The sequence below is a fragment of the Ptychodera flava genome, chromosome 3 (genome assembly GCF_041260155.1).
Source record: "Ptychodera flava strain L36383 chromosome 3, AS_Pfla_20210202, whole genome shotgun sequence".
NCBI lineage: Eukaryota > Metazoa > Hemichordata > Enteropneusta > Ptychoderidae > Ptychodera > Ptychodera flava.
Genome location: NC_091930.1, coordinates 7030734 through 7319091, shown reverse-complemented (window position 1 = coordinate 7319091; position 288358 = coordinate 7030734). Strand labels below are relative to the sequence as shown.

Below are 288358 nucleotides of genomic sequence, written 5' to 3'. Positions count from 1 at the left end.
CGTAACATTAGAAGCGAAGGGTTAATAAAATGAACTTTTGAAGACAGGTTCCTACATGATTGGATAAGTCTCGAGTAAGGGTATATAGCACTAGGCCCTATCAAGACGCTTTTAACATAGGTGGAGGGCAGTTTGAAGACACAGTCGATAGCTCCAACAGACAATCGGCCGATTAAGCGCACTACTAAGCTCATGTCAGCCTGTTACTTATGCTGGTGGAAAAATACTCGCCTTTAGACATCCCGAATTAGAATCTTTCTTTAAAACAAAGACAAGCTACTGGTAGGCAGTGTGGATGCCGTGTTTGTGCCTTAATGCATCATACTACCAGTTATGAAATTTTAGATGACAATGTTATTCACTCCGAATATTGATTGTTAAAATTCAAAACCAGCCGAACAAACACTATCCTGAATAGTGTATATCGCAAACCAGATACTCCAGGACCTGTTGATTCCTTCTCTCACATTATTAAAAATGAACTACCCAAGGTAAATGTATTATGTGTAAGTGTCTTCTGTTGCATTATACTTTACCTCAAAATAATAACACAGGAAAGGCGGCTTTTTTGAATTTTAAATATCAGTTAATAATGCATAATTCATTCTCTGTAATCACAATTTGCTCAGTGACCCCGATTTTGTATGTTGGTCTTGAAAGAGAATGGTTGGGAAATCACTTTAGGAAATATTTTTTTTTGCCATAAAAAGAGCAATATTTTTCTGGTTGTCCAAACTCGAGGTGAATTAAATGTTAAGGCGGCAGTCCCAAATCCTCGGTTCTCGCATAGGTGTTTTTTTCACATTGACTGGTTGTGCAAGTCCTCTGTCCTCCTTTGAAAGTTCTGCATAGTTAGTCAGATTGCTCATACAAAGAGTTGATGAAAGAAACACTGTTTTGGCTAGGAAGAGACCATCACTGAAATTATCCGCACCTTACGTATTGCTGGGACTTATGTTCGTTTTTCCACTTCCAACTACTGTTCCTGCTATTTTGGTGTCGTTTAATTTATTCTGCTATTTATCCAAACGTTTAGAATGAATTGAAAAATGCGAACCGTCATTTATAATTATGTGATAACAAACCAGTATAACGGTTAGTCACTACAACTTCACCAAATATAAGTCAAACAGTTTTGTGTAAGTCATATCACACACTTACCGTAATCTTGCACTGTTTCGTAAACAAGAATAGTTTAAAGCGAAACAAGGCCAATGTCGAATTCTATGTGCTTTGAAATATAATTTTGTGTCACACAGTGCACAAAATCTTGACTCATTACATGCTCCTTATTTTTCTGGACTTGAGATGCCTTTACCTAATATGCAATTCACCTGAGTGGTGTAAGGAACAAAGGCAGCAAGCTGTCTGCAACTGTTATGTTAACAGCGAGCACCGCGAGACAAGCTTTAACTGAACACTTTGGATAAATTTGCACGTTTTTTTCAATCCTCATTTATTTATTTATTTATTTATTTATTATTTATTTATTTATTTATTTATTTATTTATTTATTTATTTATTTATTTATTTATTTATTCATTTATTTCACATTAAAAGGTACCCATTTACATGCTCAAGTCAAGTTAAAATTACCCGTTACGGCTGTAATCTCCAATTAAATCCTAATTTAACACAGAATTTAAATCCTACGCTTTTTACTCAGAGAGCGTTCAGTTATTACTGCCGGTGGTGGGCCGGCAAAAAATCCAGGGGATCACCTTAAGATTGAAAACTGCAAACGGGGGGGGGGGGTCATGTATTTTTCAAACAGCTCAGAGGGTGGTCACTTAATTGTTATAAGTATCCGTCCCGTCAAAAAGCACAATTTCATGGTTAAGAAATATTCTGGGAGATAAAAATCATTCGCTCCATGATTTCATTCTCTGAAGTCTTTCACTGTAAATCTGAACAAAAGTATAATTATCTGTCACATGAACATCATGCCTTGGCAATTCTGAGGCTTGTCGTACTCTATATTGTGCTCACTGAGGGAGATGAACGATTCAAAGGTACAAAATGTATTCTTTCCGAAGATTCGCAAAACATACAATTCACAAATAACAACTCAAGAGACTGATCGGAACTGTATCTAAGCAAAGGGCCTTACGTCTGCACGGCGACTATCTGACAAAATATCTGACAAAACTCTTTTTAATAATAGCTAGCGAGTCACTTAGCCAGCCCACTTCTCCGTCGTCATTAAAACGGGAACGCACAGCATCGTACGCAAGGCAACAGAACATGTACACAGAATGTGCCAATTAAACGTTATACGAAGTATTCTGTACCAAGGATTGTGTTTCTGTAAACTACTCTCAAATTGCTTAATCATTTGTATTTTTTCTGCCGCCAGGCTGGCTCACTGTAGTTGAGACATTACATTACATTCTTATCATACACGTGCATGTTTATTGAGTATAATTAATGTAATGAAATGGCAAAATTAGCGATTGCGAATGTTGATGCAGCAACAGTGAAGTTAAGGCTGCCTTGATGAAGGTGATGCAAAACAAAACAAAATAAGTACTCTGTTCGCCATTGTGGTAAGTTTGATACTCCGTCACAGCAGACTAATTCAGTCATGTGACCTTGGGGCGCTGTCCTCTAACCCTCAAAACGGCCATTATGTGTTAATTGTGGAATACATTGACATCAAATCAGGTCCAATAATCGTTATCATTCAAGGTAACTAAGAAAGTTACCAGGTCCAAGGAACATATTGAAAATGACAAAGGCAACGGGGGTCACCTTGAACCACAAAATAGTGGTGGTACCAGGTGTCCGGAATGGGTAAGCGTACCCTGCCAGCTAGCCGCACCCGTCAAGATTGACCCAAAGCGACAAATCCATTGTTATTTGGTGAATTCACCAAATTACTTTTGTGAGTCAAAATTGGGTATGCTGTCACTCATCATTTGAGTAACAGACAGGTCATATTTTGATACAACATCTCCGTATCTACCGTAGAACTTCTTAAATGATTTCACTAATCTACTTTCTGAGAACCCTTGCCTCACTAAATTTTGAGCTAATAGGCTGTGTCTAACTCGAAAGTCTTCATATGAATTGCACGCTCTACTGTATCTAAGGAGTTGTGAAATATACACACCATAAGCTGGAGATGATGGTATATTGCTCGACAAAAAGGAAAGTTTATGATTTCAAAATTGAAATCGTCTCTTTTGTCATACAGCTTAGTATATAGTGTATTTTGTCTAATTTCAAACAATACGTCTAGGTATGAAGCCGAGTCCACACTTTCAGTTGTTTCTTTTATTTCTAAATCATCTGGGTAGATGTGGTGTAGATAATTGGATATACCCGGATTGTTTAAATTGATGAGATCATCGATATATCTGTGGGGTGTTGTTAAATCGCTTGGCAATCCTTTTATACCCAGATTTCTGAAGTGATTGTATGAACTCTGCTTCATACGAATACAAAATAAGTCTGCAAGAAGTGGACGCAGTTTGTGCCCATGGGAATGCCTATGGTTTGCCTAGTTTACATAGTTTACATAGTGAGTAGTTGAGGGGCTCGGTGATTTTACGCAATCAATGCAATTTACTGTGATGTTTCTGATTTTTGGACTGCTTTACGATTTTTGTCGTGTCTTGACCGATGAAGTAGTGTGTGGGGAATGACATTCCCCAAATGGGTTGGGCTACAAGCAGTAATTAGTTATTTTTGTTAGATAAGCACGGTTTGTCAGATAGACGCCGTACATACGTCACGCTTTCTCGCGAAGTGGTGGTGCTATTCAATATGCTCCCCTGATGTTAAGCATGTGTTAGGTTCGAGATCTTGTTGCGGTCAAAAAAGCGTAATGGTTTTGATAGCGTGTCGATCATGTGAGTGTGAGTGCAAGTGACGCATGGCGATCGGTAAAACGTGAAGTATATGCAGGTATTTGATTATTGAATACATAGGAAATAAAGGCAACTTTACATGTCGGATATACCGCTGTTATTAATGTACGATATATCGATTGGATCATTGCATGCGCAGTTGCGTTATTTTGTGTGAAATACAGGGCGAGACGCAACTGCACCGTACAGTAGAGAGGTTAAGGTATACTGTCACCTGTTCCAATTTTGCCACAGTTACCATGGAAAGAGAAAATATACCAATCACAGATTTTTAACGGGTGGCCGCTCTTTTAAAAATAGCGCCCTCACATGGGCATTTTGAATATTATGGAACGCCCCTCTGACCATGTATGGGCACATGTAGATTACAGGTGACTGTATACCTTTAAGTTTGCACCCGTAGCGAGAATGCAAAGTATAGCGGCTATGCGTTCCGTACGCGTAACGTTTTGCAAGATTCGGATTAAGGTAGAATGCCCCTCGGAGAAAGATATTCGGACTCTCAAATTTTTACAATTCTTTACTAATCTATCACCTCTTGGGATTCATTTAAAAGCTCTGGATGTAAGAAAACTTTCCACCGTCTTAGTTTTTTGGAAAATCGATTTTTTTCTGTAGACTTAACACGGTAATGGTGGCCATTTTGAATTGCAAATCTTGGGTAATTTGTTTTTCTTGGACCAAAATTTGCACGGCGGCCCCCGATTTTTAGTCGTTATTTTGAAAGAGGATAATTGAAAGATTCCTCGGAAAAGTCATTTTCGAGGCTGGCTGGACCAGCAAGGTTTTTTGAAGTCTATGGTCCACAGTGTTCATCCCAAAATCTACGTAACAGCCTACAATTAGTTAAATTTAGTCCTTAAAATTATTCTGTTTTGATATTTACTCGTCCACAGACTTGGAGCAAGTCTACATTACGACGTACCGATTTACTTAACGACTCATATAGTGGCATAATGGAGGTCGCATTGACTAGAGAATTTTGCTCTGATATTAGGTTAATAGAACACAGAGATCAAAAACTTAAAATACTGTTGCGAAGAATTAAAATGAATTACAGAAAATTAAAAACATTTCTTTTTAAAAGCATTATCAACTGCATTGATTAGTTTTTAATATTATTACATGTGTACCACAGTTTACTTCCATCGAAGCGCACGCGTACTACAGGTATTTGCACTGCAGTGCAATACTAAAACATTATGCCATTCCTTTATGTTTCATGAGTATTTACCAACTTTGACCCGGAACTTTTTTGTTTGTAAACACATTAAAAATGCCGTCTACAAAATTTCATTTCACTTTTGTTCGATGCTCGTTATAGTAAAATGCATGACATTACAGATTAAAAACTACGACAAAGAAAATTGCATGTACTTATTATAGTGTGAGGATGATTTTTAGTATCCGGAAGAGCAGTTTATTTGTCAGCGAAGCAAAAACATTGACAACGGGCGACGCGCGACGTCCGTTTCTAGCTCCATGAATGCACGGTGGCCGACGTACCACGGCGGCCATCATACATCGAAACACACGTAACTGCGGGCGCAGCAGAGCCAATGTTAAACAGTTAACATTTTCAGAGTCGTTTCTGCCAGTAGTTTTCTCACCGGATATTCCCTGTTTACAATGTCACTTTTGCATGCAGTTTATTCTGTGCTTGTGTGTCCTACATGCTACCGATAACAGTGAGCGCTTGAGTGCCACGGTAAACACTGAAATTTGATCGTTCGACAAGTTACATTTACTTGTGCTGCGGTATATTTGGCTGTCCTTTCACTCGCGGACTGCCGCCGAATACACCGCAGCACTCGTGCAAATACCGCTAGTACGGCGCGCTTGCTTTCACCGGCCATGGGGTTCTGTCATATAATTGACATTTTATGAGATTTTTGTTTATAACTTGTTTTAAATGGTTTTGCATTTTCATTCACTGTATACTTTTTATTGTTTTACTTGATGTACAGCGCTTTTGAATATTTTATTGTAGGAAAAAAACGCTATACAAATATATTAAACACTAAATATTCAACGTTGTATGATATTGTATGTTTGTTTGTTTGTTTATCTTTTTGTTTGTTTGTCTGTGTTTATATTTATTTGTGTATTTGTATGCTTATTTTTGTTTGCTATATTTTGTTTATTTATTGGCTTATTTGTTTGTTTGTTTGCTTGTTTTCATCCCTGGCATCCCTGTGATTAAACATGGAAATGCTGGAAAATCGCCACTCGTACGACACATTTTCATTTGAAATTGTAAAGTAACTGCGATCGGCACCAACTCAATTTAATATGAGGAAAAATTCATTCGCTCAATAGACACTTTGTTTACATGCCACTCTTTGAAGTATGGTCACTGGCGCACGTGGGATGGGTAGTCCGCTTGATCAATCGATTGTCTGCTCGGGTACTTGATCTGCCCCCCCCCCCCCCCCGCCCTCCGCAGCTAGCATACGCTGAAGGGCAGATCGAAAACGCGATCGATAAAACGAGCAGACAATCGCTCGATCGTGCAGATTACCAAGCCCACGTGTGCCTGTGAGTTTTGCTGGTGGATAAATGCACCCTTTTAGACATTCCGAATTAGAACCGCCGGTAGGAATTGTGGATGTTTTGTTTGTGCTTTGATACATCATACGACTAGTTATGGAATTTTAGATGAGAATACACGGCTTGTTTTCGAACCCACAACATACGGCATCAGTCGCCTAGCGGAGAGGCCACAGAGAAAACCACTCGGCTAAATCTCCACTCCCAAAGAAAGAGTGGTTCAATAGCCGGCTAAGTTGTTACATTTTTTTGACTGAGACCGCTCCATACGTTGGAGAGTTCGTGAAACACTCACGCACGCACACTCACTATCACACATCGCACATACAAACTTTATCGAGCGAAGCAACGTCATACATTCTGAAAATTCAATACCAGCCGAACAAAGATTATCCTGAGTATAGTATATCGCAAATAAGGTACTCCTGTTCCCACGATACCAAAATGAACTATACCAGGAGAATCCATAAAATGTGAGTCTTATAATGAGTGTTTTCAACATCGACTCTTTTATCTTAAAAAGCCAACAGGCATATAGTTCCAAAAGTATGACATCTAAACTGGTCCATCAATCAAGTTTATAACATTCAACGTAAATCATTTTCAGAATCGATAGACATCATAAACTATTTTTTCGACCATCCAGAACCACTGACAGCAAGTTGGGGTTGGTACCAACACTCTTACTTGTCTCAATTTTTAACAGCGTATTTGTGTTACTTTTTATACGACTAGGATACGACCACCATTATCCGTTTATACTTTTAAAAAGGCATATCATTTTGTTAACTTTGTTGTCATTACAGCTGATCTTGCCGACAATTTTCCAATACTTTCTTTTGAAATGTATACTTAATTAATTCTTTAACAGTCTATACCTAGTACCGGTAAAAAGTGCATTTTGTGATAGGACTCATTTTCAGGACACTTTGATATCACTTACGATTCTAGTCATTGTTACAAAGTGGGGTCTTTGCCCATTAATGAAAGAATACGCCTGGCGACGGAATATATTCGGACTCTCAAACTTTTTTTTATTTTCACAAATGGCGTCTTTGTCCATTAACGATAGAATATGGACTCTCAAACTTTTTTCAATATTCATTGACTTACCACTTGTTGGGTCTCATTTTGAAGCTCATGGGATAAATAAACTTGTCATTTGCATAGTTTTATAAAAATCAGGAATTTTATTTTACCTATTAACGATAATACAGGAAAGGCGGCATTTTGAATTTCAAATATCAGTACTAATGGATAAGTCGTTTCTCTGTGGAAAACTTTCCTCGGTTACCCCTAATTTTATTGTTGTTCTTGAAAGAGTATGGTTGAGAGATTACTTTAGGAAAGGTTAAACGAAAATATTTGAATGTCAAGATGCAAACTGCCTTTTTGTCACACTTCCTGTTTTTGTTTGAGTTACCACAATTTGCTAACTTCCCTGGAATCCAATCACAAGAACATTTTCTTAATAAAGGTTTTTACACCTTTACCAATACATTACGTCGATCATGTCAAAGGCGTATATGTAATGATCACATCGAATATTATGAAGTATTTGATTTTCGTAACATCAGAAGCGAAGGGTTAATAAAATGAAGTTTTGAAGACGGGTTCTAATATGGTTGGATAAGTCTCGAGTAAGGGGTTATAGCTATAGGCCTTGTCAAGACGCTTTTAACATACGGTGGAGGGCAGTTTGAGGACACAATCGATAGCTCCAACAGACAATCGACCGATCAAGCAGAGTACTAAGCCCACGTCAGCCTATGAGTTTTGCTGGTGGAAAACAATCCTCTTGACACATCCCGAATTAGAATCTTTCTTTAAAACAAAGACAAGCTACTGGTAGGCAGCATGGATTTTGTGTTTGTGCCTTGGTACACCATACTACTAGTTATTAAATTTAGATGACAATGTTACTCACTCAGAAATTTGATGGTTAAAATTCAAAACCAGGCGAACAAACATCCTGAATATAGTATATCGCAACCCAGGTACTCCAGGACCTGTTGATTCCTTCTCTCACGATGTTAAGTATGAACTACACCAGGTAAATCTATAATGTGTAAGTGTCTTCTGTTGAATTATGATTTACCTAATAATGATAACACAGGAAAGGCGGTCTTTTTGAATTTTAAATATCAGTAAATTATAGATCATTCGTTTCTCTGTAATCACAATTTGCTCGGTGACTCCAATTTTTATTGTTGGATTTGAAAAAGTATGGTTGAGAGATCACTTTAGGAAAGATTTTTTGTTTCGCGATAAAAGAGAGCAATGTGTTTCTGGTTATCCAAACAAAGAGGTCAATTAAATGTTAAAGCGGCAGTCCTCAATCCTCAATTCTCGCATTACTGTTTGCTGATATTGACTGTTTTTGTAAGCCCTTTGTTCTCCTTTGAAAGTTCTACACGGTTTATCAGATTGCTCATACACAGAATTGATGAAAGAAACACTCTTAGAACTAGGAAGAGAACATCACTGAAATTCTCCATACCTACGTATGTGTCATGATTTTCCAAAATTGGCGCTAAGAAAATCAATATTTCATGGTCTCGATACTTTAGCGTCCATGGACGCGATAAGTCCCGCGCTATTCCTCTCAATTTGGACTCTAACAATGCTGGCGCCATGACATTCCAGCCCAGTATCAACGACATGGTTTTGCTCGTTTACAAATTTAAAAATTCACACAGTAACTTATTTTTTCATGTATGTATGTATGTATGTATGTATGTATGTATGTATGTATGTATGTATGTATGTATGTATGTATGTATGTATGTATGTATGTATGTATGTATGTATGTATGTATGTATGTATGTATGTATGTATGTATGTTTTTATGTATGTACGTACGTACGTATGTAATCGCAACCGAAATAAACATTGCATGTTCTTCCATTTTAACCTGACAAATTGTCTCGTGACAATCAAAACTTATTTCTTAAAAAACATTACTCGACTTTCTGATCAATGCACTTTAACACTGAATGGACGACTTTAAGAAGTAATAGGACCCTGAAATTAGGCGTACTGCATTTTTCAAATGATGGAACTCTCAACCTGCCTCTGGACTGGCCTTACGAACCGCCCTTCGAAGTCTCACCACCGACGTTTTTCTAAGCGGTCTTCAGTATTTGTGTTGGCATCCCTAAGTTACCTCATTTTAGTTAGCCACGATTCAGACTCTCCCACAGCCCCTCGCCGACTTCACCTCCATGCTTCACCCCAGATCATAATACCGCCCTCAGAAGGCGAGCCGAGCGAAGCTACGCTATAACCCGGCTGGCTCGGGGATCCTCGCTTGCTAGAAAGACCGTTGAGGGCGCATCAGCATATGGTTGTGGATATAGCTGCGTAGCGGACGAGGGGTTTTCCCTTCATGGCCATTCTACGTCAGAACGTGTCACAAGACGTTATCGGATTGCTCGGGTTATTCCTGTGTGATGCTCTAGAGGGTCCAGGAACTGCGCAGGAAAATATTATCCTGCGCAGTTCAGTTTTTATTCTCTGCTGACCTTATCCCCGCCCATGCTTCGCCGGGATTAGATTGGCAGCTGCCCATCGGGTTCTGTTGAAGATTTTATCCTCGTCACAAAATCAAAGCGATTGTTACTAATGCATGTGCAGTTGTATATAATGTTGAATTTCTACTTTGTATTAAAAACACTTGCAAGAGCTGGACGACTCGCTCATCACTCCTCCCGATAGCCTTAATTGTGACAAACATCCAGGAATACTCTCACACATATACGACACGTCTCATTTAGCAGCCTGAACAAACTGCCACTAACGTGGTCACTAACTAGACGTCATTAATGTTAAAAATAACTTCAGGGTCACCACGTATTTGGGTCCCCCTAACCAAGTGTTGAATAACGTAATGTAAAATGACGCCTTCGAATTATTAAAGTCGATCGCGGCTAACTATTCGTATGTTCGTTTTGGCTTGTGTTCTCTTGCCAGTGTTCTAGGGGACCTTTATCTTTTAGTCAAAATCGGGACGTAGTCACAAATTGGAGTTCTAAAGTTTAAATGCGATGTACGAATCAATGGGAGTAACTCAAAAATGGGAGTAAGTCAATAACGAGAATTCTAAAGGTTAAATGCGATATACGACTCCGAAAGGGAGGTCGAATTTTTGCCTTGATTACGCGACATACATGTTAGAAATAAATTTTTCGTCCCCTTTTACTTGTCAAACGACACCTCAAACCACTCTCAGAGCATCTCATGGAGCTTTTAGATATGATATTTCATATGGTTTGGCAGCCAACTTTGTACCCATCTTGGATTTTCATGCAACTGTAGGATTAGATATGTCGGTTAATGAAACGAGTTTCCCGCCTTGTTTAACTGTCAAAGGAAACAAAACCCCTCTCACAACATCTTACGAAGCTGAGATATGACTTTTGATGTGTCTTGCCAGTCATTTAAAAATTTTAGAATGCCAAAGTTTGGAAGGCAGGTATTTTGCAAATCCTATTTTAGTATGCTTCGAAGATACAAAAAATCACAAAGAACGATTGCGATTTCAATTTTTGTGTTATGCTCTTGGGCACCAGATTTTCATGAAAAGGTGTTCAATTCGCTAGGTTTGTGGGGTAATCAGAGGTGCCCTGTGCCATCTCTAACGTTCATGTTATTTTTACGAATGTGAGAAACATTGCAGGGTGAAAATTTAGATCGATCACATTTTGGTATTCGACACTAGACTATGAACTTGGCATGAGTAATTTCTCCCCGAATTCTACTTCCTCGTTACAATAGCCAACCATGCATGAGGTGAACCATAAAAATATGTTACCCTGCTTTAGAAAAAAAAGCTAAAAACGTACACAGTGACATTTGTTTCACAGGAGCAAACGAATTAGACACTAGAAGTGTTTGCTCATGCTGCAATTAGCATTTTTAATTTGTATAAAAGTCAATTGACGGCCTTAGCGCAAATTTGATTTGATATTTACTTGATCCCTCGTAAACAATAGAAACCCATACAGCTACTATAGAAATTATCCCGCGGTGGTAACCGTTACGGCTATCGCATTTATTTGTCGAACGAAAATTTTAATGGCGCCGACAGAGTGATGTCTCGTTTCGATATGAATGAGTCTTCTATAACTGTCATGGGAGGTACTCTAAAATGGGAGTAAGTCAAAACAATAATTCTAAACGTGAAATGCGATATACGAATACAAAACGGGAGTTCGAAAGTTGAAAATGCGATATACAAATCAACAAGTCATTGTTAATGACATAGTCCCCACTCGTATTTCATGTTTTATGCAAAGGGAGATTTTATGATGGATTGTGGCATGGTGGTGGGGTTGTTGGATGTGGGTTATATGATTTTTTGGGGAGCTTGTTTGAGCTTGGACATTTGTTTCACATTTGTTTGTAATGAATTGAAAATCAGATTCTCTATTGATGTCAGCATGTATAAATGATGTGGAAGTTTTTGATTCTCTACGCAAATTATGATAGTCAGGCTATGAAGAGAAACAGATGTAATTTCGAAAGGTACGGTTTCAAGTGGTTCGTCTGTTATTGTGCAAACCAAATGTTGTAAATGATTACCAAGCCCAGTCAAAGAGTCAACAATAACTAGCATCGCATGTCCATTGTAGTGTAGATAGCCTTCATCATTTCTGCTATGAGAATCAAATACATAGAAAAAACCATTCTGCTTAGATAATGACATGCCATATTCTTTGATGATAAGGATTGCCTGTGTGGATGTCTGAAAAGCAGTGTGGAGAGCAGAGTATAATGTATAAATGATATTATCGATTGTACAGAAGTTATCCCCAAAATAACCCAACATGGATGAGGTAGGATAACAAGCAAAATACCACTGTCCAAATGAAAAGCTTGTTTTCAAATCTGTTGCCTGTAATATGCACATGAATCTCTACAATGCCTGTGTGGATACAATTTGTCAACAAACACTTTCCTACATAAAGAATTGAATCAATACCAGTTTTGTTCCAAAAACAAATGTCAAAATTTTTTAATATGCTGAGGCTATTAGGCTATTTGGCATGCATATGCTAATATCAGCAGCACAGAGTGGAAATGACCCCGATGCAAGTTGCCTTAAGTTTAATAACCTTTAACATCACTGCCTTAGTACATACTGGTGCAGTGTCAGGGCTTGGATTTGTTTCAATATCACCTTCCAAAACAAGTAGTGCTTTCACATATTGATTACACAAAAAATTTGGATGATCTATGTTATAGAAAAATACTGTTGTTGTGCCATTTTTAAGATCACTTTACGGTGAACACAATGAAAACAGCCAACTGATATTCTGTAATGCTGCAACACGAGACTTACGATTGTGATATGTTTAAAGGTATTTGTAAAGGAAAATATCAGATTATTTCTTTTCATAGCGCACACTGTTGTATATTTTACTTTTGAAGAGTATTTACACAGGAATTATTATACTGGTATGTATTTGTTTCTTTGACTTTGTTGGTGTTATCAGTGAGTAATTTGTGCTTGGCAAGGACAAGTTATATCAGTGACATGTGTTTCGCAACTCCTTGTTTCAACTCCCTATATACCTAGCTATTGACTCCACCTCATATGCCTTAGTTTTTAAATCCTGTTATGCCTTGTTTTTGACTTCTTGTTTTTGGCCTTATCTGGCAAAAATCTGCAACGATTTCCAAGTTGAATTGACACAGTATTTATATTGCTGTTTCAAATCAAACTGCTGAAACAATTCCCTTTGGTATTTGACGCAAATTATTCTAAAATATGCAAAAATTGACGTCTTTGTAATTTAATACTTGTCACAATGACTACTCGGCTAACACAGCACTGCATGGCCGGCCTGAACATGGAAATAGAACACGTGCATGTGCTTGCAAGTGAAAAGGTTCATTCACGGTAACACCACAAAACAAAAGTGAAATAATCGCAATCATACCAATCCATAATCCAATGACAGTAGGTCAGAATTCGTAAGACAATAGTTGTAAACATAGACACAAAACAGCACAGAACAGAGAGTAAATAGACGGTACACAAACAAAGTCATATTCATGAAAGAAAGATATATGGACCTCTGGCCAGAAGACCAAGAAGTGATGTCAGGTGTTTCGAAAATAGTAAGTGCATCCTGCCCCACATGTGGCACCCGCCATATATCAATCTATAAGTCAGATAGGTAGTGGTCACTAACTAAGGCCCAATGTCGCCGATGCCATCAGTGATCATTTGTCGAAGAGAGATATTGTATTTATCTACCAGCTTGCGATACCTGCCAAAAAAGCGTTTGAATGTAGAGACAAGTCCTGCTCTGGTGCAACTTGATTTAACAGTTTATAAGAGAGATGGCCATGTCTCTCTACAAAATCACCATATGAACTGCATGCTCTAGCATATCGAATAAGCTGGGAAATGTATACCCCATAAGCTAGTGAGAGTGGAATATTACTTATGAGGTGTGGAAAATTGATGATACTAAAGTTGAAATCATCTCTCTTCCCATATAGCCTAGTAGAAAGGTGACCATTGGAGTCAAATTCAAGTGAAATGTCCAGATATGAAGCAGAAAAGACCGTTTTTGTAGTTTCTTTAATCTCCAATTCTGGAGGATAAATCATAGCGAGATATTTACTGAATTCAGAGTTATTCATTGAAATAACATCGTCTATGTATCTATATGTTAGATTGAAAGTTCGAGCTACAGAGACCTTTTTCTGTTTGATTAAGTTCTGGATAAATTCTGCTTCGTGTGAGAACAGAAATAAGTCTGCAAGCAGGGAGCACAGTTAGTGCCCATAGGAATTCCTATACACTGTTGGAAAATGTGTCCTCCAAATTCTAAAAATATGTTGTCGATGAGGAAATCAATCATACTGATAATGTCTTTCTCGGTATAAAACAATTTAGCGTTAGTAACATTTTTAACAAAATATGTAGAATTATACCCTAATACCACATATTTGTAACGGCGTGAACCGTTTTTTGCAGAAAAATGTTTAGTTGATGATGTTTTTCAAGTGTTCTTTCAATTTATCATGTGGCATTGTGGTATACAATGTGGAAAAATCGAAAGTTTTAATAGATGTTATTTTCGAAACAGATTTTGAGTTTGATGACTTTGATTCATCACTGTCCCTCTCTATGATCAGACCATAACTTTCCAAGCAACACTGTATCTACACATCACAAAGCGTTGTGCCAATCCTTAATTGCAAACTCTGCAAGGACAAGGTCCGGTTCTAGACTGGCAGGAAATTCTCACGTAAACACAATACAGTTACGTGTATTTTTTATGGTTGATGTCACTGGTGTATACTGTTTACCATTACGGCCCCAGTGACCATCTGGAGTCTGCCGCAGTCTGTCGCAGGTCGTATGTTTCAAACTCGCAGGACGCAGGTCGCAGTTTTGAAGTCGCAGGTCGCATGTCGCATGTCGTGGCCGGTCTTCCATACAAATTTGATTTTTTTCGTGAAAATGTGGCGTGCATTGAGTGGTCATAAGATACTATACTAAGGGCAAGTTATTCTACGGGAGCGTTCAGTTTTTACGGCGGGGGGGGGCAAAATCCAGGGGGTCATTATAATTTTGGAATCTGCAAAGGGGGAGGTCATCGCTTTTTCAATGGTAGGAAAGGGGGTTCACCACATTTTAAAAAACATAATTCCTACAATAAAGTTCACTTTATGCCATGGCCATGATCGACCCTCCTTACCGGATACACGGATAAAGTGCGCTGCGTACCGGAGTTCAAATCCAAACCGTGCGAGTAAATTTGATATATGGGTTTTGGTTATTTTTCAGCCGGGGGGGGGGTCATCAATTTTTTTCGTCTGACAAAGGGGGGTCATCTTTTATCACGAAAAATGCAGGGGTCTATATTTTTTTGAACACCGGCGACAAGATTTTGCCCCCCCCCCCCTTAGGCCGTAAAAACTGAACGGTCCTTAAAATCGCTTTAAAAATGACCGAGATATCATTGGAGACGGATGCACGGACGGACGGACGGGACCTGATCTACTAGTCCTCTGCGCTGAGCGAACAGGAACTAAAAACGGAAGGTCAAATTTTGGCGTTGATTACGCGCTAGTCACCCAGGAAAAAAGCTAAAAAAGTACATAGTGACATTTGTTTAACAGCAGTAACGAATTAGACACAAGATTTGATATTTACTTGTTTACAATGGCCAACCATGCATCAGCTGAACCATTAAAATATGTTACCCTGCTTTAGAAAAAAAGCTAAAAAAGTACACAGTGCCATTTGGTTATCAGCAGTAAACGAATTAGACACTAGAAGTGTTTGCTCATGCTGCCAATTAGTATTTTAAATTTATTTAAAGTCAATTGACGCACTTCGCGCAAAATTGATTTGATATTTACTTGATCCCTCGTCAGCGATAGAAACCGATATGGCTACAATAGAAATTATCCCGCGGTAGTAACCGTTACGGCTATCACATTTACTTGTCGAACAAAAAAAATTTTCATGATGCCGACAAAGTGTTGTCTCGTTTTGATGTAAACGAGTCTTCTATAATTGTCTTCTTTTATATTTGATAAGGTTTGTTATATTGTTATTCTTTAGGAGGTTAACTTCCTTTGTACTGTTTGTTTAATAACATAAGGAGTAATTTGAGATCATTAATTAAGTTAAGTTTATTCCAATTTCCATGTGATTTCCGTATATGTCGGTGTCGGTTACATCTATTAAATTTACGGGTATATATGGATATCAACCTCATACCAAACCATCATTTTTAGGAACGGCGAAGGCCCACAGATTTTGCCTGTCTGCAACGTGCCAGGTAGGACATTTGTTTACTAAAGACACTTCCGAAGAAAGTGATGAATAACTTCACGTAAATTGACACCTTCAAATTCGCTAGCTTTGTGGGATAATCAGACTTGTCCTGTGCCATCTCTAAAGGTCATGTTATTTTACGAATGTTAGAATCATTCCAGGATCATAATTTTTGATGCGACCAAATGTTGGTCAGATTAACCGTAAAAATCTTTTACCCTGCATTAGAATATAGTGGTTTCAATCGGGTTCTATCTCACAATATACGGCACACAGTCACCTTGCAGAGAATCCACAGACACAATCGGTCGGCCGAATCCCCAAATCGAAAAGAGTGGTTCAATAACCGAACTAAGCTGTTACATTTTTCAGACTGTGACCACTCCACACGCTGTAGAGTTCGTGAAGCACTCACGCTCGCACGCTCACTATCACACACCACACAAAACCTTATGAATATATCGCCTAAACTGAGCCAAAGACAGCCTCTGGCACAAATCTGTCCACCGCAGATCTAACAACCAAAGAAAGCAAATACGGCGGTTCCAATCGGGTTCGAACTTACAACGTAAGCTACAAAACTACATAGTGACATTTGTTTAACAGCAGTAAACGAATTAGACACTAGGAGTGTTTGCTCATGCTGCCAATTGGCATTTTTAAATGCATTTAAAGTCAATTGACGTCCTTCGCGCAAAATTGAATCAATGTTTACTTATCCCTCGTAAACTATACAAACCAATATAGCTACAATAGATATAATCCTGCGGTGGTTACCGTTACGGCTATCGCATTTATTTGTCGAACAAAAAAGTTTTCATGGTGCCGACAGAGTGTTGTCTCATTTTGATATGAACGTGTCTTCTATAATTGTCTTCTTTTGTAGTTGATAAGGTGTGTTATATAATTGTATTCTTAAGGAGGTTGAGTTCCTTTGTACTGTTTGTTCACTAACATAAGGAAAAGTTTGAGATCATTAATAAAGTTAAGTTTATTCCAATTTCCATGTGATTTCCGTATATATCGATGTCGGTGCGTTTATTAAATTTACGGGTATGTACAGGATATCACCCTCATAGTGGACTACCGAACCATCGTTTTTAGGAACGGCGAGGTAGCCCACAGATTTTGCCAGCTGTTTATTGAACACACTTCCGAAGAAAGTGATGAATAACTTCACGTAAAATGACACCTTCAAATTTTGCAAGTGGCATTTCACTATTCGTATATGTTCATTTTTGGCGTGTGTTCTCTTGCTAGTGTTCTAGGGGACCTCTATGAGTTAGTCAAAAATGGGAGTTAGTCACAAATCGAAAGTTGAAAATGCGATGTGCGAATCGATGGGAGTTACTCAAAAATGGGAGTAAGTCAAAACAAAGAATTCTAAACGTGAAATGCGATATACGAATACAAAATGGGAGTTCGAAAGTTGAAAATGCGATGTACGAATCCAAATGAAACGAGTTACCCGCCTCGTTTCACGGTCAAAGGAAACAACCCCTCTCACAACATCTTATAAATTACGAAGCTGAGATATGACTTTTTACCTGTATTACAAATCATTTAAATATTTTAGAATGCCGAAGGTTGGAAGGCTGGTATTTTGCAAATCCTATTTTTTGTATGCTTCGAAGATACAAAGAATCACAAAGAGTGATTGCGTTGCCAAATGTTTTGGTTTTGTTGTTGTGCATCAGATTTTCATGAGTATAAAGGCTTTCCATTCGCCAGCTTTGTGGGGTAATCAGATGTGTCCTGTGCCATCTCTAACTCAAAGAGAGTGGTTCGATAACCGAACTAAGCTGTTACATTTTTCTGACTGTGACCACTCCACACACGGTAGAGTTCGTGAAGCACACACGCTCGCACGCTCACTATCACACATCACACACAAACTTTATCGAAGCAAAGCAATGAATATATCGCCTAAACTGGGCCAAAAACAGCCTCGGGGACAATTCTGTCCACCAGCAGAGCTATCAACCCAGGAAAGCAAATACGGTTGTTTCAATCCGGTTCGAACTCACAACGTTCGGCACCCAGTCACCTAGGAAAAAAGCTAAAAAAGTACATAGTGACATTTGTTTAACAGCAGTAGCGTATAGGACACTACATATGATATTTACTTGTTTACAATGGCCAACCATGCATCAGCTGAACCATTAAAATATGTTACCCTGCTTTAGAAAAAAAGCTAAAAAAGTACACACTGACATTTGTTTATCAGCAGTAAACGAATTAGACAATAGAAGTGTTTTCTCATGCAGACAACTAGCATTTTTGATTTATTTAAAGTCAAATGACGTCCTTCGCGCAAAATTGATTTGATATTTACTTGATCCCTCGTACACGATAGAAACCAATATAGCTGCAATAGAGATTATCTCGATGTGGTAACCGTTACGGCTATCGCATTTATTTGTCGAACAAAAAAATTTTCATGATGCCGACAGAGTGTTGTCTCGTTTTGATATGAACGATTCTTCTATAATTGTCTTCTTTTATAGTTGATAAGGTTTGTTATATTCGTATTCTTTAAGGAGGTTGAGTTCCTTTGTACTGTTTGTTCAATAACATAAGGAAAAGTTTGAGATCATTAATAAAGTTAAGTTTATTCCAATTTCCATGTGATTTCCGTATATGTCGGTGTCGGTTGCGTTTATTAAATTTACGGGTATATACAGGATATCACCCTCATAGTGGACTACCGAACCATCATTTTTAGGAACGGCGAGGTGGCCCACCGATCTTTTACCCTGCATTAGAATATAGTGGTTTCAATCGGGTTCTATCTCACAACGTACGGCACACAGTCACCTAGCGGAGATTCCACAGACAAAATCGGTCGGCCGAATCCCCAATCTCAAAAAGCGTGGTTCAATAACCGAACTAAGCTGTTATATTTTTCTGATTGTGACCACTCGACACGCTGTTGAGTTCGTGAAGCACTCACGCACGCACGCTCACTATCACGCACCACACACAAACTTTATCGAAGCGAAGCAATGAATTTATCGCCTAAACTGGGCCAAAAACTGCCTCGGGGACAATTCTCTCCACCAGCAGAGCTATCAACCCAGGAAAGCAAATACGGTTGTTTTATTCCGGTTCAAACTCACAACGTTCGGCACCCAGTCACCTAGGAAAAAAGCTAAAAAAGTACATGGTGACATTTGTTTAACAGCAGTAAACGAATTAGACACTAGAAGTGTTTGCTCATGCTGCCAATTAGTATTTTAAATTTATTTAAAGTCAATTGACGCACTTCGCGCAAAATTGATTTGATATTTACTTGATCCCTCGTCAGCGATAGAAACCGATATGGCTACAATAGAAATTATCCCGCGGTAGTAACCGTTACGGCTATCGCATTTATTTGTCGAACAAAAAAATTTTCATGATGCCGACAGAGTGTTGTCTCGTTTTGATATGAACGATTCTTCTATAATTGTCTTCTTTTATAGTTGATAAGGTTTGTTATATTCGTATTCTTTAAGGAGGTTGAGTTCCTTTGTACTGTTTGTTCAATAACATAAGGAAAAGTTTGAGATCATTAATAAAGTTAAGTTTATTCCAATTTCCATGTGATTTCCGTTTATGTCGGTGTCGGTTGTGTTTATTAAATTTACGGGTATATACAGGATATCACCCTCACAGTGGACTACCGAACCATCATTTTTAGGAACGGCGAGGTGGCCCACAGATTTTGCCTGTCTGTAACGTGCCAGGTACAACAGCTGTTTATTGAACACACTACCGAAGAAAGTGATGAATAACTTCACGTAAAATGACACCTTCGAATTTTGCAAGTGGCATTTCACTATTCGTATATGTTCATTTTTGGCGTGTGTTCTCTTGCTAGTGTTCTAGGGGACCTCTATGAGTTAGTCAAAATGGGAGTTAGTCACAAATCGAAAGTTGAAAATGCGATGTACGAATCGATGGGAGTTACTCAAAAATGGGAGTAAGTCAAAACAAAGAATTCTAAACGTGAAATGCGATATACGAATACAAAATGGGAGTTCGAAAGTTGAAATGCGATATACGAATCAAAAACGAAAGGTCGAATTTTGGCCTTGATTACGCGCCATATATGTGGTCAATGAAAGAAATGAATTGTTCGTCCCCTTTTACTTGTCAAACGACACCTCAAACCACTCTCAGAGCATCTCATGGAGCTTTTAGATATGATATTTCATATGGTTTGGCAGCCAACTCGTATTTTCATGCAACTGTAGGATTAGATATGTCGGTTAATGAAACGAGTTTCCCGCCTTGTTTAACTATCAAAGGAAACAAAACCCCTCTCACAATATCATACGAAGCTGAGATATGACTTTTGATGTGTCTTGCCAGTCATTTAAAAATTTTAAAATGCCAAATGTTGGAAGGCTGGTATTTTGCAAATCCTAACTTTGCAAATCCTAGCTTCGAAGATACAAAAAATCACAAAGAATGATTGCGATTTCAAATTTTTGTGTTATGCTCTTGGGCACCAGATTTTCATGAATAAAAAGGCGTTCCATTCGCCAGGTTTGTGAGGTAATCAGAGGTGTCCCATGCCATCTCTAACGGTCATGTTATTTTTACGAATGTGAGAACCATTACAGGGTTAAAATTTAGATCGACCACGTTTTGGTATTCGTCACTAGACTATGAATTCGGCATTAGTAGTTCCTCCCCTAAACCTTGGCATTACTTTAAGTCGGGATGGTAGCATGTCTGTCCATATCGATATGTTGTGCAGAAATGGTTTCTTCTCTTTGCATAGAATAAGTAAGCTTCGTAAACTTCTTGATAGATCTACAACTTAAAAACTAGTCCATGTATTGGTGACGTCCCACTTAGACTATTGTAACTGTCTTTTGTTTGGTATCCCTAGAGAAAAACTTGCTCGACTACAGTCTTTAAAGAATGCTGCGGCGAGGTTAGTTTCTCGTACGCGCAAATTCAATAATGTCACACCCGTACTCAAAGATTTACATTGGTTACCGATAGAGGCCCGCATCAGATTTACAATTCTGTTGCTTACATTCAAAATTATCCGTGGAAGTGCACCTATTTATCTGAGAGATTTATTAGATTTATATGTACCAGCCAGAGACCTGCGATCGAGTGAGAAATTTTGTCCAACCCAGCCCCGTGGCAACTTTATCAAGACATATGGACAGAGAGCGTTTTCAGTATGGGCACCCTTACTATGGAATGTTTTGCCATTTGAAATTAAGACCGTCAGAAGTGTAGATAGTTTTAAGCGCAATTTGAAAACCTACCTTTTCACTCATTTTATGTGCACTTTTCTGTTTTAATTTTCTAGTGTGGTTGTATTTTTACATTAGACGTATGTGTAGTGCACTGTAAACAATTTTTAATAATAATAATAATAATAATAACAATAATAATTCTACTTCCTCGTTTCAATGGCCAACCATGCATCAGCTCAACAATAAAAATATGTTACCCTCCTTTAGAAAAAAAGCTAAAAGAGTACACAGTGACATTTGTTTAACAGCAGTAACGAATTAGACACAAGATTTGATATTTACTTGTTTACAATGGCCAACCATGCATCAGCTGAACCATTAAAATATGTTACCCTGCTTTAGAAAAAAAGCTAAAAAAGTACACAGTGCCATTTGGTTATCAGCAGTAAACGAATTAGACACTAGAAGTGTTTGCTCATGCTGCCAATTAGTATTTTAAATTTATTTGTCTGACGAGAAGCCGACAGATATATTGTCAGAGTGTTGTGTCCTTTCGATCTGAATGAGTCACTGACTTCTTTTATAGTTGATAAGTTTTTTTATAACCGTTTTCGTAAGAGGGGTTAAGTTCCTTTTATACTGTTTGTTCAATAACATAAGGAAAAGTCTAAGGTCATTATTTTAAGTTTATTCCGATTTCTCATTGATTTCCGTATGTGTCAGTGTGTTTGTGTTTGTTGAATTTACGTGTATAGGAAGGATATCACTCTCATAGTGGACGAACGAACCATCGTATTTAGGAACGTCGAGGTGGCAGACAGACTTTGCCCCTCTGTACCGTGTTTATTGAACCCTTGTTTATTTAATACATGTATGGTCATCCAAATGCAGCACGAAGTTGAGCAATCGGATACAGCGGAGAATCTTCGTACATCCTGTGGAAAAAAACTCTAGCCCTCAAAAAAATGTAGTTCTGATCAAAACGGAATCACGGTATTTAAAGAAGTTGTTTAAACAATCACCAGGCAGTTTTTTAAAAAGTCCTGCAAAGCGGAAACAATGCTATGTTCATGAAAGTATGTTTTAACAGTAACTAGCAGTATTATGTTACCAATTTAAATTTTCTTTATAAATACCACATGTATTGTAATTGCTATCACCACATTGTTTTACTTTTCGATCGTCTCCAAAAAATACATGACCTTTTATTTGTGTTTCTAATTTCTTGTGATATTATTGTCTTTATAAATTAAATTTGAACTTTTTTATCTCATGAATAATATTGTTATTCTATGAGATGAATTTTTATGTAAAACAATACTGTTATTTATATCTTTAACTGACCAATTGGATTTAAGAAACTGCTCACACGTGCCGGCAGACAGTTCGATAACGCCAACGCTTGAGAACACATATATACGCAGTTTCCTTCATTTAACTTCAAAACCCGCTTCGGAACTGGAAAAGAAGCAACAGGCTACATTCAATTGCGACGTCTACAAAAGGCAAGATATCAGGTAAGCACATTGCGGCCGTTTAAATATTTGTTGAACCCTTCCACTTGTACAAAATATATTTCGATATTGGAATTTTTTGTCGCAATTACAGTTAATTTCATCTTTAAAACGTTACATGCTTTCAGGAAAATAAACACAATAAGAACGTGTAGATGCCGTGTGCAATCATAGGGGGTTGCAGAAATGTCCGTTTGTACACGAAGTTTTGTCACCGTGTTGCGTCTGTTATCTGACGCGTTTGATTGCCTTATGTGAAAAAGCGCTCAAGGGTAAATTACTAATCTGTGGACGCTGTCACTGGTAAAGTCAAGAACAAGAACGGAAAAGGCTTCAATAACTCAACGTTCGCCTTGAACTTGTTCAGTTTATCAACTACGTTTTGGAGTATGTATTAGGCACTTTTGTATTAGTCTTTTTTTCAAATTACGAAACAAGACATGGTTTACATACGATGCAGTCGTGCACCGTTCGGCTGTGTGCACGACAATACAAGCGGGGTTGTCGGTTGGTGACAGCAACCATGTTCGCAGACTTAACACCCTTGTATTTGGCTTAAGTTTGTATTTTCAATTGACCCCACATGCTAAGTCAAAAAACAAAAACAAGAAGAGTCGAATATTTTCTCTGTAAATCAAGAGGCATTTCGAACACGAAATATTCGCATTGACTGGAACATTAGTCGAAGCGGGATGTTGCACGGTAGCAGGTGAGGAAACCGGCTTTACTGTCTCAGAAAGCATGCGATACACAGCATACTGCTTCATATATACTCCCCTGGGCCTGAATCTTTCGCCCTCTCGGTCATATACGTCAGTGAGGTACCACGAACATGATAGTTAAGTCATGTGAATTTGTGTATATTTTGATACATTAATCTATCAATCCTATACTGATCAAACAAGAGTAGCAGTCAGGTCTCTATAACGAGGAGACATAATCGACGACTGTCGCGCAATGATTTTATTAGTTTTGAGAATTACTAAAATAACTGGTCATAAGTGTGTCTTTGCACATCAAATCGACAAGTGTATTTATCTTTGAAGTTTACATCCTTCTCTGTAAAGTTGTTTTTATAAAAAACTGATTTTCAGGAACACGGACGTGCAACGGAATGACACTCCGACTGATTCTGACAGCTGCGCGGAAAACTATATTCAAAGTCTGTGCATCCTCATCAGTGTGCAATGCACACATCTCTTTAGATGATTCCACCTTCTCAATCGAAACCTACGATGGTGATTGATTGCATATAAACTTCGGAGTTTCACATCCTTAACTTTAACTTTAAAGTAGTTTTTATAAAAAAACCCATATTTTTCGGACAGCGAACGTGCGAGGGGAGACACCACGATTGAGTCCGAAAGAGGCACAAAAAAGTGTTTTCCCCGACAGTAGTCAGATATACAGTAGTTGTTAGGGCCCCAAAGATATGGGCTGGGCCCCTATTGCTTTTGACGGCGATCAATATTCTTCTTCTTCCTTTTCATTAGGGGCCAAACCCTATGGGCTGGGGCCCTATTGTTTTTGTGGGCGATCAATATTCCTTATCTTCCTTTTCATATTCTTCTAGAAATGTTTTGCTCACCTAGAACTCAAGAACCGCTTTAGGTAAATTTCTCAAACTTGCAGAGCTAATAGGTACATATGAGTACTCTTGCACCTATGTATACAAATTTTGATTAGGCAAGTGACCTGCCGACAATATTCGATTTCCCCAAAATCTTAAAATGGCTTCTCCTGATGACCAAGAGGTCTAGCCGATTTGACATTTGGTGTATAGCAAGCAAAGCTTTAAGTCTTTGAAATTTGATAATAAAATCACGCACAGTCACATGGCCTTGGTTAGCATATTTAATCTTTGAAAACGCCCATTTAATTGTTAAAAATCTTCTTCTCCAGAACCGACTCACCAATTAAACTGAAATTTTACTTGTATTGTCAGCACGTTCAAGTGTGCAAAATTTATAAGAATCGGTCCCGTGGTTTGGCCGCCATATAGGATTTTGCGAAAATCCCAATTTAATATCTAAAAATCTTCTTTTCCGGAACCAAGCGACCATTTACTTTAAAATTTCACTCGTGCCATCCTTAGTATAAGTGTTTTCAAGTTTGTGAAAATCGTATTTATCCGTCGCGTGGTTAAGCGGCAATATTGGTTTTGCAAACAACCTACAATTACCAGTGAATAATATCCAAAAATATTCTTCTCAAGAACCATCGCACGATTTGAACTGAAAATTTGCTCATATTATCATTAGTGTAATTACTTTCAAGTTTTCGAAACGCATATGGATCGGTCATATGGTTTGACCGCCATATTGGATTTTCAAAAAATACCAATTTAATCTTTAAAAATCTTCTTCTCCAGAACAACTGCATCGTTTGAACTGAAATTTGACTCATATCATCTTTAGTGTGAGCATTTTGAAGTTTGAAAAACATTTCAAATGGTCACTTGGTTTGGCGGTCATATTGGTTTTCGAGAAAACGTTTGAATAATATCAAAAAATCTTTCTCCTGAACCACCCAAACATTCGAACTGAAATTTTGTTCATATCATCGGTAGTGTAAGTACTATCAAGTTTGCGAAAGGCATAAAGATCTGTCAAGTGGTTTGGAGGCCATATTGGATTTTGCAAAAAAAAACTTTAATAACCACGAGACGATATTAAAATTTTTTCTCTAAAAGGACCAAAAGACAATTCAAGCTCAAAATTTGCACTATCACCAATGCAAGTACTTTCAACCATGGCAACCACTTGTTGTGTAGCAAGCATGATTTTAGTTCTTTGATATTTGGAAATAAAATCACATGCGGTAGTGTAACCTTGGCCGCCATATTTGATATTTGAGAAATAACAATTTAATCTTTCAAAATATTCTTCTCAAGAACCAACGCACAGATTGAACTGAAATTTTACTTGTATCATTCTTGGCGTAAGCACTTTCAAGTTTGCGAAAGGCATATGGATCGCTCACATGGTTTGGACGATATATTGGATTGTTTGAGAAATACCAATTTAATCGTTGACAATGCTTTTGTATGCCAGGGCAGAACTACCAGGGTCGACGCACAGCTGTTATGTCTGTGAAAGTCAAGGATCATAACTGAGGCTTTTTAAAAGGCAGTTTAAAGCCCAGGTTTTTGATGCATCAGTTTTTTGTGTAGGTTTTTTGAATACAGTCGTTTTTTTCTTTCAAACTGAATAGATGGGCAGCGGTAGACTGCACTGCAATGGCCGCTGTCAACTTGAGTTGGCAGTCATGCGAACCCTACTGCCTGCCCCTTCTATACAGAACCGTGACCCTTTAAAAGTGTTTGCAAGATAAAGAGTGACATCCCTGTTTTTCATACACAAAACACATTGACCCTTCACCTCTGTGTCACAATTCGTATCAATAATATCTTAGCATATAATTTCTGATTTAACCTTTCAAGTTTCATAGAATAGTTTTTAACCTCTACAAATAATCACTTGGGTAAAATTCCAATATCATATTTTGCTCTTTCAAACACCCTATTCTCATCTATATCAATTGTCAAGCATTTATAAATGCACAGATTTAGCAAGTTTTGCAAAATAAAAAATCGTATTTACCCCATAGATTAAAATGTATAGTGAATCAAGATTTTCAGTGCAATTCTTAAATCAAATTTCTTGCACACAAATGCAGTTGTAACCCGTTTCTAACAAGTACGTCTAGCATCTATAAATACACATGTTCAACTAGTTTTGTATGAGAAAAAATATGTATAGTTTCCTAATAGACTACAATGTATAGTGAATCAACATATCGGTGAAAGTTGGACACGTGTGCACTTGTAATAATCCTAGTCTAATCAAGAACATTTATAGCAATTATCAAAAGCGTGTCCATAATTTTCTTATGGACTACAATGTATACTGAATCAACATTTTTGATGGCATATAAAAATCAGATTTCTTGTTTACACGTGCACTTTTTATCTGCACTTTAAGTCCATTTACTATTATCAAACATATATGTATATAGCTTGCTTTGCAGGGGAAATTATTAAAATTTTGCCCAATAGATTCCCATTTACTATGATTTTACATATTTTGGTGAAGCACTGTATCGGCAACATCTTGCCTTCTTATAGTCGCGCTAGTTGCGCAAGAAATGATAACCCTCTCCAAAAGCAGGCGTGAAATTTCTTGACCCTTCAAAAAACGCTTTCGTGCGAAAAATAGCGACCTATCCCGCAAAGCACCAGTCCTAACCCCTGTAATTCCTGTCCAGTCCCTTAATTTACTCACCAGAGTAGCTGTATCACACCGATTATACTTACTCAATATACTGTTATTGCACCATATTTGTGAACAGGAATTTGCGGAGTGTCAATCTATGGGACATACATTGGAATTTGAACCATTTTCATATCCTTGGAAACACAATGTCAGTATGTTCGGTTTCCGCACTGAGAAAGCGGGATTTGCGCTGGGGCACTAATTTTTTTACAACATATTAAAGATTCTCCCACCCTTTTCCAAAAGTGATTGTGACGCAGACAGACTGTAATTATTTTGCTAGGATTTCCCTTTATTGTTTATAGTTTGCACGTTTTACCTAACAAAAGACGCTCGTAGGGCTAGATTTGAATTTGTTACAGTGACTGAGAAAATTCTCCCCTTGTTTTAGACGCAAAGGCAATAGCAGGTCTGAATACAGAGATGTGTTGAAAGCCACGTATCGTTGCTAGTTTATTTTATAAACTGATGCTTTGTGAGAGGCAAATCCGTCTCCGAAATTGGCGATATATACTCATAGAGCCTGTTTCCCGACTTCCTAATATGTCTGATGCAAACCACAGCAGCCATCGCCCAGTATCCAACCACAAACTACTGTGATCGTAATGCAGTAATGTTTTGATAGGATTCGAACTCACAGCGTACGGCACCTAGTAACCTATCGAAGAAATCACAGTCGAGAAAGCTCTGTCGATCAGACTTTTTTGATTTGGGAACTGCTGAGACACGGCCAATCCACAGGCTCGAATCATTCAGATTCACACTTTCGTACCACGGTTCAGGCAAAGTTGATAATCGATAGCTCTACAGATAGTTTACATTTCTCTGATAAGTCAGCATCTAGGCAAGTATTTAACAATGGCATCCAGTGTTTGCCAACAACAAACATCACTATGACGGTGCGTATTGTGTGTCCCTTCAAGTACTACAGTGATACGTGTAGCTGGCGAACTTAATTTTCGCTATTTTGTCTCGTTGCATTCAGTAATAATTAATTGTATTTATGTATCCCTTACAACATACTCTCTTACCTCGCTTATATTCCAGCTTAAGACAGTCGAACTATGAAGATCCGAAGTGCCGGTACCGTTACCCTGCTTGTTCTGAGCGCTCATCTAGTCTTGGTAGGTAAATAAGTTTGCAATACTGAAGAATAATGAGCAAACACTGCTCAAATTTGAAAGCTGCAAAAACGTTCTACCTTTTGGAAGCTGACGCTTTTACATGAATTCGCCTTAAAAGAAAGTCAGATACTTTCCCTGAACATTATAATCTACGAGCATTCAGCTCAATGCTGAATTGTTACGGATCACAAGGCGCAATGAATGCGTATCCTCTTATCTAGCACTGAAGTATGTAGTCGCTGCTCAGTTTTCATCAGCCCGAGTATAGACAATTCCACAATATCTCCGAATTCAATTCAATCACTGTGTGTTTCTTTTTATATTTATGCAGAGCACAAAATGCTATGGTGGTTGGAAATATCACAATGGACACTGCTATTATGTTGAAAGCAACAGGATGAACTTTGATCAAGCTCAATGTGCATGCATTGCTAAAGATGCGTATCTGGTAATATTGGACGATCAGGCAGAATCAAATTTTGTGAAAGGTAAACCACACAAAGAAACTCTGACCTACGTAACCACCTATTATCAAACCACCTATACATTGTATGTATGTATGTGTGTATGTGTGTGTGTGTGTATGTGTGTATGTGTGTATGTATGTATGTACGTATGTACGTATGTATGTATGTATGTATGTATGTATGTATGTATGTATGTATGTATGTATGTATGTATGTATGTATGTATGTATGTATGTATGTATGTATGTATGTATGTATGTATGTATGTATGTATGTATGTATGTATGTATGTATCATTGTGCCAAACGTGAAGAATCCATTGAGGATTCTTCTGTATTTTGTTCTGGATACTTCAAGAATCCACCAGAATACTGCAATATACATTATTATGTATTCCACCGGAATCCAATAGCAATCAAGTAATGGATTCTCTCGGATACGGTATGTATGTATGTATGTATGTATGTATGTATGTGTGTATGTATGTATGTATGTATGTATGTATGTATGTATGTATGTGTGTGTGTGTGTGTGTGTGTGTGTGCGTGCGTGCGTGCGTGCGTGCGTGCGTGCGTGCGTGCGTGCGTGCGTGCGTGTCTGTCTGTCTGTCTGTCTGTCTGGGTGGTGTGTGTTGTCTGTCTGTCTGTCTGTCTGTGTGTCTGTGTGTGTGTATGTATGTATGTATGTATGTATGTATGTATGTATGTATGTATGTATGTATGTATGTATGTATGTATGTATGTATGTATGTATGTATGTATGTATGTATGTATGTAAGTGTGTATGTCTGTATGTCTGTATGCATGCAGGCATGCATGTATGCATGCATGCATTGAAAAGTGTGCGATTGGACTCCCGTCGCCACTGACAACCTCTGACCAGTGAAATTTCGTTGTATCCCCTTTATTTAGTTTTATGTTGTTCGTACGACAGATTCTTGTTCATTGCACTTTGTTTTATCTTATAGGCTTATTGACTGATAATTATTGGATTGGCACAAGAAAGGCCTTTGTTGGAGGTGACAGATGGATAAATACACATGATATGGCTGAGGTAAGAACAGATGTTGCGACTGGTATTTGTTTTAGTTATGTTGATAATGCATACGGTATGTGTTGCATTCAGGCATAATGTGTTGTGCAAACACAATCGCTTGCTATGCGCTTTATGTTGCATCGCTACACCCCATGTTTTAAAGGTATACTGTCACCTGTTCCAATTTTGCCACAGTTAGCATGGAAAGAGAAAATCTAACCAATCACAGATTTTAAGCGGGTGGCCGCTTTTTAAAAACAGCGCCCTCACATGGGCATTTTGAATACCATGGAACGCCCCTTTGACCATATATGGGCATATTTAGATTACAGGTGACTGTATACCTTTAAGCAATATCGTTATTTGCGGAGTAATTGTCTCATGGGAAATAGCAAACAAGTGATTATTGTGGAGAAGACGGTACTCTTGCCCACACTGTATGCCGATAAAGTTTGTGCGCTTCTTTTACGTGTAACAAATTGTCGTGTTCAAATAGGTACAAGTTCGTAGGGTCGCCGCTCAAAATGGCAAGCAAAAGGACAGCTCTGAATATGTCAACCTTTCGATAAAAGTGGACAGCAAATACGTGAATAGTTAAAACACCGAGTGATTTACCTAGAATTGATTTTGGATATAATAGATGGTTGTCAGTGGCAATTTAGATAATAATGATGGGTAACATTGTTCTAGTATGCAGAACTTTTCAGCCGGACGTTACGTGATATTAATAACAAATGATGGCGAGGATAAAAGCACATTGGTACCTGTCTTAAGGCTGGTGCTCATGGTAGTATTATCAATGATACCTTCGGCTAGGTGGTCATCAACATAAGAGTCTGTATTTGTACTTAATTACACTACATTATTTGGGTTACGACTTTATGAGTTGTGAATACTAAACATAACAAACACTTCAAAAGATGTATCATTAGTCCCTCTGGACGTTACCATTTGAGAATGGGTTTATTTTTTTCTGCTTTGCATCATCGTACATAAATGATGAACACAAGGTAATACAGAGTATTTTATACCATGCTAATTAATCTCTATTCTGTGTTTACTAGGCTACATTCACCAGCTGGAGTCCAGGCGAACCAAATGACGCTTGGGATGGCGAAGATTGCGTCGAAATTCGGACAAAGGATTATCTTTGGAATGACCAGGCATGCACTGATAAGCTGAAATCAGTGTGTGAAAAAGAGTACTAGTGAGTACATCAAATGCATATCGTAAATTCTAAGTTTATCAGTTGTCGAATCCAAATTGTGTTTTGTTCTGTTTGCAGAGCACAGACCGCATACGTACCAGATAAAAATGACAAACATTTTATCAAACGTTACAGCTATTTACAATTTAGGGGCAAAATCTGTTCAGTTCATTTCAAAGTCGGTTATTTTGCATGAACGAGTACTATTCTATGCTATTCGACAAGGAAATTCGTCGACACAATGGCGGTACACGATGTCGTTCGATGCCGTTGATATCAATAATGAACCTTTGTCCCAAAACGTTGCTCATCAGAGCAAATGTATCTAACTTTGAATAAATAAAGGATGAGTTAATAATATATTCATGAAGTCTTAAAATCTCAGATATGACAAGCAATGCATGATTGTAGTTTTAGCTATTTCAATTATAAAACGTTAGTGAGTCTACAGAAAAATGTGCAAATCGGGGGAGAGAGAGAGAGAGAGAGAGAGAGAGAGAGAGACAGAGACAGAGAGACAGAGAGAGAGACAGAGAGAGATTAAAGTCATTGACAGTTTGCTGCTCAACAAGAAGACAATGATCAACATTTCTTCTTTATTAAATATTTCAACAATTACTTTTTTCTTTACGCAGGTGCCGAAAGCATAAAATATACCGTTCGTCCTTGTCAGTCCAATTTTTCAGCAAAATTTTTCAACCTGTGATCAAATTTATGGTGTCGGCGTAGTTCTGTACCGTTCTGTACTTTTCACTTCATAACCACATATATCAACCTGTCACCAAACTTGCAAGACGTCACACCGTGCCCACGAAAACGTCATTGACAAAGTGAATGTGATCAGGATGTCCGAAGCCAAGAAGACATTGGTTACTATTGATTTTCACTTTCAGCATGATCTGTAATTGCTATATAGTAATATTAAAATACACTTCGTAGCAAAAACTGCATTGTCAGATGGATCTTCTCTTGCACGAATACACAGGCCAATATTTAAGCAATAATGCACCCCCTCCCGGCCCATAATGGACGAAAGCAAACTTTGCACGACATAATGTACGAGGCGAAGCCGAGTACATTATGGAGTGCAAAGTTTGCTTGAGTCCATTATGGGCCGGGAGGGGTGCATTATTGCTATTATTTTATAGTTTTGGCAATGCCAGTGAATTTGTAGTTGTAGAAAACGAATAAAAAAGGAAATTTAAACTGAGTTTGAAGCCAGTTAGCGTCCTGACTCTGCACACATCACATGCACTGCACAGTGCACTGCACTGGTTACACGCACGTTCAGCACAAAAAATGACCAACACTTTCACGGTTCAATTTTGAATTGAAAAACGATGTATTTTCGAAGGAAATGAAAAGGAACTGCATCCCTACCGTCTATATCAAACTTGAAACATCACCTTCAAATATCATGCCATTCAAAAAGCCGACACGGTGAAATGCCAGAGATGAAGAAAACGGAATGTTCATGCATCGACATCAGCATGATCAGCGAGCTGCATGCCATGGTATCAGCTGATCAATACGATCATTATTATGTCGCTAGTAGTACAGCATTCATTGCAAACGATATCAACAGAGTTCAACATTGTTATTCTAATGTTTATATTTCAATAATAATGGTGTCTATAAATTTAATTTTCGATGGCTTCTTGAGAAGAGCTATTTTATTTCGGCGAACGAGAAAACTTGACGTAAATGGGTGCTTGAAAGGTACAGTTGACAAACATGAGGGTTTCCGTGTCGCGATGTCGAGAACAAGGCAAGGTGAAACCACAGACAAGGAGAAAACACGATGGATGAAAGTTGTCTCCGATTACAGTCAGTGAATCAGAATTAGGTGGCCGAGATGTTAGATCAACGGAGAGTCCAAGGTCGTCATGATTGTTGGTAGTAGCTGACCTTGGACCGAGACTTTGAATGGCTCCGTAGTAATTTCCGTAGACACTTCCGGTCAAGGTTGATGACAGCAAGCTGCCGTTGTTGGCCCGTTTACGGCTGGTTCGAGTAGCCTTTCACGCTTGCATAGTTTACATGGCCACTGACATACATAATATGCCATGTGTCAAACCCAGTATCGTCTAGGAGTTTGCAAACGTACTGAGTTCTGTTTCACCTATACGGCAACGAAGCGAACCATGTTGTAAACAAACGTAGTACTACAACCAGTGTATCGGACGGGGACATGCTGAGCGCCAGACAGCCAGACGACAAGTGCATGCGTGAGGACTAAAAAAATGTGATAAATCGTACAGTAAGACATTATTATCAATATTGTGCACCATTATCAAGATTTATGGTTTTGTGTATTACATGGTTCATCCGATACTTTCCCTCCTTTGAAATGCGCAGTCCTTTTTTCGTTTTCAAAAGAAAAACTTGCTCGCTGTGGGGCCACAATGCTGAATAATGGAATGCATTATCAGTAATAATGTATGGATATGACGTCACAAAATTCACTGGTATTGACAAAGCTATAATATAATTGGTTTTTAAGGAGTGAGTCTGGATAGTGCTCTGACGACCTTCCTATAAACGTGTCTTAAAGGGCAAGTAATGCTAACTTTTAATGATCGTTTCTATATTCATGTTTTCAATATAAACCATTATATATATATATATATATATATATATATATATATATATATATATATATATATATATATATATATATATATTCAATTATAAAACGATAGTGAGTCGCAAATATGGCCTAGCCCTCAAGATCTGCAGAGTATGCTTTAAAACGGAACGAAGAGACCAACGGCTTTCAGAACTCAACACCTGGGCTCTCCCATTACGCTAGTTTCCGATCAAATCCGTCGTGCTAAGTCCATCCTCAAACCAAACTACTCCAATATAATCAAAAAGACACACCCAAGCCTTAAAACAATCGTCAAATCAGACGGCCGTATTCTCAGTATCGACAACAAATATGTTACACTTCGTGCTTATAGAAAGATCAACCTAACAACATTCAGAAATGATATGATATTGTCTGCTCTTTACGACCCAGTTGTTTTGCAGAGTAGTAACCTGGATCCCTTGGTTTCCAAATACAACAGTGTATTAAGCAAACTCTTAGATAAACATGCTCCAATGGTTTCGAAACATGTAACAACTAAACGGAGCTTACCGTGGCTAAAGGAACACATTACACTTGTCAGAAGACTGAGGAGTCGTGCAGAAAGAAAGGGGAGGCCGCATCAAACTGTAATCAGCAGACAAACTTTTAAACAGTTTAGAAATCAATTTTGCCTGGAGTTTGGTTTTGCTTGTTCCGAATATTACAGAAACAAAGTCAATGACTGTCATGGTAATCAGAAAAGCTTTACAGTGTCATTAACTCATAAAACCAGCTTGTATTACACCTTTACCAGCTCACTCCATAAGTTTGAGTTAGCTAATAGATTCAACAGTCATTTCATAGAAAAAGTTGACAAAATGAGAGATGATCTGGATTGTCAAATGGGAAGATAAGTATCGACAGAAAGGTGTACTTCTAGAGTACAATTTTCCAATCAGTCATTGCTGATGAAGTAAGGAAGAACATCCTCAGTACTATGACATTGCCTGTATGCCGATTTTGTTTTGAATACAAATTAAGATCACTGTCAAATCATTGTAAGAGTGATCCCGTTCCAACCTGGTTGCTCAAAGAGTGTGTCGAAGAATTACTTCCTATTATCAGCTGTATGTTAAATTGTTATCTTAAAAATGGCATTTTTTCTGATAACAGGAAAGAAGCTATTGTGATACCAATGTTGGAAAAGCCAGGTGATGGTACAATTCTTTCAAATTACAGAGCCGTCAGTAACTTAAGCTTTGTATCAAAGCTTGTTCAGCGGGTCGTCGTTGACCAATTAACAGCTCACATGTAAGCTGTTGCCCCATTACCTGTGTGTCAATCGGCATACAGGCAATGTCATAGTACTGAGAATGTACTAGGCAGGGTAACTCCTTACATATTTCAATGTATGGGGAAACAACAGCTAGCTAATGACGTTGCTTGATCTAAGCGCTGCCTTTGACACAGTAGATCATCAAATCTGGCTACGCACTATGAAAGTTGAATTTGGATGAGATAACACAGTTTTGAATTGGCTTGCATCTTATCTGAGTAATAGCACACAAATATGGTGTTTAAATACAGCCGTGTGATGTTTTGTATTACTGTTCCTCATGACGCACGTCCCGTGTGAAACGTCGGCGGCAGCCAAAAAATTCAGAAAAACTGGTCAAGAAGTAACAGCTCATTAAACCACATTTCAGAAGGAAAGCACAGACGAAGTGTGAGTCGATTGTCAGCATTTCGTCGCTACAATTTTTCCCATTCTTTGTCATTTTATTTTCCTTGAAAGCTCACGATGTACATTTCAGGAGAGGCAAAGTCGCTGCGAAAGTTGGGCGAACATAATTTTTGAAGGGGCATAAAGGGAGCACTCCTGAAAATCGACTGGCGGATGGATCCAAACGCCGTACTTAATCGACCGCGATTGTGCAAATCCTGCGTCAGGTTTTGGTTTCTTTCGGAACAGGACAGTTTGATGTGTCAGTGACATTCTGTAACCTGATTCAATGCCAAATGTCAGTCTATATATAGGTCAGTCAATATAATAGACCAATGACTAAACTGCATTTTTTAAAACATACTAACAACTTCAGAACGACACAATTAATCAAACTTTGAACACTCTACTCCATTCACCGTGGCATTTTTAAAGGATTTTATTTCATACACAAACGAAACAAAAATATTAGAAAACGACGTTTGATATTTCTTGGTACACGTGAATGTTGAGTCACAGCTATAGCTATCAGAACCAGAATACCCTCCTGAGCTGGCTGCACATCAGCAGCTTTTTCAACCAAGTGAAAACTGCTTGACAAGCTAAAAGGAGAACCCAACCAATTTTTTTTTCTCTTGGGGTAACGAATTACTTCAAATTGCAAGAATCTTTGCAAAAAAGTGATTGTGAGTAAATTGTGCTTTATTACGCTCAGATCAACCTTAAACAATCGGGCTCATCCCTCATGAATCTTTCTACTTCCATAGTGAATGCTCGCTCACCGATATGTCGACGGAAATCACTGATCATTTGTGATTCTCCATACTCGAAACGTAATCGGGAACATCGTGCGTCGTGCGATGTACTGCCGATGCAGTGCCGTTTTTTGTTCTTTGCCGATCTTATCCCTGCGCATGGGCGGACGATCCGATTTAGTATCTAATGATAAAACAGCCCAGATAGATACAAACATGAACCAGAAGACAGCTACTATACTAACCGCTATACGGTATTTATTTTGAATTCCTGAAGTGTCAAATAGTACAAAACTCCGCACGGTGACCCACCGATTCTCATTACATACATTTATATCTATTGTGACACATTAGTAAAAGCAGAAAAAATTCATAGTTTTCTCATACACATCAAGTATAGTTGATCAACATTTTCGTGAAATTCCACAATAAAATTGCTTGTACACCTATGCTCTTGTAACCGTCCTATTCTGATCAAGTACATTTCAATTAACAAACATCCATAAATGTACAGATATTGCTAGCTTTATTTAAGAAAAAAACATTGTTCATGGATTTCTCATAGACTACCGTGTATAGCAGATCACCATTTTTAGTGAAATTCCCAATTCAAATTTTTTGCATTTGTAACCATCCTATTGTAATCAAGTACATCTATAAATACGCAGATATTGCTAGTTTTATATTGGAAAAAACCGTTCATAGCTTGTGTATAGTGGATGAACATTTTTGGTGAAATTACAAAATCAATAATTTCTTGTACACATAGACTGTTTTACCTCTCACTTAAAGCAAATTACATTTACATTAAATTATTAAACATATATATAGCTTGCTTTATAGGGAAAAATTGTTACTAGTTTGTCCAATAGAATCCCATGTACTGTGATTTGATATTTTTGACGATGCACAATACCGGATCAAAATCTGTGACGTGAGAGCGTTGATAAATTACCTCAAAGAAACTATAGTCATGTCATTCCAGATACGAAATGAACTTCACGTTTCTTCGAAGAGAAACAGGTGCAAATAAATATTTGTAAAATTTCCGAATAATAATTTTGAAGCGATTGTCCCCCTTGATTATTGCAATTTTTGTACAACTTTTCCTTACTGTAATGTGAAAAAAGAACTAGTACTATACGTGAAGAAACCAAACAGAGAGGCCGAATAGAGAACACGCAATTATATGTCTGCATTAGCGTAACGTAATACATTACTTTAGTGGAAGGCTAATTTCTACAATCTAAGACAAGCATTTCAAAATTGACTATTGAATTCCCAACTTTGCTACAAAATCATTATTTGCATTACTATTACTGCAAAGTACAGTCTTTTTCACGCTTTACTCACATTTAATCATTTCTTTAAAATGATAACATGTTCCTGACAGTCAATCAAAGCGCGCTTGCCATTGGCCTTTCGGCAGCTATTCTTATCCATGACCTTTAAAATGCTGTCGACAACTTCCTTCGAAGCGTGCTTTCTGAAGTCGAGTATCTGAGTAAAGAAATCGAGAATCATATTTCCGTCCCTTGAATCTTCTTGGAAGCATTCTTCACACTCAATATTATAATTTAAGGTTTCCACCTGGAGGTCAACGCCTGGCAATCTCTCCCCAAGTATCTCACGGAGAGTGGATGAGCCATACAGGCTTAACGTTACTGGGGAGTGTCTTGCTAGTTCTTTCGTGATTTGCTCCGCAGCGCCTGTCGGAAGAGATGGGTAAGATTGGTTAAGAAGAAGCCGTTTTATAGTCTGCCATTTCGCCACCGAATGTGTCAATGATAAAAATGACCACGCAAGAGGACTTCGGGATACAGAAACAGCGCAGGAACTGAAAGTTTTCGGGGAAAACACCTTTTATTGTTTAGGGAGCATTCGTGGTTTTTTTTACGGGGAGTGGAATTGGTGGAACTTACAACCGCTCCCCAATTAAATTTCTAAAATTTGACCCTCTTAATTCATCAATTGTAAAATGTGACACCCCCGAAACAAAATGTTTCATCGGATTTGATTAATGAACCTTTTGCACCCTTAAAAGTTTTTTTGCGAGAAAAAGAGTGACCTTTCCAATTTTCATGCACAAAAATCCGTGACCCTTCCCAAGATGTCCAAGTCTGTATCAATAATATCTTAATTGACATATAATTTCTCATTTGACCTTTGAACTTTCAAAGAATCTCTTTTGAAATTTACAAATGATCACTTGGATGAAATTCGGATATCATATTTGTTGTTCACATCTGCGCTTTCAAATGACCGATTCTCATTACGTACATTTATATAATTTTAATTTGTCAAACATTAGTAAAGGCAGAGATTTGGCTAATTTTCTATTTAAAAAAGTATTCACAGTTAGTTTCCTCATAATGTATAGTGAATCAACATTTCGGTGAAATTCTAAAATCATTTTTCTTGCGCACACATACATTTATCCAAGTCTAATTAAGTACATTAATATGAATAATCAAGAGTCTATAAATACACAGATTACCTAGTTGTGTATTGGGAAAAAATAATTCATAGATTCCTCATAGACTAGAATGTATAGTGAATCAACATTTCGGTAAAATTTTTAAATCATATTTCTTGCACACATGTGCACCTGCACATACTCTAGTCTGATCAAGTACATTGATATCAATAATCAAACATCTATAAATACAAAGATTTAGCTACTTTTGTATTCGAAAAATATTGTTCATAGTTTCCTCATACACTACATTATGTATAGTGAATCAATATTTCAGTGAAAGTCCAAAATCGAATTTCTAAAATCAAATGTCTGTAATTACAAAGTCTCAAATCTTTGCAAACACTACATATACCATATTTTTAAAAATTTTAGCTTTTTCCCAGTATTCAAAGTGTTGTAAAAGTTTCATTGCGAACATGGCATAACATTTATTTCTTTTGGTCAATTTTATTTTTGTGCACAAATGTGCTGTTTTCTGCTTGTTATCACCTGTTCAGACAGAATAAAGTCATATTCGTATTCCGTTTATATAGTTTCTGTCAATTCTGTTGTTTTTGCCATAACACTATACAAATGTTTGTAAAAATTTGACCTCTTTCAAAACGGCTTCGTAAAAGTCAAGCCCCCTGATTTCCACCGGCACCCCTCCCAGTAAATAACGAATGCTCCCCTACTCTGAGAATGAAACGTATTCCCAGATGGTCCCTTCTCTTAATATGTCGTCCCTTCTTTTCCACTTGTGTGCGTAAAGACACCTATATACTATCTGTACAATGTGCATTTACGCATTCAGAGACACAAAAGACCTTATAAACATTTTTTCAATAACAAATTATCATTGTGAACTGAGAAAATTCACACATAATCAATAAATTAGGCTAAAAGCTGGTACATCGAAAACATATCATCACGTCAGTTTATCATGTGTACACACGAAATGATATACATGTATACATCAAATGACCACGGAATAAAAAAAAACCAATCGAATGGCTTCATTGTGTATTGCCGGGAAAAAATGTGGCGTGCTGCAAGGTTGCAGAAGCGTGATGGAGATGTACCAGATACAAATAAGCTTGACATTTTAGCATTGAATCTACATGTAACACGATTGGAACTAATTTGGGATAATTGAATGGTGAAGCATATGTTGTCACGTAACAAAATTGTAGCCTGTACACTTTTACAGTTTGTCTTCTATTCCTGACTTTGCAATTAGTTTATTTTCGTAATAAATTTCGTTTTATACGGAAACTGCTGAGTTCACCTTTTGTTCGTTTTCTTTCACGTAACAATGTAAGCTCGTCTGCATTTCTTTTCAAGTTACACACTTGTTTTTATTAGTAATTTGTAATTTTTGCAACATTCAGCTATATGGCACCTAGCACTGAAATTTTAAAAATATGAAGATCCAATTATCCAAAATTAGTTCCAATCGTGTTATGTCGATACAGCTGCTCAAAATACATATATTGTTTGGCTGCGACCGCGGGAAAATGTATTTGGAGTAGGTGAAAATTAATTATTTTATAATCATGATTCAACTTGAAGTGTCGGAACTCTTCGTCGATGCATTGTAAACGTTGGCCATATTACATTCCGATGGCGACAGACATACGTCAAAACTAACACATTGTCACTGAAATTCGCTACTTCCACTTGTGCAAGTCTTTCTTTGCATCCCAGCCGCCATGTCATCTGAGTGTCTTGATTGATTGATATGATGCCGTTCCATTGACGGTACTACTTTCACTAGCAAAGAAATTTCAAATGTTCAAAGCACGCTCAGAGTTTGGAGTGGGGAGTAGAGGGTGCCCAAAAAATCGCATCCGCGGTATTACTTGGACAAAAAGGTAAGTAGCCCTAGTGTTATGACTAATCAAATTTAATCCCGCGAGAGAGCTAATTTACACCACGACTTTCACACTCGTCGCCGCATATCCTTTTCCACACTAAGGTTTATATAGTCGACACTTGAATCAACAAGGCTCTGTAGTTACATAACATTGTATAATCCTCAACACTTTGATATTTTTCGACTTTTTTTTACATCTTCCCACAACGTAACCAAATTACCTAGCGACGAATTTAGCCCTGAACACCCCTCGGCAAAATCTCCGTCGAACGGAGTGTGATATTCTGCCAATAGATCAATCCATTAGGCCATTTAAATAAAATTCTTTGTTTTTGTCGTCCTTGGATTTTTGAAAAAAAAGCTACCAGCCAGCCAGGTAACAGAACAAACACAGAGAAAAACCCATAGTGTATTAACATAAGTTCATTTTTTATTTGGTTTCTTTCGGGAAAATGATATCTTTATTTGTAAGAGTGGTAACATTGTCTTTGTTACCTTAATTTTCTCTATCTACCAGCACGCGGACGGTAAACAAAGAATTTTATTTACAGCGCCTTAGCCTAAAATCCAAAGTACTGAATGCACATTATCACTTAAGTTAAATCACATGTCTAGACCAAACCATGATGATATACGTATTCACCAATTTTAAACGGAATGAACGAAATAATCGAATAGCCGTATTGTGTACGGCGAAAAAAGAATAACAGGTTGGCAAGTTTGTAAAAGCGTGTCGTTTTTACGTACTTGATACAAAGGAAGATGACATTTTGCCAATAAGTCAATATGTCTATTCGAAATACATATATTGTTTGGCCGCGAAACGTCACGGATTTCGAAGCGCATGGAAGGGATTTCACAACAGCGTACATTCTCGCCAAATAATTTGAACTTTGTGCAACATGCAGCAGTAATGTAAATTGTTGTGTAAAGATAGCTGAATAAGTTTAGCCATGGTGGGCTGGGTCGTATGGCTTGGTCTCTGTCGTGCGGCTTGCACGATGCCCAACCAAGGCTACAATTCCACCTTGTTCCGTTAAAAGAGCACGGCATATCTGCAGTGCACGCACAAGGCACACACGGGGCCGCATTATTATCGAATGTCGTGTGCAAATTTCACCATAATTCTGCTCTCGGATAATGTCAGAATCGTTAACCCTAATCGCTGGTCAACTGTACTCCTTGCAGCTGAAAAATGACAGTTTAATACCTCGGGCACAAAGTCCATTCAAACTCGACCGCCATCTTTACCGTCGAGTAAGGGATGGCGGTCGAGTTTGAATTGACTGCAGATTTGCAGTGCTGTTTCACGTGGACAAGGCTAGGACAATTATTGCAGCTAGTGTAAAGACATCTAATATTGCAAATTTAGAAAGGTTTATATCTCTAACGACCAGGAAATATATTTTCAAGGCACTTACCACCACTCATAGTATTCCACAGCATTCCTCCCTTGTTTACCATCTTGTAAAGCTCTACAAAGATGTCTCCCGCGTCGGCGAAAAAATAAGCACATTCAGGACAGCGAATGACGTCAAAGTATTGTTGTTCTCCGTTGTGCCGTGCATCACGCAGATACTGCTGCACTGTGATATGGTGGAAATCAAATGTTACATCTCTCCAGTGTCCCTCCGTCTTTTTCGTCTCAGCCAACGTTTTGAATTTGTTGATTTCCGCTTCAGATTGCTCTACAGCTGTATGGTGGAGGGTGTAGCCCATACTCATTGCAGCATCACAGAACAACCCTTCCGCTTGCCCTGTTGATTAAAAAAAAACATAATTTCTTTAAGTTAAACAACGGACAACTTTGCCGAAACCGGCAGAAGAGCAGAAGCTATCTTTCTCATCGTTTCTTAAAATCCTGTGATAAGTGTGTTTACTTCTGTTTTATAGCAATATGAGGTATGACTTTCTTACGTTTCCCTGTGTATTAAAGGTATACAGTCACACGAAATCTAAATATGCCCACATATGGTCAAAGGGGCGTTCCTTGGTATTCAAAATGCCCATGTGAGGGCGCTGTTTTTAAAAAGCGGCCACCCGCTTAAAATCTGTGATTGGTTAGATTTTCTCTTTCCATGGTAGCAGTTGCAAAATTGGAACAGGTGACAGTATACCTTTAACTGTCGCACACTGTAAAATAAGAACTATAGTGAGGACACACGACACATTTCACACTTTGTTGATCTCCGCGTCGGCAACAAAATTTATGGAAAGCACTCTTTACGAAGGCCATAGGACATAACTTCAACCCTCATTTTCGCTCATTTTCTTTCCCGAGGGACTAGCATACTTATCTTCCTGTCCCTCAGCCACAGTCGCAAGCATTCTTTATACTATGTATCTCAAAAGAATTAATTAAACGCTGTTGTTGAGAAAGGTGTAGCTTTGAGAATAAAAATAAACCATCGGTATCAACAAGTTTAGCACGACATTTCACGGGGATTAATGCGGCATTGGGCCTAATGGTTTATTTTAGAGGCCGAACATCGCCCCAGTCGTAGAACGGAGTCATGTTCGGCACACCATGGGTATTCCTATCCCTTCCATTCGTCTTACACCTCGCTACACTTCGCTACGTTCGCAACACCCCCTTCTCCAATCTTCACAAAATTTAGCTCGGCGATGGTTACACTTCGCCACACGCTGTTAACTACGCTACGAAATTGCTGTCTCTCTGGTGAGTAAAAAGTGACCATCTTACTGCTTGCAGTATCTCGTTACACTTTACTACGTTCGTAAAAGCCCCTTCTCCAATTTTCACAAAATTTAGCTCGGGCACTCTTCGCTACACGTTTTAAACTACGCTACAAGATTGCCGTCTCTCTGGCGAGTAAAAAGTACCAACTTAAAGCTCGTAACACCTGGCAACACTTCGCTACGTTCGTAACACCTCCCTTCTCCAATTTTGACAAAAGTTAACCTCGCTACATACTAAAGGAAGAGGGTCGTTGGAACTGCGAGTTTGCATCTTTCATGTTTACAAATAGTGTATTTTATGCATGATATCTAGATTCACCACGTCAACGTTAGCTGCAAAATGTAAATTTTTTTGACTTTCATCAATCGCAAACGTACCCCAGATACAGTGTTTACATCGGTCGTAGCGGTCTCTTGCAACTTCGAGCAAAGATGACGACACCTTCACTCTAACTACGCTACCATTTTCTTTTCCGTATGGAAAGAATACTTAATTAATTGAACGATACATCGGCCGTCAATTGACAAGTGATAACAATAATGCTAATGAAATATCTCAACACTAACAATCTTAACGAGACTAGGATAATACATTCTCCGTTGTGAAGATAACAAACATTATGAAATGTATCATAGGCGACCCAGACACTATTAATAAGCTTATTATTGAGTTTTTCTCACTGTTTTCTCTATCAGTTCTTCTCCTTTTCTTCTCATTTTCTTTATGCTCTGACTGATCGGAGTAAATAAAATAAACGGCTGTATAACCTAACCTAGCCTCTTGACTCTTTATTCATTTTACACCCCATTACAAGGACGTTTATGAAAAACTAAATAATAAGCCTATTAATAGTGTCTGGGCCGCCAATGAATGTATTCGCATGCGTGTGCAAACGTATTATTACAGAAGCTATGTTACATACGAGACACTATACGTAGAAATAGTTCCATGTTCAAACATGCTGCGCATTGATATGTTTCGCTGTAATTACACTTCGTTGCCCAGCCTTCGCTACACTCACTACAGTTCAATACGTAGCGAGAAGAAAGTTATAAAAAGTTCGCACTTCGGATCGTGTATACAATAATGCTTTGTGGCGTGTTAATTGTGCATTTTATTTATGCTCAATCAACATTTCGATGGTAATAATCGCTCATTAATCTTACCGTCTCCCGTTCCAATCGCAAGGACCTTTAATACAGAGTCTTTGTTGAAGTTCCCCTTCTTCAAGATATTTTTGTAATTTTCAAACTCTTGCTTCTGTACGGTGTCAAATCCATTAGCGATTACAAGGTTTAATCTTTCAAAATATTCTTTGTCATGGTCCAACAGGAATTTGATTTCTCCTTCCATCGTGATCTGAAAAAGAAAACAATGACTTGAAATAAATACCTCGTTGCGCTGTAAATATCCAGTATGTCTGTATGTTATCTCAGCAATGTCCGGCATTCGGCGCATGTAGATTCACTGTACAGGTGCACGTTTCAGTGCACGTTATATTGCGTTTCTAGGCCTCCGGCCCATATGCAAAGGAGTTACAGAAAATATAATAGTCTGTAAGTAAATGACAGGTATAAAAGGGTACAGTAGATTCACAGCTCAAATGTATGTGCGGCAGAGCTGCTTTAAGTAAACTTTAAGTGAACTGAGTTTTTTTTCTCCTAATTTTTTGACAACTTTGGATTTCTGAAATTAGTGGTATAAGAAGAACGCGTATGAAAATGACATTTAATCACATCAGTAGTTAATTCTGATCGGTTGATGACGTAAACAACGCAGCAAAAACTTGAAAAGCATAAAACAGCATTACTGAGACGGACAAAACGCAATCAAGTTCTCTGTACTCAACTTTATTTTGACAACATATCAAAGAAACACCGCCAGCAATCACCACCCGGCCAACGCTATGTTACCTGAATTTTTAGAGTCCCTATCAGCGCTATTGCAAACGTTCACTACTTACATGCACAATCTTCAAAAACACTAAGACCTGTCTTAATGTCATTTTTATAAAGTGTTATATGTCAAGAAAATGCAATTGATATGTATGATCGAAAGGGGTCGTTTTTTGGTCGTGGCGTGATCGTTTCATTCTAGAAAATAGCTCTCGTTGGTGTGGTTTTGCAATGGAAACCTTGCAATTTCGGTCAGGAACTTGCAAACTTCAGGATGCTGGAGACCGAATGATGTTTTCGTACCTTAAACTAAAATCATGAGGTTTCTTTCTTAACACCACAACAACGAGTTTCTGGCGTACATCATGAATATTATCTTTTCAATGTCTTACTGACTAACCCAGTAAATGACAACACATAAAAATTATCACTACTTATTTTGTGTATGAATTAGTGATGGCTCCTGCGAAAAATATATAAATCAGTAAGGAGGCCTTTTTCGGATGGGTCCGTTGAGAAGCACACCTGGTTGACTTAACTACTTGTACACGTGGATAGTTCTCCATTTCATTTGAGTCAAAGCTTTGAATGGACATGACGTACTTCTCTGACATTTCGGAAAGTGATCACAACATTGCTATTGACGTTGACCGATATGTTTCCCAATTTAACGTTTTCCAGTTTGATTCTCTTTCCATAGTGCCATACTTGCTGGCAGATTTTTAAACCTAAAAAGTCATCTAATTCAAGAGGTGCGAAACTTGTGTTTACATGAGAACACGGGTAGCGAAGTGTCTGCTATGACTCCACATTGAACGTGTACAAAGAAATACCTAGACTTGGTTCAAGTCGGTGAATTTCTACAAACAAAATCATTTGCTGTAGTTTCTCATGTGTCTCTCCTTTTCATACAAACCTATTTAGAATTAGGCAGCCTTGGCCAGGTTTTCCTAGTGACTGAACGCGTTATCTTCGAGTCTGCGCAGGCGTGAGTTAGTTTCCGCCGGATTCTGTGATTCCGGGAGAAACTCCCCTGTATAGCGTTCACCCCACTCATCGCGTTCACCCCACTCACGCGTTTCACATTAAACCAGAACACAAATCATCGCGTTTACCTCACTCAAACATTCACAAATCACAGAGTGTCTGACTTGAACCAAGTCTAAGAAATACCAGGCGTGGTTTTCAAATATTGTTTTTTCGTTCGTATATAAAACAGAATTCTTCAAAAAATGCCTCGGTGAATGGAGTACAGTGTTCAAAATTTTTGTAGATTTGTTTATGTTTTTGTAGATTTGTACAAAGTTTTTGTAGATTTGTGTCGTTTTGATATTGTAATTAATTTTTTGGATCCAACAGCCACTCAATTTTCAGAAGCCCTCCCTTAATGCCCCTTAAAAAGCTATGTTATCCCCACTTTTGCGATAACTTTCTTTCTTCTGACATGGATATCGTGAGCCTGCAAGGAAAAATAAAATAGCAAAGAACGGGAAAATTCTAGCTATCATGAATTGTTGATAATCGGCTCACCTTCCGTCTGTGCTTGCCTTCTGAAATGTGGTTTAACGACGCTGACCTGTTGATCTCTTTAGTGTAGATAGAAAACTACTTTGCGTTTTGCTGCTTATATATTACGTTGAATGGCGAGGTCAGTACACAAAAGATGTCGTTATGGGCACACCATTCATCACATTCAATTGTTGGAATGAACAAATAAGAGAATGAAAGATTATCATGCTGATATTATCATGAAAATCGCAAGCCGGTCATAAATTTCCATTTCAATAACAATACAGATTCGAAATTCAAATGTGTTTTTTTTTTCTCTTTTACATCTCACAGGAAGCGAGAATCATTGTTCAGTAGAATGATAAAACCGTTTTCTATAGTCAGCTTGACAAAAGTGACAAAATTGCCAACCGTTCCATTTTGTAAAATTTAACTGCCAAACTTCGAAAATTCGTGTTATTGCCCTTTGTATTGCTGATAAATGAAATGAAAGTTCCCGCCATGATTACTGCCGGCATCGTGGCATTGTATGAAAATGCGGCAGAGCTATAGGCGTGATTTACAGCACAGTAAAAGCGACACCAAGTAATCAACAATATTGAACGAACCCTTATTTAATGGAACGGTTTCTCAAGGCTTACTGCAAAGAGACTTTCGAAGGATCTAAACTCACGTTCAACGTGACGAGCAAGGCTATTCTGCGCGTTTGTCTGGCTAGGTCATTTTCAACACTTTCGAAGGACATTGGAGTACCTGCATTTTAATAACAACTCTACTCCAGAAATGTTTTCAATTTAATAATTAACCTATTATCTGGTTGTATTTGTGTTATATCGATTTTATTCTTTGTCACGTCATCAGAACGTTGTAGCACGCCGTTCTGTAAAGGCCGAACTTTGTATTATTTGCAACAGCGCTGTGTACGTGGTACGTAGATACGTATAGTACATATTGCCCATTTGTCCGATTCTTTTGTTTTTCCTTTGTATTACTGTTGGTCCTTTTTTCCGGTTCTGTCCGTTTTTGCACATTTCTTGTCTACCGCCGATGCCTTAGAAGCGACGTAGATTTTGTAGAATAGTAGCTCAAAAAACAAACTTTTGGATTTAAAATACCATTAAATGTGACAAGAGTTTAGAAAATTTCATTGAATGCAAATGCCTACTCTGATGTTATTCAGTTGTTATATAAGAAGACACTTTTCTGTCTTGTGTTTTTTTGGGGGGGTTTATTGTCTTCAATGAATTGAGAGTAGCAAGTCGGAACTTAACAGGTTAAGGACTGAATGGGGTGTACCTTTGTCACGAATCAAAATGCAATCATTAAAAAATGAAAACAGTCACACAATGGTATTCTTTTCAAACCAACTTTAGCCTATACGGTGTGTGATACACGGCAATGGCGGACGATACGCTCTGATCTGACCAGTCAGTTTGTAATATAATAAAATTTAATAATGATCTTTTAACGACCTCATTGAAATTCATAGGTACATGTACATAAAAATGTTAAAAATACTTTAAAACAGGCCGTCAGGGTTTACTTGAAGCTAAATGGAATGGACTATTATCCGAGGACAGTTGAACGTATTATCAGTAATATCCTTTTTGGGAGATATTGAAATCGAATACTGGAGGTTTAACTACCCCATTTAGTTCGGGGCGGAAGTCACACTTCTGTAGGGGTGAATGAACACTTGAAAAGTAGGTTGAAAAAGTTGCATGATGAATGCTACAGCACACTCATCTGCAAAAAAAATGAGAAACAAAATGAACTTGAGAAATTTAGGCCAAGTAAGTTGCATGAAGCTTTTAAAATAAATGCGTGGCTATTTACAGAGCAAACTGACATTCTTAAAGAAGTTCACTCACTTTTAGACCAGATTGAACGACAAAAAGTGCAACACGCCGTGATACGAGAAATTTCCCAAAGATGGCATTCTTCCAAAATACCAACGCTATCAGAAAAGACTAGAATGAGCTCGAGGGCTGCTTTCCTTGCAGTCTTCAGGTCCGATATTGGTGCAGTCTTCAGGTTCGATATTGGTATATTTATTGTGCGTGTTTTCCAGGTATTTGACCCAGACTCAAACACAAGCAAAACGGAAAAAGATTTACCTTAACAAATGGGCGTCAAATTATTATATTAAATTTCATCAGATAGGCCGGCCTAGAAAAATCGGCTGAAAAAGTAATTCCAATCATTCTAAAGCTATGTTTTTGCTTATTGAACACAAACTAGACCACTTAAAGGCCAGGGACTTGATACCCGGGATCAAGTTAATCCCGTTCACCTTTGACATTCACGGGCGGAATCGAATGTTTATGTCTTTGTAAATTACGGTCACCATTAGTGTGCACAGGAGGTTGTGAACAGGCCAATGTGTTGACATACAAACAACAGATTATACGTAACTGAATATAACGGCGAGACCAGTACACTGAGCAGACTGAGAAACATTTCATGAAGCGGCCCGCGATGCTTGTAGCAATAACAGGTGTACTTCAACAGTAATGACAAAGGTACGGCACGACGCCGCTGCAACTGACGGCTTTATTACGTCCTGAATTAGGCCTACCCGGGGCCCGGGCGCGGGCTGCAACTGTACAATCGCTGCAGCTAAACGATAGCGTAGACGTCGTGCCATTGCCAAGATACTCTGCAATTACCGATCGTTTCGTCTACAGAACTACTAAAAGCCCTCTCACTAAAAAAATAATTACGGTTTGAAATCGTTGAATTAATCTAAAATTAACACCGTGGTGCATTAATCTATAAAAGATTATTAACAGAAATAATAAAATGTAACATCACCGATCATAAGAAACGTGGTGTTGAAGAACATATTCAGGCATAGCGACTATTCTCTGTAAGTATAATATGACTTTAGCAAACTTGCGAATCAAGCATCTGAAGACTATCTTCAACACTTGTTCTACTCTTGTTATAAAATAAGTCACATTTCGGGAAAGTATCTGTACATTTTCGAGATCTGTGCAGCGCAAATGTTTAAACCAACACAGCATCCATCCATCCTGTAGACCATGGTCAGTTCGCGAGTGCATAAACGACTTCTCTCTCTCTCTCTCTCTCTCTCTCTCTCTCTCTCTCTCTCTCTCTCTCTCTCTCTCTCTCTCTCTCTCTCTCTCTCTCTCTCTCTCGTCTAGCCGACATTTATTTAACGCTTCACGATCACCGCTCAATGTTAATGTCGATTTCGATTTGCGAAGTTTACCGGATAAACTTCGGAACTGGAGACATGTCACGACATGGAGCTAGTTAAGCATCATCATAACCATCGAAAGTCTGTACACGTTTCTGCTCCCGAATGGACATATTTAAATGCACAGGTGACTTCGTGCGTAAAATATTGAATTGCAATATGAATTTCACAGTTGAGAAAATCTATGACTTTCAAACTAGACGTACATGGCGGATCAATGATATCGACGCATATTTTCCTCGCGACCGCTGGTGAGAGCGACTCGCAGAAATTTTCCAACCTGGTAAGTATTTAGCTTTGCCCCGTGTGCTGGGTATGTACATGTAAACTAATAACAAAAGTTTAGCATTTTCAGTAAATCGATAAGCCTTTCGAACACGAAAGATTCGGATATCTGAACCTCAACAGTAGCTACGCAGCTCGAAAGTTATCCTACGACAGGACAGGAACATTGGTCAAAGCCGGATGTCGCATGGTAGCTATAGAAACACTGTTCATTCTTAGAAAGCATGCAATGTACTGTGTACTGCTGATACTCCCATGGTCCGTGAACTGTTGCCGTCCCAATACACCGTCAGTTGCCTGTCATTCACAGGATTCAATCACGTATGTCTTCAATTTTTGATACATGAATTCTACCAATCATCAACCATGGAACACATAAAAAACAATGGTCGCGGGTACGGGTTCAAGGACGTTCACGAAGAGGCACCATCATTGTCGCAGAATTGTTTTGACTAGTTTTAGGAGAATATGGGCGATCTGCGTACGGTCGCACATCAAACCGACAAGTGTACGCTTTTAATAGATAAAAATATGATGTCCGAAAATTTTCTTTATTCAACTATATACAGAGTCATCGCCTTTGTTGTCGCCTAAACATCCCCGGTTTTTTTTCGGAGAGACTGCAACATGAATATCCCCTAATCATAGAGTACGGCTGTTCATCCAATATATTTTTCACTGTTTCGCAAAACATCTCGTCAGATATGTGCTTTGGCGAACGGACCAAGTTTTGTACGTTGGTCAAAAATAAATGACAATATAGGTTTGGATATTACATCTGTCATATTAGGACAGAGCATTGAAGATGAAATTACTTTCATCGATCGACAAAAAAGAGAAGGAACGAATCAGTGAATATCGAATCATAGACGGGAGAATCGAGACAGTCCACTGTCTATAGTTTACTCAATTGTGAACAAAAGTATTTCGATGAATTGACTAATGCAAACAGAAAGGAAATTATATTCAACTTGAAAAAGATCACCGCTTTTCCTTGACATCGGATTCCATGGCAATGGAGCAACACACGATGTCGTTTAGGTCCTCAAAAATCTTTTAATACGGCAAGACGATAATAATAATACTTTTCGTCGTACGACAGCAAAATCTAAAAAAACTTGAATCTGAACTTTACATGACAGTTCTGTGGAAGAAACGATTGAAAATAGCGGCGTGTCGTGGTACGGCGTCTACGCAAGAACGCGCTATGGCTTGAGTGACATACTAGCAGGCACAGGCGCTCGAGCTGGGTAGTCTGCTAAACAGATCGCTTTTCGGCTCGGTCTATCGATCCCGTAGTCGACATGCCTGCACTGCAACCTAAATGAGTGTTTAGGTTGCAATGGTGGGCATATCGACTACAGTGGTTCAGGGCGGTCAAACACTGGGCACAACATTTCCAGAAAAATGTATCATACATATAAAAGGAAAAACAAACATAAAAAACATCTTTGTTCAAGCGAAAATCAAATGTCAAGTAACGAGTGCGTGATTTTATGCATTTTTCCTTCTTTTTTTTACTTCCGTGTTTACGTAGCTCTAAAAAGTTTAGGGTCGGCTGTTAAAAATAGGGTAGGTCGGGCTATCGGAACAGCACAATTTTTTTGTTCGGCCTCACCCACTGACAAATGTGGTTAGTGCCAGGGCCTGTACGGAGGCTGCGGCCTTGTCAAACACCTACTTGTGTCGACAGATTAGTCAATTAGCGAGCGTTATCTAACAGGTAGCTGTTGAATTAAAACAATGCATTGATTATAATAGGAAGAATGGTAAGTTAGGTGGCAAGGTGGTTTTCCCACAGGGCACGGATCCGTGATGGAGGGACTCAACACATAGTGCAGACTGCATTTCCCGAGGCACATCAAAATATAGTCTGAGGTTGACACAGTTTAAACACATAACAACAATAGAATACAAATCTGTATTGGGAAATGTGTTTTTTCTCTCCAATACAGCCATTGTCTGGTCAGCGTGTTCACTTTTTTACCTCCATACACACGGGACCGTGACATACACTCAGTGTATCGTGCATGCAGAACAATTTCCCAAAGCTCCCAGTGAATCCCTGTCCTGCCAAACAGATATATTCTCTTCGGTTTTTTTAATGACAAAATTATTTCAGTAGATGTGGAAACATGGTGAAATAATTTGACAGAGTGAATAGATTGTGGCATAGTCCTTGTGGCGTTAGATTTCTCATTCATAATACCGACAATGGCTCTGTAAAAATGTAAAAACTATGAGAGTATAAACCGGTGAAGCTATTACAGCCAATGATGATCACAGAAGCAAGGCTTGGTCACCGTCCGTGGGTGGAGGGACTGTGGCTTGGTATATTGGTTTGGGACAAGGTGACCAAGTCACAGTCATCTCGACCACAAACATCTTTTTTTTTACATCCATTCTCAAGTCAACCCTCATTTTTACGTCCATGATCACATCTCCAATCTCTGAACAGATTTTTTGCTACTCTTTCCATGTTTAAATATACCTCATTCTGCCGATCTATGCCCAAATTCCAAGACGGACTGGCTCAAAAATATAATGTGATGAACAATGCAAGCTATGAGTCTCCATTGTGAAAAATGACGACTGGCATGTGAAACAGTGATAACGAGTGAAGCCAATTTACGGCTTCTGTATTGCAGTTTAGCTACACCATGGAGGTCTGCCAATACCTTGATGGCTTCACCAAGCCTAAGAAAAGTGAATAAAAATTGTACATTTTACCAAGACGACAAAGTTTCAAATAACATATAAACACAATCACTGCTTTACATAACACAGATCGATCTACATACCAGCAGCACACTAGCATGATTGTCGCTGCTGTTTAAAATGTGATAATAAACAGGCAAAGATCACTGATAACAAAATTTTGATAGTTTACTGACGACTGTAACTAAGGAACGATTAGTATGATCTAACAAAATAAATCACAGTCATTACTCCCGTGACAGAACACAATAATCGATGGTTACCATGGCAGAAAACACAAACCGTCAACTTCCGATCTATTGTGAACCTTCTGAATTTGAGGTTGAATTAAAAATCAAACTAAATAAAATTCTATATATCTAAAACAAACTTAATTGTTCTTGACAAATTTCATAGATCAAATCACTCACTTAAGCTTTTTCTAATTTCTTTCGGCAACCCTCCGTTCACGAGAACAGGTCATTCTTCCTCAAGTAATTTTCATATTACAACCTGGCACTTATCTGAAATTAGCTCCATTTATCTGAAACCAGCTCCATTCCTAAAATGACAGATTGTGTTTCGCTTTCAGTGGTTTGACAATCGTTGCTATTAGTTCTTTCATTGGGGAATGTTTCCTTCTCATTTACTCACCTTGGCCTGCCGAGAGGTACCAGGGGATCTTCAGTGTATTGACTACACGAGACGTTCAGAGTTCGTTGGTACATAGACTTTATTTCTCTGTAGACAAGCGTGACAGTTGCCATCGCCAAAGGTACGCTTTTCCCATAGTCTAGATGTCTTAGGTCCGCTGTGTTCCTCTCTCTCAAGCAATTATCCTGGAGCAACTATATCCAAACATTTACATGTGTTGTATTGTTATTGGGATTTTAAATGTTATCTTTAAGGCGTGGCTTGGATCATACGATAGACATGAATTAAAGATAAAATGATACATCCAATCATAAACATCAGTGTCACAATTAATATTCAAACTTCACTGCAAAACGTTGCAAAACCTATCACGTGATATTATCATATTCCTTCGTGATTCTTAATATAATTCAAATATATTCCAGTTTTCATCAAGACTTCCGTAAACATCTTCGTCAAACGTAATAAGCATTATTGTGCGTTTGTCTCAAATATGCATATTGACATATATTGAGATTTTGTTGTTTAATTAACCATGTTACTGGTGTCGATGACCGCTAGGTTCATTAACCTTTGTCTGAGATGAAATATCTCCGTAACACTCTCCGTATTTCAAGCAATTCGTCACGCATTGTTATCCATAAACTAGTTACATCTTAAAGTGTAGAGAAAGTTAGAAGTCATACATTTACAATAAGTTGTAAAGTCTTTAAAAAATGCGAAAAATTACGTATTAACTCCTTCTTTACATCGAGTTTAAACGACATAAAGATGGCCATCCTCGCAAATCTGAAGAAAATAAGAGCCCTTTTGTTTCATTCCCTTACTTCGTCATCATCACATGGTCTTCTCATTATGACAATACCATCTATTCTTGTATTCAATTTAACTATTTTCTTACAACTTAATTGCGCATATTCGTCATTATATGAGGCAGAATGGGATAATCGCCGATTTCTCATATCAGTTTCAGAGATTGACGTCTTAAGGCGATACCGAAGGATTCAAATTACTAAGCAACGGTTGCTAAGGGTAATTTCCAAAATCAATCAAATTACAAAGTTTTCATGGTTTTGTTTGCATAATAAAGATTTACAGAACCATACGATTCCAAAAGACGCATGTTTGTCGCGCGATTGGTCAGTGACGTCACATATATACAAATTTTCACAGCTCTACTTTAAAACGTTTCAGCTACAAATTTGCACCAAATTTTCCAAAATTTCCAAATGTAACACATTAGATACCCGTTTAGAGCCCCTAGCATGGATTAGGTTATCTGTTTAAGTAAAAACAATTTTTGAACAGGAAGATATCTACTGTGTCATTTTGTGAAATTTTGAAGGGTTTTACGGCGATATCTCATAAACGGTCCGGAATTTTTAGAAACGCATGCTTATCTATATTCTTATGTATGACTTCAATAATCCTACCAAACGTCGGCTACGTTGGTTTACAATTGAGAGAGTTGAAAGCTTTTGAGCATTTCCAAAATATAAGGAATCAAAAATCCATAGAAAACAACGGAACGGTAAGATTTTGCACGTGCAAAAGTGCGCGTTTGGAACGTTGCCAGCGATAGCAACCAACGCGCGCTTTGAATCCTTCGGTATTGCCTTAAATATTTCCGTCCTTTTCACCTTGTGTGGATCCCTTTAGGGGCATAATAATCATAAATTGTCGCTTATCTGTTCTGTCCCTTTTTTGTTTAACTTCTAAAGAAGCACAGAATAGAAAAGCATCACAAAAGAATTCCGTGAGCTTAGTTATGCAAAACGAATGGGCAACTTGAATCGCAACATAGTAATACACATTCACTTTGTATATAAATAATGCGCAAATCCAAAAATATCTCAGTTTCGTAACACCGATGCTCCAACAAATACATCGTCACGATAACTTAAATAAAATCATCTCTACGATATGAAGTTTTCCCATAACTTCGTACGTAAAAGTCACTTTTACTCATCGTGACTATATAAAATTCTCGTAAAACTCTTAAATCTCTTGAAAACTCGTCTTCTCAGACATATGTTGACATATGTCGTTTTAATTAACCATTTTACTGGTGTCGATGACCGCTAGGCTCATTGTCTGAGATAAAATATCTCCGTAACACAATCAGTTATCACTTTTATGTTATACATGTCCATTTCTGTCTCAAGGCTTCGGCAGGATAAGTCTGCACATGCCTTGTGAATATTCAATTCTACAATGCGTCAAGCCATTTAGCCAAACGGTTCACTCAGGTTTCTTTGGGACTAAGAAATTCATGGCAAATCTAGGCACAATACGTGGTAAATTCAACCCATGGAAATACATCCCAAATACAGGAATGAATAAAGATGAATTTAAAACATACAAATTCATGGCAAATACATGATTGATACAGATTGTATTTATAATCTGTATTAACCTTTATTTACCTGTATTAACAATGTATTTGTAAGAGTGCATATACAGGTAAATACAGGCAAAAATACAGGCCTGTATTTGTGTTTCCTGTATTACTCTGTAATATAGGGTTATTCACAAAATACGGCCCTGTATGGACGAGGGCTCAGTGAGTGACGTATTGGACGAGCCGAAAGCGAGACCAATACGAGCCCGAGTCCATACAGGCCGTATTTTGTGTATAACCCTATTATTATACACCTCCCTCCATTAATCGTCCTTATAAACTAAGGTACCGTTCAGTTTTTACGGCCGGGGGGGGGCGGCAAAATCCAAGGGGGGGGGTCATCGTTATTTTGGAATCCGCAAAGGGGGGGTCATTGCTTTTTCACTGGTAGGAAAGGGGGTCACCACATTTCAAAAACATAATACCAACAATAAAGTTCATGCCATGGCCATAATCAACCCTTCGGCGGCCCACTACAATAAATATACATTATGTATTACCCATGACCCTCTTAACGGGCAGACGCCTTTGGCGGCCCACTCCAATTAGGTTTACTTCATGCAATGGCCATGATCGACCCTCTTTACCGGCGGGCCGCCTGCGGCGGCCCACTACAATAAATTTACTTTATGTAATACCACACGGCAATCTTACCATAAAATTCCAAATTGAAGCCGCGGCTTGTATTAGAAACATTTTGGAGGTACCCCTGGGATCACGCACTGAACAATGGTAATGGCCGCGCGCCTTCAGCGGCCCTGTTCAGTAAAGTCTACTTTATGCAATAGCCATGATCGACCCTCTTTACCGGTGTGCCACCTTTGGTGGCCAACTAGAATAAAGTTGACTTTACGTAATGGTCCATGACCCTCTTAACCGGAAGGCTGCCTTTGGCGAACCACTCCAATAAAGTTTACTTTATACAATGTCCATGGACATGAGTTGTCTATGGAAATGAAGTTAAAAATTGCCTTGCAGTCGTCCCAATTAACAGACGTTTCAATGGATGTGGCTGAGAAGTTTGTGCACTGGCATCTCTGCTACACGAATAAAGTGCGCCGCGTACGGAGTTCAAATCCAAACCATGCGGGTAAATTTGACATATGGGTTTTGGTTATTTTTCGGGGGGGGGGGTCATAAATTTTTTTCGTCTGACAAAGGGGGGGTCATCATTTTTTCACAAAAAATGAGGGGGGTCTATATTTTTTGAACACCGGCGACAAGATTTTGCCGCCCCCCCCCCCCAGGCCGTAAAAACTAAACGCTCCCTAATTCTATGGTAAATTTTGAGGGATGCGGCTTGCGCGATATGAGTGGACCTCGCGCGATCTACTGCTCTGTAGTACAAGTCCCTCAAGTTGCGTTGGCACGAAGCCAATTAATTTTCAGTGCAGTACAAGCAAACTTCGCTGAATATTTAAGCAATAACCCCGCCGCAGGAGGGTATACACGAGATTTTGGTACAATGCGCGACATATAGCACGAGCCGATAGGCGAGTGCTATATGGAGCGAATTGTACCAAATCGAGTGTATAACCGACTGCGAAGGGGGTTATTGCTATTATCAACTTGCGTGCATTTGTTGTCTAATTTGGGTATTTTCATCATTCTAAGCGCCAAATGCCGAAAACGGACTCCTCGACAGATTAGTCAATTAGCGAGCGTTATCTAACAGGTAGCTGTTGAATTAAAACAATGCATTGATTATAATAGGAAGAATGGTAAGTTAGGTGGCAAGGTGGTTTTCCCACAGGGCACGGATCCGTGATGGAGGGACTCAACACACAGTGCAGAGGCATATCAAATATAGTCTGAGGTTGACAAAGTATACACACATTACAGCAACAGAATACAAATCTGTGTTGGGAAATGTGTATTTTCTCTCCAATAAAGCCTTAAAACATTTCTGGTCAGCGTGTTCGCTTTTTACCTCCATACACACGGGACCGTGACGTACGGATACACTCAGTCTATCGTGCATGGTTGAACAATTTCCCAAAGCTGCCAGTGAATCCCTGGCCTGCCAAACATATATATTCTCTTCGGTTCTTTTAATGACAAAATTATTTCAGTACATGTGGAAACATGGCGAAATAATTTGACAGGGTGAATAGATTGTGGCATGGTCCTTGTACGTGGCGTTACATTTCTCTTTCATAATACCGACAACGGCTCTGTAAAAATGTAAAAACTATGAGAGTATAAACCGGTGAAACTATGACAGCCAATGATGATCACAGAAGCAAGGCTTGGTCACCGTCCGTGGGTGGAGGGACTGTGGCTTGGTACATTGGTTTGGGACAAGGTGACCAAGTCACAGTCATCTCGACCACAAACATCTCTTTTTTTACATCCATTCTCAAGTCAACCCTCATTTTTACGTCCATGATCAGATCTCCAATCACTGAACAGATTTTCTGCTACTCTTTCCATGTTCAAATATACCTCATTCTGCCGATCTATGCCCCAAATTCCAAGACGGACTGGCTCAAAAATATAATGTGATGAACAATGCAAGCTATGAGTCTCCATTGTGAAAAATGACGGCTGGCATGCATCCGGACGTACCCCCAGACAGTGGTAACGAGTGAAGCCAATTTACGGCTGTTTAGCTATACCATGGAGGTCTGCCCATACCTTGATGGCTACATTAAGCCTAAGAAAAGTGAATAAAAATTGTACATTTTACCAAGACGACAAAGTTTCAAATAACATATAAACATATTGTACAATTACTGTACATGAAACAATCACTGCCTTGCATAACACAGATCGATCTGCATACCAGCAGCACACTAGCGTGATTGCCGCTGCTGTTTAAAATGTGATAATAACCAGGCAAAGATCACTGAAAACACAATTTTGAACGTTTACTGACAACTGTAACTAAGGAACGATTAGTATGATCTAACAAAAAAATCACAGTCATTACTCCCGTGACAGAACACAATAATCGATGCGATGGTTACCATGGCAGAAAACAAAAACCGTCAACTTCCGATCTATTGTGAACCTTTTGAATTTCAAGTTGAATTAAAAATCAAACTAAATAAAATGCTAATATCTAAAACAAACTTTATTGTTCTCGACAAATTTCATAGATCAAATCACTCACTTAAGCTTTTCTAATTTCTTTCGGCAACCCTCAGTATAGGTGCACTTCTGTTTCATTTCCCTTCCTTCGTCATCATCACATTGTCTTCTCATCATGACAATACCATCTATTCTTATATTCAACTTAACTATTTTCTTACAACTTCATTGCGCATATTCGTCATTATATGAGGCAGAGTGGAATAATCGCCGATTTCTCATATCAGTTTCAGAGATTGACGGCTTAAATATTCCCGTGCTTTTCAAATCGTGTGCATCCCTTTGGGGGCATAGTAATCATAAATTCTCATTTATCTGTTTCTGTTTCTTTTTTTGTTGAACTTCTAAAGAAGCAAAGAATAGAAAAGCATCACAAAAGAATTCCGTGAGCTTAGTTATGGAAAAACGAATGGGCAACTTGAATCGCAACATCGTAATATGCATTCACTTTGTGTATAAATAGTGCTCAAATCCAAAAATATCTCAGTTTCGTAACACCGATGCTCCAACAAATACATCGTCGCTATAACTTAAATAAAATCATCTCTACGATTTGAAGTTTTCCCATAACTTCGTACGTAAAAGTCACTTTTACTGATCGCGTAACTATATAAAATTCTCCTAAAACTCTTAAATCTCTTGAAAACTCGTCTTCTCAGACATATGTTGACATATGTTGTTTTAATTAACCATTTTACTGGTGTCGATGACCGCGATGTTCACTGTCTGAGATAAAATATCTCCGTAACACAATCAGTTATCATTTTTTGTTATACATGTCCATTTCTGTCTCAAGGCTTCGGCAGGATAAGTCTCCACATGCCTTGTGAATATTCAATTCTACAATGCGTCAAGCCATTTAGCCAAACAGTTCACTCAGGTTTCTTTGGGACTAAGAAATTCGTGGCAAATCTAGGCACAATACGTGGTAAATTCAACCCATGGAAATACATCCCAAATACAGGAATGAATAAAGATGAATTTAAAACATACAAATTCATGGCAAATACATGATTGATACAGATTGTATTTATAATCTGTATTAACCTTTATTTACCTGTATTAACAATGTATTTGTAAGAGTGCATATACAGGTAAATACAGGCAAAAATACAGGGCCTGTATTTGTGTTTCCTGTATTACTCTGTAATATATGGGTTATTCACAAAATACGGCCCTGTATGGACGAGGGCTCAGTGAGTGACGTATTGGACGAGCCGAAAGCGAGACCAATACGAGCCCGAGTCCATACAGGGCCGTATTTTGTGTATAACCCTATTATTATACACCTCCCTCCATTAATCGTCCGTATAAACTAATTCTATGGTAAATTTTGAGGGATGCGGCACGCGCGATATGAGTGGACCTCGCGCGATCTACTGCTCTGTAGTACAAGTCCCTCAACTTGCGTTGGCACGAAGCCAATTAATTTTCAGTGCAGTACAAGCAAACTTCGCTGAATATTTTCAATTTAATTAGTTTCATTAAAATAAAAATCAATTGCATTTAGACTCAGTTTTGTGTTTAGCGTGTTTTAAACCTTATACTACGAATACATTTTGGTGGAAGTTGTTGTTATGTCTATAACTCACCGTAAAAGAGTTTGTTTACATCCGATAATCTCTGGGTCAAAGGTCAAACAGGCGCATCGCGCGTCTCCCGTATTCGGGACTCCGCGTACTATATAAAATACGGAAAAGTTATTGGACGGTCAAACTCCCATAGGTTACCATCGTTCGCCCGCACGGCACGTTAGCAAGACAGGAGTCTTCCACTAATTACGGGAAGCATCCAGCTGCCTGAACAGCAGGCCTTGGTAAGCGAAGATGATAGGTTACGGCAGTAAGTGTATAATAATGCCCTTTATTTACATATATTTACCCTAAATACAGGCTAAAATACGTGCCTGTATTGTCCTGTATTATAGGGTTTTCACCCAGTGTTATGAATTGCATACGGCATTTATTTTTTTTGTGAAGCATCCGACTTTTTGAAGAAATAAAATTGACTGGATTTGCTGCAAAACGTTTCAATATCGAAAAATACCTGTGATACAGACGGATGGACTCGACAAAACATGCAATAAAACGGTCACAATACGTTTACCTGATACCTTGCTGTTATCGATGTAACAATTGAGTTTATCTGTCGCTCCTTTTCCAGTTCGAACGGGGTTTAAAATTGCACAACGGAGACCACGTATTTATATGTTTTTTAATGGTTGGCGTCATAGTCTATTTACATGCAGTTTCGATTGGTCAGGAAAAAGATATAACGATGGTCATCCTCGCAACTTTGAAGAAAATAAGAGCCCTTTTGTTTCATTCCCCTTACTTCGTCATCATCACATGGTCTTCTCATTATGACAATACCATCTATTCTTGTATTCAATTTAACTATTTTCTTACAACTTAATTGCGCATATTCGTCATTATATGAGGCAGAGTGGGATAATATCCGATTTCTCATATCAGTTTCAGAGATTGACGTCTTAAGGCGATACCGAAGGATTCAAATTACTAAGCAACGGTTGCTAAGGGTAATTTCCAAAATCAATCAAATTACAAAGTTTTTATGGTTTTCTTTGCATAATAAAGATTTACAGAACCATACGATTCCAAAAGACGCATGTTTGTCGCGCGATTGGTCAGTGACGTCACATATATACAAATTTTCACAGCTCTACTTTAAAAACGTTTCAGCTACAAATTTGCACCAAATTTTCCAAAATTTCCAAATATAACACATTAGATACCCGTTTAGAGCCCCTAGCATGGATTAGGTTATCTGTTTAAGTACAAACGATTTTTGAACAGGAAGATATCTACTGTGTCATTTTGTGAAATTTGAAGGGTTTTACGGCCATATCTCATAAACGGTCCGGAATTTTTAGCAACGCATGCTTATTTATATTCTTATGTATGACTTCAATAATCCTACCAAACGTCGGCTACGTTGGTTTACAATTGAGAGAGTTGAAAGCTTTTGAGCATTTCCAAAATATAAGGAATCAAAAATCCATAGAAAACAACGGAACGGTAAGATTTTGCACGTGCAAAAGTGCGCGTTTGGAACGTTGCCAGCGATAGCAACCAACGCGCGCTTTGAATCCTTCGGTATTGCCTTAAATATTTCCGTCCTTTTCACCTTGTGTGGATCCCTTTAGGGGGCATAATAATCATAAATTGTCATTTATCTGTTCTGTCCCTTTTTTGTTTAACTTCAAAAGAAGCAAAGAATAGAAAAGCATCACAAAAGAATTCCGTGAGCTTAGTTATGCAAAACGAATGGGCAACTTGAATCGCAACTTCGTAATACACATTCACTTTGTGTATAAATAATGCGCAAATCCAAAAATGTCTCAGTTTCGTAACACCGATGCTCCAACAAATACATCGTCACGATAACTTAAATAAAATCATCTCTACGATATGAAGTTTTCCCATAACTTCGTACGTAAAAGTCACTTTTACTCACCGTGACTATATAAAATTCTCGTAAAACTCTTAAATCTCTTGAAAACTCGTCTTCTCAGATACATGTTGACATATGTCGTTTTAATTAACCATTTTGCTGGTGTCGATGACCGCTAGGCTCATTGTCTGAGATAAAATATCTCCGTAACACAATCAGTTATCACTTTTATGTTATACATGTCCATTTCTGTCTCAACGCTTCGGCAGGATAAGTCTCCACATGCCTTGTGAATATTCAATTCTACAATGCGTCAAGCCATTTAGCCAAACAGTTCACTCAGGTTTCTTTGGGACTAAGAAATTCATGGCAAATCTAGGCACAATACGTGGTAAATTCAATCCATGGAAATACATCCCAAATACAGGATGAATAAAGATGAATTTAAAACATACAAATTCATGGCAAATACATGATTGATACAGATTGTATTTATAATCTGTATTAACCTTTATTTACCTGTATTAACAATGTATTTGTAAGAGTGCATATACAGGTAAATACAGGCAAAAATACAGGGCCTGTATTTGTGTTTCCTGTATTACTCCGTAATATAGGGTTATTCACAAAATACGGCCCTGTATGGACGAGGGCTCAGTGAGTGACGTATTGGACGAGCCGAAAGCGAGACCAATACGAGCTCGAGTCCATACAGGGCCGTATTTTGTGTATAACCCTATTATTATACACCTCCCTCCATTAATCGTCCGTATAAACTAATTCTATGGTAAATTTTGAGGGATGCGGCACGCGCGATATGAGTGGACCTCGCGCGATCTACTGCTCTGTAGTACAAGTCCCTCAACTTGCGTTGGCACGAAGCCAATTAATTTTCAGTGCAGTACAAGCAAACTTCGCTGAATATTTTCAATTTAATTAGTTTCATTAAAATAAAAATCAATTGCATTTAGACTCAGTTTTGTGTTTAGCGTGTTTTAAACCTTATACTACGAATACATTTTGGTGGAAGTTGTTGTTATGTCTATAACTCACCGTAAAAGAGTTTGTTTACATCCGATAATCTCTAGGTCAAAGGTCAAACAGGCGCATCGCGCGTCTCCCGTATTCGGGACTCCGCGTACTATATAAAATAAGGAAAGTTATTGGACGGTCAAACTCCCATAGGTTACCATCGTTCGCCCGCATGGCACGTTAGCCAGACAGGAGTCTTCCACTAATTACGGGAAGCATCCAGCTGCCTGAACAGCAGGCCTTGGTAAGCGAAGATGATAGGTTACGGCAGTAAGTGTATAATAATGCCCTTTATTTACATATATTTACCCTAAATACAGGCTAAAATACGTGCCTGTATTGTCCTGTATTATAGGGTTTTCACCCAGTGTTATGAATTGCATACGGCATTTATTTTTTTTGTGAAGCATCCGACTTTTTGAAGAAATAAAATTGACTGGATTTGCTGCAAAACGTTTCAATATCGAAAAATACCTGTGATACAGACGGATGGACTCGACAAAACATGCAATAAAACGGTCACAATACGTTTACCTGATACCTTGCTGTTATCGATGTAACAATTGAGTTTATCTGTCGCTCCTTTTCCAGTTCGAACGGGGTTTAAAATTGCACAACGGAGACCACGTATTTATATGTTTTTTAATGGTTGGCGTCATAGTCTATTTACATGCAGTTTCGATTGGTCAGGAAAAAGATATAAATAACTGTTCTATGTATGTCAACACAATCATCTCTGAGTAAAGTATCTCATTTGATGAAAAGTAGTACAATATATCCGTGAGATAAAAAGTTCAAAATAGATTAATGAACACAGAAAGAAAATTAGAAATATAAATAAACGGTGAGTTACGTATTTTAGGAAGATTAGAACGAATTTTGAGTACAATCGGGCGGTAGTAGGATAATGCTAATTTAAGATGTGGTAAAAAAGTTATAAGCAACCGTGACTACTGCAAATACCCTCCAATTCAACAAACACAACCACAACCAGACTGACACATATAGAAAACACGGAAATTACATGTAAATCATCATAATAGTCTGACTTATGAAGCCAGACTATTCCTTGTGTCAGCAAGCAACCGTTAAAAATCCCTCTGAATCCCCCTGACGGATTCAGTTATAGCAAAATTAAAGGAAAGCTGAATCCTTCATATCAAAATCAGACAACACTCTGACAATATGTCTGACTGCTTCATAAAAAATTCTCGTGAGACAAATAAATGTGATAGACATACCAGTTACCAACGTGAGATAAATGCATATTCTTGGCATATTGGTTTCTATCTTTTCCGAGAGATAAAGTAAATTTAGAATCAATTTAGCGAGAAGGATGTTAATTATATCAAAACAAATTAAAAATGCCAAATTTCCAGCATCAGCAAATTCATTCGGCAGCGAGAAAACACTTTTAGTGTCTCATTAATTTGCTGCCTTAAATAAAATGTCACGATGTCCTATTTTTAGCATTTTTAAAAAGCTGAGTTAAAATATTTTCATTATTCAGCTGTTGCATTTTAGGCCACTGAAAAAACTAAGTTGAATGAGGCAGCAATTTAAATGTGTCTCGTACATAGTCTAGTGCCGAAACCAAACTTTTTGCTCGCACCTACAATTTTTTGAGCCGCCAAAAGTTCTCATATTTCGTAACCAGATGTGAACTGAATGTGCTCACGTGTTTTACAACAGGTTCATTAGAAGTACGCTTCACAGAAAAATTAGATATCGGTTATATCATTATATGTAGCAGGTTTCATCAACTTTCGCACAGTACTCTCAGAGTTTAATCACTAACTACAAAACTGTATGTTTGAAAACTGTGTCAATGAGCTATTTGTTAACTTGACATTGCCCAAGGCTTCATGGGACAATTAGATATCTATCATATCAATATTTGTAGCACGTTTCATTAAATTTAATTTTGTAATTTTAGAGTAATATCACTAATTACAATGTTCATTAACTATGCAAATGAACCCTTGATTAACTTGACACTGTTCGATGTTCCATAGCACAATGAGATATTTATGAACTCATTTTCTGTAGCAGGTTTCACCAAATTTGGTGTCTTAATTTCAGAGTTATTACTACATACATACTTACAAAGTTCATTAAATATGTAAATGAACCCTTAAATAACTTCACAATACTTAATGCATTACAACACAATAAGATATCTGTCGGATCAGTATCTGCATCAAATTTCATTAATTTGATGCATTTATTACGGAGTTATATGACTAATCATAAAACTCCATAAAATATGCGAATGAGCTATTTATTAATCTGACATTGCTCAATGCTTCTCAGTAAAATTAGATATCTATCAGATCAACATCTATAGAACGTTTCATCAAATTTAATGCTGCAATTTCGGAGTTATATACCTAATTATAAAGTTCATTAAATATGCAAGTGAACCCTTAATTAACTTTATACTACTAAATGCTTTATACCACTGTTAGCTATCTGTCGGATTAGTATCTGCAGCAGATTTCATCACATTTGGTGCAGTTATTTCGGAGTTATGTGACTAATTACAAAACTTCATAAAATATGAAAATTAGCAATTTATTAACTTGACACTGCCAAATGCTTCTACGTACAATTAGATATACGTCAGATCAAAATGTTTTGCATGTATCATCAAATTTTGTGCAGAAATTTCACAGTTATGTTACTAATTACAAATGCTCATTAAATATACAAATGAGCAGATTATTGACATGACACTTACAGTCTCATCATAATGTTCTGAGATTGTCATCTGTAAAAAGTTTCATGAAATCCTGTGCAGTATTTCTTGATGTATGTCGACACTGCCATTACTGCCTACATAGAGAAACCATTACATGAAATAAATGATATGTCATAACATCGTTAATATGCATGCCACACAAACCAAAATCGAACCACTTCTTGCAATTAGCATAATTATGGTACCTGTCTACCAAATCTGACTTGAATCTGTTCAGGCGTTTTTGAGTTATCATGTAAACAGACACACAGACACATAGACACACTCACGGAGAGACAGACAGACAGACATCGCTATGACATTAGCTCACGTGTGTGAACACGTGAGCTTATAAACCATGAGTATTCAAAATGAATGCCAACAATCCAAGATGTCCGCCAAAATGCTTGCCTCGACAAATATCGAGGTACATCTTACCTTCAAATGTCTTTTGTCAATTTTTAGGCCTGATACATAATTTTCGTTTCATGATACTGTTTATTGGATCTGCTTACACATTTTATTCAAACTTTGATCAAACATTGTCGTCATGGACAACAAAACGACCCGTAGCTGTTATATGAACCTCAAAAATTGTAAATTTAAGATATATCTTACTTAGGGAAAGTCTAAACAATATTCATTTATAATCAATCTAGATAAAAAAGTAAAATACCATCATTACTTTAACATTATATCAAAATTTCACACCCATTTATTGTACTTTGTATTTATACTCACAGCTTACGACATTGTTTTATTTTATAGGATGCCACATGCTAATTTCTTGTTGAGATTGGTCGGAATTCGTCAAATGGCGAAAAAAGAGATACACTGAAACGACTAACGTGACGTCACCGGGTAATCTCGAAAGACTTTTCCTCGGAGAAATAGTCGTTGGAAAAGTACCCGGTCAGGTGATGATGCACGTAGTATCGTCTGCAGCAATGGCGGCTGCTTATTAGTCTTTTTGTCACATTCTCATATTGTTTCAGGTATATTTGGGCCAGTAACGACAGCCTTCGCCCCACAGAAACAAAACCAGCAGTGAGTAAGTCCAGGAGAAGTTTGTTAGTCTGTTCCCCATAATAAATAGTCTGGTCCTGAAAAGAATCAATATTGGGCTTTGTGTGCTTAAAAAAGACTTCCGTGTCTCTCAGTGCAGTATCTGTGGACTCGATATGTATTTTATTTGAACTTGACCAGTGAGATGAACAAAGAGAGCAAGCTGTTTGTAAATGTTACGTTTATAGAGAGCACCGCGAGACCAGCTGAAAGTGAACACTGTAGATAACTTTGCTCGGTTTTTATTCAGTCCATCATCGTACTGGCGAATACTTAATTAAGGGATGAGGTACCTACTTTCTAGTGAGTCCAGAGCTCACCAAGCTTGGTGCCAAACATTGAGTCCGTTACGCTGGACTCCCCTGGTCTCGAAATCACCATCCGCTTACAAAACTCTTACATTGGCAATGCTTCGCCTTAGTATGTGTAGATCATTTCATTCAATTGTTTAATGGGAGATATAAACTGCGACATGGCGAAGACGATCGATTGTATCTTGAATGATGATATGATCATGGAGTTACCAAAAGATCAACGTTTGATGGGTGAGTGTAACTACACGGCCTGAATACCATGTGATTCTGATGTCGACCTTTACTTTTCAGATGTGGTTCAACCATTAACCTTGGTAAAATCATGTTTACGTTTAGGTTTCCTGACACCGTGGTTCAAAATGTGTACACGGTAACAAACTAGCTTTTGGTAAAATCATTTATATTTTTAGTTTTTTTGCCATTTTCTGGCATCTTTGTTCAAAATGCGTAAACACGGTAACAAACTAGCCCTACGAGTAAGGTGAGAGTGTCCGCCTTTGGCTATACCGCCTCCCAACTCCACCATACAAACGCCTGGGCCAAAAAGCGGAGATGTGCGGTCGAAATCATTGGCACTGAACGATAACGTGTCCATATCGGTTCATGAAACCTGGGTCGGATTATCCGTATGGGCACGAGATATGTTCGAAAAGGGGTTAAGATCACAACAACATCTTCATTTAATTAAAAACCACGAGAAACCGCCTCTAAGCCGCAGATGGATTGATGCATGCCACCATTTTGATTCTCGCTATACGAGATCATAATAAATGAACATCGACTGCTTAAACCTTGCTTTCCCGCGGTAGTTTATCACGGTAACACTGTGGGGTAGAGTAACGGTGACTTTTTTAACACACGTCATCCTAAGGAAATGCTGAATCGCTTACAACGTTTACAAAAAGATAACTTACAAGGTGTAAGAAAAGATTCTTCGTAGTGAAAATTTGTAAAGGTGTTAATTAGCCTGTACTATCAGGTCAAATTTCAAAGGTTCAATATAAATATGCATGGCTTCATCGTGTACCTTGGTAACATCGCATTTTTATTAGTAAAAATTAACTTTATTCAAGCGGTTTCTGTGTTTCTGAAAGGTGGTTTACGATGATGATGAGGTAAATAAACTAAGTGGAGTTCATTAACTGAGCAGATTTCGATTAGATCATTTGTAATGTGTAAGGTTCAACAGGTTTTATGAAAGGCTTATTAATTTGTGCACTCTCATTGTACCAGTTTACTGATCGGTCTGAGTAAGGAAATGCAGACAATGCCGGACTGTCCGTATAGGGTTTGTCAATTAATTTTAAATTCCGGCGCGGCAAAAGTTTCCTCTTTTTAGGCCTACGTCGCTGACGGATATATATGCATTCATTGACATAAGATGTCGTATCGAATGCACACAGCAATATTTATATTTCTTATCAACAACAAATGTTAGTAACATAGTGCCTCTCTATATCGTATAAGTTTGTTTTTTCTCACGGTAGAAATTTTGAATGATTTCCTGAACAATTTTTGGCTGACATCACTGACATTGTTAATCAGATGTCCTATTTGATTCACACAGCAAAATTGCATAGCTTATCAACAATAGAAGTTTATGACATACTGCCAGTCCATCCATATCATATAAGTTTGGATTTTTTCATAGTATAAATTGTCAATCATTTCCGGAACAATTTGTTGTTTTTTATACAGATTGTTTTAAAATTCAGATAATAAATAAACCTTTCTGATTTGTAGTTATGTTCAGGTATTACAAGCGTGGTTCAAATAATTTAAGGCCAACATACAGGAATGAGCTAAGGACAAAATGATTTTTCAAATAGTTTCAATTTTCTAATGTTCTACTTTATATTTTTGCAGGTGTATAGTCCAGTGATTGGTAACTCGTCTGGCTTGACATCCACACAAACATCATACAACACATACATTCTACAGCACAGACACCAATACGAAATACTACAGTAACTCAAAGCATGAGTTTTTCCCTTCATTGGAGATAAAAGTGAGACTTGGCAAGCACGTCAAGTTAGTCACTGGCCAGATAAGGCCAAAACAAGAAGTCAAAAACAAGGCATACAAGGAGGAGTCATTAGCAAGGTATATAAGGAGTTGAAACAAGGAATTGCGAAACCCATGTTACTGATCACTTGTCACTTGCCAAGCACAAATTACTGACTGATAACACCAATACAGTTAAAGAAACAAAGATATACAAGTATAATTACTATGTAAATACTTTACAAATATACAACACTTTTAGCTATTAAAAGAAAGAAATCTGATAATTTCCTTCACAAATAGCTTTGATAGGACTTTAAACATATCGCAATCATGAGTCTCTCCTTGCAGCAGTACAGAATATCAATTAGCTGTTTTCATTGTGTTCACTGTAAAGTTATCTCAAAAATGGCACAACAACAGTATTTTTCTATAACATAGAACGTCCAAATTTTTATGTAATCAATATATGAAAGCACTTCTTGTTTTGGGAGTTGATATTGAAACAAATCCAGGCCCTGACACTGCACCAGTACGTACTAGGGCAGTGATGAAAAAGATTTAAACTTAAGGCAACCTGCCTGGGGGTCACCTACCTTTTCACTCTGTGCTGCTGATACCAGCACATGCATAACAAACAGCCATATAGCCTTAACATATTAAAAAAAATTGACATATGTTTTTGGAACAGAACTGGTATTGATTCAATTTTTATTTAGAAAGATTATTTTATGACAAATTGCATCCAAACAGGCATTGTAGAGATTCATGTGCATATTTACAGGCAACAGATTTGAAAACAAGCTTTTCATTTGAACAGTGGCATTTTCTTTTGATCCAATCTCATCCATGTTTGGTTATTTTGGGGATAACGTCTGTACAATTGATTATACCATTTATACATTATACTTTGCTCTCCACACTGCTTTTCAGACGTCCAAACAAGCATTCCTTATCATCAAAGAATATGGCATGGCATTATCTAAGCAGGATGTTTTTTTCTATGTATCTGATTCTCGTAGCAGAAATGATGAAGGCTATCTACACTACAATGGACATACAAGGTTAGTTATTGTTGACTCTTTGACTGGGATTTGTAATCATTTACAACGTTTGGTTTGCACATTAACAGACGAACCACTTGAAATTGTACTTTTTGAAATTACATCAGTTCCTCTTCATAGCCTGACTATCATAATTTGATTGTACACTTCTCGTCGGTGCAAATTCCTCATTTTTGAACGAATGATCATGAAAATTGGCATGGTGATCTTTTGATTAAAATACAAAATTCCTATTGTTTTAGATTTTTGAATTTCTTCTTGAAAATAATTATATTTGCATTTTATTTTAACAATCACTGAAATATACTGTTGCCGTCAATAATTTGGCAATCTGATTGCGTGTACATATGCAGAACAAGGGTCTTAAATTGACGTATTTTAATCAGTATGCTTCTCGTAAATTGCACAGACCAAATGCGTGTCATTTTGTTGTAATTTATATCCAATTTGGGAGAATATCAAAAATTCCAGAAAATTTGAACAAGCGACCTAGAGGCCGATATAGCTCCGCTGTGTTTATGTAGAGAATAACTATTTTTGACACATGTTGATGAAGAAGGTGGAAATCTTTGATAGCTCAATGCAGTGTCCAGAAAAAAGTGGCTAAAATAGCTACAAAAATACACAATTGAAGATTTGATCATACTTTGAATGTATGACATCAGATCATTCCTAAGAACATGTCAACCAAAGCTATCGGATGAGCAGTTTTTTGAGAATAATATTTTCTGACCATAATGGCAAAAATTGCCCAAAAACAAAAATTGCGGATTTCATCATAATTTCAAGAGATCAAATTAAGTTCATCTATATAAAACCTGTATACCAAATTTCAAAGATGTTAGACCAGTACCTTTTGAGAAACACGTTTTTTGACCAAAAATGGAAAAAACTGCCCAAAAAATTCAAAATCGCAGATTTCATCCGAAATTCAATATATATTACTTAGCTTATCTGTAGAAATCTGTATACCAAATTTCAAAGCTATCAGACCAGTACCTTTTGAGAAACACGTTTTTTGACCAAAAATGGAAAAAACTGCCCAAAAAATTCAAAATCGCAGATTTCATCCGAAATTCAATATATATTACTTAGCTTATCTGTAGAAATCTCTATACCAAATTTCAAAGCTATCAGACCAGTGCTTTTTTAGTAACACATTTTTGGACCAAAAAATGGCAAAAATTGCCCCAACAATACAAAATTGCAGATTTCATCATAATTTCATTAAATATCATTAAGGTGATCTGTAGGAACCAAATTGCAAAGCTGTCTGACGTGTAGTTTTGGAAATACACATTTTTGACCAAAAATGGCAAAAATCGCCCTTAAAATGAAAAATTGCAGATTTCATCATAATTTCAATAAATATCATTCAGTTCATCTGTAGAAACCAGTATACCAAATTTCAAAGCTATCAGATAAGTAGTTTTGAAAATACACATTTTGTACCAAAAATGGCAAAAATTGCCTCAAAATTACAAAATTACAGATTTCATCACAAATTCAATATTTACTGAGTTCATGTATAGAAACCTGTATACCAAATTTCAAAACTATAAGACCAGTATTTTTGATAAATACATTTTTTGACCAAAAATGGCAAAATTGCCTTAAAAATGAAAATGGGCATATTTCTGCACACTTTGAACAAATCTGATATAGATCAACCCTAGCGATATATGTACCGAATATCAATGCTATCTGACTTGTAGTTTTAAAGAAGAAGATTTTTAAAGTTTTTTTTACCAAAAATGACAAAACTTGCCTTGAAAATACAAATATGCAAATTTCACCACGATTTGTACAAATCTGACTGAAGTCACCCGATGTAAACTGCATATCAAATTTCAAATCAATCGGACAAGCGGTTTCAGAGAAGAAGATTTTTTACCAAAAAAACAAAAATTGCCCCAAAAATACAAATATGCAAATTTCACCACGATTTGAACAAACTTAAGTGAGGTCACACCAAGTAAACTGCATATAAAATGTTAAAGCAATTGAACTTGCGGTTTCAGAGAATAAGGCAATTGTTGACGGACGACCGACGACGACGACGACGACGACGACGACGACGGACGACGGACGGCGATGGAAAATCAACCTATTTGATAAGCTCCGCGTCGCTGACAGCGGAGCTAAAAATGACACAGAACGGAGGCGAACGGGCGTAAACTCTCCACTGTATTATTCTTTTATTGATACATCGAAATTGATACATTGTTGTCGTGCTCACTCGCAGGTCGTTCCAAGCTCTCAATGGCGCCAAATTTGGCAAAAGTGCGCCAAAATGTGCTGAAACATAAACGCATCGCCAACACTGTAAAAAAGAGTCGACGATTCAAGTTAAGTACAAGAAACCAACGGATACGTTGATGTTATATATAGATGGTTATATATGGTATATATTAAGTCGTAAATTTTAGTATTTTCTGAGCTGTGATCAGAACTAATGTAAACACTGAACTTGATATTATAACTTACTTGTAGTCTGACTGAGTCTAAGTGGCGGTTATATATGGTATGTAAGTCAATATATACGCGTAATGGGGACATATTGCAAGATATGACCTGAACACATGAGCCGGTACGCCAGCAGATTTCGATCGACATTCTATTGAAAATGAATTGTTACAATGTTCACCTTATCACTAGCAAGCGGCCGAAAGCGCTCTCAGGTAGAATATATGCTTCGCGGAATACGAAATACTCAGGCATAGTTTCGTCCCGCAGTGTTATGGCATAACTATTTTTAGTCTCTGTGCGTAAAGCAGGGAACTAGTAGATTAGGTCCCGTCCGTCCGTGCATACGTCACCAATGATATCTCGGTCATTTATAAAGCAATTTTAGAACAACTTTGCGTTAGTAGAGTACCCAATGACCACTCAATGCACGTCACTTCTTTCACAAAATAATCCAATTTCAACACCAAAGATTCACTTTTTTGGCTATTTAGAGCTACATCCTTTGAATCTGAATCCAAAATTATCCTTCGCATCTGGTATTCAGACTTGTATTTTCTGAATCCGAATCCGGAGTCATGTCCATCCATCATCTGTAACCAGCCATTCCTCAATCATTTCTGAAGCGATTTGTTTTCTCAGAAGCCGATTCAAAAATGAATGTTGAATCGTCTCTTCAACGTCTCCCAGTTTGTATCCGTACAAGGGACGCGCCACATTCTACCCAAAATTCGAGGGATAAAAAAGGGTAGGTGTTTTTTTTTACATCGGCAATGCTTCGCCTTAGTATATATAGATCATTTCATTCAATTGTTTAATGGGGGATATAAACTGGGACATGGCGTAGACGATCGATTGTATCTTGAATGATCACATGCGTTCTCGCATACTGCGGGTCATCTTGGATGCACTCATGAGTTGACTGTGTGTGTGTGTGTAGTTTGTAAGTATAACCTTATACTGATTGTAGCCTTTGGTTTACATATTATGTCGTATATTTTAGTACTTTCTGAGCTGTGATCAGAACTAATGAAAACACTGAACTTGATATTATAACTTGCTTGTAGTCTGACTGAGTCTAAGTGACGGCAAAAATGCCATATTGCTACAATTAGCTGCCTGAAATGCAAGCTTAGCGACTAATTTCTGACGAAATAATACACATTTCGATTGAAACTTGGTCAGATGCAGATTTCCCTCAAATGAGCAAAATGGCCCCAAAATAAACGTTCATGTAACACACTGTCCTCTGGTTTAAGAGATCCTAGATGCAACACTGCAATTGTTATACAAGCTCTGAAACATTTAGACCCAATTGTATGCAAACTGCACTTCACTTTCTCTTCTTCTGAATTCTGATCATACTAACGCATACTTACTCGTCATCATGAAAAATACGACATGTACAGCACACTTTCCAGTAGCAGTTATTCTCATGCAATTGACATCGACTATCTTCCTTCACCCCAGAACAATACAATAAAACCCCTTGATGATAATGAAAAAAGGTATCCGCTAAATGACACACATATCAAGAGAGGGCGACATTTTCTTTTGAGTCAGGTGATGTGTATCCTGATGTAGCGTCGTCGAGTGTTAAGGTAATCTTACACTCATAAATTAACATTGCCTTTCAGTTTATCTTGTCCTCTTCTAATCTGATATCATTACGTCAAAGTAGTTTGATTGACACGTTATATTTTTAGGAATCCGTGGTACGTTACGGCCTGTAAATATTCCAATTTATACATTCAAATTCAAATGAGAAGATACGCTAATAATCAATTTTAAATGTTTCTGCTGAGTGGATGAAGTTTTTGTTGCTTTTTTCCAAATGACGGGGTTTCAAAAGCAATAAAAATTATGACATATTGGCAGAAAAACCCTTTTAACAATCCGTGACATTGTTCGCCAAACTATTTTTAACCATGAAATGGAAAGAAGACAGTCGAAATATTATCAAATTTAATAATTTCGTCGGTTCATGGCTATTTACATCAAAAGTGCTCCAAATTTCATTCTTGAATGCACTTTTAATGTGATGCATTTCTCTGTTAAGAATTACACATTCAGCGAGAATCCATGACATTATTCGGCCAAATGCTTTTCAGCCATGAAATCATATATAATTGTATAACGCCATGGCAGCGCCGAGTCCCAAATACAAAGTTTCACACTTAAATTTAATTCAGGCACGTTGGTAGTAAGGTTCTTAGATCATTATCCCAGACTTTCTCCTATAAAATCACATTTGTAGTGTGACAGGACGAAAATGTCCTTTAGTAGGAAAATGTTGTGTATTCTTTCAAGTTAAGATACATCCGACAATGTATTTGTTGCTATGAGCTATTGTTTAATAGTACTATATAGCAATTACAGATGGATTGATTTCACGGCTAAAGTGACAATCAGTAGAAACAAATGTCTTCTTTGCTTCGGGCATCCTGATCGCATTCACTTTGTCAGTAACATTTTATTAGCTACGGTGTCACTACTTGCAAGTTAGGTTACAGGTTAATATATGCGGTTATGAACAGAAGAGTACAGAATGGTACAGAACTACATCGAAACCATACATTAAATGTAACGGTTGAAAATTATTTGTGAGCATGTCGACTGACGTGAACAAATGGCATATATTTTGCTTCTGGCATCTGCGTAGAGAAAAAAAGTAATTGTTACGATATAAAATGATTTTTTTTTATTATTGTCTTCTTGTTGAGCAGCAAACTGTCAATGATCTCTCTCTCTCTCTCTCTCTCTCTCTCTCTCTCTCTCTCTAACTGTACCTTTTGTAAATTGTCTTTGGACGCGAAACATTCTGTTATTTAAAAGTCCAGAAATGCAATTCACGCATTGCTTGAGATATCTTAGGTTTATAGATTACTTGAACAGATAATTAAATCAGCCTTTATTCATTAAAAGTCAGATACATTTCTTCTGATGGGCAGAGTTTGAGGATAAGCGTTCACCTTGTTGGCAACGCTCATTATCAATGTCTACGGCATCTAATTCGTGTACTTCCGATCTGTCGGCAAATTTTCCTGCACGATCGCATAGAAAAGTTATGACCCGTGCAAAGTAATCGATCTACTTTGAAATAAATGTAGCGTTTGATATGATGTTTGTCACTTTTATCTGGTAGCTACGCGCTTTGTATTCTGCAAAGAGAACAAAACACTAATCCGCGTTCGAAAGGTGTAAAGTTCTAATTTACGAGTTGCATCCAATGTACTCACTCTATTTTGCGGCTTCACACACCGCTTGATTCAAAATACTGCATTCCAAGTCATTCATAAGATTATCGGCCTGCCGAATATGGACGCAATTTTCGTTACCTCCAGCGTTATTTGGTTCGTCTGGACTCCAACTTGTGAATGTAGCCTAGCAAACACAAAATAGTTTCATTATGACAATAACCACGCTATATTACCTTGTGTTAATAATTTATTTAACAATACAAAGCAGTAAATATTAAAGCAATTCTGAAATGGAAACGTCTTGAGTTACTTTGTGTGACATTAAGTATTAATCTAAACTCACATAGTCTGAATCCAAGAATGGAATACTTAAGTACAAATAAAAACTATTATATTGATGAGAACCAAGTCGAAGGGATCATCAACTTCATGACAGGCAACAATGTGATTTTGTCCTCGCCATCATATGTTATTAAAAGTATTACACAAAATTTAACACGTCTGGTTAAAAAATTCTACATAGAACAAGGTGAGCCATCATAATCCGGGTCATCACTGACAACAATGTTTTTCCAAATTACAAATAAATTCTAAGTCAACTGACTCTGTGTTTTAGCCACTCGTGTTGCTGTCCACTTTTACTGGAAGATTGTTCGATCAAGAGGGGTACGCTTCGCTCGCCTTTTTGATATACGACCGTACGAAATCGTATCCAAATTTGTACAAGACAATAAGGTACAAAAAAGCTGCGAATCAACTCAGATGCACTTATAGTGAATATTATCGGCGTACTGAGCGGGTAAGAGTCCCGTGAACCACGTTACAACATTTGTTTGTTATCCGCATGTGGCCATGCCTCCATAAAATCACTCTACTTACCTCACGACGTGTAGTCATGTTACACGAAAAGCAGGCAGTTGTGTTCGCATGACACATCATGCCTGAATGCAACACATACCGCATAAGCTGACATTGCCAGAATTACGAGAAATATAACTATGTTATTAATTGTTCTTACCGCAGTCATTTCATCTATATTTATCCATTGGATAGAACCACAATTTGCTGGCGCTCGCCGTGTGCCAATCCAAAATGCAAAAGTCGTTAAGCCTACAAAATAATACAAGTGGCGATTAACTTGATATCTGTCGTGCGAACTTTTTTCAAATAATTAAAGAGCATACCGGGGAATATAATACGTGATTTGTTGTTAATGCCGGGTGGATCCCAAATGCGAATTCTGCAATGTGAAAAGTGTTGAGTACATACATACCCACATACCTACATATACCATCCTACATGTCTACAAACATACCTACCTAACTACCTACCTACCTACAGACAGACAGACAGACAGACAGAAAGATATGGCTGCAGCATGCATGTGTCATACCAAATTTAATTATACAATCACAGTTTTTTCAATAATTTGAAAACAGACCTGCATTAGAAAAAATACAATATTTTATATATTCTGATTAGCGTTGGATAGTTTCATCACTCAAGTTTCTTCCTGGTTGATTTATGTCAATTTATTGTAAGTATACCTACATCCATCCATCCATCCATCTTTGCTTGCATGCATACGTGTATGGATGGATGCATGCATGCATGCGTGAATGCATGCATGCGTGCATCCATCAATCCGTCCATGCATGCATACATACATACATAGATACATACATACATACATAGATACATACATACATACATACATACATAGATAGATACATACATACATACATAGATACATACATAGATACATACATACATACATACATATTACATACATACATACATACATACATACATACATACATACATACATACATACATACATACATACATACATACATACATACATACATACATACATACATACATACATACATACATACATACATACATACATACATACATACATACATACATACATACATACTAGGAATAACTCTTAATTCAGTTTGATTTGTACACACGACGTTGGAATATTGATAACTTTTGTCTCTACAACCTGAAAGCAATGAAAATAAACTTTAGACGATTGATTTCTTATAATGTTTAAAAAAAAGTTCAGATATTTTAGTATACATTTCTTGTCTTTATTTTTGGAAAAAAAATCAATATCTTTTTATTTCATTAAACACGTTCAACTAGTCTCCTCTTTTCCATCGCATTATTCTGTATTACTGAAGATATAATCGGTTGTAAATTTTGCAAAAATGCTATGTTCTCTGTCAATCAAGCATACTTTTCTAAATCATATAAAATGGTAACTGAAATAAAAAATGTCCATAAAACTGCGTCTTCAGGATTACAAAACTAGTCTGTGAGTTTGTGTACACGCGAGATACGCGGTAGACTTCACTAAATATTCTTTGAGCCTCAGTGTACAAATCATGATGAATTATGGGAAATCTCCCGTACTGTGCAGAGTTTTGTTTGTCTCATTTTACCTTTCACAAAATCAAATTCCGCCTGATCGTTCAGTGTCACCAGAGACGCATTAAGCGCGTTGCATGCACACTGTGAGTCATCAAAGCTTTTCTTTTCTCCTTGAACAATATAGCAGCGTCCACTGCGCTCTGTCCAACCAGTCGGGCAACATAAACACTACAAACAATACAGAGACAAAGTTAACATAAATTGAAGCGAATGACAGTGTTGAATTGACTTTGGATATATTGTGGATTTGTCAGTACTTGGGTCGATGAAACCATGCCAGTGGGCGGGACTAAGTGCATTCTTGGAGGTTTGCGATTTGTAATAATCCCGTATCGAGCTGAACGATCGTAGATTTTCATGTTTACGGAAAGCAACTGACTTTCAATTAGGCGAATCCATGTATTAAAAAGCGTTAGCTTCCGAAGGTAAAACGTTTTGGGAAACTGGCTTTCGAAGTAAGACTGTTGGGCAAAGGCGCACTCGCATTCGTAAATCAGCCATCATTCTTACAAGCTTATTTACCTACCATATGTAGATGAGCGCTCAGAACAAGCAGGGTGACGATACCGGCAGTAGGGATCTTCATAGTTCGGGGCGTCAGTGGCTAGAATACAACGGGAGACAGTATGTTACAAGGCATGTAAAAATACATTTATTACTAAATACAACAAGACACAATGGCGATAATTAAGTTTACCTAAAAAGTTCAAAATGGCTTGAACGTTCAAAAATTAACTTGAAACTGTTGACTTTTGAGATTGCAATATTAATACTAAATAATGTTGGTTTATTCCAAAATGCATAGGCCTCAGCCCATCGCATATTAAGGCTACATAACACAAATCAGGAAAAACAAAACATGTTAACGCTGTTTACAAAAGACAGCTACGAAAAACTACACAGAAAAGTATTAAACCGTTTCTCGTTGCTCAATAAAGCCATCTCTAATCTTAAAGGCTTTGTGAATAAATGTTGACAATTTATAAAGAACCCTATTACTGTTACTTGCTAAGAGATTAAAACACTTTTCTTGTGTCGGATATATTCTGTAACCTAAAGGTATCAAATCAACTCTCAGTTCTGCGTATAATGGACAACGTATCTATCGACGCTCTATCAGCGTATTTCCTATACTACTACAATATGGACAAAATCTCTGATTCGCAGGTATGGGAGGATTGCAGTGGCGTCCGATTTCAACTTGTAATATATGGCTTGAACATGGGAGTTTGGCAAGATCAACCTTGAATTTTGGACCATTGATACACGAAAAGTAAAGTTCGGGATTGAGCATGGAATTAAAATGAACATAGCTGCCAAGACGTGGCGACTAATTAATTGACGCCGACTACTCTTGCCTATAACAATGCCGTAATCGGTCTTTAAATAGATTGAGAAATAACTTTGGATCTCCTACTCCTTGTTCAAGTCAAACAATACCGACACCATATCGAATAATATCTCCCATACTTTAGTTATTACCCAATTCACTCTAGCCTGCCAAATCTAAATCTTTCAACATTTCGTAGCAAGCTTTTGGGTATCGGTTTCTATTCATGTCTACAAGTTTTAGCCAATAGGCGATACAACGTTTCATATAAATACACCACACTGGACATATACTACATTCCCCTAGCAGTACTTCGTGGTTTACAGTAGGAGTTACACTGAGTAGAAATCTACAAAACTTAAAATGTACATTCTCAATAACAGGTGAGTATTCAAAGCCCCATATTTCAGCCCCGTAACAAATTACCGGAGCAACACATGAGTCAAATAGTTTAAATGCTTGTGAGAGGGGGAGCCCTCCTAATTTCTTGATAACAATTTCTATCAGATAAAGAGCTTTGTTTACTTTCATGAACAGATTAATTTTAGCTGGACACCAAGTTAGGATTAACAAGGACTACTCATTTGTATATTAAAGATGTATCGGTCTTGTGCTAGTCTTTTTATTTTCTTTATTTACCCGAGTGTCAAAATAATTTATGAATGGTGCATGGCATATAAGTGTAAATCTAATTCTTGCTCTTTTCCTGACACCTTCAATGTTTTTCTTCAAAATAAAATTTCCTGGATTTGCCGCAAAAAGTTTCACAATGTAAAATAGCGGTAATGTAAAAGGATGGGCCCGAAAAAAAACAAAATAAATCGGCAATAATACGCTTACCTGATACCTTACCGTTGTAGATGTCAGAATTGATTCGATCGGTCGCTTCTTTTCCAGTTCTGGAACGGAGCTTGAAATTGCATAACGGAGACCATGTATATATGTGTTTTTGAAGGTTTGCGTAATAGGTCTATTTGCATGCAGTTTCCATTGGTCAGGAAAAAGATATAAATATGTTCTATTTATGTTAACACAATCATCTCTGAGTAAAGTATCTCATTTGATGAAAAGTAGTACAATATATCCGTGAGATAAAAAGTTCAAAATAGATAAATGAACACAGAAATAGAATTAGAAATATAAATAAACGGTGAGTTACGTATTTTAGGAAGATTAGAATGAATTTTGAGTACAATCTGGCGGTAGGATCATGCTAATTTAAGATGTGGTAATTGTCAAGAAAAAGTTATTAGGCAGGAACTGCTGATGACAGGTGAAACAAACTTTAATGCATTGAACGACTAATTTGAGTCGTGTGACTAAGTTTACTTGAAGCCTTGAGTGTTTTTACAGGATGCATGAAGATGTTCCGTTGTATTCTATTGACAACATCTTACGGAGTTTGAGAGAGTGTATTCAATAAACGGCTGCTTTACTTAGCACGGTAGAGATAGGCAAATGTTGTAGGCCACTTTTTCATTTCTAAAATGACGGCTCTGTAACCCACTGTGCTGGTGATATCCTGCCAATACCCTCCAATTCAACAAACACAACCACAACCAGACTGACACACATAGAACACACGGAAATCACATGCAAATTAGAATGAAAATTGACTAATGAAGCCAGACTATTCCTTGTGTCACCAAGCTAAACGGTAAAAATCCCTCTGAATCCCACTGACCGATGCGGTTACAGCAAATTTAAAGGAAAGCTGAATCCTTCATATCAAAATCAGACAACACTCTGACAAATTCTCGTTACACAAATAAATGTGATAGACGTATCAGTGACCACCGTGAGATAAATAAATCTTGGCATATTGATTTCTTTTTCGAGATCAAGTAAATTTAGAATCAATTTAACGAGAAGGATATAATTATATCAAAACAAATTAAAAATGTCAAATTTCCAGCATCAGCAAATTCATTTGGCAGCGAGAAACACTTCTAGTGTCTAATTTGTTTGCTGCCGTGAATAAATGTCACGACGTCTTATTTTTAGCATTATTTTAAAAAGCTGAGGTGAAGTATTTTCAATTTTCAGCTGTTGCATTTTGGGCTATTGAAAAAAAGTAAGTTGAATTAAGGCAGCATAGTCTGGTGCAGAAACCAAACTTTTTGCTCGCACCTACAATTTTTGAACCGCCAAAAGTTCTCATATTTCGTAACCAGATGTTAACTGAATGTGCTCACGTGTTTTACAACAGGTTCATTAGAAGTACGCTTCGCAGAACAATCAGATATCTGTTATATCATTATAAGTAGCAGGTTTCATCAACTTTCGCACAGTAATCCCAGTGTTTAATCACTAATTACAAAACTGTATATTTGAAAACTATATAAATGAGCTATTTGTTTACTTGACATTGCTCAAGGCTTCATGGGACAATTAGATATCTATCAGATCAATATTTGTAGCACGTTTCATTACATTTAATGTTGTAATTTTAGACTAATATCACTAATGACAAAGTTCATTAACTATGCAAATGAACCCTTGATTAACTTGACACTCTTCACTGTTCTGTGACATTACAATGAGGTATTTATGAATTCAAGATCTGTAGCAGGTTTCATCAAATTTGGTGTCGTAATTTTAGAGTTAATGTTATATACATATTTACATAGTTCATTAAATATGCAAATTAACCTTTAATTAACTCCATACTACTAAATGCTTTACAACACAATAAGATATCTGTTGGATCAGTATCTGCAGCAGATTTCATCACATTTGTATATTTATTACGGAGTTGTATGACCGATTATAAAACATCATAAAATATGCTGATGTCATTCGAAGAGGCTACTGAACAATGAAAAAGCTGGAATCAGAGGATCATGGAGAATACAAGGCTCTCATGTGGCTAGGCGGCGAAGAAGGTCTGCATAAGCTACTTATTAACTTAAAATTGCTCAATGCTTCTCAGTACAAGTGGTTATCTACCAGATCAACTTCTGTAGCACGTTTCATCAAATTTAATGCTGTAATATTGGAGTAATATCACTAATTGCAAAGTTCAATGAACCCTAATTAACTTCATACTACTAAATGCTTTACACCACTGTTAGATATGTCGGATTAGTATCTGCAGCAGATTTCATTACATTTGGTGCAGTTATTTCGGAGTTATATGACTAATTACAAAACTTCATAAAATATGCAAATGACTATTTATTAACTTGACACTGCCAATGCTTCCTACGTACAATTTGATATACATCAGATCAATATTTTGTTGCATGTATCATTAAATTTGGTGCAGAATTTCAGAGTTATGTTACTAATTACAAATGTTCATTAAATATACAAATGAGCAGATAATTGACATGGCATTCACAGTATCATCATAATGTTCGGAGATTTTCATCTGTAAAAAGTTTCATGAAATTCTGTGCAGTATTTCTTGATGTACTAGTATGTCGACACTGTCATTACTGTATCCATAGAGAAAACATTACATGAAAAAAATGATGTGTCATAACTTCATTAATATGCAAGCCACACAAACCAAAATCTAACCAGTTCTTGCAATTAGCATATGGTACCTGTATACCAAATCTGATTTGAATCTGTTAAGGCGTTTTTGAGTTATCTTGTAAACAGATACACAGACTCATAGACACACTCACGGACAGACAGACATATGACATTAGCTCACGTGTGTGAACACGTGATCTTATAAACCATGAATATTCAAAATGAATTCCAATTGTCCAAGATATCCGCCAAAATGTTTGCTTCGACAAATATCGAGGTACATCTTACCTTAAAATATCTTTTGTCTATTTTTAGGCCTCATACATAATTTTCGTTTCATGATACTGTTTATTGGATCTGCTTACACATTTTATTCAAACTTTGATCAAACATTGTCGTCATGTCCAACAAAACGACCCGTAGCTGTTATATGAACCTCAAAAATTGTAAATTTAAGACATATCTTACTTAGGGAAAGTCTAAACAATATTCATTTATAATCAATGTAGATAAAAAATGAAACATCCTTACTTGAAAATTATATCAAATTTCACAGCCCTTTATTGTGCTTTGAATTCATACTCACAGCCTACGACACAGTTACATTTTATAGCATGCCACATGCTCATTTCGTGTTGAGATTGGTCGGAATTCGTCAAATGACGAGAAAAAAAATACGCTAAATCGACTAACGTGACGTCACAGAGTATTTTTTTTTTTGAAAAACTTCCCTCCCCCGGGGAAATAGTCGTTGGAAAAGTACCCGGTAAGGTGATGATGCACGCAGTATCGTCTGCAGCAATGGCCGCGGCTTATTAGTCTTTTTGTCACATATTCATGTTGTTTCAGCTATATTTTGTATTGTATAATTTATTGTGTCATTTAACCAAGTGATAACGTTTGGAATAAATTAAAAAGCGAACGATTATTTACAGTTATTTAATTACATTGTGAATCGAACAGTCCGGCCAGTAACGACAGCCTTCGCCAAAGAGAAACAAAGCCAGCAGTGAGTCAGTCTAGGAGGAGGGATGTAAAACTCTTAAGTTAATCTATTCCATATAAAATTAGTGTGGTCCTGAAAAGAGTCAATATGGAGCTCCGTGTGCTTAAAAAAAGACTTCTGTGTCGCTCAGTGCAGATTATTTTGGGATATATATATATATATATATATATATATATATATATATATATATTATATATTTACACCTAGTATCGGTGGACTCGACATGTATTTTATTTGAACTTAACGATTGAGATGAACAAAGAGAGCAAGCTGTTTGTAAATGTTACGTTTATAGAGAGCACCGCGAGGCCGGCTGAAAGTAAACAGTGAAGATAACTTTGCTCGGTTTTTATTCAGTCCATCATCCAACCGGCAAATGCTAACTGACAGGATGGGGTACGTTCTTCCCAGCGAGTCCAGAGCTCACCAAGCTTGGTGCCCAACAGTGAGTCCGTTACGCTCGATTCTCCTGGTCTCGAACTCACCATCCGCTTACAGCGAGTCCGTTACCCTAACCACCGTCTGCGATGTGGTCAAAACGTGATATATTCTTTGTATACCTGAGAGTTTGAAAGGAGGGAACTTCCACTTTGTTATATGAAGACACCATTTTGACTAGTTTTTCACGGTGACCAGCAAGCGACAGAAACTAGATGGCAAACCAGGCAATACTCTCGGGTCGTTTGAAGAGCGCCATCACTCCCTCACGGGGTGATGGCGCTCTAAAAATGACTCACAACAACGCCAATGACAACCGAGCCGTCAAAGCGCCACAAAGAGTGCCGTATAATATAACAATAATATGCTGTCATGATAGAAAATTCGGGTTGCATTTTTTTGCCAAAACAATTTGCTTTGCTTTATTCTTTAATTCTGGGTACTCGCGCAATTAATTTGCACGAATAATATATCGTACACTCCCCCTCGTCTTTCACATTTATTATATGTGCCTGAGTTATGGCAGAGCTGTGTGCCTTGTATACCGCAACCCCTGTTCTAGCAAAATTTAGGCTTTGCACGGTTTCGAAATACGGACGATCGTAATAAAACAAAAGAAACTGCAGTAGAGTGAGGGCGCCTCCTTTTTTTTCTCCATGAAAGAAGCATGTGCCATAGTTATCCTCTTGCCATAATGTAAAAGGTAAATTTTCTGAAATAATTTTCACACTACTCCACGTAACTGTTAGTTTTCATCATAAAATCTCTATATTCAGTTATAACTGTCAAGGTAACATATAATCATAGAGATTTGACCTTGATTAAAGATGCACTACATATTATTTTTTCTTCATTAGCGGCCAGAGCACTTAGGTAAATGTGTCCATAATTTAAATAGGTTTTCCAATAAGCACCATTTCCATTGACTTTTTATCACTCTCTGCCACCTATTCAAAATAACAGTCAATATGTCGTCGGCTGAGGCCATGCCACATTTTCAAAGGTAGAATCCATGCATAGTTTGTGAATCGAAATATTGATCAGCTAAAGGGCGTGTAAATATTTCATTCTTTGATCGATCTGGTAGTCACGTGACGGCTAGTACCCATGGGGGCATTTGCCAAGCTACATGTACACTCTCTGGTTGCGTATTTCTACATAAAATATATGTGTGATACTTTCAGAAGCCAGTGAAGGGAGCTCAATGTAGTAAATTCAATTGTATATCTTAGTGAATGCAAGTGCGCATGAACAAAGAGCTGTATTTCCCCATATGTTAAGACAAAGACTGTTTTGACAGGGAAAGCATAGATTTTCAGCACGGGACATCAATTAACATTTTAACACATGCGTTAAGGGGTAAATTTTAAATCAAAACGTTTGTCGATAGCAGTGATGTCATCGAGTCTGCCCTTCGGGTAGCTTGAAATTTCGGAAATTAGAAACCGCAAGAGTCATATAAATTCAAATGCGAATATTTCTTTAAACCACTCCATTCTGATTTTATGCTGAAATTGAAGCGGTGTGCTGAAATGCCAATACCGTGAAAACGGGAAAATGCCTCCGGGCATAACGAGTTTGTACGGCGCATGCTCAGGTAAGAGGCCCCAATACCATGATACAGTGTTGCAGTAGTAGCATCCGCACTGTAAGTTCTCCCGCCATCGCACAAGGACCCAGCGACGGGCATTTTATCTGCAATGACACAGCAGCTTGTTGCCACTCTGAGAAGAGTCTACACCAAGTGTTAGCGAGATTTTAGTGATTTCAGAAAACTCAAGGTTCCCATATACTGTCCTCATATGTCGCTTGACAAAAAGGGCTCATATTTTGTTTTTCGCCAGACTACATCAGCTGCGAAGAGAGACACACTGCGAGGTAAGTGTGTTAAATATCTCATCCATACCATCTAACATGTCATCGGGGAAAGTGACGTGAAGCGAAGCGTAGCCTTGGAACGTTGTCCAACTGACGGCGCACCACCGCGGCCTAAGGAGCGCGACGACAAGACGAGTGTTTTCTAGTCTCCTTCTTCACTCATTGTCCGTCAAAATGGAGGTCCTAGAAAACGAAACGGCTTCGCAATTTCGATGTCGTCTGTTATGGCGGTCAAATAGCTCGCCGCTGCCAAACACAAAGCTGAGCCACTGATGCATCATACGAGGAATTTGGGTAGCTGCAAATCTCGGACGCGCATTACTAAATCCAAGGACATTTAATTACACAGGGCACAAAGGGGCAAACTAGCGAGCGATTATCCTTGTGCTTAGGTTTTACATGTATTTGGGTATTCAATTGTGTTGCCAGGTATCATAATTAGTGAACTGACGACAGCATAATGTCAGGTTTGCTAAATGGCTTCAACAAACTGGTAATAGGTTAACGACATTATACATGATAATGAGCGATTGTGATCCCTTGGACATGATTCCAGCCTTCACATTATCTCATTTCTGCCATTAACAATTTAAACAATGATTTAATTCGCCTTGAAATGTGTATTACTGTAATCCAATTAATATACCGATGGCCGCAGCATGCATGTCTCATACCAAATTGAATCATAACATCACAGTTTTTTTTCAATTATTAAAGTTCAATAGACCAGCACTGGATAATCTATAATATAGTTTCTACTTGGTTAATTTATGTCGATTTATTGTAAGTATGCCTACATCCATCCATCCATCCATCCCTCCATGCATGCATCCATACATATATACATACATACATACATACATACATACATACATACATACATACATACATACATACATACATACATACATACATACATACATACATACATACATACATACATACATACATACATACATACATACATACATACATACATACATACATACATACATACATACACACACATACATGCATACATACATACATACATACATACATACATACATACATACATACATACATACATACATACATACATACATACATACATACAACCCACGAAAAGCACACGTACTATATTTTCTACCTGCATTTATGCCTAATCTCAGTCCCAGTAGAGTCAATGCACAAATAATATATAGCTACAACCATGCTGCACCAAAATTCATTATAAGAGATCCCAGGCGACACAGTTTCTTTCAATGTTTCTTTGTGATTCAATTTGTGCATGCAATAAGTTAGCGTTGAAAAAAGAGCTTAACTTACAAAAGCTGTTCAATGTTCACTCTTCGGACGTGTTTTCTTGACAACAGCATGCACCCGATAAATCAGCACAACTATCGGTTGAGACTCTTGTGTCGGAGTGTTTGGGATCGCAAGGAACAGAATTTCGTGACATTTCAGACTCAAGTTCGTGTCAACTTGTGAATGCTTACAGCGTGTACTGATAGAAGCGATTCCCCATGCAAAAGAATCGATTACATATCTGTAAATGATAAAAATGACCGCAATCGAGCATCAGTGATGCTTAAAATAATAATGCTTATGTACTAAAATATATTAGAATAATGCGACTATCTGAATGCAAACTAAAAAAAGACACGATAGCAATGTGTAAAATGGTGTGTAAAAGTTGGTCCAGTTCCTTCTCGTAATAATGGGCTCTCTTAGCAATAGCCTCTAGATAGGGGCCATCAAAGTGTTCTTAATGAGGGGTTCCCTTTTCGGATATCACATTGTACTGATACATACATTAATTTAAACGGAGACGCCACACCAGGGTCAAGCTTCAAGCTAAATCTAAAAATTGAATTTCTGTAACTTGGGGTATATTTTTTTCAGAAAAAAGTATTGCATTAGAATTTTCGATTCCGATAGTGAGTCATAACGGATCACTCCAACCCATGCTGCATGAACATACTCGTGACTTCAATGCGAATGCAATGAACTCACGCCATACTGGTTAAATGGCACGTGCCCGCTCCGAGGGATTGCTAATTCCGACAAAGAAATACCTCAATTATGTATGATAATCTTCTTGTGCGTAAATTTCGTAATTCATTAATTTCAAGAACGATGAGCCGCTGTGAGTTAATGCCGCTGATTGTCCAGGGTCCAATGACGTAACAAGAGTGAATAATCCGTGTACGCTAAAATGCCAACAATGAAGAATCAGCTTTGTCACTTTTTGTCGTCTGCGTCGTTTCCATTGCATTGCCATGGCCACGTACGCGCGCTGTGTGTCCCGTTTGTAAACAATTCTCGGTTCCAGGCGCCCAATCTCAATATTTGAATCTGCTTCACCCCTTTTTGGTGCGTAAACTACGAAGAAACCCATTTTAAATGGCATAAATACTAACGTTGATATAATTTAAAAGCATATATCGATTTCGGGTACTATTCGCTCAGTAGTATTCGCCTGACGGCTCCCTTGCAATGTGTCACGCATTGTACCAAAATCGGGTGTATACACGCCTGCGGCAGAGGTATTGTTTTATTTTAAGAATCAGCGATGATCATTTCTTTAGGTGTCTTTAAGTCGAGAAAACTAAGACTTCTGACATTTAAGGTATGTGTACAAATTGTTGATTTGACGTGAACATTCACAATCTGAATTCATATTTTCCCCGGAAAGGATCTTTGGAACCAAAACAGAAATTTTACTTCAAAACTGATTCTTGTTGTTATTGTTCATCAGCAAAATTGATCGATATATCATGACACAAATACTATTTATATATCTAGATATAATATGACATGGAAAATGGTTGTCAAGGGTTATATTGAAATATTGAATTGGCAATAGCGATGCTCGTATTGAAACGTTAAAGGAAAACTTAAGTACACAATGCCCAAAACAGCAAGAAGCTTTCAACCTAATGAACACAGAAGACGGGGCCCAGGGCGAGTGAATTGCATTAGTAAAGCCCATTAAGACCGGCAGACAAACGACGCCTTTGTAGGACTTCAACGACAGTTTTATCACATTGCCGTTTGATCCTGGCTAGGGAGACACGAGACGTATCGATCTGATGAGAGAGAATTCAAAAACAGTTTCTGAAAGGAGCTTTCGGATTAACAATGGCAGAGTATTAAAATGGTTATCTGGGCAGTAGCGAAGACTCTAACAGTGCTCATACTCTGCCCAATACTCAATTATCAACAGCAACCTGGACACGTGCGTGGAATGACCTTAATGAGGAAGGCGCCTCGGGAACACACATTCGTACCTTCAAATTTTCGCAATCCTTTTGATCTACTATTTGTTTGGACCCATTTTAAAGCTCTTGGTGTAAGAAAAGTTTTCACCGCCCTAGATCTACTATCTGATCTACTATCGAAAATCCGAAATTTCATTTTTCTCCACGGAGTTAAGGCAAGGATGGCGCCAATTTTGAATTACAAATATCGGTAAATCTCGGGTAATTTGTTTCTCGAGTACCAATATTTGCACGATGACCCACAATTTTTATTCTTGATTTTCAAAGCGTGTTTTTTTCAGGAAAATTTGACAAAAAGTTTAAGTCTTTCACTTTCACATACTACCTTAAAAGACGTTGCAACACGTTTTATGCCCTAAAGGTATAGCAGGCATCTGGTGGGAAGGAAGAAAAATTACCAGCCTATTGAGCAAGGTTTTTCACCAAAATGCCTGACGACCCCTTTCATCTAATACAAGCCACTCATCGACACACTTCATTGGCGTAGATAAAGTTTTACCAGACAGAAATATAGGAGTTTCACCTACCAGCTATCTTGTAAATAGACAAGCGGGTTAACACAGATGCTGGTCGTTGGTAATGATTAAAATAATCAAGCAATTATTGTCTTCGATATGGATTCTGCATATGAAAACAAGTTTAATTTTTGCAATTCGTAGAATCGCCTGTGAACTTTGTGTTACGCATAAAACAGTTATGGGTCATTTATTTTCTGGCTGAAGAAGACTGTTATAATTAATTTCACAAGTCCTCATTTATCAACATCCCCCATAACAAGAATTGTATATTGAAAAAATACATCATTACGCAGAGTGACATTGGGGTTTTATACATGTAAAGAAAGCTTTTGTATAATTTTGTTAGTTTGGTAATTCACACAGACGCCCCGCATGCTCAGTGGCATCAATTTTTCATCTAATTATCGTTACGTATGCAGGCATCTGTTATTCTTACAAGGTAAAACCAATTTAACGCGCAGAACTTTCAATACATCACGTTGTTTCTTACTGTCGCAGCGTAGACACACTATAAAACACGTTTTTAATTTGAAATTGAATATTATTTGTGTGGAATCTGGAGTCTAGGCATTACAGGTGAACATAATTTGTTCGCGGTATTAAACTACAAGCATCAAAGCAAATGAAATTCTTGGTGAGTGACAGGCCGAACTCTTTAAAGTGACAGAATCGCTGAGACCTCAGTTGTCGCATTATTTTCGAATTAAGCTTGTTCGTCATTCGCGTACGACGCGCGTAGGATCTATCCCCTTTTCCTGACTTACGACAAATTTTATGACATTGGGAAAGTCTGATAATTCATACTACGATACTCTGGAGAAATATAAAAATCAAGCCCTTAATCATACGCTGATATCAACAGTTCCTATAATGTACATTAACACAAGGGAATAAATTGTGTATCCGATACCATGTACTTGAAAAAAAACCTGTGTGCCACAGCGATTCTGACCGTGACCTTCTCATTATCAAAGTCGGCAAAGAATGAATTACAAGATTAAACCTTCAAGGATTTTTCCTTTGATTCCTACCGGTATATCTGACCGGGTAACCCTATTTCTTTGACATAGCTTGAAAATATTAATGCGCCAGGACTTATTTGCCTACAATTCCGACACAGAGTAACAATCCATATGTCTGCAATGATAGTGCTAAACTTGAATTAAGGCACTGTCCTTCACACGTTGATTGTCTTTATTTACAATGAAAAAGGAAATAAAATTCACAAGAGATACTTCCAGAGGTGTGATTACTGCTGAGAAGATGATGATGTCGGAGATGATACCCCTTGTCTGAGCAAAAAAAATTGTGAAAAAATCCGTGTCTCTTTTCTATCACGCAATTGATGACAGCATAGAAATAATGCTCTCAGCTTACAAAGTATGCGTATTAGCAATCTGAAATGATACGGAGTTGACTATTGATATCATAGTTGTTACACTTTGCGAGATATATATATATATATATATATATATATATATATATATATATCGCGCAAAATGTAACAATTTTAATATAAATAGTCAGTCCCGAATCATATATATATATATATATATATATATATATATATATATATATATATATATATATATATATATATATATATAATACAGTACTCTCTGTGCCCAAGTTCAGAGGTCGCCATAAAGCCATTATGGTGATAACCGGGAGGGCACATTGTATACATTTTGTGTTTATATATATATAATATACATATATATATACATATATATATATATATATGTATGTAATATATATATATATATATATATATATATATATATATATATATATATATATATATATATATATATACATATATATAGATATATTTTCTTTTCACAAATTACTTCAAGGACAAAGTAAAGATATCTGTTACTTAAGTTTCATGCATCCTGCAATCAGAATGCAGGATGCATGAAACTTAGGAACCAAATATTATTACTTTGTACTTGAAGTAATGTTGTGTTTTTATTTATAACGCTCTGCTTTAGCATCAAGCACTGTAATTTCCCACGAGGACATCTGTATACTGATATATATATATATATATATATATATATATATATATATATATATATATATATATATAAATATATATATCAAAAATATGATTTCATTAAACCACTTACCGTTGTACATATTATGAAATACTAATTACGTAATGTAGATAAGAGCTTACGTTTTGAGTTAGCAAAATAATCAGATAAACTAATGCAAATCTTTCTAATTACTATGAACTGACATAATTTAATTGTAAGTATGTCACGCGTCCTACTTTCCTTTGGAATTATGCTTCCTTCTCTTGGAAGTCATGTCTGGGATGGGTGAATAGAGGAGGGCTTCCAATTGTATCATTGTTACCTGATGAAATGTGACGCGGGCAAAGAATTGAATTTCAACGATTGCACAGTTCGCAAACTGATAAGATACAACTGTCTGTCAGTCTGTTATGCCTGGGCTTTAACTCCTTCAAGATGATAAAAATCAGACGACGAGTGGAATACGTACGTAAGTATTGCGGCTGTCATTTGTGTAAACGATATATCGCGAAACGTCATTTTATTGGTGCAGCAAACATTACTTGGCGCCAGTCAGCCTGCACGGGTTTCGGACAACACGTCTGGGTAATTAGTCGCAAACATGTGCAAAATGATTGGCTTAGATTGAAGATGAACATATGGATGTTCCGTTTTGATCGTCTCTAACCTTTTGGCCCCAACGAAAGTGTAATGCCTGTTTATGGTTCATAAAATACGGGATTTCACAATATTTCATTTAATGTAGGAAAACCGTATCGTGTTTGGCTTCCCCGTTATCTAATGTTGCATATGAAAAATGACAATTTTGATGTATGCTGCAAGTTATAATCGTTTTGGTCATTGCAAACAAGATGCAGTATTCCGCCTGTCTACGGCAACATGTCGCTCTAGGCCGTTATCACAATTCAGTTTCTCAATGAACTTGAAGTGTGAGGTCGTTGAGACACATCAACAGAGTATTGGCTTTGGTCTTTGAAGTTAAAGCATTCTTTAAAATCTTTTGTATAGAACTAACATACTCGGGGCATAGGAGATGGAGCGGTAGCAGCGGTAGTAATACAGTCGAAGTATAAGTTTTTAAACGATACGTTGAAAGCGTGGCTTTGACATTACTTATGAATTGAAGATAAAAGAATTCATCCAAGCATAAATATTATTGTTGGTCTCAAAACAATTATACGAGCTACAATTTTACATGTCACAAAAATTTATACATGACTGGCACGTTACAAAATCACCACATGAAACATCTCGTTCATTCAAAATATTCATAAATCAGGATCAAGACAAAGTCGTAAAGCACGCTGTAGCTAACAACTGAGTCACTTACAGGAACGTGCTCGTAAAACGCAATCAATACCTTCGTGACTCCAGTGTCAATGGTGTATTATGCAAATTAAGCTGCTCTCCACATTCGTTAAAAATATTTAAACATTTGTTGTCTTCGTCGACGCACAAAATAACTCCTAATTATCCTACTAATTATATAGCATTTGCTGTTGTGTCAATAGCAACTTGGTATATGACCCTTGATGTAAAACATCGGGGGAGGGGGGAACACAAAGGAATTAGTTAATTCTGTAACACTTTCCGTCTTTCTAGCAATGCGTCCCGCATTGTCCCATCAACATACGGAAGTTTAAAAGAAAGAGAATTTTTTTTTATATATAGATGTTGTTGCTCTGTAGATATAAATTCAAAGAATACCCCCCTAAGCGATATTTAATGTCCACAAATTGAAAAGAGGTGCTGCTTGCGGACCTTTAACACATTAACCATTTCAGCACCAAAGCCAATTTTGTCGTTTCGATAAAATATACTCAGTCAATTTTTTTTCAGATTTTTGTTAAAATTTTGACAAAACATGTAGCCAATAAAATGTGATATCTATCGGTCCAAAATTATCAAAAAAAGTACAGAAAAAATATAAAAATTGGTAAAATGTTGCACTAAATTTTGGTGGGAAAAATTGCAGCACTCAAAAGGGTTAATCACCTTGGTTTGATCATAGACCCTCGAGGGTCTATGGTTTGACCAAAATCCATTGTTATCAATGCTGAGTGTGGACCAATTTACTGGTAATTAGGGATGGGCAGGTTAGATATCTAGCTATCAACCAAATCCATCAAGATTCAAAGACACCGGCTTTCTTTAAGTAGTGAGAAGATCGTGACATTGAAAGTAGAATAGTGACTTTAACTTTCAAGGTATTTGTGTGTGCGATTCGGGTATTTGTTTTCTTGTTATTTTTTTATTTCGGCCATTTTTTGTTTTTCATTAATTTCGAACAGTCTGTTACCGAGTGATAGAGCTTTAGTTCATTTTATCACATATCGTGACCTCTGAACTCTTGAGTTGATCTTGCAATCCAGGGCCGTATTGTGCTCGCTTCGATCGGCGATTGTAACCTACCAGAGCGTGGGACGGTAATCCCTAAATGATGTATAGGTGATTTTTACGAGGTCATTTGAGCTTATGTAGCTGTCCCGTGAAGCACATTGGCATTAAATATTCGTGATAAAATGCTATTCTTTTGCAAAGAAGATACGTTATATAAGCCTAAATTTATTCATATATTCTGTCTGTGGATGTTTGTATCTTGAAGATTTACAAATTCGGCTTGACGTATGATTAGCTATCTTTTGATGCCTCTTTATTGCACAACGCGAAGTCACACCTGTCGGCGTCTAAATCAAAAGCCAACCTTTCGGATACACTTGAGAGATAGTAACACAACGCAGAGAGGTATGGGTAAGCCAAAGAGGTCAAAAGCCAACCTTTCGGATACACTTGAGAGATAGTAACACAACGCAGAGAGGTATGGGTAAGCCAAAGAGGTGTGTGCCTTGGGCATGGTGCTGCAGGCTTCACCTCAGACCCAGACTATGCTTGTTGAAAAACAGCGAACCTGGATTTCGATATCAAGTGTAGCATGCAGGCGACAACTTGAAGAACTTATAACATGCAACTAATTAAGGGAAAAAGCGCGTCGGGGGATGATATTTGGTCTCTCTAACTTTTATCATTCTTTTCTGATCTACCACTTGTGGGGGCTCATTTTAAAGCTCTTCGTATAAGAAAGATCTTTATCGTATTTGTTTTCCGAAAATCCCAACTTTCATATTTCTTCAGAGAGTTAACACAGGGATTGCGACCTGCGGCCATTTTGAATTTGAAAGATTGGTATATCTTGGGTAATTTGTCTGTCTGGTGCCAATACTTGCACGGTTACGCCCGATTTTTATGTTTCATTTTGATAGAGAATGGTTGAAAGATTTTTTTGAGGCAAGTTTGAACAAAAGTTTGAGTCTTTCATTTTCGTGGCGTGAACCAACTTTAAACAGTAGAATAACAGTTTCATGATCATCAATATCATTTTGTTGACGTAAACCCATATACTCATGAACAATACACAACAAATATTTCTGTAGGTGAACATCAAGCCAATATTTCTTTTTATTACTCCCTTTTTGGCCTCATTTAACCCTCATAACCATTTATTGGGCTTATAGTGTAATTGCAGCAACAGATAAACCCACATAATTAGTCTTGAACTCTGCATGACATAGCCCGGCGTTTATTTTTCCAATGTCAGAGAGATGCAACGGTCAACGATGTGGTTCACGTCGAATTCCACTGAATTGAAATGATTTACACAATTAAGTCGTCCTTGGAGTAAAATGATTTATTTGTAACCGTTTTTTTTTAAACTAACTAAAGTGAATAATATCGATCACCGTCGTACATATCGACATGATACTGTTTGCAGGGGCCGTGACGGTGGCTACTTGCGCGCGTGACGTAGAGGGTTCACGTTTCACGCGCCGATTGAATCGTTTGTTTATGCAGCAGCACACACGACGAACAACAGTTCACAGAAATCGTATAGCAAACGCAGACAAAGACAGCAAGTCACATTCTATACAGATATGATACTTCAATCTGAAAGTGACGTCACTATATTAACTGAAAAGCTTAATAGATCATACCTACATCTAAAGGACAATGTAAAAATTTCAGTTATAAGTAGTAAAGTAAACGTGGGCAACTGGGATGAAGTAAGAATTTTACACCCCATTTTATTCATTTATCTACATGAAGCGAAGGAAAATTTAACCATCCATGTAACTAAAGTGTGACCCTGACCTATATACGAACTCACGCACGCGCAGCAGTGCATTGTCCTGAACTAAGCGGGGAAATTCCCTGCTGAGTCATTCACATTCCAAATGGAACTTGCGCAATACAGTAGCTATGACTCACCCCCACTGAGCAAAACAGAACGACATTCTATTCTCTCTCATTTGTTAGATAGATTCTGACTGAGCCGTACCGGAGCCGTACCGGAGCTCTTACAAGACCCGTATCGGAGCTGCGGGTCTCGTTTCTGGATGTGAATTTTATCTGCTGGCTGGTCCCTTTTCACTATGTTTGGAGTCGTCGGAACGAGATTTTCCCCTACCGGAACCATAGGGATGTTGCGCAATACCCCTATCGGAACGTTTTCAGGCAGGAACTTTCCAGTAGGGAATTTCGCAATACCGCTTTCGCAATACCGGGCTTCAAATGTTGCTTAGTAACTTGTGATGTCATGTTCAATGTCTGTCATTCTACAGTTTTCAGAAACATTTTCTGTGGAATTTTTTCTGAATCTAAATTTCATATCCATTCAATCCATAATATCGTAGATATCGCTCCAGCGGCGGACTAAATCCTTCTTGTTTTTGAATTTCTAGCGCCTGATGAAATATGTCTGAATAAGTTCTGACTCCGGAGCCTCCTCGTCGAAGGGTTGCACCTTTTTCTTGTATTTGTGTAAGCAGCTGTTTATATTGAACGTAATAATGTTTATACTTCTCTCTCTTTTTTGATACTCCCGTTTTCCCTTGTATTACATCAATAACAACACCAGGTATAGGTGTTAAGGCTAACAGTACCGGAACTGTTGGAATTGCTGCTATTACAGCAGAGCTTACAAGAATTCCCTTAGTAATATTAAGAGCCATATCAATTCTACCCATTAATTTATAACTTCGTCGATATGCAGCGCTAGTTCTTTCTATGTAATCAGCCAATTGTTCAACGCTTTCAACAACTGAGATGTGCATTTTTACTGTATATGTAAGGGGGGATAAAAAATAATTGTAGTAATATAGAAATACAATATGGCAGAAGGAGGAGAAGAAAATATACCACTCCAGGATATCGATGATGCAAATGTAAATGATGATGATGACGCTACTGCTGAAACATTCTTTATAGACGATGATAATGCTCTTGCAGAAGTCGATCCTTACCGGATAGCCCAAAGGTTGATCGTTTGACTGAACTTAAAGCAAATGAAAAATTAAGAATGGTTAATAAATTCTTAGATGAGAATAAAATTACTGATCCGGATGCACTAAATGTATTGGTTATGGAATCTGAGGTTAGGGATGGAAAGCTGTATTATAAAAACCTCAAGCTGTCTAAAGATAGAGGAGGTGGATTTTATAAGCTGTCCACATTAATGAGTTTAAAAGGAGGACATGAATTTCTTAGAGAAGTATTAGCAGAGCCCGAATATGTGAAACGTGAATTGCATTCTGAAGATGTGAAAAAGGATAAAATACCGCTGAGAAGATGACGCCAAAAGACATGGGTATATACAGAGATGAACTGACAGAGGTACGGAAAGATGCTTCTGGTAATGCACACAAAATACGAGCTTTTGAAAATAAAATCGACCAATGGAACAATCTAAACCCCGAATATAGAGCTTTTGTTGATGAATTAAAGATGGCAAATATGCGTCTTGATGAGCTTTACAGTGAAAGAGAAAATCTGTTAGAGCAGACAGAACTTACACCCGAACTCAGAACAAGACTAGCTAAAATTGATGATCGAATTGAAGTACAACTTGATATGATCAGTGGGGCACGTGAAAGACTGGCGTCGACTAGGTCTCTTCGTGATGTAATTTCTGATCCAGAATTATCACTCAGGCTGAAGCTGACAGAATTATTTAAACGAAATGGTATAACAATCGTTGCAATACTGACTGCCCTTGGAATGACAATATCAACAATTGCCCTGGCTGTGACTAGAGGAGGAGGAGGAGGAGCGGGAGCAGGAGCAAACGCAGGAGGTTCAGGTCCGCCCAAAGTATATACAAAAGCGAAAGAAATTATAAAACAATTTGGCGAATGGTTAAAAACCTTGGCCGCAAAAAGTGCTGCTGCAATACCCGGTCTAATCGGTTCCCTTGTCAGTTTTTCTTTAAAAACAGCAGGATCGGTGGTTGGATTTGTCGGAGAACAGCTATGGATATTTTTAACTGGTTTAACATTAGTAATTATAAATAAAATTATGTATTAATATATGACACTCCCCTACGGCATCAACATGTTTGGTGAAAAGAATATTGCAAAGTTTCTTTCTAAAAATAAAGACCTGTTTGGTTTCTCTGTCGAATTGGAATGGTGCAAACTCCGGCGGGTAAATCGACATATCCTTCGAGCAAATCCAGGTGTCCGACTCAAAGATGATAATCTATATCATAACATTTTAGCTTTCGTGAAGGAATGTCAAAAGACTAACTTCTTTAAGCGACTAGAATTCATAGCTGTATTCCAGGATACTGAGGATGACCAAGAGGCTCATCATCTCCAAGAATATTGGGTTCTTCGATTGATTCGCGACACAGGCAATCGATTTATCTTTCAGGCAGACGGAAATATTTACGTAAAGATGTGATTTATTTTCTTTTTTTCTTCTACTATATACATTACACGAAAAATGGGGTACGATAGAACATTATCACCGACTTTCACCAACCCGAATACCGAATGGAACGAAGTCAGAAAGAACTCATCACGTGATTGCTCATAATCCAAGTGAGGCAGATCCAGGCCAGACACTTATCATACGATGTCCGAAGTTAGAAAGCGGAGTACTCTTAGTTCCAGATACTTTCGACCTGGTTTTTGATCTCGAAGTAACGGGAGATAATATAACCGAGTGAATAACCGAGTAGTACAAAATGTTGCAAAAAATTTGGTGGAGCGTATGAAACTCACATTTGAGGGTCAGACACTTTTCGATTTGAATAAATATAACCTTATTGAATGTTATCGCGATCTCTTCAAACATAAAAAGGAGAGAACGAACATGACACTGTACGGAATTCAGAACGAAAATCTAAGAAAATTAAGAAGCGGTTCGACCGATGCAGATCAAAACGTCGTGGGCGATAAGTTACTTTTCGACACATATAAAACAAAATATGCTATTCGTCTCACTCACCCCCTCATAACAGGTCATGGAGTTGCATATCCAAAAGCGTTAGGGAGTCATATTGAATGGGAAATTACGTTGGCACCCGCCCCCCAATTACTTGTCAGTAATCAGGTTGTTACAACCAATTATAAATTAAAAAACATTCAAATGGAATACGAGACAATTTCTGACCTCGATCTCGCGAGGTCAACTGCTGGTTATTACAACGGTGGAAAAAGTTACCTTTACGAGCATATACATTATTTTAGAACAATCCCATTCAAAGAATCGGACACGGTTATCAATGAAAATATAAATGTACCACGACGTAGCATTAGAGGTATCGCTATACTCTTCACTAAAAATCAGAATCAGACAGAACTGAACAGTGAACTTTTCTTTAACCCCTCCATTGAATCTGTGTCTGTATCAATCGAAGGCATTGCAAATAAAGTGTACGCTCAGAAGATGATACCAAGACAATTTTGGCGAGAGGTGCGACGGTATTTTGCTGAAGATAAAGATTGGTGTGAAATTGATATAGATGAGGCCGATTATTTGAAGAATAAATTCTGTCTGTTTATCGATCTGCGTAGCTTTAAAGATATTGAGTTTCATGGAAATGGTTTAAAAGTAATGAACACAAAGGACGGAATTCAACTTGAGATCCTGAAGAAAGATACCGAGTGGGGTGGCGATGACGCTCACAATGATAATATATTTGCCCACATTTATGTTATCAGTGATGCCCTAGTCTCTATTGAAAATAGTAGATTAATGTCTTTACAATATTAACCATGACCCGTCGTCCGTCCTATCGGCCATGTTTCTGCCACCATTCGCCCGTGTCTGGATTGTATAGCTGCACACGTTTTGATATCATTTGGCGCCATCATGATTTTACTACGCTTTTCACTACGGATTTCTCCAGCCTTTTTCCGTACAAACTGTACAAACTGTGCCGGCTCCGGCTTCTTCCCAGTTTCAAACAGATCTTTATAATCTTCAAAGTTCAAATGTTTTCTAACACAAACATCTTTCACCCCTTTATTTTTTTTCGTCTCGGAAACGGGAGTTCGAAAAGCATACACTTTCGAGCGTATGCCGACAAAATCAAGAATAGGTTCACCATTCAACTCATCTTTAAATTTACCTATCACTTTTTATAATCTCGGAAAGTTGGGGGGGCCTTTCGATTAGCCTATGCCGGGAGCGCATCCCACAGTCATCCCACTAGTATCATATATAGACTTCTCACCATTCTTTTCCACATCTTCTCGGACTATATCATTGAAAGTTACGTCCGGTCCGGGATCGGTACACTGTAAACAAAACTGTCAGTATCCATGTAGGCTAATCGTATTCCAGGAACTGCTTTCGAAAGTAATTGTAATGCGTCTCATACATAAGCAGCTTAGAAAGTTCCAGTACTGCGGCGCCGATGAAAACTGGTTTTACATATTTATGCTCATCCGTTTTCAGTTCAAGTAGGGCACTGTCGCAGGAATCACCATCCTCTTCGGAAGTTATGAAAGTTATATGTTTCATCTTTGGATTATACTTCTGAATCTTTTTACGTCCACTATCCGTGCCGTTCCAGTCCGAAACAAATTTAAAGTCTCTGTACTTTCGAACATCTTCTATTGTCTTACCGAACATTGCATTATTCATCAGCTTATAGAAATTCTTTTCGAAATCTGTCCTCCCCTTTGTCCTCATTTTAGTGTTAAAGTCAATATATTTCGCGAGACATGGAGCTTCATCGAAAGCAAGCACCCGATAAAATCTTTTTCAATCTCATTCCCATCCGAAGATAGAATTCCAGCAACTTGTAGTGTAAGACGTATCTCTCTCTATCCATCACACTTGTAATCAGTCGACCGCCCTGCCTCGGAAATTCATAGTGATGCGGTGCTAATGGCAAATCGCTGTGTTCTTCATGTAATTCGGCTGGGTATTCTAAGTCTACTTCTAGAAAACTTGGTGGAAAGGTGGCGCCAGGTCCCCACGCTCCGCCAGCTCCGCCCCCCGCTCCGCCGGCGGCCCATTCCTCCCACTCTTCCATCGTCATCCAATGAAGTCCGCCCGTAGGCATTGCCTGACTCATTGCCCAGCCGTAGAGATTGTTTGCATCGAGATATTTTATTTCGGTCACCGGCTTCTCTGGATCGTAATTCCCGCCGGCGGGGCCAGCGTAAGCAGGATGATTTGTCTGTAAATAATGAATATTACACTGGCTGATACCGCCTCGAATTCCCCTCTGAATGAAAGTCATCTGCTCTTTATCCTGAATAAGTTTAAATTTATTACCTGTGTAAAGTAACATAGCATCCCATGTCAAGCCGGGCGCTGACATGTAATGGGCTGGATCTAACTTATATGCTTCTAAACATGTGTCACGGAAATTTTCGAATATATTTGCAAGAAGTAGAACGTCAGTCTCACAATAGAATTCCATATAATCACGAATCGTCTTACATCCAACTTCGTCCCATACTCGCAAAGCATGTTCGTAATCAGACTCTGAAATCCCCTCTTCCGTCAATTCGCTATAAAATTCCCCCCTCTCCGGGAGTTCACCCTCTTCTAATCTGTCAACCGAGTCTAAATATTCGTAGGGGAAGAAACCTTTCGCCCTTTGAATGTCCGGGTACGAAAGTGGGGCCGCCGTCCACCCATCCTCCGGCACAGTTTTTGCCAACTTCGCCGAGCGCCCCCATCATCAACTGAGCACTGTCCATAAACTTTATAGAAAAGAAACGTTTCTTTATCTCCCTCTTCCCTCCGGCAACAACAATTGAGGCACTAAAAATAAATGTTTTCGAGAGACCCATAATTCCACCATTGCTCGTCTTAGCTATGATTTTAGGCTCTGGTCCGGTACCCCCATCATCTATTTCATGTAACTTTTTCAAAATAAAAGAACCATCGTATCCCTTGAGGTTGTGAAAGTAGATAGGAATGGTTCTCGACGGCCGACATCCTTCGCAATAGAAGGTCGCCTCCTCCTTCACTACTCGGTATCCTGCTGGCTCTCCACATGCAATACAGACTGGATCACATCCGTCACGCTGGTAATTAGATCTATCTTTCATCGGTATTATTTTCCAATAATACGATTTCGAATAATACTCGGCCCGTTCTTTCATATCCTTCAGAAAGTCTGTAACACAGGAGAGCCCCGTGAATGTTCTTTTACCATAAACAGTGGGTGGTCGCCCCGTTCCGAAGGCGCCCCACCGTTCCACCATAACATACGAAAGACAAATTGGAATGTGTCGGCCGGTCCCCTTCTCAATAATTGCCTCAGTATCTGCATAGACGACGTAGGGGGCGGGGACCTTCTTCCGATGTCCTTCGAATTGACACACTTCCTTAGGAAAAACTGGCTGGGCAGTGTCTGTTCCACAGTATACCTGATGTTTTTCTAATTCTTCTGTTGACTTAAAACCTCTTTTACAAACCGGGCAAATACACTTCCGTCTGCGCTCATTCTTTCGATTAGTACGAGAATTACGAAGGCGATTTTCCGCAGTAATTGGTACGAAGTGAGAACGGCCGCCGTCTTCGCCAACTATCAGTAAGATATATGCTATTTGATCCGTTCCGCCTTTGGCTCCGCCACTATATAACTGAGTTATGTTGGACGGGGGAGCGGGATCATTTTCGTAGATCTGAAATACTTGGAGTTTGATGCCTGGATTTTGCTGCTCGAAGCGCCTGAATACAGTCAGATCGGCGGGCGTGGGCAAGGGTATACCTTCCCAACAGTAGTCAGCCATAAATGGGGCGTACGTATTCCATTTTCTCCTTACCTGACCACATTTCTTTTCACGAAACTCGGGGTCGGTCAACTTTAAACTTGCTACGATGGCGTATTGAAAACAATTCTCAGCCCCCACCGGTAGCACCAGATCGCTAACACAATGCTTATTTTTTAACCATCCGGGAAGTTGGACTGCGCCAGCCCCCCCTTCGGAACGCGTTCCAGCCCCGAGTAAAACTTCTACTAGAATTACTTCAAAATTAAGTATCTCCTCGAGAACGAGACCAGAACCCTCAACATTTTCAATTGTATCAAGCATACGATCGTAGCGATCTATTAATTGTTGTCCCACATCCGTCCCTCTTACATCTTTTGTGTATGTATCTTTTAATTTAACATACAATGTACGCGGTTGTGTATTACCAGTTTTCGGATCCGATAATTTGACTTCCATTTCGGTATAAACAGAGTACATCTTTCGTTCCGAATGGTTTTCTTTGACCATACCTTCAATATCCACCAGCTCCCCGATATCCTTGACTCGCTTGACTTCAGGAAATTCTTTTCGTAAAACTGCTCCCTTGAATGCTGTATGTAATTGACTGGCCATCTTTATGATATATACTATCCTAAAAATTTTTAAAATGAAAAAAAATAATTATTCTATGATAGGTCATCAAAATCCACTATAATATTTTTGTCAGCATTTATTTGTTTATATATCTCACCTAATCTTTCTAAGTCGACTAGTTCTTCCACATCTTGAATTTCTGGTTTATTAGGCGCAGCACAAAATAACCTCTCAACAGTGAAAGAAAGAGCACGCTTACTTAAGCGCGGTTTAAATGCTAAGAATTCTATCTTACTACCTTTCCTGATATTACGAGGTACAATAGCAGGATTTTCTCGGACTGGCAATGGGCTCACTGTTTTAAAACCGCAGTCAATTTCTTGAACCATATCAATACATGTAGCGAAATCGTGAGCCCCTCTTTTAAACTGAAATTTAAAATACGCCACTGGCTGCGCCCCGCTCCCTCGCTTCCGATACACTTTAGATGGATTGTAAAATCCAGTCTTGGAGTTAGCGGCCAAACTTGCAGCATAACTTTTAGCAGTGCTTGCATCGAAACTTTCACCTAGGGTACGGAATATTATTAAATCAGTAAACTTTTGAAGACTCGGTTGCCAACGAACACACATTTCATCGCATGTAGCAGGATCGTTGGATCCATATTTAGGTCCGATGTTGAAAACCACTTCTAGCTCACTGTCTACATATATAATAGGATCTACCAATGATTCACCAAATATGAGTTTGCCGTCACTGATTTGAATATTCTCTTCTCCGGTTTCAAGTATTTTTATTGCAGTTGAAATAGAAAGGATTGTCATTGTCTTATCGTATATATCTTAATAAAAATAATTTAAAAAAATTTTTTCTATGATATAGTATCCTAAAATGTCATACATATTCATAAATGGACCAACTGGAAGTGGTAAGAGTTACGATGCAATAAATTTGGATCCGTGTCACGTACCAGAATTTGACACTAGTTTTTCCAGCAACATTGCCGACTTTTATAATGGGCGCTCCCCCGTTTCGATTGCCGATTTTCAGAACCAGTTTATAGAACATACGCTTAGTTTACAATGTCAGGCTGGGCTCCCTTCAGAACACTACATTATTTGTGACTCTTCCATAATTCAACATCTGACTTTTTCTCGAATCCGGGGCGTTTCCGTGGCAGCAGAAGAAAAAAAGATTGTTTCTAGAGCATTTGACCATTTACCCAGTTTCATTATCATATTCAAAGATATGCCTTGGGATTATTGCAGGCGGAATGTGTTGACTCGAGCCAGACAATATGAAATAACCGCCTTAGAAGAACTAGAAGAGATTCACAACAAGTTCAAACAGACTTTCTTAGAAATTTGCCACGACTATAGGCTTCCATGTTTGGTAATTCGGAACGCTCTTACCCCCCTCGTTCTCAATAATATACTTAATCCAACAATTGATACTGAGACAGTCGGGCCAGTAGAATCTCCACGAGCTTTTGACTTTGGAATTGCATGGAGCGGCGGCAGCCAGGGATTTTTAATAGACGGTTTCAAGGAGGAGGAACTTGAAAAAGCGTACTTCCCACCTGGTCAAGAACAACTAGAACAACCACGAGTCTCACTCAAGAACCTACACAAACTTCTTAACGCTTGTGAATCTGTGTGTGCTTATAATGCTTCGTTTGACCTACGAGCACTTGACATTATGAAACCCTACGGTTCTGAAGGGACTTTGAAGTTACTTGTCTATGGCTCATGTCAGTTGTGTACATTATACTTCAACCAGAACTTATCGATAAAGCTGAAAAAGGGGGACTCGAAAGAACGGACTGTGGTAACATGAGAAGTCGTTTTGAAGATCTTGCAAACTTAATATGTGCCTCCGAGGAACTGAGGGGGTACCACCTCATCCACATACGGCCGAAAAAGATGCAGTAAGTGAACATTACTTACGACAGTACATGATAAATACTTGGCCAGGTGGGGGTGGAAGTGGGGTGGTAAACTGACACTTTCGGCTTTCAAGAAATTAAGACTTTTTCCATGGTACTTATTGAATAACTTTCGTAAATACTTACGTTAGTACTTACGTAGTACTTGACAAGTACCATGGACAGGAACTTACGTAGTACTTACGTAGTACCAGCACAGGAACTTACGAAGTTCTAATAACATTTTCCTCCGGCTCCCAACTATTGAAACTTTCTGGATAACCTTTCCATTTTATCAGATAATATTTCTTTCCTCTAATTTTTTTTCGTCTTCAAAATTCGTTCTACTCTGTACAGCTCGTCGCGTTCTGAAGGTGCGCTCTGAAGTTCATCAGAATAGAAAGTGCCGAGTATTTCCTCTCCATTCAGATCTTTTATTTTGTAAACTGGCGGCGTTCCTAGTCCAGCCGCATACACAACTTTTGAAACCACGAAAATCTCCTCTGTCCAATTTGGTAAATATCCTTTCTTAAAAGTGGTCTTGTATTTGTAATTCGGACCCGTTCTCCCGGCTTGAATTCAGGGTTAACTCCCCCGGCTGCCAACTCAGGACCGAATAGTGTATAAAATGCCTGCCAATCGTTCTCCTCTGTTACGTCCCTGGGTTTCATTTTGATACTTCCGTGAACGGTGTTATTGTAATTCTCGAGAAGGTGGGGTAGAATAGAAAGCCATTCACGTGTCTGTCTGTATGTAAAGTATTTCCACATCATCGTCTTGAGGGTTCGATTAAAACGTTCAACAACGCTAGCTTTTTTGTCACTGTAGGTGTGAAACCAATGAATGCCTGACTCCTGGAGCCACCCCTGCATTTTTCGGTTCGTAAATTCCCGCCCCTCATCTGTCTGAAGTTTGTCGGGCCTTCTCCCAGATTTCTTAATCACGTCTTGTAGCGCCTGTAACGTATCATCCGCTGTTTTTGACTGTATCGGTCTAGCCCATGCATATTTGCTTAGCACATCGATTACTGTTAGCATGTATCGAATGTTACGTTCTCTTTTGCGAATGGGGGAGGGAATTCCACGAGATCCGCTTGCCATTGAGAGTCTATCGATGTTACAAAAACGCGTCGGCCGCCCGAACCACCCCCGCGAGTACGAGGTACCGGTTTATGTAGATTATAGTTAGCTGAGTGATTTTTAACCAGTCCTGCACCTCTTTCTTGGTCACTTTCAGTCCGCTGGCCCGTGCTGCGTCATACAATTTTTGTACACCTCCAAAACCAGTTTTTCGGGTTGTAATATAATTCTCTAAGAGTTCCTTCGGCTTCAGCTTCCATAATTGCTATATTATACGAATAATTTTATGTCGTACGGATTCCGTAAACGAAATACTAGTTTACTGAATGGCCTACTTTTCAATTGCTTGATTAGGCCCACGGCTTCCCGTTCTGACACCTCCATTCCATATTCCTTTATAATAGTTTTGTTGTCTATCTTGTTCGGTGTGTAAAATAGTACTAACATCTGTATGTTTTCCCTAAATGGTTTACTAATACTAGTATATTGTTGAGTCAGAACCCAGACAGATAATCCGTCATGTCTTGCGCTGAAACCAAGTTGGACTAAAACGTTACTGCGCTTCTTCATATCTTTGGACGAGGCGCAGTCATCGAGGATTATTAAAGTGTTCGTTCCAGCCCATTCTTTATGCACGTAGGTTAATGTATCATCCACTGCATCGAGTCCGACTGGAAATATAAACACATTATCATCGGTGAAAATGAATCTTCTATTATACGCTTTATTATTCATGAATGTTGGGCAAATGAATATCACATATTCGAATTTCCTTAAGTACGGACCGGTGAGGAGGTCCAACATAAATTCTGTTTTGCCAGAATATGTCGGTCCAGTTATAATCATGTTGAATGGTGGGGTTACGTATATTGACATTTCCTCTGGATCTATATATTTAGTGACTTTATTCCAGTACCTACAATAGTAATGAATATTGCTAAAGATAACAAACCAATTTTACCATATTCGTGAATAGGGTCTGCGTCGGTCGTAGATGCTGCCCGTTCTGGGGAGGGGAGGCCCCCCAGAGTCGTGTCATTGTGAGGTGACTCTCCGGGCTCGTCCTGCCACTTCACGGGATCCGGACCCCCTCCTTCCATCTCATGTACAGCACTTTCTCGAACTTCCGTGTTTATATCACCATTCACCCCGAAGGACATAGATTCTGTTGCGTATTGCAATTCATTATTATAACCCGAGATTGCCGGGCCTGAAAGAATGACCATCTCAGACGGTAAGAGAAGTAAATTGGGTGAGACTGCCATATCAAGTTTGACACCAGTATTCATTATTGTGTCTTGATATCGCCTATAACTGATTACTTTGTCGGTATTGCGAATTTCATCTTCGAGGAGAAACGCCGAATTCTTTTCGGACTTGCTGTGCACTGCCAGTATCACCCACAATGGTACTACGAATATTCGCTTGTGCGCCAAGTATGCAATATACGTAGGCTTCAAGGCTTTCATTGAGGCGAGCGAGACCGGCCTTTGTTAGTCCGGAATCTCCTGTCAGAGGGATGAAACTATTATATTGTCCCTCCGATCCATCATTTCGGAAGAAATAGTAGTGTGGTCGTTCTTTGTCGGACAGTACATGTTTTTTCTTTCCAAAAATGGTATGTGTATAGAAAACGCCTCCGTCGGCGGAGAGGAAAAAGTCCCGACCGTTGTATATCGCTTTTGGCTGTCTAACGGGTCCACGATTAGTGTAATATTCATAACCATAACCAAGACCCTTATTTTGACCTTTTCGATATCGAAAGTCGGACTTCGTTGGACTTATATTTCCAAATTCTGTACATAGAAGTTCATATTGGACGAGATTGTACGGATTGTCGCCCGCTTTGAAGGTGGGGGTATCGTCTGGAAGTGCAACGCCCATTTCGTGAAGGATACGACGTATTGTAAAATATACATGGAAAACGGCAGAATGATCGTATTTGGGGCGGAAATTTCTTATCAAAGAGATGGGCGAATGATATACCACAACCAGTAGTGCTACACCATACAGCGAAATTCAGTTGCTGGTCCCAATATTTCATCTTTGGGCCGCCCAGCCAGACATTACTTTCTTTCGCTGATCGATGAGTGATTACGTTATCTTTGAACACATCCCGTGGATGAAAAGTAAATTTATCTGTCGGCGTTACATATATTTCTAAGTCCATGAGAATAGGTTTTACTCCCCCGTCCGGTTTGGAAGGAATATCAGCATGCTGTACTGTCGGTACGCTCGTCTTATTCAATTGAAAAGCAACTGGGAATAAGTCTGTACTCATTATTCGTGTTTCTATATACATATAGATTTAAATGGAGGAGAATTTTCCCGGAATCCCTGTCGGAATCCCTATCGGAACGTTAGGGGTACTAACATTCCAGACTATGTTAATACTTTATTTCGGATTCAGGTTTAAACGAATTTTTTATTTTTTACTAAGAATAGATAACATACTGCAAACAATGGAGAATTTAATAAAGTCATCGGCAGCGGCAAATATGGCAGCGCATTCCGAAGGGGCTTCGGCACCTTCGGCGCCTTCGGACAATAATCAATCCATAATAGAGACAAAACGTGAAAAAATACTCTGTGTCATCGCAAGTGGTCAAAGTAAGTTATTTTTTGGTAAGGAGTTTACAGTTAGAGAAGTGGAAACGTGGAAAGATGAATTCATAACACGAGCCTTTAAAGTCTATGAAGCGAAATACAGTTCTCTTATAAGTGATACCATCACTCAAAGTTTCATAGATCTAGGAGCCCGCGCAATCAGTCAGGTAGTTCCAATCGATGATCGAGATAACTATGCCACTGATCTTAAAAAGGATTTTATTCTAAACAGTGAAATAAAACGATTATCAGGACGGATAGCTTACACGTGGGGGCCCGTGATTGCTCTAATTTCCACCGGTTTAATTACGGGTAAACATTTAAATTTTAAAAAAATCGGGTTTAATATAGTACCTGAAATAAATGGATTCAACTTCGCCGACTCAGCAAACGCTTCCGCCAGGGACTCCGTCAGAAGCCCCGCCGACGGAGCCCACACCGCAAACGGAAACGATTCCGACACAGCGCAACATAGAGAAATTTCGTTACCGACGAAGCATCCAGGGAGAGTTGCTGCGGGCAAGAAATTAGCGGAATGGAACAGGCAAAACAGGGAGAAGAAACTAAAAGCAATGGAGAGGGAGGGGGGGGTGGATCGATGCGGTAGCAGACCTACCGCCTACAATGAAAGAACAGTGTGATAATAATTCACGCTGGTATAATAAATGTTATCTTGTTTTAGGAATTGTGGGAGTTTCATTGACTGCATTAGGACTATATTGGGGGCGTGCTCGACATACCCCCTGTCCCGTTCGGAAAGATCCTCCCCAGAAAGCGAAAAAAACAGAGCACGTAGCAGCTCCCTCCGGAACAGTTCCGACAGGGGAGGGGGAGGGGGAGGGAGAGGGGGAGGGAGGACCCAGCTCCTCTACATTGTATGAGATGGATTAACTCCCCATATTTTTTATTTTTATTTTTTATTTTATATACTAGTCAGCAATCATGGATATTAAAACAGTTGTAAACACAATGTACGATGGTATTGTAATCGCAGGACTTGCGATGGGATATCTTATGATCTCCAGCAAATTTCTGAAAATAGAGGTGGCGATCCAAGTCGACCAAATTTGACTCGATTGACAAAATTAGGCGGTGCGACTGCTGCCGCGGTTGCGACCAAAGATCTCCTTGAACAGAAAAATATTATTCCTGCAGAACCTTATACTGTGTAATGGGCACCTTCGGAATAATAATAATATTCATCGAACACTTATACTTAGTAATATATACATACAACGTACAACAATGATCATTTGGATTGAAAGTCAAACAGGTGAACCTGTTACTGTTAATTTTTACCCTTGTATTGACACGACACAGTTTACGAAGATAAGACTGCTAGAGTGCGGACTATATAATTCATGGCATAACATAACATCAACAAATAATGTACTAAAATATCAAGAAGGTGACCAACCAAAGAAGACTAAATCAATACGTCCAGGTAACTACAATATCGATACGTTAAACAAAGCAATCGGGTTGAAGCAAAAAATTAATTTTGAAAAACATCTGCCGACAAACCATGTTTATCTAACTTTGGCTAAAGATATTAAAGTCTATTTCAATGCCACAGGTAGCTTCGCCAACGTCGTCGGCTTTTCAGATAAACCTGAGAACAACCCAGTTATAAAAAGTACTATGAGTCCGAAGAAAGTGGATTTCTTAACAGTCACTAAATATATAGTTCATTCAGATGTAGTCGATGTTACTGGAAATTATGTTTCATTTGGTTCGGGTGCCTCCGGAGGATACATACAGGGGAAAGTATCGAACTGTTTACAAATACTTCCCATCCGGGATACGAGAGAAATAAGTGAAAAGGTTACTTACGATTTTAAAAACGGAGCAATTTCTATGCCATTGAGAAAAGGGGGAGATTACATGAATTCAATGCGTATCTGGATAACAGATCAGGATGGGAACATGATCGATTTCAATAACTGGCCAATTAGCTTTTGTATTGAATTATTGTAGTCCCGAAGCGGGGCCGGTGTAACCCTATCGGAAGATAAACCATCCCACGACCAATCCTCCAGCAATATATATCATTTCATATTTCTTTTGCTCAGGACTGGGTTGATAATAATCTGAGAATTGAACTGCCCTTCGGAACGGCTTTGCACCGCTTCTGCTTCTTCCAGGATTTCTGCATCTGTATCTCTTAATTCTGCCGCAGCATGTGCGTCCTTTGCTTGATTTCTCTTTCCCAGTCAGCCTGTAGTAATCTTTTTTCTGACCAGACGTTGCGATCATGTTCAAATTTTTCTAATGCTTTATCATGTCGGACCTTTTCTTCAATAAGAGCCTCACCATTCCCAGAAAGCTTTTGTCCGATAATATTTCCTCCTGTGAATGCCGTTGCATTTAATACAGCACCGAGAACTGTCATTCCTATAGCTGAAGCCATGATTGTGTATATTATAAGGTATTATTTTAATTTTCACTGTATATAGCATAATTATTCTGATCCAAGTGGCTTCGGTCTAGGTACAATTCGTATGCAAAATCTTGAGCTTGAAGATCTGAGTGATGTTAAAGTTAACAATAATACTAAGATGGCTGCTAATCATAATAAGGATTACGTCCTTCGTTATAAAGACCGCGAAAAATATTTCGTTTTAGCCAATGCCGCGGCGCCACCCCACGAACATGCTGTAGAATTTTCGAACTTAAAGACATTGATGAAACTGTAATTGACGCCACAAAGGCTTCTAATGATTCTACTCCTTTTGCTCTGACATGGGATTCGGCTAGTCAGAAATTCATGCCTTATAATGTGCCGCGTAACATATTAGATATATTGGGTAGTGAAATTGCAGGAGGTTGTGCTGAACCACCAGGAACTCCGAATGTGATTTATTTTGATAGCAATGTAAACAAATATAAATTGTTAGATTTTCGTAGTTGGCTTACTCCTACGAATCCATACATTGCACTTCTTGGTATACCGATTCACCTTAAAATTAGTCCTCTTAATACAATAATGAAGGCAGATAATACACTAAGAAGGTGGATAAACGAGGGGGAGAATTATTGCTCGTATACAGCTAGCGGAGTTCCAGTTAGATTATTTTGGGACACAACTTTAAAGAAACTGGGTCTTAAAAGTGTCGGTGATGAGGCAGCTGTTCTCACTTTACAGACAGTAAATCAACAGATGACAGATAATATGAAAATACTTCAACATGGTACAGTTCTCATTAGATGTGTAAAGTTAGCTACTGGAGATGAATTTGACGATTTGTTGGATATTATGCTATGAAAACAGATAACAGAACAACTTGTGATATTATCATAAGTATCGATAAAGATCGTAATGAAATGAGTATTGAATGTTTTGTTGGTGGGAATAGAATAGAGAACGACTTAGGAACTACATTTGTACGTAGAGATAAAAGAGTGAACACTTTAGATATCAGTACCATTCATCTGAAACGACTCATTTTGTTTGAAGTAATGGTCTTCCGTCATATTTTAAGTTCAGAGGAAATTACTAAAATTTTATCTATCGGGTGAACAAGTTAACTAGAGTCGTTCAGAAAATGTTTCTGAAAACTGTAGAATGACAGACATTGAACATGACATCACAAGTTACTAAGCAACTGGAACGGTATTGCGAAATTCCCTACTGGAAAGTTCCTGCCTGAAAACGTACCGATAGGGGTATTGCGCAACATCCCTATGGTTCCGGTAGGGGAAAATCTCGTTCCGACGACTCCAACATAGTGAAAATGGACCAGCCAGCAGATAAAATTCACATCCAGAAACGAGACCCGCAGCTCCGATACGGGTCTTTGTAAGAGCTCCGGTACGGCTCCGGTACGGCTCAGTCAGAATCTATCTAACAAATGAGAGAGAATAGAATGTCGTTCTGTTTTGCTCAGTGGGGGTGAGTCATAGCTACTGTATTGCGCAAGTTCCATTTGGAATGTGAATGACTCAGCAGGGAATTTCCCCGCTTAGTTCAGGACAATGCACTGCTGCGCGTGCGTGAGTTCGTATATAGGTCAGGGTCACACTTTAGTTACATGGATGGTTAATTTTCCTTCGCTTCATGTAGATAAATGAATAAAATGGGGTGTAAAATTCTTACTTCATCCCAGTTGCCCACGTTTACTTTACTACTGTTATAAAATATAAGCTTCTTGTCGGCATCTTTTAAAACACTGTCGACTTCTGACATCTGTGCCAGTCGCCTTTCTCTAAAAAGTAATCATTTTAACAGTCGGCTTCTTTCTGATTTTATTTCATGTGTCATTACAGGTAATCTGCCAATAATCATGTATTTATCTTCCAATTCGGTAAAACTGTGTCAGTTACCTGGATTTTGTACAGAGTAATCTAAGAACTACATCTTGGTTTTTCTGTAATATCTATAAATGAGCTTGATTTCTCGAATTCCACTCTGTTGCGTATAGTATCTCTCGCGCCATTTTATTTCAACTCGGGCACTCCTGAAACGGTACATTATCCAGCTCCCGATTAGCATGCAAGCTTCTGTTTTCGCGCCAACCATTCGACAACATCGTCATATTTGTTTTCGTTATAACGACCGCGTCCGTCTGTTTTTTTAACTCTTGAAATCAACGCTTATGTTGAAGAGAAAGGTCGTCACGAGTGTCGGGATTGAATGCTATCGTGCTCATGTGTGAAACACGTGGTGAATATCAATTGCTTGCCAACAAGTCGGCGGTGGAATTGGATTCGATGCTCATAAGTTGATGTTCCGAAAGAAGAAACACATTTGAAATTAAAAGTGAAATATAACGCAAGCATTACGCCGCATCGTTGTATTTCCATATTTTATCAAGAAGGGAAAAAAAAAAAAAAAAAAAAAAAAAAAAAAAAAAAAAAAATATATATATATATATATATATATATATATACTCTGAGCTACGTCGTAATTTACTTGTGAAAGAAGGTCTTACATACATACAGTGCCACACATATTTAAATCAGATAGATAGATAGATAGATGGATAGATAAATAGATAGATAGATAGACAGATAGGTCGGTAGATAGACTGCCGCTTTAATGATACATAATGAGTTGGGTGTCGCGCAACAAATATGTGAATTCAGTGACCGAACGTTTAACATCAATCTTCCATGATCATCGCCATATTTCTTGCTGGTTGTTTTCGCTGTTCAAATGTCAAAGGTCAACTCATCTCTGCACGAACGCTTAACGCGTAAACACTTAATTCCATGAACCTTTTGTATAATTACCGCAAATGACGTCTCATTGTTATTTTTACGCGGTTACTACCAGCAGACTGTAAACTGTGTGCCTACGGTCAGTGACGAAGTCACGCGTCACCAACCAGAAAGAAAGAAAGAGTTATATGACAGCGAAAAGAACAAATACGCTGGCATACAGTAAAGGGCCGACTTCTCTGTCCGATATGACGGTACGATATTTTTGGGTGAAATCCAAACAACAGACCACTAAGCTTATTCAAACTATAATTTTTATTTGCATTTCAGATCACTTGCGCGAATTTTGTCATCGAAATTTTAATTATTACATTGCTAATACATATCCATAATTTCTTGCCAAGTTCCCTATTTTTGCTAGATAAGCCTAGTTCCCCGTTTGTTACAGTTTCAAAATAATATCAACGGAACAGTCAATATGGTCACCTTAGTTGATTTATAGCAACTTGGAAGATTCTACGGGAGCGTGCTATCTTTCAATTAAGATGTAAATTTGTTGTTGTTTTTATTCAGAACACCAGGGGATTGTTGACTTTTTCGAGCATTATATCCCTGCGTTAAATATGTGTTTGTCATTTCTCGATCATTAATTTGAACGAACCTCGCGACGGCGAAAAAACACTCAAAAAACGAGTTAGCGTGGATGATAATCATACATTTATCACACTTATAGCAGCCCGTGTAAAGTAAGAGTGATTTGAAAAGTCATTTTTCAGAAAGGGCATCGCTACATTTGCCCTCCCCCGAACGGTCGTTGCCCCGGGTAACTGTCAGCAGAGGCCAATGTATCTTCGATAACCTCACACAAATATCGGATCAAGCTTTAAAGAATGCTCTTTAGATTAAATATCAGATAGAAGCAACTTGTTTTATGCTGAATCTCTCGTATTTCTTGACTCTTAAGGCGCGTGAATGCGAAGTAATTCAACAGTTTTTGCGGGGCCGTCAGGTCGCCATGGTGATTCAATTGTCGCCGCGCATTTGCGTCGGAATCAGAAAGCGAGGCTTCAATGTGGAGAGAAAACGCGCATGTCTCATGCCTCTTCTGTCATTATGTGTGACGGTTTTTCAAATGAAAAGCTTTAGATCATTATGACGTTATTATTATATTCACTTTGAATGGGATATTGCCTGCGTGCCCTGGATAGCGCTGCCCGCAACAAAGCAGAGCAAGGCTACTTGATGCCAACACGGTGACCTATATCCTTGCAATAAGGCGCCACTAAAACCCCTCTTATGACAATAAACGGAGAGTCGTATCAGCTTTACAAAAATCTTTTCTCGGCGTCCTCTGAAAATCAATGTATAAAGCAAGTTTTTCCTCAACAAAGTCATGAAAAATTTTCAGAAATGTTTTCTCTGCTGTTTACGATCTCCCATGACACGATGATTAATTTTACTGAGAAAACAGCGTTAACCGTCCTTCGCTGTAAAATGTTCGCTTCCCGGAAAATGCTGCAACGCATAAATTATTCAAGCTACACGTTGCATACTGTAGTTCGATCCCGCATAAACAACATGTATCTCGATCTCTCATAACCAAGTTTATTTATTTGCATAATACAGTAAATCAAATGCATTATTGCTAGTTTTTGTTGCTGTTGTTTTTTTACGGGATTCGTGTGTGCGCATCAATATTAATTAAATACGAATATCGATATCGTTCAATGCAACGTAACCACCCGATAAGCGTCGCCGAACATCGTCCGTTCGAGCAATATAGCTTGTAGGTGAACGGGTTCTACGCGCTATTCAGTAAAGTGTTCGACGTGGCTCTACCAAACATTTTTTTGCTAATATTGTGAAGCCTTCGAGATTCCTTTGCACGCTTTCAAAGTAATGTACTGTTTTGTCCATTTAGACAGGCGGATATGATACTAGAAATTCGTGTTTAGGTCAGTGACCCTTTTTAGTGTATATTTAATTATTCCGTACTACGTACTGTTAAACAAAGTTAGAGATTGGAATTTCCGTGAGGACACATTGCTGGCAGTTTTTTAATACATCCCACTTTACTTCGAACACAGACGGCATGTTATTGGTGTGCCAGTCATTTCTTTTGTGTGGTTTGTTAGAAGACTGCTTGGTCACGCTGACGGTGTGTTTAGTCGGCAGCCTGCCAAGGTATATTCGCTTTAAACACTGGGGACAAGATGAGATAATTCCATTTGTAGCAAAAGACATATTTAAGCAATAAAGCACACCCAGCGATGGTAACTAATATTATATTTTGACCATATGGCCTCATCCCTCTTAATGGCATTATTCGTTGGTCAGTTTGAATTATTCAAACATTGCTATGATCCGCCCCAAATACACTAACTTTTCAAATGCGTAAACATTTTACCGGATTAGCATAGGTTAATACGCGCGCGCCTCGCAACTGAAAGACAAGCTTTGACGCGAATGATAGGCGAGGAAACTCGAAAACAGTGGCCTCTCAAGATCAAGAATAACAAACAGCAGACGCTATGCGAGGATTGCTACTGCAAAAAACAGACTGCCTAAAAATTATCAATAATTGAAATTCACAACAGACTTCGACGGCTTCTGTAAAGGGAACATGTAATTTGCAATTTCACAAAAATATATAAACGAGGGTATGTGGAAACTTCGTTTCCGGCACCAGCTTCGAGTTAAATTGGCAAAGTATTGTCAAAATGTGAGAGGAGTAGTCTACTCATTAATCTGGCAACACAACATGAAACAATAATGTAGTGAAAATAGGGCGGTGCGGAAGAGTGTAAAGGGTCGGTCACTGAAACTTCGGAGATTTTTCTTCAACATGTCTGTTTTTATCAGTACTCCATTGATAATCTCCATAGGTTACGTGGAAATAACAAATATTTATGCTGTACTGCTAGATGTTGGCAGAGTGTGATTAATGTTGACGACTTATTTATGCATTGATATACTTTCAACACATCAGCACGAAAACAGTACGTTATTATTGAAATAATTCACGTACAGGGACGGTCATTGTCTAGTCAAATATTGTGTATTCCAATATTGTGTAGGCCAGAAGTAGGCAAGTAAGATAGATAGATAGATAGATAGATAGATAGATCGATAGATAGATAGATAGATAGATAGATAGATAGTGTATAGTAGATAGATAGATAGATAGATAGATAGGTAGATAGATAGATAGATAGTAGATAGATAGATAGATAGATAGATAATAATAATAATAATAATATTTATTGCTTTAAAAACGCCTTCCATGTAAAAGACATCTCAAGGCGCATTACATTTCAGTTATAAAATTAGAGCAATGGAAAATGGTTAAAAATCACACAAGTAACTCTCTTGAAAAGGTAAGTTTTTAAATGAGACTTAAAAACGTTAAAATTATCAACACATCGGAGTTTCGATGGTAGCCTGTTCCACAGCCGCGGAGCACAAACAGAAAACGACCTATCACCGTAAAACACAGTGTTAGCGATCGGCTGGTGTAAACTGATCGCTGCACCATCAGCAGTCGACCGAAGAGAGCGCCCCAAATTACGAACGCATACAAGCTCTTTTATGTATCTCGGCGCCGTATCGTTTAAAGCCTTGTACGTAAGCATAAAATTTTAAACTCTGTTCGCTTATAAATAGGTAGCCAGATAGCCAGGTAGCCGGATAGATAGATAGATAGATAGAAGTTAGATAGATAGATAGATAGATAGAAGTTAGATAGATAGATAGATAGATAGATAGATAGATAGATAGATAGATGAATAGATAGATAGATAAATAAATAGATGGATAGATAGATAGATAGATAGATAGATAGGTAGGTAGGTAGATAGATGAAACTTAATTGACAGATATTATTATCTTGTAACTGAAGTAATTTGTGTTACTTTTTATAGCTCTCTGCTTTTAACATCGAACATTGTGATTTCCCACAAGGAGATCTGTCAATTAGTTAATATATATATATATATATATATATATATTATATATATATATTATATATATCATGCTCAGACTTAGTACTTGAAGTAATTTGCGTTATTTTAATAGCGCCCTGCTTTTACCATTAAGCACTCACTATCTGTCATTTTCCCTTGGGACATTGGTATAACTTTGTACATACGTACATGCTGAACGTATCCTACAAGTAAAAGTAATATCAAAGAAAAATTAAAGCATAAATTAAAGTCACAACCTGTCCAAAATGAAAACATTGATAAATGGTTGCACAATGATTGATATCCTTTTCAACCAAGAAAATTGAACCATGGAACCACAGCGTGTCGTGTTGTTCTTGTATTTCTGAGAATTCCTAATAATAACGGAAGTTTAATCTCTCCTTTATTATCTTGAATCATCGATGTTATGATCAGGCAGACTTGTTTCTTTGTGTGTAAAACATATAAAATTCACATCGTCAGCTGTCAGTATCCCGTTTGATGGAAGTCTGAGTGGTATTAGGTGTCGCTAATTGAAAGTGGTTATATTTGCAAAATGCACGGTGTGACTCAGGGCGCGAAACAAAAAAAAACGCCAGTCATATTTCTATCAGATAAAATTACCAAACCGGAAAAACGGCAGACAAAAACATTTAGTGTAAAGAATAAAACAGACGACGTTTCGAGTATAACCCTTCGTCGTTTTTCCGGTATTGTAATTTATATATTTTATAGTTTCACTAGTGCGGTTTCATACATTTTTTTACCTTTATGAAGGTTTTTTAAGGTTTTATATAACAATAAGTTCGGGCAGCGAAATGGTTACCTGGAAACCAGCGGCTTTGCTGCGCGTAAGGTATTGTGTATCGCGTGGGCTGGCAATTTTCTGTTTCCATCGATCGAATTTACCTTGTCATGCACATATTTTTGTGCGTTCCAAGACGTCAATGTAAAGAAAATTCAGTTAAGGCTGCATTCACAAACATCTCCGGAGGGGAGGGAGATGTGAGAATATCAAGGGTATGTTGGGGCAACTGAAGGGATATGGGGACTTTAAGGGGGAGCTTTAAGCAAAATTGTGTCTGATTGATATGAAATATGTGTTGGGTTGTCTTTTAAATAAAAAGTCACAAAAAATAAATTGTGTTGGAAAAACACATTTTTTGTCGTTCATTTATTATTAAGAACATTTACAAACACAGACCGGTACTTTCTGACATCCATAGATATTGACCCAGATCACGTTGAACTGTGTGTCAACAGAAACGTTAATATTGTTTAAATTTACAGAGCGGTACAAAGAATACAGTGATACGTTTGTTCAAATGCACAATATTTAGGACTTATGAAACAGCCCATCCACAACTTTTCATTCTCTAGCAGACTTGGATAACTAAAAGTTAGACCTTGAAATTGGCAGTCGTTGACAACCGTGCTGAAAACAATTTGTGAGACCCCTTTCCATACACTTGCATTTGAACAGTGGAAGTCAAAGGTCACGTTTAATAGGACACAAATGGAGCAGCATACACACTCTGCCTGGCCTTTCAGTAACAACTCAGATTTATGGGTGAGAATAGGCAATTTACGTGACCCTGGAGTGACCTTACATCCTGGTATTTTTTATTGGTATGGCATCATACAACAACCCAATTTCTCCCTTTTGTATTCCAAAATCAGGCAAGTGTCAATTCGAAGGAGATTTAAAATTATACCAAGTCCGAAGGAAGGTATTGGGAAAAAAGGAGACCTTTTTTGGGTTCTTCTCTCTCCAGATGTGTTTGTAAGTGCAGCTTAATACAGACATTCTTGGTTCGATACATGTTTGCTGAATTTTGAACGATATCAGGGCTCCTGCTCAATACCTTCACGCAAAGCGCGCGAACTCTGTCCCAAGAGAAATGTCACAAAACACGAAGAGAAATTCTGCGCGACCAACAGTACAATTCTCGTTCAAAAGATATACCTTCTTACATATTCCATTGCGATTCAAACTTTATTTATCCCGTTTAACTGACAGTGGATGTTCAAATTCACCCTTTCTGGCTACTGACAACATGTTCCTTGAACCGCTTCATTCTCGGAATTGAGTACTTCCATTAATATACTGCTTCCCAAATTGCGTAACACCCAGAAAAGACGTTCTCTTCTTTGTATATTTGCGACTGCAGCTAAATAACGACAGCATTTTTAATTCGCTATACTGATTTTTAAACATTTGATAGCTTTCGCTGAGCACTACAACTATTCTGCTTCGAAGGCGTTTAATTCCTCAATTTCTAAAAGGAATCTTTGCTACGCATTCAATTTTATTGTAGTACGCGCCCCGAAAGTGAAAGACCTGAACTTTTGCTCTCACTTTCCTAAATGAAAATTTCCACCATTCTCTTACCAAATTAACAATATAAATCAAGGCTGCCATTTTGAACTAGCGAAACAAATTGTCAAACATTTTGCAACATGTGAAATTCAAAATGGCCGCCATCCCTGTGTTAGCTCTATGGGGAAAAATTTAATTTCGAAAAACTAAGACGGTGATAGCTTTTTTTTCAAGAGCTTTAGCCCCACAAGTGAAACATCAGAAAAAAAAATTGTAGAAATTTGAGAGTCCGAATATCTGTCCCCGAGGCGCGTTCTATCTCAGTAGATCTAAATGCTAACCTGACCAATGTTAATTTGAGTTCAACGTAACGACAGAAAAATGAATTTCTATTTGAACTTCATGTTTGCAGTGACTCCTCTGAGCTCTTATTTCAAATTATTGCTTACGTCATTATTTCCCTTTTATAGCTGTGCTGTCCCTACAAAGTAGAAAGGCGGTCCGTTCGTGGCAAAACGTTACGAGACGTATATATTTTACGTCATTGGTATTTGCCGGTCAAGTGAGTGAAAAGGGCAAATTGTTTTAACCCAGAGATCTATATACTTGTATAGATGCTTTCTGGATATTTCGCCACCTTTAATTTATTCATGTAGATTACGCGCCTAACAAATCTGTCACTTTGCTGGCATCTCGTCCTGCAGTCTCGCGAGATCCCGTAAAGTATCGCACCTCATACACAATGTCTTGTTTCCTGCCTACAAGGCAAGGTATTAGTTAACGAAGCTAAACTTTGACCGAGAGACAATTAATCATCCTTTATATTCATAAATTCAATTCTTTGCCATTTGCACATTCAGACGAGAGAGTGAGAGTACAAAAGGGCGGAAATCATGCTTCCATCCATCATTCCAAACTTTTAAAAATAGAGTTTTAATGTCTTCTTCAGCAAAGGAAGATTTGTCTACTTTGAATGATTTATCAGTGTTTCATTCTACTGTCAATATTTAAATCGCAATACAGGATTTCCAGGGGATTTTGTTCCATCAGACATTAAGTCATTTTAATCGTTTTTTTCTTCCTTTGATTTTTATTACTTAATCGTTTTATTTCAATGCATCGCAGTAAATTTTAGCATCGACCGTTTTGTTTTTCTATTGCCCAATCATTAGGCTTGCTTCCTTTACTACTGTTTGTAAAGATTAAAAACGAATCTGAGGCAACTGTAACGGCTGTAAGATAGGAGTTCGGATGATGACATCTGTAAAATATTGGCTTTTTCAAACTAAATGACGTACAGGAATATTGGGGGTTTTCCCCGAACTAAACGAAGTACAAATACATTGTTAAGTTCGCTTGGCTTATAAATTAAATTTATGTAAGTTTCAGCGGCCATCTTTGGTGACGCTCTACATTTTTTCGCCTGCAAGTGTTCCTAAAAACCTTTGGTATAGTAAGGAGGTTTACCGGCGAGAAACGGACAGATCCGTACTTGGCAAGGTGCAAGTCATTATATACCGCTGTGCATCATGGCGGACAAAAAAAATCCACTGCTTCAAAATACATGTGCCTCGCTCTCTTCTTCGCTACGTCAGAGTTTCCAATGAAGATGGCCGCTTCAAAAAAATGTCACTTTTTTTTAAATAGAGAATGTGGTGAAGTCAACACTTTGACGCAAGCGTTGCCAATACTATTACTTCCCCGGGCTTTGTTAAAATGAATAGCTTGAACTCAAATAATGCCTACACCATCTACATAGAAATAGCTCTTGCCTTGAATTGCTCTTTATATTGAATTTGATGTCAATCAAAGAGGTCGTGTTTGAATGGCAAATTGGGAAAAGCGTATCCTTGTCATAATAATAATTACCTAATTTAATGACTGTCTGCGCAGATTGCGATTATTCTGTATCCTTGACTGCGTAAAAGCTACAGGCTAAGAAATCTCTCGTCTGTTTGTCACAATCTGTTGGGTGCATTGGATTTCTCAATAAAAGCGCGCTATGTATATATGTATCTCGATTCAATTTACAGAGTATATGCAAGCGAACTGGGCTGCACTAATTGCGTTTGGAGAATCCAAAACGAACCGCACAACATTGTGTGGTTGTTGGTTCTGCAGACTACCCAGACACTTATTGACATTCAGTGACTACACGCACTTAGTGAACTCCGTCGTTTCGTTTGTAAACATCGCATCATCAGAGATTAGAACGGAACGTTCGTCTGTCCTCTGCATGCACGGTGGCAGCGACGTCGTGAGTGAGTATGTATGTATGTATGTATGTATGTACGTATGTCTGCCTGTCTGTCTGTCTGTCTGTATGTATGTATGTATATGTGTATGTATGTATGTATGTATGTATGTATGTATGTATGTATGTAGTTATGTAGTTATGATGTATGTATGTATGTATGTATGTATGTATGTATGTATGTATGTATGTATGTATGTATGTATGTATGTATGTATGTATGTATGTATGTATGTATGTATGTATGTATGTATGTATGTATGTATGTATGTATGTATGTATGTATGTATGTATGTATGTATGTATGTATGTATGTATGTATGTATGTATGTATGTATGTAGTTATGTAGTTATGTATGTATGTATGTATGTATGTATGTATGTATGTATGTATGTATGTATGTATGTATGTATGTATGTACGTATGTATGTATGTACGTATGTACGTATGTATGTATGTATGTATGTATGTATGTATGTATGTATGTACGTATGTATGTATGTATGTATGTATGTATGTATGTATGTATGTATGTATGTATGTATGTATGTATGTATGTATGTAGTTATGTATGTATGTATGTATGTATGTATGTATGTATGTATGTATGTATGTATGTATGTATGTATGTATGTATGTATGTATGTATGTATGTATGTATGTATGTATGTATGTATGTATGTATGTATGTATGTATGTATGTATGTATGTATGTATGTATGTATGTATGTATGTAAGTATGTATGTATCTCTGTAATGCATATGTTTATGTGTCTCTCTCTCTATGTATGCACCTATGTGTCTAAGTATATAATCATAACATACCTTTCACAACATTCCTCCGAAGCATTTAGATTTTCGCCTAGACTTACGATAACTGATTAGTTTTTGTTGACCTACGACTATATTATTTTGGTTGTGATAATTTACGGAAGATATTTTCGTCAAATTTGATCAATTCTGTAATAGTTTTTTTTTGTCATTTTCTATTGTGATTTGGCTTGCGTTGGTCAGACAGCAATATCGTTTTCAAGAGAAAGAATGCACTACATCGCGCCGAAATCGCTTCTCATGATTAGACTCAATCTTCAGTCGGCAGTGTGTGTCTCTACAGCACATGACAGGGTATTTATAAACGGTGCCATTCGCCTGGTGTACAGTGTGCAGATTTGTCGAAAGAGCAGGGAAGAATTCTTTGATTTTGTTAATGATGCTTTGTAAAATTCATTGAGGTAGGATTCAGTATGGAATATTACAAAGGTGCATTTTACAATTTTCCCTCAACGTTTTCTAAATCACTTTACGAACATCAATTTTAGAAGTATAAGACTAAAATACCACGCACAAACTGAATATTAAGTGAGATAAGATGAGATGAGATGAGATAAGATATTATTATGATAAGACAGAAAATAATATGGCTCAGATCCCCCAATAATGTACGATGGCTTTTTACAATAATTGCAATGTACATGTATACGCTTTCTTCGATAGAGGTGCCAGTCCTCAATCGTTGGTTCTGGCATCGTGATTGTTTGCACTGACAGCGTTCATGTGATTTCTGTCCTTGGTACGTCATTGAACGTTTCACACAGTTGGTAAGCTTACCCAGAAAGAGGCTGATCAAAAAGCTGCTTCTTAGGAGTAAGTCCTTTTGGAGACCAATTGAAAATTCAAATAGTTGGAGTCGGCTTCGGCTGTATACGGACGCGATAGCCTAGTCTGACAGGCCAGTCGGATAACTGTTCAAAGTAGGACGCCCCCTGGGGACAGACAGTCGGACTCAAACAATTTCTACAATTCTTTTCTGATCTACCATTTGTTGGGACTGATTTAAAAGCTCTTGGTGAAAGAAAAACTTTCACCGTGTCAGTTTTTTCGAAAATCCAAAATTAAATCCCCCTAGAGCTAATACAAAAATGGCGGCCATTTTGAATTTCAAATATCGCAAAATGTTGGGCAATTTGTTTCTCTAGTTCCAAACTTTTATTGTTGATTTGATAAGAGAATGGTTGAAAGTTTCATTCAGGAAAGTTTGAGCAAAAGTTTAAGTCTTTCACTTTCGAGGTGGTTACTACCTTAAAGTATATATTTTCTGAAAGCTCAGAATCATTGGCAAATTCTGTGATTTATATTTCGTAATCATTGTTCGTACAAAGATCGTGAGACAGTTAATTTCAATAGTGTTTCAAAAATGACTTTTTTCTTTCCCTGTACAAACGATGCGTGTTGTTTGACCATGGATCAATAAAAATTGTCACGTCATAGAAAAAGATCAGGAACCTAAAAACCAAAATGGCGGACTAACTTTTCAAAATTGATCACACAAATTTCACACGGAAACACTGCAGCATATATACAGTGGAAGGAAACAAACTGATTTTGAAAGGTTACCTAAATTTGGTGCCATGTGTTCCTGGTGAGAACAATGATTACAAAATACATATAACGTCATCCGATATCTGGGCTTTTTGAAATAATATATCTATATGGGTTTACAATCTCTGTTTTTCGAAGAGAATACATTGTCTTCAAATCCAACCAAGCCTCATTCTGTATCCAGCATACCTACAGTCGGCAATTACGTCGTTACGAAATCACTGGCACGCGTACGATACCATCCCCCACCTGGCATATACCCTCTAAAATCGATCCATGTTCAGCGCCAACTATACAATGACGCAACCAATAGCCTGACATGAATATTGTAACAGTGTATCAAAAATGATTGTTACCTTATTTTACTCGTACGCTGAACCACGTGTATGTAATGCTGGTTAAGCGCTGGTGCTGCACTGGCGTGTTACTCGCAGAAACAATACAGTGCGATCTTTTGCGATGCATAAATGCGTGTAGCGGTAGGTTGCGATATAAAAACACAATGAATCTCCTCCCCTAAAGACAGAAATTGCGTTTACCGTGCGTTTTTTTAATTATCTATGGCCCCTGAACACTGGTACCCAAGGTACGATGGTGATTGACGAAAGTTAAAACATGTCTGTCATAATCTACATCATATAATTCAAATGTTGCAGCTATGATGATCAGGTGCCTCTAGATATCTTGCACGAAATACATTGTTTATGAACAGGAAACTCGCACAGGCGCAGTTCCGACGACTGTTTCCCTTTAACAGAATATGGTTCGTCTGCTGTAATATCTGACGCCTCCCCTATAAACGATCAGTGGTTTTTTAACCGATTTATCATGAGGAGCGAGTCGCATGTATCCCTGGTTACAGCGCTTTGTGCGAGCTGCTAAAAAGACCCCATTGATCATACCGGTGTTATAATAGTGAAAGTGCGCTTAATCATGTAATGCTTCGACGCTACCACGGGGACGCGCATGCATGCTGCCCGTTGCCAGGACAACCCGATTTGTTTGATTTATTGTGCCTCCGCCGATGTAATTAAGATGAATGACGTGTTCTACTCAGCCAGAGCGACCTTCGTGGAAATTCTGGCTCCACTTTTGTCGCGGTAATGGACGACCTCGAGGTCGATGTCGAAATAATTCTGAACTTAACCAGGTACGTGAGTGCTGCAAACGGACGGGGAATACGGTAATAGGAACCTGTTTTCCTGGTTGCGATAATTTTATGCTTTGAAGTTTTGCCGCGCCCTTTGATTTTGAGCAGCGGTACATGACGTTCTTCCATACGGTGTATTTATATCTCTCGTTCTGACGTCGGCGGTTTCGGCCCGCAGCTGTCACTGGCCCTCTGGCCATCAATTCTGTCAGTTTGCCTCCAAAACGGTGACTTCTCTCTTTTCTAAATTGTCCTTTTCGTGGAAATGAGCCTAAATACGGCAAATTTCATCAAAAGTCCGATCTACACGCGCTGCACTGGTCCGCCGCCTGATGTATGTATTTCTCGCTTGCAGCGCCCTCAATAGAGTATTGTAGCCTGCGCACGATAATAATACAAACGGGAAGGAATGTTCCTATACTAATTAAAGTCAATCATTGAATTCTGGGAACAATGTACTCTGTAACCTTCCTCGAAAATAGTCCCGTCACTGCTGTCACTGCATGACGTAATCATCCGCAAGTTCCGATTTCTCGGGAATTCTTTTTAGCGCTACTTCCGTACCAGTCACAAATTGCTGTAAATATTTGATGTAATTTCCCGGAGACAAAAATTATAACGTGTCTCAAATTATCAACAGCTGAGACTGCATATCGAAAAGATTCAACGTATTTCAAGATGGCGAATTTTTTTGAAAAAAAACCCCACAAAATCGCCTCTTTCATCTGAAGAAATGCTATTTGAGTGTATTTATAATTTCTCTGATCCGGAATTCTATCTTTCGATGGCTACCTGTTGACGCCCTTGATATGGCGCGATACAGAATGAAACGACGATACAATACAGGACAGACCGTCACGATTTGAAATTTGACGCGCATTCGATGCAAGTCGCCTCTTTCCTGGTATCATCACAAAGGGGCACCATAAACAGCGCGATATAAAAGCTTTCACATTTCCTAAGTCGATGATTGATGATGTCTGTCGGCAGAGACGTAAGCAGAGAATAAAAATGTCCCCGCACAGGAAAACAAAAATAATTGTTAGCCCGAGGGTACAAAACACGGTGTTCATGAAGCTGCAAACAATGGCTTCTCCCGGGAGAGGCGTCTTACGACATACTTTGGGGTTAAACAAAATTAATTAGTTTTTGCCATGATAGGGAAACAGACTGATGATAATGAATCATGAACAACAAAATTTTATGATGGTGTCGCTTGAGTTTGGTATTTGTACTTTTTTTTTCATTTATTTTATCGTTATCTGCATTCAGCACGCTGTGATAAAATTCGTTCACTCAGACACGTTGCCAAGCAACGCTCGACTTATCTTTTGCGCCAGTTTTGTGGATGTGCCAAAAAAAATCCTTGTCTCGCAAGAAAAAGAGTCTAATTTCGAACGTTCATACACTGCGAGTTTGCTCTTCGCTCGTTTTTGTTTGTTTGTTTTGACCACGTGACTCAATCTCTAGATCATCCCCGGCCTGTGTTATCATTTCTATGAAATCGCGCGTGGCTTCTCATCCGAACACAGTAGTACCTCGTTCCCTCGAGCTTTTAATCAGTAAATCAACTGTAGTAATTTCCTTTTTTCTTGACTTTTGCCATTTTTTTTTATTTCAGCCTGCTGAAAATAAAATGTTTGTTTGCGCGATGAATAACTGTCTTAGATATCATTGAAAACTGCTCCCAAGTCGCTCATCCACCGCGCTGGTGGCGATGCGTGTGGTCGTTACTGACACACAGCCGCGCGTCGCTTTAAAAAAAAAATCCGATTGCCTCGTTCTTGAAAAGAAGCCTTAACCGTGCGAATTTATTTCACTGAACAGTTCACCACACAAGGACGCTGTGTTGACAATGTTAGGGTATTACACTGAAAGTCGCGAAAAGAGACATACCATTAAGATTTTCGTGATAGCGATATCGAGGTCGTTCAAAGATGGAGGATTGCCTTTATCATAATTGAGAATCTCTCAGCTGTGTGCTCTCATGGTAATCTGCGATTTCTATTCACGTTGCTTCGGAACAAGATACTGTACATGCGCGCATGGTTCTTAGAATGTTTCATTATTTAGCCCGGCGGCGGTCGTCTTATACCGTCTCTAGATGCTGCACACCCCGGGGTCACTGCATTCTCTCATTGAATAACCCGAACTACATGTAAAGCCGAGCCCTCTGCCCTAGTGGCTACGCTGTTGTATCCCTGTCGATAATATCGATAACGAGTAGTGGTGAAAGCATCAAGGAAGAATGTGCCTCGGGGACAAACATTCAGACTCTCAAATTTGCCACTACTTTTCTAGTCTACCGCTTGGTGGGAAGATTTTAAAGCTCTCGGAGAAAGACAAATGTTCACCGTCTAAGTTGTTGTGGGGTTGGGTTTTTTTTTTGGGGGGGGGGGTTGAAAACTGAAAATGTTATTTTTCCCCAAAGAGTTAACACAGGGATGGCGCCAATTCTGAATTGAAAATATCGGTGAATGTTAGGAAATTTATTTCTTTTAGTTCCAAACTTTGCACGGTGACCCCCGATTTTCATTCTTGATTTGGTAGCAGGATGGTTGAAAGGTTCCTTTAGGAAAGTTGTAGCAAAAGTTTAAGTATTTCAACTTCTAGGCACATACTACCTTAACTGATCATGACCCCGGAATTCGTGGACGTGTCAGAGTTTGCTTTTCTTTCCAGATGGAATTTTCCAAAGATATTTTAAAATCCTCCCCTAAATATGTCGAAAATAAGAAGATAAAACGAAAAGGGGTAAAAGCAATCATGGAGAATGGTCGAATCTGTGCTTTCGGTGCAGAAATATTAATGTCATCACCGAGTAAAATGAAAATAATGAAATGTAGAGGAAAGGGATTATACAGTCGATAAGCCAATGAACGAGGGCATGAAAGGGTAAGAACCACGAATAGGAATCGAAAGCATTTTACAGAGGCATACCGACAGGCCCGCCATCTTGGTTTCTCAGGTAAGTCTTGCAAAGGTTATCCCGTGACTGGGTCGAAAAGGTAATGGAGAGAGGCAAATGCTGCATTTTTAATTCGGCTTTTTTATTCATAATAGAATGTACAGAATCATGTCGCACACGTTTATGACGGCATGATGACGTGCATGTGAAAGCGACTAGTCGTCATGGCAACATCAATCGCTGAGAACCTCCGGAAAGGGTGACTGTCGCTCGGGGCGGAATAAGTAGTTGCCAGGTATACTAGGGCACAGGGAAACGTTGGCATAAAATTGCTTCAGTTCCTGTACAGATTTGCGACTGCTAAAGGAATATTCGCTCATATCTGACTTTGACGCTCAGATATAGCGTAGGTGTATTGGGAAATGACCGAAAGAGGCATATCTGGTGATAAGTATCGCTGTGTCTTTATCATACGACAGGAGAGAGCAAGTAGGTTTAACTGCTCGCTCGGCGCTCTGTGTCGTCATGATGTTTCCAGTACAATAAAACTGCCCACTTATTGTTTTATTTTTAATTTAAAATTATAATTAGAGTTTGGATTTTGTTAAGAAATAGTCACGAAATAAGAATGCTCTACTGCCATTAGCCCATACAGGAATAAATTTGACCGACAGTAAATATGAATTCGCATGAACTCAACTAAATTAACTTCCTTTTGTAACGTGCTAAGTACGCGTGTACTTCCTCGAAAAAGAGGAAAACGCTGTCGTACTTCGAGGACGTTCCCCGTAAAAACAATATTAAATTTACTTAACGGGGTCCTTGAACTGCATATTAAAAAGAGACTGCGCCAAATACAGACCTATAGATATCGCAGACTCAGTGTCATGTTCAACGCCAGTTATGTAAATCCAAAAGCCACGTGACAAGTCCAGTTATCATGGCTTCATGAAATGGGCTGGGTTGGTACATGTTGCTTATACACGCACACATACATACATACATACATACATACCAACCTACCTACCTACCTACCTACCTACCTACAAACAAATATACATACATACATACATATACTCACACACACACACACACACACATACATACATACATACATACATACATACATACATACATACATACATACATACATACATACATACATACATACATACATACATACATACATACATACATACATACATACATACATACATACATACATACATACATACATACACGCGTTTTGATTTCTTTCTTATAGAAACTTCCAAGGATAAATTTACTATTTAGCATGAATGTGCTTCCATCTCAGAGTAGAATTAGTTTCTTCCAAAGACTGGTGTATTACGAGAACCGCACATTATGATTTTAAAACAATCTTCCAGCAACCTTGTCTAACATAGACCATCATTCGCTATGTCTCTGATACTCCCTATGTATGCGAACATTCTGGTATTATCATATATGCGTAAACCTTTCCGGGAAATTACCAAATATGGTAAAATCGGATTTTTTTTAATATAGTTCATTTTTCATCAAAATGAGGCTATAACCTCTGCCATCATCTCAACCCCGGCTGTGGCTTAGCAACTTTTCAAACAGCCGCAGAGCTAAACCCTGGTTTTTCTGTTGAATTCTGTCACAAAATTGATTGAATCGGTTCCGCAAACCTACAATTCGAATTATTCGTGCTCTGGAATTTTGAGAAGTGGGGCGTTATAGATGTTTAGTGTTTTTATAAACGTATGTGGTAACCAAATCTAATCCAAGATTGGCCTCTGTTTTTAATATACAGTAAATATTCGTTACGTTAAGATGGTTACCACAGTTAGTTTTCGAACTGGGTACGCTTCTTCAGACGTCGCTGCTATGAATAGCCATGAATAGCTTACTGTCTCTGTTCAGTGGTGGCTTACACAAAGTGCAATGCTCTCAACTCAATGTCGCCCTATCAAAATGGCGCCTGATTTGTAGGCAGATGTTAAATGTCGAGAGATTGCCACAAAGTCTCCTTCAATGCCCATCGTAAGAACATTCCGTAAATGACAATAGAGATAATCACTTCAATGAAATAATTCGCGGCATGCATTCTGAGAAAGAATTTTGCATACTAATTTTAGGTGCCTGGCGATTTTACAAAGTGCTTGCAGATGCGGTGAAGAGGATGTGAATTTGTGACGTAATTCCCACTCAGCAGACAGAACTCGGTGAGACGGAATGAGAACGAAGGTAAGGTTCATTAAATATGCATGTCTGTCTGCTTTGCTGTCTATCTGTCGATTTGTCTGTGTGTCTGAAATTATTCCAATAAAAAGTAACCATCATCAATCATACAGTATGAAGGGAAATTGAACGAGAGCAGAGTGCCGTTTCTCATAGCAACAGTGTCGTCCGCTTTAATGATAAACAATTTTTCCTACGTTACAAGCCATACGGCATTATTGTATGTATGTATGTATGTATGTATGTATGTATGTATGTATGTATGTATGTATGTATGTATGTATGTATGAGTAGCTATATATATGTGTATTATGTACATTTCATGTGTTTAGTATATAAACATGTATCCATATATGGTATCATGTACTCCTACATATACAGTATATACTGCTTGTAAAACAGTTCACTTCCCCTTGCTCTCGCTATTCAGACTGCCATCGACGGTGTTAGCGTGGCTTTTATGATTGATTACAAATTTTATATGAATATATCGACAAATCCATGCGAATTCGTAGTGAGCGTCGAATTATCTAGGAGCCTTTACAAACGTCTTCCATCTCGTAATCAGCTCAGATTTTATTTCTTTTTATTTATGTACTCTCAGCCAACTGTCTATCTTGATATTGTCCATGCAATGTAACGAGGCGTGAGCTACCACTGGGCGCATAGAATTCGAGTTCCATTAGCACATTGACGTATTCACTTACACGTGACGTAGGAATATCAAAATAAAACACTTGTGGATGTGTTCACAGAATGAGATCAACTGTTGGCCGGTGAAGACAATTTTCTTGGCAATCCTTTTAAAGACTCGGGGGACTGGGCACGAATGATATCCTGGCCTTAGTTACTTTTTCAGGGTAATTTTACAAGCTTCATATATATTCAAGACGCAGTGAAAATGAGAGTTCATTTTCAACCCGTGCGCGATGTTCCTACACGCATAATCTGCGGGGTTTATTAAAACGATATGGTATGATGGCAAATTTAATTTCATTGGCGTGTGTATGCTTTTCTTCACGTATGTCTGTCTGTCGTTCAATCAGTTTTTTCAATATGTTCTTTTCAGGTCAACGTACTTCGATTGCTCTCAGTTAAGTAGAATACAATATCCTCTACAACATAAGACTCTTAAAAGTCGCTGAAAACTTCTCGTAAACACTCATTATTGTTGACATCTCTTTTGTGACGAATAAAAATATTGTGTTTTTCCGTTTGACATACCCTTGGGAAATATAGCAGGTCCGTCAGGAACTTATTTTATTAGCTCCGCTGTCAGCGACGCGGAGCTTATCAAATAAGTTGATTTTCCGTCGTCGTCCGTCGTCCGTCGTCGTCGTCCGTTGTCCGTCGTCCTTCGTCGTCCGTCAACAATTGCCTTCTCCTCTGAAACCGCAAGTCCAATTGCTTTGAAATTTTATATGCAGTTCACTTGGGGTGACCTCACTTAAGTTTGTTCAAATCGTGGTGAAATTTGCATATTTGTATTTTTGGGGCATTTTTTGGTGTTTTTGGTAAAAAAATCTTCTTCTCTGAAACTGCTTGTCCGATTGCTTTGAAATTTGATATGCAGTTTACTCAGGGTGACTTCAGTCAGATTTGTTCAAATCGTGGTGAAATTTGCATATTTGTATTTTTTAGGCAATTTTTGTCATTTTTGGTAAAAAATCTTTAAAATCTTCTTCTCCAAAACTACCAATCTGAAAGCTTTAATATTTGGTACATATGTCTCTAGGAATGATCTATTTCAGATTTGTTCAAATTGTGCAGAAATATGCAAATTTGCATTTTTACGGCAATTTTTGCCATTTTTGGTCAAAAAATGTATTTCTCAAAAAGTACTGGTCTGATAGCTTTGAAATTTGGTATACAGATATTTTCTGATGAAATCTGTAATTTTGTATTTTTGGGGCAATTTTTGCCATTTTTGGGCAAAAAATGTGTATTTCCAAAACTGCTCATCTGACAGCTTTGAAATTTGGTATACAGGTTTCTATAGATGAACTAGATGATATTTATTGAAATAATGATGAAATCTGCAATTTTTAATTTTGGGGCGATTTTTCCCATTTTTGGTCAAAAAATGTGTTTCTCAAAAGTACTGGTCTAACAGCTTTGAAATTTGGTATACAGGTTTTTATAGATGAACTAAATTTGATCTTTTGAAATTATGATGAAGTCTGCAATTTTTATTTTTGTGGCGATTGTTGCCATTTTTGGTCAGAAAAATGTATTTTCAAAAAACTACTCATCAAGATAGCTTTGGTTGACATGTTCTTAGGGATGATCCGATGTGATATATTCAAAGTATGATGAAATCTTCAATTCTGTATTTTTGCAGCTTATTAGCCACTTTTTTCTGGCCACTGTATTGAGCTATCAAAGATTTCCACCTTCTTCATCAACATGTGTCAAAAATAGTTATTCTCTACATAAACACAGCGGAGCTATATCGGCCGCTAGGTCGCTTGTTTCTATTTTATTTGGATGTGACACATAAAGAATAGCAATATTCTCTTTGAAGATGCGAAAAAACAGCTGAGAGTCGAAGGGTTTTAAAAAATGCAAACACACGTAGTTTTGCCTGTTGCTTTGAGGTTCGGTAGCTGCAAATTCTAAGTACTTGTTGGGTCATAAAAGGGGAAAGTAAAAAGGACAATGTTATAAAGATACTGGGAAAACTTTGCAGTTTATGGGATTCCCCACCCCTTCACTTCATCGGAAACTGTGTTTAGATCTTTTCCTCACTTGATCTTTCTGAGAATATTGCACTGCCTTGTTCTTTAGTCAAATAAACAGTTCACATTCCTGCCCTACGCGTAAAAAAAACTGAAACTTAACTAACTTCCCGTAAGTATATCGCGGTTAATTGAAATGTTGTTGATGACTCAGGGCGATCTTGTCCTGGGAAAACGACGCCTACGAATTCTCGGAAACAGCCATGTTGATCAGGGAAGATCTTATCCCACTGATAAAGACGATAGATAGGTGCGTTTGATTTTTTTGTTTTTCAGCTACTGCTTTCGCTCGCAGCCATGCTACGAGCTTGCGTGTTATCCATTAGAAACCGCTCAGCTGAGAGATGATAGGGTATTATTACCTTTTAACGTTTTCTGCACAGCGTGATTACATTCACTGTACATGTACGCCTAACCTATAAACTGACGGTTCTTACATTGCTTCTCGCCAGACTCGGTTCACTTCTCGTTGCGACAGTAACGTGCGAAAGCCGTTACAGGCTCGGGCGAGACCTTGTTCAGGTTCGCGACGATCGTTCCAAACTGACAGTTTAATGTCGCAAAAACTGCCGCTTTTGACGGGGTAGAGTGCCGTACATGAAGACATTTGATCTCAGTTCGCTTCCTGTTCACATCGCTCTTCATTTATTTTATTTTCCGGGGTCCGTTCAGGGGAAAATGTAATGGGAAAAACGTGTTCACTTTGGTGCCATATTTATTGAGACCAATTGTCTATTTTTTTGTCGAAAGCGGTGCAGTCTTGCAGATGAAACGTCAAAAGGTGCGGGAACCAAGGCTATGCAAATTTATCTAGTCGGAAGTATAGTTTGTATGTGCGTACGATGTCTTACCTTTTTACCGCCCTGAACACGTTGTGAAGTCTTTTATGCACTCTCGCTTTGTCCAAACATTTGGGAGAAGTCCTTCGTATGCTTGGCGCAATGACTGCCAGATAGTCCTCTGGCCATATGATTGACTATCGTCTTCACAAGTAATGTCATAGGAGAGTTACACACATATGTCTTGATCCCTTCCCTATCTTTCTGCCTAATGACCAAGATACTGATAATAAATGTAGGTGACCCGATTGTTGTTATTTCAAGTGCGATTTTGATCTAACGTTTTATACATAATGTAACTTTTTACGCCCGTCTTGGGGCAAACTGTAAACATGTTGAGTTTTGAGCCAAAAGTTTAACGGAAAGCCGTAGAGCTTGTGCTTCGAAGTTCGTTTGTCGAACCTGCACCCAATACAGGGCTGGGGGCTTTCTCGGGCCAGAGGCCCTACTGCTATGGGTTATACAAGCATTGCATCTTCACTGATATACTTAGCGCACACGGAGGCTATGAGTCATTTATTGCTTTAAAACCTGTTTAAAATCACCTTGAACTTCTTGTACAATCGTGAATATCTAACATTGCAAGAGAAAGTGCAAACAAATTGTTTCTTATGTTTTTTTGCGAGCCCGTGTGCTCCGAGTTATAATGTGAAATAGAGTCTAATTTGATTCTCGACCACTATCAGAAAACGTGGTTGGACAATGTCTGCAATGAGGAGCGTGACCTGCTGACAGATCCACGAAATTATGGAAACACTTTGATAAAACGTGTCAGTCATAATTTGCTGAAGCAAATTTTGAGTTCTGTCTTTCATTACACAAAAGTCTGTATGCCAAGTGTAGATTGCAGTGGCACTTTACCCCATCTTTTACCGACATTTTTGAAATTATAATTATAATTGCTATGTATCCTCGTTGACTTCATTGGAAGAGACATTATGTTTTTGACTCAGAGAAAAGGAAGCTTTGTAAAATTTAAAACACTCCATGGGTTTCAAAATAAGCCTAGACAAATTGTAGACAAGCGAAAGTTTTAATTCATAGATCTTGGGAGTCCAAAAGTCTGTCCTAAAAACATGCATTTTGTAGTAAGACGGTAAAATCGTCCCAAAAGCATCAAAAGTCATCAATAAAATTAAAAAGCAAATGTGACTGTCTTATCGACGAGTCGAATTTACGAATGTTGGCACGCGTCACTGTGACGTCAGATGAGCCACACCATGTTGCTGGAGATCTGCATCCCTTGAAGAAGTCGTCGACTGAGTCAACCTTTCAATTCTTACGTATCCTTCGTTCAAAGTAGTACATCTGAAGGTCAAGTCATTCCGTAACACCTGGAAACCCGACGTCTCGTCATAATGCACGTGCCTTCGGCAGAATACAGCGATGGCATATGAATGAATGGTGTTTACATACAGCCATGCTCAAATCACAACGGGTTCGTTAGAGAGTACGAGCAAATAAAAGGCGGGTTGATGCTGATTTGTGAACTGTACCGTCCATCATGCCAGGGCTGTCCTTCTCTCTACGGTTCGTAACATTTTCAAGAGCCTTCAACTCCCGGGGGTAATTAAGACATCTAGAGCGGTTTCCCAGGGTTGTTCAAGGTCTTGACGTCATGTAATTGACAATCGGGCAGGCAATGAGGAAAAAATTGATTTATTTGATCTACCCTTCCAGCTTCACGGTGTTACAATTCAAGATTACTCGACGACCATCAATCTCCCGGGCACCAAACCAGTCGATCTCCGACAGGGAGCCTTAGATCTTTCTTAAAGGAAACTTTGAACCATTTCCTTTTAAGGGTAACAATCAGGGGTACCCCTTGAAAAATTGGTAAAAGACAAACTCAACATTTGCCGACCGATAAAATTCAAAATGGCTGCCATCCACGTGTTTACTCTGTGGTGGACTTAAATTGTCGTTTTCAAAAGCTTCTTCGGAGCATAATTTGCTACACATTTGGCCCCCACAAGTGACAGAAAGGAAGTATCGTAACGTTCTGAATATCAGTCCTCAAGGCGCATTCTACCTAAACATATAATTTGCTCGAAATATATGGTACCTAACCCTTTTTTTCCTTTCCAACGTTTATAAGTTCATGAATCACGAGTGTAACAGTGATGTCAATAAATACCGATTGAAGGCTAGAGTTCTCTCATCTGCTCATCTCGTTGTCAAAAGCTAAATGACACCGATTACCGAGAAGATAAAATGTTTAAAAAGCGGATTTGTATTTTCAAGATACAGTCCCAAAATATTGCTGAAATTAACAGGTAATGAAACCTACCAGAAGACGAGGGTGCGTCTCAGAAGAGGAATTTGCGCATGCTCATCAGAGGAAAAAGCAGGCAATCAGTGAAATGTTCACGGCTGTTAGATCGCATTGTGGAATGTCACAAGTCAAGCTTAAGAAGTGGTAAAACTTGCCAACGACATAGGAATTATGCGCGACAGTTAGTGAAAAAAATTCTAGTTAATTTCACGATGTAAAACTGGACTGGTATTCGCATCCTTCACCACTCAAGTTAGACTGCTTCCTTGATACTTCCTTCCCATAAATTGAAGGACAGATAGCCCAGGTTATGATGAAAAGCAATTTAAATTTGACGCTAAAGTGAGTAATTGAGCAGAGGTGCATGGAGTTCATAATTTGATTTCTTCAAATGTAGTGCGAAGGACATGTCTTTCACAAAAGAAATGTGCAAGAAAAATTGAACGCATCAAGTTCAAGTTACGGATTATTGAAACACACACTCGCTAAGAATAGCGCGGTGACATTGAATCATGCAGTATTGTGCATGATTCAATAAGTAGCTTGAAGATACAACAGGGCTATCTGTCAGTCAAGATTCAAATGTTTCTTTTGCGCTCGGATACCTTCAAGAACGAATGATTGAAGACGCTGCCTGTAGCAGTCACTTTATTTACCAATTATTACATATTATCATGATCACCTCTGTCTTCAGTCTCTCTCTCTCTCTCTCTCTCTCTCTCTCTCTCTCTCTCTCTCTCTCTCTCTCTCTCTCTCTCTCTCTCTCTCTCCCCATGTCCACATCCACACACGCTCGGTACTGAAGAAACCGTCATTTTCCTACCAAGAATTGTTATTTAACTTGATTTTCATCGCGATGCAACTTTACATTCAGACGCGACGCTGGTGCCAGGTAAACTCCAGGACTTTAACATGGTTAATAAATCAACGCTAAATGGTTTCTATAAATAGCCAGTTAATGAAACTCATATCATTACATTAGTCATGTGATGTGACACAAACAATATTGATAAGTCCTACACTCGATGCGATTCTCCTATGTTATTAAGAGGAAAACATAACATAACGACACAGACAAAGACTCAGACACAGAAACTGTCCGTTGTCCTCCATCAATGTTATTATGATATACTTCAGGTATAAGGTGATTTTTACTGGCCATGTTCGGTAAAACGTTGAACAGGCTGCTTTTAGAGTGCAATACGCGACTGCTGTCTAAAAACGCGGTGTGAAGAGTTTATAGTTCATCTCATAAAATCCCGCGAAGAAGCTCAACTCAGTAAATCTTGAGGTTGTACATAGAGTTGTACGTATTAAGTATTTCAGAGAAGTCTCCCATGACGAAGGGCACCCAGCTGAGGGGGCAATGTCGCAAGGTGCCTGGCTTGTTTGTTTCGAAAAGATTCGTACAGCGAGCGACCATGAAGTAATACTAGCAAATTTATCACGATCGATATAAATTACATTCACACTTGAGTCACAGCGGCAAATGCCAAGCCGTTTTTCGTCGTGACGCCCTCATCTAAAAGCGTATAAGAATAGACTTTTCTGGTTCGTTTTGCGCTCATTATCAGTTACTTTGACAAAAGTCCTCGGGGTGTTTTGTCTCTGTTCTTTCAGAAACTCCCTCGTTCGTGCGCGGACAGTTATCAAAGCGTGCAATTATTTTACTGCAAAATTGTATCCCTTCGAGGAGGAACTAAGATACGCGTCCCTGAAAATAACTTTCGGAAACTCTTTGGAAAGCAAAAAACAAGTCTTGCGGCAAATGCCTGAGATAGGGATAACCAAATGGATCTCAATCAACAAAGAACTATTCAAACGCCATCCGTCTCCGCTCAGATCTTTTGAAAACTCTTTCGAAGTAAAAAAAAAAAAAACGTTTTGCAGCAAATATCTGAGATAGGGATTACTGATGGCGATCAGCAATTGACTGTAAACGTACCGCTACTATCAGACACGTCTTTGGGAATTACTACCATTAATATTATTCATTTGGATCGCTTGCTTTTACTGTATTGGCAACTTTGAATTCCAGGAAATAGCTAGACATAGCTTGATAACATCTGATTGGTTATCTCCTGGATATTTTTGTAATGTCTTTGGGGGTTTTGTTTTGTTTGTTGTCTGTTGTTGTTTTCTATTGTGTGCTTACTCACTTTTGCTTACGTGACAAGTCTTTTGTAAGAAACTTTGACGCTGGCTGTTTAACAGTTTTTAGGGATTTTTCCTTTATAGCAACAATATCTTCTTGGTGTATTTTATGGAAAGACACGGCAGTCGACCATGCAAACCTGTTTTGCTACTGTGACGTTCAATGTTGCTGTCGGTTGATTTTTTTATACGTATCTCATTTCCATCGTCAACTGTTAAATTATGACATGAGCCGACACATGCATGTGTTACAGAGTTCATTGACTCTGACGTCAATTCTGCATAAAGGTTAATTATCAGGTTCAGACAGGTTCAGACTTATTAATTATGTGCGATGATATACCTTAGGTGAGAAAATCTAGCAAGTACATACTGTTACGTCATGTGAGAAATCTAACAAGTACACACTGTTCTCGTGTTTATGGTCTTGGCGATTGATACACGTAGGTACCTTGGCACCAAATATGTCAGGGAAAGATTGCATTTTATTTGTATGTAGATAAGGATTGTATGCATTGAATTGTATATACACGGTGTCTTTACGTACACCAGCTCAGACGAAGGGACAACATCTTGAGAGAAGGAACTATCTGGCAATATGTAACATCCATTTATAAGAAATAAACGGTGTTATCTTTGAAGACTTGGAGTCTCTACGCTGTTTCTGTATCCCGATATCCTCTCGCATGGCGATTCCCCGAGGAAGATAATTGTCGATGGCAACACAGGCATTAGTCCGTCTACTCGAGCGAAATGTTTGTTTAAACTTATATAGAACCGTGGCTACACAAAGCAAAGTGATTTGATGTATGGAAAGAGAAAAAACAAGTGCTAAAACATATCAACAGATAAGGTTCCATCAGCACTAACTTTTACTGTAGTTTCCAGTATCATGGTTTTTTTTTCTGTTGAATACAGTTTATTGTTTTACTTCCAAAAAAATTTTGCCAAAATTCCTAGTATTCAAGCTGTCGCCCAGTCTGTTAAATGGTTGGAAAACGAAATCTGGTTTGGACTGTAATTCGTTTGTCTACGGTTATGTTACCTCACGAATTCATTATCTGGCCAATAATATAATGCAGTTCAACGAAACTTTAAAGAGAGAAATAAAATCTTTTCTTGTTAAAGCTACAGCTATTTGGTCGCGTGTTATATCCGGGCCTGAATCGCCGGCGATGTCCGTTTCGATACATCCATTTGACTTGCAGATACAGTGCATATATTCGCACCTTCAATTTTTCACACTGCTGTTCTGATCAACTACTTGTTCATTTCGAAGCCCTTTTCTTAAGGTAGTATGCAACTCGGCCTAGCCTTTTGCTCAAACTGCCCTAGCTGAAAATTTCAAAAATTCTCTTGCGAAACCAAGAATAAAAGTAATTCGTCACCGTGCAACGTTTGGTACTAAATAAACAAATTACCAACCATTTACCGATATTTAAAATTCAAAATGGCCGCCATCCAACCTTATCTCCGATGGGGAAAACTGAAACTTTTGACGTTCAAAAATCTAAGACGATGATATTTTTTCTTATTACAAGGGCTTTAAAATGAGCCCCAGAAGAGGTAGACCAGACAAGTATCGAAAAATTAAGTGTTCAAAAAGCTGTTCCGGAAGTGCATTCTACCTTAACCCTTTGAGCGCTAAAGTCAATTTTTGTCACCCTTATAAATTATACCTCAGTCAATTTTTGTCAGATTTTTGCCAAAATTTTGATACAAAACTGAGGCCGATCAAATTTTGTGTTCATTTGGTTCAAAATTATCAGAAAAATTACAGAAAAGTTCATAAAAATTGGTAAAATGTTGGACTAAAATTTTGGTGGGAAAAAATACAGCTCTCCAAAGGGTTAACATACATGCAGGGTGCCTGGTAAAGTGAATTATGCAGTGATTTTGTGAGTGTGAAGATAAAGTAGACATTGCCATAGGCTAACCCTGGAGGAAAGAAATGCATTGATAGATATCCAGGCTCTGTATTTTGCCCAGGGGGATTTCAACTTCCCTTTTTTTTTCTATATCAACCTGGATAAAGATATTGAATAGTGACAGACAACTCGCCGTGGTTGAAGAGCATAACTGACTGAGCGCATGTCACGTTCTGACTGGAGCGATGCTGCATGTCGTCATTTGTGAGTTAAGGTGATTCATGTTATTTATTTCCCAGCTCATTTGGCAGACACAGAGAGAGCAGTATCCAAACTGACCTTGCGTAACTCACTACCGTGGTCCAGGAAATCACAATGTCATGACCCAGCGAGATGATAATTGCTCACGTCGAACTGCATGGTGGGAAAAACAGGTGAAAGAGTTGTTAGTTCTTAAGTTAGTTTGCACCTCGAAAGTGGAATACTTTACTTTTCTCAAGGAAACTTTCTACCATTCTCTTTCAAACTCAAGAATATGCAAATGTTGATACCAGAGCGACAAAGTTCCTCAAAGTTACTGATGTTTGAAATTTTAAAATGGCCGCCATTCCTACGGTAACTGTACGGGGAAATGTTACATTTTCACTTTTCACAAACATAAGACGCTTGAAATTTTATTTAGTACTATCGCTTCAAAACGAACCAACCAAAGTGGTAGATCACAATAAAAAAAGTATTGTACAAATTTGAGAGTCCAAATATCTTTCCCCGAGCCGCGTTCTTGCCTAGGTACACACATTATGTTAAGTGGCGAGAGGAGCGGGAATTAATGCTACGTTTTCGAGCAGCGTCCGCAAATTTGTAGATTTCAGTTACCCGCCGGCTGGGAAAAACAATTACGCTAGGGTAGAAGGATGGCCGTTTGATTTCCTGGAAACAACAAGTGCAAAACCTTGAGAGGAAAAAAAATCTGCTTGGAGAAAAGATGCATTCAGATTGTGGTTGAAATCGAAGAGCCAAATCGGTTACACAGCCTGTCAGTGCTTACTTCAATGTATGATCTGACAACACTGAATGTGTAAGACATACACAAAATATAATTAAATGGTACAGGCATGTGGTGGTGTTGAACTGAAATGCATAATACTAGATGGGGCTTTGTGTATAGACTCCTTAAAAATGTATCGATGCAAAAGAATTATTGCAGCTCTTCCAAGTACGCCTAGTCCCCCTCGGCTAGTTTGTTTTATTTGCATCCCGTTGTCTTTATTTGTCGCTCTGTTCTGTCTGTATGTGTTTTTTGTTTATAATAGTTTGTATGACTGTCTTTTTATTTGTCTGTTTCAAGTCTCTCTCTCTCTCTCTCTCTCTCTCTCTCTCTCTCTCTCTCTCTCTCTCTCTCTCTCTCTCTCTCTCTCTCTCTCTCTCATTTCACACCACAACATCACACATCCATTTTCCAACTCATAACAAATGATCCGTATTACCCACCCAATGATTCACTGTTCTATCCATCCATCTTTTTGTTCCCGCTAACCTCATTAACAAGCTATCTACACATAGCATGGCTCATTAATCTACGAGGAGGGTCTATATCCATGCGTGTTTGAGATACCCTCATTATCGCCATCCCAGCACCTCTCCAGAGTGTTATCCGTCATAATAAGCTGGGAAATGAACACACCGGCTCTGAGCAAATACCACATTAGCGTCATGATTGACTCACACCGATAGGCTTTCTTCATTCGTTGGAGATTTTCTGATGAGATAACGGTATTTGGTTCGAAGAAGTGAAAGTTTGGCGGGGTGGCGAAGTTTTTTATTTTGGAGTGCCTATTTATAGAAGCAGTTCTACATCTGCAGTTTTTCTCGCCAAAATCAATCATGGCCGTTCGAAATACAGATACGCTGATACACTTTGTCATCGGCTCTGCCATTGTGTTCTGTAATTACGATCATGGTCAACTTAAAAGGGTCAATATCCTCCGCACAGTAAGGATAATCAGATTTATCAGACTTCTAGATGCGTTCCGCATCTTGTCGCCTATTCAGCACGCCATTGTCAGAAAGCATTGCACAGTGTACTTCACTGAAATATGGATTCGAGGAGTTATTCACACATAATTAAATTTCATGACGGATATGATGGAAATTGAAATAACACTAATACCTGTTTTTTATAACTTTCCCCGCAGTATAGTTCATTGCTGTGTCCACATTTCATCACCCTAATTTCAATACAAGCAAAGCTGCTTATCGCCAAAGGTTCCAACATCCACTATGTAAGCTTAGCATGTCTTATCTCCTTTTCGTAACAAGTACGTAATTAGTCTTATTCAGGAAATGCGATTTTATTTTCAACACGGTATTTGTAAGCGAATTATATTTTGTACTGACTGAATGACGTAAACATATACTTAAGCCCATATAACATTATTTACTTTCGAATCCATATTTTGATTTCAAATATTGGTTGTAGCGCTTGCGCCGCATCTCCGACAAACTAAGCAATGTACACGTAATTGTTCGCGTTCTGCCCGCGTGTAAAACCGGATTACTTTCATATGTGACTACCTCATTACGTGTCTGCTAATACCTTACACGTACTTATATTTCTACCGCCTACCTTCGACCCCTATATCTTCCCCTTACCTACCATGAACTTACTGGCTTTGCTGAACCCTTTTCGGCCACAATGAAAAAAATTATCTTGACCAAGGCGGAGAAAGCAACCAATAATAATACCCCACGGCTATTCATCCCTGTGTGATGCATAGCAATCACCTTGCATTCTCTCTCTGCCTAGAAATGTGTTGTAGGACTGATGAGCGCCACAGTGGATACAGTTTGGGTTTGTGCATGCAACTTTATATTATGCATACCAGCATACCTGCATACCCACCCACCGATCTGTCTACATACATACATACATACATACATACATACATACATACATACATACATACATACATACATACATACATACATACATACATACATACATACATACATACATACATACCGAAAGACAGACAGACACACATACATACATACATACATACATACATACATACATACATATACATACATACATACCGATAGACAGACAGACAGACAGACAGACACACAGCACTAGTTTTTATTTTTATTTTATTAAACCTTGTTTAACGAGGGTAGCCTGGTAAACTTCAGTAAAGATGCTTATCTTCCCCAGGGCCCTCAAATGAACATACAAACTGATACAAAGCAGAACAACATGAAACATGACAAACAAAGCTAGAACAATACAATGCACAGAAAAAAGTGGCCAGGAGTCACCACCTGCACACAGGAGGGAAAAAAATGCACAAGCACACTAGATAACAAAAACAAATTTAACAAGAAAACTAAAACTTACATACATACATACACTAGATAGATATGGTGGATGATCGTTCTATACTGAATAAAACATTACTATCGCTGTGACACTGAACCATTACTTGCCGTTGTCCGACCCTTTTATTCATTCTTGCTTTAGTAACGTCAACATTTGAGTGTCCATAATCCAAATGACAGCCTCTTTATGCGAAACCGAGGCGGCTTAACCATTTTACTTTGTCAACATGTCAAGATCAGTACGTTTGTTGTCGAACCTTTCCTGTTTGACAATGTCTACTCCAGTTCTGCCTTTCATTAGTGGAGTTCGGCGTATAAGCAAACGCCTCCATGGGGTTACTTCATGTGTCGTCACTGGGATCTCTTTTTGCCGCATTATGAACTCAAAAGACTGCGTGTATGCTAGAGTTAACGGGAACTTATACAGCTATGAAACAAACACTTTTCAATTTCCATATCGCGTTCAAATCGTTGCCATAACAACATCAAACATATACAATAGACAATACGGGTATTTTCATCTGATTACTTTTGCAATCCATTACTTCATCGAGCACGCTTCAACGCCAACGCTGTATTCGATTAATGTTAGAAAATGTATGTATTTCCGTCAATATAGTAATGTAGGTGAAAAACTCTCTTGCGTGTTATTAGGAGATAGTAGTGTGGTCTTGTTCATCAGTCTGGCAAACTATCAAGGATGATCACACACCCACACACAGATATACATAAATATATATATATATATATATATATATATATATATATATATATATATATATATATATATATATAAACAGATTACTTCAAGTACAAAGTAATGAAATCTAATACTAAATAGATCTTAATAGACTTACTATGTATAACGCTCTGCTTTTGCATTGAGCACTGTAATTTCCCACGAGGACATCTGTATACTTCGATATATCTTTATATATATTTATATATATATAAACACAAATTACTTCAAGTACAAAGTAATGATATCTGTTACTTAAGTTTCATGCATCACAGATATCATTACTTTGTACTGAAAGTAATTTATGTTATTATTTATAAGCTCTGCTTGGCATCGAGCACTGTAACTTCCCAGAGCATCATTTTTTTAACAGCGTAGATCTGTCAGCATCATGTAAAGCCTTTATACAAAGATAACATCGCTTTTTTGTGTTAGAGTAACTCGATGCTAAAAATACACGAGCTTTCATGGATATGATTATCAAAAACCTTTTGTCGAGATGGCTGTCGTCATTGACTTTCGATTCGGTAATTGTAGCGATATCCTGTACACGGCTTTGGTTCAAGGTGATTATGCAATTATATAGTATTACGTCATTTCCTATTGTCATAATTAGTGTCCAACCGGCAGCGGAAACTTACTTGAATTGCGAAGGTTGCTGTCTTCAGAAAAAAAGAAGATATGTTCACAATTTGATATTTACGTTACAATATTGACGGCGTCGCGATAAGACGGCACAAATTTTATTCACAAAACGAAGTCAGAACTCTCTTACTCCAGTAAGAATGCAGTGTAACAAATAAGTTGTCACACGCTCAAAACAACAATATCCAGACACAGAAACTCGTCCTCAACACAAGCTATTAAAAATATCTGCGTGCCATTTTTTTTCCTGATTAAACATCATCACGTCGACACAAATTGTATGATCGATTGCCATAGAGGGTTATGAATCCGTGACATTATTCGGCCAACCAATTATACACGTGTGTGTGTCTGTGCATACAAAACGCATCCCGATAATTCTGCACTACTTTCACCATAAGCTTTGTTTTGGAATGTTAGACATTGTCAAGAGATCGATGCTTTGTTTCTCAAGATTATCACCACTCATATAACAGACACCTGTTGAATGGTTTGTCACTTTGGTTGGCAATAAGTCCTGTTTCGGCTCTTGGGTCAGCTTTCATATTTATGTTAATTATGGAACCCTATACGTAACGAAGCACTGAGGCCTTATCGATTGAGTAAACATTAACTGGCTCGTTAGCCGTGCATTTCAGCGTAAAGATCATATTCATGTTCGCGAAACTGGGATTTCGCCGCGGATGAGGGGAGGGGCTTAAAAATTAAGAGCTTTCAAGGATGTGATTATCAAAAGCTTTTGTCGTGATGGCAATTTTTACCTTCATGGACTTTCTATTCTAATTGTAGCAATACCATACACGGTTCAAGGTGATTATGCAATTATGTACGTCATTTCCTATTGTCATAATTAGTGTCCAACCGGCAGCGGAAACTTACTTGAATTACGAGGGTGGGTGTCTTCAGAAAAAAAGAGATATGTTGACAATTTGGTATTTACTTTACAATATTGACGGCGTTCGCAATAAGACAACACAAAATGTTCCACAAAACGAAATTAGAACTTGAACTCCAGGAAGAATGCAGAGTAACAAATAAGTTATCCTACTTCCAAAGCCAGGTAACTCGTCATCAAATCAAGCTATTGAAAGTGCTTGTCTGCCATTTTTCCTGATGAAACATCACGTCGACACAAAACCTATAATCGATTGCTATAGAGGGTAATGAGATTAAATGTGACAATAATGCAATACAGTGCTCAGAAGGTAGCCTGGCCGTTGGAGCAATCTCATTACAATCAGATATAGCGACAGCTTGTGTAGATTCGCTGCATTTCGTGTTGTATAGAGGCGAGGGCAGTACACGCAAACAGAATACGTGTAACAAAATTGAACACATCTCTATACATCTTGGTTTTTGGTCTAAGTTTTATTGAACCAGGTGAATGGATGGGTAATAGACGATCTGCGCTTGCGTCACCTAACACCAACACTGCCCCGGCAATAGAAAACCGCAACTGTTACAACAAATACCCATGAGGCGAAAGAAGTCCGCTATTTTTTGGTACATTTGCATACAGTGGACGATTGCGACACGTTGGTGTTCACCGTTGATAATGAGTAATTATCTTCATACTTGCATACTATAGATAAGCAACATTAATGAGTGTACTTTGTATAAATTATGCGAACATGTCGGGTGCACAGTTGTGTCCTCAAACCCAATCATAGATTCAAATAAATCTAATCGCGCACGGTACGGGGTCACGGGGTCACATAAGTTCCCATGCGACAACTGTGATTTGCGTTTTGGCAGAACCATACGTTGGACAGTCTTATTAGCATAGCTTGACAATAGACGCAAGGAGATATATAAGCTTACTGAATAGGCATGCCACCATGTACTTGTATCTCATCTGTCTGCCATCGAGAATGTCTGCGTGCTTCCACCAGTTCAGGCAGTTACAAACGTGTGTAATAGATGTGTTCACGTGTCAGATTTGAACCACATTACAGAACATTTGGATAAGAACAAGGATCTGACTAACATGTTGACACTTAGCTCTGTATTAAAATGCTTACGTCAGTATAACTATTTGATTGATTACATCACAGCTGTCGAAGCGAGACATAGAAGCGCAATCTGTAGATCAATAATTATGCAAGCAAGCGTTTAGGTGTAAACCAGTTTTGATTGATTTTCACGCCAAAGGAAACTTCAAATCAACTTTACCAGCGCTGCCCTTATCTACTTGTCGCAACATACATTCGCTTTCGTTTCCTTTCAAAAACAAAAACAGCGGGAATTTTGGTCAATAGCAGAGGTTATATCCTAGTTTTGGCTCAAACTACACCGAATATCTAATTATCCGAATATCCGGACAGTGCAAAGTGCTTAAGTAACCGACCTACAAATAGTTAAAGGGAAAGACTCACCTGAGGAATGCCGAGCCGACTATTTATTATGAAAATTTAGGGACGTCTAGGCAGCTGCGTGAACCGACTGGACCGCCTAAGATTGTGTTAATTTGTAAAATTCGGCAAGTGGGACAAGCCTTCCTACAGAAGTTCGGAAACTTACAGCATTTGGTAAATATCTTCGCTTGACGAATATTTACCAGATATAGTTATTTTTGTCAAAACGAGGCTTAACAGCGTACGCTAATCTCGATGCAATTTTCGTGATTGCACATTAATTAAAAAAACATAAAATATTCACAAGACACTACTTCTATTACGTTCAGAACACGAATAAATCGATCAATTCTGTAGGTAAAGAGGTACGATGAAATTAATTTTGTGATGGCAATTAACAGAAAATCGGACACCTTGGTTAGTGATTGTCCCCTAGAACAGCCTATAGGTCGCTTTCATAGCAGAGGTCAGAGCGTCTCTTTGACGAAATACATATTTATTAAAGGTATACTGTCACCAGTTCCAATTTGCAACACTGACAGTTGCCATGGAAAGGGAAAAGCGGGTGGCCACTTTTTAAAACAGCGCTCTCACATGGGCATTTTGAATACCAAGGAACGCCCCTTTGACTATATATGGGCATATTTAGATTACAGGTGACTGTATACCTTGAAATTCAGAACTTAATGGGGCCCACCTGAAGAGAGAACTTGGTCTAGTCACAGTTTCTACTTCATTTTTAGAGGAATAAGCGTTTTTGGAGTACCTGAAAAGGCTGATCCAAGTCTTAATACTTCAAACAAAAATGCTAAATATCATGAGTGACAACCAATGTCAGTTACCGAGTCCCTTTTGTGATGCGGTACGTCTCAGCTATCTCCGGTTGTTGCCTGTAAGCAATGATCGATTTTTGTGACTTTTTGCGACAACGAGGGACGTCATTATTCCTCCGCACTTAAAAAGAAAACTTTTCGCTTTTTTATAAATGAAACTTCCATTTACGTATAGAGTTAACAAAGAAATGGTGTCCATTTTGAATTTGAAATACCGGTAAATGTCAGGTGAATTTGTTTCTCAAGTACCAAGCTTTTTACGGTAACCTTTGCTTTTGGTAAGAGAATTTGTGACGATTTTTTGGAGGAAATTTTGAGCAACAGTTCAAGTCTTTTACATTCGGAGACACGTTTCTATCTAAAAGTTACTTTTTTCATGCGAAACGTTTGTGACCAGGATGAAAAGTGGTGGCATCTGCGCAGGTGTGGCCTGAACGAGATAGGCGAGCCGCAGCTGGAATCTCGCGAAACCGCCACCACATCGCATTCAGAACTACTAGTCTCTGTCACTGACGTTGTACCTGGTTAATCAGATCATTTGCATATCGTTCTCCTCAGATGTATGTTGGAGTGTAAAAAACTAGACAAGGCCGAAAAATGTCCATATTAATTCTCATCAGGAGTACCTTCCTGTTTTACCGAACACCTTCAAAACTAGAACGTTATGATACATTCTTCGATAATAATGTCATCCGCCATTTGTGTGCTTCCAAGGTGAAAGTCGCCCACCTTCTAGTCCAATGTGTGGCCTGCTGCGGTTACAAAGTTTAATGACCTCGAGGCAGAAATAAATACGTATTCTACCAACAGAGAAAACACCGAAATGTCAAACGTGATGAGATGACAAGATGGCAGTCCCTCAGAGAACGCACCGAGTGTGTGTCGGCTCTTTTTTTATATTCCGTAACGGTTGTCATAAATGTCAATGTGAAAATATTTTTGGATCATGGTTTGGGGTGAAATTGTTATTTTAGTTTGTTAAAAATACATTCTGCACAGAAAAAATGACAACTAATATCTGCTGTCATAGTTTTCTACAAATAAGAGTACAAAAATTTACAGAAAATATAAAAAAGACGTGAATATTTCAATGACCTTTCCCCGCCACGATGCTTTCCAAAGATATTTCAGTTCAGAATATATTCTTTAATAGTATAAGCATATTAATTACTTTCTTGATAGTTACTAAGTACAATTAAGTTGGAAAACTTCGAAAACAGCGTATAATTTTGTGCTTTCTTGCCCTTGGCGAGACTGTATATAGGAAAACTTTTCTTCCACAGTTTTTGTCGTCGGCCTCGTGACAGTAAATACGACCCCTTCTAATCAGTCGATTAAAGGTCGGACTCGACAGCAACGAATCGTATCGGCATTGTCAAAATCATCGCACCTTATCAACGGCTCGTTGTCACGTATTACTGCGAACTATGCGGTGGTTCCCCGGGGTGTTTCGTGTCCTCTGGCCTACCAACGAGAGGCTCAAGCAAGTTAGGGGCAACTGAAAAACGTGAAGCCGCTGACGTGTGAAATAATAATTGCCTTATCACATGCACAAGCCAAGTTTGTCGTCTCCGAACAAAAAATACGGGATTTATTCTCTGGTCGCTCTACGTCACGACAACCCACGTCTATGTCATCAATTTTGGTGCGTCGGACCTTTTTTTGTCGATCTTCGGTGTGCTCGTAAATATGTAAACAAACAACATGGCGGCCGATGTTTCTCCCACGATCAAAAGTCATGTAATGAAATCGATATTTTCACAGACTACGACATTACTAATCCGAACAATGTAAACACAAGAGTGTAACGCCTGTATATTCCGAAGGAATTACGTGAATAATTTGCGGAAACAACGAACTCGAAGCTGGTCGTATACCGTGGGTTCCGTACGTATTGCAAACAGGGTCAGGCGCGACGTTTACAGTGTTCGCGCCGTCGAGATTCAGTCGATATTTGTTCCCGAAAAATAGCGTATCTTCGTCTGTGATAAATTTCTAGGACTATGCTATCTTTGAAATAGAGTATAACTTTGCGGAAGGTAGCCTACGTGTAGACCGAGAGCTGTCATTTGCTCCACACACGAACGAACGTGAGCGCTAACGCACACGACGGACGACTGCAGACTGGAAATGATTGACAACTTGTGCACGGCGTACTGATATTTATTCCTAAAGTAGTTCAAAAGTTTAAACATGGAATCGTCATGGAAAACTTATTTTATTTTGCAAAAAATAACGAATTCTTGGCTTGTGCATGTGATAAGTATATTATTCCCTAATATTTTTCTTCGTTCAGCTCGGAAAATACTCGTGACGTAATGACCGTGTCACCACTCGTCTCCGACTCGTGGTGACACGGTCATTACGTCACTCGTATTTTCCTTCGCTGAACGAAGAAAAATATTAGGGAATAATATCTAATTGGCAGCCAGTTGACTTCCCCACCCCCTCGGCAAGCGAGAATATGGCATATCTTTACGGTCACTGTCATGAATGTACATCGACACTGCAGCGAATTCAAACATTACTTAGTAACCTCTTTGTGTTTACGTTCAGTTTCTCTCTACAGCACGTGATGTCAAAAGTGCCAGCTATCCAAATCGTCAGGGTAGGTGTGATACCCGTATAAACCTTTTTGACTGAATTTTTGTCTGATAGACAAAATTGACCTGTCGACAATCGCACACAATCTTTTGTTTTTGAAAGGATGGTCCTCGGAATTCCAATATGCGTTACTGAGAAGAATATGAAACTGAATTAGTTTTGTAGAACAACAATAATACAATTAAAGTTATACTGTTACCTGTTCCAATTTTGCCGCAGTTACAACGGAAAGAGAAAATCTAACCAATCACAGATTTTAAGCGGGTGACCGCTTTTAAAAACAGCGCCCTCATATGGGCATTTTGAATACCAAGGAACGCCCCTTTGACCATATATGGGCACGTTTAGATTACAGGTGACTGTATCACAGTTATTCTCACTTTCAATTTCTATTATGGAGAGCAGCAAGATGACTATGGCTAACATTACCTGCTCTGAACCAGACCATTGCTAAAATGTAACAAGTCACCCTATTGGCTGTATTTTGCCGTAGATCTCCTTGGCAGTCACGTGAACCCCTTTGAGCGCCGAAGTCAATTTATGTCACCTTTCAAAATATACTCCAGTCATTTTTTTTTCATATTTTTGCCTGAATTTGACAACAATTTGTAGCCAATGAGTCAATTCTGTTAAAAATTATCAAAAAATTACAGGAAAATTCATAAAAATGGTAGAATGTTGCACTAAAATTTTGGTGGGAAAATTACGGTTAAACTTACTCATTTAGGTAGCTACGGAAGACGTCAATTTTGAACGAAATTATGAGCTCAACGCTTTCGTCGGAAATCGGGCAATTATATCATTACATACTAATTGGCTAATTCCGATTGTTGTGCATTTTTGTTTCTTTCGTTCTTTGTTAAATTCGCTTTGTCAATTGTCGCGCAAATTTGTTAAAGCGCGCGTCGCGCAAAAAGGCAGATATCGTCGGATTTCACTTTTAGTTTTGCCAACAGTCACATTTCATAAAAAGACTCATCATAAAAAGAGTATGCCATTTTAAATAGATTCTATTTTTGTTTACTTTTTCCCTGCACTGTCGACATTTTAATGTGGCTGGTAATTTGAGCAAATACAATTATCGACCCGGGGTGGCGGTGTTTACACGCGTCACTCTCACCGTAATTTGCATGTGGGGATCTATTTACACGAAGCTAGGAGGCACCGCTGTGACGTCACTGTGAAACCCCACAGGTAGAAGCAGGCCGTTTCCCTGGCGACACCGCATACCTGATAAGCCGCGTTTCTTGGAGATGTTCTTCGCGATAAGTCGCTGTGTCAGTCTTTCCGACGCGCGCTCATCGGAGCTTCGTTCGCAGTGAGACTGGATATCCCGATTATTTGAACCAAACCTGCGATGGCCAAAAACCGCATCTTCGTGTGATGGTACACTCTCAACCCGTCGTCACAAAACGACTCTCTCCGTGCCTACAGTTAACATTACATGGATAGTTATGAAGGTATGTGTTGCGAACGGTCTATTGCGTTTTTAGGGAGATTCGTCACGGTGGTGGCCGCGTTAATCGGTTATCATCGCGGCACACCGAACAAATTACTTTCACTGCCCGAAATCCAAGTACAATGTTAAGTGGTATGCAGTGACTCCCGTTTCGCTTGTTTGGAATTCATGGTGTGTATTATTTTTTGTCGTTTGACGGAGCTTCAGATGCATACCGTCATCTTCTACAGTCGCTTCTAGTTAAAACTGTTCAAACGCCTCCAGCCAGCACTTTCCCTTAACTATGCGGGCGATTGCTACATGCAGTGTGGACAAGCCAGCATCTCCCTCTTTTCCCTATACATTTCTTAATTATTCATTCATTCATTCATCCATCCATCTATTCATTCATTTTCATATTTATATATCTATCCATTTATCTATCCATATATTTTTCTATTTGTCTATATGTCCTCCCGTTTGTCTATTTATTTATTCATCTATTTTATTTATTTATTTATTTATTTATTTATTTATTTATTTATTTACATGTGAGTAACGCTTTCATGCATCTGCATCGCTCCGGTGATAGTTTCTAGATTGGCGCGGCGTTTCAACCAACCAGACAATCATAGCCCTTGTCTGAGTATGCGGTTCAAATCGTGTAACCTGAAAATGGTAAAGAACTTAGCTAGTGAATCGTTTAATGAAAAAAAAAAAACGCTTATTGCATGCACAAGGGGTGACTGCTAGAAATCTGCTCAATATGATTCAAGGATGGTCATTCCCATCTTCCACGCTTAGGACCTTAATCTTTAAGTTCTCGTGAATCGTACAACAGTCAGTCTTCTTCGGTTGGGTTCAATTTGATCCCTGACTGCCATATGTGCAAGAAATTCTTGTGACGGGATGGTACAGGGTCGCCATCCATGCCCGTTCTCTCTCTCTCTCTCTCTCTCTCTCTCTCTCTCTCTCTCTCTCTCTCTCTCTCATATTACTGTTTCTCCCGCTTTCATTCAATTGAATCCCTTTCCGAATTTCCTCTACGTTGTGGTAAAGAATATTTTAATGTCACAGATGATCAACCCGTACACCACGATGTCCTCATCTCACCGAGTGATTACCCCGCTGAGTTTGCGTCATGTTGGCAAAGCAATGGTATTTTCAATGTTCACACTCCACGCACCGACGTAGGTGTTAACTACCCTACTAAAGCCTTCTTTCTTTGTATGAGAGGCGTTTTACACTTCATCGAGTAGTCTCTGCATAAACAATCAGCATTGGGAGATTTAAAGTCACAGAAAGAAACGACAATGCCGCGATTCTTTGTGTGCGCACCTACGTATGTTGTCGTGACTTAATTACTTCGAACTGGACTGATCTGATATCATGTGAGCATCGATGGCCTTTTCATTTTTTCCACATTGTGTTGTGAACCCAGACTGTATGCCCCACCCCCCTCGCGCGAATCTAGAGCTGGGATAACACTGTCTGTCATTCGTCTGTGTTGACGATGTATTCCGCACGTTGCGTTCTGCGTGCCGGGGATTAGTAGTGTCCTTCACGGCATTACGGTGTTGCGTTCTCGGCGGGTAACGTCATCAACACGTGTGCGTAGGTTTGGAGCCATTAAATATTGTCTGGCCATCGCCGTAATTGGCACTAATGTGCAGAACAGTCTAGGGAACCTGTCGCCCCCTCCTAATGATTGTGCATCAAAGAATGTAAGATTCGAGTCAGGAAATGGCAGTGTTTACGTTGCAGCGTAATCACAGTGTCGATATGCGTGGTTTTTGCCTGTTTCCATGACAACGACTACGGTTCTTGTTTTGTACTGATGTTTGTAGTCTGCTATTAACAGAGACAAAAATCAAGTCTCTGAAGGTTTATTAGTATCTTCAAAAGACAGTGAAACGTTGCAGACAAACAGTACCTGAAGGAAAACACATTTAGAATAAACATGTTTATGATAAGAATTACATTGGCACCGCTGCGTTTCAACGAAGTCAACTTGAATTTCCAAAGTCTGAATGACAGTGGCCGAAAACTTGAAAAGTTCAACGAATTTGTTCATGTCACTCTCTGTGTAACTGTCTTTCATTTTGATATATTCCGCGTCTAAAATCATTTCGGAGAAAATTGCACTAAAATCCGCGAGGTCTTGCCTTAAATTCCGCCGAGAAAAATGGTTGCACCTTCGTGTTTGCAATCATATATCGCGCACACCTACAGCCTCCAGCGTCAGTAATGCAGTGCGGAACTACACCTCTGTTCAAACTAGGAATTGGCGTTTTCGAAGATGAGGGAAAATCCGTCTAATTTTCTGACAGAATAATCCCAATTAAACATTTCCCCCTGAACTAGCTAGCTTACGCTGTACTTCGGCTATACGATATTATTCCCAAAGCGTCGTCACACAAAAGGATACACGACAACAGCGCGCTCGCCGGATATAATTACTGTTGTCTGTGAGATAGCGAAGGATACTGTCAAAATGACTTTCAATGAGAAGATGCTTTGGCTTGCCAGGATGTGGAAGTATACTATCAAGGAACAAAAATCTCACGATGTCAGCTCTCGTGATTCTTCTATTGAATGTAAAAATCCCAACTGAAAGAGCTTGTCCGATAATTGACCCACGGAGCTCGTCGCTGTCGAGGGCGAGCGCGTTATTACCGATCACTGTCGTCTGTGCCCTTCGATGCAAGGCGATGTGAACGAATCGCACGGTATCTTCATCTCACGAGAGTTAAAAAAAAGATTTACCGGACGCGATCTCTGCCCTGGAGCAAAACATCAGGATGGCACGGTGCACGTTTTTTTTCTATTCAACCAGGTGATCGATGTCCCCTGTTCATCAATTTTTGTCTCGCCGATGTTTGTCTCTTTTCTTTGAACCACACACAGTGGCGAGTCTGTGTATGTATGAACAAACGCTCCGAACAAAAACCAAATGAAAACATATCGATCTAATTGTGTTCAGACTGTAGCGCCCACTTTTTTTTTTGTTTGAGGATACCATCAATTTGGAGTCAAATCACGGACTCTATCTGTCCCCCATTGTCTCATTCGTTTCGCTCACATATCATCCGGCAGGCTTTGAGTAGATGGACACGTGATCATCTAAATGCACAAATCGATTCGCTTTTCCGTAAATCACATTAACTAGATATTATCACTGAAAGCTTTACATTCATTTCAACCCTTATCTGCTCCACTTGCCGTAAATTCCTTCAATTATATATAAACCCCCTCCCATATAAAAAATCTATATTTACCAATGGCTAGGCATGCGCTTTGTCTGCCGAGATATTGCTGATTCAGAAGTAAAGGTATGTATGTATGTATGTATGTATGTATGTATGTATGTATGTATGTATGTATGTATGTATGTATGTATGTATGTATGTATGTATGTATGTGTAATATGTTCGTGTTAAGGATGGAATGGTCGATGGATGTGAGTGCATATATATGCACGCATGTGTGTGTGTATGAAACTGCATATGTCCATACTGTCTATATCTCTCCTTATCTGTCTCGGTAGGTGTGATGGTGCACATAAACGAAGTCAATTTGCTATTCCCCTTTCACTACATGTTCTTGTCGAATTTATCATCTGATCAGTTATACAACGGTTCAAATAGTTTAACCTGTTGTCTGTCATACACGGTTGTCTCTGACTGGCCTAGTTATTTGCTGCATGTTTGCTAACATCTCTCGCTATATTTGCTGGTAGCCCCGTCTTCAATAACGTTGACTTTATCGCTCTGTCAATATGTTTTCAATGGCGGTAAAGCAAACACTGGGAGTTCCGCAAAATTTATCCTGCATCGATTATGTTGGATCAATATTAAAACCGACTAATGGCTGTCGGTGTGGCGCATTGTTCCGAAGTTTACCGATCGGTTACGACGCGCCACGGGGCATGCTGACACGTACGGCAGGCACGTGGAGTGTCTGCGCGACGTTATATAAACACCGAGGGAAAGCAATGGCACATTTTAACCCTCCGGGGTACAGCCAATGGAAATCGACGCATATCAGTGTGATTACGGTCAAATAATCACTCATCGATCGATGGATACATATCTTTGACGCTCAGTTTCCCCATTTTGCACATAAGTGTCATTTTGTTCCAAATTTGCAAAAATATCTTCTGGTTTCCTATATTTCACGGTGAATGTCCTTAGGTACGTAAGAAATGGCCGCGAAAACTGGTATAATAATTCTTGACGTTTTCAAACCGAAATTGTGTCTAAGTCGTGGTTCGCACGCTTCGAACTTAAGCTTTAAAGCCAAGAGGTATTTATACCTATCGCCGTGAACATCTTTATACAATCGTAGACGTCATAGTATGCGAGATTCGCGGCACTGTTCGCTGTCCGGATGAGAAAAACAGTCTCATACCTTTCAGTTTTTTTCTGCGCATTCACATTAGACAACGCGTGCGTATGTCAACAGTACGGGCAAGTTTTTCCTGGTTCTATGCCTCACACCTTGTAAGTAAAAGCACCACGCCTGAGTTGATGGCGGTCGATATATGTTTCTCCTATTGGATCATAACGTGGAGGTAGCAGCGAGACTCGCTTCTGCCCCCGTGACTTATTACAGATTGATTTAAGGCGGGTGCCACGTGTGGAACAGAATGCGCTTACCATTTGCGAAACACCTGACATTACTTTTCGGCCGACTTTACTGAAGGTCCATATATTTTAATTTCTGCTACTCGTTTTTTGACTCTCATGTTGTGTGTATCGGTACTTGTTTGTTGTCTATCTGTACTGTGCCGTTTGTGTTTGTTATATCGAGTTTGTCACTAGACTTAAAATTAAGCCGTAGGATTATGGCTTGGTACTATTATAATTAATCTGATTCCAAACACGACGCATTTGATAAACATGTTGCAGCTTCTGTTTCTTGCTAAGATAGTGCTATTAATGATGGTAACCATGGAAACACTCATATAACGTTACATTTCTCAAAATTTATTAGTAAATGTAAAACTATCGCGCGCGAAGTAAGTTGCGCGCTGTTTGGTTGAAACACCAATACGTTGGATATACCCGCATACCATATGTCGTCGCTAGTGCCACAAATTACATCCCACATCTCCCGTCTATCCTGGTATCATAAACGAAAACGTCGAGTCAAAACATCAGGAAAGGTTTGACGGTCATGCTCTATTCACGTTTTCCTCCTCATTCGAACAAAAACTTGAGACGTTCATAACTGATCACGTGATTTTCACGTACGGCGTGATTCGCTTCCGTTCTCCTTAAACACCTGCGAGGCGCACACTTCACCGAGGTGAACGTGAACCTTCACGTTTCATTCAGCGTATCTTAGAAGGGCAGTGAACTCTGGAGAACTCATCCAGATTTTGATGTGACAGGCCTGGCCTTGCCAAAGAGCTTAGGCCCCTTCAGCTCCATGCTCAAGAACTTGAACCTTGTAGTCAAAAACATTGCATTGCACCACTCAGGAGTTTCCTGCGCTCAAGTGCCCCGGCCATTTGTTGATGTGGTTTCAAGTCCCCCTCCTCCCGGCCATCTGTCGATCATTGGTTTCTTCTGTTCGTGTTACCCCATCAAAAAAAACCTTTCCTTCGTTTTCCACAAGCAGACTTGGAAGGGCAGGTAAATCCGCCCCTCTTTTCAGACCATCGATATTTTATACACGGTCCACACAAAATAATACAGGTTCACATAGAAAACAGAATATGCAAATTAAGGAGTGTTATGCAAATGACAGCCCTCTTTTTAGGGTCTATTATATTTCCAAGCTGTGGAGCACAATAATACAGCCCCATATAGCTAACGAGTTGGACGATTACACCACAAACTAGATAAGTTTTAATGTCCACGATCTACAACATTTTTCTCCGGTATTTTTGTTGTGTTGTATCAAGCATTTGTACAGTTTCTTGGTCTGCTTTCAAAATCCTGTAACCATCTGTACTTTACTGGTGAAAATTTGTTAAATTCCAACCAAACGTTTTCAATAACAAACGGAACTTTCCACCGGGCTAGAAAGCATCGTTCAAGATTGAAAATGCATGATTTTGGGAGCTGCCTCAGGCGTCTTAGACTATCAGTCGATATTCATGAGCGCACCAACACTGTGTTTCGCTTATTTGGATTATGCTGACTCATCATGGTCAAAATTTGATTTAAAAGAATAAAGTGATAAAAATATTGCTCTACGGGTACTACTAAAAGGTACCGTTCATAATCGAACTTTGTTTAACGATATGACATAGAAAAATTTTTTAAAAAATAGATAGACGGATAGTCTCCGTAAAAACGAGTTTTCAACTTGTCATTACGCGAGAATAACAACCGCATACGACCCACATTATACGGGAGAGAAAGATGATGTTTAAATTGTCGCCTCCATGAACGTCAAGGTCAATTACATTCGTAGCAGGTGTCATTGCGAAAAACATTCACCGATGAGACGAAATTTTGCTCTTGATTTACCCTGGTAATGGTGTTGAAAAACCGGTGTCATGGTGTTGAAAAACCGGTGTCATAATATCCCACAGTACCAACACGTGTTACCTACACGTTGAGGGGTCACGTTTTTCAGCCACCGGAGCTCCGTAATTGGCCCCAGCGTACCTCGGAGTGGCCTTCTTCCGTGGTAATTCACCACAGAACTTAATGTGTTCCCTCATGATGTCTCTGCCCAGTATTAATTGGGAAGCGGGAAACACAAATTAAGCCGGCGTCACCGTCGTCTAAGAAGGCCGCGTTGCCTGCAAAAACATTGAGATTGGAGTGTCGAGACAGAAAGGCTTTGCATTCTTGTCAAACTTTCCTCCAGGTAACGTAAAACAAGTCGCTTTTCAAATAAAGAATAAAAATCAGGGGATCATCGTGCAAATTTTCACACCAGAGAACGAACAACCTAATTACCGATCTTGACATTCAAAATGGCCGCCATGATCCCTGTGTCAACTCGGAGGGGGATTAAACTTTCGATTCTTGCGAGAACAAGACAGCGAAAACGCCTTTAACCACACGAGATTAAAAATAAATCCAATCCAAGCGGTAGACCTGAGAGATATTATCAAAATTTAAGATTCCGATATCTGACTATTGCACCTCCGAAATTTTTTCCTTATTACAGCTGTGTTAATCAGCTTTTCCAACATGTATTTCACAGTAAGTGATAGATTATGCAGTTTTTCTCAATGCGAAAGTAAGTCAAGGGTTTTGTTTGTCGTGTGACTTGATTTCACGTCGGATCTGCGCTCCTAAAACTGCCCACTGTATTGTCAACCAAAGCACCAAGACGCGGTACGATGTTCTAAGTGTCGTTGCGCTTGTAAACGAAAACGTCATCTGTATACGCACGTCGCTTTCGTCTTCTTTGTACTTGCTTTGACTGTGAAGGGCGACGCGTCACACCGATAAACAAAATATGAGAACGACTATAAATAATGTATTTTCGGTAAAATTGTCAGCACATTTGAGAATTTAACAAAGTAATTTTCACAGTTTACTGCGGAAAGTCGTGCCCAGTCGCGTCTCTTTTGTCGAATGCGATAAAAATCGTTATAGTGAGACAGGAAATTGTCTTGAATGCACGATATTTTTTATAACAGCAAAAAAATTTGTCCTTTCGAGATGTTGACAATGGCGGATCCTCTTTCACAGAAGATAAGTAGCTTTGACACTTATAAACCGTTTTCATCTCGTCAAAAAATGTCGGGCGCCACTTCAAATCACCATCGTAGATTTTTACAATACCGAGAGAGTGGGGAAGAGACCATATCAAGCGTTAGGAACGCCAATGTCAAGGGTGCTAATGTGTCAATAATTACTACATCAAAATCAAATGATTGTTTCTTTTTTCGCCTTTCGGCTAAACATATTCAAATATGCGCCGCCTCGGGCGAGAATCCCTCTGAACGTGATTCAAACTATCGACAAAAGATGATGATAAAAACCCTCCTTTCAGAAACATACTTCATTCCTTTTAAGACTCAACAACGTCAAGGTTCAATCTAGATCCAAAGACGGTATGCACTGAAGAATGATACACACACACACACACACACACACATAAAATATATATATATATATATATATATATATATATATATATATATATATATATATATATATATATATATATATATATATATATATATATATAACTCAAATCGCTGTTAAACAGACAAGTTGATTTCAAAGTGTCGCTATCAAAACAAATTATTTATCGAATTTCAACACAACCTAAATCCACATAAGAGAGTAAAATCCTCAGGAAAAACTAGTCTAAATATTGGTAAGTGTATGAAACTTAAGTAATTACCGATATAATTACTTTGTGCTTGACGTAATTCGTGTCACGTGTCACGTGACCTTTGCACTCTTTCGGGGGATTGGATGAAATTTGAGATTGGCCATCTGAAAAGATGCTGTCAGCAGACTGTAATAAGATTGATAACCTAATCATCTTTTTTTGCACCGATCCATTCTTATGTGTAAATTTAATATCTCATTGAGCTGGATTGGTTGAGTGAAATAAAAGCAAAGCGATTAATCTTTCGTTGTGTTTATGTCTGAAGTCGTTTGTGGGCGACGATAGCACTTTCAATACTTGCAAGTTAGTCCAAACACGCCGATTGGCAATATGTGACGTAATTCAAAAACAGAACCATTAATTTTTAAGAGAAGGGGACTTTACATTTGTTAGGATTATATGGTAAAAGAAGGCTCCTAAAATGGATCCAAAGCTCTACGAATTCTACATCGTAGATCCAACGGCATCCAGCAATAATATTCCCCCAAAAATACTATCTGGTATGTAAACATACAAAGTCTATCTTAAACAAATGCCTTTTACACGAGAACCAGAACTAACACGTCATGTGGAGCTGCCCTCCCCCTGCCCTCCCCCCCACCCCCATCACCAATCATCACCACTACGAATTACAGAAAGGAGCTATAGCTATAGCTATAGCTGTCTATATTTTACAACAGCGTTCTACCGATCCATGCCGTTATCAGACTGAGAGATTCTCTCATTGTTCTGCGGTTAGACAACATTTCTTTGTTATATTCAGCCACGTGACAGCGTAAACCCGGCGATGAAGGGGAACGATGTGACTCAATCTTTTCATACAACCACCTAAAACTGAAAGTTGTACTCGCCATTGTCACAAAAACTTCGGGTGGACTCAATATGAGGTTTTCAAACTGCTCTCTCCTCTCGGTTTTGCACAGCGACACAAACAGGAAAGACGAAATATTATTCAGTGACTCTACATAACATTAAAGCAAGACTGTACTATAGAGGTCACGCGAAGCCGTATGGCAATTCGAAGCATTTCAAGAAGATATTTGCTGGTGCACGGTTGAAGTGAAAAGCGCTTCAAGACGCGCAAATTAATACCGTGAGAAGATTTAGGCTCAGTATAAAGATTATCAAATTCGTGAAGCCAAGTCGGCTCTGTAAATTGTGTGTCACTTAAACGTTGACAAACTTCGCACAGTGCAAGTCATAAAAAATGCTACCATCAGACGGATATGGTCAAACATACAATTGTTAAATATCACTCGGATTCTGCCCGCTTTGTGCGCCGAAAATCGATCCATAGTTAAACCGCTTTCAAGATGGTATGAAAATATGCTTAAAGTTCATTTCACTTGGTGGGTTTACTAACTGAGCCAATATAATTTTAATGATGTAGGATAAGGGAAGTGCGTGATAAACTGCTCGTAAGCTCGTGAAACCCATCATTGCCAAACATTTTAACGACCTGTGCGCTTGAAGGCTTGAAAATTCTCTAGGGCGTAGCGCTGAGGCCGGTAAGTATTCGGGTTCGATATCAACATATAGAGCCCAGAATTAACATACAGGACGTACGCACGAGTCAATAGCAGTACTTTCTTACAATAACATATTTTTTCAGGGATTTGTTATGAGCGTGTCATGAATACAAATAAGGTTTATTAACATGTGTGTGTGTTTGTGTTTTCTCTCCAAACAGGTGATGTTGGTCTGGCTGTGTGGCGTGCTCGTGGCGTATTGGATTTCACCCGTGTCGCCAGGTAAGACCATTTGCTCATCGATTTCCAAGTATTTGCTTGGCAATGCACAAGGCAAAGAAACCATACAAGCTGGCGGGTAATTGCTGTGAACAGGAGTTGTGTGCTAAAATTCAAACGGATAAAAGCCGACTCATATATGGTCACCCAGTTCAGTGGTACTGATGTTCGCCGAAGCCATGTTTTGATTTCGCAAAACACCTGTTCTTTTATCAGATCAGATATTTTCCCGTTTTGAGCGAAATTCTTGTATAAGGCCGTGGTTAGCCACAGAAACCGTTGTTTATTTGTTTAATTCTCGTGGATAATATATCCACAGACTAAACACAGACAGACACAGACACAGACACAGACACAGACACACACACCCATCTATATATATATATATATATATATATATATATATATATATATATATATATATATATATATATATATATATATATATATATATCAGCGACATATAGTCGGCCGTTCGGAATTGTGCTTTCTTCCTATAAAAGCGATTTCATGTCAAGTGACGTCATGATTGGACATGACGTCTGGTGGACTGCGGCGCCAAATCATGAGTCACGTTATATTTCTGGCTAAAAATAGACAACACATATATGTAAACAAATGCCTCTGGGAAGAGCTGCCTACTCTCTCCATCAATTGTTTTTCGCAGCGCAACTACGAAGTCGGTCTTGCATCCGGAAATCATCAATCGCGAGAACGTTTTGGTTGCATTGTCATAACAACTTAAATCCACTCCTCGCATTCGATATGTCTGTTTGATATTTTACTGTTGAATCACAATTTAGGCTATTAGTGTGTGTATTGTATGTAACGCCTAGAGTTATAGAAATTCTGCTATTGACGATACGGTTTTTTTTTCACTTTGTCTTTAAATTCTTTCAACCTCTCAGGTGGATACATTTTTGAAGTAAATATTAATATCAAACCTCCCCAAAAATACAATTCTCTGGCGGATGTGGGTTCGAGTCCCGCATGGATCACTTTTCATTTCATTTACTACAAAATAAGTAAAATTCGTATAGTGAGGTGAGTCACAATTTCAAACAAACAAAAAAACGCTTCTCTGGCTTTGCATCATTCGTATGACTGATCCTTATTACCAAAAATCAATTCCTAAGTTGGTGACTTCTGTGCGAGTCCCTGTTAAATCCATAGGACCCTTAGGCAGAAAGATTAGGTAATGAGTTGAGCCAAAAACTCACTATACACGCACATGAAATGAAGAGCCCAATCTAAGTGACAGGAGCGACCACAGTAATTCCGACTGATCCATTAGATTGGTAGAGCATCCGAAATGTATTCGGGGGATGTGGGTTCAAGTCCCGCATGGGTCCCTTTTCATTTCATTTACTACAAGATAAATAAAATGCGTATAGTGAGGTGAGTCACAATTTCAAACCCAAATAAATGTTAACACGAACTATTTAAGTCTGGCTACTTTGCGCGTGCGTGTACTCTGACCGGAGAACTTAAAAGAGAGTTATTTTCCCGTTGAATATCTTGTCCGTCACCCTGGCACACCTGTTCAGAACTTGGATTTTCCGCTTTTTTTCTATTCTACGATGCAAACACACCTTAAGGTCAGACTCTGGACCAGCAGCAAACCCTTGGTATTTAAAGATTTTATGCAGACAGACGACATATATACAGACAGACAGAACTGCGAAATTATTTTTGTAATACCAAACGCATCGCCGCGAGAATGTTACTAATCAGCGTGCCCGTCGTCATGGCAATAGCGCTTTGGGTTCGTCTCCCCGGCAACAGCGCGGTATTCAATTACACGCGTGCCGAGTAGAGATATGCGTTTTAATGGACTCATTAAAAACGCGTCGTTTCAGCCACTTATGGATTTTTCTCCCTGGTTTAATAAAAACGAATCGACACAATTTAGTTTACATCTAATAACACGAACTGGTTTTGCAATCATGGCTGACTAAATTAGAACATTTTTGCGATCAGGTGAGCAATTCGATATGGCTATCCCTCAGCCAAGGTGTTGTTCCTCGATTAAAACGCATTTTGAGTTGTGTTTGTAGTACTGATTGCTTTCATTAAATATCGCCATAGTTTACCTGTTATCAACACTTTTTAACGAGGTACATGATAAATATTTGAAGAAGAGGCTGGCGGCAAATCAATATTTTAATTAGATCTAATTGCTCATAGCTCTTAAATGATTCTATTTCTTGATAGGCATTGTCATCTTGGCTGCCAATATCTATGTCATTTATTTTCCTACATTTGAGCTCTTACTTTAGTCCTTGTCTATCCGTCTTGCTCTCCATCTATCTATCTATCTATCTATCTATCTATCTATCTATCTATCTATCTATCTATCTATCTATTTGTCTATCTATCTAGCTATATATTATCTATCTATCTATCAATCTATCTATCTGTCTGTCTGTCTGTCTGTCTGTCTGTCTATCTATCCATCGATCGATCGATCTATCTATCTATCCATCTACATATCTATCTGTCTGTCTGCCTGTCTGTCGTATCTATTAAATCGTTTTATTTTATCGGTCTACATGCCTACTCCCTATGAAATCCACACAAATGAGTTGAACTATTTCAATTCATCCAACTTTAGCTGTTAGCTTGTAATGGAGCCTTTCCCTCAACATTAATATTTGAACGCGTTCAATCCTAGATGATGACGTCAGAAACGTTTTCCCGCGGGGGTTTGGTTCGGCGTTTTCATTAGCCCTTGGTCTTATATCAACTCTGACGATGTTATTATCACTTAAGTAGTCCTGTCATCTCCTTGTAGACGAGAGAAGAATGTATTGAGTATGACGCGCAGATGGATAGCCTTGTCCCTTTACGAGCGACATTGGCATTGTGTTTAGGTAGTCTCTGTGTGAGACCGTAACATGGATTCTTATAGTGTCAGTTTGAGCTGACATTATTATGAGTGACACTATTTTGACTATTTGGCTGTATCATTGTGACTCTACTCTCTCTCTCTCTCTCTCTCTCTCTCTCTCTCTCTCTCTCTCTATGATTGAGTGACTGACCTATCCGTTAACTTATGAGAGGTATATGTAGAATGCTAGACAGATATTCGGACACCCTAATTTTTCCAAATATTTCTGACCTACTGTTTGTTTGGGCTCCTGAGGCAGGGATGGCAGCCATTTTGAATTTCAAGCAGCAGTAAATATCGAGGAATTAGTTTTTCCAATACCAAAAATGTGAGTTTTATGCTTTATGAACGCTTTATAAGGGATAGTTTGAGCAGCAAATTAATTATTTCTTTTTGGGGGCGCGTACTGACCTGCGCTAACTGTAAAATGACTTATTTACTGGCTTGCTTTCGACCGAGCCACTGACGTACTCTCTGGTCGACACTGAGCGGGAATACGTCAAGAAGAGCGATCCTCTGGTAGATACGCTCCCTAATACATTTCTCTTTCTAAACGTACGATAGCATTAACAGTCCCAGGGGAGCGTGACCCAGCCGATATGGGACATCTTTCACGAGTCATTAACATTTAATGTGCGGCGATGCCATTTTCCCGCGGTTCGAACAATAATCCATGATACATCAATCATTGCACATGAACTCACAGGATGGCCAGCAAAGGTGCGCATGTCCAATCCATGACTCTTTGACAAGACTTTCATCAATGAAACTTATTATCGGTGGTAAACACACTTTCAAAGGCAGCGAGATCTTCGATAATTTTTTAAAAGGAAACAACTGTACTTCTCCCAGTCAAGGAAAATTTTAAGTTCTACTTTATTCTTCGCAATCGAGATTAAAGGCCGGAGTCACCGTACGGTGCTAATATTTGAGTTGGAGGAACAAATTACCCCATCTGTATTGGGAATCAAACATGGCGGACACTATTAAGTATCAAGTTCTTTGCAAAAGAAACAAGACATCGATAACTTAATTTCCAATACATTTATCAAAATGACGCCACACGTGCTTCTAACGGGAAAAGAATTGCGGGCATTTCGATGGTTTAAAGACCATTGGTCCCCCAGGCCTATTCTGCAATGCATGCTTGTTCGTCTACGCCAGCATTTGATCCAATCGAATGCTTATATAGTTCTGGAAAAAAGATGATGGGGACGACGTCGAACTGCTGAGGGGGAAATTTGGTTTTAACGTTTTTGCCTGCACCATATTGCGACGCCCAAAGCATTTGATGACATCGGTGATGACATTTGCAGATAATACGGACCTCTACTTGAACTAATCGACGATATGACGTAGGAGTGAGAATAAAATCTCGACGAATGACAATGATTCGTTATTTGTGTTGTTCATGAGTAAAATGCGAACTCGGGAGCAGATGGTTTGACTCCCAACCATGAACTTTTTTGGTCCACCACTTTGAAATCCATTAAATAGATGAAGTTTCACCGGTGCATGTTTTTGCGAAAATCGAAAATTTTGGTTTTCCCCATCAAGTTAAGACGGGGGCTGCATCCATTTTGAAATTGACGTGCTGAAAGATGCTGGGTAATTTATTTCTCTGGCGGGTTAATTCTATGGGGAAAAATTAAAATTTCGATATTTGCAGAAATAAGACGGCGAAAACTGATAGTGCTCATGAGCTTCTAAACAAACACGTACAAACAGTAAACCAACATGGTAACATTACATAGGGAGTCCGCATATCTGTCCGCGAGGGGCATGCCCCCTCATATCAGTGCGTCAGAATTTTACATCCTGCAACATTATTAATTAAAATTATATCGGACTCTATTTACGCCAACGATAGTCCCATCAAGAGATCGTAGCTGACGAATGTTTTCCCCCGTTGAAAGATAAAAGAAAAACAAACTAGAATTGTTCAATTAAGGAATGCGGACTGCTGCGTTGACATCCCACCGAAGTCTGAACAGATCAGGCTACGGAAAGTCTGCTGACATAAACAAATAGTTTACTTGATAGCTATCTGAAGTAGACTTTTGCCGTACAAAGACACCCCCTGTGGGAACTTTAGCCATTTCCCAGGAGACGAAATGAAATCATCTTGTATTCTCCATGATGTGCGATCACGGATAGTTTGAGGCTGGATGCATTCCACGTGCGAAAAAAAAAACACGACAGCAAAAGCGTCAGGGGTGCTTTAATTTCTAGAATCTAAGAATAATGGCAAACACCACGAGATATATTTTTGAAATAATGTGATTATGTCCAACGATGATCACAAATTATAACACGTACCCTCTTTTGTTGATGACGATGGACTTCTCTTCATGTATAACATTGACATTGACGTACAATTTAATATCTGCTCGTTATTATTGCGGCGTTGCGTCTGCACCACAAAAATCTACTTAAAGGATGACATGTCAGAATGAATTGGTGATATCGAAATGAAGCTCCTCTATAGTCATCTTATTCTAGGTTTCGTTAGACATAATCCACGATGTCACAGTGTTTCTTCTTTCATCAGTAAGCAAAAGAAATCTTCGATGTAGTGTAATTTATAACGGTAGATCCTATCGATGCTGCCACGTACGGAATGAATGGTAAGCTAATCTGATGCCGGCTATCTCCATTGTGATCATGGCAAATATACCTGTAGTGACGTCAACCAGATACATACGTTATCATATATGGGCAGATAGATAGATAGATAGATAGATAGATAGATAGATAGATAGATAGATAGATAGATAGATAGATAGATAGATAGATAGATAGATAGATAGATAGATAGGTGGGTACGTAGGTAGGTACGTAGGTAGGTAGGTAGTTAGGGAGGGAGGGAGGGAGGTAGGTAGGTAGGCAGGCAGGCAAGCAGACAGCAGACAGACAGACAGACAGACAGACAGTTAGCTAGATAGATAGATAGACACACAGACAGACAGACAGTATCTGGCCTAAATTCAGTGATATTATATAAAGACAACAAATGCCAATGATGCTTCAGATAGACAGATAAATGAATACTAAGGGTTGGTAAAATAGACGATGAATAAATCAGAAATGACTAATGTACGGTTCTTCGACTGTGATGCCATCGTGCGATTCTTTCAGAACGTCAGCGCTACTCTAATGTCGTTTTTTTCCAAAACCTGAGTGCCAATCTCAAATCCCCTCGAAATCGGTTCTGCAGCCGTACTCTTTATAAATTATGAGCGCGTTAAGGAGTGAAATTGTGGTAAGAAGAGTGCATAAGTTTCAATTTTCCGTGAAAAGAGGCAATCTATGAATTTTTAAAATTGGAATTCTAGTACAAACGAGCGTCTTCAATTGTGTTGAACTATGACGTCATTTGAGATTAAATTTTGAACATTTTTATCATGCTACTTTCAGGGAGAGCTATATTGGGGTGTATTTTCCCACAAACATGGCAATAGTCTAGTCTATTGAATTGTACCGCATTGCCTCAGGTAAAATTGAAAGCGAAGAAAATAATTTAATTCACTCCTAGCAATGTCTTATCATTTTATGTATTGAAGTTTTATTGCTATCGCTCATCACAATACTATGTTGTTAAGGGGTTTAAATTCACGTATATTATAGTCGAGTTATGTTATTTTTTTCATTTCATATTTATTTGATCCCTTTCTTGAAAGTCTTGCCGAAGTATTTTATCATGTCAGTTTCTTTGCAAAACTACCTTAAAGAAATATCCCTTGCTAATCACAGGTAATGTGCCTCACTGATGACGTCGGAGTGCGGGCGCAAGTATTTTCTTCGAAGTCACTGTTTATCTCTTTATAGAACGTCCAGAAAGTTTCGAAACAACTTTTGAAAGGTAGCGAAATAAAGGTCTCCAAGGCGTTCACCATAGGTTTCTTTATTCGCTACGGACGATGTGCAAGGCAATTTTTTTTTTGTTTCGAAAAAATGTACGGACAATATTTCTCGCCGTCAGAAATTTACAAGGAGAGCTAATATGTTACCACGTCGTAGTATTGTTGTCTGCATCGTTTAACTTATAGCGTGTCCGCCATTGCAGTTACCCAGACGCCATTGCGAGAAGCGCGGCCATCTTTAACCTCGCTCTGCGTCCCGACCGTAGCGTCCGTCCATGCTGCCCGAAAGTACTTTCAGAAGATGTTTTACAACGTTTTGACTACTTCTAACATTTCAGTGACGCATGAAGTCCCGGTATTAGGCAATTAGCGTCATCATTACGTTTTGGCTGACATTTTACTGTTTTCTTCGAGAAAATTAATCATGCCTGTAATATCATGGGAATACGATTGCCTCTTGAAGAGCTGTGTCTATTTTTAAAGAAATCTAATTGTAAGCTAGGATTTTGGGAGAAGTGTAAATTTTCACAACTCTTTTCTTTTGTGTAAATTACTGCAACCTTCGTAACCTGTGATATCATATCTAAAACCGTATTCCGTGAGTTAAATGACAAATATAGTTGAAGGGAGGGCGTTGCCTCGGCAAGTAAAATTATCAATCTACAACGCATCAACCCAGTAGTTTTAAGATTAAGGTAGCTCGCGCCTCGAAAATGAAGCCTCAAATTTTCCTCTAAACTTGAAACCGTTTTCTTTGAAAAACCAAGAATAAAAACCGGCGGGGATCACCTTGCAAATTTGACACCAGAGAAACAAGTTATGTTCCCATATTTATAATTCAAAATGGCCGCCATTATTGTGTTAATTCTATGGCGAAAAATTAATTTCAATTTTCACAAACGTAAGCTGGTCGAAACTTTAGTTAATCAATAAGCTTCAAAATGAGCCAACCCCCTCGAATGGCAAATCAAAAAGATATTGTAAAATTTTGAGAGTCCGCTTCTCTGTCGCTGAGGCGAATATACCTTAAGAATGCCTGGATACCATCTCATTAGCTGTGTATTGATAAAAAATAGTATTCCACAAGCGACTGTGACATTTCAAATTAAGTAAATTGGACTTCAAAACCTTTCGAAGCATTGGACTTCTCACTTATAGTTGATTAAAAAACTGAATAATTAATATTGGCATTCGTCCGTGGAATTGATGTTAAGTGGAAAGAAAACACTACCGTCTGCGCATGTTCTGAATCTTGTAAGACCTGGATGTCTTTGGCAACCGTTTACTCACAGAGACGAGCGCTTTGTCCCAAGTAAGATACTGAAAGTATTGACACAACCGCTTGGCATAATTTGCCAAAGTGTTTTTCCTATTTGATTCGTGGTTGGTTGGTTGGTTGGTTGGTTGGTTAGGTCTACATTTGATTGGCTTCTTAAAGTTTGGAAATTTCAGTCGGACTTCCGGTGAATCAAAATGAACAAAATCAATATGCTTGTTTACTGTTTTGTATTTTGTGTTTGTAAACATTAAACATTGGTTATTAAAGCTTGATTAGTCCAACTTGAACTGCTTCCACCGTATGTATGATACTTCATGAATATGCACCAATCACGTGACACGCTCGGCAAACTGCCGCTTTAATAACCACATGTTTACAACGACACTGTATTAATTATTTCTTCAGAGTTTAACCCGAATCTTAAGCGATTTGAAAATTTCCAGAAGGTGTTTAGAAATGTTCAATCGAAACCCGACTGAGACACATACACCTGCATGTGAAACTCAAAATCGTCTCTAACGATGTAACTATGTAATATGAGCCGCTCAAATAAAAATTCTATCGTCGCATGGAACTTGTTAGATTCCAGTATAGAGCCTCTCCATTGACACCCACTTGTGTAGTCTTGCTATCATGCGTGCTCAATATTCATGGAAGCCCGTATCGATTCAGCTCTGATAATTGCGCTCTAATGCGCCATGATAAGAGACGCGACAAGCTTTCCATCGCCACGGTGACAGCGTCATATCAAAATGCGCGTAAGTGGATCTCGTCTCCATGTATTAATTTGTAGCCAAACTTTGCCATTGTTCAACTACTCCAGCGACGTGTTTCGGACTTGTTTACGCATGCATGCTTGCATTCACACAATGTACGCTACATTTATTCACTTACATGCAGGCGGGCAGGCAGGCAGACAGACCGACAGACAGAAACACACTCAGCCAGCGAGCTGTTTTCGCTGAATGACATATCTACGGCACACTTGATCACTAGCTGTGGAATATAAGCTTATCTATACCTATGATTTTAATTCTGACAGTCCCTCCATCAAGCTTACAGAATAATGGACAGATGATATAACACTAATGTGTCCGACGCCTACTGACAGACACTATTTTGACACGTTGGCTGTGCCGAATATCTTAAGTGTCTGTCTGTCTGTCTGTCTGTCTGTCTGTCTCTCTCTCTCTCTCTCTCTCTCTCTCTCTCTCTCTCTCTCTCTCTCTCTCTCTCTCTCTCTCTCTCTCTCTCTCTCCAATGTAACAGAAGAAAATGGAGACATAAACGCCACACATATGAAATAAAAATATTTTGTGTTTTAGATGATATATTGTACATCTATATATATATATATATATATATATATATATATATATATATATATATATATATATATATATATATATTGATGTAAACTCGAATTCTATTGATGATACTATTTTCATCGGTTTTAGCTGAATCACCATACCTCACTAGCTGACATGCCGGACGATTATTCTTTTCAAGCCTTTTTTGTTTTGCCAAAGTGATCGCTTACGCTCAGCGCATAAAGCATTTCCAGGAAATTTGCAAGAAATCAATGAACGTTTCATCCACTCAGCTGTCTTGGTTACCAGCTTGCTGTGTCGCCTTGTTTGTGCTGGCTTCAAAGGCTTGGCAAATTTAAACGCCGGAAATGTAGACCATCGAGCTCAAAGTGTTTACACACGGTCGTCCACTCCACGTACTATGCATGAACTGGAATTGTAACTCTCTAAAATAGATCAGCTCGCTGTTCGCTCGCAAACCCATATAAACTGTATCTGTTTAGCATTTTGTACACCAAAAACAAATCTTCGAAGAGATGTTTTGGATTCCTGTCACCGAGGCAGCGTTGTCTTTGACAACGTTGCTCTTTCTATCCTTGGTATGGATTGGGTTGATGAAATTCAGGCGCTCAGAGGGGCAAGTCTTCAATCCCTGGTTCTCACATTTTGACATTGCTTGTCTATGTTATTTAAGTTCTGTTAGTCAATTTGCTCAGAGACAAAGCTTATAAAAACCTGCCCCTTTAAGCTATATATTTGAGGCGGCCTCATTTGAGTTGCAGCCCCGAAAATTATTCAGTAAATTCTTACATTCTAAGTTGTGCATACGTCGCCGACGCTTGAACAACGTTCTGTGGTCTCACTTCAGTAAGCAATTTTACATGAACTGCATTTGATTTCAAAACCACGTTATCGAAAGAAATCAAAGAAGATACAGCGAATGGGGTTTCAAGCCAGCCTACTTTGTTGAACACGAGCTGAGTTCTAATCACTTCCCGAACATAGAAATATTTGACGTCTTTCTCTTTCTAAGTCTTCAGTCTCGGAGCGGTTGGTCTCGTTCTCAGAACAACTAGTTCTTTGATGAGATGCAAGCGTGTACTTCTGTTTGCCATGGCTACCATCTTGGCCTATGCATCGAATCATTGTGATATTGCACAAAGTGATTTCAAACTTCGTCTGATTAATTGTGGTAGTGAAACGCATATTTGAAATCAACTTTTTTTATCGAAACTTTGAAAGAGGCGGGAAAAAATGTAAACTTTTTCTTGACGTTACATTTTGGCAGTAATTCTTCTTCAAAGCGAGTGCGGCATGCGTCGGCGTTCTTTCTCTTGTATCACAGCTTCTGAACACAGTCAGAAGTGGTGTCGTCACTCAGTGGTGACGGTCATGCCAGAATAATCGTCACCCAGGACAACATAATCGGGCAGTCTCAGTGCAGCCTATCGCCTTGGAAAACAATACGCATAATCTTCGTGTCATAAGGAGCTCTTTGTGCAAAATGCCACGGTCAAAATGAGGTTGTCCTTACAAAGGACAGCAATTTGTACATTAGGCCAAAGTAAGAAAATTCTTTGCTTTGCGTCCCCACCCGCTTAGGTTTTTAAGGTTTTCATGAAAAACACTCACAGTTTATTTGAATAGGAAATTTAAGGACATACCCGCTTAGCTTTTCTGAACTAAAAATTTTGTTACAATTTTTTATTTGCTGCAATCAAATTACATTGTGTTAATTTTCTTAGGTGTGGTTTTCAGCCGCTTAGACGCGTACCTTTTCCCATTTAGAGTGGACGCCAAACAAAGAATTTAATTACTTTGGCCTTATTGAGCGTGTTCGCGCGAATCTTCCAGTTTCCTTTCGTCGTTGCATCCGAAACGTGCGCGAATGCTCCCAACCTCACGACTCCTTATCCATGGTAGTGTGGCGAAACAAGGATGTGAACCTCCGTTCAAGGGAAAAATGGAAAAATCCATAACCTCCACTGCCAGTTGAAAAGATTGATCAACAAGACATTTACTCTGCAAAGAAATCGGATTGTTCTGTAGCTCTTTGTGTAACTCGATGATATAGGCATCAATTCTCTCTCTCTCTCTCTCTCTCTCTCTCTCTCTCTCTCTCTCTCTCTCTCTCTCTCTCTCTCTCTCTCTCTCTCTCTCTCTCTCTCTCTCTCTCTCTCTTAATATACAGTATATGCTTCAAATTGGTTCTCAAAAGCTATGAATTCATAGCGTCCACGAAGCGTTATATATTATGCCTCAATAATGCGTGCAGGTGTGTTGTGTCTCCCGCTATGGATGAGTCACAGTGGGTTAATCAGGGAAAAGTCATCATATGTTTTTCATTCTGTGCGATCTAAATGCAGAGCCGCTTCTGTGCTTTTGTGTCATGCCTGGGAGAAATACGGTGATGTATGTCGTTACTTATAGCCCCGGTAAATGTCACCAAACTTTCCCGAAGATTTTACGGCTTCCTGGTCAGCGTGAAGTACAAACCGAGTTTCGGCATGTAGGAGCCACACACTGGTTTAACATTTACAATAATGTGTAGGGTAATCTTTAGGCTCTCCACAGTCGCTGTGCCTTGTCGCGTCGCGTCTCTGAAGGGCGCGCGCGCGCGTGTTCCAACGGGGGAGAACGCGAATCGCAGAGTCTCTGCCAGACTAGGTAATCTTATGCATTTTGAGGGATAGGGCCGATCGCGAGCTGAATACCTGCAACATAATATCTGTGCCATCATTTAACCTAACTCTAAACAAAGTGGCGAATTTACAAATTCTGTGAAGTAATCACTAACACGCAATTTAGCTTCTGTTAGCTTTTGCCTGTCCAGGGACATCCATGCATGTCCCCCCGTGGGGAAAAGTTTGCGCAATCTTCGGTGTTTTAAAAATCGAAGAAGTTCTATCTGCTGACAACACTTTCTTTCTGTATCAAATTAACTCTACACTCTTCTGAAGGGAGCATATTTCTTGTCCGAATTAATCTTTCTAAAATCAGCCTAACAAAGACGTTGATCATATACAGTAGTTTTTACCTTCTCGTGTCTATTTATAGACAGAGAAGGTATTAGAGTTGAAAACCAATATGCTGCTGTCAAGAACTTCCGTCTGTCAAGACTTCCGTCTGTCAAGATCCGTTGACGTCATGCCATCGTGATGGGTCATATCATAAACTGGTGGGGGTGTTCATGGCTCAGGTTGAGGTGTGGGAGAACGATTTTGAGCTATGACAAAAATCAAAAGGGACTTAGCAGCATAGCCACAGTGTTAAGCCTTTCTCCAAGGTTTCTTAGTTGACTACAATCTATTACAGACTACTGAGATAGGGGTACTCACTTTGTGTTTGCTCACTCTGTGAGCGCTAGTGTTTGGTACTGAGTTGCGTGGATATCCCCTCATGGCTTCACGTGATCTGGGCCTGTTGCATAATCTGCAGAGATGATCATATGCCTCAGTCTGAAAACTGTCATTGTGTAAGCCTGTCGGCATTTTCCTTGCATTTTTTCCCATTTAATTTTGCAAAATATCGGCGAGTACCTCAATATTTCAAGATAACCCTTTCTTCCCAATCGTTTCCTGGAGTTTCAGAGTCATATGAACGAAAATGAGTGAAAGTTTTAGACAGGAAAATCGGACGTCGGCCATGTTCAATGTTTACAGTACAATCAGAAGTTTACGTGGAGGAATTATTAACCAACAAACACTGTTCATGATGCCCGCCCTCTAGAGGCAGACCCTCCTATATGAAGTACCACATTTGATGCTTGTGGAAAGCTTGACCACACAATGGAGCATTTAAACTTTAGAAAATGACAAACTGAATAAGAAGGTATTCAGAAAATGTCAAATACTGAGGAACAATGCGCGCAAATATTCAAAATAAACAGGTTAACTGATTGGTCAGCTATAAAAAACAATGAAAATGTTTATGATCAAAAGTTTTTGAGATGCGCACATTTTAACAAATACAGAAATTATTAACATTATAAATATAAGACCAAACTATTTTTTCAGGGATGGGACAGGTTGGAAATGAGGGGTGAGAGACAAAGGCACTCCTATTGCTGCATGTGGATGCAGCCACACCATTTCATTTACAGCATACTTATTCACTGTGTTGTGTTCAAGTTCCATATTGTGCTGACTGTCATACAAGGATAACATAAGCAAATCAAATCAAATTAGAAAAGGATCAATGCTGTTGTGTGGATTTTGCTGAACATGGCTGATATTTCGCCCTATATATTTGGTATCCAGCACAGGCATATGTTGATGTAAAGTCAAAATTAACACTAGACTGCTGACAATATATTTTACCGTTTCTGCATGAACTTTTCTTTTTTAAATTATAGTATATTAGTACTTCAAACAGATTAACAGTTATCGTGATGTCAACCCATAATTTTACACCACAAAGACTGTAATTCTGCCAATTTTTTTTGTTTTTCAGTCATTTTATAAATTTTGCACTGCACAAGATGATTGAACAAATTGCAATGTTTGAATTTGTAAAGTCAAAGAATAAAAATCCTTTGGTCACAAATTAAATTAATTTTTGAAAAGAAATTTACTCTTAAACACTTTTAGCATATATTCTTTACACGGTCATGTATTTCAAGGAAAATATGCCTATTAAAAACAGTAATTTCTTCACTTTCAATTTTTTTTCAATACTATGACAATTATCAGCCATGAGGTTATACAAACACAAGACCAGATAAGCGTTTTTCATCATTTCCACAGGACTCTTTGGAAAATCCATTAAAAACAGTTAAAAGTGACTTGAAATGATCACTTGGTATACATTTAATTTACAGATGCCAGATGTGTATTTTCACATGCACTCAGGTCAGTAAGGAAGTGCGTCATTACTATTTAGGACTGTTAATTCTTATTTCTGAATTGTTTAACTTTTTTCCACATTGAACTATCTTTAGCAGTTTATACTGTAGCTTAGAATTTTTTTGATTGATGTATTTAATCATCTTTTGGGTTCTTTGGGTCCCTATCCCACCTCATGCCCCTACATCATCAACTATTTACCAACAACTCCATGCCAACAACCAATTACCTGACCTGGCCACACATTAGAGAAGGTACAGCGTCATTGACGGTATTTTTAATTTAAAGCTGGCGCTACTAACTCACGTCTGGACACTTCAATTTTTGCTTCGCCACAGGTTGTACAGTATAATTGTGGAAAGGCAGCTGTTTCCGTGCCTACAAAAGAAACCGAATTTGTTTTCAATTAATCTGTTGAAGACGACACGTAATCTTTGCGTAATTTCACACATTGTCCGCCGCTTCGCGATGAAAAGAGCAATTTTTTTCTGAACACGGAGACTAGACGTTCAGCCCCGCTGTCTCGCTTGTCTACAGAGCGAGGCTTGAATGAATCGTAATTTTCTCAATTTCGCGTCAGGCGTCCTGGCGTTCACCCGTGACGGATCAGCGGTGACCCCAATTTGCAGCCGCATTGTGGAGTTTCCAGGTGAAAACGTGCAACAACCGCGCAACCTCCAGTTTTTTTTATAACGTCGAAGTGGCTCTGATGACGAGGTTTCGTTGGTCAGGCTGTAAAGATCAAATCTCGAGCAAGCCCGGAGTCAAAACGAAAAAATGTTAGCAAGCGATAATGAAAGTCCTCACACGATTGCAAGAAAAATATTGAATTTTCCTCTGTTGCTTGACTACCGACAGAGAATGCCTGACGCACAAACTGACAAGTTCGCCAGGCGTTTTCCGGGAAATGGTTCGCCTACTAAGCTAAACAAAACTCATGGAAAGTGAAAAAGAAATCAAGAAAACGTGGTCGTTGCATTTTCAAAACCTCTTAACGATATCGGAGACTGTTGGTGAAAACATGTCTTCGAAACTCCGCAGCCATTCCGTATTACATTGGGATTTGCCAACTCCAATTGCCCTTGGAAGGTATCTTCTCGGGAGATGAGATTAGTTTTTTGAATTTACGCCTTTAGATGTTGCGACATTCGTACACGCCGATATCTCAGACTTTGATGACCATGACGACGTGAAGAAACCACATTCCCCTCAACATGAGATCTCGCGAGACTTTTGTTATCGCACGTTCAAGTGCCACGGTTGCTTGTGGCATGTCAAACTTTCCGTTAAAGTTGATTATATATCGCAGCTGCACGGTTTAACTAAAATCAATGACGTTTGTTTGCATACTTTTACGACTATGTAGATAATGCGTGACGCCACTTCTGTAATGCGAAATGTCTCGTTCAGTGATACAGTCACGTAAAATCTCGCGTAAATTGTTGATTAACGATTCATGGACCTTCACAGAATGAGCAAAAAGAGTGCTAATGAGCAGTAACAGCTCCTTGCAAAAGAACGTGGTATAAATCTTAATGTTCCTTATGCCTTCACGTACCTCTCTGATCGTACATGTTTGTTTGTTTGTTTGTTGTTTCACTCTTCAGTGACGGAGGCAAGCACTGCAACTCAGCCGACGACAACAAAGTGTCCACAAGAGACGCTGGATGGATATGACTGGCCTTCGATATCAGCGGGTACTAATACATCACACTCAGGCTGCCCAGGAGTCACCTTGGGTAAGTGTGCTATGTACGAAAACTGGTTTAAACATGGACACTCACACACGGCTGTAAAACTCATATAATAAAGAGAGGCTGAGAAACTGACAGATGAATAGGTAGGTAGGTAGGTAGGTAGGTAGGTAGGTAGGTAGGTAGGTAGGTAGGTAGGTAGGTAGGTAGGTAGGTAGGTAGGTAGGTAGGTAGGTAGGTAGGTAGGTAGATAGGTAGGTAGGTAGATAGGTAGGTAGGTAGGTAGGTAGGTAGGTAGGTAGGTAGGTAGGTAGGTAGGTAGGTAGGTAGGTAGGTAGGTAGGTAGGTAGGTAGGTAGGTAGATAGGTAGGTAGGTAGGTAGGTAGGTAGGTAGGTAGGTAGGTAGGTAGGTAGGTAGGTAGGTAGGTAGATAGGTAGGTAGGTAGGTAGGTAGGTAGGTAGGTAGGTAGGTAGGTAGATAGGTAGGTAGGTAGATAGGTAGGTAGGTAGGTAGGTAGGTAGGTAGGTAGGTAGGTAGGTAGGTAGGTAGGTAGGTAGGTAGGTAGGTAGGTAGGTTGTGGGTCGATGGCTGGATGGATGGATGGATGGATGGGTAGATAGATAGATAGATAATTAGATACATAGATACATAGATACATAGATACATATATGGATGGAATTAGAGAGATAGATAAGAGGTAGGTAGAACAAGAGAGAGAAATAAAGACAGAGATTGGTCGATCGGTCGGTTACTTGGTAGCTTGGATTGTTGGTGAACTAACGGGTGCATTTATTGGTGTCTTCAAATAACACAACAAAATAATCCTTTATGTGAAATAAATAAATAATAGATAGATAGATAGATAGATAATTAGATAGATAGATAGATAGATAGATAGATAGATAGATAGATAGATAGATAGATAGATAGATACATACATACATACATACATACATACATACATACATACATACATACATACATACATACATACATATATACATAGATACATATGGATGGAATTAGAGTGATAGGTAAGAGGTAGGTAGAACAAGAGAGAGATAAATAAAGACAGAGATTGGTCGATCGGTCGGTTACTTGGTAGTTTGGATTGTTGGTGAACTAACGGGTGCATTTATTGGTGTCTTCAAATAACACAACAAGATGGATCAAATAATATTGACAACTAACCAAAAGATGTTTCTGGGAGACGCCTGTCAATACTTCAGATGTCTTATTTTTAAACATTTGATACAGATCTGTACAGCTTGCTATCAGCCATTTGTATAAGCCGATGATATGCGTGCGCACGCCACGTAAGCATTATACTCGGCCGCTGAACAATGACCGTGAAATACTCCAGATGGAAAGCACTTGATTTCACATGTTCGAACAGTTGTCACACAAGGTCAATATTTTCTAACTAGCTCACCTGCCATCTCAAAGCGTCCTTAAAAATGCGAGTAATCGATATTCCAGCAAAACCGGATGTAGAGTCGCGCTGGAGGATCACAGCGTGTTTAAGTGTAATTTTCGAGGCCGATAAGTGCACTCCAACGTCAGGCTCTGAGAGAGGAGGCCTCGAGCCGCCTCGCATCGCGTCCTGTGTTCACACCATGTTGTCGTGAATCAAACGACGTCCGCATCTAGGGAAAAAGACGTTTGACGTTCTGGAAAACACGCAACAGGTGACAGCTACGGCGACTATACTATCAAGTAGAAATTATCGTCTGCTTACTTTCGCTACACTTTTTCGTAGCAGAAACTTGAATTTAATTCAAGTTCTTCCCTTGCAAACTTAAATTATATCGTTAGTTTTTTCTGTACGATCATTTTCCTTTCGAGTAAGCTTAAAATTTCGACTTTGTTATTCTTTCTGTGCATGTAAATATTGATGTGGTTCGTTTCAGATTAACTCATCGGTCTTCTATTTGCCCATTTGCGATGTTTGAGTCCTCCGCTTGTACTAGGTCACGTGACTGCTACTCCGTGACGTTATTCAAATTGCAGATGTCACGTGAATTCATCATGATGTAACAGCTCAAAACAAACTGATTAAGAGTTAGATTACTGTCGAAGCATTGGAGTCGCAGAGTTAAAAAGCAGAGGAAAGAGAGTTTCGGCAATAGTCTCGCGACAATGAAAAGAAAGTTAGGACATATCACGAAGTTGTCTACATTTAATGATTTTTAGCCGAGGTCAACGTGAATTGAAGATTTATTCCTCACAATCAAAACCTCTGTTTTTGCTGATTTTGACTTGTGTTTCTCAAACATGGAAAATATCAACCGTAAATGTTTCTGCATTGCAATTTCCTTTTGTTTTCAAACAGTATGTTGTTCTTATTATCTCATTGAACCGCTGATATAAATGTTGAAAGATTTATTCTTATTCGGTTCTAGTCGATGGCATATTTTCCTTCGGTGATCAGGTGTTCAGGGTTAGAAAATAGTGAACTTTGATTCTCAAGAATAAAAATAATTCCCACGCCGCCCTGGGCCTGTTCTCTCGCCAAGCAATATAAACTCAGACGAACAAAGCTTGTTTTCTTCCCTGGCCTCAATAAGGTAGATTCACTGTGTTCACTGAGCACATGAATGGTTTACACCTGGCAAGATGACAACGGAATTATAGGTGAAAGAGCACAAGTACTTGACAAGCCCTGTCCATTGAATGTATTTCTATACTTAGCAAATCCCGCATCACGACTCGCGGGCGGGGGGGGGGGGGGGTTTCAAGATTCAAAAGTCTGCTCTGGATTAGCTTTATTTTTAACGGTTAAGCCTAATACGTATGAGCAAGTCACATATTGTTGTCATACAGCTAAGGACGGTTAGGTTCGGAGGTGTGGAGCCTGCATATACATAATCAGCTCCTGTACTTTGGGAAAACTACAGGAAACATGCCGAGGTTAAAATTGAGGAGGGTAAGGGAGAATTTAAGTAGAGGGAAAGAAAGCTATTTTCTGACCCTGTTTACCTGTACTATATTTGAATGAACTTGACCCCCAATACACGTCATCCTAAGGTGGCAAGTATCGTACATTCAGTTGTTTGGTGGATCCTACATGAAAAGCCGAGTTATGAAGCCCCAATGATTACACTTGTCCAGGTATACATCGGGTCCCATCAAAGGCGTTATCGTGTGAAAAAATAGAGGCGCGCAAATACAGAGAAAAGAAGGAGATCGCTCGCGTGAGCATACGCGTCATCACTATTTGTGTAAATAGCGCGCATTTTGGTGACGGTAGACTCTTGCGTGATCACGTGTAAAAAGTGCCACTCTCGTTATGGCAATTTTCACGGTCGATTCACCATTGAATCCCGTAATCAGAGTCAATGTTTGAATCGTATTAAGTACGGCGATATACTTACAAAATTGCTAAGTACAGACCAATATATGCAACATGGAAATGCTTCTGACAAGAAAACGTCCTTAATTTCCAGCTTACTCACGTTCATTGTATCATGCATTTTAAAGCAGTGCCAATTCAAAATATGTTTGTGTTCAAAACTGCTTGAGCGATAAGGCGCGACTATAACAATATTCAGAATGAATAAACGAAGTCCCGATTTAACAAAAAGCTATGGTTCCTTAGAGGATTCAAAATTTCTATATACAATGAGATCACACGAAAAGTGACTTCGCGGTTGTTTTTAGCAGCATTAGACTCATTTTGAGTCGGCTCTATATGTGAGGTTCACCCTAGATAAAATGTCATTCGTCGCTGTTTCCACCTTGAAGTGATTTTTGCAGAAATTTCAAAACACCATGATCACAGTAACATCTACGCAAACACTGCAACTAAGGAAGAAATCGACCATCAACTCCCTTTGTAAGATTATTTTCAAACATTGGTGGTACCGGAGTACTTGTGGAAACGCTGGCCTTAAGGTAGCATTCCATGCTTCGCGGATTATGATTGATGTAGCTGTCAGCGCCCCAAGGCCGTCAACAACACTTGTTAACTCTGAGTAACACTTGTAACGCCGTGGCGATCACTCCGCAGTGAGTGTTTGGGGTAACGTTGAACCATGCATCTCGCTAATGACTGCTTGAGGGAAAACAAATTACTCTCCCGCGCGTGAGCGAGAAAAATTAATAGCTGTCACCCGTGTGACCCGTGCAGTAAGAACTTTCCATCATCCGGCTTATCCGGAAGATATTAGATAGATTGGGAGCGTATTAATCTTATTTATGCCTCGTGGACACAGGTAAACGCGGCTTGTTGGCATATGAACCTGTCCTCTAGTGTTTACCATTTGGAGTCGCTTTTAATATCAAACTCATTTTCAACTCGGTAGCAGAATTGATTGATGAAATGTATCCGCGCACATGGGAATGGGAAAAAAATATGAAAATATGAATATGTCCAACTCCCCCTCTAAGTAAAGTCAACATAGGTTATCGTTTATATAGAAATGTCGAGGAAGGACTTGATTTCCACTGAGGCGAAGCTTTCACAAATAATTTGAAAATTACGCCTTCTGGCGATTTTTATCATATGAAATTGTCGTCGAGCTGTCTCGGGATAAACAGCAGAATTACGCACTTTGGAAGATATTTATTGCCTAAGTTGGCGGTAAATCCGAGATTTTACAATATGCCAGCTATGTGGTCGTTTCGTATAGTACACGGGAACCAAAGCCTAAAAATGTGAAAAGTCGTAAGCCATTATTCCTGTGCGTAGGAAAGGCTCAATATTTATTTAATTACGTTGCTGCGAGAGGGTGAATAACCGCGCCTCCGACAGCCACGGCACTGCGAATTTCCGTTGACCTGACAGCGTACGTTGATTTGCCGTTTCTTTTCTGTACATTTCAAGCACTCATCAGCTCGTCAGTCGAAATCAACCTGCGCAGTTAAAAATCGCGTCACGTCCGTCACGAGAAGTCGAGTGAACCGAGACGTCAAGGCGGCGACACTCTCCGCGGATGTTTTGCCCACCGCCATTAAACGTTGTTTACCAGGTTGCCAGGGCAACCTGCGAGCCTTGAATTCAAAAACAGGATACGGTCGGTCGTGAATTGGCTTGAACATGGTAGTTCTCTCTCGGCGGATCGTGAAAAAATGACTGGAGACAATAAGCAGCATTCTGAATGCAACAGTTGATGTCAAGGTCTGTCGCTACTCTAACTAGAACTTCTTTGAACGTTGGACAATGCTCTTCTTTCAAAGTCATGGTTACTAACGCGTACCATAACTACATCAATATTTTCCTAAGCGAATCTTTAAAGCTGCAAATACATTTGTCAAGTCGAATAGATCGATAGGATGCTGATGAAAGTTGAATGGGGCGGGGCGCTGTTTTTAAACATCATTTTCGTAATTCTCTATCAGTTATGACATGAGATATTTCGGGAAGGTACTTTGACATATTCTGAATAAACTGATGTTAAAAACCTTGAGCGTCGCTTTACGGCAAAAACAGAAACGCTAAACGATTGGTGAAGTTCTACAGTCTCCAAGAAACACAATGATGCTAATGAGCGAGCGGCTCCCGCGTTTTGCGAATTCAGGTGCTGTACAGCGTCTGCATTGAGTGGTGCTGTTACCACATGCATAATAATTAGTATATGAAACCATAGTTGTTGTGAGTTGAAAAATGTTCTTTATGATACAGAGAAGAACTATCAGCGACGGTTGCCCCTGAAGCCATACACCTCTGGTTGCCGCAGACTTTCTCTTTCATCGAGTCTAGTACTGTACCGATATACATGTGAAGCACGTCTTAATTGCACACAATGACTCAAGCATCGGGTTACAAACAGAACGATTAAGATTGAAGAAAGTGCGCTAGAGGAGAATTTTCTGTAAAAAGCGTAATGAGTTAAGAAGCGAGTTTGATATTAGATTGACCGAAGTTAACTAGATGTGATCAGCGTCACGTAAGCTTATATTGTGAGTGTACAATCCATCGTTCATTTTGATATTCGTCAGTCAGGTTCTATGATGTTTTGCATCACCGGTATATAGAGAGGTTAAGATTTCATCCGTAGCGAGAACGTAACGTAGAGTGGCTACGCGTTCCGTACGCGTAACGTTCTGCACAGATTCGGATTAAGACTTGACCGGCCCCGTCGCTTTGCTTTCCACGGCAGCAGTATAAACTGGCTAGCCGAGCAAGGTTTACATGTCTGTGTTCACCTAACGATCTACGTAACAACCTATCACTAATGCGACAGTCTACCGAAGTTTTTACATTCAATTCGCTCTGTTTCGATTCTTACATGCCCATAGACTTAGGCTAAAGTGTTGGTGCCGACTCACACAGTTGCATTGTCTAAAGGATTTTGCTCTGATATCAGGTTAATAGAACACAGAGATAAAAACTTGAAAATACTGAAATTTTACTTTGTGTGTAAAGCCACGGAGTATAAAAACAAATGACAATGTTAATTTCAGTCTACACTGAATGTTATCGGCAGCGCAGTGTAACGACGTCTGCTGCGCGTGTGCCGTCGTCTGCGAGTGCACTGCAGGAGGTACTTTTGCCTTTTTGTTACTTAAAATATCTCAAAATCAGACGGCGATCGATAAAACCAAGACCAACAATACAAAACGAAAGGAATGTCAGTTTGGAATATCAAGTCTATGGCGAAGCGAGCGTGAAAATCGCTCTCGGAAAGGTGTACGAGAAAAGTGGCTGTTTCACGTAGAAAACGACTGCCAAACGTCAAGAGAACGTGTGACATCATCAGAACATGATGAGAGCGCGCAGAAAATGATGACATATCCGTTCCCGTATGAAATCTTAACCTCTCTATTGTGGCGCAAATAGAGCGATCTTATTGGTCGAGACGTGAAAATGACTGTGCCTCATTCGCGATACAGCACTGATGGAACACGCGAGCTCTCAACTGAAGAAAAATTCCGTATTTGACATTTCACCTCAGAATTACAATAGCATACAGTCATGATACAATAGCAAAAAATCACACCAGCGACGGTATACCACTCGGTTTTGATCAGTTCGCGACATATATGCACTCGCTATCGCTCGTGCATATATGTCGTGAACTGGTCAAAATCTCGTGGTATACATGTCTCTTAGGTGGTGACTGTGACGTGTAGTTTGATTTTTAAGTGGTATCAAATTTAATGGTCTGAAGCAGGAGGCACGTCGTGTGGGACATGGCAGTATTGCAATATACGTCAGTTGCGTCAACGTGCGAAAAGCCGATAAGTTTTAGAATCAGCTTCTGTAGTCTAACCGTTTAGGCTGTCAGGTGGTTGATTAAAGAAAGAGAGATTTTTAGGTTTCTGATAGTTTTAATAAATAACTTATCTCAAAAACTTAAAATGATATTGATGGCTATGTTTAAAACCATGTTTACCTTCAATGCGTCCGTACACATTAAGTACTTATAAAATCCGCGAAGGATTATATGTAAAAAATATGGCGAGGTGATGATTGAAATATAGCATAAGAATCGTTTACATTGGCAAAGATTTGTATTCATTGGGCATTTCTTTGAAATAAGGCACGAGAGAAAGGGCACGTCTTACCATCAAACTGACGACCGTCCATTTTTGTAAGCGTGATCATCTAGCCCGAATGGGCTCCATTTTGACGGACGCCGACTTTAATTGAAAGAAATCCCGAGTTGTGAAAAAAGAAAGCAATTGCATTACGAAATATGTATATGATACTAGATGAAGACTTTTCTGTCTTTAGCTTTGCCGCCTCTGATCTTTGCCCTACAGATGTCGCAAAGTCGGTATGCCACAGTGCGTGCTTGTGAAAAGATTCGTCTGAGACCGAAAGGACGACAGGTGTGAGAAAGGTTACGATAGTCAAGAAGTCTCTCTTCTTACTCTTACATCCCTAATTGCAAAATGGCAAATCACGCGGGAGTCCACTCTGAGAAGTACTTTCCGTGTCTGGAATTATTTTATGCCATTTAATGAGCCACATCGTGTAAAATGGAAAACAGGGGTAAAAGACACGGTGAAACATAAAGGAACTGCACACACGTGTTGAATGTGAACCACCGTACACGTAATCCAGCAAGCTGGGCTGTTCAGTCATAGATTCTTTCACAGTGAACGGTTATTCAAATTACTCCATCAACAAGTCTGCGGTCTTGTACTCCCCAAAACAAGTATGTTACTTTATGCACAAAACAACATTTAATAGCCTAATTTACTCATAATTTTAGAAGTTTCACTACTCTGGTCCGTGAAGTGTACTGTCAACGATTGTTTACCGGACCAAGTGTTGAAGTACTCACTACATAATGTCGCTCTCTCCCACGAAAACACTTTTTTGTACTAAAAACTATGTAAATTCTTAGATTGCGCCATCCGCTACTATTGCAATACTCGATCCTGGGCACTATACGCCGTAAAACAGTTTTTACGACTTTGCGTGTCATGGCGCCCGGTCGTGTTTCAAAGAATGAAACACGCATGACAGGCCCATGGTATCATGATGTTAAACTGCTTTGCGTGTCTGTTAAATTTTTATCCATTCTCCGTTAATAAAAGTAACTCGATGCTTAACAATGATATATCTTTGGGAGCAAATTCTGCCAGATAAAACAGGCATGAGTGGCATCGTTGCCAAACTATGCGTCAGACTACAATGCCAATCATCCCTTTGCTTGATATCCTATAGATACGCAAATTCTGGCATACGTCATCTAATGCATTAGTGCGAGTTGCAAGAATTTTCTCAAGTGTCATCGTTTTCAAAATGTAAGATTTTGTCATTGGACACCAAACAGACAAATTTCATGACGTATGGAAGGAGATCTCTTCGATGCAGTTTTTTTGGGGGGAGGGGTTTGAAAACAGCAGCTCTATCGTTAAAAAATTAACATAAATGTCACGTTGAAATTACTCTGAAAGACACAAATATCACTATTAGTAAAACAAACTCATAAAAATTTTATTATTTATTTATTTATTTCACATTTAATGGTAACCCATTTACGGGCTCCAATCGAGTTAGAATTACCCTATTAAGCTGTAATCTACTATGATGGCCTAAACAAATACACAAAATTAAAATCCAATAAAACGGTATCAAAGCAAACAGAATGTAAAAATAACAAAACATAAAAGAATCAAGGAAACCAAGAAATTCAATTTATCTACTTTATCCCTAATAAATCATTTAAGCCGAGCTTTAAAATGTCAAGATTATGGCGACACTGAACACCGTCTATGGCGAACTCCAAGAACTTGAAGCATTCGCAGAAAATGTTCTCTGCCCTGCAGTTTCTGTACGGAATAATTGTAATCCAGAAGAGTGGCTCTACACGTGGAGTATTGTCTCAAAAATTGGATAACTGTTGTGGTGGCATGCCGACGCGCAATCTGTATGTAATATAGATTATATCATACCAGTACATTGATGGCGCAAATACTGCGATCTGATTGGTCGAGACGTGAAAATACCCGTGCTATATTCGCAATATAGCACGGTTGGAACAGGCAAGAGCTATCAATCAGAGGAAAATCCCCTTTTTGATGTTCCAAGCCAGAATTTCAATTGAATATTATGATGTAAGGCCATTTAAAGAAAATTCTTTGTTTGCCGTCCTTGGGTTGAAATCTACCAGCCAGCCAGGTAAAAAACAAACACAGACAAAAAACATAAGTGTATTGACATAAGCTCAATTGTATTTGGTTTCTTTTGGAAAAAAATATTTTTATTTGTGATAGTGTTAACATTGTGTTTTTTTCTTAATTTTCTCTGAAAACCTACCTGCACGCGGACGGCAAGCAAAGAATTTTATTTAAAGCGCCTAATAGCAAGAAACCACCTCAGCAACAGATATACCACTTCATTTTGTCAAGTTCACTCCATATACGCACTCGCTATCGCTTGACGGAGCAGATATGTCGCGAACTGACCGTAGTCAAAACTTCATGGTATACCACCGTTGGGTGTGGTTTATCGTTTAAGAATATCATATCATATCACATCATATGATATTATGTTATATTGTATTATACAAGAGAGTGAGACGGACAGACAGACAGAAACAGAGACAGAGAGAGCATGGCATGTTTACAATAACGAGTTGCGTTGTTGTAGGGATTTACAACGTTGCCTAGAAGGTACGACTATTGAGAGCATGGTGCATTCTTTACGTTTGCAAGTCATCGTTTCATCACCTAGCCATCAATCCACGACTCCCCGTTGAAAAATATGAAAACATCGGATTCCTCTGTGGAATGAATTCGCAGAATAATTTACGGCCGCATTATGAGAGGGTGTAAGCCAGACAGTGTCTTTCGGAGTTAGTAACTTTTGTCATTTATTAATAATTTGGAAGGTCGCTCATATTCACCCGCATTTTGAAACACGCCGACAAACTACATGTAGTCGAAAAATACTCATTCGGCACGATCGCCCTCAGAGGAGCCCCATTAAGTAAGACTAGTTCTAAGACGTTTTGTGCTGTGTAAGGGGCTATGGGCTACTCTGGTGAACTGTATACTTTTGCGTATAAAGCGATAAAGTCGTGCTTCGGGCCTGACACGCACGATATCACACTTCGACATATCCTTCGAATTCATAGGGCTGATTTTAACCCTTACTCGCCCATTTCCCCTGTGTAAGAGGTCCAGCTCCCATAGAAAAATAATGTAAGTGGGTCAAACCATAGTGGTAAACAGGGGTAAACAGCGCCTAGGGACAGTTTTTGTGGATACTTCCCTTTCCCGATACTGATCAGCTGTTTGTGCGGACTTCCTGTGAAGCTGGTGGAGGGAAGGAAGGTCTGATCACCTTGTGAAAATTTAAATCTTCCCAGTAGAGTCAATACAGGATACGGTGGCCATTTTGAATTTCAAATATCGACAATCATTGAAGTAGATTGTTTCTCCTACCCGAAACTTTCATGCGGTGATGCCTGATTTTAATTCTCGATTATGAAAGAGAATGGTTTAACGCTTTCCCAAGGAACTTCCAGCGGTGAAGTCTCAAACAGACGTTAAAAAATTCACTTTGTTCATGTAAACTTGCTAGTACGTGTTTTCTCACACTTCAAAGAGCCCAATCAGTTGTATTTTGACATGTTTTCCCTTTTCTCTCCGTAAAATAGTTTCTTGTTCTTCAAAAAGCATCGCGAATGTCAAGTCTGCAACATCTTAGAGTACCTTGTATCGGCCTGCCTTGATTGACAAAAGAATTTCTGTAAACAGTCAACTTTCGAATATACACTGTGCAGCGTTTTTTGTGAGGCAATGTACACTGTGCAGCGTGTTGGTGAGGCCAATATACAGCGTGTTGGTGAGGACAATATACACTGTACAGCGTTTTTGTGAGGCCAATATAAACTATGCAGCAAGTTGGTGAGGCCAATATACACTGTGCGGTGTGTTGATGAGGCCAATATACACACTGTGCAGCGTGTTGGTGAGGCCAATATCTTGTATTTCAACATACTGAGCTGACAAAGAAAGGGTTTCTATGTGAACTAAGTAGAGAACCAAATATTTTATCACAAGTTTTCGCTTTCGTCTCATTAAAAAGCGCCCTCAGGGCATGAGCCGATCCCTTCCACAGGGCAGTGTAAAACAGAATATACGCACATTCGACCAGAAACGTTTTTCCTTTAACACGTCTTCAGATAGGTAGGGCGGTCGGGAACATTTTTTAATTTTTCGTATTTAATGGTGTGCAACCCATAAAATTACGAAAGATTGATAAAAATCATGCGTTATACTTATATACTAGAATGAAGAAATAAAGTGAAGGGTCGAGGGTTTTCAATTAGAGTATGTCGGATTACCGGACGCACACACGCTTTTTGTTTTGCCTTGCATTTTGCCCTCAGCACATGCACGTTGTACAACATATGTCAGGTGCGTGCGGATAGGAGCTCTCAGGAATGTTATGCTGATTGTATCGCCCACTGAAGAAAGTCGCCATCATTCATTTCCTTTCTAAAGCGTGAGGCACCTCAAATAGAAGTTCTTAGAGCAAAATTTAATGTTCGCGGGATAATTGACGATTGTTTGGATAAGCAACTCCGTAGGGGACACACGAACAAACTAAGGAGAGTGGGGGCTTCTAAATGCATTACCTTGAAACCATCTTTTACAACCAATTTCTGCGTCCATATAATATTGACGTCACGCGAGGCATTGTAGGTACGAAATATATAGCGTGTGGTTTGGACATTTAATAGCGTATTACGAGTTCGAACAGTGTAACACCATTAACCGCATTTGACGACCAGAGACCATAAACTTTCTTCCTATTTCCGTCCAGTCTCTCTCTCTCTCTCTCTCTCTCTCTCTCTCTCTCTCTCTCTCTCTCTCTCTCTCTCTCTCTCTCTCTCTCTCTCTCTCTCTCTCTCTCAAGCGTAAACGTCGTGCATTATAGGTTCCGACACATACAAAGTGGCTCTGATTTGCGGAGGAGTTTGATTTACCTCAGTTACTGTTGCTTTGGAAAAAAAAAAAACATGTTTTATAACTGTTTAACCCTGGGTTGTTATTCTCATAGGACGCTATTATTCTGTTTTTCAGTGCAGGACACCAGGTGTGTTATTCAAATATAGCTCAATTAGCCGTGTAATTTTACACTCGTTTTGAAAGCATTCACTTGTCTGTATGTGATGTCGGGTTTCAAAATATTTTCCCTGGTTGACAGTATCGCCTGATCTCAATGTTACCTTTCCCGTTACAGGAACTGTGTACAGATTCTGCCGGAGCGACGCGACGTGGGAGGTCGCAGATTACACAAGATGCGTTTCACCTACCTTGGCAAGCTTGAATACACAGGTAGGCCATGCAGTACTTATCAGGGATGACAGGGAAGAGAATGTTGGTGGGATTTTGTCCTATACCATAACGCTAATCACGCTAAAGTTACCTTTCAAAACGGAGTGACCCTGACATATGCGCAGGATATGTCAGAGCGAAGATAAGCATTTTTTTCATATTGTTTATTTTGCCTTGCAAGAATTAGATGCGTTGCGTTGAATGGAGCAGAGTAGACGGGCGTAAGCATACTTTTTCGATTTTCCTTTCTCGTGAACTTCCCCTTGCTTTCATTTTCTAGTCAAGTGCGAATATTCTCTCCTGATGCCTATGTTCCCAAGTTTTGCACGCGTTCATAACGTCGGGCACGTGCACGTGGAGACGTATGCCAAATTTTTAACAAATCTCCTTTGATACGTTCAGCGTATGAGATTGAGGTTTTGATACGTTCAGCGTATGAGATTGAGGTTTGATACGCGTGAAATGGCTTCAGTTGCTAGGTTATTCTCATACAGTTCTTATAATTACTTTGCAAATGTAATTCATATGCAAAAAGCAAGCATTGTCATGTGAATTACTACTACTGTTATGTAGATTTTAACTATTGTTATGGTAATTTGAACCACGGGCCCGCCAACTTCAACCATTGTTAATGGCCGACCAATAATAATGTCGGCTGTGAAACACGAAGACATTTCTCTTATTTTGCAGACTGGCAATCTAGACGGCAGTCCATCGGGCTACCTTCATCTAGCAGAAGATTTACAGAATGCTTCCAAACCCGCCAAACTGGTCGTTTCCGGCGACTTGCTAACAGCCGTGACGATCATGTATGCACTAGTTGAAGACAGTTTCCTGGTCACGTGCAACGCTACGTCAGCAGTCGTCATGAATTTTACGGAGGTGGGTTTTAGCGCGCACGGAGTCACTTTATTTTTTGCACGTATCCCATTATATCATTGAACCTATCGCGATTGTGCCAAAATACTGTATTTGCATAATATTAATTTGCATGTCTCCGTTACTTCACTATATACTCACTTTCTCACAATTGTAACGGAATCGTGTTTAGACCTGTTTACAGTGGGTCTCAATTGGGTGCCACAACTCTGTGTGTGATACAGTTTTAGCTGCAGCAAACATCTTCAAACATTCAGCTGTAATTGTTCCTTAAAAAACTGCTACGTCGTCGATAAAGTGCAACTACCTGTTGAGCTGTTGGTCCTGATCGAGTTGCCCCCGTGCTGGTTTACTGTCATCGATCAATGAGTTGGTGATTTTCAAAGTTTGAAGCGTGTGCAAACACCCAAGCTAAGTGTTTATATTTTACATACAATGTGTCTGTCGCACATACAGAGTTGTGGCACCGACATGAAACCCACTGTAATACCAAATGAAGAAAAATTCCATTCATAATTCACTTATTATTTTGTTTTTGTTTCTGTTTTCAGGCTGTCCTTATTTCCGCCCGACAATTATTAGATAACAGTTACAGCAGTCTATGGACTGAGACACATCAGGTAACTACTGTCAGAATTACCGCGAAATTTGCGAGAAAGCTGAACAACCAGAAGAAATAAATACGATTTATTGTTCGCGGGCTTTGTTTCCAAGCAACATGATTAAGTCTCCGTAGTATCACGCATTAGAAATTAATTTCAGCCCATAAAAGACTAGTATACGACTGCGACTGTGCTAAATAACTTTGAAGAACCTATTCAAAATTTAGCAAGAATATTCAAGATACCATAAAAGAACCCTATTCACAATGAATTAATAAAGCTATTAATCTAATAGTTTTTATTTTATCACACCTTACAGAATGGAAACAGATTAAAATAAAAAAACGTCCATCTATCGCCGCCTATATGCAAAGAACTGGCACTGACCACGCGCACAGAAATGGTCGTCTGCGTGCACCGTTTCCCCGCGGGCGCGGGAAAAATCTTTCAGAAACTAATGCGGTGAATATCAGGGTAATCTATCGGATGTTTGCTACCTGCAACGCTGCCGGCATGCTGGATTTTATGTGCGCACTCGGGTTAGCATTATCCGGGGTCCTGATCGCTCTTGTTATTATTGATTCGATCCCCGCAGCTACACTTTACACTGCAAAAGGAAAATTGGAGATCCCGTTGCCTCTCGGCCAGGAAGATCATTTATCCTGCCCAGACCCTTTGGCGAGCCAATCCAATTTAATTGATTGCTTTTCATTTTCCTTCCATTTTTGTCTCAGGTTTCTGATGTTGATGCAATTTTCACTTTCTTGGAAAAACTGGACTCGTTTTATGGAGACGTACTTTCTTGTTTTTCACTTGTAAATATCACAGAATACAGCCTTGTCACCGAAAATTTAGGTAAGTTAGCAATTGCTGATCCCCAATGTGGGCATTTACACGATTACATCGATTAGAAAGCTGTCCTCAGAAGCAATTCGTTAGGACTGCGTTACGCCATCTTTTATATCGCTTCCGACGCAGATGGAAAGAGGGCTCCCCTCCCCCGGGGATTATCAATCCAACCGTTGGCATGACAACAGCGAAAGCGGACATGCCGGAGACTTCCAGACGCGTTCCCGCTACTCACAGGGGAAGTCACATCGACGAAACCTTTCGCTATTTCAAAGCTTGCGAAACGCCCCTTTTCTCTTCTTATTTGACCTCACGAGTTAGTAGAAGCGATCTACTTTAACTCCCCCTGCCCTAACAAAAAATAACTAACTACAGGGAAAAAATGTTACTGCGACTGCGTGATTTGGTTGTACCGACCTCGCACTTGAAATGAGTATTTGTGGTCGGTATATCTTCAACATTTTATAAACGCATTAAACTCTGGATCGGGTGAGTGCCCTCTCTGTGATCTTCGAGGAGAATGTAGACGACCAAGCTTCTCCTTGCTCGCAAAAGTGAATGGCCTACAGTTCGTTGAGGTAATGGATCCGTCGTTTGTCATCGTTTATACTCTTTGTGTGCTCGCATCAGGCGCGTGAGTTCGCAATAGAGGCAAAATTGCCCGTCGGTGGCAAATACAAAAGCGCGGAAATTAAAGCTTTGTTTTGAGGTTAGGACGTGATCGGAAATTGAGATTTTGATGAGTCGCCTCTTCATCAAGTGGCAGCTGACCTCCTTGATTGCTGTAATAGCTTCTGACTGCCAAGCAAACGTCAGATGAGGTGAACACGCCAACTCGGAAATGAAATCAACGATGAATGACTGCCCTGGCCGAGAGACGGTTACTGACAAGACCCCCCTTCCCCATTTTTTACGGGTTGCATAACATGACGCAATGCTTTGATACGCATATAAAAAATTATGGTGACTTTCTCACAGTTATCTCAGACAGGGAAATGATTTGTAAAGCGGGGAACGAGGTTCAACTGAAAGAAGCAGAATATTGCCGCTTTTCGCGCTTTTTTCCGAACAACAAACAATCGCAATGTTAGATTTCCTTTCGACGAGATCAAGATAATCAAGGTCCCTTGGTGGTACACCAAACAAATCAAACCCGGCGTCTTCGTATAAAGCGATTGCCGTCTTTTTTGAGAACAAAAAAGAGATAGCTAGGATACTCGGAAGACCGTCTCGTGAAATATTCAGGAATAGCTGGCGGCATGTCGAACGTCGCCTCCCGCTGTTTGCCACGTCGTTTTAGATTCAGCGCTGTTTAGCCGCAATCATGACACAATTCTCAAACACAGAGCCGCCGTCAAACGCCCATTACAGCCTTTTAGCTCGGATTAAACATCCATTTATAGCCAGTTTTGTAAAGAGGCCGAGACTTGCCACGAGACGGATAAAGAGAGGAATTCTCATGCTCTCTCTGCGGGCGATATTTTGAAACCCATCGATGATATTAAATTCTCACCGCGGGGATGTGTTTCGCATTAGTTGAGGTTTGTAATTGTGCAAGAAAGGTCTTTATTTCGCTAAAACTACTTAACTTAGATCTAGAAGGTGTTCCCAAGCCCTAGTCGCGTCTTGGATGAAATGCGAGCCACAGAATGTCGGAGATAGATCCTAATCGCTACACCCTGGCGTTGATGTTTTCTTAATAAATATCCCGCAACCCGATCAGCAACACCGCAGTGCCTGTTAATGCCGGCAAACTTCAACATTTAAGACAAACAGGTCCGACGAAATTAATCTTATCTTGTCCACTGCATTTTAAACATGTATTAGCCATGATGAAAATCGAAAAACATATTTCTCTAACCCGGTGCCTATTAAATATTTACTTCGAATTGCTTGCCTCTCCCCAACAAGGACACAGGCTAGCATCCCCTTTCACAGTTGAACTTGCGCGTTCGTTTTAAAGGTATACAGTCACCTGTAATCTGTGTATACAGTCACCTGTGTCCATATATAGTCAAAGGGGCATAATTCCTTGATATTCAAAATGCCCATTTGAGGGCGCTGTTTTTACAAAGCGGCCACCCGCTTAAAATCTGTTATTGGTTAGATTGTCTCTTCCCATGGTATACTGTGGCAAAATTGGAACAGGTGACAGTCTACCTTTAAGGTAGAACGCGCCTCTGGGACAGGTATTCGGACTCTCTAAGTTTTACATCTTTTCTAATAAACCACTTGTCGAGGTTCATTTTAAAGCTCTTGGTGAAGGAAAACTTTTCATCGGCTCAGTTTTTCGACATTCGAAAATTTAATTTTTCTCCACGAGGTTAACACAGGGATAGCGGCCATTTTGAAATTTAAGTATCGGTAAATCTTGGGTTACTTGTTTCTATACCAAAATTTGCACGGTGACCTCAGACTTTAATTCTTGATTTTGAACGAGAATGATTACGAGATTCCTTAAGAAAAATATGCGCAAAAGTTTTAAGTCTTTCACTTTCGAGGTGTATATTGCCTTACGGTAAAATGCTCCCTAGCGACACATATTCGAACTCTCACACGTTTACAAAACTTCTTTGGTCTACCACTTCTCGGGGTAGGGATGGGGGCTCATGGAGTAAATAAAGTTTTTATCGTGGCTTTCTTTTTTAAATCGAAAATTTAATTTTCCGCGTAGAGGCAACACAGGGACGGCGCCATTTGAATTCTATGAGTAGGAAAATATTGTGACGGTAGTTTGTTTCTTTAGTACCAAAGTTTGCAGCTGAACCCTGGTTTTAATTCTTGACTTCGGAAGGGAATAGTTTTAAAAAAACTTTTCCACGGAAAGTTTGAGGAAATGTTTTTGTCTTTCAATTTTGAGGCGGGTACTACCTTAAGTTGATATTTATTGTAACGGCGTTGACACTAGGTATTTGAGTTATGTTGCATAGTAGTCGTTAGCCTGAACTTCAGAACGTTAGATTGTGGATTAGGAAATTTATATCTTGGAAAGCACTTGCAGTGACTAAAATATGAGAAGCTGTTTCAAATTTTGTAGACTTTTGTCGTCTGAAACTGTTTGATTTTTTTTAATTCTTTTGTTTTGGATGTTAAGATGCGGGTTGTTATTTCTTGTCTTTCATAATCTTGTTGGCTTTTTATTTCCCCCTTTATACCTTTGCTTGTAGATTTTGCGTGTCTTACCTCTGCCAAAAGTTGCCGTTTAACCCTTTGAGCGCCAAAGTCATTTTTGTCGCCCATAAAATATACCCAAGTCAATTTTTTCAGATTTTTGCCAAAATTTTGATAACAATCTGTAACCGATGAAATGTGATGTCCATTGGTCCAAAATCATCAGAAAAGTACAGAAAAATTCATAAAAAATGGTAAAATATTGAACTAAAATTTTGGTGGGAAAATTACAGCACTCGAAGGGTTAAATATCATGAGTTCAAATTACATTTTGAGATTCTATTTCATTTTTATGTAACGTGTTGAATGTGTCCCTTTGTTTTGTTTGTTGGTTTCGCTGGCTCTTTATTTGTGTTTGCGGGTTTAATTCCCTTTTTCCGTTACTTTTTATCGTCTCTTTGCGGTTCTATCGAATTTGTATAAGTGCTAGCGGGCATAATGTGAATGGAAAAAGTCAATTTCCTTAATTGCTATCAGTAGATAAACGGATGAACAATGTAAAGAAAAATCGATATCTCCAAACGAGAGAAATATCTTCATTTAGTACATTTATCATATTCATAGCAAAGGAAAAAAATAGCGCAGGCTTATCAATCCTTCAAACTGTAGACAATGTTGTTCCAGACTGTCATATGATATGCACTTTTCAAAATTGACAAAGCTTTAAAAAAATTAGAAAGGCAACTTTATCCTTTGTAGCCGTGGTATCACGCTTCTACAGGATTTCCTCGGCTATTCGCGGCGAAGAAATGTCGCTGCCCAATACAACCAGAATGAGTGTATGAGTTTAATTTGTTTTGGTATTTCAATTGTCGAAAAACTCCTGGGAAAAATTATGATAATGATAACTTGAACCCATTACTGTTTATTGTTTTACTCGGTCTGACGATTTAGCTCTTTGTATTGAAATTTTGGTAGTGAGTTCTATATCGTCTGCTGTAAATATCTACTAACAAATTAACCCTTTGATTGCTGTAATATTTCCCATCAAAGTTTTAGTGCAACATTTTACCAATGTTTATAAATTTTCTGTAATTTTTTTGATAATTTTGGACCAAACAGACATCAAATTTTATTGGCTTCAGTTTTTTATCAAAATTTTGGCAAAATTCTGAAAAAAATTTTAACTGGGCTACAGTTTATAATGGCTACAAAAATTGACTTTGGCGCTCAAAGGGTTGAATAGACGCTGTTTATGTCTTACATCTCAATTAAATTTGCTCAGGAGTATTGATTTGAAAGTCCAGTGCGAATTTTTGAAACTGTTTGTAATTTTTCAAAATCGTCAATGTAACTTACAGACCACCAAGAGAGAAGGACTATTTGTCAAACTGTTAAGTAAAAAATTCTCCTGCTTTTAGGTAGAATGCGTCACGGGGAAAGATATTCGGACTATCAATTTTTTACATTATTTTCTGATCTACCACCTATTTGGGCTCATTTTTAAGCTCTTTGAGTAAGAAAAATCATTTCCGTCTCATTCTTTCGAAAAGCAAAAATTTTATATTTCCCCATGAGTATAGCGGCCATTCTATATTTCAAATATCTGTAAATGTCAGGAAATTTGATTCGCGAGTACCAAACTTTGAGGGTGACCCCGATTTTATTCTTGATTTGGTAACAGCGTGGTTGAAACTTTCATTGAGGAAAGTTTGAGCCGAAGTTTAAGTCTTTAACTTTCGAGGCGCGTACAACCTTATAAGGTAAAATACGCCTCGCAAACAGATTTTCGGACGCGCACATTTTTCTAAGACTTTACAGATATTTTGTGATATATGGACTCATTTTTTAGCCTATGGAGCCTTTCGCCGTCTCTCTCGTGTGATACTGGAAATTACGAATTTCAATATCACCAAATAGAGTTAGGCCTAACAAGGAGAACATGTGCCACTTTGAAGTTCAAGTGTCGGTAAAGTGTTTGGTAGTTCCAACACAAAGTTGACGCAGGCGCAGTATAAAGCATACCAAGTGGCGCGGACGCTTCAAACGAAACAAAAAAATACAACCAAATACAAAACAGTCGTAACTAGGATATCACGACAATGAACAGAAAGTATACTTTAAAGGGCGAGTGTTTCGGAACATCGATTTTACAAGTTCTGAAACTGCTCTTTTCATCATTTGGCACGTATCTTCCGTTCATTGTAAGTGTTAAACAGACAAAAACGACAGGGAAACTCTCACTTCCGCAGGGAGCTCACTAGAAGGGGTTAATAATGTGAAAAGCTATATTGTGTCGAGCAGGAGTTGTCTGAGAGTTTTACCGGCCATAAAACATCTTAGAAGCGAATCTACGGGACGAGTACCCGGGGCATATTGGTGATGTATGGTCAATATAACGTCTAACTTTAGGTTGATGAATACACCGGATGAGTAACATCTTTTAATATAAACCTCTCTTTTTTTAATGCACTCTTTCTCGCTCTCTTTCACGCAGATGTTGCTATAGAGGTATTTCAAGCCAACACAAGCGAAGCGTTCATCTTCCCGAGTAACAGCAATAGCGACGCCAATCAGGCGACAGTGCCCGTAGCAGTTTTCACGGAAGCAGGTAAAAATAATTGCATGCGTCGATGTTTCGATTCGGGGGGAAAAAGATGGCTTTAAATTTCCAGACTTAATGGCAAAGAAAGATATTTCCTGGGTAATAAGTCACTTTTTGAACATCTATGACCCCTGATAGAATACGTGCGATGTTCTCCGATGCGAATCGAGTGGCGTACAAGGGAGAGGCTGAAAGCGACATCTATGTGTAATGATTATTCAGAAAGCCTTTAAAAACAATCTCTGTCTGATATTTATATCTAGACTTCATCCTTTAAAGCTATACTGGCAAAAGTATATCATTTATTCTACATTCTGTGTCCGCAAAAATGGGGGTTCTCCCCGAGAAAAAAGAAGGTGAAATACTCTGTATTCAACTACTCTGTATGTCAACTTGTCTATATATATATATATATATATATATATATATATATATATATATATATATATATATATATATATATATATATATAATATTGAGTCGACTTTGAGACAACACAAACTAAGTTGTGGGGTTAAGCGATGAATACATTTGGCTCGTGAATTGTCAAAAGTAATTACGATCAGGTTTAATGTCACTAAGTGGCCAGGTGTGAATTGACACATTCTAGGCGCAATGAATGCCCAGACACGCAGTGACAAATCTCACACTAATCAAGGTATATTTAGTGCTACTCATACTTCACCATGGCAACTGACATTCATACAAAACGTTACATCTCAATAACTGCACGCGCGGTATTTCCCGCCGCCTCACATTCAACTTCGTCGAGGTTCTCTTAAAATTCCCGCTTTTATTGCAGACACGTCCGGGCACACTGCCGCATGCATTGTCTGGTACAAGAGTGCGTCGTCTCTTCTACCTAGCACAGATATCAACGCTAGGTAAGTCGGAGAATTGCGCATTTAACAGTTGATCAGACTATCGCATAACAGGAAAAATCGAATTCTATCTAGTGTTTAGTTTATTCTATCCTAAGTATCTAAATGGTTTCCACCCTGCTAAGTTCATAACAGCATTCTGTTCCACACTTTTTATGGTTGTCCTCAGTCTTGCGAGATATTCCAAGTTGTTGATATTTTGATTTTTAATTTAATTTGGAATATCGTAATTGCATAATGAATTAGTAGTTACAAGATCATTGAATAAGTTATTAATTACATGCCAGGGAAGTAAACTAGTGTTTCGACCGACTCACTTTCACGATTTTTCAAAACTTTTCACGAAAACCACTACGTTACAAATGGCAGCTCGTACTCACATCACGTAAAAATCGTTACCCACTAAGCGCAGCAGTGAGCAGGCTGCCTCGTACCTTTGCTGTGTTTCAACCGTACTTACCCCCTGCCTCCGACATATGTCTGCTAATTGACGATGAATCTCACTATGGCGCCTTCATCCCTGAGACATAATTCTTTAAACTAAAACCGCCGACATACACACGTAATTGTCACTGAATAAGTCAGTCCAAAATAAAAAAAAATGTGTTTGTTTACCGTAACTTGGCTCCAATTAACAGGCTTGGTGTGCAGAGAACTATTTCCATCTTCCTTCTTTAATGTTTATTTTACTTGTTTCATTTTTATCACTTTTCAACAAAACATTCACAATGAAAGTTCACCATTCTTGCTCTAAGTTTTCAAAATATGCAAAAGTTAAGGCTGGATATAAGTAGACTTGGTAGGGTTACTGTAAACACGAGTATTTTCCTTGTTCTTCTTAATTAATATTCATTCTTTTAACAGATCGGCCCACCAGGACGGGCAAATCAACAGTGACGTAGTATCGGTGACGTTACATCCTACGCAAGTACAACCATTCAACGAACCAATCACGTTGAGGTTTTCTCATCACCAAGCTGGAAATAATCCGGTGTGTGCCTTGTTGGACGTCTCTCTCACTTCAAGGTAAACAAATGACATATTTATTGACTTATTTGTTTATTTTTTTATATGTTGTGTGTAAGTTGTTTTATGTACTTATCAACTGCTAGTATAAGTATATATATATATATATATATATATATATATATATATATATATATATATATATATTAGAATTAATCATCTCTTGTATGTCTATTTGTTGTTTTTTTAGTTGTTTGTACATATATATATGCTTATAAATATATATTTTATCGTATTATCATTTGTGACCTATTTTGTTTAATGTATATAGGCCTAAGTTTCTGTATCGTGAGAACACTTCAAAAGCTGTTGATGATAAGCTTGCACTTTCCGCTTAATGATATCTTTTCGTAAACTACATATCAACTTCATGGTCAGGGAACAGCGCCATGAGAGTAGTTAGCAGCTCAAAACAAAACATGAAAATTATACGATACAAATAATATTTAAACATACATGCATGCATGAATACAAACAGACATACAGACAGCTGCAAACGTACATAGATACATAGATAGATAGATAGATACATACATACATACATGTATACATACATACATACATACATACATACATACACACATACATACATACATACATACATACATACATACGTACGTACGTACGTACGTACGTACGTACGTACATACATACATACATACATACATACATACATACATACATACATACATACATACGTACGTACGTACGTACGTACATACATACATACATACATACATACATACATACATACATACATACATACATACATACATACATACATGCAGGCAGGCAGGCAGACACACATAAATAAATAAATATGTGCATATACCTCCATGCTCTCTTTCATTCATCTATCCGGGATAGAATAGTGTACGTTTTATTAGGTGCATATCATTGTCATTTTAAGCATTTTCTATGATTTCTTTCTTCCAGCAGTGTGTGGAGCGATAGTGAGTGCGAGACGGTGTCAACGACAAGTGACGTCACCACCTGCAACTGTCACCATGCAACCAACTTCGCCTTGCTGACGACATTAAATGACGTGAGTACAGCACTCCTTGAAGTTGTTGAGAAATGAGTGAAAGTGTTCGCGCACGAATGGAGCCGTTTAAATGAAAAGTGGCAAAAATTTACTGATACGTTCTGTAAAAGACACAGCTCGCTGAAGTACACGACATGCAGCCCGGTTCGGTTTCCATAGTGATAATTCACTGAATGGACGTACTGAGCATTTGAAGATTGACGCTTGTTTTACGTCGAAGTGTCTAACTCGCTCTTCGCTTCAGAGGCCAAGACAAAATGTGTCTCCTACTTTTCACAAGGGCTCTACAACACCAACTTCAATCGATATTATACCAGTGATTCCTCTAATTTAACCTTTTTCTCTTTTCTAGGACGATACTGTACTCAAAGTGCCTCTCAACGCGATAATGGTGACTGGTGTCGTTATTTCACTCTTATTTTTGGTGGCAACTTTTGTACTTTTGTTATATGTAAATAGGTGAGTGCGTCAGAATTGCCATTTCCTGTGCCACGTTGTATAGCGCCCTCCGTTAAAATGTAAAATCTCTCTCTCTCTCTCTCTCTCTCTCTCTCTCTCTCTCTCTCTCTCTCTCTCTCTCTCTCTCGTGTGCCGTTGGCATGGAAATAGCTTATGCGTTCCGATCATGTCGACCATACGTCCCTTGGTCGCCCATCGGAGAAACGAATGAGCTAACTCCTAAATGATAAGCCTTGCAATCAGCTGGGAGTTTCACCGACGAGACTTGCTCAAAGCTGTCGAACGCCCTCGTTTTTGATCGGTTTTACACGACGCACATGGCGCACATTCGGTCGTTAATCACGTACGAGTTTGAAGTGATGACAACAAAATGTCGAAGCTCTTTCTAATTGATAGCAGAATTTTTATGAATATTTAAAATATATGTTAAAGCTTCACAGATCGTCAGATAAACCATAAATAATAAATTTTCCATTCAATGTAGAGTCTCTGTTCTTCTTTTATCTTTAATGTCACTAATTTCTCGCTGTTTCCTCTTGCTGTCTTTCGTTTGTACTCCTGTTTGTCTGTGTGTCTGTCTGTCGTACTGACTGTCTATTTTACTATTGTCTTTGATTGTCGTCCTTTCCGATTACAGAAGTTTGGAATCTGACTGGGCACTGGTTGTAAAATGTTTTCTATTGACCTACATAATCGGCCAAATCACGTTTCTGTCCGGGATAAACCCACAGAAAATCAGGTAAGTTCTAAAGGCAGCAAAATTTACTATTTTTGTCCCCAGCGGACAAAATTGCTGTGATAAACAAAATGAAATAACATTCGAACTATGCAAGATCACCCTTCACTAACATCGCTTGACCTTGTCACATCCACCCCATCCCTCCACAAAGTTATATTTAGTAATGTTCACAACAGAATAATCACGATAGTGTGAGAATTAACACGGTCTAGTTGCAAATCTTGGTTTGAAAGCTCCAATTTTGTAGATTTGTCTATAAAACTAATATAACTCGAATCCGAATTCGAAGCTGAGAAGCGATTCTGAAAAAAGTTCACTGATCAGAAAATTGTACTGCACAGTACACATTCCGTGTAGTAGTCAGAACTATTATCTGAGCCACGTACTCACACGTAAACCCCACCACAGCACAAGGCTTGCTCCGTTGTTCGCAGAACACATTTCAAATTGTTTGAAGGCGGTAAAATATGACTTCTTTTGAGATTATTTTGGCTATTGAACGCGTGTCTTGGCGTACGTGTCATCATCATAGATTAACTCCGACGTAAAAATGCGCAGAGACATTCGGAATGCCGATTCTTTTATTTAAATGTTTTGTTTGATGCGCCGCGAAAAGTGCATCGCCCTTTACGGAAGACTAACAGCCTTGAAAATGACACTGTGCAGTCTATAATTTTCGCGCCTTAAACATTAAAAGTTGCGTATGGTGAAAGGGCTCCCACAGTTGAGTGGTTATCACCGTTCGTTTTACAACAGATTAAGCTGCGTGTCGTCTGCTAAATTTGAGACTTGAAAGCGCTGTCACCGTTTGGCATTTGCCTTTATCGCAGATGGATTTGGCGAAATGTCTCTCCCAGGGTGGAAAAGCTCGACATGGACTTACAGTAAATAGATTCCCCGGGAATTGACGATCGATAAGTCTGTGAAATGTTACGCTAAATTAGCTGACACTGTTTACGCTCCTGGAAGCAAATCTGCGTGGACGCGAGGTCGCCCGCCATTTTCCATCCGCCTCATTTCAGGCCGGGGATATTTTCAAATGCCCGAATCGATCTACAGGTACCTCGCTTAGTAGAACTGCTGTCACGGCGACGGAAATGTAGCCTTACACGTTAAATACGGGTGATTTCCCAGTCAGTGGACTGTGTAGACAACATTCTTCCGATTTGCAAACATTCTGTCAGTCCGAAGTTATCACGTAATTACCTTCCAAACTCTCTCTTCGATTGTCAGTATTGGGCACCGGAGGGAATTTTTAAACGAATCTTTTCCTTTGCCACCTGTGAACGCGGAAAGCTTAGATTAGTTTTGCTGGACCTTAACTTTGACATAAAGACAAAAGTTAATGTCTGTTAGGTATATTTTCGCGATCAAATTCTCACTGCTGCACATGATCATAATTTATAGTACTCGCCGTAAGACTGTAATATCTTTAGTTCAAACTTTCAACAAGAAAACTTGTGACCATTGTCTTTCAAAATTAAAGTCAGCGGGATAGTCATAGTTCAAATTTTAGCATTCGGGGAAACGAAATGCGTAATAATTGAAATACAAATGGCCGTCATCCGTATGTACGCTCTTTGGGAGAAATTTAATTTTGAAGTCGATGTTCACAATAATAAGACGATGAAAATTCATTTATTCCAAGAGCCTTAAAAGAAGCCCTCACAAGTGGTCGACCAGCAAATTGCTGTAACATTGTTATTGTCCGAATATATGTCTCTGAGGCGATTCTTGCTTTAGGTTTCCACTCGGATTTATATGAACAGGTTTGGTTACAGCAAATGCGTAAACCAGGTCACAAGTTTTGATGCCGCCTCTCTTTTTGTTACAGATGATTTGCAGATTTGTGGGGATTCTCTTGCACTACCTATATTTATCTGTGTTTTTCTGGATGCTTGCACAAGCCGTCCTCTTGCAATTGAAGATCGTCCACGCCTCGGCTACGTCGGCCACCATCTCACACTACTGCCTTCTGGGATGGGTCACACCTCTCCTCGTCGTGGCCAGCGCCGCGGGACTGAAGCATGATCAGTACGGGCACGATAAATAGTGAGTATATATTGCAACGTCAGCACTGTTCGCGTTGTGCGGTACGCCACTTCTTGTGACGTCTTACGCTAGTCAATGGCGTCTCCTGTCTGGTTCTTTTCGACTGCGCGCAAGGCAGTCAATGTGGTGTATTCGCGAACCGTATACAGTTTCACATGCGCTGCCACTTACATAGAACACGATTGGAAATATTTTGGGATAATAAGATTTGTAGTAATATTGGTTTATTCAGTAAATTTAAGCTCATCTACTCTTCTGTTTTTGCAATCACATATTTTTAAGGGTAATCTGTAATATTGTAACTTTCAGCTATAGGGTACCCAACACTTTTGATACATTTGCACAATAAATAGATTTCTACCATTTCAAAATGACAGATCCTATTGTTTTCTTTGAAATTGTCATTATTGTTTTGTCCATTTCCCAAGTTTTGGTAATTTTAGAAAACAGAGGGTCATGTCCAAGGTGGCCCTGAAAAATAGAGGGTCATGTCCAAGGTGGCCTTGAAAAATAGAGGGTCATGTTCAAGGTGGCCTTGAAAAATAGAGGGTCATGTCCAAGGTGGCCCTGAAAAATAGAGGGTTATGTGTCCAAGGTGGCCTTGAAAAATAGAGGGTCATGTTCAAGGTGGCCTTGAAAATATAAGGTAGTGTTGTCATGAACAATTTTTAGACATTTTCAACTTTTCAATTTCAAAATATCTTTTTAATACAAATATTTCACCAGCTACTTGAACTCCTTGTATGTTTTAAGTAAATAGAATAAAAAAATACAATTTTAACTATTTTACTTTGCCTTATTGAGGTACTAACTTCAAAAGTATGAAATACCTTAGTTTCCTGAACATCTACCACACAATGAAAATGACAGTTTAGCAAAATAGGAGAGTTTACAATGTACTATCAGCAGTCAAACAAAGTAGTGGTTAAAACTTTCGAAAAATCGCAATTTGACAATCGTGATATATCAAAAACAGGTAATAGTCCAGTCAAAATAGGGTTAGACCCACCACAAATTGCAACAGAATTTTTTTTCAGAATGCATTTTGAAGAGGTGCCCAGAACAACATATCAAAAGTTTACTCGAATCTACCTTGGGGAAATATGTCTAATTTGCATAAATCAAATATGGCTGCCAGCCGTCCTACAAAATAACATAATTGGCCATATATCACATGTTAAACAAGCTATTTCAGTGATTTCAAAGTCTGACACTACTTATTTGGCACGGGGGATCATTTTCGAGATATTGTGTTGTGTATAGGTACTTCGTTAATTTGCATAATTCCAATATGGCGGCTAACATTCCTAAAAAATACATTTTTGGTGCTATAGCACGTATTAAACAAGCTATTTCAGTGATTTTTAAGTGAAAAGTATATTTATTTGGCATGGACAAACAATTTGAATGTACAATTCTACACAGGCACTTCGTTAATTTGCATAAATCCAATATGACGGCCAACATTTATACAAAGTACACTTGAGGTCATATACCACGCATTAAATAAGCTATTTCAGTGATTTTAAAGTTAAATATAGTTCTTGGACATGAAGAAACACTTTTGGAGTTTCGTTGCTTTGAAAGAGGGTTTGACAATTTGCATAAATTAAATATGGCTGCCAAATTAAATAAGGTTCTGGTTCTGTTAAGTCCTTGGACATTTGTGTTTAATTATAATGGTGGTATTTCTATATATATGACGACTATTTACAAATATGTTACCGTCTGAATATTTTTTTCTGAATAACATTGAATTCACCTGTATACGACATTATTGTAAGTTGTATGGGTGTTTAACACTATAGAGTGTTGAAACACGTAATCTGTTATGTTTACTGTAAAGAAAAGACATTTACTAGATGTTTAGTTTTTAATGTAGACTGAACCTTCTTCTTATGGACGAGTTCATCTGGAAGTACATCTGGAAAATGACACTTTTGTGTATTATGTCACTTAAAAACGGTCTGATAGTAATTGTGTTTGCTTATTTTATATGAAGTCAGGACATTCGGTGGGATTGTGAGGTCTAGTGATTTCTGAGTGCATTGTCTGTATTATAATTTGTTGTTTTGGAAATAGATTCTTTAAACTTTTTCTTAAATTCAAACCAGGGCTTCTTTGATTCTCTTAGTTCTGATGTATGGACTTCATTGTTGTGAAAAATAGACTCTCTTCTTCGGTTTCATTTGCTACTATTCGTTCGACTTGCCTCCTTGCTTTACGCACTTTTCCTCCGATGATATGTTCTATTTACCGTTTTCGTTGTGTCGGTACCGGTCTTGTCCGTTTTTCACTACAGTATGTTACTTTCTATGTAAAGTCATTTTGTTTTTGCATGCCCTAATGTTCCCAAATGTTTCACTTTTAATGAAGCCCTTCAATGTTGCCGTAGTGTGACATGGCTTTCTGTGTTTTAACTGGATTGTATCAGTTGCTTTTGTGTATTCCGCTGCCGAGAATTTTCTTTGTTGTGTCGGTGACCTTTATAATAGACAATTTGGCCCGAATATGTTATTTCTTGATAAGAGTTTCAACCGAAAATTTAACAGTTGATGCATTTTGTTGAAGATGTTCGATTTAAATTCATTGAGCTTGTGTTGCATTCGAATAAAGAAATATTCCATCTCAGAATGTCAGCCAAAAGATATTTGTTACCCATGTTGCTGTATCATTCTTATTTCTGTATCGTGAAATGCAATATCAGCTATACCCAGTCAAGCTGGAGACTCCATACAGCACCGTCCCACATATTTGTTTTCAGAATTCATTGTTAAGTTCAAACCTGTTGTTTCTATAATTTATTTCTAGCATGGCTGGCATATATTTTTGTGGTTTTCCGATCATGCAATCGTTTTGTAACGTTTCCAGATTAATGCTTCGTTGACTGAGTCAAATGCTTCATTATGTGATGTACTAGTACTTCCATTTACTCTCTGTCTAATGTTACCAAAGTCGCATTGCTTAGAACTTGATTTTCTCAATTTTCTGTATTAATATGTTTGTGTATGTTATGTATTTTTGTTGTATTTCCACGTTTGTTTCGAAATGTTAAAGTTAAGACTTCAGAGTCCACTTATCGAGCGTTTTATGAACTTTATGCTTCGTGATCGAGTTTTGAGTATTTTTGGAAGGAGGTATGAAAGTGGTGTCTGTATTTACTGTCTAATAGATTAAGATATCGTACATTTTTTGTTAGGTTTTTTATTTCTTCTGTTGTCCGTTTTTTGCCTTCTGTTGTTAACTTTGTGTAGTATCGCTGTTCTCTCATTTGTTGGTGACATTTTCTTATGTTATGATCAGCATCTAGAGCTATTGTTTATCAAATATTTGATTGCTATCTTCTTATTCTTAGATAGAATTTCATGATTTGTTTAAGTCTCATAATATACCGAAGTGTCATTTTTCCAGATGTACATGTTTGCATCGCGTAACAGTTGGATTTTGTGTTGCTGATAAGGTGTTTGAATGAATTTTACGCCTTTGCTAAGCATATAGTTTTCATTTTTATAAGTTTATTTAGTGATAAGATTTTTATGAGTCTGACATTGTTTGCAACAATGCTAAGTTTAATTTGTGTGTATTGTTATTTTTGATCAAATTATTTTTGTATATGCATTTTTATTAGCGCTATTTTGGCTATTTTGTTTATTGTAGTTTAGCTATTATATATGATGACTCCTTGCCTTTCATCTAGGGGGTCTTCTAAAGATGCACTCATCCATAAGAAGGGAATTCAGTATAAATAAAAAACTAAAGATTTTGTGAACGTCTTTGTAAATAAAAATCCAGTAAACATTATATACAGAGTACATGTTTTGACAAAGTACAATATTAAACATCCATACAAATTACAAATAATGCCGTACACAGATGAATCCAATGTTACTTTCAGTAAGAGAATAATTCGGACGACTAACAACCATTTACTGTTTCCATATACAGAAAAATCAGAACATTATTATAAAATCGCATGACTATCTTACATCTCAATAGTAAAAGCGCATCAGCATATACTTATGTAAATCCATTTTAAGACATAAAAGTAAGTCTGCCAATTCGCTTTCACGTTTTTTTCAAAATGCAGTATATTTATGGAGTATTTTAACACATTCAGGTACCAAAAAACACCTATCAAAATAAACTTTAATTCTGAAATGGATAGTTACTTATAACTTAATTTGTAGCATACTTTTCACATTTCTTAAATATAAATGTCTAAGGACTTAACAGTTTCTTCTTGATAGATTCGCTGTGCTAAAAATTATACCAGAATATTATTTATATTAAAACCTATTAAAAATTTGACATAAATTGGCAGCCATATTTAATTTATGCAAATTATCAACGCGCCTTTTTAAGATATTGAACCACCAAAAGTGTTCCTTCATCCCCAAGAAATATATTTAAACTTTAAAATCACTGAAGTAGCTTATTTAATACGTAGTGTATGACCTCAAACATACTTTGTAGGTAGGTTGGCCGCCATATTGGATTTATGCAAATTATCACAGTGCCTACTTAAACCATTGTATCTCCAAAATTGTTTGTCCGTGCCACAGATATATACTTCTAACCTTAAAATCACTGAAATAGCTTGTTTAATACGTGCTATAGCACCAAAATGTATTTTTTAGGAATGTTAACCGCCATATTGGAATTATGCAAATTAACGAAGTACCTATACACAACACAATATCTCGAAAATGATCCCTCGTGCCAAATACGTAGTGTCAGACTTTGAAATCACTGAAATAGCTTGTTTAACATGTGATATATGGCCAATTATGTTATTTTGTAGGACGGTCGGCAGCCATTTTTGATTTATGCAAATTAGACATATTTCCCCATGGGAGATTCGAGTAAACTTTTGATATGTTGTTCTGGGTACCTCTCCAAAATGCATTCCGAAGAAAAAAATTCTGTTGCAATTTGTGGTGGGTTGGGTGCCAAAATCTCGTAGATTGACTGGACTATAAAGGATCAAAATTTGTAAGATTCAAAACATTCTGCAGAATTATATGATAAGTACAGTTTGCAAAATTTTTGTTTATTTCACTGTATTTACATTTGCAAAAAAAGCAAATTTGACTAGATTTATTAAAAAGCAGTTAACTTAACTTTGTTGCCAAGTAGACTGCACAAAATTAAGAAATTTACCTTAGTCTGTAGCAACAAATTATGGTCTTGTGCCTTATTTTTCAATAATTTTTGACAAACTTTTCAAAATCCTATAAACCCAAAATATTTCCAATCGTGTTATAATTACTCCGAATCCTTTAACTTTTTCATCATGATTCAGATTAAACCCTTTTATTCCTTAAGCTGTTTGATAATCAATTGACAATTATATGTATACCATCTTGTATTGGCATTGCTGAAAGATGAGAGATCCACCGAGACGCTCATGTTCCCATAATAATGCATGTACTACATATTGTGGTTATGATATCTGGGGCGGCAAAGATCCAACTTTCACCCAGATTGTCACGTTCTATAAACGTTCTATACGCTTTCATTCAGCCAATACGAATGAATTTTAACCAAAAGAATGAAACGACGAATAATTTAATTAATGAATTTACGCTTTTTGTATCCTTTAGCTGCTGGATTAGTATATGGAATAAAGTGATTTATGCCTTCATTGGACCGGCGGCGTTTGTCATTCTTGTGAGTACAAAGGTTCATTTTAAACCGTTCTTTTAATGGGCTGGACAACCATACTGGTATAAATTGACAGTGTAATTTGTATTTACTACAAACGCCAAGGAGATATGGTCTTTTCCTGAGTTCAGTGATGAGAACAGCGAAGACACCTTCATCTCCTTTCATTTTTTCACATTTTTTGTTGAAAGCGATTCTTATGATAACCAACAAACATATCGCGTACTATACTATGTGGCAACTATGTGGAATTCGTGGTTATTGTGGTTAGATTTTCAGAGTGTCGTCCATCTTTAGTTCAGGGTAGATTAGTTTGAATTCTACTCTTGAAAGGCATTGGATACTTCAATGAGTAGATTGTGGGCATTATCTTTTTGCATCAATTGACAGTAATTTAGCGAAAATGGTCGCACGTGAACAAACGTTTTAAAAGACATAGGGCTGCATGGCAACCATGATATTCTATATTTTTCAAATGTCGTCCCTCCAGGTTACTTTTGTGGTGACGTACTCATCGGTCCATGGCTACTTCTCTATCAAGAAAACCGATCAGAAAGGAGCAGCAGAGATGGGGAAGCTGAAGTAAGCAAACTTACGGTAGAAAGTGTAAACTTCTACTAGGATTTGATGGGCATTACTGCGGAAACCAACCACAATTTTGCCATTTATACGTTCAGGGTTTACAATCTACTTGAAATTGCGGAAAGTTTAGTTGACCTTTAAACAGTTATCGGCGACTCGCAGCTGGGCTAAGATGCAGCTGCCATGACGTCACTCATCCTCCCAGTAGGACTCACAGACACTGTATATCAATTGTAGTTTATGTTATACGGCACATTATAAGGTAGTATACGCCTCGAAAGTAAAGGGCTCATTTGCTCAAACTTTACTCAATGAAAATTCCGCCTTACCAAGGATAAAAAGAAGTGATCACCGTGCAAAGTTCAGTACTAGAAACCAATTGCTTTCAGCGATTAATGATCGTTTTTGTTTGTTTTTGCATTTATTAAAGACATGCATTCCGAGCCCCAATGATAACACTGCCATTGCTGATGATCACGTGGACTCTGAAAGCGTTCGCCATCGAATTGAGAAGCGAGGCACTTTATGCAATTTTTGCTCTAACTTACATAATACAGGTAAGAACCATCATTTTTACATTTCATTTCCAATTTATCAAGACAAACGAAGTTTAAAGCGGTAGACAAAGTGTAAACTACACAGCGGTACAAGGCAGATGTCTCATACAAGGTGCAATTACGCCATCAACCCCACGGGATACTTTTGGTAGCAACAGTAATAACAAAGGGCCATTGTGATATTGTACTATCTTAACAGAGCAACGTATCATTTGATAACCACATTATAATGTGTGTGACCTTCATATAACTATCCAACCACTATAAAAAGCTTTGTCAAGCACGTTCAGACGGACAAGACTTTCCGTATAATTTACTTTTCTAGCTTGGACGAGAGGTTATCTTAATAACATTCTCAAATTTACGAACTTGTTTATGAACATTGCGGAAACGAACACGTGGACTGCCTTAAGGAAACAAGTAATTGTTTAAATGTCAAACTATGTCAAACTTATTTTAGCCAACCTTTATACAGGGTTGGTACAACGATTTATTGAGGATGACAATATTACATAACGTTGCCTTGTAAAAGAAGCGGTACCACTATCCCCCTCCCTCCCCTATCCGAACGCTTCTCCGAACGACCAGTCCTTGACGGATTTTCGTTGTCTCAAATAATTTTATTATAGTCTACTAGTTTATCGTGTGTTTGGAATAGTTTCGGAGTTGTAGGGCGACTGAAGATTTCGTCGTCTTGTTATAGTGAAAATCCATTTCGAAATTGTGACTTTCAAATATCGTTTAATTTTGGGTGATGTGCATCTCTCATACCCGATGTTACTGAGAAAAACGATTATTATTCCTGATTATGAAAGAGAACGGTTTAAAATTTTCCTTTCGAAAGGTTAAAGTAAACGCGGAGATCAGTCATTCTCAAAGTGCATACGACTGTAACTGACTATGATTCCAAATCAGCTGGCATGCACTTACTTTGCCAATATCTTACACACGATATGATTTATGCCACAAACATTGATACTTAGCCTTTAGAAATACGGCAACTAGTTTCCCCCACTCTCAGCTAATATTTTTGATACGTTTTACATCCAGTTGGTTTTTCCCCAGACAAACATTTCACACAAGGGGCACTTAGTATTGTATAAAAATCAAATAATGTTAACTTCGAAAGAGTCGTTAGCAGTTATTTGAATACTCTTCTCTTGCAATTGTGTTAGTCTTTGGTACAATATTTGCTTAATCGAAAACTTTGAAGTGATCTGCCCTTTGTTGATCAGACAAAATAAGGAAGCCTTCGTAAATGTAGCCTTACCTCGTCGCCAAAATGAATGTGTTCGTCGAAGTGTGTTTGTCTGTATGTCTGACATATATTTTATTTGCACTGCGTGTTATTCATTCATTTAAATCCCTCTAAAATTGCAATTTTCTCGAGTAAACTACAATGATTATCACTGATGGGCAGCAAGATGTTGATCCTCGTTTGTTGATGCAATCTAAAATGTTTGCTCAAGTAAATCACAAACCAACGGCATGCTGGTACGATCAAATGAACATTCGACAATCGTAAATTTAATCACATGTTAGTCCATTTTACTTGAATTGGTTCAAAAAGCCAGGGAAAGGGAGTGTGACGTAGATATAATTAGATTGTATGCATTTTACATGCAATTTTCTTGAAATTTGGCCACGATTTGTGGAGTAAATTAGATTGTACTTCATTGTACGTACGATCGGAATCCTTTTCTCCGGGCAATCGCCTCGAAGTTGTTGATACGGCAACACAACTGGTTTCCTAAAAAAAAAAACGAAATTCGCACTTCAATCGATACTATATCGTGACATGAATTCACTTTACGTGTGTATCTGAATCTCTGATGTCGTGTCTCTGTGTTTACAGGGAATGGTTATTTTTGTTTTCTACGGAGTGCTAGATAATCAGGTAAGCAGGGAATGGATTTCAAAACAACTAGCTCAGAAAGAGCTTTTCACAGTGAGAACGGTAGAATGCGTCTCTGAGGACAAATATTCGCAGTTTCAAACTTTTACAATGCTATTTTGTTTACCACTTGTAAGGGCTCATGTTGAAGCAGTGGGATAACTCATGTCTTCACCGGTTTATTTTTGTGAAAATCTGAAATCAATTATCCCCACAGAGTCAATACTGGAATGGCCGTTATATTTAGAAATTTAAATATCGGTAACTATAGGGGAATTTGTTTATCTAGTATCAAACTTTCTGCGGTGACCCCTGAATTATTTTATTCGTGATTTTAAAGTTTTCTTGAAGAAAGTTATTATTAAAATAGTTTAAGTCTTTCAAATTTGTCGCGCAAACCAGCTTAATGCACCTGGACAAAATCAACAGGACGGTTAATAGGACGAGAAGAAAGTCACAAATCTGCGATACGGTACATATAGCCACGCCCACTCATGCCGAATAGCGTGACAGCCGTGTCCGTGACAACTTGTGATAATTTTCAGTTATTATGTGTCAGTTTATTCAGATCGCCTTGTTTTTATCAGAGAGAGAGGGGAGAGAGAGAGTATATCTGTGTGTTGTGTTCAGGGAAGGCGTAATTACATCTTTGATTTGGGGAGCTAGGATTGAGCACACGTCTCGGTGGATTTAAGTTATTTATATTGATGCAAATTCCGTATATTTTTTCATATCCTCCAATAAGATGCGAATACATTATTTAGTGTGCTCCACAATGTTCATAAATTTCTCATTCTACAAAGTTCTACCTCGTGGGAGAAAAACTTTACCCCTGTGCACAGCTTCGCTTTATTGATTTCTCTCCTTTTCCAATCGACAACAGGTGCAAACGCTATACCGTAGCAAGTTTGGCCACAACCACAAAGCCGTCCATGACTCGTCAGGTAGGGCGTGGAATGACAAAGTCGAAACCAACAAAACCAGCCCCAACAACTTCAGGGCTAGTTCCATGACCAGCTTCAGCAGCAGGGCCAGTGAGAGTTTCGCCACCAACAGAAATGACTCGACCGCGTCCCTGTCATCGTCAACTGCAAGACGTCTGGTGAGTGTAGACTGTAAATAAGTTGTTTATTATACTTCTGCCAGATCTGTAGAGTTTTTACGTGTCTGTATGTACGGACGTACAACTGTAACTATGTACTTATGATTAGGTGTGTGTTGTAAGAGTGTACGTGCGTACGTATGTCCGTCTGTCTGTATGTCTGTCTGTATCTATCTATTTATCTATCTATCTATCTATCTATCTATCTATCTATCTATCTATCTATCTGCATGCCTACCTGTATATTTGTATGTATGTTGTCATGCTTGCTTATATATGTTTGTATGTATATATGATTGCTTTTGTAGTATTTGTCTGGTCGTATATTTGTTTGTTTTTGTTTTGTTTTGTTTTGTTTTGTTTTGTTTTATCTGTCGATACATGAATTATGGTTATCTACATCCAGGGTGGAACATAGTTACCGAACGACTGTTAACAAAATAACAATTATTAAAATGACATGCTGTATTTTTCCAGAATTTTCAGAAAAAGACGTTGGTTATACCCCTGAAGAGGCCAGTCCCGTCTCCAACGCCTTCGCAGACCCAAGGAACGTCGACGTGATAACGCAACTGCCTCATGTAACGTTAAATCTTGAGGCCAACTTTGGACGACTCGCCTGTAGGTGGACCATGTTGATGGCTGACAGTTTTTTTTATGAAAAGTATGGGCGAATTGAATTCCGCCGAAAGACACTGACAGTATGATAATGGCCAGCGGGTCTTACATGTAATCGTGCAGCGTTTGTTGGAATTGACTGGAGTCATTTACAGAAGCTGGATTTGAAGTTGTGTATACATTCAAGTTCATTTCAAATGGATCTATATGGGGCATTCCTAAACAGGAAACACACCGAGGATTTCATTAGTAACCTACTCTATACCCCTTTTATAGAACCGTAGTGTTTACAGCAACTCTGGAAACAGGGAATTCTACGACGAATATTAAAGTTTATGTGTGGTATGTGATGCGTTGATGGAAATACAATTGCATCGGCAACAGGAATGTGAACGTCTCTTTAGCCTTGACAATGTTGTACAGTTCTTTAAAATGCTAAGGTCGCCATGCATTGATATTGCCAATCGACACGTGTGCCAATACAGGAAGAATGTACGGTGGACCATGATGGCAGATAGTCCTTCTGACGTTTTGTCACGTTAACAATTAAAAAAACTTTCGAATTACGATTTCTGTGATATTTTTTCACCGTGACAGAGAGCACTGTGTGTTCTGTGGGCGTACCAGTAACGTCAGTGGGCCGAAGAAAGGCTCACGTGACTCGTCTGCTCATGCGCAGATAGGTTAACCAAAATGGCGTCGGTTCCAAGTCGAACATTAAGCGATTATTGGATATCGATTGTTTTGAGAGATATTTTGTGTACTTTAGTCATTGACATTACCCACCAAGTGGAAGTAATTGACGTTTTGGAATGGCATCATATAAGTTCAATGTTTGTGAGTTTGACTTCTGCAGTTTCAAATTCGATTCCTCGTAAGTTTAAACTTCTAGAGCGCTGACGAGATCCAGTTATTCAATGAAATGGCTAAAAGGTACTGCAGCTATTGCGATATTCTGAAATAAAGGAACGAATGCGTTTAAATCTTCGTTTAAGTAGAACATCAGAATTCAAAGGAAGCACAAACATGAAAAATGCAGTTGCCTTTTCCTTGAAGCTTGAAGATTAGCCGTCCTGCCCACTTGGAGCGCCTATTCATTAGCATAGACCAACTGACCAATCGGCTGAAAGTAATCTCTTGTTCTCATCGGTGAAAACTGAGGCGATGTTTTCATCGGCTCAGAGGACAATGCCTCTTTTCTTATTGGCTGAATGGTTACTAATTCGTTTCCCTCCTTATTTACAAACATTTTATAGGAATGTCGACTCTGTTGAAATACAACCTGACGGCATAAGCGAGAAATGTCATTTATTTTTCTTAAGCAAATTTTGCATCACACAGCCAATTACACCAACTTCAGAGATATATATATATTCACGAAATACGGGCATGGTCTCGATATGCACCCTCTCTTTCACACGTTTTGCTTCACTTCGTTTTACTTTATCAAACCTTGCGATATTTTGTATAAAAGGCAGCATAAAATTGCATGGCACACAATCTCAGACGGATTGCTGTACCATAACTGTAACAAGATTGATCGAATCATTGCATTGGACAATTCATATGTGAAATGTGAAAAGTGCGAACCTTTTAATTTTTATATTTCTCTTATCATTTCTAAACTGAATGAAACCTTTATTTATTGCTTTACGTAGATGCTTATAAACTTTCTATCTTCCTAAAAAGCTCCCGACTTATACCAATCCCAGGAATAACAAGACTGCAAGATCTCTTCAACTATGCCCTGCCTTGAAAGCAATTTTAGAACTACAACTAAAAAAATTAAGTAAAAAGATGAGTTTCGTTATCTCCATCTAGTTATCTTCTCTTCATTTTTAAAAAATATTTTCAGAAAAAAAACGAACGAAAATATAATATACAAGTCGATCGTGCAATCACGTGGTATCCTTATTTACAGCTTGTTTTTTCATGACTCGTTTTTAAAAGAAAGAGATCTGATAACACTCGTTTACATTTAATGAGGGTGATTAATTAACCCATTTTCAACTCTGACCTCAAGCTAGGGGAGCGATTGACAACTTTAAGCTTCGAGTGCTACTCTTACTTGGCCTTTTCTCACGAAGTGGAGCGTTTGGCTGCGGAGTTCAGATCACAACGAGTGAACGGAGAAGTCTTATCGGTTGTACGTCTCTGCGAAATGTATCACCCTTGACATTGAAAACATGCATCTTTATTTTCGATATCGTGTACTGCATAAATGCACAATAAAAGGCTGAATTCATTTACAGTCATGATTCTGTGATATCTTATTTGCACATATGTATTCGTCCAACCATCTAACCAGGCATACATTTATGCAGTAGATACATAAAAAAGACACATACTTAGAGACGGACAGAGAGACCGACATGCTTGCACACACACATATGTATACATACGTACATACATACTTACATAGTTACATACATACATACATACATACATACATACATACATACTCAGCTTATAGAAGTTGAGGGCAAGTAGAATGAAACTTCCCGCCGAAAGTCGATAAAATTTTGCCAGCCCGCCCCGGTATCCGCTTAGAAAAGATGTAAAATCAGTCGTTGAGAAATTACTTCCAATTTGTTTTTCACAATCGCCTATACTGCTTTGGCTTTCCCTTGAAACAGATAGTCGACATTATTTTTATGAAACATGTTGATCGTTATCGACAAAACGCGACTTAAGAGTGCAACGACCCTGCCCTGCCCTGCCCTGCCACCCTGTCATGTCAAGGGGACTAACCGTCCTCCGAACAACACAGTAGAAAATGTTATGAAACCAGACTAGGGAGCAATGTAATACCGGTAATTCTATTTAACAAGTCATTTATTTGTTACATATACCATCTAAAGGGGTCAACCATTAATATAATCTATGGAAGTCATAAACACTGTACATAGAATTTAACAGAAATGAAATTGTAAATTTCGATAATCGTTTTCCCGCCAATATTGTGTCACGAAAACAAATAATGGCGTTCTACGTGATTTAAAATCTGCACGGCCCTGTGTTTGTACTTGGATCTTGTTCACATCTTATTTTCTGATTAGTCGCAGCCAAAATTGATTTATTTTCTGTCCGAACCAAATATGTAAATGAAAATTAGTTTAACATACGACAAAATGTACACGCAGCGTTTTAGAATTGCATGGCTTCGATTAGCCGGCACTCTGGACAGAATAGCTGACACAATATTCCAATTAGCAGCTTCCTTACCTCCAATGAAATGACATTGCAAATGAGCTGGGTATACACATCGACAATGTAGATTCAGAGGCGAAAAGCGTTCTATGTTCACCACAGCCATAAACTTCAAACTAATCCTCCGAGTGTGCTTTATCAGCACTAAAACAGTCTTCACTGTCTGTCTAAATCAAGTGTAGCCAGGTAGCATAGCGAAATAAGGGCCCTGGCAATACATTGTAGCAATCTTTAAAATCTAATATTGAGTCGGCGCTGTGTGTCCATCGTTTCTCTTTTTTTCTTTTCAACTATGACCAGTAGTGACAAAATTTTGTTGATCTGTGATTTTTTCAACAAACACGTGTGACATTATTAATAAGTACTGATTTACACCACACATGGGAGTTTCCCGCCATATTATAGGACTAAATATGTACGCCCAGTTTGCCTTACTGAGGTACATTTAATGACACAAACTCGACACAAACCTGTTAGGGAATAACAATTGCCCAATCTGTATTAGAGTAAGTAGATGGCAGTAATGATATGACAAAGGACATAAATTGGCATGTGTCAATCATTGCTCTTCCCTACTAGTCATTGAACTCGTGTCCCTTAGAGCCATCGTCGACGAGGCGGCAAACCCCTGAGGGGTATTTCATCATGTGTTCCTAGGAGTAAATCATAGCCAATTGCAAGAGTCCCCTGAGACTGGGACAAACTCGGTTCGAAATAAAAGCTTTTTATCATCGTTTTCCCACAATTTAAGAATGCTGAGGGTACATATAGTCATGATTGGCCATAACATTTAATTATTTTAAAATTAACGGTGATACAGAAAGGCTTTGTATTTCATCCAAGATTATTTGTATAATTTTTCGACCATAGAGTGCAACATATCAAAGAGCGGGCTGTCAATTCCAACAATAAAATACACCCCTTCATTTGTTCATAGAGGGGCTGAGATTTGTTGAGTCAAGGTGGATGCCTAGCATGGAGGGTCATAGGACCCGCTAACTCGATAGTCAATGTCTTACCGACCATTGTACCCGTTGCCGTTTCTGAACAGCGCCAACCACGTTGCCGAGATTTTGCCCGATATTTACACAGGTGAATTCGCGCCATTTATTCTGACAATCGCGCAATCACTGGCCCTCGTGACCTTATTTTACTTTCACATAGAAACTAAATACATTTAATCCGCATAGGCAATAATCTCTGTATACCAAGTGGTAAAACTTGGATACGTTCCAAATTAAGTAAGTTTAGCTACCTCGCGGACATTGATAAAATTATATCTAAAGATATGTATATTTTTCCAACAAATTACAACAACATTGAACATTCTCTAGACATGTGCAATCGACACTTCCCATTCTACAAAAGTAAACCAACATTTACAATATGAGAAAACTTCGACTTGACTGCAGCAAAACTGCTGGCTTTAGTTTACTTTGCAATGATCAGACTCAGACTCTATTGTTGCTGATATTACCCGCCATGCAATGGTACAGAAAGTTCTGGCTTGTCGTTGACTGATCACGGCTGGCAGACAAATGTCGTGTCACCATAGAGGCAACTTAAAGCCAACGAGAACAGCAATGAAGAAGCAAATGTTGAAGGGTTGCTATCCCTGCATCTGATTTTAATCAGATTGTATATTGTAGATCCTCGAAATACTGCACTTTCTCTACCCTGAGTTTGAAAACCATCGAAAACAATCAAGGTCGCGTTCAATGTACGTTCAGAATAAAATACGTCAAGGGGAGGAACATAATTTCTTATATCATATTTAACATGAAAAACAAATATAAAGACTGCCGAGTTCAACGTCCGAACTTAGCGGATTTATTAGATAGAGTTTGGTAAGTCCAGAAATTGAAATAGTTGGTAACAACTAGAATCCCTCTTTACAAAGTGAAACTGACAGGGGCCACAGTCACCACTGCAGTATGTTTGATAGTTATGCATCATGTATGTCATACCGTGTTTGTAGGAAATTTAAACCAACTGTCAACCCAGGAATTCACCAAAGGTAGCAAATATGTCATGTGACAGGTTTTTACAAAATGTTTTCCTTAAAAAAACGAGGCCATACACCAGCTATATAGCGTGCGTTAATCGCGGTAGCGCATTCACAAAATACACTAAAATGGATGAAACATCTACTTCTATAAAAATCACGGAACATACAAACCCAACTGTAGGTAAAACATAACAACGTTAGCAAATGGTTTGATCGAAATCCACAGAGAAGTCTGATTCAGCATATTGGTTGTTTTATACACGGCGCCATATTGGTCAGTGTTTGTTGATTAAATACTATGTAGAGGTCACAGCAGAGGTCATAGCATCATTTCGATGAGAGTTGTCCATGTATGGCAATTTACTGCATTTCGTACATTGTAGGGAGGCCGTCGTCGGAACTCTGCTCAAAGGTTGCCAGGGACCCCTACGACCGATGTAAACACTGTATCTAGGTAAGTTGGCGATTGATGAAAGTTAAACTATGTTTGTTAACAATGAATATCGTAAAATTCAAATGTTGCAGCTATGTTGACATGATGCATCTGCATATCATGCATGAAATACAATGTTTGTAAACAAGAAAGTCGCATACGCGCAGTTCAGACTCAGACGTCCCCCTTCCTTTACGTAACTACCTGGTCTGTATGTGATCTTTTGGCCATACACAAAATTTAAAATAGTCCAAATACCTTTTTTCATTCAGATGCCCTTTTCGACGTGACATCCCTCGGGTACAAGTGCATGTTTTAAGCAGGAATTTTCACCGCAACAGGAACATGGTTTGATGGTGTCTGAAGCAATGTTTAAGGTATATTAAGGTGAATAAATATACTATAATGGGCCCTGGAATTTAATAAGATCCCCACATTGAGATTCCGAGCGTCTGTGTCACGCTTTTGACTTCTTTGTGAGTTTCCCACCCTTCAGAATCATCTCCTCCTCCTTTCCAAGGAGTTTTATAAGAGTCTGGAAGTTTTCGATCGTTTGCCTCGATTCCCTGGAGCTGTAGTCCTCGACGACGACATCGCCGAACTCGGCGTTTTGCCTCAGCTTCGATCTGGCGTTCAAAACTTTATCCCTGTCCTCCTCGTTTTCGAGCAGCACGATCGCAATGTTGGGCGTTTGGGTATATTTTTGAGTCCTGCGCTGTACCTTGTCAACTTTGACCTCAATGCCGAGTCCCTCTCTCAGTAGCCTGTCGACTCTCGTCGCAAGGTTCTCGCCTTGAATCTCGGGAAAGTTCTTCAGGACAACGCCACGGACGCTGGCGGCGCTCTCCAAATTGACCTCGTTCTGCAATTTTTGTAGTCTGGCGTCGACAGCTTCGATCTTTTTCTTCACAGCCGACAACTCCGAAGACATGTTTTCTCGAAATTCGTTTAGATTTTCATTGACCCCGTCCATTATTTTGCTTTGCAAGTGAGAGAAATCCGAAGACGAAACATAATTCTGGAAAGAGAGATAAGAAAACTGAAATATCAAGCTCATAGACACCTGATGTAGACTAATATATCATTCACCAAGGTGAGATCGACTGTTAAGTATCAAATGGTATGAGACTGGTCAGGTTCTTCGACCGGGCCAGAGATGGATAATATTTGCGAATATCAATTGGCACGCCCCTCAAAAATCAAAAGCAACCTGACCCCCACCCCATTCCAACTTTTGAAAATAGGGTGACCAATCCCGAACCAAAGTTAAACATCTTGATATATATATATATATATATATATATATATATATATATATATATATATATATATATATATATATATATATATATTTATTATTTATATATTTATTTATTTATATATATATATTTATATATTTATATATATATTTATATATATATATATATAAATAAATATGTATGTATGTATGTATGTATGTATGTATGTATGTATGTATATATGTATGTATGTATGTATGTATGTATGTATGTATGTATGTATGTATGTACGTATGTTATAAGTTATATTTTTAGCATTCTGTCAATCTGGTTTGGTGAAATTATAGACATGTTTGTTGTTGTACAGATTTTTCAAACTTTTAAAGTGTGAATACAGTATTTTGAATGAACTGTGAATGTATTTCACACTTTCTGTGCATAACCAGATGCCCAGAACTGTTGTACATACATTCGTATCAATCACTAATATCAAAGATAGTTTTATAATTTGACTGTTACCAGCCACCATAATAAGTGTTAATGCCCACTGAAGGTCGGGATCTGATTTTCATCATTTGTAGATAAAGCGTTGTATATAAATCACAGATTTCATAATGATAAGTACATTATGCAAAACAGATTTTGAATTGCAAAGGTCCAGATGTAACTGATGTATATCATTGATATAGTAAAGTTTCGCGCCCCAAGGGGGGCACCAAAATTCTAACTGAATGATGCAATGCGGGGCTTATATGATGCTTTGCAAAACAGACTTCAATTTGCAAACATCAAGATATCTATATATCTCTTATACGTTCAAGTTACTTGCTGAAAATAGTAAATAAATGAAGCAATTCGTGGCTGGTATAATGCTTTGCAAAATAAACAGACTTTACAATTTGCAAACATCTCGATATCTGATATCTATATCTGTTATGTTAAAGGGACAAAGTCGGCCATTTTTCATGATTTTTTTAAATGTGAGATACTACTTATATTGTTTGACATGTTGAAAGATAATGAATTGATGGGTGACCACGCATATATTCGACCCCAGTTTTAGCCACGATAAACGAAACCATCGCGAAAAAGAATTAATGGTCATAACCAATAATCATTTCATTGATCCTGTCCAAAACAGGGGTCGCATATATGTATGGTCATTCATTCATTCAGTATCTTTCAATATGGCAAAAAATATAAGTAGTATCTTGTATCAAACAAAATTCATGAAAAATGGCCGACTTTGTCCCTTTAAAGTCATGATGGCGCGCCTAAAACTGAATGACTGAAACATAAACTGAATGATGCAATTCGTGGCTGGTATTCATGCATTTATGCAATTATGAACCTGCGTCTTATTTCAAAATACACTGACATACACCTCCATTAATTAGTTTAAAAACAGGTGACCCCCATCACCAAAGTCAAAAACAGAATGGCCCTCATGGATCCACCGCCCCCAGGCTGCAGAAACTGACCAGTCCCTAAGATAACAGTTTGACAGCAATCATAGATGAAAATACACAGATATTCGGTAAACTGCGCGGTAGAATTGTTTACATATGGAAGGTCTCCTGGTACACTAGCAATGACGGTGCTGAGTGTAGTTTTACTGAAATGTAGTGCATTCTGCCAACACTTGCCACATTAGTCTCTCTCCCTCCCATCCCCTCTCCTCAATCTCTCTGTCTGTCAATCTCTCTCTGTATCCTCACTCTCTCTATCTGCAATCTCTCTCTCCCCTGTCAATCTCTCTCTCTCTCTCTCTCTCTCTCTCTCCTCTCTCTCTCTCTCTCTCTCTCTCTCTCTCTCTCTCTCTCTCTCTCCTGTTAAAGACACAGGCGCATTGATATGGGTTTGTTGCAAGCCAATGAAGTAGATGCAGGACAGCAATACGTCATCATTCTTTTCTTGTTTTTATATAAATTACCGCGAGAAACATATAAGGTGAGTAATTTGTAGACTACGTCAACATCAATGTTTGAAGATGCCTAAACAACTTCTCATGTAACACAAACTTGACAAAAAGGACTACAGTTACAAAGTTACAAAATTATTTTCACGGTTATATGTTCTGTCCATTAGACAAAGAATTGCTTTATTTCATGAGAGTATTCACATTTAAGTGTATGACTGGAAATGCACCAAAATGTCTGTGTAAGTTTTTTTATTTCAGAGTGATGTTCATCCTTATCAAACACGTTCTGTTTCTCGTCAAGATTGTTGTATTCCAAAGTCAGGTTTAAATACTGGTCAACGGTTTTCATTACCGTGCACAAAACTCTGGAATTCACTGCTGAACGACGTAAGACATGCTCCTAATATTATACAGCTTATAAAGCTAAGCTTATTAAGCTAAGTTAAGCTAAGACAGTTTATCAAACTGAACTTTCCTTTGTGAACAACTTTGTTATTTTACATGTACTTCTCTCATTATTATCATTGTTGTATTTATTGACCCCCCGATGAAAATTACTCATTTAGTAACTCGACCGCTCATTAAAAGTGTTAAAAAAGTGTAAATGAATTAAATTAATAAATGAATAAATTATGTCCCAGTGATAGGATAATACTCACACTGACGCCCTGCCGTATGCTACTCCAGGTATTTGTTCGATGGAACAAGTCCAGAGCGTCCACATAAGATGCGTGATTGGTCGAACCGAGAAGACTTTTACCTTCCAGGAAAAAACGAGAATCTTTAAGGCGAATACTGTCCATCGTTATTATGGGAAAATCGGGAAAAGGTGAGGATTATTGATGTGGAAATTAAGATGTCAAAAATAAAATTAACGAACATGAAGAAGATGGAATAACAGAAAGGGCCTAGGTCAACAGTTGCCATTCGATGGTTTAATTTAAAAGAACACTTCTAATTCTTTCTATCTTCGGGCCGGGTCAACTCTTTGTGTCATGAGAACTATTTTCATACGAAAATACAATATTGTGCGCTGAGCAGACGTAATACTGACAGATTGAGCTTTGATTTCTGAGGTAATATTGTTGTTCAAGGTTTGTGCAGGCCGTAGTGCGCCACCACACGAGGGAATTTGCTTGTGCAATGTTTTCAATTGACTCTGCCAAGGGAGCGGAGTGCCTTTATGGTGTAGCCGTTGTTCGTAAATTTACTTATTCTACATGTCTGCTGCTCTTACTGATGGTGTGTTTGGTTACATACATACATACATACATACATACATACATACATACATACATACATACATACATACATACATACATACATACATACATACATACATAGATACATAGATACATACATACATACATACATACATACATACATACATACATACATACATACATACATACATACATACATGCATGCATGCATGCATGCATGCATCCATACATCCATACTTACACACTTACATATATACACATAAAATAAATAATTATACATGAATAAATGAATGAATGAATAAATAATTAAATAATAAATTCCTTCTGTGTTTCTCTATACATTAAATCAAAACAATGTCAACAGTACATAAACAAGGTAGGATATAGTTTATGAAAAATCTTACCTTTGTAGATGTAAGCCTTAATCATAATAAGCGACATTAATATGCACGTTACGAAACCCCCGAGTACGATTTTTTTTCTGATGCCCATGTTTGGCCTTGTGACATTGTTCAAGAAAGCCTGAAAAAAGTGATCAATAATTGTAATTATTCCGTATATAGATTTGTTTGGCATGTGTGTAAGAAAAAAATTGCACAGAATAATATCACAAAAACTTCTATCTTACACGTCAGCTCTGCGCATGACATTCTTTAGGTTTAATGGTTACACACAATATACAGCACCGCGTCCCGGCTCCAATCAAACAAATATGGTTGGCGCGCAAACATATATGCTAAAATTTCAACCGCTGAACATAAAGGGTTTGTATTTTTTCTGCATGTTTGAAAACACTACCGATCGCTCATCTTGTAGACACTGTATCCTTAATGAGAAAATTGATTTGACTTATCCAAAGACTGGTAGGATAAGGACGTAAAATGTCAAAAATGCTATACTTTAAGGTTTTTAAAAGTGAAAATACTACTAAAATTCAATTATTTTGTTTCAGACAATATATATTACAAAGTTCTTTACGCTATTTTCATCAACTTGCCGTTTTAGTTGAATAAATTTGTGTTTTGCGGTTATATTACTATACACCTGCGTCTGTAACCTATGGAGTTACGTCGTACAGTAAGTTTCGGTATCAGAAGACGCGGAGTCCAATAACTTTGACGCGGAGTACAATAACTTTAGGTGTTATTTGACGCTATTTGACCTTTGACCTCAAAACACCTTAACGTCAACACGGAGAAAAAGAAGAGAAAATTTCACATTTTTTACAAAAATATATACTTTTTAGCATTCAGTACTTCCCAAATCAAATCGTGGTCAGTCCAAAACCTGTGAATTCGAGTGAAATTATGCTGCTGACGTACAATTTCTACCATGTGCACTGCGCAGCGTGGGTTGAAATTTTGTTCTGCGCGATTAGCGGACGCGCTCATCGCGTTCCCAGTCTAGTCTGCTCGCGATCGCTCAGTACAGTGCGCGACGAGCATCCAAAAGACGCCTTAAGGATGTACGATCGGTAAAATTAAAAGTAATGTCATTTCTCTAAATTGTCAATTTTTGGATTCTCCTTTGTAAGTATTATCAAAATGTGTGATAAAATATAGGGGTCACCGCGCTCGTTTTGGAGATACATGACCATGAATTTTGCCATTTATGAGAAAAAATGCTGAGTCAGCATTTTTTCACCAATGCATTTTCTATGGAGGAAATAATTCAATGCGGTTTATCTCAAAAGTTAGCGCGGTGACCATATCATTTTATTTGATCACTATTATTTATTTCTCTAGACTGAGCTTTGTGCAAATTTCATGACAATAGTAGAAATTGATTTTCCAACAAATTTCAATGTAATCCTATGGGAAGTGACAAATTCCACGCGCGCGTACCACTCGTACATCCTTAATTTCGACTTTTCTTTATCGTAAAGTTGGACTAAAAAGGTGTATAATAATAAGGTTATTCCACAAATACCGGGATTTATATCCTCGTACATCGTACTCTTCGTTATTGTCCTCGACGCTACGCGTCTCGGACAATACCTCCGCTGCACAATGTACTCGAACATAATCCCGGTATTTGGGGAATAACCTTATATTATTTTCATTACGTGATTTGGGCGGGAATTATAGACGCAACTTCGGTCGAAATCTAGGATCTGCACAAATTTCGTTTTTTACACACTTAGAAATGGATATGCTAACCGCAAAACGTACAAAGTTCAAGTTATTACAATCAGGAATTCCTGAAAATTTGATTCCCAGACAGCCTGAAATGTTCAATATCTTGGAACTTCGCCTGAAGATACACGAGTATCTTCGGGTGCTTATTATTTGATATCACAATCTTCGTTGGATGATTCAATTGTGTCACCTCTTTTGCTTGTTAAATGGAAGTGCAGCAGCATTACAAATGGTGTGAAAAAAAACAATCTGAAATCTGTTGAAGGTGAGATGGCCTTCAGTGATGTGATAAAACCAACAGCATGGAAAACGTGATCAATTATAGGTGTAAAATGACATGTCAATGACATGCACAACATTCAGTAAGGCTAGGTGTTAATTGTTGTTTGTCCACATATCACTGAGACTCAGAAACAACCTTGCTTCCATTATATATATTGAGAGAGAGAGAGAGAGAGAGAGAGAGAGAGAGAGAGAGAGAGAGAGAGAGAGAGAGAGAGAGAGAGGAGAGAGAGATGTAAATGCACCTTATCTGTCAAAGATATTGTTGGGCTTTTTTCCATATTATCTTGCGTAGCCAAGTTCTTGGATGCACGCTGACTCTCATTTCCATCTACGTCATCGATTACACCTAATATGGCAAAAGTAACAAAACAAATTTCTTTAATCTATTTAAACATAAAAGAAAAATTTGGGGGTGAATTGGATTCATATCCAGTGAGGCAAAACTGGAACAGATTTCTCTTATACTTTATTATCGAGCAGATAAACTGTATTTTAGTTTGGAGAATGCTCAGCGAGTATTCGAAGTCCCCGCGCTCCCCTGCGTGCGTAATGTATGACGAATGGGAGGTCGCTTACAGTAAAACTGGGATAGTAGCGCCCCCAGACGACACACTTTAAAGTTAATTCTCTGTCAGAGTTGATAAATCTATGGAAAGGGCCCTAGACAGTTTGACGTGATTATACAAAGTTATGCGATTTAATTATTTAATAACTATGATGTTCTGTTAGAGGTAAAGTGGTAAGTAAAACATGTTTCGGACAGAAAACATTTGATGTTGATGATTGTGAACTATATGTTTTGAAGGCGGAATGATACAAATAAAATTAATAAAGAAATTTATAAATGAGAAAATAATTCGACACACGAGCGGGTTAACATGCAATGTCTAATGTTAGGCATTCCATTGGTGGGTGATTGGTGGGGATTGGTGGGTGGGGGATTCGGTCAAAATCAGCCCAGCGTGCGCGTTGATTTAAACTAGCCTCATCAGCCCATTGTATACATTCGCTGAAAGAAAAGAGAACAAATAATTCACATCTAAAACATATCAGTGCGCCACGCACGGCAGAAACTGTAACATGTAATATCAGAAGAGTAGCATGCGCGCACTGTACATTTTTAATATTAAGGTCATCAATGTCATTTTGCTAGGTGTTTGAATAGTAGCTGCATGACGACAGTCTTGTTTGTTTCTTTCCATGTGGGTACATTAAACTTGTGAGATTAGAAGAGAAAACAAACAAATTAAATTTTAAAGGGTGGGCAAATAAAATTTAAAAAATCAGCGTCATAGCGTCATTGTTGTAAAAGACCTACGACTAGAAACGAGCCTGTAAGTGCTTAATCATAGCGACCGCATGGACCTCAATAAGTGCAACTAGCGTAGTTACTGCCACAAATATTCATGCGAATAGGAAGTATCTTTAATAGCAGGCCATCTATCGCAAAGAGATACAAGATGAATATTTTGTCAGCGCTGGCGAGATTTTTTAAGATTTAGTTTCTGTATTCTGATGTTTCTAAACTGGTTACTTGATTGTTTTTGCATAGAACAATGGATACTTCCCCCCGCCCCAATCTCGTCCGTGCACCATAATTACTGCGCATCGCCAGATGTCGTACACCGTCTGTGCAAATGCGACAGCTGTTGTCACAAATCCGACACAGTAGACAGAAATTCTATTGATGAGAGAATATTTATGATGGTCTCTTATATACCATTCAGTGCAGCATGAAAACAATCTCCTAGAGCAGAGTCTGATGTACCACACGCTGCAACAAATGTGATGTAATTCCTTCAAAAAGCACAGCAGCTGTAAGTTTTTTAAAAGAATCAGAGATTTCTCACTATTTCCGTTGTCAATGTCGACTACAGTATCTTGCTATACTCGCTAAAGATGTTGAGGTACATAGTATTCAGGCTTTTCAACCCAGCCTGCACATGAGTATACTGGCGTTGTTATTGTGAAAAGTGATTTTTAGTCGGACACTGCAGTGCGAAGGATAACAGTGCATTTTACACGTCGACACGTTGAATGGTATTGTTTTAAATACGCTTTGGGGAACAGAACAAGAATTTGCAATTTGCATTAATATTCTAACCCCACCCCAAAATGATAATAATAACTATTAATTAGCAGCTAATGTCCGTTTAAAGGGACAAGTCGCCGCGAAATCGAATTTTTTAAACTTGTACTCATCTACCTAGCCAAAGGAAAACAACAAAATCATTATCTTTTATGATCAAGAATAAAAATCAGGGATCACCTCACATATTTTAAATTTTAAAGAAAATTAAATTAGCATAATTATTTGAAATCCCAAATGGCAACTGTACCCTGAGTTTTTTTCTCAACGGTAAAAAATTAAATATTATATTCTCACGAAGCAGCTTCACGATTAATGTAAACAAACAACGGACCAGAAAGCGATCTTTTTAAATTTTAGTGTCAGAAAAATTGTCCCGTCGGTTCCCTCAGGGCAAAATATGGTTTCTGTTTTTTGTGTGTACACACACTTTAACGTATTATGGCAAACATTCTGCGAAGCACCAATGCACATATTATAAGCAATTTGTGCGCCATGCGTTGAGTTAAATATTGAAAAATCATTATATGAGCACTCGTAGATATGTAAATATATGACATTTGTCCTGCATGCTTTAAAGGTCTACAGATTTCATCGGATCAGTGGAATGATCTCACTGACTGACCAAGGATAGTTGAATATGTTTCGAACATTTTGCCTAGCGATTATATTTATATCATAACAGCGATTATGTTAAAAAAAGATGCGATATTCATGTCGAAATTTTAGAATATAATCTGTCACTCAAACTTATGATTTTACCCCAAAATGAATATACGATAATTGTTAAATTAAATATTTTTGGACATAAGAACGAAGGTATGGTTAGGAAAAATATTAAACCCACGTGAGAATTTGGTTCCGCACCTTCACTTTGGACATCCAACTCGCATGTTGTATTTTCGGTCGCCTGCTGGGCCATCCTGAGTGGTGAGATTGGAGACGACCGGCGCAAAAACAAGTGATGTATGAAAATATGTTCCATTTGTTTCATGCGCGGTTTCACTTTGGCGCGTTATTTGGTCGAATCCCGCGTCGCGAGAGTAAGAAATGGTTACAAGCGCGTTGCGTGTCGTGCATGTGGTTTTCATCTACCACCACGGGGTCAAAGTTCTCGTCAGGCTGTTCCATCAAACATACGTTACTCCCCCTGGATCCCTCTGTTTGCAACATGTTTAGGGCCGAATTTGAGTGAGTGAGAAATTATAGAAATATCTAGAATACAAATCATTAAAAAATTACATGATACCCTTAGCAAAATATTCTCATGAGTTACGATTTATTTTTAATTTGAAAAAGTGTGCGTCACGGTGCCGTGTGTCTTAGCAAAATATTTTTAACAAGAAAAAATTATATTTAGGCATTCTGATCACTCCCGCACCCCATCTAATCAAAGCTCGTATGGTTCATGCTTTATCAATCTGAATCAAGTGTACAACACTATTTCTCAGGCCCGGTAGAAAGCTTACGACAGCCACAGCAATCTGTTGTAGTTTTCACCTTCGACAACTTTTCATGTGTTCTCCCGTCTTTCATCACAGCAGCAGCACTTTCTATGTCTACTGTTTAGAACATGATTGAAATATACACCCAGTAATTGAAGTCTAAAACAAGCGATGGTAATCTTTCACCCAATGTCTTTTTTATTTTTTCCATAAATGTTCAGCAAATCGCTGCCTGGCCCAGCTTTACCTGTGCCCCGGTCGCACGGCATAAAATTCATATACTTCCCATTTACCGCTTTGCAAATTTCAACGCAATAATATGACTCTCCATCAGGGTCAAAGGTTGTGGGGGTCTAAAGTGGGGTCTGAAAATAACGAGATTTTAGGTCTAAAATGGAGTACGGGTTTTTCACGCAGCCGGGATGGAAGTCAGTCGCATATGTTGTTTAATCCATGTTTTTCTATCATTGTGTGTGGCACATTTTTGTGTGGATATGTTATATCACACACCATGTTGAATCACACACCGTGTAGTCTTCAAACACGTATGGCGCGATTTGATTCCAGATAGATAATGCAAATGAACAGTGCACAGCGCTGACTAATGAGTGGCGAAACGAAACAACAACCATTTTTTCACCAATATTTATTTCTAGTTGGTCGACTTTTCCGAAGGTACTGTCTGTGATTTGTCACATTCGGCGAAAGTTAAACTCTCGCGACGGTATATCGTGGGCGGTTCTGGTCTCTGAAACCACATATTATGAATAATTTCAGTTGAATAACTTTTTCCGCATGTATGACATTTGATATAGAGAAAAAGTAACACACATCAGTTGGAGATTATGTGTAGACTAAATAGCACTAAACCACTGCTATCAAAATAGAGAACTCGGGAGAATGTTTATCATGTAAGGTTATAGTTTGCCGTCAAGCCGACAATTACACGTACCTGACAGTTTCCATGGTTACTACCAGCGTCCCCGCCGACCTGGCTTCCTTTATGGTGCGGTGTTCAGATCAACCCTCTATGTTTACGAGAAATATCAGGGGTGATTTTGGTGTCCTGAATTTTGTAAGATATATGGATCCGTTTTAAAGGCACCATAGGTTTAATTTCCATATGACCCACAACTCGTGGGTAACAGCTTGGCGGAGATGACGCCAAACGCTTCCAACGTGGCGACGGATTTTTTTTTCTGCTAATGCGTAAAATGAACGTAAATATCATGGACAAAATGAGCGTACTCTCTCTCTCTCTCTCTCTCTCTCTCTCTCTCTCCTCTCTCTCTCTCTCTCTCTCTCTCTCTCTCTCTCTCTCTTGCCTCCGATTGGTATCCGACCTTTTGGAATATCTGTTCTCCATTCAGCTGATTATACATTCGTCATTCTTCACCTTCGCCTGTCTTCTCAATACTAGATATTCTCTCGATATTTTTTTCCTAATAGGGTGCTGGAAACTAGAAATAGCCTATTAAATTTGATCCCTATCACTGCATATTCATACACACACACACATCATCGTGCCAAACTCTTTATAAAACACCCGCTTACAGATCAATTTTCCTTTTATTTTCATCTTTATTACTTGTCGTGCAACTGTGTTGATGTTAAATGCAAAAACAAGTTCAAAATAAATTTGAAGAAGGGTTTTTGTACAGAAGAGAAATCTGGAAAAGGGGTAACGTTTTAGTCGGTTTTAGGAGGTCGATGGGCGCCCGCACACGGATCAATCTCTCTATTTGTCTACTTGGTGAGATGGTGCCCTTTTCTATGTTTACAATGGTGCGCCGGCAGAGGGCACACTTGTCAATTTGTCAAAAGCTCCGGTTACAAAAAACAGAATCAACGTCATATTAATAAAAATATCATCTTATTGTCGATGAAAGTTTTCGCGATGTCTAATATAAAATGAATCCCCCGGAATGCGTTTCAGGAAATATTCGGACCATGCATGAGGACTTCGTAACGGTAGTAACCAGCTTGAAAATGACGCTTATTTTGCTGAATGTCACATACTAATATTGACATAATTAACAATAAGATTTAACAGCACTATAAGGTACGAAATGATGAGAGTTTCCGCTGTTTGGTTTACAAGTTTTTTCTGTGCTGCGCGAAACATTACGGTGGCCCATGGTGCATGATACGACATGTCACAACACACGAAAAATGGTGTATTCCGAATCGAGTGCATGAAAGTAACAAAATATGGGTAAATTGTATATGTACTCTTCTTTTCCAACAAAAGTAGACTTTTCTGCAAGTGGAATACAAGCTAGACTATCAGCATCTCGCGAATTCTCGTGACAGATGAGACAGTGTTCAAAACGACCGCCGTTCACATGTTGCTTTTGTCCTATCGCAGTAGGAAAGACTCAAATCCAGATTTGAGTTAAGACGGGCTTAAAACTGCATTAATAAACACCGCCCCTGTCCTAGACAGCTGGTACTGGATCCGTGGCGTGAAAATAACAACAAAAGAGGCTCAGTATCACACTGTGAAAAGTGTGACTTCATCACAAAATAACGCACAATCTAGACTTCCCATGCTTAAAGTCGTGCTCTGTTTCAAAAGTGAAACCGGACGTTGCAGGACCGTCGGTGAGTTGAACCTCATTTGCGCGCCTTGCATGACGTTGACAGCCTGTGAGGGCGCCGTTGGTGTATGCCGACTGGCCGGAATTTCCGATGATGGGGGCGCTTCCGAACGCGAGTCGATGATCATTCATCGAGGAGGAACCTCTCCTCGGAGTGGGTATCAAGACACATCTGTTGGCACTTAGCTGATCTCCAATGATGTTACTACCATTATCAATACCTGATTCATCGTACGGCGGAATCGAAGTACAATGTATGCGTCCACTGCCTGGAAGATGCAATTACATAAACAGCATTTTAAAAGAAATAATTTTAAAAACCACTAGCGTCACGTAGCGTCAAACAACTTTACCTAAGATTTCAAATTCTTTAACATTTCTCTGGAATAGTAGTCGTCCCAGTCTACATAAAGGGATAAATGAGAAAAGTCGATGTTTATCATAAATAATATCATTATGCAAAAAATTCATGGTGACCCTTCCCCACCGGCCCTCCTTCCGTAATTTCTGTCCAGTACGCCCGGAGTCCACAAGTAACTAGGGGTCATCACCCGATCTTATTGTATGCAAACAAACAAACATCCAACAAACCGTTCGCCGGACCACTTCCCCAAATTGTCGAGCCATGTATTGTCGGATTATTTTTTCTGATTTGGTCCAGTTGCTCCAGTCTGAACCCAGATGTCTTCATCGGCCAACAGCCCGGTCTTTCTGCAGAAGTAGGTTGACAGTACACCCTTTCCCTTGACGTTGATTTTACCCCTAGCTTCAAATGCAAAGTATTGTGATCTCGGACAGCCCTGGTACGAAAGAAGAAAACGAGATTGTCAGACTGACTGCGCATCGAGAAGTATGTATTTCCAAAGTGATGTACATTTTTATGTCATTGCACCCTGGTCTAAACTTTGAATAATATCTGTGTAGAATTGTCCGGCAATGGATGTGATTCTGAGAAAATCGCACCAAAATGGCCACCTGGAAGCCATGTTGGATTGTATCATGACACAATTTAACGATTGTGCATGTCATAGTAAGAATTGGTTCATGTCTGTGTAATGGCCACTGATGTGACAAAATCATAACAAAATGGCCACTTGGCGGACACAATGCATGGTAACACAAAAGATCTATTACACATGTGTAACATGGGGTTATGTCCTTGTTTCGACTTCGAACAAAATCAGTCCACGCATGTGTAAGTTACGGCTGTAGACATAAATTAAAACAAAATTACCACATGGTGTCCATATTGGATCATTTCGTCAAAACAAATTGACATACGTACATACATACATACATACATATAACATACGGTCATGTCCTTGTATCAACTTTGAAATAATTGGTTTCGATCATTTCTAAGAAAACCTTGCATATGGTCACACAGGACAATGCAGGGATGATGTAGACGAAAACTATATCAGTATAGAGGGACAAGGGGTCTTGTGTTGGCTCTGGTAAGTCTTGCACTAGATATGAAAACTTTAAAAAATGCCCTGGTGGCCATATTGGATTGTATAAATATGAGCAGTATATGCAGAGGGTTAAACTCTGGTTTTGAATGATACAATATGCCTTATCGGAGTCTAGCTCATTATCATTGGTATATCCGTAGTTACGAGTAGGCAATAAGTTGTTGACAAGACTCCCTGGATCGGACCACTACATAAACCCAACAAGCTTACGTCGTCATCAGCGTTTATCATACTATGCTTGGCCGAGGAAGTGGCCAATGCATGTGGGCTACACACAGTCAGTTGTCAAAGGCTCCGTATTGCCTGATGAGAATATTTATTTTCGTGTATAACTTTAACAAATGGCACTTCTGTGCAAACATAGTGAAAAATGCTTCTCTGCCATAAGTATAAACCGGTATTAAGCTAATTACAATGAGGGCAGATGATTCCTTTTAATTTGGAGACAAAACAGTCCATGCATACCCTCCAGGCAAGTCGTGGTTATGGCCCCAGTGATGAAAAACTAACTAAATAACCACTTGCCAGCCATATTGAATTGTTTCTGGAATCAAAATAATGTCCATATGTCGGTCATCGGTTTATGGCATTGTACCAATTTTAGACCTGTCATGCCTTAGTTTGCGATAAAATGGGAGGCCTGCGGCCCATATTAGACTGTAGGGAAGAAAAAAATTGGTAAAAATTGGAGTACACACACACACAAGCATATATATATATATATATATATATATATATATATATATATATATATATATATATATATATATATATATATACACATATAAAACATAGAATATATATCTTTCAAAGAGTCATGTCCTTCAGCCAACTTTCGGTCCAACAAGTATTCTTCATATTTATGTACTCTGAGGTACAAAAATGACAACCATTCCCTTTCCTTTGACCTCACCGACATTGTCAATTTAGACGGTACACTGTAGATTCGAATTACTTACTCGAATGTGCTCGAACTGATGTGAACTTTTCCCGCAATCCCGTGGCTTTCCATTCGAGATGCTGTGTTGACAGTATCCCCGAAGAGACAGTATCGAGGCATTTTCTTCCCAACAACGCCGGCGACGACGGGACCGCTGTGAATTCCCACCCGAATCTGCTTGGAAACAATATGAGCGTCTCCATAACGACAAGTGAAACTATGGGATGGATCATTTCAAAAATACTTATTCTAGTCCTAATCAACCCTCTCAAAAGATCTGACAGTTCATACCCTACGAGAAAATGCCCCTTTGAGAATAACTTGTTGACTGTTATATTCTATTTTCTGGTGACTGTCACAGTCACAATCTTTATTATCAGCGCCGATCCCTGGTGATCAAATGGTCCATCTCTTAGAATCACGGAGTAATCATAAGATAACATCTTTTTGTCAACAAACCTGGACGTTTTCATTGTTGGGCGATTTTACTTCACTCACTGCTTTGATGATGCCCAGACCAAACTTTGTGACCCTCTCGGCGTGGGAAGCAGCCGGGATAGGGAGACCGCCGACGACCATGTATGCGTCACCAATGGTTTCCACCTGTAACGATAAATAAATAAATAAATCACCAACTTAGTAAGAACAAATACTCAGGAGTGTTTGCTTACATGACAAAATCAGAGAGAGAGAGAGAGAGAGAGAGAGAGAGAGAGAGAGAGAGAGGGCCTGAGCCTCGAGAGTGCGTCATTAAAAGTTGTGCTCGAACATTCTCTCACCAAATCATCCAAGAATACGGTGCTTCCGTGTAAGTTTTTAGCAAGAGAAACAAATCACTTAACATCCATAACATTGGAAATTCAAAATAGGCTCCTCAGCGCCTCAACTCTGCAGGAGGCAGGGTGCAATTTTCGATTTAAAAAAAACCTGACAGTGAAAGTTATCTTTAATGGAAGAACCGTGCAAGCTCTAAAATCACGTGGCGGTGAATGCGCTGCATGCAGGCTTACGAACCTTGTACACGTCATGGACATTGGTCAGTCGGTCAAACTTTCCATACATAACGTTCAGCAGGTTCACGATCTGTATGGGCTTACACTTTGCGCACATGTCGGTGAACTTGACAATATCGGCGAAAAGAACAGTCACTGCGTCGAATTCCCCTAAAGATGTACGGTAAGAAAAAACAAAAACTTATTGTTCAAACTATGTGGTATGTTAAGGGGAGGCAGTCGTCGGAGCTCTGCTCAAAGGTTGCCAGGGACCCCTACGACCGATGTAAACACTGTATCTAGGGTACATTGGCGATTGATGAAAGTTACAACATGTTTGTTAACAATGAATATCGTAAAATTCAAAGGTTGCTGCTATGTTGCCTTGATGCATCTAGATATGGATATCATGCACGAAATACATTGTTTGTAAACAAGAAAGTCACACACGCGCAGTTCAGACGACTGCCTCACTTTAAAGTTGCTTGTAAGCGGGCGACTCAAACACGCTTGCCGTGGATATTCCGACCATTCCCGAACCAGCTAAGTGAAAAAGTATGGAAGTTAATATTGTTTATTATATTCATACTTCATAACACCTATTCTGCATGTGTCTCGCCAAGATCTATCACGATTCGTTGTCCCCATCCCCTCCCGTTAAAACGATGTTACAGGGCTCCCCTTCTCCACGTACCTGCTTCGACATGCCTGCCCTCCCGGAGGTCGTTTGCAACCTGCCTGGGGAGCATGGAGTACAACAACGCGTCCGTCTTCATTTTTTCCTCTCGTAGACTCTGCATAAGTATCCTTAGTTCCTCCTTCTTTTCCTCCAGCTGTTTGGCAAGCTCGATCTCGGCGCCTCGCTGCTCGTTGAACAGGATGAGATCTCGCGTGACGTCGTGAGGCGCGATGTCTGAGAAATGCATGTTGTGGTCCTGCAAGTCCTGAAGGCTGATAAGGCGGGGCGACGACAAAAATATGATACACTTTAATTCCTCCATCCACACCATCTGTCCTGGTGTTTACGAAGAACAGAGAAAATGTTAAAATAAAGCGTGCGACAGACACTATTGCAGCGCTCGGTCTTGACGACAGTAACGTTTTAAAGTATATCTGAAATTACCGAAATTTCTCTTGAAATTGTGATGAACATCAGTGACTTCCTATACAAAGCCGTGGCTGTCTTAAGGTAGAATGCGCCTTCGGGACAGACATTCGGACTCACAAACTTTTACAATTATTTTTTGATCTACCACTTGTTGAGTCTCATTTCAAAGCTCTTGATATAAGAAAAATTGTCAAAGTCTTAGTTTTTCGACAATCAAAAATTGTACTTTTCCCAACAGAATTAATACAAGGATGGCGGCCATTTTGAATTTTAAAAAAAACACGGTAAAATCTTGGGATATATGCTTCTCTAATACCAAAATTTGCACGGTGGCCCCTGATTTTTATTCTTGATTTTGGAAGAGAATGGTGGAAAGAGTCCTTGAGAAAAGTTTGAGCAAAATTTTAAGTCTTTCACGAGGCACACACTTCCTAAAGTGAAGTAAAACTGTGATCTGATACATCTTTGCTACATTGTGATTGGCATTGGTTATATTGTAATAAAAATTCGTTATATTTTGATGCTCATCCATTAAACTGTATTGCATTTGGATCTCATTGAGCATATCCTATAAGCAATTGTTATGTGCTGATGTGCATTCCCTACGCCATAATTTGCGTTTCTTACATTGTAATGGGCATTCTTCACATTGTGATGTGCATTTCCCTGTATTGTGATGGACATTTCGGTATATTATGATGTCCACTCATTACATTCTGACATCAATTTATTATGATGTGCATTCGTTATATTGTGATGTAGATGTGTTGTGATGTATACTGTGATGCGGATTCACCGTATTGTGATATGGACTCATTGCAATCTGGTGATGACCGTAACTTCGATTTACGAGATGCAAATAAGCTCACAATATCAGTAATCCACACCTGATATTTTAATTTTACTTCACTTAAGACATTTTCCATTAGCTTCCGGTTGTACCGTTGGCGGGCAAAATCGCGCACTCAGAAGTACCGTATACAGTCAGGATAACCATTATTTTCATTAAGATTTTAGCGCAGTCTGCTCGTTTGATGCAGTGGAAGGGTCGAGTGTTCATAAGCACACATAAGGTATGTTGACATTTTGACAAAGCATCTATCATAGATAATGATCAAGTAAGGCGCGCTAAATTTGAATCGATTCAATGGGTATGCAAATCAGACAAATGGCCGTTCATTGATGACGTGTCTGAAAGGGCTTGGTTTCTGATCGATGCATTATTTCTCGAGGGCCCGAGATCAACATGTCGCGCAGCCCGGGGCATGAAACAAGTTCCATTTGATGGCCATGTTGTCAATCATCAGCCACGCAGTGGGGATGTGAGTGAAGCAGAAAGGTTTTTGTAGATATGTATTTCAGAGCGGAAATGTCACTCAACACTGTTGAACCCATTTAATGATTTTTCAAGTATTGCCGAACGAAGGGGAAGCTCAAGCCTTATCAGATATGAAAATGGCTTTACCGTAATTTTCATACTTCAAGATTATATTATATTTTGCGTAGAGTACCAATGCCTGTGTGGGTAGATATTTAATTCATGCAATGTGTAATTGCAGCTACATACCTCTAAGAGAGAGATTTGGAATTTTCCTGTAAGCGGCCTCCAACTTGTCAACTTTAACTTCCACGAGAAATATCATGTTTATAAACTTCCTAATTGAAGCTACGTTGAGAGAAATCTGTGGATGTTTGATGACGATAAAGTCGTCCAGCCCGCAACCGTTCTGCTTCAAGTCCGGGCAGAGCCTTTGCAGCTTGGCGCCACACTGGCGGATGACCAAGTTCCCGTCGAAGACCACGTGGTAAGGAAAGCACTTACAGAACGTCTGTGGGTCCACCATGACTTTCTCCGGACAATTCAGCTCCTCCTTCTGGTACAGAGGCTGGTTTTTGTTCACGCTTGACGTGGAACCATGCGTCATAAGGCTGACACGACTGAGTCTCCGCAGGGGACATTCAGTCATGTACGTGAAGTCTGTTCGCAGACTGGGCACTATGTCTGCATCGTCTTCAACGGACTTTTTGTATATTGAAGAGAGAGAGAGAGAGAGAGAGAGAGAGAGAGAGAGAGAGAGAGAGAGAGAGAGAGAGATGAATATCTGGGGTTGCCCATAGCTGGAGCATATCATTAGGTATGTTCCAAGACGGGCGTTTTTAAACTTTCTTTGGCTCAAGGAGTTTAGTTGCTAGACATTTTATCAAGACAGGAGAACAGTTGGCCCACACTCAACAATGTTATAAATTAGCAAACTCTTAGGGGTTACAACCAATCTACAAGGTACAGGAGGGCTCCCTCTGCAGACCTGAATGTTTTCATAAGGTAGGGTGAAACCGGTGCTCGTCAGGTGTGCCAAGTCAAAATTTACCACCCAACAATTTCTAACCAGTAGTGGCCAAACTATGGCCTCGCCCACATGGCGACTTTTGCCATCGAGATTGTAAATTGTACCCTGGCAAATGTACAATAAACTTCGTATGTAGACAACATGAAACGAGAAGCCTAGCTACGAAGAGTAGTTCAGTCTGCTAATGAGTTATAAAGGGAAAGTATTTTAAAGCATCATGGTGTAAATAGCTGTTGGGAATATCTCTATAAACATGTTGTAAAATTTGGTATACCCCATCTTTGATCTTCACAAGGAAAGTGGTATGCTCTTTCTTTCCGCCTTCTATCTCACACCTCCAGTCTGTAATCTCCATCTCCACCACAACATCGAAGATAATGCTTGCCACAGCCTTCACTATACCTGAGAATGAAGGGACGGAGAAATTCCGTGAGTTGCTACCGGTAGTGTGTATCTCATTACGCCATCTGCTTAAAATCCGATGCAGTTATGGTAACGTTATTAAGGTTTGCATGCTTGATGCTGTTCTCTTTCTGTCGATGTAGCGAGGCGACTGTCCGCCCGCGAGAACTCAGGACAAGCAAAAGGGGACAGGTCGCCATCTTTACACGTGAATCTGGTTGCCCATCATACGGAGACGTTTTTGGCTGATGTTACCAATAAACCCATACAACAGAAACGAAGCCTATGATAGTGCATTTCTCTGATGATCCCGTCAATTTGCATTCAGATGTTTTGACCTCGTGTTATAATGCGCGAAACGAGTTTACAGTCGCCTTAACGGCTATTTTGTATTGTAGGTAAAGGAATGTCGATTGCGGCAAGACTCCCCTCGTGTTTGAATGACGCCAGCAATTGTCCAATTGATATGGGCGCATTTAACTGAAGTAGAGTGGTAAGAAATGCATTTGTGTTCAACAATTGCGATATTGGAATTCCACCTAAAAACATCAGTTCACCATATACATTGGCGTCAATAGTGGAAACATATGTTTTCCGATACAAGATTAGCTATACCAGTGCATTTATATATGCTTGATTATTGATAAGAATGTACTTGATTAGAAGATAGAGGTATCTGGGGGAGGGCCATATATTGTATGATAGACCCATCCAAGCCCACCCGTTCATAATAAGTGAAAGGTCCCTTACCTACTACTATGCCATTCAGCCCAGAGCGTTGTGAATAGTAATGGAGCACGATCGTTCCATCCTTAAGATTCTCCACGCGGAACGAAGGCACGGTCATCTGTGGGTAAGTTGTCGATAGGTAGACACTGTGCAGAAAATCCAAATTCGAGAGAAATTCGGACACCGATGACCCGAGGGCGCTAATCATAAGGTCAAATCCCGATCGCAGACACCAGACGACCCAGTATTCTCCGAATATTTCCACACTTCATCTACTTTCATATCTGAAAGTGAGAAAATGACAAAAGCAGAAAGCGGGAGAGTTACAAAGCTAAAATGCAAAATGCCGAACCCTATGAAATGATTGAACCGCGCCTGTGTCAGGCGATTTTCCAGGTCATATCCCGCGATATAAAACTCAGTGGCTGTCACAGTTCGTGCCAAAGACCGCTTACATCACTATGAATGATCTCAAATAGACGTGGATTTTGCTTCTCTGCCGATTATTTAGTTTCTGCAAAGTGACTGGGGCCAAGTAAAATTGTATTTCTGGTAACCCGACCCGCCCTATGTAATCACTTAAACATTGCAACTCTGTAGCACATTACTATCACCAATAAAACATCTTTATTACCCCCAAAAAATCCGATCCCTAACTTTTTAGGCGTTGTTTAAAATCAGGCATGATTTTACCAAATTTTGCTGTGTTTGTCGCATCCATTAAAATAAAAAAAAAACAATCAAGAGACTTCCCTACAAGCTATGCATTTTTGTGGAATATAAAAAACATAATTTTCTCCGCTATAGTGAATGTTATGTGTACAAAGGAGTACGCCGCCTTTTCCAGGTTAAGAATAATTAGGTCGATCATGCTTGTCAGGTAGTTCTCGGGTTTCTGTGTCGTAATTCATCTCCACTCTTCACAAATACAAACTTGTTGTCTGTCACACAGTGCTTCATTGTCGGTCATCCAGATCGTCTTAGCATCAATGGCTATAAGGGCAGTGGCACTTTAAAGGCAAGACGCGCCCCGAAGACAGACATCCGGACTCTAAAATTTGACCATGCTCTCCCGGTCTACTGCGTGTGAGGGCCCATTTGAAGCTGGTGCTGTGACTGAAGTTTTCACCGTCTTACTTTTCATTAAAATCGACAATCTAATCTTTCCCCGTAGAGTTAACATAGGGACGGTGGCCATTATGAATTTGGAGTGTCTGTATGTGTTAGATCATATTTGAGAGCCCGAATGCTAGTCACGGAGGCGCATTCTACCCAACTCACAAATGAACGCGTTATATCATGGCCTGGTCTCTTTGGGGGGATTGCAAATTGCTATGCCATCTGAATTCCTGTACAGATGCATTTTCTGATTCCTGTTTATTTGAAAAAAATCCTACAAACTTAAATTTAACATCGCATTGCACATTGTTACGTTTGCTATTTGGAGTGTGAGTAGCCCGTGTCTCGTCCAGGGCGAGACTGCTTAGTGACCTTCCCAGAACATTTAGTTATTTGTGTCGTGTGTCCTTGAATCAAATGAAAAATAAGAAATAAAGGTCTATGTATTCCCGCGTTTACTGAGAGAGTTTTCTGTCCCTTTTATCGTATCATCTTCGTTTCTTTCTGGTCAAAATAAGCAAGAACGAAATAACACATAACGATAAAACAATAGATGGCGCCTTAGTTTTTCTTCAAGTCAGTGCTGTCCCGATTTCTATTTTTTTTTCTTTATATCGGGAAGTCCTTTTCGCCTAATCATACAACAGTAATGTCAAATGCTCTGGGCAAGACTGTTACGTAGGTTTTTCATCCTTTTAGAAGACAAAATTTAATGAAAGACAATAAAACTGGTTTCTTGTCATGATTCTGTTTCCTAGGATAAATTAGTTGTCTGCCTCTCTTCGCCGCTAGCGTCGATTGCGAAAAACAATCACCATAAAGTTGAGTGACCAGCGTTGAAACGATATCACTCAAGGTCTGTACTAAACATAAGTACAGGTATTGTCGATCTGCGACCAGCTTTAGACGCCTGGCAAATTTCCAAACTGAATTCTAAAATTTTGATCTCAGATTGAAACAAATCTGAGCCGAGACTGGCAACAGCTACAGCAAAATAGAGACTTCACTCCAGAGCTGGTTAAACCCCCCCCCTCTCTCTCTCTCTCTCTCTCTCTCTCTCTCTCTCTCTCTCTCTCTCTCTCTCAAAGTTAACAGACATGCACCACAACAAACAACAAACAAATAAACACAGACATGCGTACCACAAAGGTGTTTTACTCTCCGTTTGATGCTGCAACGTGTTTCCCATGCCTGTGAAGATTCCATATTTGCACGTGTAGGATTATACAAATATTTCACAAAAAGTATAATACACCGCATATTTTGCTCAAAATCACTTTTTCGCAAAAAGTCATTCAATTGTAATTTAATTTTTAACCCAAGATTAAAATATTGTTTGGGTTCACCTTTTGGCTTGTCAAACAGAAGTTGGGTGATAAAGATATGTACGTTTATGCAAAAGTATGTAAATCATTTGATTTCCCGGCTTCTCTCTCCTCCCAATTTCAAGATTTCCAAAGAATTTGCCTATAGTCTCGCTGTGTCAAAGTTTCTGAATTTTTCATATTATGTTCATTAAATGCTATATAACAAAACAAATATTTGTTTAGCAATAAAAAACTTACATTTTGAATAGGAGGCATTGTAATTTTGCTATTCACTTTAATTGATAAGTCTTTCAACCATGCCATTTTAGAGTAATATATAATGCAAAATAAAATACATTTTTCTACAGATACTCTTAATGCGAGTGAAATATTATATTTCAGAAAATAGTCTTAAATAAATTTATCATGAATACCAAAATTTAAGTTTTTTACGCCAAATATACACGCCATTCATCCTTCGAGTAAACTATTGCTACCATGGTAAATGTTAGATTCTCTGCTTTCGAAAATATATCGTATGAGTTTTTTGTCATCTTAAATGATAAATATTCCTTTGAAAAGAAACTGTGTTGCAACTTGCAGCTCCACCTTAATAGAATTTTTTTCATGACTATGAAACGAGAGAATGACGCAATATGTGCCACGTCGCTACTGACGATATTCTCAAAATGTCATCCGGAAGACATTATAAGCGATCAAACCGCAGGCATTTAACATTACACGGAGATTTGATGTAATTGGAATAATAAGCAATTGTAAACGCCTTAAGGTAGTATGCACCTGGAAACTAAAAGACAAAATGTTGCTCAAATTTTCCTTACGGAATCTTTCAGCCATTCTCTTACCAAATCAAGAATAAAAATCGGGGGGTCACCGTGCAAAGTTTGGTACTACAGAAACAAATAACCGAAGATTTACCGATATTTAAAATTTAAAATGGCCGCCATCTCTGCGCTAACTCTACGAAGAAAAATATAATTTTCGAATTTCGAAAAACTAAGCAGCTGAAAATGTTTCTTACACCGAGAGCTTTAAAATGAACCCCCACAAGTGGTACATCAGAAGAGAATTGTAAAAGTTTGAGAGTCCGAATATCTGTCCCCGAGGCGCGATCTACCTTCAAACCGACCAGGACATTAGTACAGTTGTCACTATCAATTGGTTTTCCATACACTTCTTTATTTTATCAGTGTTCTGAATTTACATTTCCATTTCCATTTACATTTCGTGTTGTCAGCATTTTCAGGCGTGGATTTCTCTATTGATTCATTTTATCTACCTAATTGAACTTCATTATATTTAATAACGATTGGAAACTATAGATCAATGTGCATTTCATTTGAACCGTAGTGTACATGCACCTTCAGTCATGGTTAGGGTCAGAGGTCACAGTGCGCTGGAGTGTCCACACGTGATTATCTTTCAGTTTTTAGGTTTGATAGGTGTTCAAAATGTTAGTAAAAGACTTCAACACATTATACACATGTACCACTCTTGGCCTCGTTCCGACTCTTAGCTGTTTGAAACTGTTGAGAATTACAAGGCACATTTAAGTCAGCAGCATGACATCTCCAGTTGTAATGTAAAGATTACGGCATTTCCTGACAACATGTGCTTTGGATAAGGAGTGTGAAGCAATTAGTAACGAACTTGTCTTCACTTACCGAGAAGCTCGGCCGCTGACGAAACGATGTCGTAAGTAACAGAGTCAGGATATCGATTGTATTTTATGAATTTATCTTCGACGTTCGCTCTCCTCCTGGAAACATTATCCACAAGATTTGGTGTAACGGTGATCAAATGAACGAACTATGGTTATGTATATGTATGTATGTATGTATGTATGTATGTATGTATGTATGTATGTATGTATGTATGTATGTATGTATGTATGTATGTATGTATGTATGGATGTATGTATGGATGTATGTATGGATGGATGGATGTATGTATCTATGTATCTAGGTATAGGTAGGTAGGTAGGTAGTTAGGTAGGTATTCGTGCAACTACATTTGTTTTTATGTACATATGTCTTCACCTACCCTCTGTCAATCTGTCTTTGCCTGCTTAACGTCTATCTCAGTCGATGTATTGTGTATCTGTCTGCCTGTCTATATATCTCTTTCTTCAATGTTTTCAGAACAACGAAAATAAATGACCCTGTCATTATTCAAAGATAAAGTAGTGACTGTTTTCTTCTTGATTTAACACTAAATACTGGTCAGTAGATTTTTATGAAATTGTCATGAAAATTCCTCTCATACCTGATCGTCTCCCAGATGTCCTCCCCAAACCGTTCGACAATAAGTTCCTTCACGCATACATTGATGATACCGTACTGTAAGACAGGAAAGACATTTTGGTCACTAATATGCATATGAGCGCAGCAAGTTTTATTTAACCCTTTGAGTGCTGTATTTTCCCCACCAAAATTTTAGTACCACATTTTACCAATTTTATGAACTTTTCTGTAATATTTCTGATATTTTTGGACCAAATGAACACAAACTTTCATTGGCCACAGTTTTTTATCACAATTTTGGCAAAAAGCTGGCAAATATTATCTGACGTATATTTTATAAGGGCAACAAAAATTGAATTTGGCGCCCAAAGGGTTAAAACACCAAACAGACTTACATGCCTTAGACCTGATAATAAGTCTTTTTTGACAATACAACACCAATGCTAGGGGGAATTTTTCATCGACCATCGTTTTGGGGTTTTCGAAGAAAGTGACCCATTCGGTCGGCACACACCCGTACACTTTCCATAGCTGTATCGGTCCCCTGTCTACTCAACATGTAATTAAGACTTATTCATAATCACCCGGGACCTTAGAAGTGTTGACTCTTATGGAAGCGTATTCGTGCCATTTGTGTGCGACAAAAAGAAAAAAATTACAACATTTTGATTTAAGTAATTACGAGAATATAAACTCGTTACTAATATACCTCTCATCTAAATATTGCACTAGCAATGTTTTTTCACAGTGTCAAGTAATAGCCAAGGTCACGCTTCTCCCAAACATTTCTGAACCGGCATTTTCTGTTTCCGTTTTACGCGCGCATATTTTAAATTTGCAGTAGACTGGCTTCCTGTCGCCTGGCTTTTCTCGGCAGCTGAGTTACGAGCTGGCCAAGGCGGTCACCCCACGATCTACTCAACAGCCTACCATATATCGTGACAGTTTGCTGAAGTTCAGTCTTTCAATTTATTCTGTTTTAATATCTAATATGCTTACAGACTTTGAGCAAGTCTAAATTTGCAGTTGTGTTCATTTTTTGCCCAAATCAGGTTTTTGTGATGACAGACGACAGAGGGTATATTGTCAGGCGCATGCGATTCACCCAGGTTAATGTCGACTAGAATCGTCAAACATTTCTCAGTGCCCGTAAATGTGACTACCGCTGAAAAAATATTTATTTCGGTGTGTGTCTTCAGTGAGAAATGATATCCAGACGGTAAAATGACGACATCGCAATGGATTCCTAGCGTTGTTTGGAGGCGGGAGCCAACGTCGTCTGTCCCTAGGGCACTTCCATTTCATGAAGGATTCACAACAGAATTTCGTAAAAAGGGATTCCCCGAAAATCATAAATTGGCAGACAATAGAGATAGGTAACGCGTCGGATACGACTAGATTCGAATGTTTCAGTCCTTCAGATGTCAAATAAATGTTGCAATTTTCACATAAAAGTGGTTCACTTTCAATGGCCGCATTTTGTTTCACCTTCCGCTTCATAGATGGGACAAGGTCCTGTTCCGTGCTTGCTTGTTACAATTATGGCTCCATTATCACCATTCTCCCCTTGCCTCCAATATTTGTAATGCTATCACAGTTATCTTGATCCATTTACTCAAGTGCTTGTAACCTTTACTTGTGTTCCACTTATGCCTGGCCTAATTGATGACGGTGAAGGTTATCGAATTCAGCCGACCAACAAGTTCTGTCCGATAAAATGCAACGTCACCGTGGGAAATGCGAACTTTACGTCACCGTCTATTTTGTTCTGATTATGACCAAACTACAGTACCAATCCGGTATCCTTTCTCTAAATTTTGTCGAGCAAATGCAGAGGTCAATTTTCCCAAGATAATTCGATGATGAATCAATAAGCGAGTCGAATTCCCCAAGATCTCTCGGATGTCGAACTTTGCAATCAAGCAGTTTGCAAAATCTTGGCACAGTTTTAGGATTACCAATTTATCGGATCATAAAAAAAAAACGCGAAGGGCGTCCTTCTTGTTAGTGGTTTAAAGGCAAATTATCTCTAACCAACGGATGTGTTGTATCCTGTCGCCTAGCTAAAATATCATCGGACAATGTACAATGCGTAGATCTGACACTGACGTTGTTTCTTTTCGTCGGTGTAAAGAATCGCTTGAGTTCGAATTTTGGCCGTGATTTGGAACTACACCCACTACTTAACACGTCCTCTGTGTTGAGAAAATGAAACCTTTCTTCACTCTTTCTCGTTTGCTTGAGATGACTTACAACTCAAGGACATGTGTTGTATTTGCTTATGGTTTTTAGATATTATCTATCTATCTATCTATCTATCTATCTATCTATCTATCTATCTATCTATCTATCTATCTATCTATCTATCTATCTATCTATCTATCTATCTATCTATCTATCTATCTCTCTATCTCTCTCTATCTCTCTATCTATCTATCTATCTATCTATCTATCTATCTATCTATCTATCTATCTATCTATCTATCTTTCTATCTATCTATCTATCTATCTATCTATCTATCTATCTATCTATCTATCTATCTATCTGTCTATCTGTCTATCTTTCTATCTAGCTATCTATCTATCTATCTATTTATCTTGTTTAGAGATGTTCTCGTGGACAGTTACAGTGCTCTATACTAAAGCAGAGCGTTGTGAATAAAAACACATTATTACTTAAAGTACAAAGTAATCTTCAGACAGATCTGAAATGACTTTTAGTTTTATACTCTCATTTACACCGTTGAGTCGTACCATTCTCTTTCTATGTGATGATAAAATTTGATGAATAATTAAATATTTGTTTTAGTCACGACATTTTGAAGTACCGTTGCCAAAAAACGATACTGAACCTTTTCAGTTTGTAATTTCGTCGTTCTGTTTGACCTGCAGTCTTCAAATTGTAATTTTCTTGTTCTGTCACGAGCAGTCAGTTGTTCTTAATAGATAGCCTAAATAAACAAAGTTTATATGATAATACCAATTTTTGACGTTGACAGATAACTTTGTAAGAAAATTGATGATTGAATGCCGTTCATAAAGTAATGCCAACGACAGAAAAAGCTAAATCACCAGTTTTTGGTCGGACAGTGGCTACGAGACATCAAAATGCCAGCGGCCGCATTCTTTCGTTGCTAACACGGAACAACGTTCAGGTACGTAGTTGTATGTCGCGCGACCTTCGCGCTGTCGTCTCACGATCGCGGTATGGTATACATACATATTGGTCTGTCAATGGCTTGATGAGATTCCCTATGTCTCACTCACGCATCTCAATACTATAATGCTTCAAAAAGTTTAGAGTCACTAAAAAATACGTAGATCTGGAAACTGGCACTACACGATTTATTTCCATAATCATTCTGACGCCTAGATTAATGAGTGGCTTTAATTGACTTGAGTGCATTAAACCGAGCATTCGGTGTTGTTTGGTCTCAACATTAAACACGATTGGAACTAATTTGGGATAATTGGATCTACATATTTTTCAAATTTCTCAAAAGTGTTAGGTGCCATATGGCTGAATATTGCAATATTACAAATTACTCATAAAAACAAGTGTGTAACGTAAAAAGATTAGCAGATGAGCTTACAATTGCAGGTGAAAACGACCTAACTTCATTATCCCATTATCACAAATTAGTTACAATGGTGTTATTAATTTTATTCTGATTTGCATCACAATAGCGAGTCCGGGGTAATCCATCATATTTGCTCTTTTCTTCCATCTCTAATATTGTCACTTGATTAGTGTTACATTTTGTCCTTTACTTTTTGATCAGAGATCTAACAATACACTCTACAAGCTCATCGCGTTTAAGGTTCCAAGATAAAACACGATTGGAATTAATTTGGGATAATTGGACGGTGAATTAATGTCGAATTAATCTACAAATGTTATCTCATCTGCTTTTCTTTTTATAATACCCACTTGTTTTTATTGGTAATTTGTGATATTGCAACATTCAGCTATATGGCACCTGACACTTCTGAAAAAAAATTTGCAAACTATTAACATCCAATTATCCCAAATTAGTTCCGATCGCGTTACAAGTAATTGACGTGTGATTAATAGCTCAGAACCACGGTAACCTATATATTATCGGAAAGCCTCGATAAAGGGGAACATTTTGGTTACCAAAGTGTCACAATTCTATCACGTTACAAGTGTTTGCATAACCTGCAAAAATCGGTTTTCTCTATGTTTTGTTTCACAACATTTCATGCCATTCACTGGTCGATGACTAAAATTGTCGAACATTTGTCAGTGTGACTACCGCTGAAAAAAACATTGACTTTAGGCGGCGCTCCACCCTAAAATTGTGTGTCTTCAGTGAGAATGACATTCAGACGGTAAAATAACGACATTGCGCTGGAGGCGGTAAAGAACAAATGTCGTCTGCCTCTAGGGTACTTCGATTTCATCAAGGATACACGACAGAACTACAAGTTTCGTAAAAATGGGATTCACCGAAAATCATAGCAGACAATAGAGATAGGCAACGCGTTTGGTACGACCAGATTCGAACGTTTCAGTCCTTCAGACGTCAAATCAATGTTGCAATTTTCACATAAAGGCGATTCACATTCAACAGCCACATTTTGTTTAACCTTCCGCTTCATAGCTGGGACAAGGTTCTGTGTCTTGCTTGCTTGTTACAATTATGGCTTCATTATCACCGCTTCCCCCTTGCCTTCAATATTTGTAATGCTATCACAGTAGTTATCTTGACCTATTTACTCAAGTCCAGTGTCACCTTTACTTGTGTTCCACTTATGCCTGGTCTAATTGATGATCCTAACCGTGCTTAATGCGTCTCAACGGTGAAGGTTATCGAATTCAGCCGACCAACAACTTCTGTCCGATAAACGGAACGTCACCGTCGGGGATGCGAACTGTACGTCACCGTCTATTCGGTTCTAATTATGACCAAACCTCAGTATCAGTCCAATACTCTTTCTCTCAATTTTATCGAGATATGCAGAGGTCAATTTTATCGAGGAAATGCAGAGGTCAATTTTCCCATGATAATTCGATGGTGCATCAATAACCGAGTCGAATTCTCCAAGGCGTCGTGGACGTCGAACTTGCAATCAAGCAGTTTGCAAAAGCTTGGCACAGTTTTAGGGTTACCAATTCATCGGATCACATAAATGAAAAGAACGTCCTTCTTGTTTGCAGATTAAAGGCAAATTATCTCTAACCAACGGATGTCTTGTATCCTGTCGCCTAGCTGACCGTGCAAAACGTGTAGAATTGACAGCGAAATTGTTTCTTTTTGAAGGTGTAAAGAGTCATTAAATGAAACCTTGCCCTACTCTTTCTCGTTTGCTTGAGATGACGTACATCTTAGTGTCTATTTATCTATCTATCTATCTATCTATCTATCTATCTATCTATCTATCTATCTATCTATCTATCTATCTATCTATCTATCTATCTATCTATCTATCTATCTATCTATCTATCTATCTATCTATCTATCTATCTTCTATTGAGAAGTCCTCGTGGACAGTTACAGTGCTCTATAAAATCAGAGCGTTGTAAATAATAACACAAATTACTTTAATCTTCAGACAGAACTAAAATGGCTTATAGCTTTATACTCTCATTTGGACCGTTGGGTCGTACCATTCTGTTTCTATGTGGTGTTACATTTTGATGAATAATTAAATATTTGTTTTAGTTGCGACCTTTTGAATTACCGTGGCCGAAAACGATACTAAACCTCTGCAGTTTGTAATTTCGTCGTGCTCGGCCTGCACTCTTCAAATTGTAATTTTCTCGTTCTGTCACGAGCACTCAGTTGTTCTGAATAGATGGTCTGAATAAACAACGTTTATATGAAAATACGCATTCTGATGTGGACAGATAACTTTGAAAATTGATGACTGAATGCCGTTCAGAATGTAATACCAACGACGGAATAAGCTACCTCACCAGTTCTTGGTCTGACTTGGGCTACATAAACGTCAGAATGCACCGTATTCCTTCGTTGCTTACACGGAAAAACGTTCAGGTACGGAGGTGTTTGCCGCGCGACCTTCGCGCTGTCGTCTCACGATGGCGGTATGGTATACATATATATCGGTTTGTCAATACCTTGATGAGATTCCTTATGTCTAACTCACGCATCTCAATACTATACGGCTTCAAAAAGTTTATAGTCGCTAAAAAATACAGATCTGGAAACTGGCACTACACGATTTATTTCCATAATCATTCTGACGCCTAGATTAATAAGTGGCTTTAATTAACTTGAGTGCATTAAACCGAGGATTCGGTATTGTTTGCTGTCAACATTATTTTATTCTAATTTGCATCACAAAGCGAGCCCGATAATCCATCATACTTGCTCTTTTCTTCATCTCAAACATTGTCACTTGATGACTGTTTTATTTTGTCCTTTACTTCTTGATCAGAGATCTAACAATACACTCTTTAAGCTACCTGGGTTTAAGATCATCACGACAGGCTGTCACATGGTTTAAATATGTTCATAACCGAAACGATGGCAAGTATTTCATTAGTTCTAGAATGTAGCTGTAAGCTTGTGTCTCTAGAGTTTCAGACACTCTGTCAAAATGTCAAAATGTCGATACCAAAAGAAATATTAGTTTTCAAATTTTAACACCATTTAGAAACATTATGGTACGTCCAAGCATATGAGAGTGTAGAGCTAAAATCCATGTCATTTCTGTCTTAAGATTGTGTGTGTGTGTAGGTGTATGATGTATATATATATATATATATATATATATATATATATATATATATATATATATATATATATATATATATATATATATATATATATATATATATATATATACATACATATATATATATATATATATATATATATATATATATATATATATATATATATATATATATATATATATATATATATATATAAACACAAAATACAACAAGAAGAAGCTGAAAATTGGAACCATAATGTTTCTGCTGTTGCAAGCATCTTCCCAAATCGTGAAGGAAGTGCAGATGTCGAACTCTATTTGCCCCCGCTTCCCGCTTCATTATATTGAACCCTTCCGTAACCACAATGGTTTGGTCCAATCACAATGCTATCCACGATAAATGCGGAGCAGTGTACAAGAAATAGGTGGCAAAGAAACAATTGACATGCACGTTATCGATATCTTCAAGTACGAAAACGCATTGAATTCAGTTCTTTTGCAGCAAACAGGTCACTGAATAACTAACTTCCACGGTCGGTGCCCTATGTTCCGGCACCTTGTTATTTTTATACTTTTCGATTTTCATAGGGTTTCAACCATTTCCGGCAATTGTTTTCCTTTACTATGTTTATCAATGATTTACAGTACGTTGGTGGGCCAGTATTGTATTGTTACCGATGTGGCTTTTTAAATATTAACGCTACTGGAACTAATTTGGGATAATTAGATTTTCATATTTTGCAAATTTCTCAAAAGTGTTAGGTGCCATATAGCTGAATGTTGCAATATCAAAAAAAGATTACTCACAAAAAACAAGTGTTTAATATAAAAAGAAAAGCAGATGAGATTACATTTGTAGATTAAATCGGCATTACTTCACCATCCAATTATCCCAAATTAGTTCCAATGGTGTTTATTGCGTAACTTCCTCCGAAGTGAGCAAATTAAAATAATTTGAAATACACAGCAAGAAAAATACAGGTAGATTTTAGTATATGCCTGTTACGGGTTCTGATCAATACCTGTATAGTCACTAAAATAATCTCTGTTATAGGACCTATACAATTGGTCAGATATAAGGGTTGTATAAAAAGGTCTGATTTGTGCCTGGTATTAAAGGAAAGGTATGAATGTATACTGTAGTGTAATTTCTGAATATATCCTGTACTGTGACCACATGACTGAAATACTGGTGTACAAACAGCGGTGTTACAGAATCTGAAAATTTGTTAGATTTCAGGGATGTGTATTTTCAGAAAATTGGGCCAATTTTGGTGACAGAAATAAATACAGGCATAATTGTGTGCACCCTGTTACAGGTCTGTAACTATTCATATTGCCGTCTACAGTCCTGTAAGTACAGTGATGGGACAGGCAGAAATTTCAGGCCCTGTCACATCACTGTGTCTACACTGTATATATCCCTGTCACGTGGGCAATTTTTTTGGCTTTGTAGAATACTTGGATTTCCCTTTAAAATAATGATGGCTGTTATAGGCACCATTCCCTGGTTTATACAAACCTGTTGAGTATATTTCTAATCTTTGTTTGGGTATTTCCCCCTCTTTAAAATTTGGCCAACACTAATTCAGATTCACCAGCAAATCGAACTTTAGTCCAGGGCTAATTTCCCACTTTCGGTAATATGAAATCTGATTTTATTTTTACCCCAAAGTGCCACTGATAAATCGGCTTTAGAATATACATTAGATCAAAACAGCCTGACGCCCCGATGATGCATTTCCAATAGCGAAAGGGTGGAAAAATAAGTATTGGTAAATTCAAAACGCGTTAATTGAAATTTTGCAAGTTGTTGGTTTCTTTGTGGGCAAAGAATCAAAAGGTCAAATACAGTCTTGCTAGTTGCTCCCATGGCGCAATATTTACAACAAGAGCATTAGCACTAAAACTTGTTCTTAATTGAAGGCTGGGCATGGTCGTTGTTACCATGTTTATCACATGCACAAGCCAAGTTTGTCCATAGACCCTCGAGATTTTTCTCGAGGGTCTATGGTTTGTCGTATCCGAGCAAAAAATACGGGATTTATTTTCTGGTCGTTCTACGTCACGACAACCAGCGTCTATGTCATCAGTTTTGGTGCGTCGGACATTTTTTACGTCGATCTTCAGTGTGCTCGTCAACGTAAACAAACAACACGGCGGCCGGCATTTGTCCCACGATCAAAATGTGTCTAACGTGAAAATATCGTAAACATTGGTAATAATGATTTTTGTGCCTGACAAAATACATCAACTAGACAAATTTTTGAGTCCTCGTGTTTTAGTTTTGTCGCCAAGATACATGACGGTTCGTATTCGTATAGACCCCGCGGACGCCTGGACTTTTGACGCACTGTGTACTTTCATGCGGTACACGTAGGGTTTCCACTTGCAACAGGGGGCAAGCGCCGTGTCCAAGCCTCCAAAGTCATATAATGAAATTTATATTTTCAAAGACTACGACAATGATAATCATAACAATGTAAACACAAGAGTGTACCGCCTGTACGTCAATAGTTTGCGGAAACAACTGGTCGCGTTACCGTGGGTTCCGTAAGCATTGCGACAGGGTCAGGCGCGACGTTTACAGTGATCGCACCGTCGAGATTCAGTGATTTTTGTTCCCGAAAAAATAGCGTATCTTCGTCTGAGGTAAATTTCTAGGCCTCTGCTATCGTTGAAATAGTGTTTAATTTGCGGAAGGTACGTGTAGACCGAGACGTCGTCTGGCATTTGCTCCATGCTCGAACGAACGTGAACGCTGTGTTCCTCGCTCACGCGACGGACGACTGGACAACTTGCGCACGGCGTTGATATTATTCCTAAAGTAGTTCAAAAGTTTAAACGCGGAATCGTCATGGAAAACTTTGCAACCCCCCCCCCGAATTCTTGGCTTGTGCAAATGATAAGTATATTATTCCCTAATATTTTTCTTCGTTCAGCGCAAGAAAATACGAGTCGTGGTGACACGGTCATTACGTCACTCGTATTTTAAGAGCTGAACGAAGAAATAATATTAGAGGATAATATCTAATTAAATACAATTGTTATAAAAATTGTAAATTGAAAATACAGAATTCTAAAATAACAATCAAAGTTAATCCGAATTTTCCATCTACTCTTTAGGTCGGGCCTATAATGATCAATGAAACCACTTGGAAAAAATGGCTGGTAAAAATATCGCTGCTCTATACCTTTCAGCCGGTGCGTTTCAAAATTCTGTATATTGTTATCAGTGTGTAGCTGTGCTATAACAAGTATGATGACGAGCAAGTGCTCTACGATATCATTTTTTTCTATGATTATGATGATTGTTTTGAGATGCATTATTTAGGACTAGTTGAAATGATTACATAGTCCACCATAATCCCTAACAAGATTATAAGAATGGCATAGCATTTAAAAAGCAATTATTCCTATTATACAGCCTGTGGAGTAACTCATTACATGATCCATGAGCTCAGCCAATGTACAGTAAAACGGTCGGATTAAAGGTTTTTCTAGTTTCAGATAAATGGATGCCCCGCGTCATTATTTCCGTCGATGGTTCATGGAAACATGTGATTGATACGGGAGTTGCCATGGAGACAGGGTTGAACACGGCAACGTCAACGCTGTACGACTGAAGACGGAAAACTCTCGAAGCCGCTGAGATTAACTTAAAATGTGATACGTGAGAGGAAAAAAAACACATAAGATATCACATAATTTTCAAATTTGCTTTGTGCTCTCAGGTGCACATTCTCTGATTGATCAGAAAAGAAAATGGTCGGTTTTGTTCACCACAGAGCGAGCGTTTTTTGTTACATGTGTTGTGTAATTATCTTATTTGTTGACAGGTTTTCAAACTGACAATACGCACCAGCTTATGTAATCCCCCGAGAACAGTACCGTTGTTAGCTTGTTTCATCTGCCAGCATGAGGAAACCCACGAACAGTAATCGATGAATATCTTGTGATGATCGAGTTTAATTCGATACTTCCCGTCATTATCACCTATCAAATGATGTCCACTGAGAGGCAAGGTGTTTGATCATTAGTGTGTCACAGCCACTGACGTCGACAATGACTGATTGCAATGGTTGACGTTTGGATCAGCAACAAGAAAAGCAAGAAACACCACCACCACCGCCACATACTACTACTACTACTACTACTACTACTACTACTACTACTACTACTACTACTACTACTACTACAAACTATAAACTTTGCTTATTATGACGCAAGAACTCCATATCATCCAACAGTCATAGCAACCAAAGATATGTTCAACGGCATTTGGAAAAGACTGATATTTTAAAACCCAAAAGGGTTGCCATAGATACTTGTTGAGTAGACGTCTACAACAATGATGTTCTTTCATCCAAAGATAGTGCTATTGTTAGAGTAGCGAATCGGAGAAATCCAATATGCTTCAAATAGGATTCGGGGGAATAGAATTACACCTAATTTTTCAACTCCAAATTATTGCCACGGAAAAATATGGCATAGAGGAGACAACAATTTTGTTCGTACGTCGAAAGGTGCCCTATATTGTGAAGTTTTGTTAAGCAATCCGAGGTATTTTAAATTAAATTTGGGAAAACTGATATTTGCAGCCTTAAATTGATAACCATGGAAACATGTGGTATAGAAATGGACATCACTTTTATTCTTTCATTCAAAGGTGCCCCCCCCCCCTGCTTTGAGATGTTCGAAGCAATTCAAAGTATGTTTAATGGGATTCGGGAAAAAATGGTATTTACAACCCGTATATGGTTGCCACGGAAACACGTGCCATGGAAACAGGCATTCATTTTGTATGGTTTGAAAAAAAAAAACTATCATCAAATGAGTAATGAGATCAACTAACTTATATTTTGTAACATTTGTAAATCGAAACGACGCCCGGTTTCTCACCTGAGAAAAGATGTAAAACAATAGCTTCGTTTGATGCGGCAAAGTCTGACTCATGGCGTGAAAAGCAGAGGTATCTTTGGTCTGGTGAAAATTGGACCTCAACAATCATAACGTGTTTGAAGACTTCGTAAACGTTTCATCTACTTAAATCTTGCACCACCGATATAAAAAGGGTTAAATCACACACGCGTCGCCAACAAATGACGGGTCGAGCAGATACTCTTAAAACAGGGCTACCCTTGCAGTCTCCTGTCTGATCGTGCCAGCTTCAAAAACCCTGAGGAAAGATCTCTCAAAAGACATCTTCAAGCGTATTTGGAGCATCTCCAAAGACGCTGAATGGGGTAATCTCCCTTTCCACCGAAAAGAGAGACATTATACGTTTATAATTGCCAGGTTTCTAAAATTCGTCTTGTCAAAGAGTTCTCCATATATGCCTGCCTGCCGATCGTAAGATGCATGTGAAACTTAGAAACATAAGCTTATATTATGAGTATACTTTGATCATCAAGTAATTACGCTCTTTAATTATGAATATATTTTATTAAAAGTCCAATAATTTCTCATCTGCTAAGGAAAGTAAACATGTCTGCTCAGACTGATGTGGAAGCCAGATCCGAACTGAAGGTTGCATGACAGCTAACCCCTCAGAGTAAAAAGGCAAAACAAACAAACAACAACAACAACAACAAATCCCCAATCCTACTTGCCCATCCTATTTCAATGCATTTATTCATGTTGCCTACTTTGCGACAAGAGAAAGAAACGTACCCACATAGTAGTATTTCAACGTTTCTATGTACCAGCAAAACCGATATATAGTTAACATGATTAATCTAATCACCCACCCCCACCCTCCCCCCACCCCCCTCTGAAGAAAGCACAGAATATATGATGTGAGATTTTTAACATATGTTTTCGGCTGCTGTAGACTGAAAAAGGTATAAGCAATAAAAAAACCTTGACTGTGGAGATAGCTGTCAACCAATCAATAACTGTATTGCTCAACAACGAACTCGAGGGTGCGGTAAGGCGAAAATGACAAATAACAAAATAATCAACGAACTCTTAGTCGATCGGCTTTAAATATTACATGATACCTGGTCCTTATCACAAGCGCCTTTCGATGAATCGATGCGGTAATGTGTTTCTTCTTCTGCACTGTGAATAGAACACACGCAAGCCGTTGGCCCCCAGTAGCCTTCGAAAGACGTCGAAACATTCCACTTACCATTGTTGAAGAGAAGTCTGGACGAGTTACAGGTTGTTTTCGTGATCTCGGTCTGCAGCTGAATTGTAGTTCAGGTTGCCTCGTCGAGAGTTTTCGCTTCGTGCTGTTTTTGGTCAAAAGTTTACCTCCATCCGGATCCGTGAGAGTTGATGAGTAATAAATGACGCTGTCACCGCCAGTCTATGCTACCTGTGGTTTGACGCAACTGTTTTTTGCATCTCTCTCAGCACCAAAGACAGCACACATGTGATGCGCTTGCGCACAATTTGGCTTTTTCATCTACTGTTTGTTTTCGATTCTCGCTTAAAGCGATGTCATAAGATGTAGCCTTAAAAATGACAATTCAAACACAGTGTGTAACTTTACTTGTGAAAACGGAGTTGTAATAAGGAGCTGTCAATTTTTATTTGGCTTTCGGTATTGTAGTGATCAACAGCCCCGTGACGTCAGTGCAACGTGCGCACAAGTCTATTGATTGACATGGTTATTATTTTTAGAACTTTATGTGTTTTTGTGAGACTTCGATCGCTACCAAAGGCAATGTCAATGCGCTCCAAGTTCACAATCGAAATGTACCTTGGCCAACGAACGAAATGTTAAGCGTATCGCCTAGGTCTACACATTATATCCCACTGGGCAATGCATCTTCACTCTTGCACGCACCTGAGCCGGGTACACCCTTAAAGGGACAAAGTCGCCCATTTTTTCATGATTTTTTTTTTGGGATACGAGATACTACTTATATTGTTTGACATGTTGAAAGATACTGATTGAATGGGTGACCATGCATATATTCGACCCAGGTTTAAGACACGATACATGAAACCATCGCGAAAATGAATTAATGGTCATGACCATTAATTCATTTTCGCCATGGTTTCATTTAATTTGTCTCAAACCGGGGTCGAATATATGCATGGTCACCCATTTATTCAGTATCTTTCAACATGTCAAACAATATAAGTAGTATCTCGTATCAAACAAAATTCATGAAAAAATGGGCGACTTTGTCCCTTTAAGGTAGTATGCACCTCGAAAGAGAAAGACTTTTGCTCTAACTTCCCTTAATGTAACTTTCAACGATTCTCTCATCAAATAAAAAATAAAAATCAGGGATGACCGTGCAAATTCCGTTGCTAGAGAAACAAATTATCTGACATTTAGGCCTACCGATATTTGAAATTCAAAATGGCCGCCGTCCCTCTGTTAACTCTATGCAGAAACGAAAATTTTCAATTTTCGAAAAAAGCTGAGAACATGAAAAAATTTTCTTACACCAAGAGCTTGAAAATGAGCCCCCACAAGTGGTAGATCAGAAAGGAATTGGTAAAGTTTGCGAGTCCGAATATCTGTCCCCGAGGCACAGTCTACCATATGTTTAGCACAACGACTTGATCGTTTAAAGGTTTAACCGAGTTTACAGTGTCAGCTGAAAAAACGACATTTTTTGCAGAAAAAACACGGATTTTATTATAATTTAAAGGCTTAAAAATATGTGTTTCTAATAACATGCCATGTGGAGATCATTTTGGCATAATTAAAAAAAGTCAGCGGAATTTGACAAAATCATGCGCGTGACTTTTGAAACACAAAGGTTGCGGCTCAGAGGGTCTTAAATGGGGTAGTTGCCACAAATTCATCTTTTTATTTGACCTAATCTTGTTGTTGTTGCTCCACGCCTCGGACTTTCACCAGACTGAAACCAAAAAAGTGGCCGCGATTTCATGTGAACCTCCTCGTACTCGTACAATAACGACCATTTATCATCCACAATTTATGATAATTTTTCTCTGACCATACAGAAGCGACGACGTTCTGTATTATGCACAAGACAGAGTCCCAGGTACTTCTGGCATTGAGACACCGGCGAGGATTTATGAAGGACAGAATTCGTGCAATTAAGATGATGAAACCCCCATGGGTAAGGGGCTGGAGGTCACCTTTTCTCTCCAGTTCACGATGGTCCTGAGATAAAAACATTAACATTGTCCACCAGGACCCGGAGACAACGAGAAAGACCAACCCTCTCCTACACGACGACAATAAATTACACTGGGATGAGGTGTGTGGGCGACTTGAAGATATCAAGCTTGACTAACTATTTAAAGAAGACATGGCTACTGCAAAACAACGCCGCTGGTGTTTCCTTCTTTTCGTTCGTTTACGAATACATACGTTAAGTAAATAATAACATAATAAGCATTAATATGAGTTTTTGTTTGAAGTAATCAGAATGTTAAGTGAAGGGCAGAACATCACGCACACTTTGCCCGAACTAAGACGCTGTCGGGACAGATACATTCAAGTATAACTTTCTTTAGGGGTGCAAGCTAGGCTGTTTGTTTGTTCGTTTTATTTACTTTCCACTGTTTTTACCATTCAATGTGTTTATCTTGTTCAGTTTTTTCTTTCATAATTATTTGCTTTGTACGCAGTATGTATGTATGTATGTATGTATGTATGTATGTCTGTATGTATGTATGTATGTATGTATGTATGTATGATGATGTATGTATGTATGTATGTATGTATGTATGTATGTATGTATGGATGTATGTATGTATGTATGTATGTATGCGTGCATGCATGTTTGTATAAATTGTTTAATCTTTATTTGGAAAATATGTAAAAACATGTCGTCCTTCGAAAATTTGTGTAGTGCTCTGCCCTGATATTAGTACCGCTTCCCCGTTTCATAGTACTTCTACGCGCAGCCTCCTGGATAGAGTTGACTTTTGAAATCCCTCTTCGACAGAAGGGGAGGGTACAGCTCAGAGATTTCTGAGCTGATACCTCAGACAGTCTCTGAGATGAATTTCCTCTGACCTTAGAGCAGGCGTCCATAATATTGTGGAATGTAACAGTAAAAGTTATGTCAAGATTATATGTTGAACGGACACGGAGTTGTGGGCCTACTGTCATGCACACCATCGAATTTTGCACTATTGGCAATAATTTAATGAGCGAAATAGATAGGAAGGACAAGGGCTATCCCAAAAGGATAAACACTTTAATTCTTTTGACAAGAAATAAATGACAGTCTTACATGCAGTCCATCATGATCAAATCCATCGTTTCAATAATCCATACAGCATTTGCTGCCATTGGGTAAATAACAGTGGCTGGTAAAAATGTAATTGTTGGACTGAGATTCATGCTAGCATCCGAGGGAGAGATTGGAAAACAAAATTGAATATCCCAATTTTAGCACATTCATTGTTGAGTCAAATTCATTGGAATGGAACACACTGCAAATGTGGAAAAAGATTAAATATCAACAGGCCTCACAGGGCACCCTGATTCCGGGTTGTTGTTGTTGTTGTTGTTGTTGTTGTTTGTATTGATGTTTATGTTTATATTAGTCGTGTTGTTGTTGTTGTTGTTGTTGTTGTTGTTGTTGTTGTTGTTGACCTTATGTTGTGATGGGACTGTAGTTATACCGGTGGGCTGGAGGTGAGTAAAGTTGGAACACACGATACCTGTGGAGAATAGCATTGCCCTCAGAATAAAACCTTTTCTGCAACACGTTCATTAGGCCTAACACCTGTCAATGATAAACTTCAGTTCGTGATCTTGAATGGCCAACACGGAACGGATTGGCTTTTTTGATTGTTATTTGAAAGATAAAAAAAATCAACTGATCTTTAATGCCAGGTTAGGGGGTTCACTCCGTAGTTTAAAGATATCAATGGAATTACGTGGAAATGTAATTCATGCATTTCAAGGAAACGCAAAGGTACTTCGGTCATTGACACAGTTGAAGGTTTGTGAATTACGTAATTTGTGCAATTATCTATGCTGCAACCCACTGGGGAAAGTGTTGTAGAATATTCCAGTGGAGGAAATTAACCTAGCTGTGATGAGTATTCTGAAATCAGAAGAATGTTCAAGTGTCAAAGCATAATGAGACTTAATTAAAGGAAGAGTTTGGAGATGTCGAGCGTAATTGGAAGAACTCATGATCATAATGCAATCGAGAAAAACAAAGACAACACATCTCCTAAAAATACAGATGACATGGGGAATTATTTAATACAATGTTTTGCGAGTATAAGTCGCATGTAGTAAATATGTTGTGATTCGTCTCGGACAGAAGTATCATCGATAACAACATGAAAGTTTGTTCCATTCGGGCAAATTGACTCGAGAAAAAAAACTCGAATTATGGTCAGTACAGTGTAAGCTTTGATGAAGCCATAATATAAACGTCATCAAAGCGATACCACTTACACACCAATTCACTCGTAGTGGCCACTCAACATTTTCAGTATGTACCTATGTTCACGTCACAGAATTCTCTGTGACGTGGAATAGGGCGATATTACAATACTTTAAAATAAGGTTAAAATATGAATTAAAATGACAAATAACATACTCTTTTTCTGCAGATAGGGAAAACGTTTCTCTAATGGTAGCCCTGATAGAGAGCCGTTCAGTTTTGTGTAGCAGAAATTAAATGGACAACTATTTAATTGAGAAACCAAACAATTGGCAATCATCCGGGCAAGGCAGTAATTTCGATTTATACCGATTGAAGCATTGTCTATCTATCTTGCGATTGTTTCAGGAAGGAACAAACAGAATGTGGTAGACTCCATGCCTCTTTCACTTGCCCTGTTTTACAGATCAAAGTTTGGCTGAATTTTGTTAAAGATGTCTTCCCTGTAGAATGAAGTAAATAAGGCAAAAATAAAGAGGAAAGCGTTTCAGGTAACCCGACCTTATCTATTGAAAATCCTCAGACCCCGAACTTTATTTTTCGTAAGTTGTAAAATCGACATGTGATCTTGCTAAATTTTGCCACGTGTCTTGATTGTCACAACCCGCCACAAACAAAGTTGGTGTTACCCCAATGAGCATACACTGAGTCGTAGCAAGTGGTAAATCGGAAAAGAATGTAGAAATTTTGAGAGTCTGAATACGATACCAAGGTGCATTATTGTTAACGTTCACCTTTTGCCAAAATTGCTGTCCAATTCATGTGAACCTGCCGTGAAGGGGTATTATCACGGGCGGCTGCCAATTTCGACTCAGTTGGAAGTCACTAATATAATTGTTGCAATTTACACTTGATAAATTTGAAGTACATTGTTAGACACCCCGGCGTCGATATTGGCATATGACAATAATTCATTTCACACTGTGTTAATAGTCAAGTCAATTTTGGGTTTATCATAGGACTAATTGTAACAGAAATTATTTCTCCACCATGAACTTTGGAAAGGTCTCACTAATTACATATAAATTAGCAATATATTGCCTTTAAAATGACCGCTACTCTCACAGTTTGGGCAAGTAAACTGAATTCAAGTGACTTTTTTCTTTGCCATACAATTTAGTAAGGTTTAACTAGTTACTTGTTAAAGTGTAGAACAATAAAAGTCACGGAAATTAACTAATGTGCATATATTAGCTCAATTTTTCCATTATTTCTGACAAAATGAAAGTTTAAACTCATATGTTGTTAAAGTTTTGAAGGATTATCAATTATATGTCCCAAATACCAGAGGTTGACCTAATTTGCAAGCCCTTATTATTTTAATACAAAAATATCCTGTGCCCAGGCCTAATATGCATAATTGATACAAATTGTCTCCTGAATATAATATGACCACAACAGCTTCCATTGACATTTTCTGGTTACTCAGAAATGCAACGAATAAAGAAAAGAGTTTCAACGTATTATCTTTTTAAAAAAGGAAACAGAATATTTTCTTTTGATATTCTTTGGGACCAATCCTTATGGGTGTAGCATGCTAGCATTTTACGCTTACCCATTCCGGACACCTGGTACCACCACTAACTATCAGTGGTTCAGGATGGTCCTACTTAAATTTGTAATTTCACAAATATCACATGGACCTGGTAAAGTATTACCTTGAATGGAAATGATTATTGGACCAGTTTAATGTCATATTCTTTCTTTTATGAAGTTAAGGGTATTCATGAACAATCATGTTCTGTGGAAGTGTTCAAGTTTTGACATCCATTGTCAATAGTTTGTAACAATCTGTTCAATTGCAGTAAAAGTTTGAAGGAATTTTAATGTATTTGGCCATTTTGTAAAATCAGAATAGAAATACCCAGTTGCTAATAAATGTTTTGCGACACTTTGCACTTGTCATCTTTCTCATAATTGAACTATCATTATTAAATAACAAACATCAGTTGAATCACCATGATGGTGGTGGTGACAATCGGTTTGATGGTCATTATCATTATCATAAATTTCTTTCTCTTCCTTTTTCTTCACCTCATCGTCCTCTAGATGGGTCATTTGTTCCCTTGAGTTGGCAACAGAAAGTCTAGATTTTGCTTTCTGCAGGGTCTATTAAGGCTGCTACATTTTATTGCAGATCCCATGAGAACGGTGACAGGGGTACCTCAAGTGAAGTGATGATACACGTGTACCACCTATCAGATCGTTTCAAGTATCACTCATTGGGCTGTCTATGTAATGGACTTTCCAATGCCAGATTATTAAACTTTTGTATCATTACCAAAGAGATCGATCATTCAAGGAATTGACAGTCTGGCAAATCGAAGGCGAGACTTCCATAAGATTCAACACCACAGGATGACGAATACCAATTATGTGATAATTCGATTACACGAATTTGATATCTTAATTGATAAGCTTGTTAACGGCAGCTTCTGTGATGAAAATCCCCTAATTATAAAAATTAGAAAGAGCAGCTAGACTCTGTAATATCATGAAATGTTTCTAAATTTACTTTTACCAGTGATTCCAATAATCATAATTTAGTCAACATATGTTCTTCATATTTTCATGGCTGTATACTGTAAAATTAAACAGAAATCTCTCTGTCCATTCCAGTTTATGACTTTGTAATAATTTATTTGCTGTCTTCAAGAATTTCATAAATTTAAGAAATGCATTGTCATTTGATTAACGTAAAGTCTTTCAGATGTTTAAGGAACACCTTTGCTCATTACATATTTCCTGGCAAATTGCATTATAAACACGATTGGAACTAATTTAGGATAATTGGATCTTCATATTTTGCAAATTTCTCAAAAAAATTGTTAGGTGCCCTATAGCTGAATGTTGCATTATTACAAATTACTCATAAAGTGTATAACTTAAAAAGAAAAGCAGATGAGCGTACATTTAGATCAAACCGACATTACTTCATCATCCAATTATCGCAAACTAGTTCAAATCGTGTTTATGGTATAATAATTGTACTTCTATATCTTCATTATCATAATAATTGTAGGTTTTTTAAATATCTGTACGTGGCATTAACGACCAAGTTGCATACAGTTAAAAGTACATCTGGTGTACTAGTGACCACATAATCTGGTTTTTAATTACATTTTACCGACTCATAATCTTTATTAGAAATACATGTAAGGGTGAAAATAGAGAAAGCCCTTAGTACTGAAATACAAATTTTCTTCAGCCTAGTCCTAGTGTGGCAAAGCGTTGATAATTTGGCCAGGCATTAGGCTAGCATTGACTTGTTGCTCTTGATCAGTATAAATTGGTTGATTCATTCTAACTTGTTGTGTTAACACCTCGTCTACCTTTGAGAATTAAAGCCCCACTAGCTATAATTTTTAGCATTATGTTTTTTACATTCGAGATAAAATAAGTTTGCGAGAATGTACTAATTTAGGTTTGTGTAAACACTTATTATTAACTACCCGCTTGGACTGTATATGTATAAAGCGTCAGTATCAACAAAAATTGTGATCCAGGACGCTGAAAATAAAAATACATTACAAAAGATTGTTAAAAAGCAAAGTTACACCACAAAAGTTGTTAAAAATAGTTAAAAAGCAGTTTTAAAAAGTAAAGTATTCACATTTGACTTAAAAGTATAAAGGTTACACTGCGATTAAATGTTTTCCCAAACATTAAATTGCAGCCCCATGCACAAAAGCAAAAACTTGACTACCGTGCATATCTGCACTGAAATCTTCACATAAACTGCACATAGTTGTCCAATGTAATGCATAGGGGTGAATGTTTTCAACTGTGACATTGTATGTTCTGTTTCCTTGTAATATTACCAATTTTTGAAAATGGCGGGAAATGAAAGTGACCGTTGAAATTTAAATTTGTCAAATGTTTCACAAAGGAATGGTTTCCTAATGCAGTAAAAGCCCATACCTTTCAGTGGGTAGAATTCAGAGGAAACTAGGAGAGAATAAGAAGATATTTTGAGGTCAACAAATCCAAGAGTTACAGCTACTGGGGCTTTAACAATGTTAAATTTCTTGTGACAAAGACGTTCCTCACATGTAGCGCTTGAGGCAATTATCTCTATCGTTCTTCAAATACTTAAATTTTTACAGAAATTCAGAACTGTACAGTAAGAGCAGTCTTGTTAAAATGGTTGTGTAAAAACGTTTACCTGGATAGAAAAGCGCCAGAAATAATAAAAAACCAAAATATCTTTTTAGTTGACCTCATAGAAATACTGTCATAAAAATACAGGTATAGAACAAAACAACTGGTATCACAAATGCTCAGAATTTCATTTTTCGTTTCATTTGGAAAATATCTATGCTAGTTTTCACAGGGAATATGAAACTACATTTCAATTCTTTGATTTCAATATCGTGACATCATTTGCAATGAATATGGCACTGACTTCATTTATATGCATTAATGTTCTTCCAGCTCTTTCAGAAAGCCTCAAAATATTATTGACAAGTATAGGGGTTTAATTGTCTTGAAATTATGCAAATTATCTAGTTAATTTAGCTGCACAGTGCTTTTCATTCTGTACGCCCTGTAAGTATACAATGATTACAATACGGTTGAAATACGCAAAAAATCACATAATCGTTTAAATTTCTTTCTTACTGGGCAAACTGTAGATCCCACTAATAAAATTGAACACCTTTCGATAGCATAATATTAGGGTACTAAAAGTACTAACAAATAACTAAAACAAGTAGTGTATCTTAATGTAACTGCTCATTTTACCAATGATATCTCAGGCTGTTAATATAATAAGTAAATTTGAAAAAATAATGTCATTTTTTATAATCGTCATATCGGGTTTATGCACATGAGGAGTCGTTCAATATAATTGTAAACTAAGCCTTATCCTTAGCAATATCGGTTAAAAAATTCCAATCTTAACATATTTTGTAGCATTTCAAGTTTCAAGTATTATCACATGAACTGGCCCGATTCGCCGCCTTTCGTGACTTAGAACAGGACGGATACAAAATCCGAATTACCCTGGTACTACGTCATCAACGGGAACTTTTTTCCCGCCCTTCGCCATGACGCTTTCGTGCACAGACCGATCTGTCGCGCGCATGTCGCGACCGATGGCGTGCTCTCATGACATTTTTACGAAAAGGTAATGTGATAAGTTTAGATATGGAAACATGGAAGGCATGTAAAACGAAATGTCGAGTCGCGACTAACTTTGGGACTATCTATAGCGCTCCAGCTCCTGTCTAGTCGTCCGCCGGAGGGCTCAATGATGAACCTGGCGATAAACCCGAAAGCTGCACCTCATTCGAATAATAAGTACCGTACGATCCCCGGGAAGCGACATAGAAGGCAAAAAACATCAAAATAATTCGACGAACAACGCCTTTATCCTTCATCACATAACTATTCCGTAAATTCTCGATCGGAATCGAACCTGCAGCGTAGCGCTGCAGGGAAGACATAGGTTGTGAGCTATAACTTTAGCCTGAACTTTGCAGTTATCGACAGTTGACTCGGACAACAGAACAGAGTTTCCGTCAAGCGACAAAATTTGGAGGTTTAATACGGGCGAGATATGTGTCACTGCAAATATCAAAGTTCGTAATACAACTGGTAAGACATAAACATTGACGACCGGGATCGGGATTGACGAGTTGACACCAGCGGAGACCGGTGGTGACTGCCTATTTGGCCACACGTACTCAGTCTGGGTCACAGTGGGTAAGCTTACCATCGAACTGAAGTTTTCGGGCTTGCAAAGATTTTACGCTTGTGATATTTTGAAAGCTACGACACCTTCTAGAATACGAACTACTATTTCGATCTTGTTGTTGCCTCTCCCCCCCCCCTTCATAGATATATTCGAAAATTTTCTAAATAACTCTGGTTTTAGCACCTGCGGCTTGCAGGCGCCAGCAAACTTTGGCGTCTGGATAGCGCGAGACAATGATTGACAAGTTCACGTGACCAATCCGTGTGTCTGATTCGTTAAGGTGGCATTCGGTGTATCAAATTGTTAACTTGATCGGATTTATAAATGAAAGTATCCAGGAAATATTTTGCACATCTCGAGAACGATGTGAGGTTTTACTCATGAAATTAAAGTTATTCCGGGAAAGAAATCCCAGATCGAGACAATATGTTTGCAATCCTCGACTATAATTTAGATCCGTCCACATCAAACGAACAGTAAGTGGACTGTTCATGTGATAAATATATAATACTATGGAATTTTTCTTGGTTGCGAGCCGAAGGTGAGAAGTACGTGCGGCTCTGCGAAAAAATACGAGCTATAAAACCTTTTACAATTAGCCCTGTTGCATAATGTAGATTATACTATGAGTAGATCTTTTCTTGGACCTTTAAATATTCAGGGTGAAGAAATAATTCATTTCCAATTATCCTTAGGTTAAATTTATAACTATTTTTTAGTCCCGACGAAAACATGGAAGTGACATGGTGGACATATTGGACTCGTGCAAATGAGAAATATTTTTATTGCTGTAAGATATATGTGAATATATTGCCTTAATTAAAAAAGCTAAAATGATCATAAATAGTCATTACAATGTCAGCTTATCTCTTAAATTACTTAAGTTTGCATTTGGGTAAATTAGGTGTCTTGTGCACAACATCATTAAACTTTTAGTATGTCATTTCCTTGACCCTCCTAAAATGTACGATGAAGAAATAGTTACAATGCCTTTGGTTGTTCGAACAATATATATAGTCAATTATTTGTCAAATAAAGGGAAAAGTGAAGTAGTCTGTGCAAATAAGGAATATTTCTAAGGCGATAAAATATTTAAAAATATTGCCTGGACAAAAAATAAGACACATATAGTACTTGAACCAACGTCACGTTATACTCAATTAATTATGCACAATTCTTTTATCAGTGAACGTATTGCACCTATTACCCGTTTATATCGATGCAAATTAGGCACTGTTTCACCTCTTCGATTGCAGTAGACTTTTAGTTTGTCATTCAATGGCCTCTGTACAATACACTGTGAAAACATTCTCAATTGCTCTCAGTAAAGGATAAAAATAGTTATTCCGAAGGGAAATACAAAGAAAATCGAAGTGTTGTGGCGGCCATGTTGGATTTATGGAAATAAGGAATGTTTCTATGACGAAAAAATATTTTCATCAACATTGCCTAAACCTAAAGCTATACAAATAAGCCAAAACCAGCATAACATATCATATTTAGCCAAATATTTTATGAAGAAATAGCTATCAGTGACAATTTGGTACCCATAACCCTTTTACATTTATGCAAATTAGGCAGTGTTTCAATTTCTAGATTTTACTATACTTTTAAGTATGTCATTCTAGGATCTCCCTTTAAATACACAGTGAAAAAATTGTCCCTTTGCTCTCACTAGTAGCTTTAAAATAGTCATTAATTAAGAAATACAAAGAAAAGTGAATGATGACAAAATAGTTTCATCAACATTGCCTGCAGCAAAAACAAAGGAAAAAAACTCAAAACCTGCATAAAATATCATGTTTAATCGCATATTTTAAGTGAAAACCTTCTATCGGAGACAATTTTGTATCCATAAGCCCCCTTTACATTTATGCAAATTGGGCACTGTTGCACCCCTTAGATTTTATTACACTTTAAGTATATTTTATTTCTAGGACCTTTCCAAAATGCATGGCGAAGAAATAATTTCGGTTGCAATTAGTCCCAGGATGACTCGCTGTTTGGCTTAGATTGATAGCTTGTGAGCAAACAGTTTCATACACACATTTTTTTTCCAAAATATCTGTCAAATTATGCAAGTATAATGGTAAAACCAGGGTTTATCTATACCTTTACTGGACATGGAGTCGACACACTTTTAGCTCATATATGTGAGTTCATGTTGCAGTGATGTCTGTATGTGTGTCTGTTGTCTGGTGGTCCGATATCTTAAGAATGGCTCATCGGCTCAGAATCATATCTGTTAAAGAGATTGTTTGAGAATGGCAAGAATTGATAAGTTTTGGATGGATGTAGCTTGCAAATGTCATACCAATTTACAGAATTAATGATTTTAGAAAACAGACATTCATTGGAAACGGCTTCACAGAACTGAATGAGATTTGATGCAAATGTTGATCACATAATTATTTATGTGCCATGAAAGACATAAAAGGGTGACATGAAAATAGCCAATTTGCATATTCGATTAGCTTTCCTAATTGGGAATATGTCTGCATTGGACTTGCTCAAAATTAACGAAATTTGGTATGTTTATTGAAGATATTATGTTTCACATTACTGAAAGTCATTAAGCATTTTTACTTCAGCCAATTTCTAATTTGCATATTTTATGAACTTTCCTAATTATGGATATATACATCTGAATTGACTTGACGAAAGTTGATGAAACTTCCTATATACATTGAAGATACTATGATATTCCTATAGCAATCTGAATCTTGAGCTCAAAAATTATGGAAATGATCATACTTAATTGTGTAAACAGTATTTGTATACAGAAGTGATTATAACATTTGGTGATTTTTCTCACTATTTTTGTTTTTAATGTCAGATAAGTTTCTTGTTCTACTAAGTTCAGATAAACGATGTTGAGGTTATCAACCTTATCAGCCTGTACATGTGTTGACTGCAGTGTTTATTTGTTGTTGATGTATTAATTCTTGTCTGGACAATAACTCAAATGTAAACAATTATAGTACATAACCATACATAGACGCTTAGCTGATAAGTCAAAACGTTGGTGTTTTCATATGTCTTGGAGAGCAGGACAAGAACTTGTAATTTACAAACAAACCAAAAAAAAATGAAAACAGGTCATTCTCAAAGGCATCATCCCAACTTGGTTAATGATTTGGAAAGTGTTGGAGGGAAATAATGGTCTTATTGGAATGTATTACAAAACAAATCAATGTGCACCATGTATGACATGGGGAGTAATCCTTGTACCAAGTTTGAAAGAAACTGCTCTCTGAGAAATTTGTGTAAACAGACGCACACATGGACACGACAAAATCTAGAAGTCCCCTGGACTTTGTCAGTGGGTACTTAAAATCATGCAAAATTAAAGTTATTTGCACCTTAATTGTTCATGCTATACGAGTCTTGCCTTTTACTACCATCATTGTGAAAAATAATGCAAAACAGCCACTGATGCATAAATCTACTACTTTTATTTAATGGAAATATACATATAAAAAATATGTGAAGTATGTAAATATACAAATCGAAATTGATTACAGCCATAGTCTTGAATATATAAGAGTACAGTACTTTTGTATTGCTGAAACTGAGCTATCGACCCATAACAAAGAAATTGTGCTATTATGTACTTCTGATCACAGTGATATGTTGAAATCTGTGAAGCGTTTGATACAATACCACGTTCTCCCACAGTCATATACAGACTGTTGTCATGGGTTATACATTATTTGAAAATCAGAAAAAAAAACCAGCCTTAGGTAAATTTTACAAGAATCATAAAAATAAAGGAATTCACAATTATCCAAATTATGTACAAAGAAGTGCTATCTTGGAATGTAATGTAGAACTTTGAAGTTGTGTAAGTTGTTAATATGCACACTTCACAACCATATACACAGTGGACGGAAATTAACCCGTTTTTTTTTTTTAAATGGAAGCAAGAGAAATAATCATTCCAGGAGAAATTTATACATATCATTTTAGAAGATATAAAACTCTGAAAAATATAATTACATTGAATGAAAAAATAAAACTAAAAAAAGAGTTACAAATGGATTATACAAATTTTGTGTGGCAATAAGTAGCAATTGAAATGGACAGAGTGTTGAATGGATGGACTGTTTCATTGTATCTATTGCAAATGTCACTTTCTAAAAATAGATTGTTACCATGGCAAAAAGTATTGCCGACTTAAAGCAGGGGAGCTGTGAACATGGAGACATGATGTACTTGCTATGTCAATTAAACATCCATTGGGCATTACATGCTGTACAGTTCAGTGTATTTGCATATTATAATTCTGTATCATCTTGGTTGTTTTTTCACCACCATACATAATGTTCCATTGGAGAGAGGACGGAAAAATACAAATGCTGTGGCCAATACAGAACCAAACCATGAGAACATATGTACAGTAAAACCTGTCTAAAGTAAACTGTTCAGGGACTGAGAAAATTGTTCGGTTTGGAGAGGTGTTCGGTTTATAGAGGTCCTTTTAATATTGAGTTCTATTGGAATGGGACTTGGAAAAGGGTTCAGTTTAGACAGGTTTCAAGTTTAGACAGGGTTCAGCTTGGACAGGTTTCACTGTATATGCAACGCCCTGTAGATCATGAATAATGAATAATGTAGTTCATATTTACAAGTCTGCTATATACAGGAATTTATGATGAGAATTTGACTACTATCATTACAGTCTGAAGTCCTCATCCAAAGTGATGAACAATCTGATGAATATGGATTTGTGAAAGTGGACGTATGCTTGTTTGGCTTGACTCTGCAGATAACCAGCAGAGCTTCAGTTTGGTAAATAAACCACTTGCAGTACCTTGAATTCATACAAACTTGTACTGAACGTGAAAAAATCGATTATGATTGAGTGCACTTGCAAAATTTAGCTTTAATTTCCAAATCCATCAAAAAATATAATACAGAGATGAATAAACTATATTCATAACAATCCAACCTCTTTAATTAAATTTTCTCTTGCAAATAGTGGAAAAACGTATTTATAAACCATTTCAAGTTATTCTCAAAAAACATGGATAGAAAATGTGAACATGACTGTACACTGAAAGGTGAACCAAATTAAACCTGTGCTCTGCTTGAATTCTGTAAATGTTGAGATGATTGGCGTGTCGCATCTCTTGGACGACGACAGGCATTGCTCTGCACACAAAAAATAACAATCTAGGAAATATTGCCAGTCAGGTATTTTTCACAGTATTCCACAGTGATAAGGTCAAGCCATAGAAGGTAAACAATATTGCTGCTTGTACTTATTTCAAAATGTGACATTATATTTTCAGATTACTTTTTGGGTCACTTAGCCATTCTCATGGTTTAATAGTCCTTAGCTATTCCATAACGCTTAACACTGGATTTATTTGACTAACAGAATGTATAGATCTGCTTGCGGTATCGTACTTTCAAAATCCCACAATCTATTTTTGAATCTACTTTTATATCATACAAAAAAATGAGAATATTTATTTCATACTTTGAAAAGAACTAAGATTTTACTATATACCTATTCACAAATCATGCACTATTGTTTTGTTCAAAATAAAATCCTAGTTAATGAATTTTTTAGTGTTGTATGACATATTGCTACTTCTTTAATAACTACCCTGTCTGATGAACTGTCATATCTATGTCAGCTCCCTACCGTTACTGAAATATTATTTGCAGTCTGTCGTTCCTGTTCTTTCTTGATGATTTCTCCCTGCAGCTGAGAGATTGTCTTCATCAAATTGTCCTTCTTCATGGTCAAGTTGGTCAGCTGTGCGTTCAGCGAGTCGGTCTGCACCTCGGGCGTGGTCTCCGCTCGGGAGATGCCCTCGCTCACTGATTGGATGTCGGACAGCACTTTGGCCACCTGGGTGTTTAGGTTGTCCAGTTGAGACTCCATCTGGTTGATCTGCATGGTGAGTAGTTCCTTGGGGCTCTTCAGCCCTGAGGATCTTTTCTTGACAGGTGGTCTGTAACAAAGCCACAGAATGAATGAATCACGGGTCATTTATCGCCGTAAGAAAATACACCATGCATACATTAAGCAAATATAATGGATATTATTAGACCAGTTTATTAAGTCAAAGCTGTTTACGGTTGCAGGTTTGTTACTAAATACACAAAGTTTGTTACTATACATAGCAAATTTCGTAAGTGTTACATGTGTCGCTGTTGCTGGAGCTTGTGGCCTGAGCTGTTGATAATTCTTTTCTGGTGTTCATCGATACACTTGATGTCAGCTGTGAATTTATTCTTGTTGTTATTGCACGTGTAGTTTCAAAAACATCTTCCAAATTTTCTGACAAATATTTCTTTTTGCTTACTGATGAGAGAACAATGCAGTCATTTGCTAACAGCCCTAATTGCTCACCTCTTTGTTGGCCCTTCCTTTGGTTGTTCGCCTTTCAATTCACCGATTCGCCCTGCGACATAGTCACCTGACATCTTAGCGCCACCATGATTGGCCAGGAACTCCCTCAGCCTGGCATTGGTTGTCTGCTGCTGGAAGTCTGCAGTACGTTCACTGATGTTCTGTGATGGAAATTGAACAAATAAATATGCAATGAGAACTTGATGAACAGGAATATTATCAACTATGATCCCATAACAGCAAACTTGCATCTGTCCCTTTATTGCATGTAGCAAGTACAGGTAAAGGCAAGCATGCATGGTCAACTGTCCTTGTGAAGTATACGGAGTACATTAGCCATGGCATGGTGCCGTATTTGAAAGGGCCAGAGGCTGTAAGTTTAGATCATTTTTTTCACTATTTTTGTTTTGTATGTCAATTGCAAGTTCTTGTTCCAACTCCCAAGGCATGTTAAAACACAAACTATTTAGCTTTTGAACACAGACTGCAAGTACTTTTGTCGTTTGAATTCTTCTCCAAATCAGAATTCACTTGTCAATGATAGCAATGCAATCTACACATGTACAAGCTGAATTGACAAGCTGAATACTGTTAATCTCAAATGCTTTTGAGATAGGAACACGAAATTGTACTTGACATTAAAAACATGAATGTTGGAAAAAATCTCATTGAAAGATACTGTAATGGCTCTTTAAAAGAAAGCTTGGGCCATTATATCAAAGAATAGGTTTAAAGGACTTAATGGTAACCCTTGGACAGGAATGGATACATTTGGAACTTTTTGCTGAAAAAAATGTATGATTTCGTAAACATCTCCACATCACCTAGCAGAGGAAAGGACATATCATTTCAAGAGCACTACCACTAAGATTACTTACTGAGGAGCCAAATTCTCCCTGTGAAGGTACTTGGACCTTGACATTGACCAACTCTCCAACCACGTTGGCCTTGTCGTCGGACGACTTGGTGTGCCTGAATGCCGTCTCCAGGGCAGTCTTGCTCGAGGTCAAAGGTAAACCAGTCAGGTGACTGGCGGCAGGAGTTGTGCGTGACCTTGAGAAGAACATATCCTGGCACACGATGTTCATCAACTGTAGCAAGAAAACAAAATCGACAATTGTTGAAACGAACATTCATGTTTACATCACTACATAGTTGTAATGTTAGTGACGCCAAATTTTGTTTACAATACAGAGAAGAAACATCTTTTTCAAAGAAATAAGAAATTTTCTGCTCAAAGTGATGGAGAAATGCTAATGTAGCCCAAGCTACATCATAGGAACAAATTTGAAAATGTTCTAAAGGCTCAAAATATTGATGGAAAGTTGATCGGCACAGATCATTGACAAGTCAGAATGATTTGATGGATGAATTACGGTGTCAATAACTTTAGAAGGAAGTGTTGTTTTGAAAGTGACACTGTGAAACAACAGCATCATTTTTAGATGAGCAGAATGAAATTGTGCACCACATGCCTAAATGTTGTGCCTCTATATTCTTCTCCCCAAGGGTTAACACAGAGTTGGCTGCCATTTTGAATTTCAAATATCGGTAAATGTTAGTTAATTGGTTTAACTAGTAGCCAAACTTTGTATGCTGATACCTGATTTTTCTTCTTGAAAATTTCATTAATCAAAGTTAAAGCAAAAATTGAAGGCTTTCAACTTTTGAGGTGCATACCACCATAATCCCCTATCAAATTGAAATTTGAGGGGGGAGGGGGTCAAATTGTCCTAAACATACCTTGAAGAATTCTCTGAGGAAAAGTGGGTTTCTATCATCTGTCAGATCACCGACTTTAATGTGCGCGATGCAGTGGAGGACTACCATGATAAACTCGCCGACAGACTCCAGCCTCTCTTGCCTGACGAACAGGATGTTCTGGGCGTGCTGATAGAAGAAAGAGTTCCTGAACATGTTCCTGTCGTAGTTGTTTGGAGGGAGATTGGACGCCAGCAAAAGCGTGACTTCAGGGGTCCTCACGAGGTGTCGCAGCATGCGTAGAAGGAAGACGCCGAAGCGGTAGATGACAAACTGGCTTGGCGTGATGCCGTTGATGTCAAGTGGTGTCAACTCTCCGTGGCACATCCATTGCGCATCCTTGATGTCAAGGAATGGGTCATTTATGGAACCTGGGCAATGAAACAACATAAACATATTTTGTTCACTTGTTCATTACACATGCGTCATTGTGTTACATTCTTTATTCAACAAGGTATGATCTGAAAATCGTTGCGTGTTTCAGTAAATGCTGAAGCAATTTGTCAATTGGCAGATTTCTCATACACTATTGCGGAGAGTTTGTAACTTCATTAATACTATTATGATCAATGTAACGAGCAACATTCATCATGTAAATCTTCAATGGAAAATGTCACTACATATACAAATTAGTAATTAGCTGAAATGAAAACGCTAAACTGCCTTCCATTGCTGTCATATCATTGTATCACCACTTCATGTACAACACGCTGATAATGCAATCCTCAGTAGGGTTAACTAATTAAGTTGAACTTTGAGCTTTGCAGTCTGTGAATAGGTGTTGATTGAAGTACTGGATTTTACAAAACGATACAATGTATATCTTTAGATAGACTAATGATGCTGTTATCATGAGGATGAAAATGTGACCAAAAGGTGTAGTCTTGTACAAAGTAGCACAGTGTTGCCATTCCCTTTAGGCATTTAGGACTACACTGGAAACATCACACTGGCCATTGGAAATCCAACATGTGTTATAAACCAGTACCTTTTTTGTCAGCAACCATTGAATGAAAAGAAATGGAAAAGGCTTGACCAATTGGTCAGTAGTTGAACATTTTGTCTACAGTGGTCCTCAAAGTGAAAATCTTCCATCTTTTGATTCACAGACACTATTAAACAGGAACTTCCCCTATAAAAGCCGGATTATCGTAAATCTATGCAAAAATTAAAAAAAAGCCACGCTACTGGTTGGACGTGCCGTGTTTGGTCCCAGGATCCCATAATTTTGCCATGTTTCAAGGCGTTCATTGTCATTGAATCTTGCGTATGATGTCTGTGAATATATAGCAACTAAATTTGAGTCAAAAATGAAAAGAAAAAATGTTCCGTTTTTTGTCGGAGACCGCATATATGTTTCAAAAGGTGTTCCTTGTATGACCATTTGACCCTCATTTGCATATGTCCCAAAAGTGCCCATCATGATTATTTAAATTTATCATACGGTCAAAGCGATGGTATGAGAATTCAAAAACTCCCGCCCAGTGTATGCAAATGGCTCCGTCACCAGTAATCCCCCTACTGTACACCCATGGTCATGTAATTTACCGTTTAACAACTGATCTGTCCCCAGAGACTATTATCAGATTCAAGTCCATACAATTCAATATTTATCTCATGACTAGATGAGTAAATTGGTAGTCAAAAGAAAACTCATTGGTCAAATTACTTAGCCTGGTTGTCTGTTTTCATTCAATGAAACTAGCATGCATGACTTAATGACATCTGGTGGGACTCTCATTTGGGCACAAAACAGATGGAATCAGACAACGATCCAGTGTTTTCACTCATTTATCTAGCACACCACACCAACTGAGGTAGATGAACATTCATTCTCATATGACAATGTTTGAGTTGCTATTGTTTGATTGGCAGGACTGAAGAATGGTGGGACCGAACTGAACAATTTAAAAATCAATGCATTTCTAGGGTGTCTTATTCAGAAGACTAAACGATGTTTGTACATAAACATTAGTTCAGTCTTTTCAGATTCACTTTTGGATTTGCATATGCTAATAGTATTCACTCATCTACTTTGCATGCGGATTTGTCGTGCTTTACAAATAAGCATTAGAACATCTCCTTAAAAACCTTACAGAGACATGTGATCCTATGGCTCCACATCCAGAAAGTTTCAGATATGCTGATAGATTCGCATACACTAACAGTATTCATTCCCACATTTGCATAAATGAATACTAATTTCTTGCATTTCAAGCGTTTCCAACACCTCTGTATGATACCTACCATAGACGCCTGATCCTATGGCTCCATCTCCAGCGTTCCTCTTCAGCATTTCTTCCATCTCCACCAGTTGCTGATAGAGGGGCGAATTCATCAGCGTGGTCATCCAGTCATCGCTGACGCCCCTTGGAACACCGCCCTCAAGACCATCTTTGCTCTCATCCTTCTTGTTCCAGAGTGCTGGATCATCGGGACGCAGGGAGTCATTGTTTGATCTGTTCAGGTCAGCAGCACCTGAAAGATGGCGGGGATACAGGCAATTTATCAATAAAGCTGTGACTTTAATACACACAATTAAAGCTCCATAAGCTGTATCTTTTGGCTATTCTTTCAGATCTTTTGTTTTGTGGTTTCCCTGCACTTTCTGCATTGAATCCCTAAACTGTAATTTAATGCCAAGTATTTAGCATATCAACACAACCTATATGAGTATAATCTACATTGTTATTGTTGAAAATTGTATTGATGTCCGAAATAGAATTCATTTGTAAAATTAACAATGATCACTACACACATACAAGCTGTGTTGACAACAACAATACTCGAAATATCAGCATGACAAACAGATTAGGGTCAGACACAGTAGTAGATATATAGAAGCAGAATACTAAAAAACTTGCCACAAGTTACAGCTTATGTCCCTTTAAACTTGTCTTTGTTGTCAACCTTTTCAACCCCTTTTGTCACCATGGTTTAGTCCAAACCCATTGCTATCAATGGTGAATATTGACAAGTTTAGAGGGAACAGGTGTACCCAGGTAATAGTTGTGATTTTCAAGCAATCTACTGACATGTTACATGATCGCGATAGTCTACAGTGCCAAACATTTCTGTCTTTGTGTGACTAGTATATCTGGATTTAACAGAAGATGAATCTAACAGGCTATGCGATAAATAACTTTATATTTGCTTAGTTTTTGGCAGAACACTACGATTTTCCATTTCAGTATAATTTACTGCCATTACAAAGTGCCATACCAAAATGCGGCAACATACAACCGCATTTAACCCTTTCACCCCCAGTTCCCTGTATACAGGTCCAACTTTACCATAGAAAACAATGGATTTGGGACAAACCATGGTGGTGAAAGGGTTAAGTTTACTCTTTTTCATTCTTGATTCCAAAAAAGAATGGTTCATAAAATTTCCTTCCAAAAGGTAAGAGCAAAGAATGGCCTTTTAGTTTTTGAGGCTAGTACTACCTCAATGCTGAATAGTGGTCGATGAGGATGTGGATGGTGGCCTTAAGCTGGCAAAACAATACTGGCTACAGGCAAGGTCTTAGAAGAAAGGCAGCCATAATGTCAAATACTGAACTGTATGATGTTTATACGTACAAAAAATAATCTAAATCCCTGGTCAGTCACTCTGTGGAATAGCTGTTTTATTACTTCATGGCAGACAAGAGGTTATATATATATAATAACTAATAATTGCATCCGATATTAGTCATGAAAACATGGAGTGTCTACAATGAAGAGTGATTTCTGTCCCCCTGGGTTGGAATCACCAATAACACTATATTGCCCCAGTACAGGCAGAAAACGGATGTAAATTGGACGTGGGATGTAGGTACAAACAATTATGGAAAATGACTCTTCTACATTCAGGATATTATAATACTAGTTTCTGTTCCATGGTTACTCATGGTTAATTGTAAGCAGCAACAGACATCCTACCACACACGAACTGTTCAAACATGTACTTATAGGAGAAATATTAAGGTAGTACACACTCATACTTTGTTAAATATTGAAATTTCCTTTTTTCCTTAGAGTTAACACAGAGATGGTGGCCATTTTGACTTTCAAACATTGGTAAATTTAAGGTAACTTGTTTCTCTGGGACCAAAATTTTCAAAGATGATCTCTGATTTTTATTCTTGATTTTGCAAGAGAATGATTTAGATGTTCCTGAAGGATAAGGTCAGCAACAGTGAAGCCTTTCCCTTCCTAGATGCATACTTCTTTAGAGACTTTGCTTACTTTTAGCTTGAATGATGTTCAACTGATCAAGTTCTTGTCTGGAGGAGACCTCGTCAGCATTGCTGTGCGCCTGTTCTATCTTGGCAAGTTCTGCCCGCTGTTTCTTGTTGCGTCTGGCTCTGAGTTTCCTCATCGTTTCTGCATTCTGTTTGGCTTGCTCCTTCCTCTGGGCCTCGTCCCAAGCCTTCATGGCAGCCTCGTGGTCAGCCAGTATTTTCTGTGAGTGGGAATGTTATAGAAGTTTATAAATGGAAGTATTGATGACATCACAACCCTTTATCTTGCAATTCTTGCAAAGAGAGAAACTGGCATATTTTCAGCTATTGATTCCAGTTGATAAACTAAGTTTTATGTGTCATCGTTGACAACAATTTCCATACACTCATTGCAACGTAAATAAACTGGCTTTCAAACACTTTTCCTGAAATTTTCAAGTTCAAAGTACTATTTTCAAACTATAGTTATTACACTGTATCATTTTTATACATCAGTTTTAGATATCAAGAATGACCAACTCATAATTTTCTAAAAGTCATGAGCCTCGAAAATTTCCTTGTCATTTTGGAACTAAGTTTCATTTTCTGGCACATTTCAAAGACTTAATGCTTTAGAAATTCTAGGACTCAGTGTCAATACTTAAAATGTCACTTTTGTAGAGACAACTTCCTGTGACACAGTGCTATAAGCAGCATGTGAACAGCTTACGGTGTAAAAATCAGCATTATTATTACAGTAGTTACGACTTTTGACCAGTAAACCAAGGCTGAAATTACAACCCAGTGCAGATATTGTCTCGTCAGTGCAAGAACGTCGTAAGTGATATTTTGTCAAAAATCACTCTGACTTCTTCTGAAACTGATCCAAAATACTTTGTGACACTGACTTAAACGGGAAGTTACAGGACTGTGGGTGCACAATTGAGGGATTACTGATGGTGCAGCCATTTGCATACACTGGGCGGGAGTTTTTAAATTCTCACAGCATCGCTTTGACCTATATGATAAATTCGAATAATCATGATGGGCACTTTCATGACATATGCAAAGAGGGGTCAAATGGTCATACAGGGAACACATTTTGAAACATAATGCGTTCTCTAACAAAAAGCAGAACATTTTTCCAGTTTATTTTCAACTCAAGTTTCGTCGCTATATATTCACAGATATCATATGCAAGATTCATTGACAATGAACACCTGAAATATGGCAAAATTATGTGACTCTGGGACCAAAGTTCGTACATCCGATCATTAGCGTGGCTTTTTTACATGTGCACACATTTACGATAATTCGGCTTTTATAGGGGAAGTTCCTGTTTAAATTCAAATGAAGTAAATTCATTGTGTAGAACAATTATTCAGTATTTATTAGAACACATTTAGCATTCAGATTTTAGTTTCCAGCATTAACAAATTAAATTGTTTTGGCGTACCTGCTAAATTCTTAAATTTATAGTTACGACCAATGACAGATATATTCCTGACTAGAAACTTAGAAAAGTGAAATCTGATGTACAGGGGCAATAATTTACGACTTTGGTTTGTTAAGATCAAAATGAGGGGTAAAGGGCGGACAGTATGTGGGAAAAAATTATCATGACAGGTGCTACTTTCCTTAAACAGTACTTTTCAAAGTTACCTGGCCAGATTTCCACTTTCATTTAAAATTTCACAGGGTGAGAGCACCATACAATGTATATCATTTATGTAGCTGTGGTTTAGGGCTACAGCTGCTTGTAATGAGAGATGTCTATCCTTGGATTTCTTTTATTGGTGTATCTATAGTGGCTGTACAACTCTGCAGGCAAGCATGCTGATCGCTAACATGCATGAAACGTACTTTCAATACCCTAAGGAGTGTTGTTTGTACCAAAGGCAAAAACAAGTCAATTAGAGAACCTTCATGTAGATCCTACACATGAATGTGTCCCTCTTATATAAGTCATGTCATTAAAAAGACTGATAATGGCAGCAATTTAGGCCTTCTTCAAATGTTGTTTTTGAGTTTGTGCGCATTCGTCATTTGTGTCTCATGATGACATATTTCTTTATGCGATACAGCCACTGTTCTATGCATCTACATTCACACTAATTGCAAACCATTGTTTTCCATTGAATTGTAAGGTTCCACGACAAGCATTGGACCCCTATAAATATTGAATTGTTTGTTCACAGGTGAGCTTCCAGTAGTTATATATTTTCTGAAAGCTCAGATATTGGCAAATGCTCTAATTTGTATTTTATAATCATTGTTTGCATAAGGATCGTGTAACAGTCAAATTTAATAAACAACCTCAAAAAATCAGTTTTTTCTTCTCCCTGTGCAATTGCTGCAGTGTTTCTGGTCAAAACTAGTGCAATTTTCAAGAACTTTGTGTAAGTGCACATCAATTGATACTGCTGCCAAGACAAGGACCCTATTCATACTTTGAAAACTGAGAAATGCAATTTCGAGTGTTAGGCACTGGCTGATAAGATAAAATTAGAACACCCATAAGGATTGTTAATTAAATAAAAACACGAGCCAGCAAGGGAAAGATCACAATCTGTTGCCCACCAAAGGGACTGTACTCATGACGGTAATATTGATGATGCCCGAGCTGAAGTTTTTCAACGCCTGCCATATAAGAATGAAAATATACCATGCAGAAAAAAATTGCTGCTTTTTAATACACTTACTTCTTTTTCAAATTAGATACTAAATTTTGTAAAGCACTATCAAGTTTTTGATCTATGTTAATTTCTATCATTAATATCAAAATTGAGGTTGTACACCCATATATGTACCCTCTCTATCTGTCATCGTCCATACTTAACTGCAGATTCTCTGCTTTTTGAAAGTATGTAATATGAGGAGGTTTTCACGTTGTCTTTGAAAAGAAATATTGCACTCAAAAGTGTGTTGGTTTTGTGTTACACTACCTTTAATCCTCTAGTATTTATTTCTATGGTTTGTCTACACAGCCTGATTAAAAGAGGATTAATATATTGCCTTAAGGGCAACACTGTAGATGTTAGATATGCAGTAAATTATGAGAAACCTCCAAATTATTTGAGAACGTCACAGGAAAGCCTTTCAACAAAATTATTTTTTAAGGAATAGAGCCATGCTCACTTTCAAAGGCACTTTCTCATCTGAACCCCGGGGCCTACCTATTTCTCACGCTCATGGTGAAATAACAGTAATTCATTGAGCAAGGGTGACAATCATTCTTCTAATAAATGTGAATCAGTCAATTTTTAAAGTAACACTTAGCTCATGAATAAAACAGTCCATTTTGAGGAATAATTGAAAAGCTGTAGACCAAATCTTTGCTCAACTATGCTCGGCATTCAAGCATTTCGCTTTATTAACCTTTTCTCCTAATTCTCCACATATCTTTTCATTAGGACAAGCACCTTACAATGTTGGACAGAAACTGTAGGTTAGCCTTCACGATGTACTGACTTCAATGCTTTAGTCTGCAATGCATGATTACAAGTCAATATCATCATCAGTGTAGGAGTATTAGTCAATTTAAAAACATATTTGAGTGGGGCTGATGCATAGGAACTAAAGGACTTGCCAAAAAAAACGTGTTAGATGCCATTCATAACATCAAGTATATCTTTTGATACACTTTGTGTCTTTACCTTTTCTTTGCCTCGTCGCTTTCTCCGGCAAGTTCCGCCTTGAGACGCTTCTCTCTCTCTTCCTTCTGTTGCTGACGCAGTTGTTCACGCTCGGCCTCTCGCTCTTTCAATCGCTGTTCGTCCTTCAGTGCCTGTCTCTGAATATCGTCCTCCAGGGCCCTAAGCACGATTAACGATTTAACATAATTGAACTTACATAAGCATGGCACGCTGAATTTAATTAGTACAAATTTTTTATCATTTTTTTTGCATTACTCAGCAATACACCAGACTAAGACAGTATACGACAAGATTTTGACCAATTCATTACATATATGTACTAGTGATAGCGAGTGAAGAATGGTGATCTATTGCATTGGTGAATATTTCAAGACTAAACAGGGACTTGCTTGTTAAATCTAATGTTTCAGAGTTTTCGTACTCGTTTTTGTTTTTCACCCCACCATCAAACAACCCAGAAGACAACTTGAGGTACCCTATCACAGATTACCAAATTGAGCATAAAAAAGTAAGTTTAAGAGTCTTGCTAGAGGCCACAACACCAATCATTGTGTCTCAAATTCACCATCCTCTGATAGTGAGTCTGCTCCAGGTTTCCAACTCACTACATCCTTTGATTGTAAGTCTGGTACTCTACCCAAGCATATTATACCACAATACTCAAAAGCTACTGACTTGCAACTTAGAGACTACAATATGAGTGACAGATTTAAGTGACAGATTTAACTGAAAAAGTCTTCAAATCAAAAGTTCTTCAGCAGAAACTGTTCCTGATCCTAATTTATAATGCCCACTCACAAACTCCAGCCATCTGCTTGTCAACTTTTAAGGTAGAACGCGTAAAGGGAGACTCAAAAGTTTCGCTAAAACTTTCCTCAATGAAACTTTCCACCATTCTCTTACCAAATCAAGAAAAAAAATCGGGGTCACCGTGAAAATTTGGTACTAGAGAGAC

The 288358-nt window shown here is 38.4% G+C and overlaps 7 protein-coding genes and 2 long non-coding RNA genes across 13 annotated transcripts in view; 2 read left to right on the top strand and 7 right to left on the bottom strand.

Annotated features, from left to right (window-relative positions):
• The first annotated feature begins 28278 nt into the window (after positions 1 to 28278).
• LOC139124797 (uncharacterized) lies at positions 28279 to 29867 on the top strand. The gene is made up of 3 exons (XR_011550040.1): positions 28279 to 28347; positions 28679 to 28835; positions 29782 to 29867. It is a non-coding gene; the product is annotated as an uncharacterized lncRNA (long non-coding RNA).
• A 6472-nt stretch (positions 29868 to 36339) lies between these two features.
• LOC139129477 (histamine N-methyltransferase A-like) lies at positions 36340 to 46735 on the bottom strand. Its single transcript, XM_070695116.1, has 4 exons — positions 46567 to 46735; positions 44308 to 44500; positions 41862 to 42197; positions 36340 to 37815 (listed from the first exon to the last, which is right to left on the bottom strand). Exons 2-4 carry the CDS (start codon positions 44492 to 44494, stop codon positions 37466 to 37468), a joined length of 873 nt encoding a protein of 290 aa, XP_070551217.1. The 5' UTR covers positions 44495 to 44500; positions 46567 to 46735; the 3' UTR covers positions 36340 to 37465.
• Positions 46736 to 78658: 31923 nt separating this feature from the next.
• LOC139124791 (uncharacterized) lies at positions 78659 to 80936 on the bottom strand. The gene is made up of 3 exons (XR_011550038.1): positions 80813 to 80936; positions 79169 to 79246; positions 78659 to 78810 (listed from the first exon to the last, which is right to left on the bottom strand). It is a non-coding gene; the product is annotated as an uncharacterized lncRNA (long non-coding RNA).
• A 5591-nt stretch (positions 80937 to 86527) lies between these two features.
• Positions 86528 to 219637, top strand: LOC139129476 (adhesion G protein-coupled receptor L2-like). 3 transcript variants are annotated; one of them, XM_070695114.1, is made up of 21 exons: positions 86528 to 86777; positions 132083 to 132170; positions 164036 to 164096; positions 179887 to 180018; positions 192627 to 192721; positions 193412 to 193603; positions 194152 to 194220; positions 194937 to 195057; positions 200660 to 200773; positions 201570 to 201651; positions 202513 to 202674; positions 203611 to 203719; positions 204072 to 204178; positions 204816 to 204917; positions 206752 to 206969; positions 212573 to 212639; positions 213124 to 213215; positions 213646 to 213772; positions 215628 to 215669; positions 216550 to 216768; positions 217246 to 219637. In XM_070695114.1, the coding sequence occupies exons 2-15, from the start codon at positions 132159 to 132161 to the stop codon at positions 206753 to 206755; spliced, it is 1362 nt and encodes a 453-aa protein (XP_070551215.1). In that variant the 5' UTR covers positions 86528 to 86777; positions 132083 to 132158; the 3' UTR covers positions 206756 to 206969; positions 212573 to 212639; positions 213124 to 213215; positions 213646 to 213772; positions 215628 to 215669; positions 216550 to 216768; positions 217246 to 219637. The 3 variants fall into 3 exon arrangements, with proteins under 3 accessions (XP_070551215.1, XP_070551214.1, XP_070551216.1); XM_070695113.1 differs by having other exon boundaries at positions 86536 to 86777; positions 132062 to 132170; XM_070695115.1 differs by lacking the exons at positions 86528 to 86777; positions 132083 to 132170 and adding an exon at positions 153763 to 154051.
• A 1246-nt stretch (positions 219638 to 220883) lies between these two features.
• On the bottom strand, positions 220884 to 234501 carry LOC139129475 (uncharacterized). Of its 3 annotated transcripts, none has more exons than XM_070695112.1 (5): positions 232779 to 233015; positions 230085 to 230188; positions 227824 to 227941; positions 226856 to 226956; positions 220884 to 224055 (listed from the first exon to the last, which is right to left on the bottom strand). In XM_070695112.1, the coding sequence occupies exons 2-5, from the start codon at positions 230118 to 230120 to the stop codon at positions 223495 to 223497; spliced, it is 816 nt and encodes a 271-aa protein (XP_070551213.1). In that variant the 5' UTR covers positions 230121 to 230188; positions 232779 to 233015; the 3' UTR covers positions 220884 to 223494. The 3 variants fall into 3 exon arrangements, with proteins under 3 accessions (XP_070551213.1, XP_070551212.1, XP_070551211.1); XM_070695111.1 differs by lacking the exon at positions 232779 to 233015 and adding an exon at positions 234329 to 234501 and having other exon boundaries at positions 220885 to 224055; XM_070695110.1 differs by having other exon boundaries at positions 222011 to 224055; positions 232799 to 233015.
• A 450-nt stretch (positions 234502 to 234951) lies between these two features.
• LOC139124780 (guanylate cyclase soluble subunit beta-2-like) lies at positions 234952 to 238990 on the bottom strand. Its single transcript, XM_070690895.1, has 4 exons — positions 238851 to 238990; positions 238411 to 238565; positions 236568 to 236776; positions 234952 to 236245 (listed from the first exon to the last, which is right to left on the bottom strand). Exons 1-4 carry the CDS (start codon positions 238968 to 238970, stop codon positions 235896 to 235898), a joined length of 834 nt encoding a protein of 277 aa, XP_070546996.1. The 5' UTR covers positions 238971 to 238990; the 3' UTR covers positions 234952 to 235895.
• Positions 238991 to 239366: 376 nt separating this feature from the next.
• Positions 239367 to 261693, bottom strand: LOC139130312 (guanylate cyclase soluble subunit beta-2-like). The gene is made up of 8 exons (XM_070696068.1): positions 261499 to 261693; positions 248683 to 248756; positions 248082 to 248176; positions 243992 to 244254; positions 243114 to 243241; positions 242059 to 242512; positions 240078 to 240398; positions 239367 to 239554 (listed from the first exon to the last, which is right to left on the bottom strand). The coding sequence occupies exons 4-8, from the start codon at positions 244176 to 244178 to the stop codon at positions 239367 to 239369; spliced, it is 1278 nt and encodes a 425-aa protein (XP_070552169.1). The 5' UTR covers positions 244179 to 244254; positions 248082 to 248176; positions 248683 to 248756; positions 261499 to 261693.
• Positions 261694 to 276593: 14900 nt separating this feature from the next.
• LOC139129474 (uncharacterized) lies at positions 276594 to 284004 on the bottom strand. Its single transcript, XM_070695108.1, has 6 exons — positions 283773 to 284004; positions 281791 to 282021; positions 279526 to 279914; positions 278661 to 278873; positions 277783 to 277943; positions 276594 to 277381 (listed from the first exon to the last, which is right to left on the bottom strand). The coding sequence occupies exons 1-6, from the start codon at positions 283960 to 283962 to the stop codon at positions 277057 to 277059; spliced, it is 1509 nt and encodes a 502-aa protein (XP_070551209.1). The 5' UTR covers positions 283963 to 284004; the 3' UTR covers positions 276594 to 277056.
• Positions 284005 to 287399: 3395 nt separating this feature from the next.
• LOC139129472 (calponin homology domain-containing protein DDB_G0272472-like) overlaps positions 287400 to 288358 on the bottom strand; it is a 13244-nt gene continuing 12285 nt past the window's right edge. Inside the window, exon 11 of the mRNA XM_070695106.1 lies at positions 287400 to 287562. Coding sequence (XP_070551207.1) covers positions 287400 to 287562 — 163 coding nt within the window. The remainder of the gene's footprint in view (positions 287563 to 288358) is intronic.

Coding starts and splice junctions, on each gene's coding strand:
- LOC139129476 (XM_070695114.1), top strand. Junction 193,604..194,151: donor TCGTCATGAATTTTACGGAG/GTGGGTTTTAGC, acceptor TTCTGTTTTCAG/GCTGTCCTTATTTCCGCCCG. Junction 200,774..201,569: donor AGCAGTTTTCACGGAAGCAG/GTAAAAATAATT, acceptor CTTTTATTGCAG/ACACGTCCGGGCACACTGCC.
- LOC139124780 (XM_070690895.1), bottom strand. CDS start 238,970: ATGGTCGTCGGCGGTCTCCCTATCCCGGCTGCTTCCCACGCCGAGAGG. Junction 238,566..238,850: donor CCAACAATGAAAACGTCCAG/GTTTGTTGACAA, acceptor GTTTCCAAGCAG/ATTCGGGTGGGAATTCACAG. Junction 236,246..236,567: donor GGGAAGTGGTCCGGCGAACG/GTTTGTTGGATG, acceptor TGCATCTTCCAG/GCAGTGGACGCATACATTGT.
- LOC139130312 (XM_070696068.1), bottom strand. CDS start 244,178: ATGATTAGCGCCCTCGGGTCATCGGTGTCCGAATTTCTCTCGAATTTG. Junction 240,399..242,058: donor TCCAAATCTCTCTCTTAGAG/GTATGTAGCTGC, acceptor CGTAAACACCAG/GACAGATGGTGTGGATGGAG. Junction 239,555..240,077: donor GGGCAGGCATGTCGAAGCAG/GTACGTGGAGAA, acceptor GTACATCTTTAG/GGGAATTCGACGCAGTGACT.
- LOC139129475 (XM_070695110.1), bottom strand. CDS start 232,925: ATGAAACAAATGGAACATATTTTCATACATCACTTGTTTTTGCGCCGG. Junction 230,189..232,798: donor GTTGGATGTCCAAAGTGAAG/GTGCGGAACCAA, acceptor TTGCCATATTAG/GTGTAATCGATGACGTAGAT. Junction 226,957..227,823: donor TAAGGCTTACATCTACAAAG/GTAAGATTTTTC, acceptor TTTTCCTGGAAG/GTAAAAGTCTTCTCGGTTCG.
- LOC139129477 (XM_070695116.1), bottom strand. CDS start 44,494: ATGGAAGGAGAAATCAAATTCCTGTTGGACCATGACAAAGAATATTTT. Junction 42,198..44,307: donor TGCGATTGGAACGGGAGACG/GTAAGATTAATG, acceptor TTTAATCAACAG/GGCAAGCGGAAGGGTTGTTC. Junction 37,816..41,861: donor GTGGAATACTATGAGTGGTG/GTAAGTGCCTTG, acceptor CTCTTCCGACAG/GCGCTGCGGAGCAAATCACG.
- LOC139129474 (XM_070695108.1), bottom strand. CDS start 283,962: ATGAAGGCTTGGGACGAGGCCCAGAGGAAGGAGCAAGCCAAACAGAAT. Junction 282,022..283,772: donor GAACATCATTCAAGCTAAAA/GTAAGCAAAGTC, acceptor GCCATCTTTCAG/GTGCTGCTGACCTGAACAGA. Junction 277,944..278,660: donor AGGGAGAATTTGGCTCCTCA/GTAAGTAATCTT, acceptor TTTCCATCACAG/AACATCAGTGAACGTACTGC.